This window comes from Paramormyrops kingsleyae, chromosome 6, assembly GCF_048594095.1.
Source record: "Paramormyrops kingsleyae isolate MSU_618 chromosome 6, PKINGS_0.4, whole genome shotgun sequence".
In the NCBI taxonomy this organism is placed as follows: domain Eukaryota; kingdom Metazoa; phylum Chordata; class Actinopteri; order Osteoglossiformes; family Mormyridae; genus Paramormyrops; species Paramormyrops kingsleyae.
This window is the reverse complement of record NC_132802.1, coordinates 14,652,040-14,940,397: the sequence shown is the minus strand read 5'-3', so window position 1 is coordinate 14,940,397 and position 288,358 is coordinate 14,652,040. Positions and strand designations below refer to the sequence as shown.

The 288,358-nt window shown below is 48.6% G+C and overlaps 1 protein-coding gene across 10 annotated transcripts; it reads left to right on the top strand.

The window, feature by feature from the left end:
* Nucleotides 1-45,877: 45,877 nt before the first annotated feature.
* auts2a (activator of transcription and developmental regulator AUTS2 a) lies at nt 45,878-287,741 on the top strand. Of its 10 annotated transcripts, none has more exons than XM_072713729.1 (19): nt 45,878-46,196; nt 48,660-49,348; nt 96,262-96,498; nt 149,445-149,546; nt 203,692-203,721; nt 261,768-261,816; nt 277,308-277,794; nt 278,143-278,411; nt 278,686-278,939; nt 279,873-279,917; nt 281,122-281,217; nt 281,506-281,577; nt 282,156-282,185; nt 282,584-282,655; nt 283,463-283,604; nt 283,894-283,974; nt 284,368-284,451; nt 284,571-284,814; nt 285,032-287,741. In XM_072713729.1, the coding sequence occupies exons 2-19, from the start codon at nt 49,079-49,081 to the stop codon at nt 286,263-286,265; spliced, it is 3,798 nt and encodes a 1,265-aa protein (XP_072569830.1). In that variant the 5' UTR covers nt 45,878-46,196; nt 48,660-49,078; the 3' UTR covers nt 286,266-287,741. The 10 variants fall into 10 exon arrangements, with proteins under 10 accessions (XP_072569830.1, XP_072569831.1, XP_023688778.2 ...); XM_072713730.1 differs by having other exon boundaries at nt 278,140-278,411; nt 278,686-278,918; XM_023833010.2 differs by having other exon boundaries at nt 278,140-278,411; nt 283,466-283,604.
* Nucleotides 287,742-288,358: the final 617 nt, after the last annotated feature.

Here is a 288,358-nt window from a genome sequence, read left to right as displayed (position 1 = left end):
GTGCGACATGGGGGGTGGCCCCTGGGACCCATCTCCCCAGTTCCATATCCCCCTGCTCATTGGCAGTCAGCATGGGCCATGTGCCCCCCCGGCCCCTCCCACCCTATGCAGCCAAGCATGCCTCTCTTCATTATTCAGTGGGCCTAGACAAAGATTACGTGCAGTGCATCTGCCGTCTGCTGGGGCCTGCATAACATTTACTGTTTAATAACCAGCACTCTATGGGGGCTGGGGAGGGTTTGGCTTAGTCACGCTGTTGGCTCAATGCTGATTGGACACGTCCTGGCGCGGGGGCCGGGTCTGGGGCAGTCCGCTGTGCCCGTCTGGCATGCAAGACCCTAAACAGTGACATCCGTCTCAGCCTGGGTGGGTGAGAAACTGCCAGGGGATTGCATGTGGGAAGGAGAGGTGGCAGATGTGTATTGGGGGAGGGGCAGAGCTGGTCACATGATCAGGCTGCTGGCCTGTCCCCCTTTAGAGAGTGTTGGACCCGGGCCGCGACATTCTGTGTGCCTGAGTCCCGATGGGAATCCTTTGGGATGGCCACCAGCGTGTGACTTCTGCTCCAGCTGCTGCTGTAGCTGTCTCACTGTCCTTCAGCTCCCTGCACTCTTTAGTTCATAGACTCATAGAGCCAGCTTGGGCACCATGGTGCTGTTGTGGGTGGCATGGTTGCACTTTAGGTGTGATGGTGATACTGTGGGCACCATGGTGATGCTGTGGGCAGCATGGTGGTGCTTTGGGTGGCATGGTGATGCTGTGGGCGGCACTATAGCCTTGCACCTCCAGTGCAGGGATTCGATTCCCACCAGCAGCTGTTTTCTCATTCATCTGGTGTTCACTGGCAGTTGCTCCAGTTAGAAACCATAGTGTTTGTCTGCACTGCAATGGGCTGGCAACCCATCCAGCATTTACATCCCAACCAGGATTTACCCTGCCCCGTGATTCCTTGGAAAGGCCCCTTGTGACTCTGAGCTGGGTAATCAGGTGTGGGACTTGCAGGCACGCAGGCTTTGAGAAGCTCAGAACCGAACACAGGAGAGCTCAACTCCTTAATTCTGTATTGCGAGTTGCTGTTCTCCTTCAGCTACTCCTCCCAGCTTCCCGTCTTTCTGCCTGGGGGTGTCCGTCGCTCCCCCGGAACTCCTCCTCTTGTATTTGGTACCTGGCAGAAGCTGAAGTACCAGGGTGTTCTGAACTAGCTTGTTCCCACGGTAACACGGACAGATATCGTTAATCTAGCGGCATTGGTCAAATTTGGGCTCCCTGGCTTCTACTCCTCGCTTTCTTGTTCGGTTTGTTTGTGTAACTGGGACTCACCCTGGACTGCACATTTACTCTCTTGCTTACGGCTTTGATGGGGGCTCCTTGTGTAGTGATGGGGGTTGAGGTATTAGTAACTGATCCGTGGTGGAGCAGGATAACGAGTAATGAGGCGCTCGTCAAGCCAGACAAAGTGCTGCCCCCACCTTATAAACAGCAAAACAGCAGCATCTGGCTTTGTCTTTATATCACAGGGAGAAATGACCGCTGTCAGAAGAGTAGGACAAAAACACATTATGGTGCGCGGCTACATAATGGCGCCGAAGGCCAACAAATGAGGTCGCCATCTACACACACAGCTCACTACGCTTCCTGTCAGTGCCAGCGGTTAACGGTTCCCTCTTTGACGCCGGATTGCCTCCTGGCTTATTAACAGTGGAAGCTTTCAGTGTGTCCCGCAAATAGCTAGTGGCTAACATTAGTTTTTAAACATTGATGTAATATTGGTGTGATTGTCACAACTAGGCTAGAGATGACATGTTTAGCAATATGTGTGTGCAGCTCGGTGGGTTCGGCCTCTGTGCTTGTGATTGGACGGTCGTCGATTTGAATCCCGTGCTAGGCAAAAGAGTCGTGTTGCTGTTGAGCAAGGCTCTTAACATATCTTGAATCCAGCTTTATGTGAATGAGTTGTATTGAAAAACATTGAGGTCACCATTTTTATTCCATGTGTTTCTGTACTGCCCTCGCTCGAGCTAGCCTGCTGTGACAGGAACCGGCCCATCTGGGCTGCTGCGGCTCAGGTGAGCTGCTTGTCCGGAGTGTGTTTCCGATCCGGATTCCTGACGTTCCCCTCCAACTCTCAAGGATGTCACATGCTGATCAATTCTGACCCGGCGCTCTGTCACAGTGGGTCATGGTTGACATTGTGTTGCTGTGGGGGAGACCTGCCAGGGGCCTTTGTGGAGTCTCACCGGCGAGGAGGTGATGTCAGGATACTGGGCATTACGTCAAGTCAACTGGGTTCTTCTGTCATACCATCCATATACTGGTACAGTATATGGTGGCATGAAATTATGTTCCCCTAGACCCACGGTGCAACATACAGTCAGCAAGTGACAGAGGGAGGGTTTTCACAGGACTGTGGCAAATGGGAGTTGGACACAAGGGTTTATATATACAAGGGTTTGTGTACTTGCAATATGTTTGTAAACAATACTGTGCTGCCAGATCTGGGAGGGGCAGGGACAGCCACTTAGAGACTTTTGTGTTGAAGTGTAAAGTGGCTTTTATTGTGAAGAAGGAAGGACGAGGAAGTGGATGACTGATCTTTCAGCAGGGATGCGAGGAACTTGACAAATACAAACAGCAGCATCTTGCCATTCATGGCCCTTATCTTCACGTCTGGCAAAGACATCCTCTGGCCCCAGAGTAAGGATCACCCAGGTGGGTCCAGGGGGAGCCTGTGAGGCAGAGTGAGGAGATGCTGGCCCTGGCTGGGGCCTGCCAGACTTAACCCCACAGGCTAAATATGGATATAATCACCCTGATCACAATGAACACTGCTACTACAACAACAGTTATGCTAACCACAAGGTTAGCGACAATTTGGATAGAGAAGCAGTTGTTGACAGCTAGCATGCCCATAACCTGCCCATATGTCAGTGTTTTCAAAATGGTGCCCACTGTAAAAGTATCCAAACATAAGGCAAAGTGTCTGCTGGCACCTGGCATGGGGTGGAGGGCAGGGCACCGAAATCATCCTCCTCAGAGCAGCAGGGATAAATTTGGAAGAAGCGCTGATGACTGGACTTTCAGCAGCGATGTGAGGAACTCCCATAACAGGGCAATGTAATCAATTCAGTGTTGACCTAGATAGAGGAAATTACACTTTGTGTCAGTTTCATTTACTAAAGGACATTCAACTATTGAATTATTCTGGGTTTTCCCAGTATGGATTGGGATTCCACTTTTTTTTAGTACTAGTAATGATGACAGAATTGAGTTTGGACCTTTTTCATGGCGGGTTCTCACACTGAAGGCCTCCCCTTTCTCTGTTTAAAGTGGGATTAAAGTGATAAAATAATACAGGTCCCTGTAGCCTGTGACACTTATTAATCTGTGTCTTGAATTTCCTTCTCTCTGCACAGCGGTGATCGTGTTTTTACGGTTCGCTGCCAGTTAAACAATTTCCATTTTCCGGTTTCATATCCCAGGATGCTTCAGTTCGCTTGTCACATCCTGCTGTGGTCTTAGTGGGTGATGCAGAGCCAAGGCATTCCCCACACATCTCCCTTCCCGCTATCAGCGTTCTGGTCTGTGATCAGATAGCAGACTTATCTGCCGGGCTCATTGACAAGGCCCCGTGCTGCCTTTTCGCATTAAAAGACAGCTTGTCTGTTGCTAATTAAGCTTTGAAGGATGATGGGTGGGCTCGAAAACGAAGAGTAGAGTGACGGGTGAGGTTATTGGTGTTACTTTTATTGGAATGTCTGAAATTCCAAGTTGAAGGAGATTGAAAGGTTTCTTGTAGGCTTCTAACCGTTTTTGTGACCTTGGTGAGTCGTCATTCAACTCTGGAATGCTGGTAGAAGGTTAAAAAGTACATCACCTCATTGTAAGAACCTGTTGAATGAATGTCTGAGTAAGCGTCACTTCCCTTCCCATGATGCCCTAGTGGGAAAGAGATCAAAAGTCATCAACCAATCAAGCAGTTGTTTATAACCTCTAAATAATAGTTTACGTAATGGTGATCTGAGCAACAATCCAATCAAAGCATACGAATCCTGGTTGACATCAAAGCTTTTGTTTGGTCTCTGACACTCATTGATCTGCAATTAGCTACCATTTTAATCAACAGTTTCCACAAAAGGGGAAATTATTGGAATGGTTGTGGAATAAATTTGTATTGCTGCCTACTGTTGCATTGTTTTGCCAGCCCCTTGTGTGATTACAGTCTTTAATCAGGCAGTAAACCTTATTAAACAGAGAAGATGCTGAGAATTGATTTTTTTTTATGAAAAATCATTCAAACTGTGCTACTCCACTGCAGTTTGTTATAGCAGATATTCAATCATCTAAATGTGGCAGCCCCAGGTTAGGTCAGACACAGGCACATACAAGCACATAGAGTTATTGCAGAGGGAAATCTATGGTGATTTCATTTTGGGGCGAGCTTCGGGACATTACTAGACTAGACCGAAACTTTCTCCCCTGGTTTATTAATACCGCAGCCGTCGGCAGTGAGTATGACTCAATAATTTAATTTTATTACCTAGGAAAATGATATACTATTAAGTTTTTTAATGACTTTGACATCCCTTGTGTACGTCTCACTGATGAGGATGTTTTTAATTATTGTGTGCCACGCTGCCTTGTTCAGCCTGGAATACTAATGGCGTGCAATGACATACTTAGTGCGTCACGCTGAGGTTAAGCGGTCGCCGTGTGCACAAATGGCTGGGTGGGAGGTGACAGTTCTGCCGTGATACACTTTCTCGTGTTCTGGAAGGCTACAGTTCAAGCTGTCAAGAGAACTATAACTGCAATTAATGTGCTTATCTGAGTGCAGAGGTGGATCTCATGTGAAATGTCCTGAGTGAGTAATGCAGTAGGTACAGAGATGGGCTTCTTTGTATTGGTTTCATTGTTCTGTAACCGAAAACTCATCATAGATGGAGAAAAGCAGTACAGTCCACCCTTCTGCATCGCGACTTTCCCCCTCACATTTTCTCTATATTGCAGGGTCAGTATAAGAAATTAAATGGGAATCTTTTATGAGTTTTTTTCAGTTTTGAGAAAGCTGCAGACAGCACACCAAAAGTTTAGTGACTCATAAATGCATAAAATACATGTACAGTGCTGGCTTGGAGGACACCAGATGTCTTTACCGCGGTCTCTCACGCAATATCTCACAGTGATCTCAGAGTGATCTTTGTATCTCTTCTCATATCGTTTTGTGCTGTTTTACTACCCAAAACTACTAAAATCTGAAACACTTCACTTGCCAAGGGTACCAAAAAATTTGATGTGGTTTTCCCACCTGCACCCCTAACCCCTGCAAAAGTGCAGAGTTCACTGTATGGATAAAATGAAGTTTATTTGCCATTGGTACAAGTACAGATAATTTAGATTTTTTTCTGCATATCCCATCTTGTTCTACTTTTTTCTTTAAGGCATACAAACATATAGGTGAGAGTGAAGCATGGGATCAGAGCACAGGGTCAGCCATCCAGGAGCATTTTTCAGGGGGTTAAAGGCCATGCCTAAGGGCCCAACAGACATGCAGCTACTCTACTGAGCATGGGATTGAAACTTGCAACCTTCCAATCACAGGCACAGTGTGCCATGCGTCCCTCCATCTCCAGTGTGTGCACTAAAGGCCATGCCTAAGGGCCCAACAGACATACAGCTACTTTATTGAACATGGAATTCAAACTTGCAACCTTCCAATCACAGGCACAGTAGCCTAATGTGCCGTGCCTCCTTCCATCTCCAGTATATGTGTCCATTTGCATATTGCACAAGCGCTGCTACATTTAGCCAGTTGCTTCATCTTGTTGTTAAGGTGGGGAAGTACCTGGCAAGCCCCAGTTATCCAGAAGAAGTGCACCACACTGACTGAGAGGGGACTAATCAAACATCACGTGTTTTGATGTCCCTGTGAGCTGCCAGGAGGCCATTCATGCTGTCCATGACTTTGTAGTGAGATAAGAGCTCCCCTCTCGTGCCAGATGTGCCGGCACATAATTACCTGAGCTCTCATGCAAATTGATCTCTTATCCAACGACCAAAATGGCACCTACTAATTAGGAAAGGCATTCAGAGAAGATGAAGGTGCACACGAGAAGAATGGAAGAACATTTGTGCAGGAAAGTGCCTCATAAAAGGCTTTTTGTGCCTCTGCAATGTTCTGCTTCAAGGACATTAATAATAGATATCCATTCTGTCTGCTAAGAGTTTAGGCGCATTTTTTCGCAGCAACTGCATGTTTGACTTGTGTAGTCCACCATACTCCACGATGCTCTGTAGGACATGGAGGTGTGTTTTCCTCAGAAGTACTTGCAGCCACCTCAGTGCACCGATGTCAGTAGTGAGCTTAGAGGGAGCAAGAATGTGGACTGTCTGGCAGGGTGTTTGGCAGGAACAAAAACGTGGACGGTCTGTGGGTCTCCGAGGACCAGCCTGGGAAACACTGGTTTGAGGTATTGAAATCTACATGTACGCGAATTAGATACCCCACGTCCCATGAAGCAAGGTGAGAATCACACCTGTGCCCACATCCACCACCATCTCATGCCAAGCACTTGATACAAATTTGCTGAGCTAAAGACCAAACAGTGGAGTTGATCCAGCCCCTCCTGACCCCAGGGAGTGATGCACTCGGTGAGCTTTGCTGTACATTGGAAGCTCTGTTGATTTTTCAAATCTGCCGGTTTATTTGATGAATTGCCTGCACTCATATCTCCTCCATTCCAGCCACTCGGTTTGTATTTTACTATATTTCTTTGTGCTTCATAGACTGCCATTTGTCATGAGCCCACTTCATTCATGTATCCAGCTTCATTCATGGCACTCTGGATTCATTCCAAAATGACTGCTGTCTCCTCTACCGGGGTCACTGTTACCATTAAGAAAGAGGATTAACCATATTAACTCTGACTGCATGTACCGTGATTCTGAGTCAATGACAGCTTAAGCCTATTTTTTCCTAAAAACCCGAATTTCTGCATCACCAAAGGTGTCACACTTTGTCAACAAATCACGTCTCATGTAAACAGAATCTGACAAGCTTCACCAGATATTCCTGTCACACTTCAAATGCCTCAACAATGCCACTGTGGATGGTCCAAGGACAACATCCCATAAGATGCCATAATATGTTCTGCACTCCTCATTACAGATTACTTAAATGTTGAGTACATCAAGTGAATATCAGAATTGAAGTTGGCCTGTGGCTATGTTCAATCAATAACCAGTAATAGATAATAATAATAATAATTGCTTGCAAGATGAATGGATGGGTTTCTCAGGTATTCCTAGGTTTTATGACCTCATGATGTGACCTCTGAACTAGTCATGTGCCCCTGGGGTCTCCTGTGGCTCCCAGAGGGCTGAGCATCATCATGGCTAAAGCATTTCAATGAAGCTTATGCCTAGTGAATGTTTGTCTTTGAGGTTGCATCAGAGAAAAAATTAGGCGTACCTGCTTTTTGGCTCTGCTTTTCATGGCGTGTGTGTGTGTACTGGTTTTTAGGCTTCTTAATTACATTTGACATTTTGATTAAATTATTCACTTAAATTTAAAATGTCAATTATTTTAAAACAGCTGAAGACTTACATTTTCCCTTTGCTTCAAACTGAATTGTTGTCAAATACATGAGAAAACAATGACTATTTTTTGGCCTCCTCCACACCAGGAGCTCCAGGACATTCCTGAGCTGTGTGGAAGAAGCAGGGATGCTAATGAACAGCTGGAGATCCAGGGCCTTGATGCTCCCTCAGAACCCAGTGGATTTCTCCTTTCATGTGAGGAGATTGAGTCGGCCCTTGGTGAAGGAGTTTAAGTGTCTCAGGACCTGATTGAGACATTGAGAAAGCAGGGTCAGCCAGTCCCTGGTTAGGATATCACTGCTATTCCTATCAAGAAGTGTCACCTGAGATGGTTTGGGCAACTCATCAGGACGTACCTGGTCAGATCTCCTGGGGAGCTCCATCCAGGCTCATCCTACTGGACAGTATTCAGACCCAGACCAGGGATTATATTTCCCAGCTGGCTTGGGCGTGCCTGGGGGTCTCCCAGAATGAGGCTGCCACCATGACCCGGACAAGGTATCTGACGATGATGATGATGATGATCATCTTCTAGCATAATTAAGAGCTAAGTTGGACAAAAAGCCTGGATACAAACACTAGGGCTGAAAAGGGGGACCTAAATTTAGGATAAAATAAGATTTTCTTGCCAAACCGAAGCCGATGCCATTTCCTTCTAAACTGGAACTGCTCCAGTCCTCCATAGTATGTCTTTTTCTCAGATCTGGCTGCCTGCCTTTGCTAAGAATAATTTTTCCTGGATGCTTTTCTTTGGTCAGTTCAGCTGAATAACAGCCTTATCAAATTTCAACATTTTGTAGTGGGATTTCCATGCATTCAAGTCCTTTTTGAACCAGTGTGATAAGGATATGTGATATGAAGGGTCTGGAACAGTGGATGGCAGGCATTCATCTCCATCACTGACCATTTCTATCTCAAAGGCTACATTTAACTGGTTTGCTGCTGTAGATCGGTGGCCTGCTGGTGCCCCGTAGTGCAGATCATGGTTTGAATTCATACTGTGTCATTTGGCCATGGTGACACTCTTCACAGAGGGAGGGACTAACCAGGCAGGATATCACAGCTACAAAGTGCCCTCAGCCGTCATTACAGGTCGCGAGCGTCCCTCAATTGTGCCATGTGATCCACAGCATGGAAGGAAGATGGGAGTCAGAAGACGAATCTGAACGTCATATATCTGGCTGCTGGCCGGCTCTAGATTGTTGCAGACAATCCGAGTCTGACACGGAACTGAAAATGACATATCTGGGTGAAATTGGGGGGGGTGGGGGGTTGTGGCATGGTTTACACCGTCATTCTCTCAAAAGCATTGACTTTCTTATAGGTGTGTAGGTTTGAACTCTTCCAGTTCTCCCGCCTTCAGGCTGTGCTCTGTGAGTGATGCAGGCAGTTAAAGCCCATGCCTGTCACTCTCCTTCAACATAAATCATAACAAGAGTCTGACAAAACCTTCCCTGTGTCACCGCAGCAAGCGCCTGCCTCCTCTGTATCCTGATTTGTTATATGAGAGTGACAGCCTTCTTCTCCGGGATGGAAATCACCCCCCGTCAGAGCCAGCCCTATCAGTGCAATACTTGCATCAGCGGACAAAGGATCTCTCTCCCTTTTTAATCGGGCTGCCAACGTTCATATTTTCAGCACCTAATAATGCTCTCCTGTCTGGGTTCATTAATTCAAGCCGGGTTTTTTTCACTGAACGCATTATCTCTTGGTTCCGTGTTTATTTTTGGATCCTGGTAATAGCGAAATACAGACATGCCGTAGCCTTTGGAGATGTGAAAATGCCGTTTCTAAAAAAACGTGCTAAATCATGAAAGGGAACCACGTGTGAGACACCGGCCGACCCAAAGAGAATAAATGTGGGTTATCGAGTTCTTCCAGGACAACCTTCAAATGCGGAGGGAAACTGTAATTCTTACACGGCGGCGGATTCTTAAAAGGGGGTGAAATCAATTTCAGTCGCATTGTGACCCACATTCGTATCATATCCCAGCGCTGCTTTAATCCTGTCCACCCAAAGGCTGGAATAAATCTGCATTCAATTAAAGGATTACTGGGTGTTTAAACATCAATTTTACATTTTTTTTAATCTACCAAGTGGGTGTCCATGAATAGCTGCATTTGTATTCTGAATAGTTAACAGGCCTGTGAAATTACTGAAAAATATTACCAAAAAAAAAAAAATCTGCAGCCAAAATAACATACCATGCAATTTGGAGAATGTTGAATTTTTCCTCTGACATCCTGACAGAAATATTTTGTGTATCTTAAACTACAGGTGATAAATAACTTGCCATTATTTCTCCCAGTTGGGACGGGGAATTGCAGGTACACCTGACATCAGTCAGAGGAGGGCCATTCTGCACCAGTCCACTTCAAAGTTTTTATTGTTTGGCGTGTAAGGTTTAAGGAATACACCACGCTCTAAATGCTTATCATCATCAAGCCGTGGGATTCTGCAGTTTGTCGTTACAGTTACAACTGTTTTATGGCGTTCATTTACCACAAACCATAAAAAGTCGACACGCGAACCAGTGCAAATGGAGCCTTTCTCTCAGCGTGTGGGAACTCTCTATTGCCCCCCCCCCCCCCCCCCCCCATATTCGCTACTTATCTGAGATAATCATAAAATGTATTGGTAGCTTTTTGTGGAATCAATCTGCCACCGTCGAAATGATGGCAAGTATGTGATGACGGAAAGTTCCGGACGCGAGGCGTGACTCACGCAAACACAATTAGCCGCGCATCTCTTGAGGAAGCAGAACTCATCGATATTCCATTAGTATGGCTCAGGTGTCAGATGGTGATCTATGGACACGGAATAGGTGAAGAGTGAACAATAATGAAGTGGGGTTACTTGTTTGTGCAATCGCACTAGGAAGGATTAATTGAATGTGATATACTTTATCTCAGGATGTAGACATGCTAACCAGCGGGCTATTAATTAGCCATTAATGAACTGCTCCTGTGATATTCCACACTGCAGCCAGGACTCCTGCCTGTGTTTTTCACCGTGCGGTAATTGGAAGATCCGGCCAGTATTTGTACTCTCCTCAGCTGATGGCTGCCTCTGTAATTTGCTGTGCAGTGGATTTAGGAGGTAGTTTGCTGGATGAGGGTCCTGTTCTCACGAAATGCAGGGAACCGTCATTCAGTGGAGCTTCTGTGCCCGGTGCTGCATCTTTTCTCTAGCGAGTTTCCCTTGTTTACAGTTCCGGTTCTCCCATTTAAAATGTGTTTGTTTATTTGTTTGTGTTCCGTCTTCTGCCACAGAAATGCAGAGGGATGCACGTGTCAGAACATGATTCCTTTCCATCGCAGCATTTTAGAGCTTTAACAAAAACAAGCTAAGGGTTAGTGTGCAGCGAAGCTTGTACAGTCGGTATGTCAGTAGCTGTACACCTGGGAAAGGTATAACAAACACCAAGGTCAGCTCAATGCAGCACAGCTTTAATCCTGATTAACTCTATAGTACAGGGCCTGTTAAACTTCATGGATTGCCCAGGTACTTAACGTCATGATTGAATCCACAAATCTGGACAGTGTCCCCCGCCCTGCACCCTGAGTGGGATCTCCCTCTGGCCTTGAGTGGCATCTTTATTCTCAGTTGTATAAAACCCCCACAATATTCTCGAAGCTCACTGTAATGGCCGATCAATATGACCCACAGAGGAATATGTGATTGATCAGCACCCCTAACAGGATAGGGACCACTGCTGCCTGCCAAGCCTCCATCTTTGCTGGGCCCCAGCTTTTCAAAAGGCCCCCCACCCCCTCCCATGTCACCCATGGTCCTGCTGAGTGGTAAATATATTCCTTCTTGCATTATGTGTGTATGTCCACCAGGGCTGGGTTTGTTGTTCCTGGGGCCCCACTCAAAACGACATTTCAAGGCCCCCAACCCCCTAGTGTAGTGACTGTTTCTGGCCAACAGGGGGCACCCAAGCCTCGGTGGCCCCATGCAAATATTAATAATAATGTCACCTTACTGATCCCTAAATTCTCTTTTGCCTACCCATCTTTCTCTTCATGACACAGACACATATGTAGGTGTGAGCAAGCTTGGCAGTGAAGGGCAGCTACCTGCAGCAGCATCCATGGACCTGGGGTTAAGAGCCTCGCTCAAGGGCCCACAGATGTGACTATTCTGCAAAAATCCATGCTCGAACTGACAGCCTTCCAATCACAGGTACAGAGGCACAGCCTATTGAGCCACACGCTGCCCCCTAATGTTTGGTTTGAGTGGTGTTAAACATTTGCTGCTGATCTTCACCTCTAAAGAGATGGAGAGTTGGGAAAGAGTGCCCTCTGAGTCAGTAGGTTGGGGAGGTGGTATGAGGTTCTGCTGTGTCCAGGCTCAGTAGGCCATGGTAACTGTACATCATACTTTTTAAAGCTTACGATGGACTTCTAGGTGCCAAGCAGCAATATAAACTCCACACTATCCATCCATCGCAATTAATGCATGGTACCTTTCCCCAGCCCTGCGGTGTGACACAGCTGTGTATACAGATGCACACCTGGCACATTTTTCAGGGTAATGGCATCTCCTGAAAGTGGGACCGAGTAGCGCTACGGCATTCCAGCACCAGCTTGTAAAAGCATTCCTCACTTTTATGAGTTCTGAACACCCAGTCAGCACAGTCAGTGTATACCGGCTCTCACCCCCCGCCCCCGACATGCAGTGCACTTAAGTCCTGCACCCTGTAAATCTTTCGCTCATCAGTTAATCGCTCATAACCCAACTTACTCTGTCCAACAGGCCCTGCAGGGGAAAAAAAATTAAGATAAATGCAACGAAAAGCAGAGAATGTCATTGACTTAATAGGTCTTTGTTTTGGCACAGGGCTGGGGCTTAGAGTGGAATAATTGTGTTTTCATTAATATCTAGCCAAGTGTAGTTTACTGTGATCAATGGAATCAATTGAAAGCACAAATCCACTAATGGGACAGTAATAGAATAGAACAATATAACTGGACATTTGTCTAAATGAAAAACCGGTGTCGTACAGCTTCATATTCAATGAAGCTATGAAAGACTCGCGTTTGAATTCAGATAGCCAAGCTTGATGAGGAAACTCACTCCACCCCACACTGGTCCAAAAAAGGCATTCCAATTAATCTCAGGATGTTGCGTTAAAGGGTAATTAATACACAGGAAATAGCAACTGGCACCCTGGCCTGACTTCAGAAAACTTGGCTTCTCACACAGTTGGGGGGGTGGGGAGGGATTGGATTTTGTTTTAAAACGGCAGATTAGAGAGCAGAGAAAAACAGTGTGCGCTCAAGATCGGAAAACAAGACGGGGAGAAAGAAGGGCACGTCCCAGCAGAGGCCAGATTTTATCTGGCCGTGGGAGGGAGGAGAGTCATTTACTGATCCCGGGCAGAACATACACAGCTCACAGATCCCGTAGCTGAGATGGTGGCCCTGAACCGGAGAGGCTTGTTTTAAAAACAACAATGACAGAGATGCATTATGGGAAAAGATGAAGTACGTATCATCTTTTTTTTCCCATGCTGGTTATAAAATCTGCCCCCCCCCCAGCTTTGAAAAGAATGGCACGCTCTGTCGAAGCCCATGAAACTGGAGACAACACTGGCAAGACAGATCGCGCCAAAAACTCCTTCACCTCCGAACGAAGGCGATTTCCCCTGCTGGCACCTCATATTTCACAGAATGGGATACAGCAGAACCAAAACAAATATAAGGGGCAGGGCTGTGGGCTTGAGATCGCACAGCCTGGCTGCACCGCAAATTGAAATGTTAGCTGGTTTAATCTCGCAGCTGGAGGCATCCCATTTAGGAGGGTTTACATGGCAATACATCGTGCAACAGGCCTGGAAAATGATTAGGGTCCCATAAAGTACGGAGCGGCAGATAAGAAGGGTATCGATTTTGTGCGGAACAGAAGGCCTTCACCCCTCTGCTGCTCCGAGGGCCAGAATTATCCGGCAGGGGGCGGCTGGCTGTCGACTTTGCCCCTCTTGGTCATTTGTCACAGGACTTTCCGAGCAATGGCCCCCCGGGCTCATTTGAAATTCCGTCAGCATCCCTCATGAGTCGTTTGTGCTGGGCCGAGTCATCCAAAACATGTACAGGTGCTGATTTGAAGAGCAACAGCGAGGATTGGGCCCTTGAGGACGAGTGCCAATGGTTTTGCCCCTTGTAGTGTATGAAACTGAGCATGCATATTTTAAACAAAAGGGATTATTCCACATAAGCAGGTTGGTATTGAAACCCTGGATACTATTCTTTTATGGATGCACTCAGATCATATGCGATTATACTGCCACTAGTAAGATAGCAGTAAATGTGTCACACTGTGCTGTGAATGAAATATATTCCTTACAGTCCATTCACTTGACACAACCATTATGACAGTAATTCACTACAAGTGGTGTGTAGCTGTCTTGGTTTTGGATTTGTGCCTGTGCCTAGAATGTTATTGGTTTGAATCCTGGGGCCAGCAGAGTTATAAGATCAATGTTGAGAGCAAGGCCCTGGACTACAACTGCTGTGGGGGTGCTAGATGCTGGCTGACCCTGTGCTTGGACCCCAGGTTATCACAGCTCATATGTTGTTTTGGACAAAAGCCTCTGCTAAATAAATGTACTTGCTTAACAAGGTTTTGGCAGGATGTGTCATCAGAGACATTGTTCTAGTCGTACTTATTATTCCTACTTACTGTTGAAGTCATTTTGGATGATTAACATGATACTTTATGGCACACTAAGTATGTGTTCTGCATTATGAGATATAACCTGCCATTTGCTTCATATTTGATTTTGGCAATTTGGGATTTATACAAAGGACGGCCCCTTGTGAGACATGAACAAGTTATGAGTCGCGGCCTCACTACCTGTGCTGGCAAAATTAGGGAACAGGCTGAAAACTGTCAGTAGGGTAAAATAAGTACCTTTGGTTTTCAGATAAATGTTTAGAAAGTGCAAAAATGGTGCAATAAAAACATCCCATAATAGTTGATGAATCTTTGTTAATTTCACCACATTACTTTAAAAGCGATAAGCTCCATATAAATGTATGATCAGAGCATGCTGGCTGGTACTCTGAAATCTCTGAGTATGAAGCCGATAGTTCTGATTCTGGATGCTGATTGGCCTATTCACAATCACACAATTTCTCCCTCTACGTAACACCTGTGACGGATTTACCTGTTTTTCCTTACCATGACAAATACGACAGAGCAAACTAATGCGATTTCCCCTGACCATAAAACTGGCCTCCCCTGACCATGCGAACGGTGAGTCTTGCTCGGGGAAGGATGATATCCCGATTTTCAGTGGATTTGCTATTGATAAGAGCCATTTAAACAAACAAAAAAAAAAACTGGACCCCAGTAATGTTAACCATTAATAGGTATAGTTAAATTAAACAGTAGCTAGCTAAGATGGCAATTATGTTTTTCAGCAGTTGCATTTTTCTGGCAAATGAATTCATTCCAATTATCGTATGAAATAAAATTAAGCAATAAAAACAATACGCTAACTCACGACAGCTTTATTTAAGAATCGGGACGATCCGTTTCATGTTAGCTTGACGAGCAGCTGTCAGCTGCGACTTTTTTTCAGAAATAAAGGCGCCTAATCGCCAAGCTATTTTCAGACAGCCTTTGTCACACTGTTCACACATGTGAGAGACATTTCCGCTAATATTAAGTAAAACGCCCCATTAGTCTTTTTTTTTCTTCAGAGAACCGTTTTATCGATTCTTCTCAACACAGGACATACACACCGTGGCTCGCAGATCTATAATAATTACCCAGTCTGTTAAAACTTGCACTGTCCATGACCGTCTTTATAGGCGTCCGCGGCATTTGCCTGCAGTGCTGTCACAGCGTCTGATCATAGCATGTCGCCATCGTCGGGTCGTTGACAGGGGTGTCGTCTAACGTGACAGCTAATCTCTTCGAAGACGTCCTGACGGATGACTCGCGGTGACACTGCCAGCGCTCCCCGTCATTCCCGCCAAAAGCCACCAAAGACATTTCTCACGTGCCACCAGTTGCACGTTGATCTTGTTTGTGTGACAGTCACTGGATTTACGCACTTCTGCGTTTTAGAGGTGTAGTAAAAAAATGTGGCTGAATTTCTACACTGCTCACAAATCTATATTTTCTGTTTGGTTTTGTTTTCATACATTCATACATTTTTCATAGCCACTTAATATGTGGAAGTTATCCTGACATGTCAAGAGGTGCTTTTCTGTTTAAGTGCACTTATCTGTCTGTTCTCATCATGCTATAGCCACTTGCATGTTGTATGTTTATTCTGGGTACTCTGATTTCCTCCCATGGTCAGAGAGTGGTTTGAATTAATCAGTGTTTGCAAATGTCCCATCGGGTCAGACTGTGTGTGTGAGTGTATGCATTAAGATATTGCTTGTTGTCAACAGGGGGCACCCACACGAATGCATGGTTTGACTGGTGCTCTTCCTGAGATCACAGGGACCCTCTACTGGATAATCAGTCAATTTTCAGAAACTGTGAACCCAACCTATCCATCCCAATACAAATGACACATATAATTCACTGTTTGATGTTAATCACTACTGTGGTCTATCATCATCCATCAATCCATCCATCCATCCAACTTCAGATGGTGGGTCATCATTTCAGTGTGATCCCGCTGAAAGGTTGTCTAGTGCATCTCCAGTGTGGACAGCATCCTTTATCCACCATTGATCACATATGGTGTTGGCTGCATTTCATTCATCTGGTGACAGCAAATTGACAGTCCGTCTGGGTAAATATAAGGGGCCATTAGCACTGCTATTACGGCCCTGTTGAACCACATAATACGCACAGCACCCTGGGTGACAAATGCCGGCCATTTGGCCACTAATTACGTGAGGATCTGGACTGTTTAATAACGCGCCGGATTTAGCATCCCAGACGGCTGCCCAATCGCCCAGTCAGTGTTGGGCTCTCACACCAGGATAGAGGTACATGACATCAAGGTGGTGTCCAGGAAGCCTCAACCTTAAGTGCAGCCATGACAATGACTTTTAAACTGAGGAATGACCAGGGTCAAGTTCAGGCAGAGTTTGATCTCTTTCAGCCATCCCACAGTTTAGCGAGTTTGTTTATTACAAGCACAAACCCTGTCTGGTATCTGCATGGCCCTGCCGATTAGCTTTCTCTCATAAGTACTCTTCATATTCAGCAGTGTTGTTTAGCGCCATTGAAACCATGTATTTGTGTGGGGCCCCCTGTTAGCCACAAAACAGTCATTACCCTAAATATCAAATAAACACATTCCTTTTTTAGCAGATGAGGAAGCAGCATGTTCTGCTAACCAGCCAGCTAGCCACGATCTTCTGACTCTATTCGCAAGCTGTTTATTTTATTTTTTGAGTTCTCTGAGGGGGGGCAAGGGGGGCAGGGGCTGACTGTTTAAGTGGGGCACCAGAAACAACAAATCTGCCCTTGTCCTTATTAGATATAATGTATCTGTAGACAGTGAGCTGAAGTGACCAATCACAATGAAGATCCTTGTATAAATGGCCTGTGATTTAAGTCAGGTGAGTAACATCACTCAGAATTCTGGCACTATTTTTGTACCAAGCCCACTGCATAATGGGTGTCACGGAATTGTAGAATGTGTCGAATATATTGGTATAATTGATATTGTAACCAGAACGCACATTTTCCCATTAGGCAGAATTTGGAATTTTCAGCCAATCAGTTTTCTTCAATTGATTTCTTTCACGCTGGAGATGCGATCGATGCCTCGCTGGGCTGCCGTAAGATGCCGGCCGTGTGTAACAAGCTAAATGGATATAAACCTCAAGCCAGAAAAGGGGGGGTCCTTACTTGCCCTAGTGTCATACGATTTCACCGTTGCCCTCCAGCCCCAGCCTCAGCTGCTAGTGCGGAAATAGACCCATAAAAGATTCAAATTACTCGTTCATGCGGGAAATGGAATGAGGCCCCTTTTCATTTATTCGGTTCTGTCTTTACTATGGCTTTTGTGGTTTGTTCCGCTAAAGGCAAACATACCCGTTAGCCACAACCGGAGCCAGAATGCTTTTCTGAGAGCGGCTTTCGGATTTGCGGCACCTGGTTATCCCAGGTTAACACGGCGGTCTTTGTTATAATTCATTATTTACCGGGAGGTCTACCAGCTCCAGACACCGGCAAGGGCAGCTCATGGCTTTGGAAGCTGAAGCTACGCATTAACAATGTTTGCTGGAGGTCAGGATCTTGTCAAACAAACGTGGGTGCTTTTTATATTGGTTTTTGAAGGGACCTAGACACCAGTAGAGGGCCAACAGTCACCAGAAGGTTAGAGCCTGGCTCCCCCCCTTATCGGCCTGGTACGCCGTCCGGGTCGTCGGTATCAGATAACAGCTTAATTCAGTTGTCAAACTCAATTAGGGAGCAGGACGTGATGCTCTCTGCTGGCGTGGGATGCGGGGGGGGGGGGGGGTGGGGGGTGTGGGCGCTCGAGGTCTTAGTGGAGGAAAGGGCATTAAAGACTCAGCCGGAATTTTCAAAAAAATATATATATATGTGAATTCAGTGGCATCTTCAGAGGCCTCCTATATTAAAGTCACTGTTGTTTGTACATTCAGGCATCAGAATGGGTTATCTTGTTTAACTTTACATGACCTTTGTTACCAATTAGCAGGTTTCATTTACTTTGCAATGAGTAGGCCGGGCTCTGCCGAGGACCACACTGCATTTACTAACGGAATAGGTAATGGAAAAAGCACTGACTCCTCCATTAAGGGAAATTAGTTTTCAGCTGTCCATGACTTATGTTCTATTTATGAATCCTAATTAAGTCTTGTAGATGGAATAATTTTGCGCTGTACTGTGTATATCATTCACCACTCACTGATTACATATTTATTAATGGTCTAATTAAGGCTCTCCATCATTCTAACAGCTTGTTTTCACATTTACGATCCGTATCGCACTCGATACGGCAGATAGTGGTGCAGACGCCCTCGCATTGCTGACTCTTCCCCTGAATTTGTCCCAGGTCCGTTATTAAATTGATGCCATTATTCGCTTTCTTTACGTGATTCGATGAAAGGACAGTTTTTGTTTTACTGTACAGTAAGTCCAGGCTGAGCTTTGGGCGGGAAATTCACTGGCATGAATGACTGTAAAACGAGATGCACACTAATGGACTGAAGGGGACTGACCTACGGTACACAGGGCCGGTGACACCGGTGCTGGGACGGAGGGGGGGCACAGTGTGGTGAGCGAGGACGTGTCACGGAAACATATTGGGTCCGAGTGACCTCTCATAGCTACCAATTGCCATTACATGCCCCTGCTCAAACTGTAGATCAATACGCTGGAGATTACCTGTCTGAAGGGTCCCCCACGCGCCGCGAATCTCAATCACGCTTCAGGTGCAGTGGAATCCGCGCAATTCGCTGACTTCAGAACCCAATCTTTTTTTCCTTTTTCTATTTTTCTTTTTCCTTTTTTTGCTAGAAAGCACAGTCAGGAAAGGACATTTTCAAATATCGAGCAGGACATCTCAAAACGGACGGCGACATAGTACAAATCGAATGCCACATCTGTCCACACTCTGTCCTTGCCATTACAGTGATTTCTTTTTTTTTAGATGTTAATTGAACGTTTTAGTCCTTGGTAACATATTATAAAAACTGGAAATGGTCGCATCTTTACATTTATAGGGTCTGTGTAAAGTTGGGTATTTTCAAAGTAAAGGGACCAGTACATTTCTGGAATGATCCAGAATGATGCTGGACATTACTGTATGTTATTATTACCCACATATAGTGCACATTATGTGAATTTTAAATGTTGTTGCTTTTCTCAATTGGTTTAAATAAAGCTGGTGTTAATGGTTAACATCCTGCTCATTGTGTTTGACGTTAATGCATTTAGTGTATTTTACACTGTTGGGAAACATCAACTCTTGCACTACTGACATAAGATTTATGCGTATTTATTACAACACAAATATCAATTCCTTGTTATCTGCGGAATGATTTTCAAGAAGCCCTTTGCCATTCTAGGATCAATCCATTTTCTAGGGGAAATGGAGGACAAATGATTATAGGTTTTTTTTTCTGTGTTTTGTGTATAAATAAATGATAAGCTGAGGGAAATCTCACATCAGAGCTAAATGCTGCACCGATTTGTAATTGCTTGTGATCGAAAATGCAAATTTATTTTCCTCATGTGGTTTAAGCATGAACGCTTAATTACTTAACTCCTTTTTCACCCAGAGGGCTGAAGAGTTATAATTTACCTTGCTGCAAATGTTGGTTTGAACCTTTGACTTCCTTGACTCAAAAAGTATATTAATGAAGTACTATAATGATACATGAAGTATTCATAGACACTGTTTTGAGTTGGGTTCCAGAATATCCTAATTATGTAACCATCGGTAACTGGACCCCCCCCCCCCCCCATACTGCACCATTATTTACTTGCTTGTGTATACAGTCACATATTTGTAAACAGGTTTTATCAGCACAGAGCCAAATCAACGGAAAATGATTCTGATAGAACTGCCAATTCCTAACGTAGGTAATCTGTTCCACACTCTTACCTCAGTCAAATTTACCGGAGTTGGATTTACCTTCCAATGTCACTGAAGACGCCTTGTAGCAAAAAACACATAAACCAAAAACCACATTCTACCTAAATGAAAATATAAAACATGAATTTTACAGGCGTGTCATCTTTTTGCATTAGTAAACTCTATGAATTATAGATACTTTCTCTGCAAGTCCAGATTTACGTAAGTTGGTTTATGTAAGGTTGAGAACTATGTGTTTTTCATTATGTTGCTGGTATGCTGCACAAAATCATTTTTTAAACACGTGTCATGTCTTTTTATACAAACATGCTGCTGATTTTGCAGTTGGAATGAAGTTGTGCTCCCTACGCTGAACCTGATGGCACATGCTTCATGAAAATGTGCATGTGATACCCTCACTCTTTCTGAAAATGGGAGACAGGCTTCTAAGCTGCATGTGTTCTGACAGATCTCAGTATGGATATGCTCTACCGCTCTCTCTGCATCCATCTGGGCCGCACAGTTCTACCTCGCTGCCAAGCTGATCGTTCCTTGTTGCTTCATACCTGCAATATGTTTGCCATAAATATGTTTACTGAGCTCTCTTTTGTATTTCGCCCACTAAGGGGGGATTTAATGTGGATAAATACCAGACAGCGTCATGGCCCCCGTACGCAAAATGTAGTACCGTGCTGATGTTGCTTTTGGGAAATGAGCAGCGGTATTGCTAACAGGTGCTGGAGGATGTTTTTTTTTTCCGTCTGAAGTAGCAGAGCTTGAGCCTTGAGCCCGGGATCCTTTAACATCCCAGATTCTCCTTTATCTCAGCGGATTATTCCGGAATTTCCCAGGAAAATAGAAAACGGCGGCTTTAAAGGAAAAAGTTCATTACAATACGGGAGTGCGGGTGCTACAGTGCATCACCGGGATTAACTGCCAATCCCCGTCACCGTTAATATAACATAGGAATGGCTGTCATGCCCATTGTAATTGTGGGTGAAGATTAGGGTTGACATTGGCAGCTCCCACCTTCCCCCCCCCCCGGCACTGTGTGGAGACATCAATATAAGGAAAAATGGCGGGAATTTGCTCTGGCTGTAACTTGGATTTCAAGGGCAGCTGTAGCTGATCTCTGGATTAGGTTACCGCAATTTTCCTTCTCACCAGATCACTGTTATATATTTTCTTTTATGGCCGGCTTGCTAGTCCATCGCCTCTGTGATTCTGCCCCACCAACCCCAGATAAATCATTAATGTCATTTTCCCCAAGCACTCAGTGGCTATCCATCAATGCCAATTAATAATCTGGTGCTCTGTGTTAGCCAAACAGACCTTGCTTCTGTTGGGTCCCGGTCCCAGGATGCTGGGGTCGGCCCCGATTCCCCCACAGAACTCCGCCACGGAAAACATGCAGGGATTCTCTCTTCCATCAGATCGATCTTGGCTAACGACCCAGAGTATGTTTCGGACGTTTGTTTTGGAATTTAATTTTATCTACGTATGGGTTTTGTGGAAAAAAACCCTGCAGGAGCAGCATTTCGGCGCAGTCAACGTCAAGCACTGTCATGTCCGGTTAATGTTCCGACGCGGCCCTGATGGATCCGGGGCCCTTATCCAGCTCCATCGCTGCTTTATCTCAAACCCACTCTGCGCTTGGGTTTCTGCCCCTCCCCCCAGTTCACATCGCCGGCGAGCTTCAGAGCACAGAGGGTGACATGGGCAGAGGGGAAGGGAGGGAGGGAGGGAGGGAGAGCAGGAGACCACATAAACCGGCCGCATGGAGATGCTGCATTAGCATTGATTAGATTTGACTAAGGATGCATATTACCGCAGGCATGTTTGTGGGGCCCTGGGACCGCAGCGGTGTGCACCCAGGGGAAGGCATTAATTACCAGATCGTCAAGGACACACAAAGTTATAGGTTTGGATTTACACCAAAATAAATGATGGTGTTGCTGTAGAGTTGCGGTGAATCAGTAAAATCTGTATGATTAGGGCTGCATGGCTGCTGATCCGTGTATGTGTGACCCAGCTGTGATAGGAGGACGTGCTGAACCACAGAGCGCCAATCAAATGAAGACCTTCCATTTTGATTGGTTGTTTATCTGCTTTGCCTGCCTCCGCTTTTTTCTATGAGTAAAGGATGTTTTTTTTTTGTTGTTGAAATACCCCAGATAGATTCATTCCAATAGAAATAAATAGTCACTTGGGCATTCAGTCTGTGAGATTAAGGAAATACATACAGCCAAATCTCACCCACATAATTAAATTTAATAAAGAGTCACTTTTAGCTTTTGACATGGGAGAATAATAAATTATACATGATATACACATCAGAATATGCATCATCGTGGCCTGTGCTATGAACTGTTAAACCTGTTCCACTGGAAATGACAGTCCAAGTAAATCACGATTCAGCGTTAATACAGTGTTAACTTATTGTGTAGATGCACTAAAAAACATTAAATGAATGAAGGGGCACTAGGCTAATCTCTATAGACCCATAAACGTTGAATCCATCCAGAATGCTGACAAGAAGTGGTTGTGTAGGGATGACAGAAGTCATGCAAAATTAATTTGAAACACATCTGTGCTACAAATGGTATTTAATTGGATCACACATAAAATTATGGATGTCAAGCCAACGAGGAAATATAAAATTCAGTTGTCAGTAAGTTGCTTTTGGGGAATGAGTAATGGGCCTTTCAGTTTTGCGCAATTGAAACGTCAAATAATTGATGCATGTTTTACATATTGCGTAAAGCAATAACTTGGAAATCAAGAAAGACCCCTGAATAGAAAATATACGTGTGCACACATTAATCATATTTTTTAGGCGCAACTTAAGAGAAAAGTCAAAGGACACGTTATTTAAATCGCTGACGTGCCCATTAAAGTTTACCATGGTTGTATTTCATAGGAACGACATGCTTTGGGTCCCGCGGTGTCTCCAGCAACACGGACTCACGCTACCTCTTGCCTCTTATTGGGCCCGTTAAGGTATATAAATGGACCTGCCATGCTGACCTCCACAGCTGAAGCTTATGTTCACATGGGCGTGTCACGTAAGGGCCCCCATTCACATGGGGGTGATGTGTCAGAGTCCAGTGCATAATGTGACCCGGTTGCCAGGTGGAGGTGCACGCCTTTTATGCAGAGTTGTTTCAAAGTGCCCCAAAACAAAGCTCAGATGAGAAAGACCTGAAATTATTGGACTTGCCACCATGGGGGGGGGCTAATCACCTTTCAAGGTCGATGGGGATATCGACGGCATTTGGTCAATTCCCATGCCGGACGAGTATGGGTCTGTGACCCCGCCAGGCAGGTAGGGGATTGTGGCCCTGCTGGACAGGCAGGGGGGTTTGCGGCACTGTGGGAGTGAGCAGGGTTTGTGCCCTCCGGGCAGGCAGAGGTTTGCGACCCTTTCGCCCTTCAGCGCCCTGTCAGTTTGTTCTAAAACCCGACTGTGCGCTTTGTCTGGGAAAACCCAACACTAGCAGAAAGAACCTTCCATTTCCAAAGGGAGCCTCGGGAATGAGGCCCCAGACAACGTCGGCGTGCGTATCTGACCTCCAGCCAGGTCTTTTTTGGCTGTTTGTTTCTCAGAAAACACTGATTTCCTCATGTTTTACAAAGTATAGTATCCTTTATCCTTGAATTATTTCTATTAAAATTTGGTAATGGACCCATAAACATCCTCACAACAGAGAGCTGATGGGTGGGTGACACCCTGGATGGGATACCAGTCTATCACAGGGTACAAAGCAGGGGACACCCTGGATGGGATACCAGTCTATCACAGGGTACAAAGCAGGGGACACCCTGGATGGGATACCAGTCCATTTATGCGTAATCAACCAGAATGAGCATTTAAGAGACACTGCTTATATTTGGTTATTGTAATTGGGTTTAAGGGCCTTGCCCAGGTGCCCAACAATGAAATCTCTAAGCTGGTTGTGGAACTTAAACCAGCAACCTTCTGATCACAGCTTCAGTGTCCTCACCTGCTGAGCCGCCCAATCTATCAGCCTAACCGTGTGCTTTTAGACTGCAGGAGGAGGGAATCCTGTTTCCACACAGACAGCAGGGGTGGAATTCGAAGCCCTGCCCTGGAAGTACACAGAAGCAGCATTTCCCATTGTGCCCACATGTTGCCCCAATTCCAAATGAGGCATGGATTAAAAAAGCACCCCCAGCCTGGCATATGGCCGCAGCGTCCGCCCGCCACCATGCCTACGGCTGCAGGCAAAACCACGAGGAGAAGTTTCTAGCATCTGCCGCTCTTCACGGCCCATTCATCACAAGCCCCTGTTACTTCTACTCAAGCTGTTTTCCTCGTGGTGTGTGTGTGTGTGTTTGTGGGGGGGGGGGGGGGGGGTATTTACGGATATATAAACCCATTTAAAGCCTATAGGGCTTCTGTAAAACTGCAAAGAGGAACCTTCGTAATAAACTGTTACGATCATCAATAAGGAAATAGGCTTGTCTGGGTAGGTGAATGCTGTTTATACAAGGCTAGCAATGGGGGTCGATGACAATTTGAATCCCTTTGGGCTGCCATTAACCACTCCCAATCACCCAACACCCAATCGGAGCCAAGAATGTAACCTTTGGAAGGATGGTTAACCCAGTCATTGGTGAGCCCACCATGAATTGAAGCCTTTTGTTACTATAAGGGGCATATCATGTGATGCGGGATCCCCGTGAGTGCCTGCAGCCAATCAGAAGAGTTTTCTCACATACACGTCTCGTAAATGCAGTGGCGCTGTACTCACATCCCTCCCAATCATGTCCTGCTCCGAGTTATTAAGCGGGTCATCAAATCATCTGTATGTTCTGAGAGGTTGTACATAGATGTGTGCTTCTGCCTGAAAGTGGGTGGTCTCCTCTGGGGGTGGGATTTGGGAGGGGGGGGGTGACATCTTAACGTCCCTATAATTGCATACGACAATGATTAACACAAGCGCTTGATGCAAGCAGAGTACAATAATTATTTTACTTTATCTTCACCTTGTAGTTTTTTCAAGCCGTTAAACTGACAAGTTTTAATTCCATATGAGTCACTGCCGGCAAATCAAATATGTACCGACTATGAACCGCAAATGCACATTACAGCATTTAAGTATTTGTGTTAACGTTCTGGTCATTCTTGAGCAATGAAGTTGTGGTAAGAGGAAAAAATAGGACTGGTTTCACCGTGGTTTCGGATACTGACACATCCTATATCCAGTGTCCTGTTTTGTGAGCTGACCCAGCAGAGCATGTCCAGACACATCTATGCTAATTCCCGCGACAGCAGCCGGGTTGGAGCACTAGGGGGCACCTGCTCGGTGAGGCTCCAGCTCACAAAACAGGACACTGGATATAGGATGTACATTGCACTGTAGGGCACAGACAGGGGTTTCTGGTAGCTGACTGGGGGTGGGGGTACTGATGTTTACACCACTCCCATCTGCCTCCTGGACAGGGGAGGGCAGGTGTGAAATTGTGGCCTAAAGCCAGGCCTATATCGCATCTGGTGCGGTGAACTTCAGAGAGACGTTTGACCTGGGGAGAGACATTCGATTATGCTGGATCCGTGGTGGGAACGCCACCGTGGCTGTGGGGTTCAACATAAGTACTTCCTGGACTGGGAAGACATCGCGTTCTGGGCCCTCAAGGCTTCGACTGGCTATCGGCCCACTCGCCCACGCACAGGGGGGGCAGGGCTACTCTGTGATTCAGAGCCATCTTTAATGGGGGGGAGTACTTAATGAACCTTTGGGGGGGGGGGGTTCACCACCACCTGGGCTTCCCTTGGAGTTTGGAATACAATAGCAGGATATGAATAAATTATAAGCAGGGCACAGCACTTACACTTCCAGAGCTTCTGTGCAGCCAAAAAAAAAAAACCTTTTTTTTTTTTTTGCAAACATTCCCCCAAGGTGTGAAAAATGGAGAACTATTCATCTCACCGCACTTAAACTGGTCTGGCTACAGTTGGGTCCTGGAGCTGAGCTACCATCATTTATCATACCCCCCATTTCTCTGCCCCCCCTCCCGCCTTTATTAGCCACTCTAAACACGGAGGGCCACGCGGATACCGATTACATGCTCTAACGAGATGCGAGAGCCACTCTAAGTGATATTTAACTTCCCCGTATTACGGATAATGCCAGAGCTTCTGGGAAAATTGTCCCCAGGAAAACATGAGATGGAGTAAAACTGTCAACAGGAATGAAATGGCAATCGGAAGAGAAACAAAAGGGAGTGAGCGCAAGTCAGGAGGTAGCTAACGCATGTCTTCAGAAGATGTTTTATTTGAAGGTGTGTTAAAGCTTTGCACAAATAAGAAAGATGTGGAAAGGTAAAGTGCTCGCTTCCAGTAATTCCTTCACACCAAGCAAGGCCACTGTGAATATGGCAGTATTTTAAAAGATAAATTATAGCAGATTCATTACATGCTTCCTTCCCTAGCAGGTATTTTGAATAAAATGAATATGGCCTGTATGTCTAAAAGAGCAGCTGATGACTGGCCCCTTTCAGCGGGAAGCCATCAAACCCCCTGATTTTTTCTGGCGTTAATGGAGCCATTTGCTAAACTTAACGCACACCGGAGTTTTACTGTCTGACTCACTGATGAAACGTGCCAGTGCTTACTTTGTTTGTGTGTCACTGCCCCTCCATGTGGAAATAAACATGGTGCATCAATAGGGACGACAGATAAAGGGAAGAGTGATGCACGAAAAAGCACCGACTGCAATTCTGAGGATGGCGGGAGCTGAATGATTGCATCAGCTGAGCTCACCCAGAAGACATTTCACTCGTGGACAGAGGCCAGGGCGATGTTACCTCCCCTTCTATTCCCCACTGATTTGAGCCACCCCTCCTTTCACCTTGTCCTGACTGGTAACTAGTACAGAACCTCAAAAGTGTCTACAGATGTCTTCTGTCTTTGGAATGTGAACGCCTGTCATTTTAGGGGACTACGAAAGACACAAAGCACAACCAATGGGCTCTCATACAATAATAAAATTCTAAAGTTCCCCTGGCATTTCAAAGGAGTGTGGAGTTCAATACTCCCTGATTTTCACAGTGCCCCCTAGAGGTGGAGGCACTGGAAGCATCTCGAGGGCATTGAGGACAAGTAAGTCCAACAAGAGGTTGCTGATTCAGGTCCAGGCAGTCTGCTGTCCTACCCTGGAGGAGATACATACCCAAATCTGCTGCAGTGAATGGAGGCGTGTTCCTGCTCTGTTTCTTCCCTAAGCAGGGCACTCGTGTCTCAGACGGCTGTAAAGGCTCCTTAAAGACTGGCTCCAGCATTCCCCAAGGGCTCTTTCATCCCTCAGAACATTCTAGGGGAAACTGATTGCTCAGGCCTTTAAACAGCTGGCACTGGCATGGACCCTCAGACAAGCCAGAGTGCTGTACCTTGGAGACAGTGGCGCGGGTTTCATAGCAACAATTATGGCCAATAGCTCACTATGAAGCCGAGAGGGTTTCCTTAAAATACAAGGCTGAAGTTTTAATTTTGGGTTATAAACAGTGGGGGGAAGGTGTTTGTTTTTACGGGTCATTGAAAACTGTCAACAAAATTGAATGAATTTCTGGCTTCATTAGCTCAGCTGACTTGATTATTTCACACTTGGCACCACTGTACCTGTTCAAAGGTGAAAACTTGTATAATTTATAGATACGGTGTCACCTTGAAAAACATAGGACTGCTCAATTATGAAACTCACAGTTATTTTGGTCAATACTGATATCTTGATAATTTAACATGATTACTCATTGACTTTGCAAATGTCGTGCATTTATTGAACTTTAAAAAAACTGCGTATTTTCTTGAAATCTAATATAATTCAACTGAGAAACAAATGATTGGGGCGGGATTTATAACACAAGATAAAAAGGGATCGTTGCAAAATGCGGCACAATAATTTTGCTCTGATAATCATGGGAAATTGTAATTGAAATTAAAATTTGATTAATTGTTCAGCCCTAGAACAACATATGACAGCGTAACATAACGAAGTGCTGTTAATACCTTGTAATCACTGTGACCAAGCAAACATCTCAACATGGTACATTAACAAGCATCCTTCAGAGTCTATCTTTGCCTTCATTTGCGGCTGGTAACCCTGGTCTGTTAGAATATTCCATGGACCTTCCACATAACGCAGCACCCATGGCAATACAAATGCCCTCGTGTCTGTCTGCAGCAGCTTTAAGAGCTGTCCTGTCAGCAGGTAATTTCCAAAAGGGTAGGGGGTGAAAAGCAAGTAAATAAAAGATGTCCGTGCGGCAGCATTTTGGAGGCATCCGCGACGGCCCTCAGCTAGCGTCAGCCCAAGCTGAAACGTATGCAGAGTTAGGCGTGATAAGATGGGAAGACTAGCTTGAGCATGTGAGATCAAGGCGCTTGTGCGCTTGCCGGCCAGCGCTGCTTATCATGGATGGTTCCAGGGCCCGGCACCAGCTCGTTAACGGCGGCCGACTTGACGCGAAGAAAGTCCAGACTACAGGCTCGCTCGGGGCGCTTCAAATGTCAGTCCAGGCTCTGACAGTCAGACAAGCCTTCCTTAAACACACCAGCAAGCTTCCCCGTTTGGCTGGAGACTCCAACAAAATCGTAGCCCTTGGCTCAATGCTTCTGCTTCCGCAGACTTCCATTGGCTCGCGGCCCAAGTTGATTTGAGTGACAGGCTTCAATTGGCCCTGCCCTGGTACGCTAGTCATGTCGTATTTCCCATCTTATATTAGGAGGACTTCATTTCAAGGAACCCACTTCTAGTGATGAAGGTTTTAAAGTGCTCTTACTGCCGACATTTGCCCATCCTCTAACCCGGGTGTGTGATTGAAGGTTTGCGAGTTGCAGTGGAGTAAGTCTCAGAATAAACCTGGAGGTGCTTTCCTACAGTTAGCCTGGGAACGGCTTGAAAAGTTGTTCTTTTGGGGTAAAGTGAACATTTTCTGTTTTGAGATATAATAATTTAGGGGTGCTGTGGTGCTCAGAAGGACTGGGAGCCCTACCCATGTCACCGTTGAGTCTTTGAGTAAATTCTATGACCACAACTGTTCTAGGGACAATGAACTGACCCTGTACTCTGATGCAATTTTTTCTTCATTTACATTAATTAATTTTCAGTATTTTATACTGTATTTACTTTATTTTGCAGACACTTTTGTCCAATGCTATATATAAGTGAAGCAAACAGCATATAACAAACATACAGCTGTCGAGGAGATGACCAGGCATAAGAGCAGCTATGCTGAGCTTCCAGTGAAGACAACCATCCAAATCAGCAAAGTGCAATGGCAAGAGCATTCAGTGTCGATGATGTGGTGTTGGCTGTTTGTATGTCAGATTAGACAAAATTGTCTCCTCTCCTGAATATGCCAATTAAAACCTGTGTCATAGATTGTTTCACATTGTATTGTTATATTACAATCAAAATGATTTTTTATTTTAGTCAATCATAAGTTTGAAGGGAGACTTTTATTTATATGTTAAAATATACAAGTACACACATATACAAATCTATTCATATTCATATTGCTGTGCTGTGAAGGCAGGAGGCTGCGGTTCTCAGCGTTTTCGCCTCATCAAGCAAGAGGTCGAGCCTAAATTACTGCATGAAACCCCCAGCTGTAAGTGAGTGGCTTTGGAAAAACCCATCAGCGCTGCAATGAGAGCGTGCCTATGAATGGGGTTTCTGTCGCTTCCTGCTGTGAAATTGATAGCTTGCGATCCAGTCAATTCATAAGACTTAAATGGTCTTATAACACTGCACTCATAAACAGGAGATTGCAGATTCTTAACTTCTCTGATGTGGTTTTAGAAGGAAAAAAAACCCTGAAAAAAGTTCACACAGAATTTAGTAATTAAGCTGAATTAAATCATTTCAGTAAATTTCCCATCACTGTAAAAAAGAGGCCACTGCCAGTTTTAATCAACCTTAGGGGCGTATCACCCTTAAACACTAACGTTCCTTTATGTCAGAAGAGCACAGATCTTTATCATGACTGCGAAAGACCACCGTCCTCATTCAGCCAAGACTCAGATATGAGACATGTGCATCTACCGCATGTGGATTCTGTCCTGCATGACCATCGACTGCGAATGACCCCATATGATAATAAAGACAGACACTGTCGGTGTAAGGTGACCTTCAGCAGGTTACACTGCCTCCTTTTCTGGGCTCAAACTGTGGGTCTTAGGTAAGGTCAAGCCTTATTTTCAGAATGAGCTGCTTATATTACAACAGACAAGTAAGTCTGCTCAATCCCAGAGACCTGAGGACTGAACCCCATGACTTCGTGATCTGCCTTCTTTTTTATCCTTTTAATAACCTTTAGCACTTCCCATAATGTGGTACACTACCCGGGAAAGGTTTAATGATGCATACGGCTGCATGGGTGCCATGACAATGATGATGCTGTTGATGACGAAGGTGATGATTAAGGTGAAGGTGATGATGACGACGATGATGATGATGAAAGTGATGACTATGACAGTAATGATGAAGATGATCATTAATGTGACAGTGATGATGGTGTTGACATTGGTGATGATGATGATGGAGGTGATAATTATAAGAATAATGGCGGTGATGATGTAGGCGGTAATTAAGATGACAATGATAATGACAATGAAGTTGGCGGTGATGATGGCGACGATGATGAAGGTGAGGATTATGACGATGATGATGAGGTGTGTGGCTCTGACGCGGGAGGTCTCGCTGCGCATCTGGCCTTTTCCTTCCCCGGCGCTCCTTTAGGTGCCACACAACAGTGACAGTAAGAAGCCCTTAAGCTGGTGCTTTCACAGAAAGGCAGAGAGTCTGACGGAAACTCGCTCTCTGCCCACAAAGGAGAAGGAGCCTCCTTTTCTATGGCAACGCGCCTCTGCTGAATGGCTAATTTGACAGCCACTTGGCGACGAGAGTCTGTGATGTTCAGACTCATCTCCAAAGCCGCACACGCTCAGAAAGACTCAGTCTGGGGGCTGCGTACCGCTCTGACAGCCCGACTCCCGCTTGAGGCCCAAACTCCAGTGCTTTTGTCGTCCGCATGCAAAATATCCCGCATCTGGGATGGGATTATATTCTGTATCATAACAATTTATTGCAGGGAAGACTTAAGACCTTCATCCGTAATCGTGGATATTGCCAAAAGCTCTCATTTCTGTCTGCCCTATTCATCTTAAGTGACAGGCTGATTTGTAACCGGCATATTTTTCAGGAATCGCTTTAGTGACGGTCGTTCATTTTCCAGGGATAAAGAGCTGGAAAACCGGGGATCCTGGTGTCACATTCACAGACGGCTGCTTTGCTCGGCATGTTTGTTTTTAGAGCGGCTTCGGCGTCTCGATTTTTATCCCTGTGTTTGTGCCAGAGAAATATCCCGTGGCGAGATCCAATAAAACATGTCAGACACGTCGTCTTCACAAAAGGGTGAACTAAAATTAGAAATGAAATTGAAAAGGCTGCATATGTACATGGCTGGTTTTGTGTCGCCTTGCCATGACATTTATCTGATTAATTTTACTTGTCATCGATACTCATTCTAGTGGTAATCTGATACATACTTCAGCTAACTGCTTTTTGATTTAAAAAAAATAATAATTATAATTCAGGTAGAAATTGCTGTGTAAAGTAGGAGACGGTTTAATGTTTTATTGTGTGGTGTGCTATGCTCTTCATTCTGGGAATTTTTTTTTAAGTCTAATTTCTGCCTTTGTGTGTTTTTTTTCATGGCCATTATTTGGTAATTGGCATGTAACAAGCTGATCAGCGCTCGCATATGATGAAACTGCTGATTTTTTTAGCGCAGATTTTTCTCACTATAAGTTTAGGTGCCCAAGTGGTGCCTTAGCAAACTTCACTGGCCAAATTAAGATGCAGGCCAGGGTTGAGTACCCCCCATGTTGCCTAATCGATTGTCCAGCCCCCGTTGTGCCTCGGCCTCGCAGCCACGCTGAGATGTCCCCAGTCTCACATGCTCCACGTATCACTCCTTCTGTCACCCCTCCGGGAGTGGGAGTCGCCTCCGAGCCTCATGTCGGTAGCCATCACGTGAGGAGCGAGGTGTATGTCACGTCGCACGGAATCCCTGGGAGACAAGCACCCTGGGGAAGATTCGAAAGGAAACAGAGGTCAACACAGCTCACAGTGCATCATGGGTATTAAGGGCGATGGTAGGTACACTGTGATGGGATTATGCTGTGTTCATCTCAGTGAAATCAGAAAAAAAACAAATGTCTTCTACAATAACAAAACAGAGAAGAAGGACTTGAAGACAGGAAGAGCACAGGCAGGGTATAATCACAGATGTTTACATCTGGTTATGGCAATTTTCTGTAGGGCTCTACTTTCATAATGGGATCCCGACCCTTTGCTTGGGAAAACTGCAAGCTTGCCACGTCACCGCCCATGTCACCTGCGTCGCTCATTACCGCATGGAGGTGGGGGGAGAGAGCCACAGCGGCCGAGCCGGCAGCCTGACACCAATATGGCGCGTCACCCGTTAAAATCCACGTGGCCCTGCGGTAAATCACTGGCTCATCAATCTGTGTGTCAGATTAATCTGTGCGTTCCTCCTCACATCTGTCTGCTGGTGCCGGATGACAGAGCGAGGTAATGTCACAGGCGAGGAGCGTGCGGTGGCATTCGTCACTCTACCCATGTGACACGTACCGCTCTGCATGCTCCGTTCAGGAATCTGCCTCTCTAGCTAAGCACCACAGTTCATACGGCCCAATCAAAGTACAAAGATAAATCCCATTAAAAACCTCTGAGCGGCTTGCACTGCAAAGGAGGCCCACGCTTGTGTGAGCCGTGTGATGCTGCAGCAAATTAAAACCAGCCTGATTACCATAACAATCTAAAAAGTGCAGCACGATGGATACTTGAAAACAATTAGCACAGGTGTTGACAGGCGAGCTTCCCTGTGAAAAGGCAGTTTATAAAAGCAGGAGCTGAAGTGCTCTTAAGTCTGTTTCAGCTTCTCAGAGCTCCCTTCGACGATGCTCATTCCATGAGATGCCAGCTCTTTGATTGCTCGGCAGTTGACGGATGTCTACACGCAGGGAAGTTCCACTGAAAAACAGTCCCGTCCTTTTTGTTAAAGAATTCCCCTACCTTCACAGCTGTATGGAATGCTGCTTCCGCTGGACACTTGGCTTGGAGCTGTAGAACATTCCAGATGTTCCACTATTAGGGAGCATCTTGCCTTTTGCAGGCTGATCCAGCTCACATTTCCTGGCGGTTTTGGATTGTATGCACTGCCCCCGTCCTTGCTGTCGACCCCTTAGGATGCTGCCACCCTTCATCACCATCGAGACTACAACATGTGGCAGCAAGCATTTTTTTTTTCCTGTGCTCAGTTTCCATGGCCTCTTTTTCTAACCTCCTCCAACCTCTGTGGTGCTGAAGAAAAGCCTGAAAAGTATATCCATCCAGAAACTTATTGGATAGTGCATCACCACATCTCCCAGCATGCACTGCAACTCTCAAACCTTCAGCCTTTAATGCTCATTAATTACTGCTGCCTTACTTACTACAAACCCTCTGTTCCTACACATTTATTCTTTTGAAAATACTACAAAAATGCACCTCTAAAGATGTTTTACTACACTGCAGCATGGTATTGTAAAGCTGGACAACACTGAGTTACACTCTTTTGTCCCACGAGCGTTTGAGAAATGCAGGAGTAATTCCAACATCGAGTATAATTTGGCTGGCCGCTCAGTGTAATTTCACTGTGAGTTTTATGAGGCATATGGACCTCAGTCCATTAATGTAAAAACCAAAATCAAAGGAATAATAAAACCATTACTCTTTGTTTTCTTTTTATGGACAAATCCCAAGATATAACGTCCTAGTACATGCATATTTTATGTTTTCCACAGATAATCAATTGCAGTATAAGATGAGATTGTTTTAGCAGATGCCCTCTGCCTACACTCTGCATAATTCCCATGTGGCAACTGTGAAATATTTTCAGTCTTCTTGTTGAATTCATTTGTTGGGTTTTGCTGTGACAACAGGAGTTTACAAGAGCGTGAGATGAGCGTGAATGGAAATAAACACCTCCGTCAACGGTCAAAGGCGTTGTTAATTACGCGAGTGTTAAAGGTAATTTAATTAATAGCCGAGATGAAGGCCGCTACTGAACAACTGTCGAAAACAGGGTTTGAAACCATGTTAATGTAGAACTAAAATCATGCGCTGCTAAAACAAAGAGCTTAGAAACAGTAACTCTAATCCTCTATTCATGACAAGGAAAATGAGACTGATTGACTTCTCTGAACTGCGGTGAGCCCTAACACAAGGGGAAGGATTTCCGTGAATCAGCAGGACTAAAAATGCCCTCCCTGGCACAGCAGAAATAGAGCTGGGAGGGGTTCTGCTTTCACGTCTGCTTGTCACAGTGCATTTATCCTGCCATTCTGATGGTGGAGACAATGCATGCAGGTTCAAAGGCGTCTGGATGCTCAAAGGTAACCCTGGCACTCTGTGTATTTGGGTAAAGCTGAAACCTTTCCTTCATCACCAAGCCAGTAACACCTCAAATATGAAGCAAAAAACACCTCGTAAAGGGATCAAGCTCAAATCTAAAGGATACTTCTTGGTTGGTAGTGAAGGGGAAAATGGTAAAAATATGACTTTTTCAAGTGAAGAGTTCAAATTTAAGGGTTGTAACAAGCATAGCTGAGGCACATAGGGTATGTTCTAGATGATAGACCACTCACTCACTGCTGGCACCACTCTGCCATCATGTGAACAACAGGCTCATGGGAGTTTTACTTACACAAATATGTTCTGAGGGCAGAAGGAAAAATGAGAGATTGTAGAGGAGATTTGATTGGTCCCACTTCCTCTAATTGCTTGGACCCATCTCCTCTAAAATTTGATTGGTTATCTCGCTGAACCAATCATTATGTATCATCCTGTATGTAAAACTCCCATCAATGAACAACAACACAGGTCCAAGACATACCCTGGTGACACCTCATTCACTTTCATGTGACACGTCGTGCATTAGAGAAGGAAAATATTCAGTTCTGTGCCCCTGTTTGGTTAATCACTCCTATCTGATGATTATGGGGATACAGTGGGCTGTTGGCTGAGTATGTAGGTGTGACACTCCAAGCCCCCCCCCCCCCCCCCCCATCATGTTATTTGGCAGTAGACTGGATTTCTGGACAGGACGACATAAACTAGGTCGAATTATTGACAGCTAACTGCTGGGGAAAAGTGCAAAGGGAAGCAATTTTTTTATTTCCGAAACACCTTCCTCTTTCTCAGGGCCCTTTTATAAATCATTTCTTGTGTGGTTTGTTATTTGACAAGTGGGTTTAAGAACCTTGCGCACGGCAACAAAGAAAAAAAGTGATTTCAGCACTGTGATAGCACTTAATTTTTCCAGTGCTTCAAGAGAGCCAGGCGCAAGATTTATAAATGATTCTGAAGCTCTTTTTCAATGTTTGTTTTAAGAACAAGTCATCAGCTCTCTCGAGTGGTATTATCCCTCCACCTTAAATGACCTACGAGAAGAGCATCATTCAGAAAGATTACATTTTTTTTTTTATCGACATAAAGACATATAGACATGGGTAAACTTTTGAACACCAGCGTTTCCTGTTCCCTATAGCTCCAAGGTCAAGAGAACATTGGTTTGCGATAAATTTAACAGATCGGTCGACCCGTCGAAGAACACATCCAAGAGGCAACAGAAGCCATTCCCCAGGCGGGTCCCTTCTTGATGTTCACATCTCAGCTTGTGAAGGCTCTCTCTGTCTTCTAATGAAAGTAGTGACAGCTTTGCCACTAATTAAATGCCCTTTGTTTAGACTGATGAAAGACCTGCATCGGTTTGCTTTAGTGCTTCATTAAGGTTTTTCATCATTGATTGAAATCACCTCATATTTTCTGAAGTTCAGTGAATGTGCGTTTGATACATGGGCGTCGTCACCATTAAATGTGAGTATTTGTATATAAGTACCTGTTTGTCTCATCAGCCCCAGTCCAGTAATTGACCTCTACCTTCCTGTTGCCTGTTCCCCTTCCCTGTATCGATCCTCCCATTTTTGACCCCTGGTGGTCCCATTTGTTTTCCCGCCCCCGTTTAGTTTTGTTCAGTTTTGGATAAATAAAACCCTCTTTGATCTCCAAACGCCTGCCTTTGAGTCCTTCGTCTCGCAAACCGTGACAGTTATCAAAGACAGTTATCTGGAGATGAGACCAATTCGGATCATTGAGAAGAAGCGCGCTGTCGTTACAGAGCACTCATTTATTTTGAAGAAGAAGAAAATTAGTCTCGAAAATGTTTCCACAATTGTGCTGCAATTAAGGAGTCCCATTGCATTGGTTTTGAGACAGGCACTGCCAGGCTCAGATGCAGGGCCACCGTCAGAGATAACACAGATCTCAATGTGCACTGTGCTTTAAATACGACTAAGACCACCAGACATCTGTTTTGGTCTTTACACAGTGTGCGTTTTGGTAATCATGTCCATTGGGGCATTGTCCTTAAACCATAAAATTTTAAGTTGGAGGAACTGTGAAAGTTTCTGTGTGAAAACACAGCGGAGCTCAATTTATAATGCACGTTTTGGAGATTAGAGAATGGGCACACCCTTACAAGGTCAATTTAAGTTTTATGCCTGGGCCAAAGTTATACAGAACTATAGAACAAAATGTACTACAACCAAACAGCCTAAACTGCCTGTGTGATTAAAATCCATCATCAGTGTGTATATAACTTTCATCTTCCAAGCTAAAGATGGTGATTAAATCATCTGCACTTTGGCACAATAAAAAATTAAAAGTCATCCTGAAAAAAAACCCCTCAGTCCTAAATGTCAGTAAGACAGGTGGTATGGGGACAGAGACTCCTCCCCCAGCCCCCCCGTCTTCGTCAATCAGCTTCACTCGGAGACATGCGGGTTCTATTTTGGAGACTCCATCACCCGGGTGGTGCTCTGCGGCAGTTGGACTCCCAACCCCCCCCCCCCCCCCCCAAATGCCCCCGCTTCATAGAGCTCCCTGCTACTAATGAAGCAGTGCCGCTCGCCTCTCTTCGGAGCCCCCCCGTGGGATGCGGGAGCGGCTTGAGTAATTGGAAAGTATCCCTGCCTCCCGGCCCGGACAGCCCCCCCCTACCCCCCCCCCGCGCCACCGCACAATGGGCTGCACTGTTCTCATATTGTCCTATAAAAGACGCAATTAGCCCGCGCTGGTAACTCTGAAGGAGGACAGAACAAATGTTTTTTTGTGCCACCCTGGGGTAATCCGGCGTGTGTGCGAGGGGAACGGGGTGTCGCCTCCGTGCTGGGCCCCTTTCATAAACGCCTGCGTACTGACAGGACACACTGAGCATGCAACTACCCAGAGACGTTATAAGTGGCCGTTTGAGTTGCAGAAGAAGGACAGCGATGCCGTTCCTGTTGACAGACAGGCTGGAAGCCAGTGTTACCCTGTCGGTGAGCAGCATGTCGACTCTGAAGTTTGTCATGTGGATTTGTTTGCCCGGCCCTCAGAAAAATAAAACAGCGCCTCTCTGCGATCTGGCATAACTGTCCTGCAGACGGGAGTCAATGGTGCCACCATAGCGAGCTGCGACTTTATAAACGATCAACAGGCCGCTCGGTGGATCTCATTAATCAGTGCATGTCACTCCGTCCGGAAAAAACCCTCCCAGTCTGTCTCGTCCACGATCCAAACAAACAAACAGGCAGACAGACGCTGCGAAATCAAACGTGTTAATGACAGTTACGGAGCTCTCCTGCAGCGGCGCTGATTGACAACATAATTAATTAAAGGAGAATATAGCCAGTGCTAATTAGACACTTTTTATTGTATGAATATTTTCCAATAGAAACCCCATAGAGACTATTTTACAGAAAACCAGCAATGGTGTTTACCACCTCTCAAACCACGCATTTTTTTTTGTGTGTGTGGGGCCCGTGAGGTTTTCGGGCCCTAAACAGGCATTACCTAAGGGGTGGAGGCCCCAAACTGACTTTTGGAGTGGGGCCCAAAACCAACAAACAAACCTGGTGCTATCAGACACTATGTGTACAGAACATCCATCCACCCATGCATCCATCCACCAATCCATAGGTCTTCCACTTATCCATTGGAAGGTAGTGGAGACCTGTGCCAAGAAGCAAAAAACTCATAATCAATTCAAAGGAAATTATACTGGTTAGAAATCCTGGGGAACTGCTTGAGTGTCCGCCCCTGCCTGGAAAAATGCAGCAGTGTTTGCAGCCAGTCATCATGGTGAGTCTTGGGCTCATTGTGTCATCATAAATGAGGAAATCTGCGTAGATGGGGGCGGAGCCAAGAGACTCGGCTTACAGGGGTCTGTGACGTTGCCGGGTCCTTAGATACACATTCACGAAAGCCCTTCTGTGCATCTCACTCTCTGCTGGTGACTCCTATGCCCACATCCAATGTGACCTTATCTACCCAGATTTGAGTAGATTAAATGTGAGTTTATTTAATGGAATGAGGATTTTACAGATGTATGCAGAATATACTTCATGCACTACTGGTACGAAATACACATTCAGGAATGAAGACGCTATCCACTGATAAAATAAATATTAGCTTCACCATCAATAATTAAAATGCAGTCAGAAGGGGTTTATCCTTTGAGGGTTTTATTTACATAATGTGGGGCTGTGTACTCCCATGTAGTATGTTGATCTCTTTGTTGTTATATCCTCCTCCACTATATTTGGAAACTGTCTGAGGTTATTGGGGGAAAATGACAGATTAGAAAAATGTCCCTTTGTACCGAGTGTAAGAAAGGTTTAAGGAGCAGTACAGCTCAGCCGTGTCAGTTCATCCACTGGAATTAGAGGAATTGCGTATGATCCGGGAGGTGGTACATCTGTGACTCTACACGCTGGAGGTGCCGGAGGACGTCTGTGACTCTACACGCTGGAGGTGCCGGAGGACGTCTGTGACTCTACACGCTGGAGGTGCCGGAGGACGTCTGTGACTCTACACGCTGGAGGTGCCGGAAGACGTCTGTGACTCTACACGCTGGAGGTGCCGGAGGACGTCTGTGACTCTACACGCTGGAGGTGCCGGAGGACGTCTGTGACTCTACACGCTGGAGGTGCCGGAGGACGTCTGTGACTCTACACGCTGGAGGTGCCGGAGGACGTCTGTGACTCTACACGCTGGAGGTGCCGGAGGACGTCTGTGACTCTACACGCTGGAGGTGCCGGAGGACGTCTGTGACTCTACACGCTGGAGGTGCCGGAGGACGTCTGTGACTCTACACGCTGGAGGTGCCGGAGGACGTCTGTGACTCTACACGCTGGAGGTGCCGGAGGACGTCTGTGACTCTACACGCTGGAGGTGCCGGAGGACGTCTGTGACTCTACACGCTGGAGGTGCCGGAAGACGTCTGTGACTCTACACGCTGGAGGTGCCGGAGGACGTCTGTGACTCTACACGCTGGAGGTGCCGGAGGACGTCTGTGACTCTACACGCTGGAGGTGCCGGAGGACGTCTGTGACTCTACACGCTGGAGGTGCCGGAGGACGTCTGTGACTCTACACGCTGGAGGTGCCGGAGGACGTCTGTGACTCTACACGCTGGAGGTGCCGGAGGACGTCTGTGACTCTACACGCTGGAGGTGCCGGAGGACGTCTGTGACTCTACACGCTGGAGGTGCCGGAGGACGTCTGTGACTCTACACGCTGGAGGTGCCGGAGGACGTCTGTGACTCTACACGCTGGAGGTGCCGGAGGATGTCTGTGACTCTACACGCTGGAGGTGCCGGAGGACGTCTGTGACTCTACACGCTGGAGGTGCCGGAGGACGTCTGTGACGCTGCAGAGTTCCCAGGATCTCGTTTTCTGAGTGTTGTGCCAGTGTGGCTTTCATGGCAAGCAAAGGCATCTCGGATTTCGATCTGGAAACGTTTCTCTCCGAGTTGACTGGAATTGTTGCTTTGTTCATATAAAGGATAAAATCCAATTCCCCTGAAGCAGCAGCGACAGGTCACTCTATGGGAAGTCTGGATGGGTCTGGCAGTATATATGAACAGAAGGTTGAGGAATGACAATATTGTTTTTGTTGTTGTTGCTGCTGCTGCTGTTAGTGTCCTCATTTTTATTCTTCTTCACCCCTTCACAATTTCAAAATAACTCCATCCATCCATCCATCCATCTATAACCAAATGTCCAGGACAGGGTCACAGTCTACTTGTTACCTGGCAGAAATTTTCTTACTGTTTTAGAGGACCACAGGGATAATCAGCACTCAGCAGACACATCATTCAGTAATTATACGTTGAAAGAATTTCAATCACTCAGCTCTCTTATCCTGATCTCATTCTACAGCTCAGTGGCCATAAATGTCTGTCAAATTAGGTATTCTGACATTTATTATATTTTAATCCTCATTTATTCATCATAAAATGCAAGTCCAGTTTAAAACACTGTTTGTTATCATCAGACAAATTGCTATGTTCAAATCCCCTGCCAATCAGCTTTACCGAGCGTATATTAAATATCTATCATTCATCCTGCTATTTTCAATTCAATGAAAAAGAAATGCACTCATGCGGGGACTAAATATCCATCCATCAAGCAATCAATCAATCCATCCATCCATCCATCCATCCATTTTTCCACTCCTTAACCTGGTCAGGGTCATAGGGGTTATTAAAACAACATTTTACAATGTAAATATTGTACCAATGGTAAATAAAACATAACTATTGTTTTCAAAATTTAAAAGTACTGTACTTGGATGTCACATGAAAAAGTGATTGAAGGATATTTGTCTTGTGAACCCAGTCTTAAATCCTTGAAGATGGGGTGCTCTCACTACTGTTAGCTATAGACCAGTAAACATGAGCAGATACGTTCAGTTTAAACTCTTATACTCCATAACATATAGAGAACTACACAGTAGAGTGGCCACCTTCACTGCAGACGATGACATATATCCTATACTGTTTAAATGAGACACATTCCCCATTTCCTCCATTCATGTGAAAGTCATTGCAACAAAGATGACTTGCAGAAGATTACAGGCACTGTGACTGTCGTCCCGAATCCATTAATGTTATAATGACAGTAAAATGGTCATATATACATTTTTGGTAATGCTCATAAAACGTTCAGTACACCTTCATAATGTATTCATTAAGTATTCATAAAACATTCATAAACATCATGCATGTATACCTTAACATCCTAACATCCCTTAACAGCTGTAATATGCATTAATAACAAACATTATATAATAATAACATGCATTAAATTTGTATAATCATGTAATGTTTGTTATCAATGTGTATTAAAGCTGTTAAGGAATTTTAGGATGTTACGCTATACTTGCATGCTGCTTATGAATGGTCAATGAATGTATTATGAAGGTACAGTACACTTGATGTAAAGCGTTGCCCATTTTTTAAATGATTAATATACCAAATAATATAATAATATACCAAATTAGGTTTCCAGTCATTCACAAATTGCAGGCACGCTTTGCTGTAAGGTAAGGTGTATTTAAGGTGTATTTTTATGACCCCAGGAGCTGCCTGTGGGTGCACTGATAGTTGATTGATGATTGTTTATATTCTTGTCTATGATGTCATTAACCCAGGACAAGCTCGCCCGTTAAATAACATCAGTAATAATTATGGCTTTAGAATGGTTTTTTTTTTCTTTTGTGTGCATTATATAAACAATTTGGCAAAAGGGATGACAAATGGAAGCATAACGCAGCAGGAATCACACTGGTTACTGAATGCAAGAATATCACAGTATCACAGCAAGGATATTATTTCCCAGTACAGCATGTTACATTTGCATACATTTTTCTAGTGATAATGAGCTTTAATGAGATCTTGAGATAGGATACGATCATTAACAGATCTGCTCCAACAGTAGTGTTTAAAACTTGTAATCACATGGAAGATTATGATTAGCTGTATCACACACCAGAGCAGTGGCTTCACCTTCTTTCCAGGCTCCTAAAATGTGAGCATTTCCTTTGCTCCTTAGAAGGTGTGTGCATTTTTCTAACAGCCGTCTTCTTGCTTTCGCTCTTGCATGCCTCATCTGGCTTTAATTTGGTTTCAATGGCATTGTCCTTCTCCTGCTTTTGCATTAAACACTCTGTTCTTTACTTTTTTACCCTTTAATTCCATCGTCTTGTCTAGCTGTTGCCATCAGTCAGCAGCCTCCAAAAGCTGGCAAACCTTCTACAGAGATTTTGTCTGAGTAGGTTTGTGTTTTTTTTTTTTTTTCTCCTGAAGCGTGTCTCTCAGGGCAACTCCCCCTGGCCTGGTCCTTCTAACATTATCTATCCAAGTGCTCCTGACAGAGGGTCCCAAGGTGGTCCATGAACGACTGCTCAGCTTTGAGATGTGGGTCAGGGATCAGCCTCGGAGCACGGTCAGGAGAGCGCATGCTCTGCTCATGCATGCCTGACTACCCCGGAGGGCCCTTACCTACGCTGGATCTGTGCACCTCCACCTGACAGGGCCGCTCACACACCGCTCCTAGATCAAGACATGTCGACGAGACACAATTAAAGAGAAAACTGCAGCCTGTGCAACTTACGTTGCATTGAGAGCTCGGGGACTACTGAATGAACGGGCACTTTGTCTCGCACATCCACGGTTCCCACAAAGGACAGACTCCTGGAGAACAAGCCAGGGTCAAGTGTGAGCATTGGCGGAAACGATAGGCTGGCGCGGAATAGAAGCTCTCCAGCACACGCAGTACAGAACCATGCCCTCTGAATGGCAGTGCCATACTAAAAACGCACAATATTACCATCCTATTGTCTTATTCACTGAGGACGAACTCACACTGAGAGACGCAAGCCACGATAAGATTTGTGCACACGGTTTAAGTGCTGCAAGTTAGAACTTATAACCTTTCCCTCATAATCTGATTATGATAAGCTCTTGATTGCCCCCCCCACCCCACCCCACCCCCCACATTGTAAGTAAGCTTTATCTCAAAATGCTGAAAGCACATATATTGGTTTAATGCAACATTAAGGCCTCAGCATCCTGCATGCTGCTCATTAAAAGTATAATGGTTTTTCTGCCTCTGGGTGTGTGTGTGCAAATAAATGCACTGTCTTGTATTACTGTCATATTTGCATAAAATCTATTGGAAGAAAAATAACGTGTTTTGTAATTGATATGATGTTTACATCTGTGGGTGTTAAACAAGTGTATTCTCAGTAAACATCCAGGCTTCATTAACTTATTCGATAAAAATTAAGTGAAATGTATCCAATACAACCATGTATATAGTTTAAGGCAACTTCAATGCACACTGCACTTTGCACATCACCTTATGCGTCACCACTTGCCACTTTTTGTATTTTGTATATGTTGGATATTTTGTTATTTTTTTATTCTTATTGTCTGCACTTTATATTTATATTATCTTATCTGCACTTTTTTTTTTACTCTTTCTTTCTCTTTTTGCACAGTCTTTGGATCGGTCAGGGTTCATTTCACTGCATGTTGTACTTGTTATAACTATGTATGTGACAAATAAAGAATCTTGAATCTATATAAAACCAATAAGTAGCATAAATAATAAACTAGATACTCCAAGTTTCTTCTTAGACCAGGTTTCAGGAAACATTTTTTTATTCTAATTAGACTGATAGTGAACCTTGTTCGTTTGCTGTTCACTGCACGTGGTAATGACTTAGTGATTGAGCTGGCCTGACATTAAAAACCAAAAAGGGTTAGGATGTGTGACAGCATCCCTAGGAGTTCCTTGTTTATTTTATTTACCTTAGCCTCACTTTAGGGTATGATGAAGAATTATTTCAGGGCTTTGGTGTGTTTCATGCTAAAGTTTCTTTCATTAACATTGAAGTTTCCAGGCTGTAGAGAAGAACAGGCAGTCAATGCACTCAGCTGACAGCTGATGGGGTATTTCTGTCTGGATATCAAGAACTACCATTTGGATTCTAATGACGCAGCACAATAGATGCGGGAAAAGCCCCCTCAAAATAGTAAGCAAGTAATGGGACTTTGGAAAATGTTCACAAATCGGCTTACACTTACAGATTAACCAGGAGCAAGGGTGATCTCGCTATGATTGTATTCCACCTTAAATTATTTCTGTTGCCTAAGGTTGATAATGTAAACCAGATTCTAATTTCTACAAGTGACGGTCTTTGATTTTGACATACAACTTGCAATTTGCAATACCTATATGCATAAAATTTCATTACATATTACATTTCAATGCCTGAGTAATGATGAATAATTTGGCTAAAACTGTTCTTTTCCAGGAAATTAAACATGCAAAACAATCAGAATTACTTATAGTGTTGTAGATTTAATAAACACTTGCTGTGGTTTAGATGAATGGTGAATGTTTTGAATGCAAGTGATTTTTCAGTTACAGTTTTCTTTATGAGAGTTTTCTTTATTATTAATTTCAGTATTAATACAGGTACTTTCTAAAGATTACACATTGACGTGCATTTATTGTTGAAAACTGTAGTAAGACAACAATCATGGGCATGGCAAAGGCTTATTTATCAGACACTGGGATCAGTTTAATCAGCTGTCTAAACTGGATGCATTTTTATTTTTAGGAACATTTTCCATTATCTAAGCAGGTAGTGTGGATGACATGTAATAAAACACCATATAGACCATATTGCATCTCTGTTAGTTTACATACAGTTTTCATGTACTGTTATGTTTCAATGTATTGCTATGTTTTCTGTATAATATTTATGATGTTATTGTAACATGCACAGTCATGACATAACTACATGCTTACATAACAGCTTGTTTTACACGTAAAAGAACTGAAGATCATTTAAAATAAGGGAAATGCATTGTGACACATTTCTCTCTGAAGACCTGGCTTCAATTTCAGCTTGGTTTGACAGAAGAGATGAGCTGGGTGGCCTTTGGTTAGCCTGTAATGAAAGCCTATCCACGTTACATAACCAAAGGATAATTTGACACCTCCGTCTGTGATCTGGAGAGGACAGATCTGTCAATAATACCATGTGTGAAAGCACAGACTCGACGATAAACTCCAATTTGACGAATAGTTGCACAAGGGGCCAGGAGAATGGACAAAGGCACATTTGATGGAAGTACGGATGGCGTCATGTTCCTGCATCCGTCACTATGCGCCTTTCCAGTTATCAAATGTCTGTCACAGATATTCCGGCTTTTTTGATGGGATTTATTTTGAGTGCCAGTCAGATATTTTTAAAGTAGCTCAATTTTTAGTTGGAAATTAATTAATTTGTAGAACTAAAGCTTATAGAAAACTGAATTTGGGGATAGTTTCAAAATTCAAGATTTAAAATGTATTCGTTATTGCATTCCCCCCCCGATTTTTCCAGTTGCGTATATTGTCAATGCTGCTATGTGTCAATTACCGGGCTAATTTATGAAAACACGGCCACATTTCCCTTTTACGATTATCTCCCCAATATAAATTCACATTGTGATTAAGGGTATTCCAACTCCAAATGCCATAAGTGTCTGTAAAAGTTCAGCGATACTCTTTGCACTGATCAGCACGGAATAGTTGTGTGAATTCCGCAGGAACAGCAGGAGTGTGATTGCAAAAAATACTAATGCATCTGCAAATGTCAAAATGATCGCGGGATGAAACGTTCGCATCGCGCGGTATGAACCACAAGCCTTCTTGGACTCTACAGGCAGCACTATTTCTGCCGGGGAAGCTCATACCCTGTGAAGCGGCACTGCGGCACCGCCGTATCAATGCGCCTAGTCTTCACCGTGGGATCCCGAGGCACGGACCGGGAGAGGAGAGCGCCTTATCTTTCTCATAGGATTTTTTATTTGTTTCTTGAAGCTTTTCTCCCCTTTTTGTTTCCCGTTTTTTCCACGTAAGGAGCACTCGCCCCCCCGAATGCCTGCGAACTGGCCGGACGGCGTGTCGCTCGCCGGGCTTCGCGTCTCTCGGTTTCTCGGCGGAGAAGAGCCGCGCTTTGTGTGTCTGTGGGAATAAAGCGGAGCTGGGAGTGGAGGCAGTGCCAGCCGCCGCGGTGGGCTGGACTGGCCACGGTGCGTGAGATTCACTGACAGACAGACAAAAAGGACCGAACGGGGATAGCGAGGGGAGAGTGTGAGAGCAGGGGGGTGAAATAAGGCTGGCAGGGTGGGAGGGAGGCAGCGAGGGAGGGGGGGATACAAAGATCCTAAAAGATTTCATACAGCTATTTTGTATATGTGACAATAGTGAGCGGGGCTCGTGCTGGGCTCGCGCGGGGCATTAGGTTAAAAGCGTAGGTGCTCGGCGGCGTCTTTCGGCAAGCAAATTACCAGAAAAGCGCAACATTTATCCTGCAGGCTATCAGATGCACGAGAAAGGGTTGGCTTGGATTTTTTTTTCTTGGTGTTGGGTTTCATTTCAACCACACATCGGATCGCACCGGAGAGATCCTGACGCGCCCCGCATAATGCTGATTTGCAGTATTTGCCGGCGGCTGCCCTTCCAGAGGGTTTTTCTACTTTTTTGGATTCGCATCGCGTTGTAACCATGGCTACTGGCATATTGCAAAGTTTAAGTGCACTGTTTGATAAGGCTGATGCTAATTCGGAGCGTGTCAGTAGGATGCTCGGAGATGTGAAGCTTGTCTTTGATGGAAACTCGCTGGCTAAATAGGGATGAATTAAGAGATTTTGAGTGACACATGGATGTAGAATAAAAGTGTCTTATGCTTGCAACCTGGCGGGGGATCATTGCAAAATGTCATTTTATTGCAGTCAGGTAAAGAGAAGAATTGCAGCTGAATGACTCCTATCTGATGTACTTGCTTTAAACTAAAAATTACAATCTGAAGTGTGTGCATCTGCATGCAAATGCCAAGTGAAGTATATTGAGATGCAACAGAGAAGATGGAGGTGACATCTGAAGATAAACTGGCACACAACACTTGCTGCTGAATATGCATCCTGAAGTTTATCTCAAACAAGGAAAAAAATAAGGGGTACATTAAATATTCCCTCAAGCCTTTAGGAGAACCATTTTGCCGAGGTTGATTTTGAGCTGGGGAAAAAAGAACATACCTGTTTGCTGAGAGGAATTACAATGGGAGCCAAGGCAGACAGCATCCACTCATCATGGACTGTATTTTAATATGAACATTGGCTTCCGGGAGATTAGAGCTCTGTGGCCTACCCCAAGCCTTTATCGGCACACATAAGCAGCATCTTGCTGTGCCAAAATCAATGAGAAGAACCTGGAAAAAATGGGAAAAGATGCAAAAATGAAAACCAGCAGCCAATCTGAGGAATTACCTCTGTGTTCTTCATCCTAATTTGACTTCAGGGTGGAAACATTTTAATAATATTTAACAATAAAGACTAGCATGAAGGAATCCCCGACATGGATTTGTAATGGAGGTGACTTTGTGGATTGTTCCTGAAGGATCTTTAAAGCCGCCGTGATCATGTGTTGGTTCAATAAGATGAAGACGGAACACGGAAAAGAAATAAAATTGAAAGATGAAAACCTTAATGTGGTTGGGCTTGTATAGAAGCACGGTGCACTGTGTGAAGTTAACAAACCCAGGCCTTGTCATGCAGACATGTAGACTGTGGAGCAGCTTTGGAGAAGAGCTGCTGATTGTATTGCTGCCATACCACTGAAATGACACCGCATATAAATGGCATTTCTGTCTTTATCAAACTTTGGATCTCTGTGCCATAATGCTGACAAAGATGCATTTCAGGAGTAGAAAAACCAACCCTTGGAACTTGTTTTCATGTTTTTTTTAAACTGAGATACAGGGATTTTGTGTTCTCCAGTTCCAGTAGTGAAATAATTGTTAGCTAGTTTAAAAAAAAAGGGCAGATTAGGGCTAAAAGAATTTTGACTTTTAAATGTATTGCAGTGTGAAATAGTAGTTCCTCTGCATGCATATCTCTGGGAATCAAGCTTCTAGAATTCAAGGACCTTTAAAACTTGGATGCCTTTGAGGGAGGATTTGTCTTTTTTAAGTCTTGTGGTGGGGAGTTGCCGATGTTTGTCGAGACTGGGAGGAAATGTGTAGTTGGTTTACCAACTGTAATAGGCAACAAACCGAGATCTTGAGAAGGGGTCTGTTATATCAGTTTATAACTGATGGCAGCCCAGGAAGTTCCAGTAATCTCAATAAATAATGGAAGCTCTTTGGGAAGTCTGTTTGTAAGGGATGGAATGGGGGTGTCTTCTGGGCAGAACTGCAGAAGGATTGTATATAAGCAACACTTACAGAACAGGAAAAAATGTAATTAGCTATGCTAAAGGGCAAGTAATTATACATTGTGAAAAGGGTAATAAAGTTAGCAGCTGACTTTGAGTGTTCTAATGAAACATTAATTTATCTTGCATTATTAAAAATGGTAATTACCTGTGTATGATATTTAGCAAGAAGCGAGGCAGCCATGTGTATATTGGGGGGTTGTGGTTTACAGCGCTTTTTTATAGTTAGTAATTATAAAGCATGTTGCCAATGTGTGCTTTTTTATTTCCTTGATTTCTAGGAGGGAACAGTCAGCACTTCGATGGTGTGGGGTCTGAGCAGACAGAGATGGCCTTGTGCAGTGGATTCGCCATGGAGGGAGATGCTCGCCAGTGATTGGCTTCGCATCGCCTCTGCCAGTCTGTAATGGAGTTTGCCACTTGTTTGAACGATTCGCACCTTTTTGACGTTGGAGAGTGAGACCCATTGTGGTGGATTCAGGATTTATTGTAGCGGAAAGCCCTGTCGATGGATTCCGTCATCTTGGCTTCAGATTGACTCCGGTTCTTGTGACCTTTTTTGGATGATTATTTATGCTCTTGTGGAGATCCCATAGCGGCCACAAGATAACCTGGTGAACTGTGTGAAATTTTTTGGGAGCTGTCTGTCACGACTGGGATACACGCAAAGCCCCCTGCAGGGCTAAAGCAGGCCTTGGAAATGGATGGCTCACGGTCCAATGGACTTCGGAAAAAAAGGCGGTCGAGGTCGGAGCGGGATCGGGAGAGGAGGTCCAAAGGGTTGCGGGACAACTGCATGAGGTCCGGAATGCTTCGCTTTTCCTCTGACTCTGAGAGGGAGGAGAGCAGGAATCCGTCCTCCTCCCGGCCCAGACCACCGAGAAGGAAGAGGAAGGAGTCTACTTCTGCTGAGGAAGATATCATAGATGGGTTTTCGATTTCTGGTTTCATTACGCTGGAGGCTCTGGAGGTAAGGAAAATGGGCCTTCTGTGACCAAGCCCCTGTGATGCCACACGAGTTGAGTGTGCCGCTTTTTTCCAGTGCTGCGGTTTTGTGTTTCCTTTTTACCCTTGGGTCTGGGGATGTCATTTTTAACAGGTGACCGGGCTGTGCTGTACTTTTCTAAAGATGTCTGTGCCCCAAAAGGGACCCGGTTCCCTAGAAATATTCTTTCCCGGGGTTTATATTTCTGGCCTATTTTTGTTGTTTGCCGGAGGGCAACAGATAGAGCTCTGATTGCCGAGGTTCTGCCGGAGATCCACTCGTCTGGTTCTGTGCCCCGCAAGATAACGCCGCTGTGTCATTGTCACAAACACATTGCCCTTGTGGGTGTGTTCTCTGCAGAGATCGTATCGAAGAGGGCCTCGGTGTGCTTGGAGTTTCAGCTTGGGTGGAATGCCATTAAGAGAGTGTGTTTTTTTCCATGTATCTGGCAACCCGCACACCCCGCCAAGCAAGCAAGGGTCATGTTATTGAGTTTATAAATGATCGCTGATGCAATTTCTATTGTTCATAGGCAGAGTGCATAATCCTTTGACATGGCTTAATTGATTACGGTTATAGAACTGTAAGGTTGTGTATGTATTATTTCTGTCTGAAAGATGTGTAGATTGCCTCTCTAACAGTGTAACGATATTTAGCTGTAACGGTAAAAAATGCCTTTGGTATTCTCACCACATTATTCAGTAAAATGGTTAGATTATGGTCGGCTGGTCCCACATAAGCCCAGGATTTTATGTCGGCCTTACTTGGATCATTCCATAAATGGGAATGTGGTAAATCAATACTACAGTACATGTGGAGTCACAGCGGAAAACTAAATATTCAGATCCTTTTATAAATATTGAGACTCTCTTACAATTAGCTGAGTATAAAATGTAATTAGTTGCAGGCTCTGGATCACCACGGCCCTGATTGGGTAAGCGTGTGCTGAAAATGGCATGATTGATATTTATGAAGATAAGGGTGGAGTGGGGACCTTTCTTGAACTCATGGAAAATCAGGCTTTATTCCTTGATAGCTGTATGCTGGTCTAATGCCAGTTCATTTCTGTGGCCAAGAAGTAAATCTCCAGTTTTGCAATTTGGCAGCAAATGCCAGATGTATTTCTTAAAAAAAAAATACTTTGTACCATTATTTACATATTTGAACTAATTAGTGCAGAGGGTTACTGTGGAGTAGGGGTTTCTGCTGCATGCTTTTACTGTAGTCTTCAAAGATGCGTGACTGTAGAATGCAAACATGCAGACTTCTGGAGGGGTACGGCTTAGTTTTATGAGACCAGCAGGGCCTCTAATACTCCAATAGATCTTCTGCAAACAGGTGATTCACATAGTCATCCTGTAAATAGTGATTGGGGATTAAATCCTGAACTGGAGCCAGGGATGGATATGAAGATGAACACCAGTGTCCCTAGTACAAGATCCAGCTATGTGGCTCATAAATATATATTCTCTCTGGGGTAGGGCTGTCACATATTGTGGCGTCCAAAAGTCAGTAGTTTGTATAAATTTTGAGTATTTTTATGTTTAATAACCATGTTGTAATGCAAAAATTAGAATGCAAAAATTCCCAACACACCACCAACATCTTTTTACCTTGTTTATCCACAATATGTTCTCTTTCAAAAGATGTTGTGGCTCCTGAGCTGTCCCTTTCTTCACAGCCACTTCAGTGCTTATCGCTTCCATGATTTACCAGAACAACAGCATTTGGCGTGCTCCGCTAACTTATAAGTTAATAAGCATAAGGATACGTTGAATTTATACAGACTACTGACTTTTGGGGATCACAAAACACATCTCATTAATATTTTAGGCACACTACTAATCTGCTTACCAAATTGTCAGCGTAAGTAAACGTCCGTATAGTAGCAAAAAGCCGGTGTCTGGACAAATGTTTCACCAGTCATCTAAAACCCTGGTGATTATTGCGCATGCACCATATAATCATGATTACTTTGTGACGTGATCATGACAGCCCTGCTCTGGGGAGTACTCCAGTACTCCTCCCCAGAACCAGCTAGCCAGCCAGAATCGTTTTGTTTGACTGAAGTATTTGGGCCGATACACGCTTTTGCTTCTTGTAAGGTTGATCCAACCAGCAGATTTAGTGTTGGCCGCAGGTAACTCTTTTGTCCAGCTGAAAAGAGTTCATTATTTGGCTTTTGAGACGTAGTCTTGCAGAATAGCTTTGGGCGGGGGGGAGGACATGGAGGTAGAATCGATGGGCTGGTGCTCACGCCTACTGTTCACTCTTGCTCTGTGGCAGTGGTGGCGGTTTGAGTCTCACCGAGTGATGTCTTTTGGAGTCTTGTTGAAGTTGTCGGTTTGATTTTTTTTTTTTGGAGGGGGGGGGGGGGGATTTTTCCCATCGATTAGTTGAGCCATTTCCGAATTATTCAGATGTGTTGATGCTTGCCACATAGAGTTCAGAATGTTCCGGAGCCTGCAGCTGTTGACACTCGTCACGAGTGCACTACCGGAAGAGAGGAGTTTATTAGGCTTGGGTATTGGGGAGGCCGGAGATGCGTGCAGCAATAACTGCAATATGCCGCCTTACAAAATTGCGAAATTACAGCGCTCCGGCACCACTAAGGCTTGACCTGATGTCCTGTGCTAGATGGCTGAGAGATTGAACTGCGAGGCAATATGAGTTAATGTCCTGGCTTCTGGGCTGCGTCACGTGACTACAGTGTCTGGGTTACTCTCTTGGTGCTTTAAGACTCATTCCTGTCAAAAATAACATTGTGTTTGGTTTGGCGAGAATGCTGTCACCTTGGAGCCCGTAGAATCCGAGTGGTGTCCTTTTATCCTGGAGCCTACTCGTGTTTTTAACGCCAAGGTTTGACCCAGTAGCCATGTCTGTGACTCTTCTAATGAGTCATGCCTGTTGACTTTTAAGCTTAAGCAAGTAGTTTGCTGCACAGTTTTTCTTATAAAGCCAGTGTTTTTTTGATGCATTGGAGGCTGACATGATCTTAGGGCAAAAAACTGGTCTGTGGATTATTTCCAGGTTTGTTTTCAGAAAATTGAGAAGATGAGAAGAGACTCCCTTATGTTCCCATGCACCTTAGAAAATAGCAATTGCTGACCAAATTATATGGGTGCAAAGTCATTCATAGAGTAACTTCATTTCTTTATTTTTGCCAATATAACCACATCAATAAAACTGTTCTTCACAGACAATAGGTCCTTATTCACTCCAATGAATAGGAGACTATCCCTTGCATCATTTGCGCAGGTTAGCCTTGTCTGTACTATTTGCCTTTATGACCCACCATACATTAGGCGTGCCAGTGTATCAGTACGTATTCTGCACCATATAAGTACCTAATGACATTTTTGAGTAATGGTTGGCCATGTAATGTAGTCCTAATCTGCAGTGAAATTATACGGGAGTAAGGCTCATTCAGCGTTCTGATTCAGCAGCCTTTGAGCTGTCTAAATGTTGGTGTCTGTTGAATGAATTCCTGGGGAAATAGCATTGCATGATAAATGCAAGCCTTTAATTTTTTTTTTGTTAATGGTTCAGATTTTTTTTTAATAGGAAGTACTATTTTGACACAGTGAATTCAGTCTTTGTGGACAGTAATAACAACTGTATTCTTGCTGTAGTCCTTAAATGTTGTGATCCTATAGATTTTCTCCAGAGCAGTTATTTCAGAACTGACTCTTTAAAAGATTTGAAAGACCTGGGGGGAAGAATTGATTAAACACTACACTGTCAAGAGTTGTGAAACCAAATCTATTGATGTTTGCCTTGTTTAAAACCACAGAATGATTGTCAATAAAAACAAAAGAAACCTCCACATCAAGGAAAGAAATTACCCCACTTCCCGTGTGATTGAATCCAGAGTCAGTGTTTAAAACCTCGCCTGACTTGCACACTTTCTATAGCCAACATCTTCATGAGCTTGACTGCCAGGTATGGAAATTTTCATTCCTGGCAAATATCCATTTATTGAGGCTGTGATTAATTTCTCAGCTTTGCATTTATTTCAGGTTTCTGGCAGTAACCGCAGATATTAATTTAGAGTTTTCAGCTGTCTAGGAATGATGTATTATATACATTACTTTTCTACAGTTGTGCGATGAGTGACATGTCTGGTATGTCATACTGGCATTGTGAGATTTATTAAATACTGCAGTTAGATAATCCAATATTGGGATTTAAAAACATTTCCTGTTGCCTTACAAATACCCCTGTCTGGGCCCTGCAAAATTGTTGGGTCTGCGAGTTGCTTTTGTGCCATGAGAACTGTTTAATCAAGTGCAGCGATCAGCTAGGCCATTAGGCAAGCTTATGATGGGCTTGGAAGTTGTACCTTTGAATGGGAAATTTGCAGCTGAGTAAAACATCCACTTGTATTATTGGTAAAGTTTCTATAAATAAAAGCCTTAACTGGACAACAGCTGTGTCCTATTAATTCATAAAGAATATAATACAAGCAAAAATCATAAATTAGCCAGTTATTGCACGGGTTGGTTTCAGACATGGTAAAAATAATTGGGCCCCTTAATGTGCCCCCTCCTCCGCCATTTCGTGGCTTGTAATAAATGCTGTTAGTTGCCATATTTAATGCTCTATAAAGAGTTCATTAATGGGCGCTGATGCAGTTGGGAGATTGTGTCGGCCGGTTAAAGTGCTCTCGGTGCCTGGCCTCCAACACTTTGGCATCTGCTTGTCGACACGCATTGCTACTTTTGTAGCTTCTAATTAAACTCACTGAGTGGTCGAGGTCTTGCGATATCGGCCCGCAGTAAGAGCAGCTGCTGCTGGCCGTGGCTTCTCAGAGGGGCGCTTCCAATTCGGCCTCTTGGCTGGTTCTTGACCCTTTTTTGAGGAAATATCGTTTAGAATGACCTTTCTGACCCCCCCCCCCCCCCCCCCCGTCTGATGGTAAGAGGGAGGCGAGCTGGTTCAAAAGCTGTAAGAATTTTGTGTTAAATTGAGTTGAGCACATGAACATCTGTTTGCACTCCAGTTACTGTCAATACACTGTACACCGCTATGTTAAAATGTTAGCTTAATCAGTGAACCATCGTGTTACTCCTATACAATCCAAACTAGTGTTGTTATAGTTTACATTTTTTAAATTATTTTTTTTTATCAGAAATTATAGTCATCTTTTAACATCATGTGAGCATTTGGGTTATTTTGGTGGGCAAATGGACACATAAACTAGGGTGTAGTTTAATAATTATGAGATGGGTGGGGGATAGGGGGAGCAAATAATGAATAAAAAATCAAAGGTATTAATAGTATTGGTTGAATTATTAGTTCATTGTTGTATTAGTTGAGTAGCCACAAACAGACTGCAGTTCACTTTACCATGTCTGTGCTTCATGGTTTAAGAAGTGTCATGGTTTGGTAATAATGTAAAGGAGGAGCACTGACTATGAAGATCCACTGCGTCACAATGGCCAGTACAAAAGCAGTGCATTTTTTCATAACCAACGAGAAAATTGCAGAAAACTATGTATGCTCAAACAAATAGCTATAGCGGTGATTTTTTCATTGGATGGGTAGATGATTCCTCTGGGTGGGCAAGGTGCACCCATAGACACACCCCTGGTTTTTGTTTTTAAATTATTTTCAATTTTCATTTGAAATTCAGTTTAGTTTTCACTGTGGTTTCATTCATTTGTATTCATTTTTGTCTTAAATAAATATCTTTGGTTTCTAATATACATACATGTATAAATACAGTGGCGTCGTAAGGAGGGGGAAAGTTAGGATGATTCCAAGGGCCCCTGAGTGATAAGGGGCCTAGAAAATTTGGAAAACAATTGGATTGGTCTGGACTGGGGGGCCCAGTACCTCTAGCAACACCCCAAAAGATGTGTTTGGACTCTTAGATGAACCAGCAATAATCCAGTCTGGGGCAATGCTTGTTTCTTCCCATGGAATAGACCATTAGAAGGGCTCTGTGTGTATTAGAACTGTTGTGGCTGGAAAATAATTAAACATAAGGGTGTTGTTTGTTTTTAAATGTGAAAATTCATTTGCTCAGATGGGAAGCAGCTGTTAATGCCACGGTGTAGAGCAGGAGAGATGGGATTAATGGTTTTGCGGGAGCTCGTAAAATGTATGTCTTCTGGAGGGAGAAGATATGTTGCTGTAGCTAACCACTGCCTTACCAGAAAGGCAAATTGCATTTTTATTTTAATATAATTGGCTTGCCTAAGTAGGTTTATTATAATATATTTTATAGGCCGATGCCGATACATAAAAAAATGCCAAATATTAGCCTGATATATCAGCCAGCCGATATATCGGTTGACCTCTAATACAGATGCTGTTTTTTTGGGGGCGGGAGTACTTTTTACTTGCATGTCTGCTTTGTAATTCTCCTTTACTGTTCATATTATCCTGTATTTAAGCTCCCTGTAAGAGTACAATCTGTGACATGTTGACTTTTTTTGCAGGGGAACTTAGGAGACCCATTGTCGCTTGTACGTACTGCTTAATACTGAGAAAAAATTATATTAAGCTTTCAAATGCAATTTGCCCTGGGACGTGTTAGCACTTATTCTAGAAGGTTAATTCTGGGGAAGTAATTTAGAATTGTCCGGTGTGCCCTGTGAACACATGGTTTAATTAGTTTTATGATCGCTAAGTTATTCCATCTGTGGGAAGGCTATTTGGTAATGCCAGTATTTAGCTGTGCTCAACTCATTCAGTAAAAGTGTTCTGCTAAGCAGTCACAATTAACACTCATATTTAACAAATGGGCTCCCTTGTTGAAAATGCTGCCACTCATTTATTCTTTTTGGCAAAATGTACTCATCATAACAGATGGATATGTGCAGATTTGTTCAGTGTTTCCCCTTTAGATGCCATGAGATCAAGATGTCTTATTTATTTGTTGACTTAATTTCTACTCTGTAGTCGAAATTGATATATGGGCAAATCTAATGCACGATCCTCTCTGTTTTAAACCTCTCCCACACCCACACAAAAGTAATTTTAAAACACTGTGGCTTGTAGCTAGATATATTAAAAAATTTTACACAGTTGAACGGCGTGACCCATGCACAGCTAGACAGGTTGTTGTGAGCATGGATAGCAGAACAAGTTGATAATGTTTATGGTCCCATTCTGAGGCTCTAAGGTCTGGATTTTCATGTCTTTCCTTTTTCAGAAAGCTAGTGCTATAAATTATAATTTTGTATTTCCATAACAAACAGAACTGAACTGGTGGTATATATGTGACATACAATAAACTATATGGAATATTTATATGGAATATGTATACGTATTCTCTGTTTCTCCTCAAAGTTCTGGAACAGTGAGCTTTGAACTCGGTGCCCACAAGGTCACTGCTAAGCCTGTGTCTTTAAGAAGCTGGACAAAAGCGATGGTAATGAACAGAGAGGACATTGTGCATGTATCTCTTAGCATTTTAATATTGTGCGACACTCATCTTGGTCACATGATCAGAGCTGAAAATGTATTTTATTATACCATGTGACATGACTTGTTATTGCACAATAAGACCTTTTGTTTCCCCCAACGTGGAATATAGAAATAATGTTTTTATGCATTGCTGGGGATCCGCATTGTATGCAACTCCATCCAAGTGGTTCTGGCAGAATCTGTTGAGAAATGCTTGGTGTTTTCAGATTGAATAGAAAATCTATGGTGCTACAGCCATTGTAAAAAATGATTTGTATGGCCATTGATGGGGCTTCACATGTGTAAAGCCAGGATTATGCTGCCATGCTTGGACTTGGACGGCGTTTAGGTGTCATATAGCAACTGGGTTTGAGTGTGAGGCAGGCCTGCATTGTTAAGTTTGTCTTTTTCGTATGGTCAATGCGAAAATAACTATTCAGGCAGTAAACAACAAAATGAGGATTTATAGCCGCTAAACTCTTAAATTACATAATTCACAGAAATGGAAAAGGGCACTATTTGCAAAGTTATGATGATGATTACCGTCACCACATATGAAATTACCATATGGTTTCTGAAGCCGACTACATTTTTTAGAATCTGTAATGCTACTGTGCCAATTGGGTTAAAGGACAGTTTGTTTAATCATCCTTTTTGGATGAAAAACATAACTGACATGCACCCTTTGTTACCATTCTGAGATCTTCACTGCTGACCTAAGTAGATTTTCCCATAAGAGTGGTTGTGTGTGTTGTTTTTTTTTTTGATGAACAATTTAGTTTGCAGCATCGTGACATGTGCTTCAATCTACTGCAGGTCAGCACTGAGCACAGCATGAGCTAATGTGATTATCAGGGGAACCGAATTGGGGAAGCAAGGTCAGGGTGTAACACAGTGTCGCTATAAATGAGTAAATAAACATGCAAATTAGCCAGCATTGCCCGTGTGGGCTGCAGAGAGCACCCAAGGAAGGGTAATTGGATAGAATCTGGATGAATGCATTTGGATGATGTCGCTATATTGTCCTTAAATCCACTCCTCTTGGCAGTGTATGTAGTGTCAGAAGTGGCTGGTGCAAAGGAGCAAGAAACTCTTTCAAGTTTGAGGGCTGGGTTTGCAACATAGATGAAATAAATTTGGCAAGAATGTAACATCGTTAAAAAGCAGCTGGTCGGGTTTCTGTTCCACTTAGGGAGTGCAGAGGACTCAGTCACTATGCCTTTAAAAAACACATAATGTATCCTATTATGTCACTGTCTATTTATGTTCATTATTATCTGCTTGTTATGTCATTGATTGGCCAAACTCAGATCTTTGTTCAGTGCTGGTTGTTTCCCTGGCTTGTGTGTGTGTAGAGAGGTTTTAATTGTTTGAGTATCTCTTGAACTAAACTGGGTATTTATGCTAAAATTAAACTGTTCCCTTCTTAAAAAAAATTTAATTAGACATTTTGCATCCTGGTGTGGCATCTGAGTAACTGGATATTTAGTCGTTCCCAGTAACTCAAGCACTAAGCCGCCTGAGACCTATTTATAAGGGCTGTGTTTGACGTGCTTCACCCTGCTCACTGCTTTTATTCAGCTTAATTAAAACGACATAAAATGTTGTTAACGGTGACAGTTACAGGACAGCTGATGGTGCTTTGATGAAAACACGGCCTACAGCACCCAACTTTACGATGAAAAGATGACACGTGCTTTTTGGAGGGGTGGAAGCATTCCAGTTCCTCGCTCCATGGCAATATTGCATCCACTGCGCCTGTCGCTGTCAGGTTGTGTTACTTTTCATTTACAGTGTGTGTGCGTGGTGTTTACTCTGTGGTGTTGACTGATCCTCATGAAGGTAGTGTTCATGCTGCTTAAATAATGTATCAGGTGCATTTTGGAGCGCTGCTTAGTCCCCCAGTTGATGCTTAATGAAAGTGTGTTTTTGTGTCTAATAGGATGAGATTGCTTGGCAAAGATGTACGGTAATTGAATTGATGCTTGGAAACATGTGGGCTTTGAAGGACTGTGTAGAAAATCCTCTCTGGGAGACAGAGTTATTTTCACGCTGAACCTGGGGGGGGGGGCAGTGGTGTAATTTATATATACCCGTGTACGCAGAGGTTTGTACCAACCCCTGTGCCTGTGCCGTGCATGTCGATCTCAGCGAGGGCGCGTAACGCGGCTCCCATCCCAGATGCTCCCGGGCGCTGCTTATTTTAAAAATGGCATGAATATCCACGATGAAAGTTTATCCTGCCTGGCCGCAGCGTCCCTACAGGATCAGGGATTGATTTCCATTGTGTGTGTGCGGTTACACCGGTATATTGGGGATGTGGGGCATACATATGTGTGTGAGTACAGAAATACTGGGAAAAAAACGATATTTACAGCCAGATATGCTGTGGTCTACGGTTAACAGCGGTCCAGCAAAGTCTTTCGGCAAACACGCCACTGTGGCCCCACCCAGAAGAGCAGTTAGTCTAATTGCACCATGCCGCGTCTCTAGCAGTCCTTGTTAATTTGCACTCAAGCTCGGTAACACAGGCACTGGTGGTCACACGGCTTTCCAATTGGTCCACTTTGATTCCCAACATTACCGCCATTTTCCAATTTATGCCTTCTTGGTGCCAGTTTTATGGTCTGGTGATGGTTTCGTTATGGCTAGACTTTGTGATTAATAACCCGATTCCTTTAATGATTCCTTATTTTCCTTTGATTATGTCTTCATAAAGGGATACAGTAGGTAAGACAAACTAGATAATGGCAGTAATAAATATCTGTATCTCATACATCCATCCAGCCATCTATCCATTTTCTATATCCATTTTTAATTGATAGGTGTGGGGTTCATGGTAGTTTGTTATTTGTAATGGATGTGCTGAAATGGTCAATGTAGTAAAATATAAAGACTAAAAAAAGCTTTTGTGTCTGTGCGTCGTTGTGTGTCTCTGTTGAAATGACACTCAAAGGCCTTGTGTGAAGCAGACACTTCCTGCTGAGTGCAGTTTGATGTGTGAGTCCACACACACACACACACAGGCACGCACAGAGTTGAGACGGCCTGGGGGCAATTTACCAGCATCATTGAGCAGGCTGCTTTCATGCTGGAATTGTGTGTTTTCTCACAATACCTGCCATTTACTTGGCGTTTTAGAGGGCGTTTGTTTAATTTCTAGTGTGTGTGTGTGAGCATGTGGTCATGCTGGGGGCAGCCCCCACTTAATTTGATGTTTTGGAGGCCCGTGGCCTAAGGGCAGCTTGCTCCTTAAGACTCCAAAATGCCTGTAGGTGTGCTGTGCAAACTGCAGCTTGTGGGTCAGCTCGACCCCGAGTTGCCAGTGTTGTCTAATGGTCAGCTGTTTGCCCGCGGTTCCCCCGGTGTCGGGTTACAGTGCGGGGCAGCGGGAAGTCCAGTGTCGGCTCCAGTTAAGCTCTCTCTGCATCATGCGGGGCCGTGATAAAAGGAGTATTTGCGTGTTTTGTGTTGGCCGCTGGTTATTGTTTTTAAGTGATTGGTGCAAATTCCACTAAACATGAGGAGCACTTTCAATGATAAAATTTTAAAGGCATTTTAGCAAGATTTCCCCTTTAGCTAGGGGGAGTCAGCAGCCACATTGTAGATAAACATCTGTTCAAGGGTGTCCACGGGTGGCGTGGTTTTGACATTTCGTGCGGCTTGGTAGCTGACTCTGGGGTTGCGCTTTTTGGCTCACATCCAACGTGCCAAGCGTGTTGTTAACAATGGGGGAGAACGCCAAGGGCTCAGCACGTGTAATTTTCCTGGGTCGTCCTAGCATAAATCGCTCGGCGGCTTGACAGTCTGCATCTGACCCTTCGAAGTTTCTGCAGAGCATCTTAATTACAAAAGTGCTTCCCTGAACAGCTCTTCTGTGTTCCTCACCTAATGGTATTTTCACAATGACAGCCCTATCCAAAAAACTGCATGCTATGATTTTGGCTTTTGTTGTGGCAATTTTTTATTGTAGGAATCATTTTTCTCTGTACTATTTATGTTGAAATTGTTGCCCTGGGTGTCTTAATATTTGCTGTAATATTTCAGGGTTGTTCATTGATCTTTTGATGTGAATTCCCACCCCCACTGCTGTGACACTGCGTCCGTCTTGATGCTGGCTGATGGAGCAGTATCACGTTTGTCTTAATGCCTTTTATATAACACCCTCTATAAGCTGCAAACTGTTCTTTCTTTGCATGCCTCATTGATTGTTGCTGTGTTTACCAATTTGCAATGTGTTAGATGCTCGTAATCGCATTCTCATTTTTAATCGATTTCATTTTCAATAGAGAACATATTTAAGCATTTAGCAGCAGGACTGTCTTTTTGTTAGCAGATAAGTGTCTGTGATGTGGTTCGTTTCCTGGTCATTTCAGAGAAGAAAATGGCTTTTGTATTGGGTTACAAACAAGTCATTTCAGTGTTCAGTAGGTGTGAAATTTTACATTTACATTTATTTACTTAGCAGATGTTTTTATCCAGAATTACATTTAATTGAGAAGGCAGAGTCAGACAGTCCCTGGAGCAACTGGGGCCTAAGGGCTTTGCTCAAGGGCCCAGCGGTCACATCATTCTGGGTTTTGAAACGGCAGTCTTCCAGTCACAGGCTCAGTCCTGACCTGCTGAGCCACACACACCCCAGTTTGGTATATGTGTGTGTGTGAGGGCGTGGTCCCAGTATACATAATATTGTGGGTACCAAATGTCCCCACAATGTGAGTAAAAACCTGGTAACTCCTACCCAGCCCTGTCAAGATAAGGTTGTTATTGTTGGGATTAGAGTTTTGCCCATAGAAATGAATGGATGGTCCCCACAAAGCTATGAGTACCGGTCTTTGTGTGCGTGCGTGCGTGTGCACGCTCCCCCCCACATGAGCAGTGTGTTCCTGTGGGGAGGTTTTAATAGGCCTCAATGTTAATGGCTACATTACACATTCAGCAGTCGCGTTTGTCGGAAGTGACTTACAAGTGAGGGAAATAGCACATTACAAACATAATGCTGTTGAGGACTCAACTAGGCATAACCGTGGCTATGCTGAGCTTCCAGTGAATACCCAGGCACAGGTGCATGCAGTATTAGAACAGAAGCTACACAACAACTTCTAACAAAGCAAGAACTTAATAAGACTATTCTAAACTAGAAGTGCAACATAACATTTTTAGATACATTTCTAGAGGAATTTGTGGAACAGATGGATCTTGAGGTGTTTCTTGAAGGTGGAGGGGGAGTCTAGTGACACTTTTATCTCTGTTTGGAAGACCTTGGCTTTGCAGGGGCAGACGGTCGCCACAGAGGAGCGCAACCCACCCTCCCCAAAGAATGATGTGAAATAGAGCATTGATTGTATCAGTGCAGATGGGGCATAATGCGTAATGTTATTGCCTCATGTAAAAAAAAACCCCACCAACTGTAAGAGCCCAGGCCCAGCCGCAGACACTCAGGGCCTGTCACGACTGTCCGTGCCGCTTGGTGGAGTTATGATTGGAAAATGGCTCCGTTGCATATGAATAATTTACCGTCTCAATTTCCATGTGTAATTTTTTAGCTGTTAGGAAGCAGGTACTTCTGAAGAACCACCACACATATTTGTTCTCTTAATGATGCTAAGTTTCATTGCTGAGCTGATTTAAAAGGCTCTCTGTAGTGTCTGGCATCATTCCTCTTGTTTTCTGGCATTTTAGTTTGCTGGCTTTAGTTTGCTGGCTTTTCCACGTCGACGTTCCAGAATTTAATCACCCCCCCTTAGTGTCAGGGCGTCTGCTAGTCAAGCGTGTTTAGCCACGTTTCCTGTATTTGTTTAAAAAAAAATGTTAAGAAGGTAGCTTTGGTTGTGTGACAGGTCTTTTTAATGGTTTTATTTTGCTTTTCTTGCTGTTTTAATTTAGTTAATCCTCTTTTTTAACATGAAAGAATGTGAATTCAGATCATGGCAATAAATCTTAATCTGATGACTTCTATAATTAATAAAGCTTCTGTGTGCATATTTTATATAGTACAGTGTGTGTGTTATGTATGTGTGTATGTGTGTGTGTGTGTTATGTATGTATGTATGTATGTGTGTGTGTGTGTTATGTATGTACTGTATGTATGTGTGTGTGTGTGTGTGTGTGTATGTATACTGTATGTATACATATACAGACACATACACAGGGAAACACGCATACATATACTGTACACACATACAGTTGTTCCTGCTGCAACATGACTAATGTTCCTGAAAAACCTCACGCTCACTAAAATTATGTACTAAAATACACATATCCAATGGGAAAAACAGGGTTAGGGAAATGCGACTCCAAAACTTAGTAACTCACATCAAACAAAAATAAAAGCAGTGATACCAGTGGCCAGTACTGTAATTAGTTACATTTTAAATAAGAAATAATAATAATAATAATAATAATAATACATTGATTAATTATATCATAAACATCTCCTGTGGGTCTTATGAGTATCACGAGAATTGCCTAGTGTAGTAATTGCTTGAGCTGAACGTGCCAAACTGGCTAGGTGTAGATTGTTCAAAGTGAGTAGTAGTGAAACATGAGGCTGAGCACACATACAGCACAAATATAATAGATTAGGGTACTCAGAGGGGCACTGAAGGCAACATGGCTACAGACAGTCTCCGAAAAGCAAATTTAAAGTGAATTAGAAAAGGCTGCTGTGTGTTTCCTGTGATAATTTGTACTTGAATGTACAAAAAGTTTGGTTCTTTTAGATTTGAAAACTGGTTAGACCGACTCGCTGAAAAGAACTGGCTCAAGAGCATGATTCATTCAGAAATCGGACATCACTATGATTAAATTGGATGGATGTTTTTCTGTGCAAGTAGTGTTTCTCGCTAAAACCAAATTGCGTTGTAGTTCGCATAGTGTTTTCCCTCCGACTGAAAATTGGGCGAATACAAATGCCATCCCATATGAGTTGCGTTAGAACAAATTTGCAGTGTGATGTCACGTATTATATGTATTCACATACACACACATGCACACACATACAGTATTGTGGTAAAGTCTAAGGCATTCAAAGAAAATGTGTAAATGATCTTCATGTCTGCTATTAAGTGTTTTCCTAGCCATTTCAAAACCTCTCCTTAAATTACCCAAATATTTGCAGTAACCATCTAACATACCCATGTATGTAACTCAATTACTAGCACACCTCGTTTAGCTAATCAGTATCTCATTGAGTTATTTACCTAATTAAATTCATTATTTAACTGAGCGGGTGGTAAAATTTAATGCATTCATGTAATAGCTGGGCCTGATGAGAGGTTTTACAGTGGTTTTGTTCTAGTCATCCAACAAGGCATTAATGTTTTTTGGAAAACATTAAATTTTGGTTTATTTCTTATTCTTTTGCTGTTTATTTTCATATGTTCTAATGTTAAATTGTGTTTTTTGAGCAGATATACACTGCACCCAAAAAAATAAACATTTTCTTTGACTAAGATTTTTGCACAGTACTGCAAAACGAGCTTGTTGGGCCGAATGGCCTCCTCTTGTTTGTAAATTTCTTATATATATATATATACCGTGTATATATAACGATCATTTTTTGTATGTTGTATGTGTATTATCAGCTTATTCATCATGTAGAGTGCTTACCCCTTGCAGCAGTGGTAGAACCACTCAAACCATGTGTTTATATGGGACCCTCGAGGTTGGGGGGCCCTGTGTTAGCAGCAAACAGTCACTGCACTTGGAGGGGTGGTCGGGGGGGCACACAGTGACTTTCTGAGGGACTAAGCGACACTCTTGACCCCTTGATATTGATAGTTCTGTTTTACAATCTTTACTTTCTTCCTGACGTTCCCCCAGCGTTAACTGAGCCCAAATTCTGCACCAGTTCTGTGTGCTGCACAACAGCTGCTTGGTTCTGATCCAGAGCACAGCCCTCACTCAGTAGGTTCCAGGAGTACGTTCTGCGGCTTTCCACCATGGCCACGCCGAATTTCTCAGGAAATTTGTTGGGGTGCAGCTGGGGGGAGGGTGTTTGCGGATGAGATACCAGATAAAAGCCGAATACTGCACTACCTTCTGGATTTCGGCTGCTCTCCCTTCTCTCCCAGGATGTAGATGGACCCTATTACCACATGTGTGTTCCTCTGTGTGCCATGTGTCTGTGTTTGGAGTAGCGAAACAGAACCGAAGGGGAAGCGATCGCGCTCGCCCCCCGTGTTTTTACTTGCCCTGTACATTCCTGCACTGGATTAGATGCCAGAGCATGCAGGCTGTGTTGTTAGAATGGCGCCAGGTCTCAGCCACTAGAGCTCTTTGTGTTAGGGGAGTCCAGGACCCCGGTTTGAGAGGAAACCGGCCTGCTGAGCCGCTCTATTCATTAGGGGGACTCCAAATCGATACCTGCTGTGTGGAAAATACAAAAAAAATCACGCCAGGCCACCAGCTTTCAATAATTTCTGACGCATAATCCCGGTGCCCCCCGGGTCCCGGTTTAATTAGCACAGTTTTCCGAAACACTTGACTGATGCGGAACTGGATTCGGATCAGTTCCGGCTTGTTTTGCTTGGGGGTATTGCGGGTACACAAACAAGGTCGTGCCCTTAACCTTCCGTTGACCTGGAAGTGGTGCTGTTGCGCAAAGCCTGCAGACAGACAGCATCCAGAATCGTGGGTACTTTGCATGTACCTTCCCTGAGCGTGGAGGTGAGTCTGAAGGCAGATCGGCATTTTCTCACCGCTTGCCTGTTTCGGCCATGCGATAGCACTGACAGAATGAGTGCAGGCAGCCCTTCTCTTTGGAGGATCAGGGGACTGAGGATCAGCTCAATGAGAATTTACTGGATCACACAGATTTTTTTTGTTGTTGTCTAATCCTCCACTTGCGGCATTGTGGGAACGTATGTGTGAACATCCCCCCCCCCCCCCCCCGCTTGGCTGAGACTCATCCCCATAATCAGATTAAAATCTGCCACCTCTCCTTCTGCTAATCACTGCACAATTAAATGAAAACCTACTTTCTTGTAGGTGATGCGGTGCAGGCTATAATGAGACACTCGAAAGGCCATCAGCGCAGTTTGTTTTTAATTAGCGCTTCTTTATTACTGGCTGAACCCAATTTCATTAAGTAATTCAGCAGAGGACGTGAGAGGAGTGCTTCCCTTAATTTGCTTGGAGAAGTGGACAAAACGGATTCCTCTGCTGGCAAAGGGTGTCAGGTCTGGTGTTTTTTTTTTGTAATTTTATTTAAACGAGCTTCCCGAAGAATGCTCTTTGATTCTTATTGAACGTGGGGGTTGCTCAAGAGCTTGGTCTCACTTTAGAAGGGGCCCTGGTCTTTGCTATGTTTTCCCCCAATGTTTTGTATGTGTTTTGTTGGTATACGGGGGAAAAGACCCACTTGATGTAAGCCTACAATGGAGGCACAGGGTGATTGTGCGATGACTTAAGGAAGAACGACTGTGGGATTAATGATGTTCTGGGGAAGAATCCTCCTTTTGGCGTGCCTCGTGTTTTTGAGGTTGACATTGTGGATGTCGACCGTACCAAAGCTCGCGCTGAAAGTGAGAAGTGTTGAATCTGTTTCTTGTCATATGCGGCCTTTCATCTCTGGTGCTGAGCCCTGCTTTGCAAGGGAAATGCGCCGGGGCTTGGCAGCTAGATCTGTAAAATGTAATCAGAGGAGCCCGTGTTGGATCCAGTCAGTTCGCTCGCAGTCTGGCAGCCGCGACGCGGCGTTCTGTCAGTGCTCGAAATGTTTCGCGCCCGACGCACCGCATTTAAGGATAAGTGGAAGCGTTTTGTTTTCGAGAGTCTCTTTAAAAGCTGTCCAGCTTCCTCCATAAAGCTCATTCCGTCTTTGCGTTATCAGTATTTCTGTAGGATGAGATGATGCAGACAAGAGAAAATAATCCTGTTTGCACAGGTGAATTTCAGGTGTCCCCGTGAGAGAAACCAAGTGATTAAATATATTATGGAATAAGAAAAAGGTGAACTTTAAATGAACCTGTAATTCCATAACACCAATGGGCAACTAACACTTGGTTAGTGAAACTAGTTTGTTGTCCCTGCCTGAGCTTTCTCTCATACTCAACATAATCATAGGTAGTATTATATTAGAGGCAGCTTTATGCTGTTGTGTGATTATGATATTAACTTCAGTGGTTTGAAATTTTGTGGAGTGTGCAAAAAAAATAAAAAACCTCAGGCTCGAAGCGTGAAACATATTGTATTTCCTGCCTTCATTAGATCTCAGTCATTAGGCGTAATAGTAGCTGACTTTGAGGAATTTAAATTGTATCCCGGTTATGCTTTCAGAAACTAATCCGTGCGTGAGCCCCACACCATTAGATACGTAAATGTGTTCTATGAATTGAGAATAATAAAAAAACTCTTTGACTTTCAAGAGCTCCGATATGCCAGTGTCAGGTGATTAAACCGGGAGCCTTCTCGTGGGGATGCTGGTCTTTTGATGTTATTCCGGGTGAATAACTTGACGTGCCGAGGCCACCCTTGTGGAATTCTGGGAAAGTCTGCACCTGCGATCTTGATGGCTTTGGCTGCCCTTGCCTGCCGGTGTGCTGTCAAGTCCCATAAGGCTGTGTTCTCAAAGGGACCCCTGAGCACTGCGTGTGGGTGTGTAGCAGGCCTTGAAATCTCTTTCGGGACACCTTGCTGGGGGACACCTCTCATTAAAACGGAAACGTCGCTGTTCATTGTTGTCGAGCGTGGAGTTCATTCTGGGCTTCAGTTTGTAAGGAGTGATGGGGAGTTGGTGGGAAGCGGCACTGAGGCAGCGAACAGCTGTTTGTTATGAGGCAGAGGTGTGATATGTAGGTGAACGCAGATCCAGGGCAGCCTTGTGAGCTGCGAGCGGGTGAGTTAACATGTCGTCGACCTTGAAGAGCATGACAGGTGAACGGAAGCGTAATCCCCTTGCTGTCTTGCTCACTAACCTATGGGGGGGGGTGGTGGCTTTTGCTGTTGATGCAAAACATGCCCAGTAGCTGCTTGTGACTTAGAACCGTGGTACTTCATCCCTGGGTGGAATTTGTGCCGTTTGTACACATGCACCATCTTGCTGTCCGTGACTGACACAGACACAAGTGTCTATTCAGGTGAGAGTAAGTTCTGGGGTCGGAATGCAGGGTATGTCAGCACCCCTTGCTTAGGGGGCTGGGGGGTTAGGATGCTGTGCCTGTGAACACAAGGTTGCTGGTTCGAATCCCAGTATCCGCAGAGTGATTTCAATGATAGGCCCTAGAGCCAGACTCTTAAGCACCTATTGCTACAGGGATCGGCTTTCTCAAAAAATTATGTCACTTTGGATAAAAGTGTCTGCAAAATATAAATGGTAAAAAAACATCTGGAGCAGTTGGGGTAACTCAGGGACCCCCAGATGGGGGACATGCTTGCTCCCGCCCACCTTCCAGCTCACCTTTACCAGGTACTTGGTGTTCCAGATTGCTTGATTGTTTTGGTTAGTTTTTGATTGGTTGGTTCCGGTGAGCTGGGAGGGAACAAAAATGTGAATTGTTATGGCATCTCCAAGGACTGGGCTGAGAAACGCTGCTGTCGGGCCCTAAGGTGATACAATGACTCTGCAGGCCACAGGAACCCTGGACTTTCCAGATACGGGCACAGATCTGTGACCCACTGAGCTACCCTGGGCCCCTTGCAGTGGGATTGTGTGACACTTACGTATTGATGATGTTGCCTGTTACCCGGTCAGTGCCTCTGTGTCCTACAAACACTAAGCCATTCTGTCATCCCATTTAGCGGCCAGGTGTGTGCTGACGAATCCCAGTTTAAATTCATTAGGCCCAGTCTCTGAACTCACCCCGTCTCTGTGCCATTTCAGATTAATTTCTCCTTCCCCAGACAAAGGCAGTGGATTAAACAACCTTTTAATAATTTCAAACACTGTCCTAATGTAATATTTGAATGAGTAGTATCCCGTAAACCGCCGGCCAGTGCGGGCACACATTGGCAGTACACGAGCTCCCAGGCCCTCCTGCAAAGGCGCTTCTTGCTGATGCAGACATTTGCTTGTCCCTGTAGACATTTACCCTTCCTTTCCACCTGCGGTTTTTCTTCCCCAAGAGCACCTGCTATACTGGGAATAATCAGTAACCACAGGCCCTCGTGATGGCAGCCTCGGTCTGTTGCCGTGAGACAGACGGAGGGGCGAATTAATCCACAGGGCCTGCGGCCTCGTATCGACATGCTTCTGCTGTGCCCGTCATTAGGGGAAGATGATTCGAGTGCGGGCGGCGTGTGGAGCCTCACGCGGCGAGCATCGACAAACACATTTCATTTGTTTTCTGATTAACTGTAGGATCAGCGTAATTGTTTAGCCCGTGCAGTCAGGGGGAACCATCAGGAATGCCTGCCTTTATTGATGTTGTACGCTCGCCAAGAGGATGGGGGGGCGGGGTGTAGGTGGCGGTTAGGCCACTCAAAGGCGTCCAGGAGACAAGGCCTACTGTTCAGCCACCAAGCTGCGCTCTTGAAATACAGGTGGTGTCATTGGCATTATTGTTATTGATAATAGTAATGGCTGCATAACCTGTGGTTTAATTAAAAATGACTTCTGTTGCTTGAAATTCATATTTTGCACACTGGCAATGTTTTACTCTTAAAAATCCAGCTTCCCCTGGATACCAGAACCACCGAGGTTATGGTGACACACTATAAATATATTTGCTGCCAATATTAAATGCATTCTGAATGACAGGAAGGAAACATGCTTTGCTTGTCTCCTTTTCTAGAAGTTCATATGAAACTCAAACATTAAGGCAGGTCTTGGGTTTGCTGTTGTGGGCATTTTCATCTGGACTCGGACTTTAAAGAAGTACGTGTATCAACTGGAGGTACGGTTGCTTGTTTGTGAGGTTTCGTCTTTGCTGTACCATTCTGGGAGAGCAGTCGTTCTGTCAAGGAACAGCAGAGTCACTTTATCTATGTGTGGCCCTCTGGCACATTGCCAGCGGAGTCTGACAATGGACTGTGGTTTCGGGCACATACAGGGCGCTCAGGGTCACAACGGGAAGAACGAGCCTTTGAAAGTGTTTCCCTCTCCTGAAAACAAGCACAGGGGGTCACAGGTTGCTAGACTGGAAGCCAGAAGACTTCTTGTTGCCTTCTTAATGTCCAAGATCCTTTACAGATGGCCAGTAATACCGTTGATGTATGACTTGAGTGTATGTTGTGTGCTGTTTAACAGTACGTGGTAAGACCTTGCAGGTAGATGTTTCCATCTTCTCTGTGAATGCCTCTGGGAACTCTCACCTCCAGGCTTCATCTCCTGCTAATTGAAAAGTTGCTGCAAAAGGCCCCCCCTCCAGGGGGGTGGGAATTACTCAGCCCTGTTTCACAGTTGTCATTCTGATTGCGTTTGGGAAATTAATTGAACTACGGATTGCCTGTGGTGGTGGCAGGTAAAAAACAGTCTGTCTTTCAACTGGATTTGTCCAGTTCGTGAGGCTGGTCGTCAGTCTTGTGCTATGGGTGAAATTTATTTCTGATTAAATATACATTTTATTTCAGTACCCAAGAAGGGAAAATCCATTTGCCAAATTTCGGAATAAAATCCCTGTTGCTTAGGAGGAATATTTTTTTAATGAAAACTCAGTAAAGGAATGCAGATGTCCATTTTATACACAGTATACTCTCACACCTGTCCTACTGAAACGATAATCGCATGTTGTATGACGCTTGGCTGTCCTGGCATACTGGAAGAGACGTTTTCATCACTTTATAGGGTTGCGGCGGGTTAAGTACAATCAAATGAAATGGTGGCGAAAAGCCAGCACGCTCTGTCAGCTTGCCTGAGTGTGGGAGATACCTGGAAGCAGGATCACGAGTTCTCCCAGAGTCCGAGGAGAGTAAATACAGGCAAATTGTTCTGAGATTGTTGTTGTCTGTGCTCTCAGTGGAATGCTAATTCGGGGACCTGGGGAGAGTTCTTCATAGTACATATGCATGGGAATCGCTCGCTTTGTTTACTATTTTGTCTGATACCTACCTGCTGACTGCCAAGCGACTTTCAGTCCTAGCGACAGATGCTCGGTGCTGGGATCGAGCAGCGACTTCGGGCCTTTCCGCAGCTTAATGCCAAGCTTTAGCATGACTCATCGCGGAGGCCTGCATCTCCTCACTCATCATGGCCCCGCAGAAAGTGTCGCTTTGCTTACAAAGGGCCTGTCTTCTACATTCACATAGGGGAAGGGAACGCTTCGTGCATTTCCCGCATCCGCTGCGGTTGTTCTCTTCGCGACGGACTGAGAATCGGCCTTACTCTGGTGAATAGTTTCCCAAAGAGGTGAAGGTGGATCTTCATCCTCAGGGATGCCATGGAAATGCAGCGAACCTGAAAGGGGCCGGCGGTGAGCCTGGGAAACACTGGATCTCGGTGGTCCTACCGTACCAGTCTGCACGGCATTAGCCATTCGCTGGTCTTTTCATCTATAAATCATTTGTTTTATAAAATTCCTTTGTGCACACGGCTTCTCGTGTCAGGGGTTTATAAAATTTTCATTACCCTAGGGATGCCTGCTACATCCTTTGAGCACGTTGAGAGCTCGAAAAAAATAAAAATGTTAATAAATTAAACAATGAAGCAATTAAACAATGAATATAAATTTATGAATCAATCACAGCTGGCGACGTTTATGTCTCTCACTTTGCTTTTATGGGACATTTAGCTTAATATGCCTGCATTGGCCTGTAAAAAAGACCACATCTCATAAGCATAACGTGCTTGTCTGTAGTGTTCTGGGCTGTTCCAGGCTGTTCCGTACCTTGTTGAGTACCATGTCATGAGCGCATGCGCACAGACATTGGCGACTGGCTTCTTGCCCGTTTCCATCAGTGCTGTCTGGTGCTTGAGGACACCGAGCGTTAGCCGGCTGCCTGGGAACAGATTTTTAAATCTGAAGCGGGCTTTTCCACTTTTAAGCTACCGTCGCCGGGAGCGGCTTCGAAGAACGGCGTGACTTTGCATGTGATTGGGAATGAATGAGGTGACGCTTGAATCGAATTGAATTTGGCTCCCGCTCTGGCGGGGCCCAACTTGCCACCGATTGCCTGCTGCGCTTTGCACGATAGCTTGTCGCCAGAGTGATGCCATCTGAAGACGGACCGCCGTTTTATCCTGGGTAAATGAATCGCGCCGAGGTACTGGTACAGAGGGGCCCTGCAGTGCCAGCCCCATTCTCCCTGGATAATTACGGTGTCGCTCTTGGCTGGGCAATGGTTTCAGGCAGAGCTGCAGCCTGCCCTGACTGTTATTCCGCTTAGTGGGGTGTGCTGGCCATGTTCTCAGCGTGGGCCACTTCAAGGATCTCCCACATTCACAGGCTTCCCGTGTCCATTTCCTGGGGAAAAGGCTGCCTGATTGGGCCTCAGCCGGCTGGATCCGGTTGGCCGGTCATGGGAGGAGGAGGTTGACATTCATTCCTTGCAAGTGCCTCCACCATGGACCTTTAAACGAAACTGGCCAAGGCCATTAGACGAGCCGGTTGTGTACCTAGGGTTAGGAGTTGTTTTCAGTAATAAGGCCAGTCTTGCAGTTTTATTTTCTCTTGCATTTCTGGGGAACTGTCTAGTTTGTGGTGCCGGGTCATTGCTAAAAGAAATTCTTAAAGAACAGGTCAGGTTCAGATTAAGCAGCTCTTTTCTACTTCTGTAATCATCAGCACTTGCTGGTATCCAGGATAGCCGGAGAGGTGGGGATGGTGAGGGAGCCCATTAACACCTTCACTCTGAGTTTGCTGGGATCACCATCCCAAGGTTTGCTTGGGATCCCCTGGCCTCTATGATGGAGCCCATCTGTCAGTGTGTTTGTCATCCACAGTGTTTTTGTCTTTTGTGAATGGAAGCCTTTTTTTCACACATAAATAGGGTGTCTCCCATGGCAGTTTATCAAAAGATAAATGGAACGCCAGCAGAAATGAGGAAACCCTCTTATTTTTCTGGCCCCCGAGACAGCAGTGAGGGGGCCCTGTTTGCATGCTGTTGTTATTTGTCTGGGGAACGCAGGAATAAACCTGTGTTTAGCCTGTGAAAATGCTGCAGTGTTTGTGATTGATGAATGGCTGCGGGTAGAGTGACTTAGCCGCTTTGGGTACCTTGACACTATGAGCTTTATGATACAGGGAGGAGGAGATGTACGACCCAAGCGGGCTCTTCGGGTCAGGTGAAAAGTTCTTGTTGTTCTAGTGCAGGGGCTGTCAACGTTGGGTCCATGGCCCCCTAAGGGTCCATAAAGCAGTTACAGGGGGTCTGCAGACACCCTGGGTGGGAGTGAAAAAAATATTCAACCCCCCCCACCCCCCCTCGAAAGAACTATTAAACCCCATTCCCTGTCCTTATGTGATCAGGTATTATTGGTAGGGGGTCCCTGGATTAAGAAAGTTTGAAAAGCCCTCTTGTAGGAGGTTTTATTTTTGAGAACAATGATGGAGAGTCAAGGGCGCCCTGATCAGAGTCCGACTGGAGAGCAAAGCGCAGGAAAACAAACTCTCTGTTTATCACGGGAGTTCAGGCAGGAGGTCAAATCCGGATTGCCTTTTCAAGCTGCCCGAGGTTTGGCTGGAAATGAGAGCTGTCCGTCATTGTGCCCTTTCAGGCGACACTGTGTGCTGTGGAAGCTCTAGGCACACGGACCGCACCGCCTCTGCTCAGCAGCTTAATTACAACACGGCTCTGCCGAACGGCATAAACAAACGCGTAAACAGACACCGCGCAGCGAAATGAGCGCGCTCCTCTTACCCTTCACTGAATCATTTAAAGGTGTGCCTTTCAGTGGGAGGGCATGGCAGCCACCTCACGGTGCGGTGACACGCAGGTGACACCTCTGCCGAGCGTTTCCAGTCCCCCTCCCTGAGGTAACATACTTGGCAGCTCCAGAGTTAATTTCCTCCAGGCAGGCTATGTAATCCCCCATACGGCATGGAAAATATCAAGATTTACAAGGATTTAAATCCCTTGTTGCTCTGGTCTTTTTTTGTGGCAACTGGTGTCAATCTTTTATCTGAATTTACTTGACTGGAGCATTAGCAGGATGTCATCATTTGGTGAGCAGCTGTCAGCCACCAGCCATCCGGTCTCTCTTCTCCGCTGTCCCCTCCTGTCAGACTCTCTCTCTCTCTTCTCCCCTGTCCCCTCCTGTCAGACTCTCTCTCTCTCTTCTCCCCAGTCCCCTCCTGTCAGACTCTCTCTCTCTCTTCTTCCCAGTCCCCTCCTGTCAGACTCTCTCTCTCTTCTCCCCTGTCCCCTCCTGTCAGACTCTCTCTCTCTCTTCTCCCCTGTCCCCTCCTGTCAGACTCTCTCTCTCTCTTCTCCCCAGTCCCCTCCTGTCAGACTCTCTCTCTCTCTTCTTCCCAGTCCCCTCCTGTCAGACTCTCTCTCTCTTCTCCCCTGTCCCCTCCTGTCAGACTCTCTCTCTCTCTTCTCCGCTGTCCCCTCCTGTCAGACTCTCTCTCTCTTCTTCCCAGTCCCCTCCTGTCAGACTCTTTCTCTCTTCTCCCCTGTCCCCTCCTGTCAGACTCTCTCTCTCTTCTCCCCAGTCCCCTCCTGTCAGACTCTCTCTCTCTTCTCCCCTGTCCCCTCCTGTCAGACTCTCTCTCTCTTCTCCCCAGTCCCCTCCTGTCAGACTCTCTCTCTCTTCTCCCCTGTCCCCTCCTGTCAGACTCTCTCTCTCTCTTCTCCCCTGTCCCCTCCTGTCAGACTCTCTCTCTCTCTTCTTCCCAGTCCCCTCCTGTCAGACTCTCTCTCTCTTCTCCCCTGTCCCCTCCTGTCAGACTCTCTCTCTCTCTTCTCCGCTGTCCCCTCCTGTCAGACTCTCTCTCTCTTCTTCCCAGTCCCCTCCTGTCAGACTCTTTCTCTCTTCTCCCCTGTCCCCTCCTGTCAGACTCTCTCTCTCTTCTCCCCAGTCCCCTCCTGTCAGACTCTCTCTCTCTTCTCCCCTGTCCCCTCCTGTCAGACTCTCTCTCTCTTCTCCCCAGTCCCCTCCTGTCAGACTCTCTCTCTCTTCTCCCCAGTCCCCTCCTGTCAGACTCTCTCTCTCTCTTCTTCCCAGTCCCCTCCTGTCAGACTCTCTCTCTCTTCTCCCCTGTCCCCTCCTGTCAGACTCTCTCTCTCTCTTCTCCGCTGTCCCCTCCTGTCAGACTCTCTCTCTCTTCTTCCCAGTCCCCTCCTGTCAGACTCTTTCTCTCTTCTCCCCTGTCCCCTCCTGTCAGACTCTCTCTCTCTTCTCCCCAGTCCCCTCCTGTCAGACTCTCTCTCTCTTCTCCCCTGTCCCCTCCTGTCAGACTCTCTCTCTCTTCTCCCCAGTCCCCTCCTGTCAGACTCTCTCTCTCTTCTCCGCTGTCCCCTCCTGTCAGACTCTCTCTCTCTTCTCCCCTGTCCCCTCCTGTCAGACTCTCTCTCTCTTCTCCCCTGTCCCCTCCTGTCAGACTCTCTCTCTCTTCTCCCCAGTCCCCTCCTGTCAGACTCTCTCTCTCTTCTCCCCAGTCCCCTCCTCTCAGACTCTCTCTCTCTTCTCCCCAGTCCCCTCCTGTCAGACTCTCTCTCTCTTCTCCCCTGTCCCCTCCTGTCAGACTCTCTCTCTCTTCTCCCCAGTCCCCTCCTGTCAGACTCTCTCTCTCTTCTCCCGCTGTCCCCTCCTGTCAGACTCTCTCTCTCTTCTCCGCTGTCCCCTCCTGTCAGTCTCTCTCTCTCTTCTCCCCTGTCCCCTCCTGTCAGACTCTCTCTCTCTTCTCCCCTGTCCCCTCCTCTCAGACTCTCTCTCTCTTCTCCCCAGTCCCCTCCTGTCAGACTCTCTCTCTCTTCTCCCCAGTCCCCTCCTGTCAGACTCTCTCTCTCTTCTCCCGCTGTCCCCTCCTGTCAGACTCTCTCTCTCTTCTCCGCTGTCCCCTCCTGTCAGTCTCTCTCTCTCTTCTCCCCTGTCCCCTCCTGTCAGACTCTCTCTCTTTTCTCCCCAGTCCCCTCCTGTCAGACTCTCTCTCTCTTCTCCCCTGTCCCCTCCTGTCAGTCTCTCTCTCTTTTCTCCCCAGTCCTCTCCCGTCAGACTCACTCTTCTTCCCTATCCCTTTCTGTGATCCCATCTGGATGTCAGAAGTTAGACTTACTGTAGACCTCAGCAAACCTGAGCCTGTGGATCAGAACCCTAAATTTAGTCTTGGTGAACATTCAAGTTTTCAGCTATCTAAAGTAGAAGAATATAATTACACAACATTTGCCTCTTTGGGTGCTTGTGTATGTTTGTGAAGTGATTTGTTTGTGCAGCTTCTATAGAAAAAGTTGACATTGCAGCTGATCCAGGCTCCACTGTGTTGGAGCGGTAGTCTGGGGTTGTCATTGCTGCGTTTTTGTGATTTGCTCCCACCCACATGCTCGTCCTCTCTGGAAGGTTACCTGTGACCCCACATAGCCCCATGCCATGGGCTGGGGGGGGACAGGACATGGGGGTGTGCCTACCACACTTACTGCCACATATTTAGGCCCCTCTCAAGCTTGGATCAGTTTTGATTGTGAAGGTGGTTTGTCATCATGCTGGGACAAGGAACCCTTTGCCTGGCCGATTTGTCAGGGAAATCCCTCCCAAGTTCAGTTATTCTTGGTTATTCATACTAAAAAACCATCTTGATGATAGATTTGATTGTGATGCAGATTTTTGGAATAAAAACATTTATCTTTGGGAATAAAAAGGGGAGATAAATGAAGTTGATCCCCGCTGGTGCTCAGCCATCTGAAAATATATAAATATCTTTGTTGTGTTTATTTCATCCAAACAACCCTATCCTGGGGTAAGTTTCCAAAAGTCTCCTTAATGCTACGTTGTTTGTAAGTTCATGTTAAAAGATAGAACTTACGAATGACATAGTGTTAAGAAGGCTTTGAGAAATTCACCCCTGGTTGGTTGGATGGATGAAAGGGCTATTTACCATGCAAAACTGGTTCCCCCTGCTCTGTCTGTTTGGCTGTTTGTCGTCACCAAGCAGGGGGTCTGTGGAGAAGAACTGTAAGAGCGATTTGCCATCCCCATCACTTTTGACTGCCATCCCTGATATGTTTATTTTTTTGGGTGGGGGGGGGGGGAACAGGGGGAAAGAGTGAGAGAGAGACCAGACTGTCCTCTTTCAGCATTCACTTCACATGCCATCAAGGACAGGGTTGTCTAGTCACCAGACTCATTTTTTTCCAAGCCCCCGCCCCCCCAGGTACATGACCAGCAGACGGGTCTGCATGATAATGCGTGCTGCAGAGAACCCACTGTAATTGGTGCTGCAATCATTAGCGCCAGTCATGATCGACGGTAGCTTGACATAAGTGGCCACGCTATACCTGCGTGCGCATGCCCACCAACGCAGTGGTTGGCACGGTAACCGGCCATGCATTTACGGAGATTATGTTTTTACACTAAATCTGAAGAATAATGAAATGCATTTGAAATTTACAGTGATGCTTAATGTGTTATGCGCTTAATTGTCACAGATCGACGTGTGACTCCCAGTCTGTTTTGGCTGCGTTGGATTCACACACTGCTTGCTGAGTGGTGAAACACGTTCCAGGTTAATGCTTTTGCAGGCTCTGGGTGTCTGGCTCCTCCTTTAAAATGCTGCTGCTTCAGCAGGTCGTTATTGAAAAGCAGTAAGATGGAATCATCTGGCACTGTAACCCAGATGGATCAGCGGCTTTAGCTGCTCTGCACTCTCCAAATGTACCTGTTTCTGATTTTAAAAAGAAGAAAAAAATCATTCATGCATTCTTTAATTCGGCAGCACCCAGTTACTTTATCCGAGTGAAGAGCGCCTAGACATGGCTGTATGTGCTCAGGGTGCTGTTAAAATCTGACAACTCCCTGCAGCGTGTTACAAACCTTTAAGGTGGGTTTTTTTTGTGTGTCTCCGTCTCAGATGTGTGACGATGATGAGTTGAAATTTCTAAGTGTGCCTGAAGTAATGCTGCTTTGCTGGACTGTGAAGTCCCGATGCCACAGGTTAGAGCAGCAGAGGGTCCAGTTGTTGTACTGCGGGATGCAGGTCAGTAAACTGCATCATGTTGAGCTGGATGTATTGTGTAGCTGTAGAGTGGGGTCTTCCAGATTGAGAGGCCTTTCTCTGTCTCCCAGACAATAAGTCAAAGGGGGATTCTGCATCCAGAGAAACTGGCAGATTATAAAACCAGTAAATTTTCTCCAAGACAAAACACGCTCTTTATTCGGCTGAGCCTGAACATGGCTCTCAGTGTGCTGGTGTGTTTTCCCTCTGCCATGCGCCCGTTTCCCGGCCCTGGCCCAGGCTCCTCTCAGCCTGACCGTGGTGGCAGCCCCTCTGCCGTAGGTTTTAATCTTTACTCTCACCGCAGGGATTTATGGAGCCTGTTAAAGACATCGGTCTGCCTAAAAAGCCCTGCCACATGTGGACATCTTAATGGCTTAGCACTGCTCATCAATCTCCACCCACGCATCACCTCCAGGAATCAGAAATCCATGAGTCTTTCTGCCCCCCCCCCCCACTGGTATTTGCCTGCCTCTGACCAGCCGGGTGTTTTATCTCCTCCGTAATTCATCTCTGGTATGGAGGGGCCCCTGGGGGCCCGCAGGACTTAAGGCTTGTCCGCCTATGGCGGCCTGATGTCTCAGAGATTTAACAGTTTATGCTTGTATGTAGCCCTTTGATTTATTCACCCTGTTTTTCCATTTGAGTCTCCCGGCCGCATTACGGATGTTTTTGAAACTTCCAAGGTGACGGATACCGCAGGGCACAGTGTGCGTCGCGGTGAATGGGAGGAGGCCGGCCCTGTGGCTGTGACCACAATGGCGAGCACACCGCATAATGGAATGGAATCATGGTAGTTGCAGGGTGGGGGGGGGGGGGGTCCTCTCCTGTCAGCTGGATAGGTAGCTGATGTAAGACTGTGTTCCTGTGGAGAGTGACTGCACCTCAAAGGCGTGTCGAGTATGTTCTCGTTTAAAGAGGCCTCCTGCCCGTGTAAGCCTCACCCCCCCCGATCCTGATGTATTATCCCATGCGGTTTATCTGTTTGTCCGCAGCGACAGTAGCCTGTTTCTGACAGAGTTGAAGCGGAATGAGATTAAAGTTCATCTCTGATCCATATAGAGCAAGCAGGAATTGAACCTTAAGAGCATCACCAGGGCCGACATTAATCAGTGCCAGTGCCCAATGTCACAGGTTTATAAGTCCCAAATGAGCTTGGGTCACTAGATCCGAGCGCTGGACCGGTACATGTATGGAAACTCACATGTTTGTGTAATGTTAATGTCATGTGATATGTTGTGTGATGTTTAAGTCAGGTGCGTGTCATATATGTGAGGTCACATGCTGCTCACATCATGTGCAATTCTGTCTAATATCCAGACACCTGCTTCATTCCAATACAGTGCACTAAGATACTACGTTTGCAGGTAGGTAGGTAGATATACTTTATTGATCCCAGGCGGGAAATTCTGGTACCTAATGTTTTATACAGAATAATAAGCTGTGTCATTTCCGTGATTTAACCTCATTTTCCCGTCACCTCTTATAGTCGGGACAGTGGAACGTTAACAAGAGCCAATACCTGGTGTGCCTCAAATGTCTTAGTAATGAGAGGCTTTATTCTGCGGGACATAGGGCCTGTCTCATCATAAACATTAAAGGGCCCCGGAGGCAGAGTGCAGGATACATCACTCTCTCTGTCCTAGTTGCTGGGTCCCTTGCCTGCTATTAACAGCCATGAGTACCTAACTGCACCGTACCTCGGGCCGAAACCTGAATTCTGACATCGGCATTCTCCGTGAATGCCCGACCACGCCACACCTTGGAGCTCAAATCTGAATTCTTAAATCAAGATTCCTCATGAGAGCTTGATGGCGCTGTGCCTTGGGGCTGAAACCTGAATTCTCACAACGGGAACCCACTTGAGTACCCGACTACGATGGCCATTGTGCCACTGTCTTCTGTGCATTGTCGTTAGGTGACCTGGCTCTGTGATGGGCTTTCCCTCCATAAAGACGCAAACATGACCATGTTGTTCTTGGCTTGACCCTACGTTCCTTTTCTGGTCTGGAGTGTGAAACGTCTACCGGACCCTCCCACCTTTCTGTCTTTGAAGGATGGGTATTTGTGTTTACTCCGCCGAATTACTACATTCCATACATGCTGCCCCCCCATCACCATGGTGACACCAACTGGCCCTCCCCACTTGCCCATAGATTCAGAGGCCAGGCTGTCTGAAGAAGGCCCCATCTGCAGCGCCTGTCGATCTTGCGCCGTGCGGTGAAGTGGGCTACAAGTGATTTGTTTAATGAAGTGGAAAGCAGAGCACGCCATCCTGTCCGGGGGGGGGGGGGGGGCTGCGGCCCGCTCTGATGCTGTGGTTACTGTGGCGATGGCCTGGGCCCACATGTGGTATGCCTCCCCCGATGGTGGGGGCTATCGCCACGGCATGTGAGCTTTCACATCGTCCGGGGTGGGGGTTGCCAGATTAGGCAGGGTTGAGGGGCCAGTGGGTGGGGCCATTTTGCTGGGCCTCCATTGTGAGCCAGTGGGCCGCTAGATTAATCTGACCTCATTATGAAAATCCTCTCCTCATCCGTTTCTAATAACTGCAGTTTGGGTAATGTTCATTTTCAGGCGCCTGCATCGGGATTTTATGCATTTTGAGCTCTTGGGAAAGAGGACCAGAAACACTGAGGTAATTTACAAGAGGGGCACCTCTTAGGGCCTGGCTGGCTTTCCAGCCCCGAGTAGCGGCGTTGAGAGCATTAGGATCACTGCCCGTCCCACAGTCGTGCATTTTCTGCGGTGTAAGTGCAGTTTGGAGTTTAACGAGCGTCCGTGGGAGGTTGCCGCCGCCATTTAATCAAATCGCTAACAGACCGGCGCTCGAACTTTGATTCCCAGGCTTTGATCAGCATGGCCCTGATTTTCTGCCATGATGCACAGCTGTGGATCTCTCCTGTCACCCCCCTTCATCATGTTTGACTATGGTCCAGTGGAGCATAAACCCCCGCCCCCCGTCTGTAAACAAATAGCCCAGGATGAAGGAAATAGCTGCTCTGAAGGGACAGTGTCTGATGACTCGGTTACACTCGTCCGTCCGTCTGTCTCTCCGTCCTCTCTAAGTGTTTTTCCAGCATGGGCTCGCAGGGATCCCGGAGCCTGTCCCAGGAAGTGCAGGGTGGGAGATGCATACAGTGTTACGTTTCTTTATTGGATTTGGCGGCTCCCCAGCTACGCGTAATTAAAGTGCTTGAGACTCCATCTAAATGTGGACGCGGTCAGACGGGGCGTTCCCATTTCAGGCGCGCTGACACAGCGGGCCCCAGGCCCCCCATCAAGGGCTGCCCAGGGGTTACGAGTGGCCATGGTTACGACTGTTCTACTTCAACACTTGCTGGCCTTGAGCTCGCCTTCTTAGGTTTGAAAAGCAGGAACCCTTCTTTGTTTGTCACCCAGCCTGGTGTCAGATGGTTCATCCGGGAAAAGAAAGATTCATTTTTTTGTTTTTGTTAGTTCTGAATGAAATCAGAGATGTATTGCTTTGCACAAGTTATTTTTGCATGGAGAAAATAATTCAGTGTTTTTTTGTCTGTCTGGCAAGCAAGCTTTCTGTGTGTGTGTGTGTGTGTGTATGCATGTGTGTCTCTTCAGTGGAGTGATTTATTAGTTATTGCGTTACGGAAGCATGTTTGTAATCTGTGTAATCTCTATAAGGGCAAATAAAATGTGGCCTAGTTTACAGATCCCTTTTCATGGTAGATTTTGTAGGTTTTTTTTGCCTTCAGTATCTTCTGTAGGACATGGTGCATTTTGGTGAAATACCACTTCCTCATGATGAGTCTCAGATGTCCGTGTGTTGTTAGAAAAGGGGCTGGTCGTACCTCGCTTTGTTTTTAACGTTTCTTCTTTTTGCATTTATATCAATATCATCTGTTATATTTTGTGGAATAAGAATAGCAGTGGTGGAAAATATCAACCAAATGCCTTCAATAATTGTGTGTCTAAAAGCTTACTTGAATCAATCCCAGTTAACTCTTAAAGTTACCTACTGCACTATGCAGTCCGCTGTGTCATGCTGGACAGAATCGAAGGGCGACTTTCCGGCTTGAAGATCGGATGAAGCTGAGTGACAGTATGTTTGTGAAGCTGCAGGTCATTATAATTGGGGCTAAGTGGTCACTCTGTAATACTCTGTGGTCTCTGTAAGAATGATGTATTGGCCTTGTGAAGTGCGGTGACTTGCAAGAGTAATGGTGCTGAATGGGCGGCTTTTCTGGGTATAAATGATTTTATTCAAGTCATACTAAGTATGTCAGTTGACTGAAATATTTTTAGTTTATGTGAGCATTGGATCTGGTTTCCCTTCACGGCCGTTGTCCCCGTGGGTCCTGGTCGGATTTTGCCAGCAGTTCTATGTCTGCTCGCCCACGCTCCTGCAGTGGTAATAAAACGAACATGGGAGAAGGGGAGTGAGGTAATCCAAGCATCGGGGACGAAGGGTAAGGAGGAGAGTCCTTGCCTCTTAGTGAGAGGGAGGTGTGTGTGTGTGTGCGTGTGCGGCCCCCACCCCTGTCGATGTCACGGAGGCAGCCCCCAACCCCCCACACTGTCCCCGGTATATGGCCGCCCCATGCCTGTCTCTCGTCAAGACAAGTAACCATACAGGAATGCGCGCAGCTTCCAGTGGCTGAACAGCTCGTAAACAGCCTGGAGTGGCCTGTGGGGGCAGAATAGGGGCTGGCCTGACAGCTACCGAAAGCCTCCGGCCGCTGCCATAGGGGGTGTGGACCTGCCCGGCTTGTCAGATTGCTGTTTACGCCAGTAAACATTTGTCTGGGCCTTGTCCAAAGCTGCAGGATTTCTGTACCATTTCAGAGCGATATCACTGGATCACAGCGAAGGGGATCCGCAGGGGGCTTCTTGCTGTATACAGGACACTGCGTGTTTACTGCACGGCTGCAGGCCGAGCGTGCTCTTTTTACAGCTGCTTGTTTTCGCCCCCCTCTCTCTCGCGGGCCTCACACACCAACCCCCCCTGACTTTGGCCTGCAGGGAATCTCGCACTCGCATTGCAGGCATCCTTACAATGTGGGGTCCAGCGTCTTGCTGCCGGTAACCGTGGACTTTCGCTTTACTGATAAACGTGGATGAAATCAAGCGAGTGATTTCTGTAACCCTGGCCGCCGCCATTTGAGGCCCCTTTGTTTACTGGTACCACCCGGCGCCGCATTTCCCAGTGTCTCTCTAGTGTGGCGTGATTTAGCGAGAACTGCTGCTGTATCAGGCCTGCACAGCTGGGAGTCGCTGCAAATGATGGATGTGGGGATGCAGGGGGGGAGGGGGGTTCAGTGCTGGTCTTCTCCCATGCTAAGGGAGTGAAGCGGTTTCCATCTGAAGCTGTCATCTCATCATCAGGACATACGTGTACCTCCCCCCCAGGACCTATTTACATAGGTGCAGGATTTGTTTGGGGGGGTTGGGCACAGAGTTGTGCTGTATTTGCTGATTGGAGCTGGGCTCAGCGTCTGCCTAAGGAGGGGATTTCCTTCACGTACTTCACCGTGCATCAGCCTTCACAGCCACCAGATTACCCTGCTATGTGCTAGTTTACTGTGTAACATGTATAATATGTGGGGAAAAAAATCACTCACCCTGGAGAGTCACCTGCATTCTTTGAGCTGTTTGTGTATTAAGACATGCCGCTTCCACTTGATAGGCTGTTCAAAAGGCGACTGTCAGTAGGACCTGGAGACATTGGTAGGAGGCTATCAGGGAGTCGCATGGCTTGGCTTAGCACCAGCCAGAAGGACAGCCCCCCCCCTCCCAGCACATGATGATAGTACCTGGAGGATGTGTGTCTCCTCCCCCGGGTCGCCACATGTGACTGGTGTAAGGCGATGCCACCGTGTGTGATGGTGCTCCTCTGTACGCTCGGGCATGTGATACTTGCAGGAATGTTATTGATCTGCCACGTCAGACGTCACCGCATTGTCAACTTTCATCCTGTCCAGCTGCGGTATCTTTTATGTTAAGTCCACTTGATGATTTCCTGTGCTGTGGTGGGACTCCCTTTCTTTTTACCCTGTTGTTACAGCCACCCCCACATACACTCCCTATCAGCGCACATTCTGATTGGCTCGTGTCATTTTCTCACCTGGAACTTGCAGGAGTAATTCGGGCACTGGCATGTAAAAAGGGTTTGGTCGCAGGCAGCATGTTCCGCCGTAGGTTACCATAATGATTATTTATGAAAGTTCATCTCACCCAGCAGGTCAGAGCTCGCTCTCGCGGTATGGCAGGTTTTTTATGTGACAGCGGTGGAGAATTACTTTTAATAGGTTACGCAATAAACAGCAATATAAACAGCAATTAGCCAGCACTAGCTGGCTAATGGGCTCCTGTGACGGTGTTTAACTCGTCAAGTGCCTGGAAGTCGAAGCCAAGCGTGACGTTTCGATGGAGCTTGTAGTGAGAAGGCTTCGACCTACTGTATGACACGGGTCCGTCGATTAATAAATACAATGGCCATGGATTAATTTGCGGCATTTGTTTTGAGAAGAGCTTGCCAGCGGTGTGTGCCTCTGTGGCAATCGTGGCGACCTTCTGGCAGGGAAGGATAGCAGGGGCCTCAGCAGGGTCAGTGCCCCCCCCCCACCTGACTCCCAGCAACCTGCCGACTCTCTGAAATGTTCTCCAGCCGGTTTGACGTGGCACTCTGAAATGATGCCTTTGCATGAAATGACTCTCTGAAATGCTCAGGTGATCAGCGGGGCTCCTGAGGATCCATGTGTAGGTCACAGGATAGTTTTTTTTTGGCCGTTCAGGGACACGGGGGGGTTGGGGGGTGCTGCACCATGCGATTAAAGTTGGGGGGTGAGGCTTCATAGTATTCCCCTCTTCTGTAATATTTCATTACAAGCACTAATTGAAACAGAACTTGTCTCAGGGATTCAGAAGACTAAGATGGTTAATTTGCTGCTTACACAGATGGTTCATTGTCAAGATCTATCATTGCCAATTCTCAGAGAGATTTAAGAGACTTCGATTGGCCAGCAAGTGGAGCCCTTTCCAAATTGTGGTTGACACTTGTTTGAAATGGCGGTCTAATATTTGTTTTCCAGATTTCCGGAGCCAGTCCCTTATCGTTTTTCTTCCAAACTGTCATTAGCATTATTCTTTGTGTGGGTGGGGCGCCAATTAGCGGCCATCCTCTGCGCACCGTGTCTCAGAAGCGGTGCTGTCCTGCCTTGAACAAAGACTCGCCTGCTCTCATTCTTCCGCTTCGACAACGCATGGAGTGTCCTGAAATTATGTAATCAAATCTGCCATTGTTCCCAGCATGCGTCCGCACACATTTCCTTAAAGCTGTGATGGCTCCTGGGATGCGGTTCCGGTTCTAAGCCAGGGGAGCGCGTCGGCGTGGTTATTAACGATGGCATGAAGTGAATGCGAAAAGTGTTTGTTCTTTTCTTTATGCATTGCTTTCTGATGAATCGGTCACCTTTCTGTGTTCTCTTGGAAGGGTCTCACCCAAAAAAGGGGTTTTGACAAAACACACTGCCTTTCTGATTATCATGCTTGGGGGGGATTTAGCCAAGAATCTGCAAGGAGGTAGGAGGAGTCCAAGCAAAAAAAAGAAATCTAATCTAAACAAGCGAAGAGCAGCTGGATAACATAATAGAGCGGCTTGTTAATTAAAGTTCAGACCGTTTGACCTTCGCCGAGCTCATTGTATTCACTGAAGGCACGCCGCATGGGTTTGTAATTGAAAATACATCAAGAGAAAGGGCAGCGCTCGACGCGTCCTCCCAGCCTAACCTTTAAAGGACGCTGGCGCGGCTGTGATGAATGGGGGCCCGCCGGGGCCTCACCGGGGCCCGCCGCTCTGCCACCCTGCACTGAGGAGGTCCAGCCCCTTCCCGGGGAGCTGTCGGCTGGACCTCCCAACGGCGGGTCATTGCCGGCTTATCAGCTGGCCTCCTCGGGTGCCTCGGAACCCCCCGTGTTTGTGGAGGGGGGCAGCGGGAGAGTGGGTACCTCGTAATTACTCCCTGAGCTTTTCTAATGGCACGTCTTGCCATCTCTGGAAATAATGTTAATTATAGTCAATTTCACTTAATAGCATCAGGAATAAAAAGAGCTGGGGTGCTGGGGGGGAGGGCGTTGGGGTATCATGGCGGAGTAATTTCCTGGCGTAGCATGAAAAGCTCTTAAACTCATTTAAAATCTCCTAATTAATATATATATATATATATATACATCAGTCGTGGAGCTTGGTGGACAGCTGCTGTTTAGACACATTCTGAAAGTATGTTTGAGTTAATGGATTAAATCAATTAACTTTCAATTGCTGAATGTGGGTAATTGTGACATGAGCTCCTTTGCTGGGCTAGTCTCTGGCTTTAAGTACTAATTAAAGGATGTCGTCTCTGTGCTCCTTCATTGTGCTGTTTTCACAGTATTAAATCTCTGTCCTTATAGCTATTTCTCTTATTTCCATCTTAAGCTTAATTTATTCATTATTGTTTCTCTTTTTTCCACATTCATATATTAATGCATTAATTTATTTAGCAGGCACCTTTGTCAGAGATCAGGGTTAGCCAGGGTCCCTGGGGCAGTTGGGATTAAGGGCCTAACGGTGGCATCACGCTGCGTGCTACTGGATTGAGTCACACTGTAGACCAGTGTTTCCCAACCCAGTCCTTGGGGTCCTGCAGACAGTCCGTGTTTTTGCTCAGGAGATGGATGAGAACAAATGTATGGACTGTCTGGAAGAGAGCTGGGAGGAAGCAGAAAGGAGGAAGCAGTTGGGAAGCTGTACTGTTGACTATTTAAGGTTGTTATTATTATTATTATTATTATTATTATTGATGAGCATTGGCACTCATGTGAGTGCCACACTATCATCCACATTAGCAAGGGTTTGATGTGTCCAGCCCTGGTCCGATTAGGCCCATATCCCATTCTCAGAGGCATTGGTCGACAAAAAAATAAGACATCTTCAGTGGTGCGTACATCACAGAGCGATACACTGGCTCTCGGCGAGAGCCGTGATACTCTGTGCCTGGGAAATTAGCATTTAAAGTAGGATTTTGATTAAATGCTAAATGGTGACTTAATTTTGATCTTTCTCCATCTGCCCCCGTCGAGGCTCCTGGCCATACGGGGTGAGCTTGCCTCTCCTAGCGCCGTTCAGCTCCCCGTAGCTGTGGGGGCAGAGCTTTGAGTGCGTGCTGTCACTTGCGATTAGAAAACGCTCCGCTATGCTCTAACTACACTACGCCCTGCTTGTCTGTCAGCGTGACTGGCAGCCGACCTGCGCCAGGCTGTTATTTTATTACCATGAGCCTCCTCACGGTAGCTGGCCGCCACCCCCCCCCTTCACCGCCCCTAGGTCTAGTGCTGGCATTTACTGTGTCACCGACCTCCCCAGCCCGCTCATTACTCATGCCAACCCCCCCCCCCACCACACTGCCTACCACCTGCCATTTGTCTCGTGTCCGCGCGTTATTTTCCTCTCATTGTCTACTTGTGTGGGGCACTACTTTCAATCAGCACCGTGAAGGTTCGAGATCAAACTTGCCCTTTTTGGCCATTTCCCCGAAGTGTCTGTCCTCGCCCGGAGGGTCTCCGGATCTGGCACACTTCTGTGGACTGAGAGAGAGACGGGAAGAGAGAGAGAAGCTGCCATGAAAAGGTTCCTAAAAGGAGTCTTTCATACATGCAGAAGCCCAGGCGGACGGTGCCAGGTGATGGAGAGTGGCTTGTGAGTGATGGGGAGTGGCTTGTGAGTGATGGGGAGTGGCTTGTGAGGCTCTGTTCTCGCCACAAGTTTGATGGGTGTGATACAGCGCATGCCAGAAGGGGGCAGTGTGGTAGCACTGTAGAGTAGATGATGCATCCTTTATGAGCTCTCCTGAGAAAGGTTGGCGTGGGGGGGGGGGGGTGTCTTTTGGGAGCTCTCCCTACCCGCAGAAAAAGGGAAAGATGACGCATTGAAGACACTCAAACCGTAGGCCTGTAGCTGTAGCTGGGTGCATGAAATATACCTGACCAGAAGTGGCTAGACCTGAGCACTTTGCAGAGCCACCATAGGAGGGTGGGGGTTTTCTGGCAGGGAGGGGCTCAAGGTCTGGCGTGGGGTCACAGCCTGCGGAGCGATGAGGGAAAACGTTACCTTTTACTGCACTGCGCACAACCTTTTCGCTGTGATGTTAACAAAGCAGTTTTAACCTGGGGGCGGGGCATGGACCGTGAACCATTCTGCCTAAGTGTCTTGCTGCTGGAACATGTTCCTTAGTGGGAAGGTTCAGTTCAGTTGGCGATGACGGGGGGGGCGACGTTGTCAGTCAGGCGTAACAGTTGCTCCTGATTCACCGCTGTGACACTGTACACCTGTCCCTCGCAATGCGGCCCCCCAGGGGAAATGGCGACTTCTTTGTTCAGGCCCCCTTTGCATAATTCATTGTGAATTGTTTGACTGATCCTTAGAGGTTTCAAACAAGACCTTTCTGGGTTTTGTTAATAATTTAATTCCCGTGGGGCCTGCAGACATCCTGCCTGAGCTCAGGGTTGTGTCGGGACGCGTTTGTGTTGATGAAAGGCAGTCGCTGAAACGGGCGTGATGCGGCAAGGTGCTTCGTAATTTATGTAAATACTTCTCGCCACATAGGATGGCATCCTGCGTTTTAGTTCTGCTTACTCTTTTCTTCCTGCAAAATCCCGCGTGCCGTTTCATCCAAACGAAAGCTGGGTTCCGCATTTGTGATGATGGTTACTCAGGCAGGAGTGAATCACTCTGGTTTCGTTGAGCAGCTGTGTAAATGCAGGTCATCGTTGCCTGACGTATGGAAGGACTTCTGAAATGCTTATGGGCCGCAGTCTTGGCCACACTCTGCATTCTCGAGTGCCGAGCCCTGCGGAACACGCCTGCCGCTGGCCGCCCCAACCAGTGCCCGAGTCCGTCTCCCCGCCGTGAGTCGGTGCAGTGAGATTTAAAGTCGGGAATGACGCCGAGTTAATGGGTGTGAAGCCGCCCTATCGGCATGTTTGCTTTGCCTCCAGGAGGTGCACTGTGCCGCTTTCTGTGGCAAATGTTAGATGGGACCAAAATTGCATCAGATGCTGGCTGGGGAGTATCGGGTCGCCTTGCAGGTTTGCGGCTGACACTCAGCTTGTGGGTCACCAGGGAGTGTTTTCCTCACTCCAGCCAGCCTGGCCCCAGTCTCCACCCATGCTCAGCAAACCTCCTGGGCTAAATCCCTACTGACAGCAGGTGGTTCCATCATGCAGAGTGAACGCTTTGTCCCTGAGTGCCAGCCAGGTGACACGGTTTGGTGGGCTCTGTGCTGATTTTTATTACGGCGAGCCTGCAGATGAGACCGCTGTCACACAAACAAACGGGGGCCGCACCACCCTCCCTCTTCCCTAAATCACTGCCACCATTGATGAAGGGATAACAACTGATGGTTCAGCCTTCTCATCCGAATAATTTCACTTTTCAAGCTGGCTTGACTTTCAAGGCCGAATACAAAAGCAAGTGTAAGAACAGTATCGGAAACCACAAACTGCACAGTGTCCCCTGCACCGACAGACAGTGCGTCTGTGCTGACAATATTTCAGCCATCATGGCCGGCAGCATGGAAATTAAGTGTTGAAATGTCCCTTGCGTTCGCTGGCACACACCGGCTGGGTGGGACCTGCAAATCGAGGATTTCTTTACCCAGGCAATGTTCCGGATATTCAGGTGCAAATCACCCACGTACAGAGATGGCAGAGACCTCATCTGCCGGGCTGGGAAGGAATATACTCTCAGCAGTTGGAAGTTAATTTAATTAGAAGCTTGATTAAAAGCAGGAATTGTGTGTGTTGCTCCGGCCAAGATGAAGCTACTGTTATTCGTTTGCGAATGATTAGTGCGGAAAAGAGTGTATAATGTTCCTCGTCATGATGGACGTGATTGTTTACTTGGCAGAAAGAGGAGTGTTGTGGAGTGCGAGTGGTGCTCAGGGCAATTAACAGCATGCTCCGACAGAAGGGATATGTACTTTGGCTGCCTTTGTTTACAGTGGTGTTTTTTGTTTAAAAAAAAAAAAAAAGTACTAAGTTCTCAGCTACAGTGCAGAGAATTTAGGGTCTGTATTTCCAGGTCCAGGCCAAAACTGCACGCTCGGGGTATCCGGAGGCGCTCTGGGTTTAATGTCCTGGTCTCAGTGGCAGCTGGCCATCTCTGGCTGCTGTGAGGGGGGGGGGGGGGTGTGAACTGGGTGAGGCACTTTTCAGTTAGTGACAAGCGGACCCAAGGTTCACCCCCTGCCCCCCCCCTCGAGAAACAAGGACTTTACCTTCACACCTACCCCCTCCCCCCGCCCCCTGTGTGATGAGCATGTAGGCCGATATGATGTTCGCTATCTTGCTGAGATGCCGTCCTCCACTCCAGATGTTCGTCACGCAGAGAGAGAGTGTTTCCCTCAGTCTGTAACGAGGTGCATGTCACTGCATTGCTGGGCTTTTAATCACCGCTTATTCAATGTGGTTCCCTTTGTGTGGATAGCAGAGCGTGTTTCCCGCCGGTGCTGCGGGAATGAACAATCCGGACAACATGGAGGGGAAGAGCCTCTGCCTTCCATGTGCCAACGAGCTGCAATTCGAAAGGCCCGGGAACAGCGGGATCCCATGAATCAATTTCTGCATGAAACATGCCATTTACAGATTGATATTTTCTTAACATGGGTGACCCCCCCCACCACCTCACCCCTCATTCCTGCCTCTCATGAAGACCAACATCTGGCCTCACCGGTGTGGTTTGATGGTCTGGTTTCCATACCTCGTTGCTTAGCAACCACAGCTGTTCCCATAATAAAAAAAAATGGCCCGTGCCAGTTTAGCGCTGTGACCGTGTCCTGCTTAGCATGCCGGTCGCTGACGCACCTCTCGGGGGGGAGGGGACAGTGTGCTGGCATCTGCCGGCCTCCTCCTGTTGTTTCTTCCTGGGCGGCAGTGTGCTCTGGACATGACGATGACACGGTCCGAAAGGTTTTCCAGCAGGTCCCAGTGTCCTCCCGCCTGTGGTGGCCCTGCTAGACGTCCCATATGCTGGGGAATAATTGGGAGACCGGCCTGCGTACCAGGTCATGTCCACGCTAGTTTGGCCACACACGGTGACCCGACAAAACATTTCACAGGTACGTCCACCAACCCCCCCCCCCCCCCACCAAACTGGACCCTTAAATGGAGGAAGTCACTTTTTACGTGCTGGAAGGACGGCGAGAATCAAAACCAGAGCTGCTGACGTACTGAAAAACACATTAGTGGCTTTTCCACCAGACGGCGTCCACCCAAGGCTTTTAGGGGAGGAGAACGGCTGGCAAGTGGAATTGGGGCCCATCTGCGTTGAAGGCTGGGGTCTGGTGTGTACACACTGCCCACCCCTTCGTCGTCATGGGGCTGGTGTGCTGGGCTCATTTTTATGGCCTTTCCTGGGGATGTTGGAGGATAGCAGACCCAGTCGCGTTTCTTATTTATTTTGCCCTCGTCATTTGCAGTGAGCCGCAGGTAGCACCAGGGGGCGCTGCGGTTTATGGAGCACTTCCCCAAATGAGATGTATCCCGGTAAGGGTGACGTGAAGCCGGATTAGCGGGGAGGCTGCTCGCTTGATTGGAACGCCGCGGGAATCATCTGGAAGATCCGCTCTTTCCGTTTTTACCAGGACGGACTCTGCGGTGTGTAATCTGCATTCCTGGGAGAAGCCTGGCTGCAGTGGCCGGAATGCGCTGTCGAATGCGTGTGATGGTCATCCGGTCATCGTCCAAATGGGATCTTCCCAGCTGTTTTTTCTTTAATATCCAGGGCACGGATCATGTCCTGAAAACGGTTTCCTTTTCGCGGCTACATTTGATCACTGTAGATCCTGAGAGCTTTGAAGGCCCAGTAAAAACTTTAAACAGCTCTCACGGCACAAATGGATGTCCACTACTTTGATTTTATAGAGCAGCTGTTAAACAACTCGACCCGTTAAATGTGGCAAGCGTAGGGCAGCCCCTGTGTAATGCTGGTGTTTTTATATCCCCACTATGAAAATTATACATTTTTCAGAGCGTGAATTTTTAATTAAGTGATTTTGGCTTCCATTTTCATACTCACGTCTCGCAAGCACCTTCGACCAGAAGACTGAGCTTAAGATCCAGATTAATGCCAATTATTTGAAGCACAAGTCTGATTAAAGGGAGATGTTAAATTACTGGAATCGCGCTCCTATGGCGATGAATGCACTGAACCTTGTTGTCCTTCAGACCAGTTCATATTTGAATCCCTGCTGTTTAACTGCTTATCATGGCCAGAGTAATGAGCGAGTCTGGAGCCTGTCGCAGGCTGCATAGAATGGGGGTGGTATTTGAACCCTCAACCCTAGAGCGGGGCTGGGTTTGTTGTTTCTGGGGCCCCCAGTCACCTTCTCCCCATCCCTCCAGTGTAGTAACTGTTTGTGGCCAACAGGGGGCCCCATGCAAATGCATTATTTCAGTGGTTATATACAAGTGCTCTGAATGTGTAAGGCTACAGTGCAGGTTCTTAAAATTGTATTATTAAAAAAGTCAGCCATTCTTTGTGACACGCCTCCTCGTTTTCCCGACACCCTTTGCTTTTTGCCTCTATGTGATGGTGTCTGTACCCCCCTCCCACCGAGCCTTGTCGTTGCTGTCAGAGCGGAAGGTCATCAGTTATGTCTCTCAGTCCTCCAGAGCTGGGTCACGAATAATTAATAGCAGAAAATGCAAGGCTGTATCTCTGCAGATTGATGCAGAACGGCCCTCATGTTTATTTAATGAGCGTAAATGTGCCGTTACCATGAGCCCTGCGTGTGATCACTCTCGCTTAGCTCTGTGAGGTCTGCTCTTGCCTGTTTAATCTGTCAGTGGGTACGCTTCCGCTAGATGACATTTGATGTCTTTCGTTTCCATGTCTTTATTTAAATACAGCAGAAATCGTTCGTTTTTCTAATTAATACAGGGTGAGAGATGTGGGGGACTGTTTCGCTTTGTCCCGAAGGTTTATGGGAAGACGAGTGCTGTCAGCAGATATAAATGGGAGTGCACACTGTGCTAGTGGAAGCACATAACCTGGAGGCCAGGCGTGACGGCGGGAAAGTGGGAGTCCAGGGGAGCGTGACATTTCTCTGCCCCAGTGAAGCGCTGATTTAACCTCTGGAGTCTATAGCGCCCTCTTGCTGTGGTTCTTATTGGGAGTTGGATGCTCCTTTTCTGGGTGAGGGTGGCGTGGGGATCATTGTCATGTGACTCTGGGCAGAGCCATTATTATTGAGGCACCCCCGCCCTGGAAGATGGACGCGGATTCTCTAGGGATCGGAGTAGCATCCCTGTCTTATTTTACTGGGACATCTTAGGTGTTCCTCCTTTTCTCCCTGCAGACGGGCCGGGTTGATGGTACGGAACGAACAGCCCTTCGCCTTTATTCAACGCTGAAACACTCAGCCGCCTCTCTCTGCCTTGGCTGCCCGCTGACAGACAGATATGGGGGGGGGGTCAGATAAAATAAAATAAATGCCTGTCAGTGGGGCCACGCGAGACCAGGCCGCTCGCTTCGCTGGGATGGCCGTTAATCTGTGATGCTCCAGCGCTGATGGCTCCATAAATAAATTTTTAACCCTGTCTGGTTTTAGCCACAACTCCAGTGTCCTCTGTGATATGGGAGATTCCAAAACCTCCTGTCTGGTGGGGGTGAACCTGTCCTGTGGGGTCCTCAGTACGGGTCTCACTTATTCACACGCTCTGTTAGACTGCCGGTTCGGCCAAGTGCGTCTCCGACCGCAAAGGCCAGGATGGTCAATCAGAAGCCAGTGTTCTGCCGCAAAGCAGGAATTTCTTAGGCCAGGGTGGTCTGAAGGAAATACAGTAAACTGCGGTTGAAACCTTGCCGAAATTTATTGTGGGACCTGCCCACACACGTGCGCTCTGCAAATTTTAGCACCACGATTTTAAAATACCAGAATTGCACTGCTTTTGAAAACACTATCAAAAACAGCAAGCTTTAATGTCTGGAAGGTGTGGTAGGAAGGTGTGGTAGGAAGGTGTGGCCTGCATGGAAGCGGACCCCCACCGAGGCCCACAGAGACCAGTCGGGCCAACCAGCCTCATATCCCCATGGCAACTGTACCTACGAGCAGCTTAACAAGGTGCCCCTCCCCCCACCGCGCCGAATCCACTCTGTCATCCTAACGCCAGATAGGTCCCGTGTTCGCCTTTGGACACTTTCGGAGTGGGGCTGATGTTCTAGTGACGGCCATAAGGCACTGCATTCGGGGGAACCGGTTAGCGTATTACCATAATGGAAGGCTCCAGAAGCTCCTTTCGGCGCCAAATGTGCAGAGGCCCACTGACGGTGTATCCTGGCCCCCCCAGCATCTCACGAGCTTCCACACGCGCCGGGGAGCCCCACAGACCGCCTGCTGTGAAAGGCAGACCAATTAATTGTCAAACACGGCTCTGACTTATTATTCCTGTTATTTAATTTATTTGAACAAATCGCCTATAAATTCAAGCCATCCAGCTGTAACCTATTACTCAGGCTTTTTGTTTTGTTTTTACCTTGCGAAGCATCTGAGTGTCATTTTACCACCTTCATTATCTCACTGCATGTAATTGCTAAAGACTGAGTGTTTGTGTTTGGTTTCAGGGAAACAGAGGCAGGTTCTGGGGACTTGTTTGTGGGAAAGGTTGGTGTTCCCCATGTTCCCCGCAGCTGAGATGGACCGATATTGGAACACTCGAGTTGTCCCTCTCCGTTTGTGCAGATTTAATCTGTCGGAAGCCTCTCAGCTGCTGGGTGATGCCGCAGACACGGTGCCCTTGGGTGCAAGCGAGAGCTTCACCACCTCAGCGAGAGTCCAGCAGTGGGAATGGATCTGCGGCTCGTCGTGTAGCTGAAGGGCGTCCTTGGCGCCTCCTATGCATATTTAAGCTCTGATTGGGAACGTGATGCCACTTTGTTATTGGACCCTGCCAGTACATTCCTTTCCTGCCCTATTAGTGCTTAGAACATCCTGTCTTCCTGTCCTGCCTGTGCCGTCCCCCGGCGTCAGGACGAATCCACCGCCCGCTGAGCTGAGCCAAGCTGAGCCAGGACCGGCACAGAGATGCCGTCGCCACGGATCCACTTGGGGGGTGGCAGGCTCACAGATGGCCTGGCTCTCCAGCAGACCCATCAGCAGTTTCAGTTTTACGGTGCAGAACCGTACTAAAGATCGCTGAGGGCACCACAACTGGATCGGGGCACCAACACACTACATTGGCCTCTTGTGATGTAAACAGGAACTGAGACCCAGCTACCCTAAAACTACATGAAGTGTGTAATTAAAAAGCATTTAAAAGCAGACTTCGGTCAGTGCTGTGATGGGATGGTGACAGCGCTGGTTGGTCCCTAATGTATTGGTTGGCTTGACACTTGTAAAATTCCAGCTGTTATTTTCCCAGCGTAAATTTCCCCGCTTTGTTTAGCTTGCACTTGTCCATAGGGTGGGGGTGGGGGGCATTAAAACGAAGTGGGGCCACATGTAAAGGCTGAACGCTGCAGCCACACCCAGATCCTCATTGGCTCGTAATAAATCCCCGGTTTGTCGTCAGGTTAACGAAGTCATCTCAGTTTCGCACATGACCACAGTGTTTCCATGCTGACCTGTGACCTGATAACATGGAGTGGACAGCAGAATGACCCACCCCTGGTGAGCAAATCGATCTATCACGTGCGGTACCCCGTCTGTGGACATGTTGCGATCTGTGTTCCAGTGCATCCAACCTCCTGTCTCTCAGGTCATTTCAGGGTGGATATCCACGCCCTGACACTCTAAAGCCCTTCCCTCTTCTCTGTGCCATTCTCAGTATGACAGGGCATCTCAGCTTTGTAGGTCCTTGACCTGCAAAGCCTCACACGTTCACCAGCTTTTCTTTTCTCCATCTCTCAGTCTCCTCTGTGCTGAGCTGTAGAAGGCCATGTAAGTATGCGATGTGCTCGGTTGAAACACTCCACTCTGTGCCAAATGACCCATGATCATGGCTCATTCGACCACTTGAGTCGGGACCCACTCTGGGCGTGTTTGGATCTTTAGAGAATTTTGGAGTGGGGGGCTCCCATTTCTCCCCGTGTTAGCCCCTCCCTGGTCCGCTGCATGACTGTGAGTGACGGTAGCAGCTTGTGGGACTAGCGGTCGGCAGGCAGCTTCTCAGCCCTGGTGTCGGGGCTGATTTGTCGGGGCACTGTTCTCCCTGGTTTTTCCTGGCCAGGCCGCTTTTCTCGATTTCAGTTTCCGTAACTTCGCCCTTTTGCCATTACGATCCGTCTCCTTCCACCTTTGTAAGCAGCCTTTTCACTGCCTGTTTAAAGCTCCTGTGATTTTTCTGTGTCCCCGAATCAGTCGGCCGTACAGTTACAGGACAGCGCCCCTGGTTCCCACTGACGGATGCTGAATTGCTGTCTGTGTGCTCTGCTCTCCACAGAAGGACATGACCATCAAGCCCCAGGATCGCGTCGAGAGCCGGCCTGGACCGCTGCACAAGAAGAGGCTGGGCCGGGTGCGGAATGGGCTGAGCTTGGGCCCACGCAAGGCCCGCCTGGCCGGCCACAACCACCGGCACCAGCGGCAGAACCACCAGCGCCGCTCGGACCAGGAGAACAACCCCCAGCTGGCGCGCCTGCTGAGTCAGAAGAAGAGGATGTTGAAGAAACAGAGGGCGGTAAGTGTGTGTGTAACTGCACTGTGCATGTGTGCGTGTCAACATGCACAGTGTGCTGCATGAGTGAGGTGGGTGGTGTTCGGGGGGGGGGGGCGGTGATGTACAGCCCCCACTGGATCAAGACACAGAGCGTTTGCTGTCATTCTGCTGTATCCATCCTGTGGTTTCGTGTGAGATGCTGCGTTAGTCTTACAGGGTGAAATCGTTTCTATTTTTTTACTGACAGAATTTTCTAGTACAGCCTACATACCGGAACCTCATTAGGGATACAGTCTTTATCCCTCTTAAACTTATTTGTTTTCAAAGTCATTTAGGATGCTTGTAATGACATGAATTTTTCTCTGGAGTCGCGCTTAAGTGTTGTATACTAGGTATTCTAGTTCTTAGCATAAGAGCATTGTTAATAAATCAAGAAAATATGGTGACCTTTTACTGTTGGTTGGCAGCTTAATTTTTAGGGGACCTTTTATTTTCCAAAGATGCCTTGGGAAACATAATATGTTCACAGCACTGCACAGTGCCGCTGTATGACAGGACTGGGTATTCACTGCCTGTTCTGCTTTTTAAAATCCCAAATTTATTTAAATTAGGGCCTGTCCTTCACTGATGGACTGCCTGCAATCTGTTACATGTTGTTGATTTTTATTAAGTGGGACGGGAAATTGTCCATGCGACAGTTAAACTTTAACCGAGAGAGTGACTGTGTCCGTTACTACGGTGAGTGTTTCCGTGGAAGGGAAGACCATGGGATTGTTTAAGGTGGTGATGTGTGCCAGTCTGCTTCCTTCTCTGCCAGCCCCAAGTCCCAAACAGACGTTGGGCCACGTTCTACAACTTCCATATGCTTTCCACGAACTCCCATAAAAACATCCAAATAACAAACAAGTAAACACAACTGATTTTGGAGAATGCAGGGCGGCGCCCCCTACCTGTTGGCATCAGGATGTTGGTCCAGGGGGGCTGTCAGGGCAGGTAAAGATCAGAGAGGAGAGAGGACACCCATTATGTAATGAGATGCCATCGATAGCCAGATGCATCGGCCGGCCATCTGCCCCCCTCAAAGCAGACACCCTGGGCCCTTTGATTAATTGTGTCATTACGTATGATGAATGCGGTGACACATCTCCTCTGCTAATAAGATTAGCTGCCTGGGCATCCACTTTAGCTGCGGCTGCGGGTCCGGTGAGGTGTGCGCAGGGACGGTCTGCGTTACCGCCCCTAATGAGTATTAATGGCACATTGACACGCCAACAACACCCTCCACCGGCAAGTCCCTCACCCCCACGGGCTCCGCATGGAGAGCAAAGGTCATCATTTGTCCCTGTTGCCGTGGGCGCGGCCCGGTAATGGCGCACCCTGCTCTCCCTGCAGCTTATCTGTCGTAGGGGTTAGGGTTAGGTTTAGGGTTAGGTTTAGGTTTAGGGTTAGGGTTAGGGTTTCTCCACACGGATGATGGGCTGCCTTTCCCGGGGAGCTGCTGTCCGGCAGCCTTGCCCGCGTGTCCTTCACAGGGTCAGAGGGGATATATCTGCAGGGCATTAAAAAGTCTTAAAATGTCTTAACTTCGAGTTGATCCAATTAATCCTTGAAAAGCCGTATTAAGTTGTAAATTTAAGTTAACTAGATATTATTTTTTTTGAGGTCATACATTCATAGTGGGTCCCCCCTTATCCGCAATATCAGAAATAATTAATAAACTTTAAATTGCACACAATTCTGAGTATCGTGAGGAAATCTCACACCATCCCGCCCGGGACGTGAATCATCCAACCGATTAGTCACTTAGTAGCCGTCCCAGTTATCACTTTGGCTGTAGCGGTGTGGCAATGCGAGTGATCATTTGCTTGTTTTTAAATAACTATATTTTAAAAAACAGCATTTATGAAGAAGGTAAGTGCAGTTCAAAAATATTTTTGGAGCAAGACTACATTCACATAATTTTATTATTATTTATTAGTGTATTGTTAGGAATGTTTCATTGTTGTTAATCTCTTATTGTCTCATTGTCCATAATTTATATTGGAATATATATATATATATATATATAGAAAGAGAGAGAGATGCTTCGGTACTAAATAGGGTTTGTGGCATCCTGGACTATTGTATTTTAGTCATGTTGAAAAATAAAATTCATTTAAGTCTTAAATGAGATGGGCTTTTAAGGAGGGTCAGTTGTTAATCACTGACTTTTGATATACAAAGGCAGAGATGCACACCAATCATTTCTGTGTTTCGAGCCCTTTCACTGTGTGTGCAGAATCTTGTTCATATTTACAAAAAGAGACAATCTTTGTAATGAGATAATGGTTCAGCATTTTGAGTTCATAGCACCTCTTGCACACCCCTTGGTTTTCCAGATTATTTTATAGGCAAATATTTAATTTAATATTTGAATGTTCACATGTGTGCTTCTCATTCAAGCTGTTGCTGGCTTACAGGCACTTGTCAGTGAATGGACACAGTGCAGTTATTAATATAGATGTATGGAAATATCAGAAAATCAAGTGCCATGCATTATCCCCCTTCACACATTGCCTAAACCACACTTTGCTGGACATGTGTATTAAGAACATAAGAAATTTACAAACGAGAGGAGGCCATTCGGCCCATAGAGCTCGTTTGGGGGGAACTTAACTAATAGCTCAGAGTTGTTAAAATCTTATCTAGCTCTGATTTAAAAGAACCCAGGGTTTTAGCTTCCGCTACACTAGCAGGAAGACTATTCCATACTCTAACTACACGCTGTGTAAAGAAGTGCTTCCTCAAATTTGTTTTAAAATGTTCTCCCGCTAATTTCCACTTATGGCCACGAGTTCTAGTATTTAAACTAATATTGAAATAGCCATTTGGCTGAACAGCATCCAGACCCGTTAGAATCTTATAGACCTGGATCATGTCACCCCTTAGTCTCTTTTGCTTGAGGCTGAACAGATTCAGCTCAGCTAACCTCTCCTCATAAGACATTCCTCTAAGACCAGGAATCATTCTTGTAGCCCTCCGTTGCACCTTTTCTAAGGCAGCAATGTCCTCCTTAAGGTATGGTGACCAAACCTGCACACAAAATTCTAGGTGGGGTCTTACCAAGGAATTATATAAATGTAACATCACCTCTATTGACTTAAACACCACACATCTAGAGATATAACCCAACATTCTATTGGCCTTTTTTTTTATTGCTTCCCCACACTGGCGAGAGTGGGACATGGAAGCATCAACACACACACGGAGATCTTTCTCGTAATCAGCTACCTTTATTTCAGTGGAACCCATAAAATATCTGTACTTTATATTTCTGCTCCCTGCATGGAGTACCTTACATTTATCTACGTTAAATTTCATCTGCCAAGTATCAGCCCAGTCGCTAATTAAATCCAGATCCTGTTGTAGCCTTTCTGCTGCTAGATCAGTATCTGCTACACCACCCACCTTGGTGTCGTCTGCAAATTTAACCAGTTTACTGTATGTATTGGTGTCAATATAATTAATGTAAATTAGGAACAATAGTGGTTCTAAAATTGAACCCTGCTTTACCCCACTATGAACGCAGGCCCACTGTGACATTGTGCCTCTAATAACTACTCGCTGCTTCCTGTCAGTTAACCAGTTTTCGATCCACGCTGCCACAGTTCCTAAAATCCCTGCAGCTTTGAGCTTTAGCAAGAACCGTTTACTTTTATAATTATTAATCCATTTATTCTACCCTTTGCACATTGAATAGTTAAATTCTATCTGAGCATGGATAGCGTTCTAAAATATGTCAACATCTTTGTTATCTTCTTGCCACATACCCTGTGTCTGTGTGTGCATGCATGTGGATTATGTTTATATTTCATTGTGGGGACCAAAGGTTTCCCACAATGTAATAAAAACCTGTTGTTTTGTTATTTTGTCCCCACAAAGCTCTGTGAATGCAATAAAAAATCTAAAAATGCCATAAGTCTTATATTTTGTTTGGTTACTTGTGGTTAAGGTTAGGGCTGGGTAGTGGTTAGGGTCGTCATGTTGAGATTAGGATTTTCCCCATAGAAATGAATGTAGAGTCCCTACAAAGACATAATTACAACCCTGTGTGTGTGTCTGTGTGTGTGTGTGTGTGTGTATGAGATGGATAGAAGAGTATTGAATGGGTTTTGAAGGGTGCACGTTAATCTCACTTCATAACATACCTTTACTTTCCATAACATTTGATACAGTTCAATAAGTGGTGCTCAAAATAGCACGGGCTGTAGCACCTATCAGAACACATGGTAGCTAGGCATCTCGTCTAAGGCATTGTCTTTGAAACAGCCATCCATGGGAAAGTACAATTTCAAATACTCAAGAATCTATCAAATCTGCTACTTCATATGCACGTCATGTTGGATAATGGGGCATTGAACGTCTTAATCTAAGTCCGTTGTTCCTCTATTTTGAGTGAAGTCTCTTGGTAGGAGGATTTCTCATAACTGAGGCACCCATGCCTTGATTGTTGCATGTAAAGTTTGATTTATTATTCACACATGAATTGTTAGATTATTTTTAATACAAACTTCAATGAACAGTGGATATAGTCACTGTAGTGTAAATGTATGGATATTGATTCTGGTAAATCACAATTCTGCTTACAATTTGGTCTTAAATTTGGCTTGAAGTGACATGAAAATGGTCTTTAAAACTCACATCAGGACTGACCACCCCCCCAAAATCACACCCAGCCACTCTTTTCCATGACACTCTACCTTTATTTCTTTCTCACCTTTCCTGTATCAAGCTGTCTTTCCACACTCCTCACCTCCTCCGGTCACATATATGCCGACGTAGGGCCTCCCGCCGGGACACGTCAGACAGCAGCGTGGGGAGCTGCCGGCTCATGACAGGACGTGAGCTGGGCTTTCCCCGCTGCCCCCCCTCCCCCACCCAGAGCGTGAGCGTGAAGACGCCAGATGGCGACAACCGCCAGTCTCAAGGTAGCCTGGCACGTGTGTGTATGTGTGTAGAGGGTGGGGGGTGTGGGCACACGGCAGATGGGTCTCGTCGTCTCTCGCCACGCGTGCCCGGCAAGCTGCGGCAGCCACTGGTGACAAGTGACACCCAAAGTGATATTTACAGTTTTGCTTGGTGGGTTCTGTGGCACCTTCGTGCCACCCTCAGAGGGCGCTATACGGTGATGGCGGTGGCAAGAGCAACAAAACAACTAAAAGTTACAGGTGGCGGGGAGACAAGATGATGTGAACATTGCTGCTCTCAAGGAGCAAGCTTGCAGTTATGTGTTTGGTCAGCGTCGGCCATCATGCCTACTATGTCTGTGGGGGTTGAAGGAGGTTCGCAGGGAAATGAAAGCGGCTTTTACTCCATGGATATCAACTGTTTGCAGTGCGTTGTGGGGAAAGCAGTGGAGGGAGCACTGGTTCCACCCCATCACACCGTGAACAGCGTTGTCTCTCTTTCCCGGCCACATTGATTTAATGCAGAATGTGAAATGACATTTTTGGGAGGGGTGTGGTGGGGGGGGGGGGGGTGTGACGTCGATGGAAACCAAGAGCAGAGTGACGGCCGCTAAACAGCGGCACATCTCACTGCGGTCATAATTCAGCGGGCGCTCTCCTTCCGTGTCTTTTATCCACATGCCACGGGACATTTTACGCTTGCTGGCATTCGATCCTGCAGAAGGAATGTAACATTTTATGCTCAAAAAATAGTGAGGGCTTCTGAGAGAAATCACCGATCCCTTTAATGTTTTAACCACATGGTGTGACCTCAAGCTTTGGGTTCCTCCTCTCCTTTCCCAGAAGCTCGCCCCAGTTTAGATGGTTCACACTGAAACATGCCCAACAGATGTGTTAACTGGCATGTATGAATTTTACCCATTCTGTTTAGCAGCAGCTTTTATCCAAAGTCACGTACATCTTTTGAGAAAGCAGGGTCAGACAGTCCCTGGAGCAACTGGAGGTTAAAAGTCTTGGTCAGGGGCACAATTGTGACATCACTCTGCTGACTATGGGATTTGAACCAACGACCTTCCGATCACAGGCACAGCGTTCTAACCTGCTGAGCCACACACTGCTATTTCAGTGACGCACGTTTGGTGTCCCAGTACGTCTTACCGCAGGGCTTTTTTACTGATCGGTCACTGCCCTGCTCACTGTTACTCTTAATTGGCCCCGCAAAGGACGCCGGGTGCGGTGACTTTGTGGCCCCTCAGAGCGCAGAGCCAGACAGCATGGCGGCCAGCAGGCCCTTAATCCCCACACGCCTGCCTGTGACTCACTTCTCTGGGACTCTGCTGGAGATGCGCCTCCCCTTCGGGTTTCAGGTGACCTCCAGAAATGGTAGGTAGGGGGTGTTTACCGCTAGAGCCTCACTGAAAGAGTTGCCGGGAGCCTCCCAGGTGCGATTAGACCCCCTCTATCCCTTACAGAGAGCCAGGGTCTGTGGTGATTTATCGGGTAGGAAGTGCACTGAGGTAATGAGTTTGCACAGTGGGTAGAGTGTTGATTTAGGAACGGACCGGAAAGTCACAGGTTTTATTTCTGAAATAACTCCACTGTTAGTCCTTCGAGCAGGACGGAGGTACTAACTGTCCCTAAGAGAACATCTGCCTGGATAAATCTGTGCAGCACTTCGCTGGTATTTAAAATAATATTTGGTGAAAAAATAAGCTGGACTTGCATCATTATGCTTCTGTGTCCCTGTCTGCGTATCACCGGGTGGGTTTCTGGGCATTAGGTGGCCCGGGCTCTCGGCGGCTGGCTTGACGCCATCGTGGGCCCTCAGTATCAGGCCTGAATCGCCATCGCCAGGTGGGTTTCTCGGCATTAGGTGGCCCGGGTTCTCGCCAGCTGGCTTGATGCCATCAAGGCTCTTGGTAGCAGCCCCATATTTGCATGAAATTGAGGCTGTTGAGCGAACGCTGATGTCTGTTTGCCTACAGCGTTTATCATTTTTATTGCCGCCGTTGTTGTTGCTGTCGAGTGTGTCTCTCTGGCGCTTAATGGCGATTCTCTGAAAGTGCTGCAGCTCCAACTTGTTGTGTAGACCCTCGGGTTCATGGAGGTGTTTAATCTGGGTGCAAGAAAGAACGTTATGTGGCGTGCCCAAAGAGCCCCCTGGCAGGGGAATGACAGTGGGCCCGTCTCTCCCCGTGACGCCCCCCTCCCCCCCGCACTCGCGCAGCACCGTTCCCTGCATGTGGGCGTGAGCAGCATCAGTCTGCCATTTGCGCTGATTGATGCCTCCTTTTACGATTGCAGGAGTTAAGACTGACATGTTAGTGTTTTGACAGGCCGCGATTCGTGGGTCTGCTCTCCGACTCTTTAAGCTGACAGCTGACGTTCGCTCTAATGCCCCTCAGCCGGCGTATGGCTATTTCCATTTGTAAGCCGCTTGTTTTCTGGTGAAGTTTGAGTGCTGTCTGCGTGACGCAGGCATGTCCCGTGCTGGTCTCCCGCTCGGGGGGGCCTGCCGCTTACCAAACACTGGGGGGGGGGGGGGTGTTGCCTGCTCAGGCAATGTTTACGAGTCAACTTCAGTTGGCTGATTCTGCACTTGAGGTTATAAAGGGTTACGAAGGGTGGGGCTGCTTCAGAGGGTCACATGATAATGGTTTATATCAGATGGTTTCAGAGGAGTAAACATGATCTCAGTGGCTTATATCAAGGACAAATATTTTCAGAGTCATTTGTTTGACAGTAATAATCCTGCCGAATGACCCATTTTCCATTTATGGCCAGCAAGCGCTAACATCTCGGAGCGTGTGGAATTCTCCTCGGCTCTGTTCCTCCGCAGCCCCGGGACCCCTTGGGGCCCCTTGGGGCCCCTCGCGACGGGCCCCGTCTTCCGTCTCTTCGCCAGCGGCCCTTTTAATTCTTCCCTGTTTTCTGTGAGAAATGTTTCCTTTTCAAGTGTCAAAGTGCGATAAAACAAGACACAAAATGTTACTGTGAGTCATTTTCGGCTTTTTCACAATAAAAGGGTCTTTTCCTGTCATGAGCTGGTTTAGCCATGAGGAGCGGCTCCTAAGCCAGGTGGCTGGGTGCTGCGGTAGCGCCAGTGGTGGGGGGAGCCGTCAGGTAGCTTATGCACGGCTTCCCTCGGTGGGTCATCCCATCCGGTAAATTAGCAAACATCAAACTCTAACTGTGTTAACCCACTGCTGCATCCCCATCCCCCCCCCCATCTCTGTCTCACTCACCTGGTGAAGCTGCCCCCCCGCTTGGTTCTCGTGGCACCTGACTGGAAGCGATCATATCTTCTGGCTCTCTCCCCCCATCAGCCCTCTCTGTCGTCGAAAGGAGGAAAAAAGTGAAGAGGAAAAAGTTGAACCCCTTCACCACCACCCCCTCCCCACACCCCACGGCCCTGCCTGAGCAATAATGGTGATTAAAGTGCTGAGAAGCTGCTGGTTGGCATTGTGACGCTGCAGGAGCCCTGGCACCAGCTGTCAGGTGACCTATCATTAACGTGGTGGGAGCACAAGGGCAGAGTGGATGGCCAGGATCGATTTATTTCCACCACACACAGATTTTTGGGGGGGTCCGGCTCTGTTCCCTAGAACGAAAGGTGAACAAACAAACACACAGTGGTTGAAATGAAAAGAAAGTATGTCCCCTTCATTTGGGATCTAAATACGTCCTGCGTCAGTGCGTGCATTCAGTGTGTGTCTGTGTCTATGTCTGTGTGTGGATTAGGTTTATATTACATTATCCCCCACAGTGTAATAAAAACCTGTTATTTTTCAGGTCCCCACAATGATCTGTGAATGCAGTCAAAAATCTAAAAATGCCAAAAGTCTCATATTTTGTTTGGATACTTATGGTTAAGGTTAGGGCTGGGTAGGGGTTATGGTTGTCATGTTTGGATTAGAGTTTCCCCCATAGAAATTAATGGAGAGTCCTCCCAAAGATATAATTACAAACCTGTGTGTGTGTGTGTGTGTGTGTGTGTGTGTGTGTGTGTGTGTGTGTGGGGTCTTCCTGTCTGCCTGCCCTCCTCCACGTTAAACGTATCTTTACAGCCTCACCTTCCCGATAACGGGCTGAACTTCACCGTTTCTGGCCTAATGGATGGTTCTGTTCATTTGACCCTGCTGGTCTTGTGTGGAGCTGCCTGCTGCAGAAGGGATGTTTCTGCCGAGATGTAGTGAAATCAGCACGTCTGGCTGCAGCCCGAAGCCATAATCTGTGTGGATGCCGCGATTTACAGAAGCTTGCTCTCTGAAAGCTCCCCTCCCTATAGGAAAGCATGTAACGACGCTCTGTGCATTCCTCCTGATGCAGGCCAGCTGTGTGGTGATCCCCTCCCCACCCCCGTCTTGACCCCTGCTGATTAGCTGAGGTCTGGGTGCAGTCTCTCTGAGGCTCAAGTTCCAAAAATAAAAGCCGTCTGCCAATCATCTTGCCGTGAGGGACGTGTGCTGACAGCGTCGTCCTCCGTGAAGGAGTGTCAGCATTGTGCGGGTGTATGGCAGTAGGGGCCCCTGTGGGAGGCACCCAAGGGCCAAGCAAAGGCGTTAAATATTCATATTTATTCAGGGCTACTTTCCAAGGTCAGTTCAAGTTTGATCAGTTAAGACGTACCTGTTAAACACACTGGCACTAAGGAGAGTAGCTTTGTCCGCAAGGAGACAGGATCCTGGACAGACTGACAGGGTGATGCACCTGCTGGTGGTTTGGTGATGCTTCTTACTATAAACGTCCTGTTCAGAAGTGGAGGTTCAGAGTTACAGATACTGTGTCACTCTAGTTCATAAGCTGCCTTTGCGGTGCATGTGTTTTGCAGCTACGATATTGTGCCGGCTTTGTTCCCTAATAGAGGGCTTGTTAAGAACCTGTCCAGCAAATTTCTGGTGCCAAGAACACAGGACAGAAGTGAGGGGGCTGGGATCTACAGCTAAAGACCCGCCCACTAGGGGGTGCTGGTGTACCTCATGGCTATTCCCCTAAAAAACCTCCAGCGTGGTATTATTTCCACTTTCCTCATTGCCTCCATTTTTGCCGAAACCCAGCCGACGCATCAGCGTCCCACTTCACCCTGGCGTCTCCATCGCTGTACGTGTCAGAAAAGGGCCTCATTGTTGCCACCACCTCGAGGCAGCTGGCTCGCCTTTCTGATGATCTCACAGTGGTGTGAAGGGGCTCCCGTGGCACCATGCTGACGTCAGACTGGGGCAGCATCGCCGGGGCGACTAACACAACCACTGATAAGGATTCCCTCCCTCTGCCCGGCAAACGCGCCGCTTCCCCGCTAATTGCTTGTAATTGAATCCTTTGTTGCCCTATCAGTCAGCAGCATATTGTCTCACTACAAACTATTATTAAATTTCCGAATCCTCCTAGAGCTCGGCTCAAGGGGAGTATATTACTTGTTGTTATTGTTGGGGGAGTTACGCCTGATTGCTGTTTATTTACGCGTGCATTTCTGTCACCGACAGGGTTTATCGACTTCTAAAGGAGGAGAAGTAATTTGATTTGTGGGTGTATGAGCTCGCCGTCGGCCCCTTGTTGGCAGATTGTGTCTGATCTTTTTAGGCGCTGTCAGGTAGGGCATGCCCCAAATCCCGCCGCCACATGGAGTGATGTGGCGCAAGCGCGGAAATCGCACAGTGATTCAGGCGACGGAACCCAGCCCACGTCTCGGCAAACAAACAAACTGCCCCCTTAGTGTCCAGAGGTCTCCCCGAGGAGCTTCATCAAAGTGATGAAGCTGTGACCACCAGCAAATTTCCTGTCCTCGAACGGATCGCTCTGTAGCCAGGATTGCATTCTCCGCCGTCTGGCTCTGCCGACTGGATGCCACTTGGTAAATCGGAACGTCATGTGAGCTCCGCTGTCAGGCATTATCCAAAACCACTTCTCTGAAGATGAAGCTGCTAAATACAGTGAATCCATTGTTTGTTTTTTTGCCAGGGAATTTACATAAACTTATAACAATGGCCTTTTAAAATCCAGATGTCTGTCTGAATGTTGTAAACATTAGCTTTTTTTGAGATGGTTCTGGTTTTCCAGATGCAGTCTGTGAGTGTACACCAGAGTAAGGGGCCGCTTTTAAAAAGGTCAGTGTGTGCAGCTCGCTTGCTGTGAAGAGCCGTTTTCGCTTCTTTTTGTTGACCTTTCCTCAAGCTCAGTTTCACTTTGTGCTTATTTTTGCATTTGGCATTTGGACAATCTGCCTTTTCGTATTTTAAGGCCAAATGACAGGTTAGAAATGGGTTAGAAATAATGGAACATTTATCCCGCTTTGAGTGCGCTCCTCGGAGCTTGGATTTTCTTCGTTTGTTATATCTCATGCCGTGCGGGCTGTCTGCCTCACGCTGAAAGCGGTTTTACCTGTGCTCTGTTGTGCTGATGCTTTGTGCTTTTATCCGCATACGCTCAGCTGCTTACCTGCCTCAGACTTTGGCCCACGTGACAGCTGAGCTGTCGAATGCAACCACCATTTTCCTCTGCTTCCCTGTCCTGCTCACCACTGTCTTCCCAAAAAGCACTGGTATTCCCAAAAGGCCCCTTCATTGATTATGAGCATACAGCACTTATGTAAATATTATTTTGCATGTCATTTTTCTTTATACATATATATAACAGCACTTTACTTCCTTTCATCCATAATTACTTATCCCTCGTGAGCTTGTCTCTCAGGATAAGGATGTCAGTCCATAATGGGGCCTGCACTCACACAGTTCTGTGCACTCTCGCGCGCAATCCCGTGCACTCTCGCGCGCAATCCCGTGCGCACTCGCGCGCAATCCCGTGCAATCCCGTGCAATCCCGTGCAATCCCGTGCAATCCCGTGCACTCTCGCGCGCAATCCCGTGCACTCTCGCGCACTCTCGCGCGCAATCCCGTGCACTCTCGCGCGCAATCCCGTGCACTCTCGCGCGCAATCCCGTGCACTCTCGCGCGCAATCCCGTGCACTCTCGCGCGCTATCCCATGCACTATGAGCAATTCAGAGTTGCATACAGGGCCTTAAAGGGAATTGAGCACTATCCACTGAGCCACTGTACCACCCTAAACTACTTAGCGCTGCTGAAAAACCTGTTAGAGTCTGTTGTGATGCCAGGTCTGCTTTCCTCTGTACAGGTCATGCAACTAATCATGTGACACTCTTGCATGCTCTTTAAGTCTGTGGCCGAATACCGAATCAGGAGGAACCCAAAATATGGAAATGGGAGGAACTGTAAATACAGGAACAGGAGGAACCAAAAATATGGTAATGGGAAGAACCCTCAAGGAACCATAAAAAATGGAAGTGGAAGGAACTCTGAATATGAAAGCGGGAGGAACCTTGAATATGGAAACAGGCGGAACTGCAAATGTGGCAACAATATTAACTGTAAATGCAGAAACAGGAGGAGCCATAAATACAAGAAGGGAAGGAACCATAAATACAGAAATGGGAGGAAGTGTAAATGCATATATCGGAGGAACCGTAAATACTGGAACAGGAGGAAATCAAAATAAGGAATGTGTGTAACCTTAAATACAGAAGCAGGACTATGCAAGGGTCTGTAAGGTGTTGTTTGGGGGTGAATCCATCATGTTGACATATTCAGGGGTGCCGCCTACCTGCTTTTTGTGTAATCTGCTTAGCCAACTATTGTCCTCTTACCATGGCCTCAGATGTCGAGCAGACGAGGACGTTCTTTTCAACCACGCGCACCACCGCGGCAGTCCAATGCAGCCTCTGAGACGTATGAAGGTGCAGCATCGATCGGCATGACCTTGCATTTGGGCCAGGATGGTCGGACGACTGAAGCTTTACTCCACTGTGTTGTTCTGTGCCTTGCTCAAAGTAAACACAGGCTTCGGCACGTTGGCTGCCATTGCGTTTTCTGACCTCCCTCTTCTTTCAGGAAGAAGCTGTACAGATGCAGTAATACAAAAATGTGTCGACCTCTCTGGGGTCCGTGAGCTTAAGGATATTACCCAGCATGCTGATCTCTGACTGTGGCTGACACCCATCTAGAAATTCCCAGGATACCCTTGGATAGAAGATGAGTTCTGGACCTCCTGTTGTGTGGAAGCGAGGACCGTGGACTTTGTTGGTGCCACTGTGTCCCAACATGTTTGGGTCTGCTGGTAGAGGTTGACCATTTAGGCCTGTCCTATTGCCCTCTTCTTTAACAGCGTTCCATACAGACCCCACGGGGCTTGCAACCGGGGTTTGCAGCGATGAGGTTCCTGTGAAGTTTGAGGCAGCAGTCGCGGTTTGCTCAATTGCTGTGGTGATCGCCTTCCCACTAACTGGTTATTGATCTGTCCGTATCTGAGTGTGCAGCAGTGTGACGGACTCTCATGCTGAAGCTGCCTGTGATGCAGCCCGTCATCACCCGGGGTTCATAATGGCGTCTCCCACAAATCAGGCATGCCCCCTTACAACCAGAAATGGTGGCTTCCATTAGCAAAAGAACAGGCTGCTGGAAAAAAACGATTAAGTAGCATTCTTGGGGAATAAAGTAGCATATTTCGTTTTGCTGAATGAACGTCAGTCCTTACTTTAGTAATGAATTCTTTGTTCATTTTTTTATTATTATTTAGTGGTGTTTTGGCTCCCTCTGCTGGCCAGCCTGGAGATTACATGAACAGAGATTACTTTCTGGGATTTGCTGCAGAGTCCTTTCTTGCAAATGTTGCCTAGGTATCAGAAACCTTTTTAGCATGGGCTGCATGTCATGGAAGGTGCTAGAAGACAGCCGGGTTCAGGATGACTTTGGCCTTGTCCAGCTTAGTGTAGGTGCTGAAAGGGTGTGAGAACAGTAACGTGATGTAGCATTTATTTTTATTTTTTTTTGGCCATAGAAAATTAATGGGAAGGAATGAGCAGGTCTACCTTAAGGACCAGGAGTTTGCTGGCATGGCTCTGTGATTTTGTGGCCATGTGATGGACCCCATGGAAAAGTGAGCAGGTGTGTGGCCGCGGGGTGTATTGGGTGATGCATACTTGAGTGCGAGTCTCTTTAATCACGCAGCTGTGCGGGTCACCACAGGCGGTGTGTCACACATTAGTGTGCCTGTGCCGTACCGCTACCCGGCTACTTTTTAATTTTTTATATTTTTATATTTATATAATTTATATATATACTTTCCGCAAGGAAATGACTTTGACATTGAAACAATTGTACACACATGACTCAATGGTCCTCGGTATGCAGTGCAAAGGCAGGCAGTAAAGCCCCAGGTAGGTATGAGATCTACACCCTTACATACACCGTTTCCCTACCTGCTGCAATGCAGCATACAGCTTATCCACAGACCACATGTACCTCAAAAAGCAGATGAGTGTCATGGAGGTTCCTGTATGTCCAAGTAACAGGCCCTGTGCAGGTAGAAACCAGGAACTCCTGTGTTTCTCTTCTGGGTCATGGTTCACAAGTCGTGGGTGGTTTCTGCTTTCTGCCCGCACCCCCCCTCGCCAAGGAGCACCCCCTCCACCCACATCGTCTAGTTGTTCGGGGGTGAAGAGATGTTCTGGACCGGGCAGATATGAAGCAGCAGTGTGCAAAACACAGCGCCCCCCGTTGGGGACCTCAGGCACAGGCTGTTCCATGTTACGCGTGTAAGTTCATGGCTCCCAATCAATATCACTGGGCGCTCCTAAAGAAGCGGGAGTCTAACGTCAGCAAATCCATTGCAGCGGCAGTTGCTAGGGAACCGTGCAATGGCGTGTCGGCCTCACACTTCCACTCTGCTATCGGACCTCTAACTAGGAACCCTGTGCTTGGAACAATGGGGATGCAATGGCATTTGAGCTCTCTGTGAGCTTAAGATGGCATGCAGCCATAAGGCCACATTTCAGTAAGCGTCGCGCAGGCCGGCTGGCCGGGCTCTCCGGTGATGTCAGCACACCGACCCTCGGATTTTGTTTTTGTTGGGTAGGACCTCTGACATCTTAGATGAAAGAAAATACGACCGGCGTGCTGTTTATGTAGCTGGAATTAGCCTGCCGAGATGACAGGCCTGCTTCTGCATTTAATCATAGCGTTCAAGTTTGTCTTTCAGATGTAAGCAATACGCTGAGCCCGCTCCCTGTACCCTGTGCCAGCGCTGCTTGCTTATGGTCACCGGTAAGATGGGCCTGGTCGTTTGGGGCCCGCTTTCCTTCGCAGTCCTTCAATCGTGGAGTGAAAACTCGCCATAAATAACATCATCTCGGGACGGAAAATAATTGCTTTCATTGCTGACCCCCCGCCTTTTCCGCTTGTCTTGGAGGCTCGCAGCTGGGCCCGGCAATCGGATACCTCGGTACCGTGCCCAAGCTCGGTCGGGAATCTGCTCGGGGCGTTCTTGGCGTCTGTTTTTCGCATCCGCGCTCATTTGGGCCATGCTGTTCCCCGGGCAGCCATTAGAACTTTCTTACAGTCCAGAAAAGCGGCTCTTGGCTCCGGCACATGGTTTTCCCAGCAGGCCGCTTACCCCCCCCCTTCTTTTCTGCCTGTCTGTCATCAGGCTCTCTCCGGTGGGGTGACGGAAGGCACGCTTTATGATAGGCGCATGAGTTATTGACACATCATTCTCCGCCTGGCCTCTGCTCACCTCTCCTCTGTTTTTCCTGGTCGTCAGTGTGATGGCGCGAGATCTGCCATTGTGCGCGTCTGAACGCAGACGCTGTTTGAACATATGAACCTTTGCCGTGTCCCCGTCAGTATTGAGTCTGCAGCCTGGACTCTGTACTGACCACCCAGCGTTTGCTGATTTGTGGCCCCTTGGGGATTACGACAAGTCCACTCCTGTTCCTAGCAGCGGTGTTGAGTACCTGCATTTAAATGGGGCCCCTAAGGTTATGGGGCCCTCTAGTGGCCACAAACAGTCACTACACCTGGAGGGCGTGAAGTGACTTTTTGAATGGGGCCCCAAAGACAACAAACCCACCCCTGTTTGTTCCTTGATATTCTGCTGTGGCCACCCACCAGCCTATACCCCCATCCCTAACCCAGACCAAAAGTTGGGGTCATTTTTGACTCATTTCACTTGACTTCCCAGTGCCAGGCCTGTGTATCGCCCATCTCGGTTTAGCCAAAGGGCCCTTCTGGGTGGCTATGGGCTGCCACCGGCCTCTACAAAGGTCTCTTGGCATCTACTAGGGCCCCTTGGCCTCTCCTTCTCCACGTCCCCCTTAATACAAGCCAGTAGCTGTATCCCGAATTGAGTAATCTGACCCATTTTCTTCCCAGTGGCAGGTCCATGTTGGAAACTCATTTTCTCAGCAGAAACGCTCTTGGAGGCTGCGATTGCGATGCCATTAGAGGAAACGCATGAGTGCGGCTCACAGTGCTGCTCTCCCGTGACGCTTAATATGGGCACCCTTCACATTCGCTTTCACCATCGGCTCTATGTGATTTACCAGGAGCCCCCCATCCATTTTTAGATTGTTTTAAGACTCAGGAAGAGCAGTTCCTTTGTGTGATCGAGGACCTTTCCGAAGTCACTTTCTGGATCCTTCCACCGTGGCTGTGCCGCACAGTACCTCTCCCTCTGTCCCACACTCCCTCGCTTCCCTCTTTCTTTAGCTTCATCTGTTCCTGCGGCATAATTTTTTATTCTCCGCCCCCCCCCCGCAAAGCAGGCGGTGGACACGCGAGGTCCCAGATCATGGTGTGCCGGGGGGGAGTACATCTCCGGTTCCACTCCGCTTCCTGCTCCCCCCCCATCTGTCAGCAATTACGGCCTCGTTTATCTGTCTTCCTGTCCACGTTTCATCCCAGTCCCACTAGAGACGCAGCAGCTGTGCCGTCGCGGGCCCCAGGGCCTATGGATGGGCCCCCGTGCGTGCGAGCGAGCGAAGGCACGAAAGCTCAACTCAGGGAATCAGAGCTGGAGGGTGGGGCTTGGCATCCGACCCCCTGTCTCCCGCTGCCAGTGCCTGAAAGTTATTGTAAAGTGGAATCCCCCCCACCGGTCTGCCTCCAGAGTCACTGGCTTGTTTTGCAAAATCAGCTCCAAATTGGGCCTGTTTGTGGTTTGGGGGGGTGGTTAGCTTCATGTTTGTTGTGGCTGAAAGAAATCTGTCTCCCCCCTCCACTCACCAAACCTGTTGTTGATCCCCATGACGCTTAACTGCCTGCCCCCCCCCCCCCCCCGCCCCGGCGTGTTTTCCAGTTTTACAGGAGGAAGGTTGACTTTGTCTGTTGACTCAAACGGCAGCCCTGGCCGGTGAACGCAGCCCCCACTTCTCTGTCCCCGACCATCTGACTTTCATTTGTTCTTGTTCCACCGAAGCAAATCGAATGCTGTTGTGATTGAATGATGGTTAAAATAGGCTACAGGATAAACAACTATAAATAAACATTTTATAGATAAATTACTGATGATTTTTTTTTACGTTTTTGAATGTAACATTACATCACTGTATAAGGCATGTTGATTCTGACAGTGTGTAAACAATGGTTACTGCCGATGTGTTTATTCATTTGCTGTGATTATTGTTTTGTTGTTTGACTGATGTTTTTTTCCAAAACGGCTTTACGTTTTTGCTTATTTTTGTGGTGCCTACATCAGTAAGTATTCATCCCAAGGTAAACTGCCAGACTTTCAGGGACTTAAAACAGCAACCCTCCAGTTCTGGGTCTGCGCCCTTACTAGCCGAATGGGCTCGCGGCCCGCCACGGCAGCCACGCGGAGTCAGCCCGCTGTCACCCCTGATGCTGTGCTGCCCTGCGTGCTGTCCGCTTAGCGTGCTGGAAGCTTGCGCATGGAAGCAGCACTGGGTGAGTTCGGCACGCAGCCTGTTTATATAACACTGTGGGCGGTACCGTGGCTGCCGAGGTTGGGGGTTCGATTCCCGCCCCCAGTTCTCTGCGTGTGGAGCTTGCATACTCTCCTGTGTAAGTCCCTTTTTTTGTGTATTCCAAAGACCTGCAGTGAGGTGATTTAGGGTTCTGATTTGGCTTAATGTTATGGCCATAGAAATATCCCCACAAATATATAGATACCTAATCTGCATGTGTGTGTGTATGTATAAGTGTGTGTGTGTGTGTGTGTGTGTGTGTGTGGGTGGGCGCACATGTCCAGAGATGGACTGGCATCTCATCCAGGGTGTCCCCAGACTTGTGCTTGCTGGAATAGACTCAAGGCTCTTGACCTCCCAGTACTGGATGTACTGGAAGTTGTTATGGAAGATTGATGAGCCATTGTGATAACTTGCGTAGTGTTAGCCAGGCCAGCCTCCCAACTATGAGTACATGTATAATATTATTTATGTATGAGTACATAAATAATATGTATTTCCTACTTTAAAGACATTCACTGCACAGTAAAATTGCTAAAAATGTCATCTAAGACTTAAAACATGAAGTACTGTTTTGGCTGAAAGATGACTGCAAAAATAACACAGTTGGTCCCAACGTGATTTTTTTTCCAGTAATAAAGTTACATGCTTGGTGGTTTTATATATGAGAGTACCCAGGTTTATGACATAAATAAGTACTGCCAGTCACGCCGGGGGTTAGGTGAGGGGGGTCACACAGGGAGGGTCCCAGGATTTACCCGGGTTCCTGGCCAAACCCAGGCATCGGGCTGGGATGCCCGTGAGCATGTGTAAGCCTCTCCTGTGTAGGGGCATCAAATTGCCTGTTGTGTGTTTCGGGGAGCATAAGCGAACTCATCCTCACTCCCCCCGTCACTGGGGTACTGCCGGTACCTGCATGTGTCGTGCCTTACGCCTGTTCAGATCTCACCACAGTGTCTAAGGAGGTCGGTGCTGGTACCCCTGAGGCTCCCCGAGTCACTTGTAGGTCCAAGGGTCGCTGCAAAATGGCTCATCCCGTCCTCATGTTTCAGGGAAGGTCAGCTAAAACCTGAGTTTTGCAATTGTGCTGGGGGCCTGCATCCAGCATGTAACAGGAAGTGCATTTCTGTGCTGTGGCTGGAATGGTCTCTGCAGGGTGAGAAAGCAGGCCCTTCCTCTGTGCACGCGGGCAGGCATATTAAACAGATCGGATACTGGGGCCAGCTGGAAGAAACAGATCGGATACAGGGGCCAGCTGGAAGAAACAGATCGGATACAGGGGCCAGCTGGAAGAAACAGATCGGATACAGGGGCCAACCGGGAGAAACGGATCTATTACAGGGGCCAACCGGGAGAAACGGATCGGTTCCAGGGGCCAACCGGGAGAAACGGATCGGTTACAGGAGCCAGCCCGGAGAAACGGATCGTTTACAGGGGCCAACCGGGAGAAACGGATCGGTTACAGGGGCCAGCTGGGAGAAACGGATCGGTTACAGGAGCCAGTCCGGAGAAACGGATCGGTTACAGGGGCCAACCGGGAGAAACGGATCGGTTACAGGGGCCAGCCCGGAGAAACGGATCTGTGACAGGGGCCAACCGGGAGAAACGGATCGGTTACAGGAGCCAGTCCGGAGAAACGGATCGGTTACAGGGGCCAACCGGGAGAAACGGATCGGTTACAGGGGCCAGCCGGGAGAAACGGATCGGTTACAGGAGCCAGTCCGGAGAAACGGATCGGTTACAGGGACCAACCGGGAGAAACGGATCTGTTACATGGGCCAACCGGGAGAAACGGATCGGTTACAGGGGCCAACCGGGAGAAACGGATCGGTTACAGGAGCCAGTCCGGAGAAACGGATCTGTTACAGGAGCCAGTCCGGAGAAACGGATCGGTTACAGGGGCCAACCGGGAGAAACGGATCTGTAACATGGGCCAACCGGGAGAAACGAATTGGTTACAGGGGCCAACCGGATCGGTTACAGGGGCCAGCCGGGAGAAACGGATCGGTTACAGGAGCCAGTCCGGAGAAACGGATCGGCTACAGGGGCCAACCGGGAGAAACGGATCGGTTACAGGGGCCAACCGGATCGGTTACAGGGGCCAACCGGGAGAAACGGATCTGTTACAGGGGTCAGCCGGGAGAAACGGATCGGGTACAGGGGCCAATCGGGAGTCTCTCTGAGCCCTGCCTAAGTTCACCACAGTTCCCTGAACTTTACCACTGATATCCAGCAGTTCATCCTATGTGTTGTCTGACAAGAAAAGCCTTGGAGTTAACAAGGCGTCACTGATGTGTTGAGTGCCACTAAAGCTTTTTGAAAGTGTATATTTTCTTCGTATTTCTCTGCGAGTTGCGTCAGACCCAAAAGCTTAAAAGATTTAGGGCTGAAAGTGGGTAGGAAGCAGAGGGCAGGTCTGCACTGAGAAGAGCCACTGGTGGGACTGACTCCACGGCGGAGGCCCCAAGGAGCCCCAGGGGTGCAGCTCCAGGTGCAGAGCTGGGTTGTGGAAATCACTTGGCTCACGGAGGTGAGGAGCAGCTAAGGAGGAGGGATACAGTATGAGGAGCTGAGGAGGAGCTGAGGGACAGGAGTACAGTATGAGGAGCTGTAGCCTCCGCTTGTCTGCAGTGCTATAGGGGATCGCCGGACAGAAACGGGAATACCAGATAAACATCATCTTTAAAGGCGTTTCAGAGACTGAGTTGTCGGCTGTTTTTGTCTTAGGAGTTTTTGTTGGGGCTTGATAACTTTTTTGGAAATTTTTTTTTTCCAGAAGAGGGAGGGCGAGCTTTTAATTTTGAAATCTGTTCTGTATTAATTGGGGGGAGACTTTCTCTTCCTCCAGGCACCAGTTCGAAAGCCTGTGTCTCTGCACTGTTCTAATTGCTGTGAGCTCAATGAATGTGCCAAATATACACCCCCGCCACATTGCAAATGATTATCTTCCTCGAATTACATTTCAGTGGAATCGTTATACTGAGCTCTGTTTGTCTCTGACTGGCGTGTGCACGTTTTGGGGCAGATGATGGTGGCGTGAGCTGTATCCACAGAGTGAACACTGTGTCGGTATGGCTGAGGTGGGCTCCAGGGGGCTCATAGATAAAAGGGCTGAGTCCGCCTGTTCACTCTACACGGTGGTGGGTGATGACTGACGCCACACTGCGTGTCACACTCTGTCACTCCAGGGCGTGGGCCATGCTGGGTGGTGGCACCCCTGTGTTGATTTCCATGTAAAAGCTCTTTTTAATAGCTGACCATTGACACCCCTGCCAGTCACGCTTCCTGTACCCGTTTCTTGAGGGAGTAGAGTTAGAGTCCTCTGCTTCTTCTGGGTCATTCCTCTCGAGCCTGGCTTTGCTGTCCTCCATCTCCCCGTGGACTGTTTGGCATACCCAGCGCACCCTCCGCAGGTGATGTTTGCCAGCGCCACCGTATGTCGGCTCGCCAAATGTGGGCATGGGCACAGCAGAGGTGGTGGTGATGGTGGGGAGCTGTGGGGTGGTGTGTTTTCTCTCTCCTCGCCACGAGATCACAGATGACATGATTATATACACACGCCAGATGTGTATGTGATCTGGCGGAGTGAGTGTGTCTGTTTGAGTGGCAGAGCATAAGCACTTCGTAGGGGTGGCCTCCCGCTAGTGCTGTGTGAGGGCTGCTGGGCTGCTGGGCAGCTGGGCAGCTGGGCTGGGAGGCCTTCAGGGATCACCGCCATAAAGCTACAGCACGGCGAAGCAGATGTCTGGTACATCTCAGCACTGAAGCCCGGAATAAGTGCTGCCTCATCACTCAGCTACTGGAGGTTCACCCTGCGACTCGGGGCTCCGAGGCACTCAGCCCTACTCTAGAGTGTGGACCATGCCATTCCTCAGGATGGGGGGGGTGGAGTGGGGACTGTGCCATTCCGCTGGATGGGGGAGGTGGAGTGGGGACCTTGCCATTCCTCAGGATAGGAGAGGTGGGGTGGCATTTAGGATGTTCGAAGTACCCAATGATCATGCCGTGAAGTTTGGAGGCTGGTTAGCATGGCGCTTGTCTCCTGGCAGGGATAGTTTTCTTAATATATCTTGCCCAGTCTGCAGGTTTTTCCTGCTGGCCCCAGTAATCTAGCTTTGAAATCACATCAGCACCGATTATCAACTGGATACAAGCACTGTAGGATGTCTGCGAGTGATTATCAGAGCTGATATGTTGAGCCGTCTGAAGTTTTTTGTGATCCTGGGAGAGAAGGGAATGTTAAAATATCCGCTAAAATGCTGCTAAAATATCCTGCGCAGACAGTCTGTTTGCTCCCTCAAGTGAAGATCTCACAGGATTCTGAGTTTGGTACAAGCATATAATGTATTAAAAGAATAAACATCTGTGCCATGTTTGAGTTTTGTTTGATTGACATGCAGGTTTTTTGGAAAGCATACTATACTTGAATAAATGTAAATAAAAGTATTTTAAAATACTTTTTGTTACAATGGCCCTTTAATTGCTCATGAGAGCTTCGGGGGGACAGAGTGTAAGAGAGGGAGAGAGAGAGAGAGAGAGAGAGAGACTGAGAGAGCGACGAGGGAGACAGACAGAGGGGAGGGTGGGAGCAGTGTGAGGTCGGCCGTCTGCGTGAGCCAGTGCTGAAGCCGCCTGTCTCGAGCCGATCGCGGAACAGAACCTGCAAGCTGCCGAAAGCAGGATCCCACACCGTGTCCCGGGAAAGAGCAAGCGGAGCAGGAACACTCTGGGGGGAAGGCGCGTCTTCCCCACGCCGGTCCGATCGCCCCCCTCCCCTCGCTTCTACAGTCCTTGGCTGCTCACAGGGCAAGCGGTGCCAGGATGATCAAGTCAAGCTGGTTCTATGTCAAGTTCAAGTATAATGAGAAGGTAAGGAAATACTCTGCTTGCCCCCCCCCCTTCTTCAGCATCATCGCTGCCCTATACCCCAAAGGCGGGAGTGTGTTGGGGTGTTTCCAATGGCAACCCGGCAGTCCCCGTGTCCCTGTTAATGCTTCATTGGAACGTGCAGGAGCCGCTTTCCCATAAACACTGTGAGGTCACGCCCTTAAATTTGTGTGCGTCTGTCGCATCTTTTATCCCGTGTGCGGAGTCTGTGTTCGATCGTAGCGGTACATCAGGACTGCGATTTGACCCCCCGGTCGCGTTCAGAGGGGTCATCTGTGCGGAGCCTGTGTCTACCCACGTGGTGCCGGCTGTGGAAATCGGCGCCGTCTTGCCGTATGTCTAAGTCGCCCCATTGACAAGTTACACAGAGTATGGATTCGGCTGTCTGACCAGTATCACAGCCCCAGATGCTTTGCTCTCCAAGCCAGTGGGGGGGGCACCGGCGTGGGCGTCTTCTGTTTCCCTTCACGCTTGTCATCGTCTCCAGTGGCCCCCTCATCCGTTTTCTTTACCCAAGCTCACGCCCTCACCCCAATTACTATTTTTAAATCCTGGATGTATGGAAGACACTCCTAGTAGCAGACGTAATATGTCTGGTGTGATTTTAATGTGTCTGATTCTGATATAAGGCTCAGCGGACAGCCTTGTGGCCCTGGTTTGAGTTGGCTTTCGTTTAGTCTGCCTGCCGCTCTCTGTCACTTGGGGACAGACAGGCCAGTGGCACGGAAACAGTAAGCGTGGCTTTGTCTCTGCGTGAGATGATACAGTATTGCCATTACAGGTGATATTGTATGGAAGTATTATTATTATGATAATGTAGCATGGGAGTACGGCCACCATCTGTAAAGCACAGAGTCAGAGCTCCAGTCCTGTAATTTTGTACAACGCTGTGGCTGCTATCAGAGCCTGAGCTGCACGGACAGACAGTGAAGCTCCTTCCCACACAACGTCAGCATCGCGCTCCCTGCATCCCGCAAGGGTCCAGACATCAGCAGCACATCTCTGTCATTCGCTCAGAACAGACCCCAGATGATCGTGGCTTAAGTCAGAAAAGCCATTAATAAAGGTCAAGCGGAGGCCTCTGTTGTGCGACCGTCGGAGTTTGACTAATGAATGGGAAGCCGTGCTGGTAATGCCGTCTCCCCCGAGGTTGGGAGGGAATGGGGAGCCTGCCTGGTTACCTGGGCAAATTCCATCTCCTCTGCTGTGATAATGGGTCTGTGTGTTTAATCGTTTTTAACTAAGAGGCCAAATTCAGCCTACAGGTCGACATTCAGAGCCGACGCTGCTACTTTTTTCATCCCCGTGAAGACATTGGGGAGTTTTCACAGACCACATAGACACGAGTGTAGTTACATGTGTAGTGTGGTCTGCAGGCACCTCTAGAGCACTTGGGGTTAAGGACCTTGCTCTAGGGGCCAGTGGTGATTGGATTCAAGGTCATGACCTTCTGGAACATATATCCCCGAGCTGCTGATGTACACACCGAGTCCTGAATGCACCTTTTCAGCTTAATTGCATCATCCAGCACTTAGCGGCACAGTTTCTGTTTCTCCTAACAACCATGGAACCACTGATGGGAAAGGTGTGGCTGGGGTGTGGAGGTTGGGGTCGGGGTACAGTGCCATGGCCAAGGGTGATGGCCAGCTTGCCGCATCACTGCTGTCTCTGTGTAACAGCTGGGGCCGTGACCCCATGTCAGCACGTATCCCGTTGTCGATCTCGGCTCCTCATTTAGGGGAGGACCCTCCTGCCTCCCAGGGCTCCCCGAAAAGCACGACGTGTTGAAAGGATAGAAATCGATTTCCGAATGTTGCAGGCTGTAATCCGATCTGTCTGCCGCCGGGTGACTGGGGCTCGCTGTCATGGGGAGGAGGACTGCATTCACATATCAGGGTACGGCAGCATTACTCTCGGAGTGCTGTAATCTGCATTCACATATCAGGGTACGGCAGCATTACTCTCGGAGTGCTGCAATCTGCATTCACATATCAGGGTACGGCAGCATTACTCTCGGAGTGCTGTAATCTGCATTCACATATCAGGGTACGGCAGCATTACTCTCGGAGTGCTGTAATCTGCATTCACATACTGTATCAGGGTACGGCAGCATTACTCTCGGAGTGCTGTAATCTGCATTCACATATCAGGGTACGGCAGCATTACTCTCGGAGTGCTGTAATCTGCACTCACATATCAGGGTACGGCAGCATTACTCTCGGAGTGCTGTAATCTGCACTCACATATCAGGGTACGGCAGCATTACTCTCGGAGTGCTGTAATCTGCATTCACATATCAGGGTACGGCAGCATTACTCTCGGAGTGCTGTAATCTGCATTCACATATCAGGGTACGGCAGCATTACTCTCGGAGTGCTGCAATCTGCATTCACATATCAGGGTACGGCAGCATTACTCTCGGAGTGCTGTAATCTGCACTCACATATCAGGGTACGGCAGCATTACTCTCGGAGTGCTGTAATCTAGCCTTGTGCTTCGTTTGAACGAGAGGCCCCGTCTAGGGCCCAGCGCTCCCTGGCAGCGCCATGACAACCAAAGGGCAACTCGCCACGAGACTCATTTTCCTCCTTGCCGTCCTCCGCTGATGTGGAGGGGAATTAGTGAAAAACAATTTAATGCATGGGTAATTGAGGTGCCGGGGAGGGATGAATGGGGGGGGGGCGATAGTAGGCCCGTGGTGCCAGGCTTGTTTTGGTTGGGGTCAGGAGGCACTGTCTCGACTCCTTAGATGTCTATTGCCACCCCAGCTCTGTATATAGTGTGTTGGTGAGCTCGCACTTTCTGGGCACGGTTGGGGAAGCTGTGCCTTTATGACGAGGGCCACAGCTGGTGGTGGATACGCCTCTGAAGAGAGCCGATAATAGACTTGTGTAAGAGTCCATCGCACCCGGTACTGTTCTTCTGGTACTTCAAGAAAGTACCAAAAGAAAGGTACTTGAAGGTGTAGGTTTTTCACTGGTGTGAAATCTGGTACCGGTGCTTAATGAGATCACAGTGTGAGGCAGGGTATTCTTAAATTGATAGTCAGCTAGATTAAGATCAGGCTTTTTCATACCTTCATACTATACAGACATTATAGAGCAAGGGGTAGAAGACATTTTCATTTTCAGTAATAATCATTTTCAACCTTGCTATTTAAATCACTCCTAGACAGATTTGTGAGAAGTTTGTTGATCTCCTTTGGACCAATACTGTGCTGTCCTAAATGCTTTCTCTATTTCTTGTCATGCCATCCTGATTTTGTTGTATCTGTTCTGACCACATCGCAATCAAAGGTTGGATCTCTTCATTTGTCTGTGCACCCCTTGTCATTGTTTTATTTTTAACTTTTATGTTGTTTTCTAATGCTTTTTCAAGACAGTGATTGTGTTGTGTTTAGAGGCAGGTTATTTGCATAACCAGTCAACAAAGAAAGCTTTTGGAAGTCCTACCTGAAAGTACCATAAAAGTACTCCAGCTGCTTTGGTACTTTGGGTACTGGAACTTTTGATACCGGTATTTGACCAGTCAATGGAAGTCAATGGAAAAGGGTACCAAAAGGCCTCCTCCTTATAAGGGTTATAGTGCTGTTCAGGCCTCCATTCACTTGGAATGCTTTGGGTCCCGTGAGCTTGAGGACTGCAGCAAGTCTGTCCAGGGCCCATCGCTGTGGATGCCTGTTGCCATGGAGGCCCGTTGCCAGGACCAAATAACTGGCCAATTCAGAAGGAGCAGGAGGAAAACACACACTCAGTATATGACTATTAAGATCTGCTGGACTGTGCCACTCTCCACTCCCACAAAAAATGAGGGAGGAAGCCAACCGCGTGACAGATGTCTGGCTCGGGTCAGATTTTCGGTATTCCGAAGACACAGAGAATTGGGAGTTTGATTTCACTGAGGGTTCCTGCAAGCTGAGCCATGACTGAGACAGCTTTTTGTATAACAGAAGCTCATTGTGTCCATTGTGCCCCCCCCAATGTGCCTTTGATGCTATTTTGGTACAGTCCTGCAAAAAAAAAAAAAATGCAATAAATTAACTTGATGGAAAGTGTTAATTCTTTTTACAGACATTGTTCTTTCTGAAGGAAGGAGTCTGTAAATCGTTATTGTAATCATCACATTTTGGATATTGTGTAGATCTAATGCTGTCTATATGTCCGCTGATCAGCAATCTGAATTTCTGTCGTTGCCACCTGCGTCCTGGACCCAGATGAGCGCGCACCCCAAACGTCCTTGTGTGATGATATTAGCTTCAGCTCACCCTGGGAGTGAGGTTGCCCTCTCCTGTGTTTCCCTGGATACAGGTGTCCACTGAGGAATTTTGTAATTATTTTATGAAGTATTATTTATGCTGTTTGCAGGTGCTGCTGCTCAAAGGGATGTGTTAAAAACAGGGCTGGCAGTTTTCCACGCTAGAGAGAGTTTTATGAATTTAAGAATTAATATTTCAGTAATATGAGGGACTGGGGGAAAAAATTATTTGGCTGAAGAAGAACGATAGGCCTGTTAAAACAGCACAATTTCCCAAGGATTAAATTTTTTGTTCAATATTTAAGGGGCATCGTTTCTCAGAATGCCGAATGGGGCAGTATTGCCGGCTTTCATCCTGCTAAATTTCCAGGTGCGTTTTCTGTTATCAGCTTTTGGGAAGCATTGTAAGCAGGAAGTAAAGTCCCTTTTAAAGATGGATTACTCATTTCCTTCTCTTAAATACAAACTGCACTCGACACGAGTGAACAGTAAAACATGAATTGACCTTATGAAATTAATGTTTTTAATGGTGAGTTAATGTAAGTGTTTTGGTTTTAAAAAAAATGCTATATTCAAAGTTGTGCTGCAAAATGAGTTTTTGGGTCTTCTCTTAATCCTGTCTGTCACTTTAACTTAGTAAATTTGTAAATTAAACCAACACTTTCACCTGCGGTCTTATCGCTGCTGTAATCTGTGACCGGCTGAACACTGGCATTCTGGAGGAGACGTCTTGTTTGTCCTGAACACTTGGCTCCCCATCTGCATTGCCTTGTTTGGGATTTACTGTCGAGGGCAAAAGCCCTGGTTCCAAAATAGCTTTCTAAATGGAGGTGCCGTGAGAGCTCCCTGGTGGAGTGCTGTGTGGCTACTGTTAATCCGCTGTCCTGTAAACACAGGCACAGGCTGCAGGGAGCGGGGGTCTTGCAGGCCTGGGTCGTATGGCCCCCCTGGCTCCGATACCAGCTGTGTGTGGGCAGAGTGTGACTCAGTTCCTGCCCCCCCCTGCATTTCATCGCCGCTGAAGGGCCATAGAGGACATGAGCGATCTGGACCACGCTTCACATGAGCATGAGGATTACCCCTGGGGTTCTGTTCACACTCCTGGGCCCACTAAGGACATTCTGCGTTAGTCCTTCCAAGAATATTGCCATTTTGTGACTGTCAGCAATCAGCCCCCCCCCCCCCCCCCGGAAAACCCCTCTGCCTGCTGTGGATGCAGTTGGCGTGAGAGCCCGGCTCCCTTGAAGGGGAAGTTTGTGTCCATCATGCCACAGTTCCAGCTGTCTGTCTGTCTGTGCAGGGCTCCGGTTCCCCCTGCGCTCACCCTCTGGGGTGTCTCCTCTGGCTTGGGTGCCGTTCGGAACCATGGTGTGCAGATCCCGTACCTCGTCTCTCAATGAGCCCTCTGTTACACTTGCTGCAGACTGGCATGGGATTTAAGCCGTGGGAATGCATGAGTTCTGGGCTCGGTCTGTCACACGCTTGGGGCTGCTGTGGTGGGGGCAATGTGAACTTGTAATAGCCTGTCAAAGCAAAGCTTTTGTCGATTTGTCTCAAGAACAATCCCTTTCTATCCCCCCTCTATCATGAATAAGCCTCATGGGAGCTGGGAGAGGCGGGGCATCCTGGCATCTTGACGAGGCAGGCTGTTGGCTGATTCCCTCCGCACGCGTTTGTGCTGATTGCTCAGAGCCGAGTTCCTGTGGAAGGTTCTAAAGGCATGCTGGGCCGTGTGAGGAATGATCTGGAAGTTGACCACTTCGCTTGGGCCTTGGGTTCGTGGCACAGATTATGGTGGCGAGTGTACTGGGGGTACTTCACTCAGAACTTTTCCCAAACTACCAGAGGGAGTGGGGGTGGTGTGGTGGTGGGGGGGTGGACCTATATCAAAGAGGGAACCATCTGTCGCAGCAGAGAGGAAACAGCTGGTGGGGGCCAATGCAAGATGCCTGAACAGAGACTGACAAGATGGGGAATGACAGGAAACAGCTTTCGCCTTTCTGGGAGCGGCAGGAACGGACCATCCGTGTTGTGATGTCTCCCAGTATCCAGATGCTGCCCTCGGCTCACATTTGCATGTTTTTGTTGATGCTACTGTACGTTTGGAATGGTCCCTCTGGCATGCAGACGGAAAGCAGCCTGTGACAGTGTTTGTTTACCTTCCTCTCACTGCCTTGCCTCTGCAGATGTTCACATGTTTTTACCTCTTACACTGGCAGTCTTTGTTTGCTTTGTTTTTTTGTTTTTTTTTTGCTGAAGTTTTTCTTTGGCGCTTAAGGGTGAAAGGGCACGTCCTTCAGACGGCTTTCCCCGGAAAAGGGGAAGTTTAAATTCGACTGCTTAATTTCAGCCAATTCCCCCTGTCTTACTTGTGTTTGACTGTGTCCTTCAAATAACTAACCAAGTACTCCAGAATAAGGGTGGGAGAAGGATGAGAATATTAGTGGAGCTATATTACCCAGAGGGAGGCTGGGCTTTGTTTATGGTGAGCTTTCATTTGCTCTGTATCCTATGGTCTTCTGTCCATGTGTCCTTTGCCTTTAGCATGTCACCCTACGGTCCTCTGTCCGTGTGTCGTACATCTTTCCTCCTATAACTCTGTTATAGCCAGTCTTGGTTCCAGAACAGATGTTGGTGTCAGACTATCATTAAGCCCATATTTTGGTTCTTACTCTCATATTTGGTTCTTTGCCTGTGTGGGTTGGCAGGGTCATTCTAGATTAGATTAGATTCCTTTTTTGTCATTGTACAATGAATTTTTTAGCAGTAGTCCAAGTGGTGCATTCACACATAACATGTAATTAAGAATATAACCTGATGTATAGCTAGAGTGCAGTGTAGAAGAAGAATTGAGATATAAACAATTTTGGACATCACAGCAGACATCACATCACATCACATCACAGCAGACATCACGTTGGACATCACACAAGACACAACATAATAACACAATAAACCATGTAGGTACAGTACATGAAGTACTCTGGCCTGGTCACCCCAAACCACAAATTTTATCTCTTTAATAAGTCTCTTGAGCCTTCAGATGTCATAGCTGGGCATCGCAGCAGAAAGGTTGCGTTGTCACAGCGGTGGTGGATGAATGAAGGGGGGTGGCTGCGATTTCGGCAGCCTCTCCGTGAGTGGATTGGCAGGCGGCCTCCGCCCGCTCCTACACAGCAGAGTCTTGAGGGACAGCTGTCATCTTCTGGGCCCCCATTGGGGCTGGGTGTGGGGGGTGGATCGTGTATAGCGTTATGTGTGTCTGTGGCGGGGGTACCAGTGCTGTTAATGCTGGTAGCTGGCATAAAGGCCATTGAGGGTGAATTCGTCATCCTCAGCTGTAATGGTACCATGCTAAGGCTTATAAAAGGCCCCAGGGCTTTCCATGCATCCATGTCATGTGATCACGGCCCTCTGCTGTGCCACCGTTGTTCGTTTATATCTAGTTTTGTGGGGACAGGAAAGGGAAAAGCCCGGTTTATGGCCTTGATGTGTCCATATACAGACACACCTCATTCCTGGGGTAGAACCCCAATGTATACACGGCACACCCTGCACCCTGACATCCCATCCGGTGTCCAGCATGAGGCCGTGGAACCTCCACGTACAGCTTTATTAATGCATGTGCAGGTAATGTATTTACTTGTAGTGCCGCATGTTGCATAGCAGTATTCCTCGTACTTAGTGGCCGGCCGATGGAGGAGCCCCCCAGCGTGATGCAGGCGAGCCTGGCTGCAAGGCCTTGGACAGGGCAGCGTGTCGTTTATTCAGCCCCCTGGTTTTAAACGTGACAGTGTTCTGAGGCTTGCAGAATGCTAACTGTTTGTAAATCCATGCAGATTTGAATGAGGCGGGTTGCCCATAATTCCTAGGGTGCCCCTCTCTCCACCATTTGTGTTACAGAGTATAAAATATGCCAGCTCAAATATCAGATTTATTCCAGGCTTTTAATAGTGTGCTAATTGAAACCAGAAGGAATCCCTTTCACCCCTGTTTCTGCTTGATCACTCATGTTTGATCCCTGACTGCGGTTTCTCTTTGACTGAGCGTCTGTGTGGGCGGGACCCTCCCCCGATATTGATCCGGGCGCCTCTATAGCATGTCAATGCCAGTATCCAGTGTTAACAAACTAATGAATGTGTGTTTGGAATTAGTGCGCCGTGTTGCGGGTGACTTTGCATGAGGCGGGTCAAGCCGGCCGGTCGCTCACCGCATAGCAATGAGTCTCGCTGGTAATTGGAATTGATTCATTTACAACTAAATTAATCACAAGACTTAATCACCGTTACCTCGTGCCGCAGACGGGCCGGATGCTTCCGGCTCTGTTCTCCAGCTCGTTACGCACGTGTTACGGCTTGTATTACAATTCTCTTAAGAGGTGCTCGCTCGCAGGCAGCTTTGCGGGAGTATGGCTAATTGATCACAGGACAACAGCGAGGGAATTTAATGAGGGCCGGTGCAGAGAAGCGGAAGCTTCGTAGGCGGTTAAAATATGGGCGACGACACAGTCTCCATTGTGCAGTTTGTAAAAATCCGTTCTTTTGTTCCCGTGGGAAATTGTCATCAATAGCTTCTCAGTGATACTTGAATCACGGTTTCTTATTGGCTCAGACATTCTGATGGTGTGGATACTACAGTGTCTCTCCATCCTGGAATCCTGTTAGACGGTTCATTGATGGTGTTAGTGGTGGATTGACTGGGAGAAACACCAGAAATGATGGAAAAAGAGAAACATCGGTTGGATTTTTTTTTTGCATTAGTGAAATAATGCAATGAATTAACTGAAATAATCAAATCTACAAAAATGATCAAACTAACCATAAAATTTGAAGTAGGCCTGCTCAGCTTAGGCAGTGTCAGTACAATAAATGCAATCAACCCATAAGTGGTCTCGGTCTTGGTTCTGCATGTGAACACACGCTGATTAGTGCGGAACTCTCCCCCATTGCAGTAGGTGAATACCAATACACTGGAGCCGCCGTCACACATGAACAAAGCCCTTTTGTAATGCAAAGCACCTCTTCTCTGCAAAAGCGACTGACCAGGCTTAAGAATAATCAGTATGTACCCATGGTTTGTTAGCTTACTAGCCTTGGCTGTTTAGCATACATTAGCCTACAGCTGATGGTGAACAAGCATGCTCACGGCCAGGCTAAACACTTTAGTGCATACATGGTACAATTGGCCCAGAGTAGATAATACAAACGCATGAAAAGAAAGCAAGGCCGTTTGACTTCACTCTGCACCGCTACAGCAGTGTGGTTTACTCCATTTTGCACGTTTGAACAATGTAGCATTAGCTAGGAACAAAGGGATCCGATGCAGGGAGCTTGATTGGAATTGCCATGTCACCCTGGTCCTCCCGACACAATAGAGCTTTCCTCCGGGATTCATTCACACCATCGGGGCTGTTCTGTTTTTAATAACAATTATCTGAAATTGGTGCAATTAGCCTACAGCTACGAGTGGATTGAGGCAGCGAGAGAGAGAGGGCTTGGATCCAGTGAACCCTGGGATGTTAGAATTGGCGTCGCATAGAATATTCAAGAGGCCCTTCATGTCCTTTAATGATTAGAGATGTGAGTTGAATGGGTCCTTTTTGTGTCTAGAATTTGTTATAGCTGGTCGACACTCAACCCCAGACATCTGTGAGTTCTCTGAACGAGGCTCTGGGTCTCGGCGGGCAGTCTTGAATCTTCTGGCACACCATCACTGTCACAGAGGGCGCGTATCAACCAAAGGTGGCCTGGTGTACTCCATGACTCACGAGAGTGCCCTCTAGATCCCGGGACTTTGTGAACGTGGACGCTGACGCCAGGGACTTTTGGATCTTCCTCCTAAATGTGATAGAGATTCGCGCAAGTGTTGATGGATCGGTACTGAAAGTTGTGCTACTGGACACGCAATTAACCATGCGCACCACAAGCCCGGCCTGACCTGCCCCAAGCACAGGAAGTGTGATATGGAGTGAGAGATCAGACAGTGAGCGTCTGCACTACTTCTTGAATCACTACCTAGTAGATCTGCTCCCTCCCTCCCTCCCTCTCTCCCCCTCTCCCCTGATATACTACCGCTTTTGTTGATGGCACCTTTAGGTTTCCACTGAGTTGATATATTCTTATTGGTCCTGGGTTGCAGTGTAACAGAGGACCCATTTATCTGAACCAAAGGGAGGAAGGAAACAGAAGCCGTCATTCAGTACCTGAGAAAAGTTGCTGGGTATTATGAGGATGGTCTTGGTGGAGGTCTGCATGATTTGAGGGTGGTCTTGGTGGGGGTCGGCGTGATTTGAGGGTGGTCTTGGTGGGAGTCTGTCTGGATTGAGGGTGGGTTTGATGGGGTTTGGCTGTTTGGAAGGTGGTCTTGGTGGGGGTCAGTCTGGATTGAGGGTGGGTTTGATGGGGTTTGGCTGTTTGGAAGGTGGTCTTGGTGGGGGTCAGTCTGGTTTCAGGGTGGTGGTGGGGTTTGGTAGGTCCTTGTATTGCAGAGGAACAGCTAGATTCTCATTTTTATCTCACTGCTGCCTTCATTAAACAGCCTATAGCTGTATAATTTTTTTATAATAAAATTATAATATTATAATATTATAATAATCAAGGTCGTCCCAGTGTGTTGTCTTAGATAAATTCCACATTGAAATGCGTGCTCATGAAGCGTTCTGCTTCAGTTAGATCATCTTGCCAGTTGTCGTGCGAGCACAGGGTGGGGGCAGCCTAGCTATCATGATAGATGGCTATCCATAGGTGTCGGTGTTTCCCTGGGGCTGTTTCTGGGTTTACGCAGGGAGACCCCTCATCGTTAAGGGATTCCGGTCCTCCTCCTGGCTTGTTTTTGTTCCCTTTATGCGCAAACGATTATTTGTTTTTAAAGCGCTGTTGGGTTCCTACCGCGAGGGCTTGGGTCAGAGTGATCCACCGGGCCGGCCGAACGTCCTTGGGAATGACGGACTACATCCGAGCCCCAGGCCAGGACACATCGACGCAGGCCATCTGTATGCTTCTTTTTCCTGCCCCTGCAGGAAGGTATTTATGCCAAAAAGGACTGCCTGCTCCACTTAGGTGGTACCCCGGCCAGCCCCGCCGCCAGTGCAGAGGGGTCCACTCGTTCCTCCCCCCCACCCCGGTTGCCCCAGAGCATCGGTCACGGGGCGCTCTGTTACCAGGGCACGGTCGCTGCAGAAGCGATGAATAATTCAGAGCCCTTTGGGCCTGTGGTTAAAAATAGAATCCTCAGTTAACCGCAGTCCTAAGTGGCCGGAGAGCCCAATCACAGCACTCAAATGTATGCGGGGATGGTTGAAGAGTCCAGGACGGTCTCCGGGCCGGCTGGTCTGGCGTTGCCTCTCGACCTTTTCATTAGTAATCTGGCCAACCGGAAGGCTGAAGCTCTGGCGGAGGTGGGGGTACGCGCCGCTGCACCGCTGATTTGTTTAACCCCACAGCTGGAGTTCGCGCCTTTTGTTTGCCTTGCCAAAAGCGCCGGGTTTTTACGTCCACCTGCTTTTGTCTTCCTGGGGCCGGCTTGCCCGCTGAGCCCGGGGGGTTCAGAGTAGTGGAGTGCAGGCTCTGAACCGGACCCTTTCCTCCTGCTACCCTCTCGACCCCAAAGCCGCTCCGTCTCGCACGTCTTCCCGCTGGCATCATCCGTGTGATCAGCGGCGCTCTGCTGCCCGTCTTGGGGAGGCTGTTTTCGCTTGGGGCCAGAGCCAACCTCGCAGAGGGGGTGATGTGGGGGGGGGGGGGGGTTCGATGGCCTCAGGTGCTGAACAGCGGCCCCCGCTCACATTAGCATTCGAGTGCGCCGCCAGCTAAGTCAGTAGTGTGGGCAGCAATGTTCCTGCGTAACTGCAAGGTCGCATGGAATGGCCTGGACGATGAGGAAGAGCAATGCGCTTTTTGTTATTTTTAGGTGTGGGGGTGGGGTGGGGTGGGGGGACAGTGCAGCGTTCTAGGAGTTGCTTTGAAGAAGCTGTACTTATGCGTCTGAGTAAGATATTTAACCTAAATCGCTCCACCAGTGTCAGAAGATTTAACTGTCAAGATGGTGAGTGAGTGTGGATGGAGGCCTTCGCTGAGTGTGCGGGATTATGCTAGACTTGGAGGGGCAAAATGTTGATTGGAGGAGGCCTTCATCTACCCAGCATGCTCGGCGCTGACTCTGAGAGGTCGGGACGCCGTTTTACCTATCGACCGGCCTCCCCTTCTACCGCTCCTCGCTCATACGCTGTCATGTAGCACCATCTGCAGGTCAACAGCAAGGTAACAGCCTTGGCTGGCAGAGAGCCCATGGGGGGGGGGGAGTTGTCAGGAGCTCTGGGTTGGATTTAACCGTACGATCTGGTGCGAAGGGTGTTAAGTCTTGTTAGGACACTTACCCCATGTGTGTGTGTGTCTATGAATATATGGGGGGGGGGGGGGGGTCGTCGGTCGTCATGTATATATTACATTGAGGAGACCAAGTAGCCCCACAATGTGAAAAAACCTGTCATTTTGACCTTAAGGGCATTTTTCTAGTTCCCAAAAGGGAAAACACAATTTTATAAAAAATCTGGTACTACAATAAAAAAAAAAAACGATAATAGCCAAAAGTCTTGTATTATGATTGGTAGGTTAAATGCTGAGTAGGGGTTAAGGTCGTCATTGCTGGGATTAGGGTTTTGCCAATAAAAATGAATGGATGGTCCTAGTACTGTATAAACAGTATACGATATAAATTTGGCCAACGGGAGAGATTTTGATTATACCGCCCTACCGCAGAAATTTCCGCTCTTCACCTGCAAAAATGACCCAATCACGTCGCGTCAAATAAATAATTTATTATTAATATGATTTATATGAAAATTATTTATATGATTATTGCTGCACCTGGCAGCAGAGTCCTGCACGGGTCTGATTTTGACACTCGCCCGTACCCGTCATACTTAAACCCGTATCCTAACAGTTATCCGACAGCAATAATTATAAAATAAAATTCCGCACCCGATCTGACCGGCTCTAAGTAAATACCGACACCCGACCCGCACCCGAATGAAAATCAGTCAGATAGCCAAAATTAAAGGTTTAAAGTTTATTGCCACAACAAACTACCAGTAACATGTGCAACATCAGTTGAAAAGGCATAGCCAAATGAAAACGTTGCTTAATAACAGCCTAAGAAGCAAAACAATCGGTAGTAGCCTACCTCCAAACTCAAATAATGTTTGATATTGCCAAGCCCACACATACAGTAGCCTTACCAGCTTACAATCAAATTTGTTAATAAAACTAATATTATATAAAATGTACATTAGGCTACCCTGCACATTATTAGGTTTTATAGGCTACCTACGTGCACTGTTCATTTTCCTTTGATTAACCGATTGGAATTCCAACTTGAAATTTACACAACTTTAAACTCTACACTTGCTAGTTTTCTTTTCAACTCCTCATCATCCATTTCGAACAACTGCAGGAGATCGCATGCGTTTTTTGAAAATGAACGTGGGAGAGATTTCCGGGAATGCGCGTGCAGGCATAAACTGATATGGATTTTACGTTTTATCACCTTGAATGCAGGGATTTTTTATGTGTCACTAAAATATAGCCCTAGGGTTTTTTTTTTTTGGCACATGATGTTTTGAAAACCGCAATTTAGACCCGCGCTCTCCTGCGTCCGATCCGACCCGAACCGGTATCCGACACAGTAGCCTAGAATATTTTTCACCCGTTTCATCAAAATTTGCGAGTCACCCGTCGGGTACCCGAACCCGTGCAGGACTCTGCCTGGCAGGACCTTTATGGGAGAGATGGTCATACTAATATAGATGGAGTTATGACACTAGTCTAATTGTATTAGCTTCGTAGCTTTTGGTTCTGTGTCTTGTTTTCTGCTTACTTGCAATTTACAAAACCAAACTGTGTTTTTAATATAAAATAAATCCAGGGAAGTTACTTGAAATGTTTTCATATTTTTTCTATAATTTGCAGATTTGCACAATAAATATTCTACATTCACGACTACTTTGAAATGTGTTAACAGTTTATTGTACAACTTCCTGCTGCAATGCCTTTGCTATGGACATATGTTACCCTTTCAAAAACAGTTATATTGAAATTTACAGATCAAATTATATACCGCAATATATACCGTATACCGTCTATGGTTCAAATTATACTGCAATATGAATTTTATGCCATATCGCACAGCCCTAGATTGTCCCCACAAAGATATGAATAAAAACAAGTGTTTTGTGTGTATGTGTGTAAGAATAACCATATCTATGTGTACTAGATTAATACCTATTGTTCAATCTCTGTGTGTGTATATATATATATATATATATATATATATATATATATATATTCTAACCTATGTGCAATCTGTGTGTAACTAAAACTCTGTTTTATGTATATGTTTATAAATTTCTGTAGTTAAAAGAATGTCAATAGCTAAAACTATATTTATATGTGTAGCTATAGCTGCACACATGCCTGCATATGCATGGGACTGTGTTAAGCATGTTTTCAAGTGAGAATATGGATAAGTGCATGGGACATATGTTCTTAGGGTGTGTAACTGGTCCCTTATAGGAGGCATGTGCAGCCCTGTCAGTCTGTAGTCCTGAGCTCGACCCACACACTCTCTCTGGGGTTACGGGTGAAGAGCAGCTACCTCGGCACCCCTGTCTGTCATCTAGCCGCCTTTTACCTTTTTCTTCCTCTTTTTTTCCTTTTTGAATTTGTCAGAAGAGACACTTTGCCGCTTGTCTGCATTCTGTAGCCTCTTCATAATTCATGAAACAATCGTTCTTGTCCTGCTCCAGAGCGTGGAGCTCAGCGGCTGCGGCTGTCCGCTCCCACCGCCGTCAGCCCCGCACATGGGGGGGGGGGGGTTTCAATAATTGATGAATCTATTAAATAGAATGGCTGCTGCTCCAATGTGTCGTCCCCTCTAAGCTGAGCAAAGTGGAACGTGCCGGGAGGAGCGTGTCACGCCTGGCTATGCTGACAGAAAGCGCGTGCAGGACCCCCCATCACCTCTGTCATTGGTTGACTTATTTCGCTGGTATTGTTCTTCCCTGCTTCCTACAGTGTTATTCAGTTATGTTTGTCCATCTGCTTTGTCAGCAGTAATCATTCACTTGGGAGGAATATGAACAATGTGGTACTTTACTGTCCTTTACTGCTGAATTGACCCTCATAGCATCAAGACACATCCTTATTTGAGGTGCTCTGCTCCTGTTTATGTAAAGCCTCCAGTGAATTGTGTTGTAATACAGCAAATTTGTTTGCCGGCATAAAGCCATCGCGGGGACCTATTAACCAGCGTGAGATACTGCGCTAAATAGCATGGGAATTAGGTGTGATAAGATAAGCGGGAGTGTTATGCCACGCAGGTGACCGCGCGAATCATACGGCTTCCTGAACGACTGGCCAGGTCCCTGCTGATAATGGTGGGGGGTTGCTTTGGAGACCCGAGTTATCTTATCGGCCTAGCAGACGAGGTCTGCAGAAACGCGGCCTATCTTTGTTTTTAGTGTTCATTAGACGCGGGGGTGGCATAATTGTACAACTGTTGCCCCTGCCGTGGTTTGTTCATGGCTTTTGTATCGATTTGCGCTCAGAGATGCCAGTGGTTTTCCCGACAATAGCAAATTTGCCCTGATAAGGTGCCTGGATCAGCCGGCCGCGGAGTGTTTATCCGAGACTCATTGCCGAGGCTCCAGAACACAGCCGAGCAAACAGTAATTGTTTTAGATAAATACGAGGTGCCCGATAAGTAGCTTATTGAGTGTTTCATAATGGGACGCTCCTTTAAGGAATCCTCTGTGCCGGCGGCTTCCTGATCTGGATTACCGTGAATTTTTGTTCACTAAAATGGTGCTTTTTTCCCTGCTTCAATTGTGTGAATTATGCTGTTTTTGCCTCCCCCGGTTTGTCCCCATGCAGAATCACGTGAATCGTGGCATCGTGAGTGACGAATCTGCAGCCCCCGTGTTTATTATTTTTATCGTTTCTTGCTTTTCTTGCCCAGGGAGCCCAGTGTGATCCCTCTGTTCCTCTCCATCTGTATTGCAGTCATTTGTTCCTTTTGGGCAGATCGCCTCGCCGGAGGCTACGGAAGAATAATCTGCGCGATCCATCCCGTTCCCTTCGGCGCGAGGGAGACGGATGACTCACCATCGGCGGCGATTTCCTCAATAGCCCAGCGGGGCGGCAGGAAGGGGGCCGGTAGCGGCGGGGCCAGCACGGCCCGCACGCTGGGCAGGAGATGGCTTTCTCCATAACAGTCCGCCAGGAAACTGCCCATCAGACACAGAGAAACACCGCCATTGTTCACCCCCCACTTGCCATTGTGTGTGCTGCCCACCCCCACCTCCACCCCCTACCCCCCTCCAAAGGACACAATGGGTTGACAAATAAGTGCTCCTCAGTTCAATGGGGGTTTAAAGAAAAAAATAAAAGAAATGTACTCATAACGTGTCACTCGGGCAAATTAATTTATCAAGCAGTGGGGAGAGCGATGTCAGTTTGAAGGGGCTGGAGTGGCGCGGCAGATCAGCCTGCCGGATTCGCTTAACGGAGAGGAGCGGCGTCGGGCCAGGAAATGAAAAAACGAAGGTGTGCGTGTGTGTGCCTGGGCGCATGCATGCGTGTGCGTGCTCCCCAACCTTTGGCGTTATTTTCGAAATGAATTTCTCTTCGCCCCCCCCCACCCGCTAAGCGGGAGCTGATTCTCGGCTCTGGTATCGGAAGTCCTTTCTGGCACCCTGAACACGTGTTGATTTTCCGGACCAAAATGGCTGTTCGCCGGAGAGGAAAACTGAGGAATGATAACGTTTTAATTTCACGTTGGAGGCCTTCACCCCCAAGTCTTGCAGCTCCGTGATCATGTTCCCAAAGCAGTGGCGGGGGAAAAGCCGGATCACTCTGCGGAACCACGTGCTGGGTCGGTCCCGCGCCCCTTCGCTTATTGTCCCTAGATATAACGGTGGGTTCCTGGGCGAGTCCGGCCCCTGTGCTCAGCGTGGTTTTATGCCTGTAGGGGGGTGGGGGACTGTATCTGGCGGCAGTGTTCAGTAGGATATCTCCATGTCCGGGAGGGGATTGGGATGTTTATGCCGTGTGCTCAGCCCTGTTGTGACTCCCCGCTGCATCTAAACAAAAGACATGGGGTGTGAGTGGAGTTTTCAGTAGGTGGAGCTCTTGCGTCAGCCTTTGATGCAATGCGGTTCACCTGCTGGGCCGGGCGGGGCAGGGCAGGGCAGGGCGGGAGCATGTTGTCACTGTTGACTCGGAAGCGGTGTGCTCCCTGCATGCTTGTGCATATTAATATCACATCAGATGTGTAATTGGCGGTGCCAGGAATGTAATAAACCACAGCCAAATGCTACTTTTCATGCCATAGCACATTAAAAATAGTAATGGCGACTTGTTGTGGGGGCGTTCGGCATGCAGTATGTGCTGTGTGCCTCCCTCAACACACACACGCACACGCACAGTCACTCACTCCACCTTCTTGCGTGAGAACAAACCAACCTACACCCCCCTCCCCCCCGCAATCTTCCGCGGGGGCCCTCCATCTTCCCCAGCTCGTCAGGCTGCTTTTTCATTCGGCTTGTTGCTACAGGGGGCCCCGGCGCTGGCAGATTACAAGTCGGCAGCCAGTCATTTTCGATTTATCTGAGCCGCCGTTTCCCCCGGTGCGCCGGGCTCCTGGCGGCTGGCATCAATCCGCCGCCCGTCGCCATCCCTCAGACCGCGGCAGCCTTCGATCGCCGTGAAATTTAGCTCGCAGCCCTGAGACAAAAAAAAGAAATATTGTGGCAGGGAAGCATTTAAGTTGGAAAAGGCGCCCAGTGCCGTATTATTACTTAGGCCTCTGTCACCGGTGATGACCCGGGAGAGGGGAGAATATCGATCGCTTGTCACTCAAGGCATTCAGCAGATTGCATTGACAAAGCTTGTCGGGCCTTTAATAGCGAGGTTAGTGGCCTTGGCCGCGACCCAGGAGAAAACTCTTAACTGTGCCCATTACACGGTGGCTTTTAACCATCCCCCGGCTCCCGCGGCTGAACGATAACACTAAGGAAGTAATTTTACTCTCATAATTGCCTTTCTGCGGTTGACATTTGTGGCTTCTAGAGGCTCAGGAAAGAGCCTCGCGGGCCGGGGGAAGGGGCGGGCTGGCATGGGCCGGCCGTGGTTTGGGCGGACGCAGCGCAGCGCTAAGACGCAATACAGCCGGCAGGACGGAGATGAAAGGCAGCACCGGGGCTGATATATCGTTGCAGGGAAGTCTGCCGCGAGCCACAGGAAGTCTGGAGGAAAGCAGCGATGCAGCGCTTGTGTCGCTCAGTGAGGGGTCAGAGCGCGGGGCCCTCACATGTCGTGCCAGAAAAGCTAATAGCCGTGCATGTGGGTTCGGAAAGGCAGATTTGATCTCCTGTAATTCCCCACATAAAACAGGCTTTTAAGGGCTTAAATAGTTCCTCTCATGCCTGCCCATGCGCAGCTCCTCTCGCCAGGGAAATGTAAGTCTCCCGTCGTGCCGTGATTCGCCTGGCCGCTGATGGGGCTGTGGTGGAATGGGGCCGCGGCTGGACTGTGGTACACGGGAGCAAACAGCGAGCCCTCGCCCCACGGGTGTAAACAGCGAGCCCTCGCCCCACGGGTGTAAACAGCGAGCCCTCGCCCCACGGGTGTAAACAGCGAGCCCTCGCCCCACGGGTGTAAACAGCGAGCCCTCGCCCCACGGGTGTAAACAGCGAGCCCTCGCCCCACGGGTGTAAACAGCGAGCCCTCGCCCCACGGGAGCAAACAGCGAGCCCTCGCCCCACGGGTGTAAACAGCGAGCCCTCGCCCCACGGGTGTAAACAGCGAGCCCTCGCCCCACGGGTGTAAACAGCGAGCCCTCGCCCCACGGGTGTAAACAGCGAGCCCTCGCCCCACGGGAGCAAACAGCGAGCCCTCGCCCCACGGGTGTAAACAGCGAGCCCTCGCCCCACGGGTGTAAACAGCGAGCCCTCGCCCCACGGGAGCAAACAGCGAGCCCTCGCCCCACGGGAGCAAACAGCGAGCCCTCGCCCCACGGGTGTAAACAGCGAGCCCTCGCCCCACGGGTGTAAACAGAGAGGTTAATTTGGGCTCTTTGTGCTTTTGTTTATTTTTTTTACGGATGTCCTGAGAGGCAGCTGTGGTCACAAAGAGGCCCCCCCATGTCCACAAAGCACTCAGCTATCCAGTGGCAGCCCCCCCCCCACTCCCTCTGGCGAAATACAAGCCCCCAGTTCAGATTTTTAACACATTTTCTAGTCAGGTGTGAGATTTATTACTGCCTCGCTTCGTCTGCTATGGCTGCCGCTTTTCTCTTAGGGTTCAGGAGAGCCAGTCTTCAAATTCCATAATGTGCTGGCACCTGCTCTGCATTGGCTCCACAGATGCTGTAGTTGCGCCGGTTTGGACTCTAGGAGGTGCTCTTCCTCAGGGTTTGCGTGTGCTCTCCAGAATGGCCATTTGGTCTGGCTAACTCCACACTAGGCAGCTCAGTATCCTTTCACACGGAAACGACGGTCAGTCGGTAAGAAAAAAAACAGCCTGTTAGCATTTGTAACATTTTCCCTCTCGGTTGCAATTCGCTGCATCCCATAATTTACCATTCGCCTCTGAATTATGCATTAGAACCGAACCAGATGGGAGACAATTATAGGCCCTTTCCTCACCACGCTGTTATTTGCGTGCTTATTAAAGTGCAATTTCATGTAGCCAAGGTGAGTCTCCTCTTAACTTGTTTCCCTGTCACGTTTGACCTTGGACAAGCTAACTGAACCGGATGCTATTTCCCAAAAAGAAAACTCTATATGATAGTGAGCAGCCGTGTGTGTGAGGTGTGCGAGTGGCTCAGAGCCGTGTGTGTGAGGTGTGTGTGTGTGGCTCAGAGCCAGGTGTGTGAGTGGCTCAGAGCCGTGTGTGTGAGGTGTGTGTGTGTGGCTCAGAGCCGTGTGTGTGAGGTGTGTGAGTGGCTCAGAGCCGTGTGTGTGTGTGGCTCAGAGTCATGCCATTCGGCTGTGCGTTAAGGTGTGAGTGCCTCGTTATACCGTGCTCCCCTGGAACTGAAGGGGAACTTTCAAACTTCCTCATCAGCAGCCAGGTCCCTCCCCACCAGTCTGCGAAGCTTGACCTGCCCCCAGCAGTCTGTAATGCCACCCACCCTTACCAGCTTTTGCTCTTGCTCGGCGTACTTCAGTATGCCGAACCGTGTCCGGTCAGCTTTCCTCTCCACCTTCAATAAAACCCTCAAGACCCATCTGTTCCAGGAATACCTCCACTATCCTACAGCACTCCATGCTCTCTGAATGCTCCTAATGCTGCACTTTCTGCTGATTTGAATAATTGTCTTAATAGGTTCTTGCATTGTTTGGAAGATGAAGTCCAGCTCTTGCTGTAGTACTGTGTACATCTGTACCTTGGCATTCATTGGAACCTCAGCCTAGATGAGCTATTTGTCTCACTTTTTTTAATCAATAATCAATCCTTTATTGTCCCTCATGGGGAAATTCTTTTTACGCCTCCCTCAACTTGCTCTTTGTGGAGCACGCTGTTCGTGAAGGGCAGCCACCTGTAGCGGTGCCCAGGGAGCTGGGAGTTAAGGGCCTCGCTCAAGGACCCGCAGACGTGCTGAGGCTGGGTTTGAACCAGCGACCTTCTGATTACAGGGACACAGGCTTAGCCCACTGAGCCACACGCTGCCCCATTTTGCACTAACCCGTCTGCTAAATAAATGTAAATACTTCATAACCATTTAATCATCCAACAATTGCTCTGATAACAGCCATTCCATCCTGGATAACTCTTTTGCCATTACTTATTAACTTGATGGCCATTTGATGAAACTTTTCATTTTTTTGTGCTGAGGTGGTAATATAACACAGATGGTAGTATATTTCTCTTTGCTTGTACTGACAATGTTATAATGCAGGGACAGAGTGTGGCTCAGTGGGTTGGGGCGCTGTACCTGTGATCAGAAGGTCACTGGTTTGAGTCCTGTGGTTGTCTAGTGGAATTGACCATTAGGCCCTAGAGTAAAGCCCTTACTCCCAGTTGTTCCAGAGACTTCTCTTTCAAAATATGCATCGCTTTTTAAAAATAATAGCATATGCAAAATAAATAAAAATGTGAAATGTAATTTTATGGTCCTTCTATTTGAATTGGACAGAGGGCACTTGTAAGGCTGATTTCAATTCCCCATGAGCCTTTCATGTACCCTGGATTTTAATTCTCAGTGTGAGCTTGTAGGGGCTCAGATGTCAGGCTGTCTGTTCTGTAAGGAGAGCTGAACACTAGGAATGAAGCCCTTTCACCCCCGATTCTACCTGAGCGAGTTTACAGGGCTCCTCACTGTTTATTGAATAATGGCCTCTTTCAGGCTGGCTCTGTGTCGGGCACAATGGGGACAGTCAGGCGTGCAGGAGCAATGCGGCAGCTAATGCGCCGGTGAAAGACGCGGGGTCGCCACGCGAGCACACACCCGCATCTCCGTTTCCACTCGTTTGACGGCATGCTAATTGTAGGAAATGCTTTTGTGCTTGCCCGGTGTTATGCCGAAAAACGCATCCCTGCCGAAAAAGGCATCCCTGCCTTAGAATGCATGCCGGTGTTCCGACGAGTTGAGCTTTTAAGGGTTTTTTGGGGGTCAGGGGTTTTTTAGGGGTTAGGGTTAGGGTTTTAGGGGTGTTTTGGGAGTTAGGGTTTGGGGGTTAGGGTTTTAGAGGTTTTTTGGGTTTTTTGGGGGTTAGGGTTAGAGTTTTACGGGTTTTTTGGGGCTATTGATTAGCACTACGCTAGCCTTACTCGACAAAGTAGCTCAACTCGTTTCAGATCAGCGACCAATCGGTCATTTAGAGACAGGCATGCATTCTACGGCAGGGATGCCTTTTTCGGCATAACACCGGTTTCAATTATGAACGTCACATGTGGGATTAGCCTGGGTGAGACGTTAGCCGGGCAAACCGGCAGCCAAGAGGGGAAGAGTATATCCTGTACCTGGCCCCGTTAACCCTCGCGGCCCAGCAGCCGGCCGCTAGCTGGGTGAAAGATATGCTTATTAGCTTACAGCGGGTCAGCCAAAACACTGCATTAGAGCACGGAGGGTGTCACTTGGCAGGGTCAGCTCCACCTGCAGGGGAAGGCAGCGTATTACCCCAAGGGATATTGCTGAGAGGACTTCTGGCATCTGAACCAAGGGTTGCGGCTCTGAAAAGAGAGAGAACCACTAACTGATAGCTAGTACCTGTACTACGGTGTGGGTTAGGGTTAGCGGGATATAGCTGGTAACCGGGGCTGCATGATATCACATTGCGATATAATCATGATTATGTGGCGCACGCGTAGTAATCACCATGGCTTTAGGTGATGGGCGTAAACATTTGTCTGGACATTGGCTTTTCGGTACTATACAGACGTTTACTTGTGCCCACAATTTGGTAAGCAGATTAGTAGTACTAATTTTAACAAAGGAGTATTGTGATGCCCAAAAGTTAGTAATCTGTATAAATCTGAGATATCCTTATGTTTATTAAATTCAGTTAGCAGAGCACACCACATAATACCTGGCTTTGGTATGTCATGGAAGCAATAAGCACTGAAGTGGCTTCAGCAGCCATAACATCATTTGAAAGAGGAGACATTGTGGATAACCAGGGTAAGAAGACGTTGGTGGTGTGCCAGTACTTTTATTAAACATAAGGATACTTTGCATTTATACAAATGACTAACTCTTTGGTGTCATAATATGCCTCTCATTAATATTTTAGCGCACTACTAATCTGCTTACCAAATTGTGGGCGTAAATAAATGTCCGTATAGTATTGATAAGTTGGCGTCTAGAAAAATGTTTACAGCCATCTTCTAAAGCCCTGGTGAGTATTGCACATGCGCCATAGTGCAGTTAATTTCCCATCAGAGGTTATTTTGGGGCTGAGAGCTACTGCAAATCATGTGTACTGCCCATTCTGTCCTCTGAGAGGCGCTCACTCCACCGTCTGCCTCCCCGGGCTCTGTCTGTGGCAGTACGCTGGCGGCGTGATGATCCGTGCTCCGGGGACAGGATGGCCAAGCGCTGACCTGTTTAGATGCCCCCCCCCCCTCCTTGACAAGATGCGGGTCCCTGTCACATCCCTGTATTCACCAGGCTCAAGCATTGGAGTGAAAAATAAAACACAACCCTCTGAGAGCCGCACAGCCGCCCCCAGGTCCCACAGCATTAAAAAATCCCTCCAAGTGGAAGCATTTGTTTATCATATTACAGCTCCTCACATGAGCCATGCACGAGGCTTGACCCGGTGTTAAGTGTCTGCGCTAAATTTCATTGCCTCCATATACTGGAAGTCCTGCCAGCATCCTGGCAGTGTATTCCTGGAGGAAAATGAATGGCAATAAAGCAGAGAAATGATAGCCTCAGCAAGCAGAGAGGAGCGGAGGGCTTTATTGAGGCTGGCCCGGCCCTCACCGCCCTACTCCGCCCGCTCCCAACATGTGACTTGGCTCGCAGACTCCGGCTCAGGGGCGAGCGGGAGCACGCTGGTATTGGAATATCACTTCTGCGGTGGGAACATGGGAATCATGTAATTAATTGCTCACAAATTTCTTTGATGGATAGTCGTGCGGTGATTAGTCGGGCCTGGGCTGGTTTTGGGTTTTTAATGCCTCTTCCCCACCTGGGTTCAGCAGAGCGCCGTGAAGGTGGGGGGTGCTATTATGCTTCTATAAACATGCATAAATTAAATTGCAGTAGCATGCAGCAGTGGGCCTGCAGTCATATCCTACTGCATGGCGGGATTGTTCCTGCGATGGGCTAAAAAAATGTGCCCAGGACAAGTCTGCAGAGGTTTGACATAGTGCCGTAGGGCTATAGGTCTGGACTAGTGGCAACTCAGTGGATGACGCTCCAGGACTGCTGCCGACAGCGAGCGTGTGTCAGTATGCGCCTGTACTCTTCCTGCTTGATATGCCTGTCCGCAGCCCCCGGCACTCCTCTGCCGACTCCCCCAGCCCTGATCCGCAGTGACAGCCTTCTACTTTGCATCTGGGATGTGGAACCCGTGTCTCTGGTGCTCAGTCAGCTCCAGCCTCGGGGCTAGAAGAAGGTCATCGACAGGCCGGGCAGTCAGGGTGGCCCGGCACTGTCCAAAAGATGACAGAAAGCCCTGGCGACCTAAGTACGGTTATGACCACTCTTGGTCTGCCCTTACCCTTTGCCTCCGAGACTATTTCTGAATCTTGCTGTCTGAGCACAGAGGCCTTTTGGTGCGTTCCATTATCTCTCCGAAGTCGTAAACTCTGAGGTGAGTGACGTCACGTCCAACCAATCTCCCGTTCGAGCTACACATCTCGGAACAAACATGGTTGCCTCCACGAACACGCTGCTGTGTGTTATTGCTTTATATTTTAGCAGATTTGGAGCAAGAGTTTCTTTTTTACGAGAGACAATCAAACAAGAAACATGAACTAGTCAAACCACATTAAAACCTTTGTAATGTTTTAGTAGATCCATATCGATATTCTTTTTTCGAGAGGCAAACAAACTACAAACAAAAGACACTAGGATGCTAGGATATTGTTTACGGTCATAATATGGTATTCTTTAAATCGACCATGTGCAATTACATTTAAAACTATTAATTCATTTAACAAAATAAACATTCTAAAATATTTATGAAATAGAATACTGTTGACAATGTAAGCTGCCATGTTGAAATGACATCACAGAGGAATCTCGGACAACAAAATTCTGTCCAACATCAACATTGGAAAGGAGGCGTGTTTCTGACAGGACATGACATTTTTATCTGATTTCCAACTCGGAGAAAAAGAATCAAACGCAGGATATGTGCTGACCTGGCTTTGGGGTGGGGCTGAAGGGACATGCAGTCTTCAGCTGCTGTATCACTCCAAGGGCTGATGGGAGATGGAGTCATGGGCATCAAACCCCTGGACAACCTAGTTTGTGATGCTTGTGCTCACGGTTTTTATGTCCTGTATAATTATTTGTTATAGTTATTAGTACATTTAGTCTTGTTAGTGCCAGTCATCACATGGATTCTATGTGGAGATTCTTCTCTGTGAAGCATCAAGATCTGATACCCTTGCGGACGCGAACACCATGAGGTCTTTCTGAATTTATTGGTTAGCGATGCCAGGGGAACCGGCCCAGACGTTTAACACGCTTTATATATAGAGCTCTGAAAGTGGTGTGAGGAAGCTATTCAGAGCGCCGCCGCTGGGAACCCAGGGATCGCACTGCGAGGCAGGAAACAGACAATTTATTATAAGCAGCCGTGCTAGGAGTGGATTATCTATAAAACTTTCATGGTCCTCCCACAGTGGCAAGCCGCCATAAAACTTCCCTGAATGAGGGACTTGTTAATTTACTTGTTAAAGCAAATTAAAAATTTATAAGAGCTTTTAGGTAAATGAGATCTGCTTTCATTGCTGGCCTTGTGGGATTCCTGTTATCCTGAGAGGGCAGGTTAGCTCGTCGGAAACATCACAGCAGAACGATAAAAGCTGTTAAATTGCGTAAAGTTTATTACCGCTGAGTCGCACAGCTGCTCTCGTGTGTAACTGCGGGGAGCCGGGGGCCAATCGGCGCAAATCCCCGAGGCTAGCGCCAAATTGTCTGTGCCCCCCTTCCAACTCCCCTTTCAGGAGATGGTCCAATATAAAGCTCTTGGAAAATGCTGCAGCTCTACATTAAAGGCACTGCTCTAATTGTTGTTTGTGGTCAGTTGCCTGGGTCCCCTAAGGGCCAGGCTTGTAAAAGCGGGCCCCCTTTCTTGAGGCTGAGCTCCTTGGGACGTGGGTTGGGAGAATAATCACCTGCATATGTTAACTGTGATTCCGCGAAGTCTCCGGCATGTTTTTAACATCATGATCGGGGCTGTTGGGAATCCCAATCGCCCCCTGCGTGAGCAAAACCATGCTGCTTTTTCACGGGTGACACGTCACCATCACTTTCTTGACGTGATTTCCTACATCGCACTGCTCTCCAATGCCCAGTTAGCAGTGTGAGGTGGTCCAGTCCGTGCTAGGAGTCCTCTAGCAACAGATCCTTCCAGAACGTGCAAAGGCCAGGCCACAATAAACCTTCAGAGAAACACTGTGTTTTACTGGTACTGAGGCTGTAAAGCATATTCTCTTCGTATAGGGTTTCGTCTGACGAGTTTGGCTGTAGGATCCTGATGTAAATAAATCCAAATACGGAAGACGTGTAGAGATGCAGTTCAGCACTTTTTCAGGCCTGCTATGAATTAAGGAGCTACTCCGGGGTTTTGCTAACCGGTTGAAACTGGGTTTGTACTTCGCATGGAAAACATTGCAGTCGTGTTTAATATGCACTGGAAGGCAGTCAGTGTTGCGTTTGGCTCCCCGCCACACCATCAGAAACCAATTCACTTTCTCAATTGGTCCCTTTCAGATAACTGATAAGTAGCAGTTTGACTGTGGCACACTCGAACAAGCCATCGGGTTAAAAAAACACAGGTTTCATTGGCTGTTTAGATAGGGGGGTGTTTTTTCTCCATTGTAGGAGTTTTTTTCTCTCTTACTTCAAAGAAGTGCCAGCATAAATTAATCTTTAATAGTGTGAAGGTTTTAGGGTGTTTGGTGCCAAGGAATCATGCTGACTGCTGATTGAAAACAGTTGTTAATTCTGTTCTTCAATAAATGCCGAAATGGGAGGGGGGGGGGGGGGTTCGCCTAACACAGAACAGATTGAGGGAAAACAAGACCTTACTATGTGGAAATGAATGGCAGATGCACTGACTAGCCATTAAAATGTTTCATTAGATGTTAAAGTCCTGCTGTGTTTTTAATTGTCGAGAAATCAGCCTGTGGAATATTAAGACCATCTGTTTATTGTCTTCCACCCAGGATAACCTTATCAGGAAAATGGATATTAAGCAGTCCATCCTTACCCAGGAACCTGGGATTTAATTATGACATATATCGGATTTGCTGTTTTGTGTGTTTGCTTGTAGGGTCTCTGCACACACAGTATGATTTGTTCTGTGGTCATTGATAGTTCTTTGTCTGTGGTCTTGTATAATTCAAAAGAGCTGAGGACCTTTAAAACTCAACCATATGCAAGGTTTTAGGTTTTAATACCACTATAAAACAGTGTGCCACTGCAGCACATGTATCATAAGAGTATTAAATGATTTAGATTGCACATCAGATGACAGGAGTAATGGATTATTGCAGAAAACATGGGAAATGTCTGATAAGACAAGCGTGTGTAAGTCTCTTAATTAGAAAAGTGTGCAAAGGCAAATTCAGCATGTTAGTCAAATAAACTTAATTTATGCAAGCAACTGATTACCCTTAAGAGACAATGAGACTTTGCTCAAGCCTATCAGTTTATGTTAGTACTTGCTGGTCAGAAATAAAACATAATGTCATCGTCGCCATGGTCACTGATCCATCATTATTCATCATCTGTTGACCCTCCCGGTAACTGGACTTTCCATAAATTCCATAAATATTAATTAATAACTAATTTGCCTGCAGCCATGTTTTTTTTTTAACATTGTGTGTGGAAGGCACACTTAAGGAAGTTCAAAATAGTGTGACATCTTGTCCCCTCGAACACATCGCCCGGGTGTGACGGGACCCCCCCCCTCATCCTGACAATAAGTGCTTTCCAGTTAAAATGATGAGTGGCTTTGTTAATATAACACCCCCCCCCCCGAATTTATGATCAGAATGTGACCTGAGTAGATTATTTTATTAATGCTGATTTTTTGATGGTGGTAATTGATTGTGACCACTGGCAGTTCGCCTCTTTGCCTTTGCCTCATTCATTAGTTAATTACAATTAAGAAATGTTACACGCCACAGAGCTTAAAAAAAAATGAGATTCCTCACATCATAGTTGTGGTGCATGATCAGAATCTTTTTAGTCGCAAAGTACAAAAAGTCAAAGGAATTTATTTTGGTGCAGCACAGTTAAGTGTTATATATTTAAATGTATAATTAAATGTACAAACAAGACAAAGGTATAAATAATCAAGAAACAGAATAAAAGTAAAATAGAGGAGGTTAATGTATTTTTGCCTCCTGTTATGGTATTTTGGGTTTTTCTGATGGACATGATGTACCTCGACAGTCGCCTTGTCTCTTCATGGGTGGAGTCATTGTCCTCATGTCTCGAGTCTAGGGACCTCCTGAGAGTCAGTGCCGTCTGCCCCTTCGGCTTCACCGGAACTCTTATTCCCACTGGGCCGGGTTTATTATCCGGCCAGAGCGTTGCTATGAGCCGGTCGTGTGTATTCACACTGACGGGTGATTTTCAGCTCGGGAGGGTATGGGGGTGCAGGAGCAGGAGGAGACGACAGCCACGCAGATGGGCTTCATTACTCCCTGCTTGTGTGGGATAGGCTTTGCGCAAAAATCTGCCGAAGACACCTTGATTGGGTCGATGCGGATTCATAGGAACGGCCGGGACCACTTCGAGTCGTAGAGTGCAGGGCGGGGCTTCAGCTGGCCACGCGGGAGTGGCAGCACGCCTCGGTGCCCCCAGGTACTCGCCGTGCCAGAATCACATCGGGTCCCTTGGTCAGTATCATAGGTGCAGATCCTGTAAGCACCTTCTAGAAGTAACACAGTGTATCTCTGCTTAGTTTATGTGTAGTTCTGCCTGCTTAAATGATTGGTTGTATGGGTAAATCTAATAATAAGTTATTGCTGTTGTGTTTTTTTTTCTCCAGGCTGTTTTCTGTACAGCTTCCTTAGAATATTTTTTAAAAACAACTCAAAGAAGCAGGCATTTACTAAAGGCAAAAAAAACTCTTCTTTTTTTGTTGAAAGGGAGCATCTTTGGGGTGTTGGGGTGTTTAGCTATTTAGGCTCCTCTTCTGGGGCTGTGTTTGTAGTGGCTTTTCTACTGTCCTAGCCCCCCCCCCCCTCCGCCTGTGGCTCCAAGTGGGCCACCCGCCTTGTCACACTTGGCACTTGGGCAACTGTGAGAGAGGGAGTGAGCAAACGGCAGCCTCTCACCCACGTGGAGCTCTCCCAGGAAAGGCATCCCTTCACACCGCTAATGGCTGCGGAAAAGGGCTGCTTTCATTTTAATTATGTGTTTTACTCAAGGGTCCTTCATGTTCCCCCCGCCCTGCCGTAACTGACAGCCGGTGCCAGTAAATGGGTGTATTTCCGCGCCCTCAATTCCGCCGCGACCTACAAAGCGGGAAACCTTAGCGGGTGCCACGCTGGGGGGCTGCGTGCCGTGTCATGGCGCGCTGCTGCGGGTGGCACCCTGGTCGGCCAGCCGCCCGCGCCATCTTCCCTCTGAAAAGCGTGTTTATCTGCCGGGAGGTGGGGGCCCCAGATGGCGCAGGGGCCCGCTGTGGGCTCCCAGGAGCCAGTTGTTGTGCTGCGGACTTCAGGGGCCTCACTCACCTCGAAAATGGCACCTGCTGGGTGACTTTGGTGTATCTGAGCTTTTTATTTTTTTGTTAATTAATGTCAGGGGGTCCATCGGCCTGGGGAGGCCATCTTAAATACTCCTGCTCATTTCTGCTAAGCTTTGTGATGAATGGACATGCTCATTCTGTCTCCCTCCGCTTACACCATCATCTGGCTTTCTCCCGGTGGTCGTTTTGCGGCTGGTCCACGTAATCTCCACCACTGGGGGGTGCTCCCCACGTCTCTCTGCGATTCCTTAATCATTAAATACAATTACACACACAGAAGTAAAGTAAAAAAGAATCATAGTGATAACTATTTGTTTTGCTGTCATCTTGGAGAGAGAGCCATTTCAGACTGTGTGTGCCACATTTACAGTGATGTGATGTCACAGGAGAGGGAGTCTAACTGGCTGAAGCCACTGGGGTGAGGGGGGGGGGCAGATGTGGAGAGGAAGGTGCCCCTCCTGTCTTGTGTTTTCTGGAGTAAAACTCCAGGCTTACTGTGACCCTGCACTGGAAGATGGATGGATTATCAGAGTACACAATACCAGGCGTTTCATTGGTGTACTTTAGCATCATGTTTCTTGCATGGTCACATGATGCGGTAACGGTGTTGACACCCCCTGTCCCATGCAGTAACCCTCCATCACCTTTCCACTTTGCAGCTGAAGTCGGGGCAGAACAACCTCAGGGACAGCGAGAGCGAGAGCGCCAGCGGCGAGTCCAAGCCTTCCGTCCGGAGCAGTTCCCGGGATAGGCTTAGCGATGTAAGTGACCCCCCCCCCCCCCTCCGTGTCTCTGTCATGCTTGCGGTGGCTTCCCGTTTAACGCTGTCCACTGATTTCTTAAGGTAGTCATGAGAGATTAGCCCCCTTAACTATATGGTCTTGTGCTTTCCTGCATTAACATTTACAGAAATGCTTGAACACTTCAGAAGGGCGGCATCTTGGATTCCATTAGCAGTTATGCAATAAGTAAAGCTCTTATTTGGAGATCACGAGCTCCTGAGAAGATCTCTCATAAACGACGTTGTGGTTTGAGCCGAACCTGGCAGACCTGATTCCCGTCTCCTCATATACATGCTTACCGATCATTTACTTTCTGTGTTTTCTTCATATTGAAAGGGAATCGCCGATAATTTCAGTGAAATACCGGCATTGATTTATGTAAAAAGCATCTACATGCATCTCTAATGAAGGCTGATCCTAATTGGATTGTATTCTGTTGTGGTTTATAATCACGTTCCTTATAATGTCATATGCAACTTGGTATGGCCTCACCATGTCCTCATGGCGCAGAGCTGCCCGAGGACCACATGTACAGCATGCAAGCTCTCCCATGTCAGAGTGAGGTGGGGTGCAGCTGCAGGAGGCTGACTGTTATCAACCGGACAGTGTGAGTGCCCCTAGTGGCGGCTGCTGACCCGCACGCATGCAGAGCTCGCCATGTAGAGCAGCTAGCAGATATCTGCCTTAATTAATGGTGTCAGCTGGGAGGTGAGCCAGCTCCCGGGGATCACGGCAGAGCGGGCAGAGCAGAGCGCCTCCGCATACGGCTACGGGACAGAATAAGCCGTTTGATGGTGACGGCGGGAATCAGAGTGATGGCCGCCTATGGCAGCCTCTCCCTCTCCCATGGCACCCCCCACAGCACCAGCAGAGGGCACGCGGGGGTGGGGGCGGGGGCAGGGGCGGGGGCGGGGACGGGGGCGCGAACGGCTTCGTTAGGCCACTCGGGTTTTGGCCGACACTGATCCAGACCCACAGACTGGCCTTGTTATGGGATCGGCTGTAATAATGAGCATTTCAGTGTTTCAGTTACAACCAGCATGTGCTGGCTCTGCTCAAAATGACCACACAGCGACCGCACATCTAGTGACCACACATCGCTACTTATTTCCCTGTACACATAATTACAGAGCTTGGGAGCTGGTGCCTCTACAGTGTAAGTATTTTTCAAAGCAACATACAGACACATAAAGTCACTGCTTACCCGAATCCTCTTTGTAAGACTAAGTCACCTGCGGAGGTGAAACATCATCAGTTAGATGATTGTCGTGGTCAGAGTGTTAAAGCACGTGTAGCTTTTTTTCAAACAGTTCTCCCCTCTCACTCATTTTACACGTCTCTTCTCCCCCCTGCCATGGGGGGGCCGTTAGGATCCACTTTGCACATTGGGGTTGACTCGATACCTTTAACAGATTCTTGGCTGTTTAATCTGTGAGTGAAATCCCAGGCAGCAAAAAGGTGGCTGCTGTCTCTGCCGCTTAGAAAGACGGCGGCCATGTTCCGGGTGACGGTGGCCATCAGTCGGACTGGCGTAATGGCTTCCACCTGCCTTCCAGTCGTCCGCCTCTCTCACAAACACTCTCCTGTTCTCCCGGCTTTACATTTCTTTTTTTAATTTTTCTTCACCTCCTATAGATGTGTTTGTGTTTGTGGACGTAACAAAACACGGGTGTCATTGCTCCAGACTGGCTGAGCAAAGCAGGGCGTCTAAATCGCCCCGCAGCTAAATTCCAAGAATCTGAGGGGCTGTGTACCCTGGGTTGGGTCGTTTCACAAAGGATGGCCTTGTGCTGATGTAAAGCCCCCCCCCCACCCCCCCACCGTACTAGAGGAATGAGCCAGTTGGTTTATAGGACACCAGCGGGTTGCTAATGGTGTTTGCTGAGGGCTGCCCTCCCCTCCCTCTGACACTCCAGGGATGAAGCGGACCACCCATTCCCATCATGAGCTGTGGGAGATCACCGGGCGAGGGGGGGGGGTTACGGTGGCCCACACCCTCTCACCGCCCGGCAGCTCGTTAGGCCGGCATAGCGTCCGGCGTGTTTGTTTATTGCCGCCTGCCGCAGTCCCGCTCGCCTTCCGACGGCCCGAATTAAATTGGCAGGCGGGCTGTTTGCTCGAAAAGCACGGTTCCTCGTTCCGGGGAGCGTTTGAAGATGGCACAGCATGGCTCATCTCCCCACCATCACTGGGTACTGTGTGCCTGGGGGGGGGGGAGGGCTGACCAGCGCGGGCTGTCGAATTCCAAAAACGGCGATGAATCACTCACATTTAGTCTCTGCAGCAGGGTGAGATGCCATCATTACCCAGCTGCCTGTCAAATAAATTGCCAATTAGGGGCCTGAAATCCAGTAAATAGCACGTTACTCTCCCGGCCCGACGAGGGCCCGCCGGCGCTGCCGCGGCATTTGGTATCAGCGTCGGCCCCGCCGACGAGAGACTGTAATGAATTTGCCTGCATGGGATAATAAAATAAATGGAAAAGTAAATAAAAAATAGCGTGCCTTATTTGGCATCATCTCCCCGGTGTCGTCCCCCCAAGACCTGTCCCCCCCCCTCCCCCCCCCACGGGTATGGGTGCGGGTCACCCTGAGTATGCTGAAAACACGCTGTTGCGACCAGCCTCATTGATTTGCAAGGAAACTAAGGCTGCATTTTCCCTTCTGATTTAGCAGGGGGGGGGGGGGAGGCAGCAACGGGTGACACCCGCGATCTCCCAGCGCCCCCTCCTCCCTGAGTCATGCTAGTTAGCAGCACAACGCCACGAGCCGATGTGAGAGCGATGTGTGAACTGTATTTGACAGTGAACCCCCCCCCACCCCCCCCCAGTATCAGGAGCAAAAATGGAGGGGGCTACCCATGCTCTTCAGAGTTCAAAGCTAGGGAAAGGGAGGCTGTGCAGTGAATCATCCCGAACGTCCCTGTTAAAATTAAAAGGGCGGGGTTGGACTTGTGGTGGGTGGGGCCATGTCCACAGTGGGTGTGGTTAGGGTTAGAGTGGGGAGGGACAAGTTTATGGTGCCACGGAAAATAAATCATGCGGAAGCGAAAGGTGGAGGCCTGCAGGACATGCCCCACCCCTTCAGCCGCCATGCTGGACCCAGTGATTTGTGGGTTTGGGTTATTGCATGGCCCTGTACTTCAGGATCTCTTTAGATGTGGAAATGCATTTTTTATTTTTTATTTTTTTAATTTTAAGACTTTTCAGCGTGTTTTTGCAAACCATATTTTTGTGGGAATTAATTGTTTTTTAATTTGATTTTCAAAATACATTTCGATACTATTTTACTTTTTGGAATAATTCCTAATGACCTAACCGTCTCGTTATTTTTAAGAATTTCAGGTTTTTTATTCTTACGTCTTGCATGCAGTTAATGAAGAGAGAAGCCGGCTGTGGTCAGCACCCGCCCCACGTCGCCCGGATGAACCCATGCCGGTATTAATGAGGCCTGGGTCCCCTACAGTTTCAGATGTGCATTAGCTCATAACACATTAGCCCTGCCGTGCAAAATATAATTGCTAATATCAGTTATCTGAGATGCTTGTAGTATAATTTGAAAATATTCTTTTCTCATTAGAATTCTCAGTTTGTGCAAAAAAAACAGGGTGTCAGTGTCACAGAGGTCTGTAATTATTTTCAGTCTAAAAAGTGCTCTGTCCTTTGACTAGCTTCGTGGACCCGATGCCTTTAAAAGCTGTTCTTAACAGCCTTCCAGCACCTCATCGCTTTCAGGTGACCTGTGGCATTTATACAGTGATTAGTCTCAGCTTGGTTGTACCTAATTTGGCACCGAGAATCTGGCAAAAATGTGGTTGCCTGGGGAATTGCGTTCTGTAGCTGCTGTGATTGATGCATCTCAAGCGACTGAGCTCTCATGAGGCGTGCTCACAGGGACTGCAGTGTTTTTTTTTATTGTATCCTGCTGATTTACACTCAGGGGTCACTTTATTGGGTGCACAAGCAGCCTGGATACTCCAAACAGCCAGTCATGTGGCTGCAGCTGAATACATACATGCAGCACAGATATGGGATCAGTAAGGTGCACTGACTGCTTGGCAAAGCATTACAATGGCTAAGATACTTGATGAAAGCCTTCTGAAAATGGTGTGACTGACAATGCCAGGCGTGATGGCTCCGGCATCTCAGAAGCAGCCACCTCTCCTGAGATTTTCACACATCAGAGTTTACAGAGAATGGTGCGATGAACAAAAAAACACATCCACCACTTCTGCGGTGTGAAAACACCTTGTTAATGAGAGCGGTCGGGGGAGAGGGCCGGCCTCGTTAGGGCTAACAGAAAAGTGTCATGGGCCGAACTCTGTAAGGAAAGTTTCTTGTGGCATGAACAGTATCGAAGAATTCTGGCGGTTATATAGGAGAAGGGGCTCCTTTCCTGTGTCGGGCCAGCGTCGCTGTGTATAGGGTAGTAGGTAGGCCCTCGGCGTTCTGGCCAGAGGACGGCCTTCTCATGAAGGGGAGTAGCGGCCGTCTTCTGCCCTCTCTGTTTTAATCAGGGCCACCGATCCCCGGTACTGACTAAGCAGCGTCTGGGCAATGCCTCCTCTGACCCTGTCACTCCTGTCCTGTTTTTGGCACACGCACGCCTCCGCCGTCCCCCTAAAGAGGACACGCGGGCATCTCTGCCAGCGGGGCGGCGCCGCCAAGGATAGATCATGACGACCCATGACGGGCCGGTCCGGCTAAATTACCGTGTGGCTCTGTCATCTTGTCATTGGCAGACAGGCCATCGTCCTTCGGAGGGGAACACTGCATAGCTGCAGGACATTGTTAATGTGCGTCTGGACAAGGCTGATGGTGACAAATGGAATATGGCAGACGGGGGCGGGACGTGGCCTCCAAATCATCCTGACCGATTGGCTCACCTCCCTCCTGCCTCACCCATACGTACCGAAGGATCGTCTTCACATTAGGCCTATAATTATGGGTGATGCTACTTCCGTAAATTTGGTCAAGGTCGAAAATATTGATATGGATGTTTCCTGTTAGCTCTCGGTTTGCTGCTAGTAGCTGACCTGATTACAAGCGTGTTAATATATACAAAATGCTTGTTGCGCATTCAAATAAGAAAGTAGCCATGTAAAGGCAAGGGTGACCGTCCCGCCTTGTTGTTTGTGTCACGGTTCCCGGTGACACGCCGCTTGTGAAGTGAGCCCCGTCCCCTTTTCCTAAACCGTGGGTGTCGCGGTAAGATTTCACGGCAAATTCTCCTTTGTTCCGTCGCTCTCGGGCTCCTATGTCGTTCCGGTGGGTAAGTTGAATTAGCAGAACCCAAAGGAATCTTGACAAAGGTCTCGCTCTGATTGGATGCCGGAGTGAAGGAGAGCTGTGGTTGCCATAGTGATTAGACAGCAAGTGAGAAGTAGCTGGGAGCGGGGGGTTGGGGGGGGGCTCGTTGTGTTGGCAGTCTGCATTGCCCGGTAGGAGGTGTCAAGCCGTATTTCCCAACGCATGCGTTTTGGCGCTGGCGAATGGTCACACACACACGCCAGCTCCTTCAGAGCGGTGGGCTTGCACATCATCACAGGGAAACCATGGCCCAGCTCACACAATCACTGGCAAGGTGCGGTATGCTCCTCCTCCCGGAACCCTATTCCCCCTTCATTTCTCTTGAAGCAGTACGGTCTCCCTTATGCGCCTCCTTGGATTATTTTGGAACTCTCACAAGCAATTATGGTGTAGCCATGGGGTTTGAGAGCCACCCCCACACTGATCCCTTGTGGTTTAAACCCCCCTTCCCTAGCCACATCATCGTCAGGGTGCTGGGAGCCACGTGGTCAGCACTAAGCCGTCTGATGATGTAATGTGCCTCTGTGGACCATCCCCCTACAGGCAGCAGCTCCTGGATAGGCCAGGCTGTCATCTGGAGTTACTGGGTCCTTGACTTTTTTGCTATAACTCACTGCGGAGCTCAGGCACACGCTCGCGTGTTTGCTCCTTGCGATGGAGGTCCTTGGTCTCTAAGTAGAGGTTAAATATTTTTCTTAGACATGAGGAGCCTTCAGAATATTGTGTTCTCACTCATCTGAAATCGATGAAGCGCAGGAGGGCTTGACATTGAACACAGAAATCAAAAACAAATTACCTCCAAACAGTTAAATCAGTCACCTGACACAAAAGCCATTGGAAAGTCACCAATGGCAGTGACAGGACAGTACTTCATATGAATGCCTGGCGTGTGCTAGTTTTTTTGTTTGGATTTGAAGATCCTTCCCCTGATACACTCTATGGACAAAAGTATTGGGATACACCTCTCAATCACTGATTTCAGGTATTTCATTCAGACCCATTGCCACAGGTGTATAAAATCAAGCACCTCGCCATGCAGTCAGGTCTACAAACATTTGGGAAAGAACGGGTCATTCTGAAGAACAGTGAATTCAAGCATGTTACTGTCATAGGATGCCACCTTTGTGAGTCAGTTTGAGAAATTTCTTCCTTGCTAGATATTCCACAAGCAATTTTAAGTGGTATTATTGCAAAGTGAAAGTTTAGGAACAACAGAATCTCAGTCAGAAAGTGGCACACCATCACATAAAGTAAGAGCCGGGTCGCCAAGTGCTGAGGTGCATAGTGTGTAAAAGTCGCCAACACTCTGTTGACTGAATAAATGCAGTGTTTCAGACTTCCTCTGGCATTAACTCCAGCTTCATGCAATGGGCTTCCATGGCCGAGTAGCTGCATGCAAACCTCACATCACAGTGCCAACTGTAAAGTTTGGTGGAAGAGGGATAATGGTATTTGGTTGTTTTTCAGGGGTTGGGTTGGGCCCCTTAGTTCCATTGAAAAGAACTCTTAATGCCTCAACGTGCTAAGACATTTTGGACAATTCTATGCTTCCAGTATTGTGGGAATAGTTTGTGGAAGGCCCTTTTCTTTTCCAGCATGACTGTGCCTCAGTGCACAGAGCAATGTCCATAAAGATATTGGTTGGATGAGTATGTTGTAGAAAAACTTGACTGACCCACACAGAGCCCTGACCTCAACCCCAACGAACCCCTCTGAGATGAACTATAGAGCAGAGATTGTGAGCCAGGCCTTCACATCCAGATCTGAATGAATGGCCCAATATTCCCAAAGACACATTCCATAAACTAGTGGAAAACCATCCCAGAAGAGAGGTAGCTGTTATACCTGCAAAGGGGGGACCAACTCCATATTGATCCTAATGGATTTAGAATGAGGTGTCATAAAAGGTCCTGTAGGTGTAATGGCCAGGTATCCCAATACTTTTGTCCATAATGGTGTATAAGCAGGGTCTTCTGCCATTTCCTTCACTGCCATCATGTGACAGAGTCACCTCAGTGTAGCTATGTAATACCCTGATGCCGTGAAATATTCATTGCTCTGTGTTTAGTAATTCTGCAGTTCTGTTGCCATCAAGTAACAAATGCTGTTCCTCTTACCAGCCTTCTCTCTGATAAAAATAGGCAAACCTTATTATTTTTGAAAGGTCATGAAATATAATGTCCTTTTACAGTACATTTAATATGAGCCTTTCAACAAGGCAGTCTGTTTATATCTAGGTTCCAATGTATAAAGGTTAGATATTAGATCATACTCGTTTCAAGACATCTTAATTCTCCAGAATAATCATAGATAAATCTAACCCTTTCTGTTTGTTTATTGTCAGGGTAAAATAAGAAATATATTGACCGTATATCATCGCACTGGGGTCGGGGACTGCAGCGTCCCAAGCTGTGCTGAACACACGTTTAATAAACTCTGAGTGTCTGTGTGAGTGTGTAGGCCACAGCCTGCCGGCGATTCCTCCCTGAGTGCCCCGGAGATTTATAGACAAGAGCGGCTGCCAAATGTGCACAGTCTCTGCATAATCAGTGCGTTTATAAAGTCAAATGGAGCTTTGCCCAAATTCTGCCTGGCCTGTTGAGGGATGAGACTTTGCAAGACGTCTGAGTGTGTGTCCTGTTTGATTATCCTGTACTTGGTTTTTATTGGCACTGTTACCTTTCATGGCCTCAGTTTGTGTGTGTGTGTGTGTGTGTGTGTGTGTGTGTGTGCGTGTGATATATACAAGCTTTGGTTGCACATAGAAAATGAATTAACGTTTGATTACATCGACCAAGGATGTCAGCATATTTTGAGTCTCGTCATTCAGCTGAATTACTGAGCACTGCTCACTGAGCACATTCCTGTGGGTGCAAGCCTATGGACACATCCCAGTACAGGGCCTTGTTCTTCGTTTTTTTATGGTTTGCAAAAGTGATGTGCACTTTATACTTAAAGCAAGCGCCTCTGACAGGATTATTTTATTAGGCTTAGATGTCACACTGTTTACATTTCAGAAAGCGTTATGATTTGCCTAAACCGCAGCACAGCAGTCGAAAAAACAAGGTTCAGAATTAGAGCGTTGCAAGATTATTCTGGTGACATTATTTCCCCCAAGTCACTGGCTTAAGTCAAATTTGGACGTGCGGTGAAATTGCTGGCAAAGAAGCTGGAGAAGGTATGAGTTCATGAGTAGTGAAATAACATTTTCATTCACTCTTCCCCCACGGGATACATTCCGCATACCGGTAAACAGAGGCAGTTATGAGAAATGATTTTTTTTGTCAGTAGGGATGTGATTTTAAGGCTGCCTTATCCGTTGGCAATCTATATGTGAAGCCGCAGGAATCCATGTGACGGCTGCAAACTACGGCCTTAACAGCACTCAGCCCTTTCTGTGTCGTTGCAGTACCAGCCCAAATTAAATCCGGTGCCAACATGGTTCATTTTTGAGATTGCAGTTTTAGATATTATTATGTATTGTGTATGTTTCTTTCTGAAAAAATTTACCTTAAGGTGGCAGAAAGTTGACGGAGGTTCTTCCCAGGCGTTTGCTGCTTGTTCGATGACCCGCAGTTCTATGCCTGCTCACAGGTGGTGCTTTGCTCAGAGTGCCTCATCCAAGATGGAACACGAGGATGTAGTGCTTAGACCAGGAGTGCGGAACCTGATCCATGGAGGGCCGGTGTGGGTGCAGGTTTTTGGGATGGCCTCTCAATCAGCCAATAACAGTGGGTCCCCAGTACAGGAGTTGAGAACCACTGCTTTATTACTGGCTGATTGAGAGGTCATCTCAAAAACCTGCACCCACACCGGGCCCTCCATGGAGCAGGTTCCCCACCCCTGGCTTAGACCCTCAAGTTTTTACGGTTTGTCTTCCTCGGATTGCTCTCTTATTTCAGGGTAGAATTAGGGACTTCCACACCCCATGCCTGGGAGCCTACCGCTTCCACTATAGACCAGATCGCTACACTGACTGCATTCTCACTATGCTAACTGTGCACTTGCTGCCGTGAGTCCCTACTATGCCAACTGTGCTCTTGCTACGCTAATGGCATTTCCGCTACACTAATTGGTCTCTTGCTATGCTAACGGCGTTCTTGCTACGCTAACTTTGTTCTCACTACCTTAACAACATTCTCACTATGCTAACTGCACTCTTGCTATGCTTTCACTGCTGACTTAATATGGCACGATGCTCAGCCCAGGCAGCCTCTCCTAGAAGGCTGTTTTTGCTTTGTTGTGCTCCATTCAGCAAGTATGTCTTGTCCAGATCAAAAGAGTGAATAAAAACATTGAAGTCTCTTATAAATAATCAAGTATTGGTCATTTTGTAATATTTTTCCCCCAACAAACTTCCTCCTGTCTTGATAATACACTGTTTTTTTTCATAAGCTTACGAACAACAAATCAACTGAATACTCTCAGCTGAGGGATTTGCCTGATTGTCTGAAAGCTGTGTTATTGCTGTGTTATCTGCTTGCACGTCCTCGTCTTATCACTCGCTTTATCCTGCATTTGATTATCACTGATATCCACCCAGATATTGAGTCGGTGTGTTCTGTAAGAGGATTAACACATCTTCAGAAGACTCAGCCCCATTCATTTGGTCTCGATGAAATGTGCGTCCCCTGATTCACGGAGTCAAATCCCATCTCGCTCCGTATGACTCATGAATAAGAGGAACAGAGATGAATCTAATGGAGCGATGGTGGTCGCTCGTCAGCCGGGTGAAATTGGGCCATACCTTTGCCGGGAATCACTTTGCATTAATCAGTCAAGTCGCTCTACATTCATCATGTCTACTTAACTCGGGCGCATATTTGAAATCACAATGATTTTGGTTCCCAGTCACCTTCTAAACATTATTAGACCCTCCCCAGACCCCCCAGAAAAGCTTGCTCCCGTAATTACTTGAGGTTCTCCCAAGGTACCTGATCATGGGGAAAGATTTACGAGATAATCTTTGAAAGGATGGATTACTGTGTTATGTAGGAATGAAGAGTACTCCATGCCCTCCTTCTTCTGTCATCGTTCTATGTCAAAACACCCCACATAGTGAAACTAAAACTGGGGATGCTTACCATTGGAGAGAAACGTCAATGGTTCCCGAACGACAGGCTAGGAATTTGATTATGTTTGTCGGGGCCTCTTTAGACCAATTAGGTTACTGGTGTTAACAGGCCTCTGAGGTATGGTGTGACCCATTCGCTCACTGACAGGTGTCCTCTGAAGAGGTTCGCTGGACAGATTAATTCGTTCTTGCCCTATTCTTGTGGCCGGGGTGGGAAAGCATGCCAGGAGTAGTGCGGTTAGCCAAGACTAGGAGGACATGTAACTCTGAGCCGCATCCAGTCGTCATCTCATCTCCAGGCCAGGGATATATCACAGACAGCCGGCCAGCAAAGGTGCGATAACAGTTTTTGGGTCTGGCTCCTGAGGTACTAGAAGTGGTGTTTCACTAGTACCAGAACCCTGCATGAGCTGCTTTCAGCATCAGGGTGCATGGCACTTTTCATTGTTCGGCCCAGGTGGAGCACGTTCGGCTCTGTGGGCCATCTCTAGAATTGCAGAAAGGTTGTGGGTACTCGGGGTAATTGTAGTTTTGCCTTTTATGTGCGATAAATTTATACCACCACTTTAAAAGGCTTAAACAGCACTAAAGTAACAACAGACTGTAATTGCTATAATATCCACCACCCCAGCCACTCTTAAGCATTGTAAAATGGGTTTGAAAACAACCCTGGGTGCTTAATTTAGTTTAATGTTAATGTTCTTGTCGATTTAGGGAAATTCAAATGTTTGACGTTCCTAGGTGTAATTAAGGAAATAATTAACCTGTAAATGTGGCCCTCAAACAGGAGGAAATTAGCTTTTTATGCATGAAAATGTCTGATTTGTAGTGCTGGTTGTTTTTTCCCTGATAAGTAGCACCCTGATTAAATTGAGGTCCTTTTCATATATAACTACACTTCCGTGACATCCTTCCATTTTATTTCCTTTCCCGTTGCTTAATTAAATTCCTGTAGCGGGGGCTTTGCATGCCGTTTGATCGCTTTTCAGTTTATCTTCAAGTTCATTTTTTTTCCCTCCATTTTATGTGAACACTGAGCCGGTGCTGGCAGATCCCTGAATCCCTGCTGCATCCCAGCCCAATCCCACTCCGGGAGCCGCTGCTTCCTTCCCTTCCCGTTCGCCGCCGCCGACTAGACAATACCACCGGCCGCTCGCCATCTGTCTGTTGCCAGGACACCCGATTCCCCCACAGGGGGCGCCGTACAGCTGGATCTGTCGTTCTGGCTCAGTCTTTGGCAGCTCACTGTTTCGGATGAAGGCTGGCACTGGGAGCATGCGGGCAGTGGCGGGGGGATGTGTCCTTCAGCACAGTGCCCCTCCCTGTGTCCCCCCCACCCCCCCAAAGCAGGGCGGTCCCCCTTTCCCACCGAGAGGGATCTGGGAAGGGGTCTGGCTCCGGGCTGGCATTGCGCGGCACGGCGATCATCATCCGTCCAGAAAGAGCTAATGAGGATGGGGACAGCAAGGGGGGGCGTGGAGCAAGCCTGACAGTTCCCAGTGTGTGGAGTGGGGGGGGGGGCTCTTCCTAGTTGCTGACAAGATTAGGTTTTAGGGGGCAGAGCTGCAGTCTGTTTGGAAAAATATCACAGCCCATTAGTTAGGAGCAATGAAATGGAGACAGCTACAGGGACTCCATTAAGCACGGCGCGCTTAGGCGGCCGGAGTCCCTCGGCGGCGCTCTCTTCTGGAAGGATTGTGCACCGACACATAATTGGACTGGGGAAATCAGGCGGGCTCCAGCAGCCCTGATGCGGCTTTTTCACACAGAAAATGGGAACGTGGGTTTTTTTTTTCTCCTGACCCCCTCCTGTCAGCATAACGGGCTGTTAGAAACACAGGCCCCAAACAAGCCTTATCTGCACCCCACCCTCCACCCAACCCCCAGTCACCCTCGGATACCAGGGTCACAGCTCTGGGGAGGAGCGCCATGTAACCGGAAGCCTTGAAACGTAGCCGTGCCGTCTGTTTGATTGGCGCCGGTGAGCCGCGTGTTGCGCATGTGGGCCGTGTGATAAACGTTGTTATGAGAGTCCATTTGAAGAGGCCTATTGGGTCTTACCATACCAATTACTCACTCCAACACCGCCTTTAACATTCATCATCAGGAATCTGTCTGCCTCCTTTATTAGCATGCAACGCTCTGTGGGACCCCCCCCCACCCCACCCCACTGTGAAAGGGATGGGTGGTGTATTTTTAGTGCTTTCAAAGTGCGAAATTAGAGCCCTCAGTATGTAAAGTAATTGATGCATGATTCGAGTGCTGTCAGAATCCTGTCATTCTTCTCCCAAGCGGTCACTGTTATTCAGCACCCCGTTCTGCTGTTTTCACAGTGGTTGTTCAGCTTCCGGTTGCATCCGTGTGGTACATAGTTTGCTAGTGCTGTCCTCCCCTCTGCCAAGCCGCTTTGTGAAGCAGGGGCACCTGCAAGGCTTTATCTCAGGGTATGCATCCACGCACCACAACCCACATCCGGTTCGTTTGGCTGACCGGAGGTGTGTACTATGAAGCCGGTTTAGTGCCTTAGTAAGGTTTCTTGAGGCTTATTTACAGGTTTTGGGTCCCCTTGACAAAATTCGACCAGTCAGTAATCAAAAAAGACCTCAGAAGGGAGGTGAGGTTGGCAGAGACACTGTCAGCAGACGGTGGGGGGACCTCCAAGCCAACAGCTGCAGGTCACAAGGGTCGGAGTGCTGTTCACACCGCTGTCCGGAAGCTTTTGAAACTCTCTCTGTGAAAATGGATGAGCCCTGTAACACTCTCACTAACCCTGACTCCAAGAAGACAGCCGACTGCTAGCTTGATATCTGGAGGGAGGTCTCTTTGTCCTCTACCGGCGGCCAGCGAGCATGGCCCCTCTGCTTTGCTGTGAGCCATTGTTCGGTCCGCTGCCCTTCCTTGTCCGCCGGGCATGAGGAGATGAAGGCTGTGGCCGAGCCTGGCCTGCGTGCCCTGCCATGGATGCCGTATGGAGAGCTCAGCGCCTCGCGTGTCGCCAGGTTGACTTCATAAAGACTGCTGGCCGGAGGGAGCTGATAACCTTGCCATTGCCGGCCCTTTCAAAACTGGGTATTGTTGTCAAAACCTTGGAAGTCAGCGTGAAAGGAGCGTATACATGGACTCAAATAAAAGGAGTGAAGTCTGGGCTTCCACAAAAGCCTCCGTGAGTTCAATCTTGAATTATGAGAGGGTGGGCATATAATGTCCACTGGCAGACGTGGTTGACATTTCCGGACTCCCCGGGAAACTGGACCATGAATGCTATCTAAACTGAGAGGGACCCAGGGCGCACATGCCGACCCGTCGGACTTCCCTCCCACTCGACCCGGCAGGATCGCTGAAACAGCCTTTGTCTGGTCTATTGGACGGGGGCTGAATGAAAAGAGGCAGTCACTTGAAACACCTGCGATAGGATCTAATCAGCCATCACCCGCGTCCGTTTAGCGTGCGCGGTAACATTTCAGCCGTCTGGCGGCCGGGGTCTTGGGGGCGCAGGGGGGCTCATGTCGTCTCGCGCATCTTCCCTTTGAACACATCATTTCCCAGACAGCGCCGGATTTATTCCCCAGCTAAAGCCATCTTGACAGGTTTGTTATCTGTCCGCCCCGCTCGAAAAGCCCCAGAGACTCAGAGCGTAGCTGTTCGGAAAGACAGAATGGGAAGTGGGGCAAGGAAATGTCAAGCGAGCCACCACGGATGGATATTATAGCTGCCGGGTGCCTGGGAGAGGATCGTCTATCTCCTCCTTCTGTTTCACAGTCGCTTCCCCACCAAAGATGGCCGTCTCCTCCGGACTATTTAGTATTGATTTCTGGCAGAGTTATGTGCAGCTTAGATTGAGATGGTTTCCCACAGCGCCATGCTGTTTACTGTCCGGCAGAGTATTGAATGAAGTAGGGAGCAATCACTGCTCGCTTATTTCCACCAGTTTGGTGTAACTCAGCACTATCTGCTGGGCCAGTGGACCTTTTTTTTTTTGTACCTTTTTCCGTTATGTAGGACATGGCGGGACTTTCCACTATAGAAAGTCTCCTCTGAAGTTTAAAAATGATGGTGATGTCTGGGGATGAGTCAATTGGTGATCTTGTAGTCAATACGGCAGGGAGCTCACCTGCTTAATATCATTAAATCTTAGGCTAAATACAGAACATGTAACCTCTGCTTAGCTCAAGAAAGAATATTTATGGTAGTGGTCTATGCACGGTTGTAGGGCTAGCTGTCAAGTGAGCATCTTAGACTCCCATCTATAGTGGCACGCATTGTTCAAGTGAAATCCGATTCAGACTGTCTGTCTGAAATGGGGGCACCACCGTGGATCCTCCCTATCTCGTATGCTGTGGGTGTTTTTTGAGAATCGCTTGGGTTTCCCAGCAAACTTGATGGTGCCCTATGCTCCCACAATGCATTTTACTGGGATGACGTTGCAGATGTGAGCCACATGTGGATGAGGTTTGTTGTTTTGCCAGTCAGGCCTGATCTTACCAGGAGTCCAGAACAGAAAAGGTTGAGGGTGACTCAGATTTCCAAGATTTATGCTGCTATTTAGGGAAGGTTAGCTGACCAGACCTGCACGCCATGCTGTTTTAGACGACCAGAAAATGTGTGTCAGTTGCTTCATCTTTATTCTCATCGTGTTTTTCTCTTCCATCCTTGTTCCTGGCTCATCGGTCCTGTTTTTCAAATCAATCCGGAGTCAATCTGTAATAAAACGTCATGTTGGCGTCCCTGCTCCCCGCCACCCACACAATCTGGAACGCGTTTCGCCCCCAGATGCTAAGGCCATCATGCCTGGCCGTCGAATCCCAAAGCCAGGCGCGGCGCTCGGGGCCCGTTTACTGCGCCGCATTTCCAAAAAGGCTCTGGTTTCAGGTTTAACCTCGCAAGCAAAACCACTTCATGTATCTTGAACATAACCAGCATGGCGTGATTAAAGAGGGGCCGACCATTGGGAAGAAGATACGTCTGCCTGCAATTTTATACCCCCTTTTCAGCTACGGACTCCAGCTTCAGAAAGGGATTTTAGAAAGCTGGGGGGGTGGCAGGGTGGGCCGGTTTATGCCTGGCTGCTTGATTAAGTCATTGCCATTTAGAAGATGTCAGCACAGTTCTGTCCCAGGTTGCACGTATCCGGCCTGAGATGGCATGGTTGGATCTGTACCTGTCGGCGCCATGGGAGAGTGCCAGTTGGAACGCATAACAATTCCACTCACCAGCAGGGTGCCATAACATGTGGACATATCACTGTCCCCCCTCCCCATCCGCCCCCCTCCCCGGGCAACATGCTGGGGATTTTGATGGAATCCAAATTGTGAGATAATTTGTTCTCCGTAATTGCGGGACTGCTGAGTCCGGCCCGGTCCTATCAGAAAGGCTTTGGCGTCCTGCTTGGCTGGGGATTAGTAGGTAATAGGCGCTGTGGGGTGCTAGGTAGGCCCTTGAAGTATTTTGTTGGCTGCCCCTACCCCCTGTGCACGTGGCACTCCAGCTGAGTGGATTAAAACAGTTTGAGGGCTAGATTGGATTGTGTGGTGTCCAATTATCCATGCCTTGGGCCTACTGTCCCTGCGCACGACCTGCGGGAATCAGGCTGCCTGTTGCGGGTGCGTCGTTGGGTCAAATGAAAGCAGAACGAGGGGGTGAAGCCCAACCATCTCCTCCTTGTCTTCGTTTGGTGCCGCCGTGAGCATCGTGACCCGCTTCGGTTCTGGTGCCGACCACAAGACTCTCTAATTAATTTTGCGCATCGCACAATGTCAGAGGGTCATTCCGTCCAAAGAGTTAATGCTGTCAGCCATTTACGCCGTTATTTATGATGCCAATTACGGTCCGCACTGAATGATTCAGTGCGCGCACTGATAGTATTACAGGCCGTTTGTGAGTCACTCGCTTTAATTAAACTTCCACGGAAAGGTCACTTATCACTGTTGTTGCCATGCACGCCTGCCTTTCACACTCCTGTGGGCTTAAAGGGCCACACTCCACACAAGGCCGAAAGTAGCGTAACTCTCACTAAATGTCCATGTCAGATTTCCATTCCTAGCCTTTAATTTATTACTGATGATAGAAAGGATGTAGCAGTTTCCCCTTTTGTTAGTTTTTTTAGCATAAAAATAACCATAAAGATCTGTGTATATAAATGTGTGCAAAACAATTGAAATGAGCTCCATTCATAAATCTGCCCTTTTCCCATTACATGGTAAATGGTTTCTCTCCTACACACTGCTTGGCTGAATGATCACTTCAGATGGTCAAATTTAATCTCAATGACTTGAAAGCTTCGCCTAATAACTGAAAAGCGCTTCAGTGCACTGTTATAGTGGGATTATATTTTACAAAAGTCCCATCAAATATGCTCAGAAAATATGCTCTGCGGTCAACGGAATCATTTTTAAATGGAGTACATCAAACTATATATAATTCGTAATGTGTTACAGTGAACCCATAAGATTGTATGAAAGCATTAAAGAATATATGGCATCCATTAAATTTATGGGATGGAAAATCCAGGCTTTTTCCGGCGTCAGCTCCGCGGGGAATCTGGTTTTGGTGGCCTTCTCTCCCAGGATCCGACCTGTAATCCGTGAAATAGCAGCCCTGCTTGGCTGCAGGGGCAGGAACTCGCCGCTGATCGCATCTGCCCCTCCCCCCCATGTCAGCGAGCTTCCCTCCATAGGTGTTTTGGAAATACCCCTCTGATCTCTCGACTGTCTGATTCCCATGTCTGTTCAGTGCTTTGAGATGGACCTGTGAACCCTGGATGTGGAGCCTGATGCTCGTTGCGAGAAAAATTCTGCATTGGAGAGTTTTTCGCCACGTGCAGTGCAAGCAGTCAGTCACACTTTGCAGTTCCAGTCCCCGAATTAAACAAAAATTACACAAAAAACACAAGTACAAATCAAGGTGCTTACAGTAACACCATAAGTACTGGCGCAATTATGAATAAATATATAGTCACAGTATGTACGTATACACATAATGCAAATATTGTGATTGTTTTAAAGAAGTAGATGGGGGGCAAAAAAGAGTGGGAGGTGAGACGTAAAAACACAGATTGGTGGATAATATCCAGCAGTTTTTCATACAGTGAAAAAACCCATTTAATACCCCACTGCAGCACTGTGTCCGCCTTCCAGTGCCTTCTGAAGGCTCTGTAGTCATGAGGAAACGAGACTGATAATGTAAACAGCAGAGCAGTCGCCGTTTCCTTCCAGAGATGCTGTAAGGAGCAGCGGCCTGGAAGGCCAGGCTGGGTTTGGACCAGTCGCGAGCGGATTTATGGAGACTCCCTTGTCTCCCATCTGTAGCCATCAAGAATAAAAAAATAAAAAATCAGATGGAGTGCCAGTCTCCGGGGAAACGCCACGCCTGCAAACAGGAAATTGCCAGCTTGACGAACTCCTCAGAGGAGAAGCGAGTATAAAGAATAGACAGATTACTATGGAGTTTATTTATTAAATGTGATAACTGCTATGACTCCCCAGGGGGGGCGTTCAGCTGCCACTTCTTCGGGGAGAAAATACGGAGTCGTCTGAAGGAGTTTAGAGATAAGTTGGCATTTGGACGGAGAAGCATTAATCCACCTGTTAACCTTCCTATTAACTTTCATTCACTACGGAAATATGGACCGCAGGGAGACAGTGGGGCTGTTGCCATGACGGCCATCACCGCAGCAATAGAATTTGATAAATGCGATCCGGTGAAAGATGGAAATGGGATAGGCTCGGAAAGCAGGAGGGACAGGGGGAGGCGAGTTGGGAATCTGCGGGGCCGCTGGGGACGTGGACATTAGAGGCGTCTAAAACGGGGTAGCTGAGACCCCACCCCACCACCAAACAACTCATTTATCTGCTACACCTCTCACCCCTGTGCACTGTTGTCATGTGATTCGTGTCATGTGACCTGTAGAGCAGAAATGTCGAAGTTCCCATGCTGTGAAAGTCACGTCAGGGCAGCTTAGCGGAGTGACGGCAAGGTCGCCGGTGGACATAAGATGCCGGATTGAGCCGTGATCCTAGCCGGTGGGCGGGGGCTGCCCCCTCAATTAGGTTGCTGAGGTCGGCCGACACCTTATACCGAGCAGCCTACCCCGATTTCCCGGTTTGTCCCGATTTCCCGGTCCCCCCCCCCCCCCCCCACAGGTCATCTTGGTGGGGACAGTAGTTGGCTACACATCACGGAGGCTTTGTAAACAGACGTGTAGAAAGAATGGGCGTCACGTGTGGCATGGTGGTGTAAAGTCACTTTTCGGCCTCCTAGTGTAGTGACTCTTTCTGCCCAGCAGGGGGCCTCAGAGGGACCCAACCCTCGGGGGCCCCACATAGATGCGTGGTTTGAGTGCTGGTAAACAGCACCGCTGCTTGGAAACATTGAGCTCTAGTCAGTTCATTGCTGGCTTGTGGTTGTTTTGCACAATTCCTGATGCTGCTTCTTGGAGTTGCCTAATATCTATAAATACAGAATGTCTTCTGTTAAACACACAGACACACACACACGCACACACTCACATCCATGCTGAATGACAATTCAATTTGTTGATTGCTTCTTTCCTCCACTTCTCTATTTGTGTAAAAAAAAATTATATATCTTGTTGAATGTATTAATTCAACATGATGAGTCCTGTATTCAACCCAGTGGAGTGAATAATTAAAATTAGCTGATAAAACTTTCAGCAGAATTACTTTGCGAAATTGCTGAACAGATGTGTCATTTTAATGAAAATCCACAGCCAAGCTCCTCTACCCCCCATCCTCGCCCCCCCTCCAGCCGGATGAAAATATTATCCCCACGGCACATACTTAATTTGGTGGTAAATACACTCTGAGCCTTCTCTGGAAGGGGTGGGGATAGGAGGGGGCGTGGGGGGGGACGGGGGAGATGCAACTTGTCACACTCAGTAACTTGATGTTTCCCCTGCATGCAGTAACAGCTATCTACAGTAATTCATAGCACTCCATTGTTACAGCAGGTCCCAGAGAGAACTTATTAAAATGCAATAATCTCCTATTTAAACAGAAACAATAACCATTAAAATTCCCGTGGATCCAAAACGGAGCGTAAGCCCCATCTGGTATGAATGATTAGAGCCTTGACGAGGGAATTTAATTTGCAGCATTCAAAGGCTAAATCTGAGCAGATCTTCCCACTGTGGCTCTCACCACCTCTTTCATTTCGGAGACGGTTTGTTTATTTATTTCTAATGGCGTTTCGTTCCGCCGGAAACCTTGACGTGAACCGTGAAAGTTATACATGTGCTTAAACGTGTGGGCTTTTTTCAAGCCGGGCAGCTTTTCATTTTTCGAATTGATCAACGGATTCATTTTTTTACTCCCACGGAAGCGATTTGTAATTATTTCTGGCTCATTTCCGCTTTTGGCTTTCTGTGGGCGGGGGGATTGGTGGGACATTAAAACTGGAATCAGTGTGATTTGATTTGGTCTGGGACCTGAATCGCATGTAGATGCGCTTTGATGGTTCTGGGGGAATCCAGTGCGTGGCCGGGTGCAGACAGGCCTCGGCCACCAGACCACTCAGAGCTAGAACCTCAGCCAGACCCGATAGTTTATTGCACGCGATTAAAATATTACCATATTTCAGTGACGAATTGCAGCGAGTCCACAGGACCCACTAACCCATAACTAACGTGCAGAAATCAAGCCTCAGCTGGTCAATTATAACCTGTCAGGGCAAATGGAAAATCTCATAATTACATAATTGCGATTCTCGAAGATCTGTTTCCAATAAAGATGATAGCAGCAGGTGCTGCGATACGCCGTTCTGGGCTGAGATCGGCATACGGACGCCATGTCAGCTCACATTAAGCGGAAATGAGAGTCCCTGTAGAGCAGAGGGAAGAGGAGGGCCTGGTGAAATATGGCCTCCAGGTTGTGCTGTCGTTAAGGGGCTGAATCGAATGTCAGTTGGGACCCCGCAGTTTCCCGGAGATGAAGACACCAGCTAACTGAATTTACGAAAGCCACCGTTATTGCTGTTGAGGGAGGAGGCTGGAATGGATGTTGCTTCCGGTAGTGGAAACTTCAGAAAATGACTTCGACGGAGGTTGTTATTGCTGCTTCCCGCGGCTGGGATGCTGCAGCTGTGTAGAGCTGCCTGTTTTTTTTTGCTTTGTTTTTCAGCCTCTGCATTCTGTAGGTGAACCTTGTTTATCTCTCATCCTGGAAGTAATAAAAGCTCTTAGCGAATCGGCGCCATCTTAATCAGGCTCGGTGGTCAGCACGAGGTGAACAGCTAAACGAAACTGCTGGCTTTCAAATGATCCCCGGCCTCTTTGGGGAATTCTTAATGCATGGGGGGTCAGGCCTTTATAATGTTAATTTAAGAGCCCGGGCTCAAGCTGTAGGAAACAATCCATCATTTAAAGCACAACACCGCTGTCCCTGACAGAAAAAGTTTATGTCAGGGAAGTAACTTCGGCCTTTGGCACCTGGTCGGAGGAGAAAGCAGGAGTAAATGAAATCTGCGGTTTGAGGAGCAGCGGCGAGCTCTCTGCCTATTTATTTATTTTCCCCGTGAGCGGGAGTGCGCTTCCTCTTCCTGCCAGCCGCGCTAATGAGACCCGCAGCCGATCGGTATCGGCATTCCAGCTTATCGACAGCAACGTGCCGGTGGAAACGCCAGGAGACTTTCCCCAGCAGATGCTGCGGCCTGCTTGGTTTGCATTCATCGCGGGGGGGGGGGGCTTTTTAGCGAGGCTTGTTACAGTGTGTGAGGCCTTCAGCTGTTGTGAATCGCATATCATGTTTTTTTGAGCTGATTCTTTACTTTCCCGTGACAGTCGTTTTGCCTGTATCGAATGTTCCATGCCCTGAAATTGGAGCCCCGTTTGGGTTGGGTCATTCCTGCATCAGCGGAATATGAAGGCCTTAAGTATACATGCTTTTTGGTGTCTGAATAATACTTTAGTGTCCTACTGGGGTGCTTTGCATGCTGTGCCTGTGATTATATGGTCGCCAGTTCGAGTCCCAGGGTCAGCAGAATGACGTTGTTGTTGGGCCCCTGAGCGACGCCCTTAACTCCTAGTTGCTTCAGGGACCGGCTGACCCTGCTTTCTCAAAAAAAGTCACTTTGGATAAAAACAAAAATGTAAATGTACTTTTATTTATTATTATTACAGAAGAAAGAAGCCTCATTGAAAGCATTGCTGCTTGAATTAAGAACCAGATTCATGAATGCGATTGTATTTTTTTGTTCAACAATTTAAAAAATAAATCAGTGTTTACACAAGGCATTTTAACATGTCAGCACTGGGTGCCCCCCCGGGCATGGCTGATCTCGCGCCCCACGCAGGTGCGCCCCCTGGTGGAGGACCAGGGTCCTTTCTGCTCCGCTTAACATGATGGCGTCAAGCGCAGTGGTGCGCCGGTGCTCCATCACTTCAAGCGGGCGCATTTGGGGAATTGTGCAATTACTGCGATGCGCATGCTAAAGCGTAGCAGGTGCGCGGCTAAATATACCGCGGCAAAGGGCCTTACGCTGCAGCCGCGCTATTCCCCGGGCTCCCTGTTACCGGCCCGGCTGAGGCGGCACATCATCCATTTGTAGCTCCCCCGTGGGGTGGGTGCCTCCTAATTCCAGGGCCCCTAGTTCACAGCCTGCCGCCGGGACTTCCGATAATGAGCTCTGAGTCTGGGAGAGGAGAGGACCGCTCCCAGGAGCCATTGCCAGAGTTACATACGGGGCAGAAGAGCAGCGTTCCTCCTGGGAGAGAGAGGCCAGGACTGGACCCGATGGCGAGGGGACGCCCTGCGATTACTGTCATCATTATGCGGGTTGGCGCTGTCTTCTGGGATGCTGCGAGCTTCGGGTGGGGATGTCGGATCATATTGGGAATCCAGCACGTCCGGCTGTATGAGGCCAGTGGGGTGCCAAGGTCCAGTACTGCGAGTTCGGAGGTGGGGGTCTGCGCTCCGAAGATGCCGACTGCAACTGGCAGCCCCATGTTGCGGTTATGCTGAGGGTAGTTCCCTGCATGTTAATTATAGTCTTTAAGGTCCTTCAAGATCGTTTCCAAGGTTTTTATCTCAAACATTTTCTCTTAGCTACTCGCTGTTAATCACTAGTTTGTCAGTCTGGGAATGAGGCCTGATGTTGGTGAAGACTAATGTCTCGCATTATATTTGTCCCTGTGGACAGTGCAGTATTTATGTTATGTATTTACATTATGTATTAATATTATTACATATTTACGTTATGTTACATGTTTACATGATATGTTGTGTTCACATTTCGTTTATACTTTACGTTTAATTGTTACGTTGTATTTCATATATTTACCTTGTTGTTTTACATTATGTCGCTATATCATACGTAATTACATTGCACGTTTGTATTTATATTATGTTGCATGTTTACATTACGTGTGTGCGTCATGTGTCACTTATTCACATTGTCACTTGTAATTCATTATGTGGTTTATTTAGTGTTGTGTAATGCTTTATGTGTTTGCATTATATGTTAGGTATTTGCCTTATATGCCTTTTCTGTATCTAGAATGAGGTGCAGTGCGTCTTGTTCCTGTGGTAATTTAAATTTATGGTCACGTCACCGTTAGCCTTTTCGATGATGGGGAAGCAGTAAAAGTAATGGCTTAATTTCTGCTGGAGCGGGGAGGCACTAAAGGGCACGGCAAGGCGGGGTTGGGGGGGGGGCACTCAGGACGCCTAGCTCAGCATGGAGGACGTGTCATTTCATGGCCACGGATCCCACATGGCCATGTGGTCCTCCCCCGCTGTGACGCATTGCCTGGGGCCATGTGGTGTGCTGCCTATGGTGTCCCATAATAGTGTCCTGTGCTATTTACACTTTTTATTGTAGTAATAATAGTAATAATAATAATATATAATAACAATACTGATAGGAAATGGGGTCTGTATTGATCTGATTGTTTCTAGGAGGAGATTGCAGACTTGTGGCTTGTCTTAGCTTACAATCTTTCTGTAAATGCTTCTGCCTTCTGTGACATTTTCAACAGCATGCTGTTTACATACTAGGAATGGTACAGTCTCTAATCAGGTAATGCATTTTAAGGACCATTACAAGATGTGCTAATCTTGTAGCTGGCAGAATTTTTCGGGAACATTCAGTACTGTGGAATGTATGTTCGTGGTGACCTTTAAAAATGGACGGCCATTGTTTTCTTGTCTTCTTTCTTTCCTTGGGCTATGATTTTTTTTCTTTGAGCGAGTATACGCTGCGCCCAATTAGCGAGCAACACCAACGGTGACAGGACTTTATTCATCTGTGCATTAATGCGCAAAACAATAAACACGGATGAAAGGTATGGGTGGTTTCGTTTACTGCAGCCATGTTGTTTTGATATTTTCACTGTTCAGGAAAAACATTTTTATTGGCACCCCTGCAGAGGTCAGGCTTATTGCATTAGGGGGACATTGTCACTTCGGTCTATGAAAAGCAGCTGAAGGTTTCAAAATGGCCCACAATCTAATTTGGGGACATTATTCGTCCATGTGACAGCACTGTCCTGTTTTTGTCCCATGCCGCCGCATATATTGGAGGTTAAAACATCCCTGTGTGAGTTTTCCTGCGGCCGGCATCGCAGTCCTGTACAGACATCGTGTTTGTATTCATAGAATCACTTTGCGCTGAGAAGTTTAAAAGGGGAAAAAGCAGAACTACAAGGCCGTCTGCTGGCAATGACTTCCCGCTCCTACCCAGAGGGGGAAAAAGGTGCATTTGGAAAGGCGGTGCTGGTAATCTGTGTACCCCAGTGTAGCCCGGCATGACGCCCTGGAGCCATGGATAAGAGGAGGCATCGGCAAGGGTGGGCTTCGGTTTGTGCCGCACCATCGGGGAAGATAAGTGCTACTGGCAGTTGTGAGTTAGGCCTGGCGTGCTCGTAGGGGCCGTGTCACCGCGCACACCGAAGGCCCGCCGCGCTCTGACCTCCAGTGAACCTGCTAATGTACCAAATGGGGGCCTTAATTTTTCATTAACTCAGAAAGGGAGATTCGCTCCTGTAATTTCCTACATGCCGCCTGCTTTAAAGGTTCCAATAACCCGGCGTTTACAGTTGGCTAAACAGGAATTGCCTGCACCCCCCCCCCCCCCAGCCCCCCTTAACAGCCCCAGCATAGCAGCTATGAAAGCCAGTGACGCTTAAACGCAGACTTATTGCGTTGGTTATCTTTAATGACTTTGAGATGTATTGGCCTTATTATTACCCACTGCAGTTATCAATTCCTCTAATTAGGCAGCGCGGTCCCTAAAGAAATTCCACATTAAAGGGCAAAAAAAATGATGAGCAGGAGAGGCAGGGATGCTGGGGAACTCGAGGGAATCCGATGGCACATTTCGCCCCCACTGGGGGCATCTCGGGTTTGGGTGTGGGGCATTGGTGGTAGGTGGGCTCACTTGGCATGTGGATGCAGTGCGGCTCCAGTGGGGTTTATGTGCTGCTGTCTCGTGGCTCTTTCAGGCAGCATCTAGCTTTGAACACCCATCTGCATGGACGACGACTCAGATGTGGTCTGTTTCCGTGACATTCGTCACCACGCCAAAGCAACAGCTACGTGTTCGGGTCTCATCCGCTGAGCACAAATCAGGTGTCCCCTCCTCCAGCTGGATATGCTGAGCCGACCCGCCCGGCTGACATTTTTCTCCTCTGGACCAGGTGCACGGTTCACCCCCCCCCCCCCCCCCCAGGCCCTGATCCGTCTATAAATAAGTAAACCGGTAGGAGCAAACAGAAGAAATGCCTGGCTTAGCAGCGAGCTTGAAGGCAGCCATGGATCTGATAGTGCCGATGACTCCCTGCACAACCGGAATTACCTGGCCAGCATTCCCAGAGATCGCCCTGGATACAGCCTGGAGAAGGTAGCCCTCATAAACTGGGGCAGCTGACTCTAATGGAAAATCCCGTTCCCTGGGAATTGAGTTGCCTGATCTTTCATCAACGGAGAGTCCATCTCCCTGCCTGTGTCCGTCCTTAAAAAACAGCGATTAGCTGTAAATGCCCACTGATTTACTGTCGCCACGGCGACCAGCCCGCGCCGAGCCGCCTGCAATTTATCGCCCAACGTCACTTTTACATGACGGGTTTGTAACAAATATCCGCCGCATATTGTTAAATTAATCTTCCATTTAAAATTAATGGAGTTAGACTCCCCAGGTTCAGTGTAATTTGGTGTTGGCGGGCGGAGAGCAGCGTGCTGTGAATACGGAATGAGGCGGGGCCAAGCGGCCTAATCTCCCATCACCTTGAACCTGCGCCGAGGACGTCTCTCTCAGCGCCGACTAATGAGATTGTGCTCGCCTCCCCCGGGAGGGCCGCTGCTCCGCCTGTACCGTCCCCGCCGCCGCCAAGCGCCTTATTTTAATAATTCCTCAGATATGACAAGGCTGACGCGTGTATGAAAGAGCCGGCTGTGGAGGAAAAAAAGGGGGGGGGGAGATGAAACGAATTTTATATCATTATTTCAAAACCAAAGGCTTCTGAGGAGATATTTCATGGTGTAAAGATGCAACATTCAGCTGCCGTCTTTCCTTTTTTTTTTTTCTTCCATAATTCATGATGATCCAGGGATCACTTTGTTAAAACAGTAAAGGGTTCTTTAAAGGCTCGGGAAGCCGCGGAAAATCTCGCCAAGCCCTCTATTGTCTGCATGCTGGCTAAACGCGTGCCGCGGCCAGCGTGTTTTACCCATGATCCCCTTATTAATTTATGGTCCCGCTGCAGCAAAACATGCTGCCCCCCCAGGGGATTAGCTACACCTACGAGGGTGTGAGTTGTCTTTAAAACCCCTCCCCCCCCCCCCCCCCCAAGTGCACACACGTGCCTTCGCCTTCAGTTTTGCATTTCCTGTACGCCGCTGTTTGTGTGGATCGGATGTTATAAACAAGAACTTCAGTCACATGCATAATGGCATCAACACTGGAAACATTAGCGAGCGCAAGGGCGTTAAATATTCATCCGCGGCACGCTTGTGTTCCAGTGAATGTGTTTGTATGTATGATGAGTGAGTAGCGTGAGCGCTCACATATCTCCACGTCTCATCTGTGAAGCCTACACCTGCGTTTCCATTTCACAGGAGTAGCAGCCTAATCCCTACAGATGGTATATCGTACAAACCGTTAGCGACTTGCTAAGGCTATTTCTAGCTTTCATCTGGCCTCATTTGATTTTTTTTATTTTATTCTATTTTTTTTTGCTGCTTGCAGACATGCCAGCTGTTGTCTTCATTTTCTCTTGGCTAGCTGTGATGCTACTTTCCGTTGGCTAGCTACCTGTGAGGGATACGTGGCTAATGTATTGTGGATGTCATGGGCGGATGCGTGTACCGTCGTCAAGCAGAACAAACGTCCCGCCTTTTCCATCATCCCTGCTCGGCGCATTGTGCTAAAATAAGCTATGATATGTTTTTTTTTTTGGGGGGAGGGGGGCTGTTCCTTGTTATGGGAAACTTCTGGTTGGGAATTAATGAGTAGCCTGATCGCAGTCGGGTTCATTTTGCGACAGAGGGGCTCCAAATCTCTTCAAGGAAAGCTTGTGACTTCTTGTTCATGTTGATGCACTATAATTGTTCCCTGTACTCGTTTGAAGTCTGACGTCTCGTGTGACAAATTGTAGGACAGTGGAAGCACATGTACATGTTTTCTTTTAAACTGACGTGCAGACAGAGGTAATCGATCGCCGGTTAATTCATCCTTCTCCTCCCTGGTTCACAGCCTCTCTTGATGTTCATGGGCACTGAACTGGTTCAGCCGGGTCTCCGAAAGCCTGTTGACGCGCAGTCTGCTCTGTCTTTGGAATGCCACTTAATTGGCAGGCAGTAATAGTAGATGTCAGCTGTAATGCCATCCCAAGTCTGAACGAAGTCTCCCCTCTTAATAACTTAGGCCTGATGAAACCCAAGATGGCTTCTGTGGCCTGACTTCTTCATGGAAGGATCTCGCGATCAACTATTTCATCCTCAGAGCCATGTGTCTGTGAATGTGCCCCCCGCCCCCGACACTTCCGCCCAGGTGTCGATTTCTCCTTGTCAAATATGAATGGCTGTTGAGCTCCTAACGTTTTTCTGCATAACATCGATGAGGCTAAAGTTCACCAGCTAATAAGGTTTCATTAACAGGTTTAAATAGGGGTGAAAGGTCACTGCTGATGCCACTGTCATTACATGCTGCTTTAGTGATGGATCTAAAATGCGCAAGTTGTAAAATTCGGCTTTTTGGTCACTATGAAACGAATGTGACCTCGGGCATCAGGTAATTTATGTTTGAGTCCATAATGTTCCACCGGGCCTGAATGGATTATAATTTCAAATGTCCCCCCCCACTCCCCCAGTATGTGCCTCTGGTGGCAATGGACACAGTGAATGCAGTGACTGGCACTGGCTGAATGGATTTGTGTCTAGAGAAGCTTCCTGGCACGTGAAGGGTGGCTCGGCTGACGGGGCTGGTGTCCCCGCTCAGGGTGACATTTCAGGTCTGTTGGGCTTGGAAAAGGCAGAGATGGGAGCAAAAGGCTCCGCAGGAGGGGGTACCGACACCAGGCACGTAGGACGCTCCATCCCCACGGGGGCCGGCCGAATTGGCCCGACCCGCCTGTCACTCCGGTGCAGGATGCCATTGGGCCTGTTCACACTGTCAGATGAAGAGGTGTTCCTGGGGGGAGGCTAAGCAAGTGGGAGAAGCTTCTTACAATGCGAAAAATGGGGGGCTGAAAAGCTTCTGTCCGACGTTAAGACAGCATGGCGTTAAGTCGTTTTGGTGCCCGTTTTGGTGCCCCAGCACAGCTGACCGGGGTGAGCTTCACAAAGCTGTTGGTGGTGCCAGTCCTGACTTCCTGCCGGTGACGTTAAGTCAGCCAGAGATGCTGAATGCGAGCACCTGCCACCGGGGGCGCTGCTTCAGGGAGCGCGAGTGTCTGGGCGAGTGTGCATGGGCCGCAACCTCGAGATCCTGCTGGAGAGCTGTAGGAGGCCCAGGGGCGTCAGGCACTTTGAAGATCCTCAAAGACCCCACCCCCCACAAAAGAAAGAGTCTTCATCAGGTAACATCTTACAAGATGCTTGCGCCTGTTTGGCTTGTGAGGGAAACCTGAAGTGTATCCTGATGGCAAGACTTCTCCAGTAATAAGATTATCTTCTCCATATCTGCAGTAGTGTAGGAAAACAGCAGATTTAACAAAATAATAAGGATTGATTTGTACTCTGCTATTAAGTCACCGAGCCGCTTACGTGACACTTTCGGCCGGAGCTGGTTACACTTTTACCTAATTATATAGCTGGAAGTGTTTTCGCACCGGGACGGGTCCAGGTTAGGTACCTCGCCTTGGGGTCCTATAGCAGGCTTCTCCTGGGACTCAATCTAGCAACCTGTAGGGTACAAGTCCACTTCCTTACCTGCCACCCTTCACGCCAGCCCCCCTGACCCCGCTCCCACCCCAACCTGCCCTCAATGGAAACGGAAATCCCACCCAGCTTGGAGGGATTTAAAAAATATTCTCTCATAGTTTCATATTTACTTGTATGATCATGCATTTGTGATGAGGGCCCCTGGATCCAGAATCGCTTAATGGATAAAGACAGACCATTGTCAATGCGGCTGCCCTAATCGGCGAGGCTAACTGTAGCCCTTTATCCCCAGCACAGGTCATCCGTGAGTCTTAGCCGCTCGGTTTGCTCCCGGTTCACACCTGCGAGTGGAGTAGAGGCCCCTGGCACGGCATGTGGTGAGACGGAGGGGGCCGGGCCGGGCCCTGAGGGCTCCCCCATGTGTTGATACTATTTGCAGGGGACGCAGGGGTCACGTCGATAGTCCCCACGAGTGCTTGCATGGCATGAGAGGGGAATCGGCGGTGTTAGAAATAAATTAGCTCCCTGACGCCTCAGCGTGAGCCATCAGAGTGCAGAGTGATCTCGCTGTATTAATGCTGTGATTTTAATTTCAATGACGTTACCCTTTTTTCCAGGGGAGGGGAGTAGCGTGTGGCTCAGTGGGTTAGCAGTTGTGCCCATGATCCTAGGGCCAATTTCCCCATGGGGATGAGCAAAGTATCACTATTCTATTCTTAGCTTTGTCAGCCCTCGTAAATATCACCTTAGCCTTGACAGGCAGTAATAATCCGTCTGTGAAACGTTTTTATATCCTGTGTAATGGTACTTAGAATTAGAGTTTGTAGGTATGTTAACCACATCAGTTTTAATTTTAACTTGCTTACTGCAGATATTACAATGGTACCATTTCCCTCCCATTGCCCTCGTCCAGTATTAAGCTGTTTGTCACGTAATGACCGGCAGATCCGCATGTCCACCTACTCCGGCTTTCTGAAACCTGAGTCCTGTAGATGCCGTTGCCAATTTTAGGCTCCCGCGATGACTGTAAGGATTTCTCTGAGATGCCAATCTGCCAGCCTCCCCGCCACCCCCTGCCCCTGCACCACTGGCTCCACTGTTATCAGCTTGCAAGCTGTAAAAGAAACTCCAGAACATGTAACAGATCAATAAAAGGCGGGAGCCAGAAGTCCTCGACCGTGCTCTAAGCTGTAAGTGACGGGGGAGTAAATCCGAACTGCGCCCAAAACTGGATCTGCAGAGCTGCGAGGGCGTATCACCCTCAGACTAGGCTTAGCTGTTAGCCATTAGCTACGGCGGGAATCCCGCACGCACTCTTTGTGGGGTTAGCTTTTAGCTGCTACCTACAGCCAGAGACCACTAGCCATCAGTTACCAATGTAGAATAAACAAAGTGATTGCCTTTTCTGAATAAATGTTTTTTGCTGACTTCTATCTAGTAGTACTGTAGTTTTCATTTTCCTCAAAAGATAGCTCAATTTCAGATGGGTGTTTAAAAAAATCGCAAAGATTTTATTGTTCTGCAACAAAGCAACACTATTTTTGTGCTCTAAGCCATTTTTCAGTGATATTTTTTCCTGGGATTTTGATGCGGTTCCTCACACAAAGCCATATCAGCCCTGGACTTGACGTTTGTACCCTGCTCTAAGTGCTCTTGTATTCTTGAGTCGTCGGGCCAGATTCGTCATGACGGCATGATGCTGACTGACAGGTCGGGAGCCTGCATCCTTCAGCTTGAGGAGAGTTCCTCAGCACTTTGTGCGTCTGCAGCTCCTCCATGCCACCGGGTGGCAGTGTCCGCTCTCTCCGTAGTCTTTGACGCCAGCCGGCCTTGGCTGAATCTCCTTCTCTTAGGTGGGCCCCGGCGGGTCACAAACACTTACACTTACAAACACAAATACTTGATGTGCGTGCCCTTGGCCTCAGGCCGGAACATCCCTGGCAGGAAGTGGACACCTCCGATGACAGGCTTTAGAAGCCGTGCCAGGCTTGTGTGGCACAGATCCCAGCATCTATGGGTGGTTTGGCTCGTCTCCGTCCAGGACTTTTTAAAGGACAGATTGGCAGCCCTCTGCCCCTTTCAGAGGACGTCTTTCAGAGCGTTTCCAAGCCTTGCCCTGACGCTTGAAGACTAATAAAAAGATTTCTGAAATTTATGTGGGAGCCGGTGGAAATGTCACCACATGGTGCCTTGCGTTTCTCAGCCTTGACGCCGTGAAACGCAGCCGGGAGCGGGTGGCTTGCCGTTCCAGGGACTGCCTCAGTTCACGCTTGTGGGCCCGAGCTGCTCAGTGTGGCTGTGTGTGTCCCGCCAAACAGAAACCCATTGCAGAGATTCGCAAATCTTGTGGGCTGGACGAAAAGGACCCGCAAATAGTGTACGAAGGATTTGTGTCCCAGTCCAAAGCAGGAGAAGAACAATTTGAGGAATGCTGTTTGCAGGGGGCAGGATGCCACCATCCTTTGTCCCCCACCTGTGTGTGCTGCACTTAAATGTGGGGTCTGCTCATATTCTGCTGTACCCGACATACAGTCTAAAGCCCTGTCCATCCAGGTTGCCGTGGGTCTTCACGTCCACGGCTGCCACTTCAGCGTTTTCCATGGAGGGCATGGGGATAGACTCATTTGGAAAGCTCTCCGCTCTCCACAAGCAAGCGGAGGGCCGATCCATTGGCCACAAGCACGGCATACAGGGGACAAACGATTTCACACTCGGTTTTGGTGAACTCATATAACTCATTCACATAAAAATGATTAATACAAAATATAAAGTAAAAATACATAAAGCAAATTAACCTGCACTTTACCTTTGAAAAGAATCGCGGATGGTGTGAGGGAGATGAGAGAGAGGAGAGGAGGAGGGTTATTTTGTAGGACGACTTTCACTATAACTAATGGAATTACTATCTGTTGGCTCACTGGAATCTTTTTCTTTTTGTGTGACTTTAACAAGGGATCTATCCATTGACAGCTGCTTTTGCCTCCTTTTCAATTTCACGGAAATGTGGACATTGCATTGTCGCTAAACAGATTCATCGCTTATTCGGGTGGTGCTTTTCTACTAAATTTGAACTATACGAGTGAGGCACGCTAACTGAGACCGAGCATGGGAGACGATTACCCACAATCCCGCAGCGAGAAAGAGAGAAGAACCATCAGCTCAATTGTGATTATGTGAAGCTAGGCAGACAAAGCATATACGTAATACTCGTATTGCAAGACCTCGCTCGTTTATCAAGTTAAAATTTCTTTAAAAATCTTTGCTCGTCTTGCAAAACACTCGCAGACCAAGTTACTTGCAATCCAAGGTTTTACTGTGTATATCTTTCTATCTGTCTGCATCTATTTCTATGTCAATCTCTCTGTCTGTCTTTTTCTAAGTGCATCTGTTTTTCTATTGAATCTCTACAAATTTTCCTCCAAGAAGCAAGGGAACATGTTGGTGTCCGCTGCTTGAATTCCAGAAAAAAGAGCCAGAATGTGTCAGTCCACAAAAAAGGACCACAGCAGGAACTCTGAAATCGACACAGGAGGCCTGAATGTGTCTCTGCGGGGGGGTGGGGGGGGGGGGGTGTCAGCTTGGTCCAGAAGGAAGCTCGGACAGGAGAGGTGTGTGGACTTCTGTGGATACCATATGCATACTGAGAATAGTGGCATGTTCTCTGTCCCGCTGATGCACCCTACGACCGCCTCAGTGATTCCTGCAACAGCCTTTGTCAATTGACAAGTGTCTCCATTCTCCTCTGTGAGCGACTGACAGGTGACAGACAGCGCCCCCTCTGGCGGACGGCAGACCCTGATGGCCCCACCTGACCGTTGAGCCTGATGCCTCCCAAACCCTAGGCCGGAATACTCCCTGCTTCCTACAGAAACTCCTTTTTGGATTGTTGTGTCTTGTACCGTTGAGCAGTTTTACAGTTCCTGTGTTTCAGTCAATGGCTGATATCCCCAGCAACTTGCGTTTAAAATGATTAAAAACCACCTCCTGCTCGTAAACCTATATTTAACGAATGTTGACTGTGGTAGAAAAACAGACAAAGCAGCTGAAACATCTGGCCTCCATGGTAAGATTTCCCGCGTGCTGAGAGCCGTTGGCCCGGCCCCGGGGTGCCTCATGGGCCTCTTCTGCGGACGCGGGTTCCGGCGAACGGGGAGAATCGCATCGAGTTGGCAGGCAGCCCTGCATGTACCTGAACGGCAGAACGCCATGTCTCGCCGCTGGCAAGGCCTTGATCTCCTCAGTTTGATGTTGAAAGCACAGCAGATTGCTCAGAAGGAGCAAAAAAAAAGGGTAGCTACGTTCATACAGGCCTTTCATCCTTGTTTACTCAACCCAGCGGCGTCGTCACTCTAAATTCGAGTCAAACAGGCATCACCCCGCCGATCACATGGCATCACGCACCACTTCGCTTTGATTAGATTTTAAATACGGTTTCAATATGTTTCGTTTTGTTGTTAACTCATCCTGGCGGGACCCTCAGGGTGCCAGCCGTGGAGTTTTAATAGGCCTGCAGCTTACCTTTAAAGTGCAGCACTCAGAACGAAACATCTCCCTGCTTAACGCGAACCAGCTTGAGGGCTAGGCCCTGTTTTTAAATGATCCGTAAAGTACGTCTGCATGTTTCATATTTATAGTTTACTTAATGTGATTTTTCTCTGAACAGCAGCGGCCGTGAACAAAGCGGAGTTGTTTCTCTGCGCTGTGGAATTTTAATGCTTTGCGTAGCTTCCCATGCTAACCACACGGCTGGTGCCATAGCTCGGGCTTCAGACTGCGGTCATCCCATTTGGGTTTACCAACGCCCCATTCTTGATTTGATTTCTAAAGCGGCAGACGGAATTCCTTATGTCAACTTGCTTTTTTTTTTTTTTTTTTAAATTATCATGGGTTCTGGGATGCGGCAGAGTGGGCAGTGGCCCTTAGCGTAGCCCATCGACCAAACTCGCCGCCGACGGGCAGTTGGGTGGACTCCCGTCTCCGAGAGGTGAGATGTACCCATGAGCCTGCTTTTAGGCCCATCGATTTCCCTTCCTGCAAAGACAGCCCATTCCTGTCAGAGCTTTAAAGGTCAGTCGTATTTTGGGGGCCGTAATGCAAGAAAGTCTGTCTGCTTGTGATCAGTGGCTGCAGCTAAAAGCTCAGAAATTACTGTACATCACGATCCTTCATATTCCATCGATATATTTATAATCCACCCCCCCCACCCCCATCCGGCTCATCTGTGGCGTATTAGAGGCTGGTTTGATGAATCAGCTCCCCGCCAATGTGCTGCAGATGCTTGCCTCTCTCTGTGGCCTTTGAAGGCATTCTCTCCGTGTTCCCGTGCCCGAACAATCCCGGCTGTCAATTTAGGGCGAACGCCATTCTTCTGTAGCTCAAGGGAATCACAGCAGATGGGCAAGAAGCAGATCTAATCGGTGTCTGATTGAGTGCATCCCTCAGACCTGTGATTTTGTTTGTGTTTGTCCTCCCGCGACTGATCGAGGCAGAGGGAGAGAGAGATCAGTCTTTGTGTCGCATCGCCATGCTTGTTGGGGCCCTTAAACCATCATGGGCATCAAAGCATCATATAACAACTGTAAACAAGCTAATCACAGGTAGCTGCGTGCGTCACCAATTGTGCCCCTCTGCTCCAGATTGAGGGCCGCGGTCACATGATTCCCCAAAATGAAAGGGCCATCTCACTCAATTGGTCTAAAAGCCGCTGGCTCATGTGACAGCTTAAGGACCTCGTCTGTTCAGTCGCTTTGATGCGGGCCGGGTTCTGAATGGCATCCTTGGGACCCATGATCTGTCCAACATTCCGCAGAGCGGGGCAAGGGGAAAAAAGGGGGTGTTCTTCAGAAAGGACCGCTCCACGCAAATTACGTGTGTTCCGTTAAAGGCGAGAGAACCGGAGTGGGGGGGGGGCATTGTGAGTCAGCCGCCACTTTAGTGTGTGGGACAGATTATTCACCCCACCTCAATTAACTCCACAGCTTAACTCAGTGAGCAGTTGACTTGTTGGATGGAGACTATTTTCAGGTGGCTTCTAATTTATGGCCACCAAGAAACCCCTCAGTCTCCCTCAGACCCAGGAAACTTTGTTTCGTTGACTAGAAACCACAGGTGATTAATGGCTGAAAAAGGTACAGCTCTAGGTGCATCTGTAATTCAAACCTATGAGTGTTTGGAGAAAATAAGCCGATTTGGTGTAAAGATGGCACTATGGTTCCAAACGAAAGCAACAGCACCACCTCTGTTTGCCGCTGGTAATGCCACTTGTTTTGTCCTGAACCTGAAACACATTTTTTGTTTTCTCTGGGTTCATATGTATTGCTGTGCTATCCACAGTTCTGGTTACTACTTTTGTTAATTGGGTTTAGAAGTCATTAAAACAGCAAATTTACTCATATGTGACTAGGTGAATATTATTTGTAGTATTTTGTCCTTTTTTTTGTAGTATGTGTTTCAGACTCTAAACTTGAATGTGCGCCCCCCCACCCCCCGACAGTTACCATGGAAACGCCAAAGAGAGTCTCCAGTGGGCTGTAGTTTTACCTTCCTACCTTAACGTGTCGCAGTTATAGTGGCAATGAGCGAATTGATCGCAGTCCCTCATTGGCTGGCGTCATGGATATATAGTTTGGCAGCGCTTGAGCAGAGTTCAGGATACGGGCCTTCTGGGGCCCTCCGCCTCTTTCATTGCTGGGGTGGCCGTGCCTCGGACACCTCGCACCCACCGTGTTTACCCCGCATCAAGCACAACCCCCTGGCCAGCAGATCCAGGACCTCACACTGCCAACCTACCGGAGCAGGTTGCTGCCTCTCCCTATTCATCTCAGCGGCTGGATTTTTCATGTGGTAATTAAAATTTGTAGGTCAAGTCTCCCATGATACCTATTGCTGCTAATGCGGCGAATCAGTGCCGGGATTCGTTAAAGCCGCTCGCCGCCGAGCTCAGATTTAAAGGATGAAGGGTGACATTTTCGCCCATTTTGTAAATTAATGCGATTGATCTGCCTAACAAGAACAAAGTTAGGCCTCCAAATACCACATGATAAAGAGATTAAGCTTTTAAATGGCTTTCCGAAGGCGATCTTTACTGCGCGGCCCTGAGCGAGGGCATTGAACTTTCAATTAGAATTTCTAATAGGCTATTGACTGGAATGTTTAAAATGTTGCCGTATGGATCTTCAGAGTGCCGTTTGCCTGTACGGATACACAAACAGGAGCAGGGAATCTCCCTGCTGTCCCACCTCTCCAACCTGTGTCCGAAATGCGTGCCGGGATGCTTCATATTAATCCCATCGACATTTTAGTTTTGTACGCGGTGATGCTCTTTCTGATGTATTACACCGTGTGCACCTTTAGCGTATAGCGTAATCTAATTACGTGCCTTTGATCTAGATGCTCTTTTTGTGGTCACGATTTTATTCTGTCAGTTCCTCTCATCCTTTTTTCCCTCCTTTTTTCTTTTGTGGCTTTGATGTCCCGCCAAGTCATCCTTTTTTCCTCTCTTCTTTTTCGTCTGTCCTCACCCTCGTGGTCCTCCGTCTCACCGGCGAAAGAGCTGCTTCTAATTTTGTTCGAGTGATGTCAGTGGCTTAATGTGATTTAATTGCACCTAATGCCATGTTAGCTGTTGTCAAAATATTTTTAATGATGTCATGGTGGATTGGGCCTGCTGTCGCTGGAGTGATATGGTGCGGCGCACGTGAGGCCGCCGTCTGATTTATGTGTAAGTCGTCTAAGGGAGGCAACAGGATATAATTTGTCAAAGTCTAACTACCCATTTCATTCAAAAAGGGTTAAACGTTCTGCTTATTTTACAGTGCATTCAAGCTCTAATTAAAACAGCATTACATCCCCATCTGCCAATCTCCAGTAATTTTCTTTAATTGCTGTAATTAAACTATATTTACATGTTCAGAATACTTGTAATTTAGCAAATTGCACTCGCCGCTCTACATTTAATCAAACAAGCCGCTGCAGCGCGTTTAGCGAGGAATGGAGTGATTTCAGTGTTTTGATTTCTGACGGGTTTTTTTGATGCAGTAAGTGGACCTCTGCTTGGGGCCCTAGAAGGTTAGGCAAACAAGCCAGCGGAGGGATATTGTCACGGGGCCTGATTGCTGTCCGTGTGCTTAATTATAGGTTGGCGTTCCCGTGGAGACCGAACATCCACACGCACGTGTCCGTACATATGTGCGCGAGCGAGTGAGAGGGAGCGAAAGTTACTCCTGGTGAACTTTTGTTTAAATAGTTACCAGGCACTGCGTTTCCTGAGCTCATTTAGAACAAAGCGTTGGATCCCTCAGACTCGGCCAAGACAGATGGCCTTCCCGGGCCCCGGAACGCTAAGATCCAGGCGCCCGTGTATTCTGCTCCGCGTGGATAACGATCAGCCGAGGCCCAGCGTCCTGCCTAATGCGCTGCAGCTGCCGTGCTCTCATTGTCTCCGCACGGCTGATTGAGGCAGCGGACTCGGGGAGTAAGGACCCCCCGGCATGCCGACGTGCTCTGCTGCACGGTATCTCCATCCGTGGCTGCGTCGGGAATGCGGTCAAGTAGCCGACCCACACGGGCCGGTCGGTGACTGGCACCGCCTGTGTCAAAGGGAAGGTTGAGCGTTTCACTCTGAAGACGTCCTGAGGGTGATGCGATATGTCGTCCATCCCTGCTGTGTTTCACGTGTTGTGTCCACGTTTGTGGGCAGGCTGCAGGTGTTTCTTAGTAAATTCTTAAGGCTCATTATAATTATAAAGGTTCATTATGATTGTTTGTCCCACCCCCCACTGGTTGCGATCCATCCCCCCAGCCCCGTGGCCCTTCTCTCTCACTCAGAACCTTCTAGAATGCCAGCTCCCTCCGGTCCTCACAAAAATGGCAGCCTCTTCCTAACCCTTTGCTCTTTCTTTGCCCTTCAACACGCTAAGTCCATCCCCAGAGGGCCTTCAGTACTGACCCTTGGAGATTTTCTTGCAGACCCCCCCTGTCCCCTTAACCGTGGATGTCAGGTGGTCGGGCTCATGTTAATGTTTTTGTCTGCGGATTCGTCATAAAGAAGGTGATTTAAAAAAAAAAAACCCACACATTGGCTGCATCTGTTGTGAATTTAAAAGGAGCCGGCCTTTAGTGTAACGTTGCTGGCACTGTGAAAAATGTGGCACAGATGATGTCCTTAGACGGACGTCGCGCCGATCCTCATTATCCCAATAGTAGTTCCTCCTAATTAGTTCTGTTCGATGTAATTAGCATGGATGAGTCTAATCATCTCATGTGAAACCAATCTTAACGCCTGGGACAGAACGTCCTTGGCCTCTCTTTCAGGGAGGATTTTTCAGGTGCAATTTCTCCATCTTTTCAAGCATTTCTTTTTAAAGGGCCTGCATCAATTTTCATTTTTAGAAAATATATTATTCTCATTTGCTTTTTTTGATGACGTGAGACAACATAAGGGGGGACTGGGGGGAATCGCGGGCCTGTCTGGTGTCAGCCTGCACTGTTCTGCTGTTCTGTGTTCTGCGTTCTGCGTTCTGCTTCTGTTCTAGCCCTATTTTCCCCCGCAGCTTCGTTTCTGAAGCATTGCCGATTCTGAGGCAGGGAACGTTGGGATTTGAAGGAAGTTTCTTTTATTGGGGGGGGGGGGTCATTTTTGGCAGCATTTCCCCTGAGCTTTCAGAACAAGAGATAGATAGTAGAGCAAAGCCAGAAATGTCTTATCTGCCAGTTGCCTGATGCTTTTTTTTCTCCAAAAGGAGCCAGTTTTCTCAGCTGATTAAAACGAGTGTCAGTGCTTATACCAGCGTAAGACACAATCAGCCATTTCTGCCTTGGTGCCGCATGACATGACTGGCCCGTATTTTGGTTTGGGGGTATTTGCATGTCTACCGAGTGGTGCCCGTCCTGATGCACGTGAGGGGCTGCTCACCCCTGAAGGTGCCCCCTAGTTTTCATTTCTTGCCAGGATTATCTTTTTTGCTGGGATTTTAGAGCATTAATCACTACCATGTCAAAGGATCCATACTCGCTGAAGAAGTGATATCCCGCGCACAGAACGCCAGACCTCGTTCAACAGAAAAAGCCCGTTGGTGCGTTCCGGATATTGAATTTTCCATTTGCCTTATTCCCCTTTGTTTTTGTCCTTGCTGTTTGTATTTCACAACAAATCTGTTAGATGATCCCTAAATCCTAAATGTGTATAAATTCTCCACTCATGTCTTGAGGTATAATCTTTTGGACGGAGAAGAAGCAGAGAGATTTTCTTTTTAATGCCGTCGTCCTGACTTTCTGATTAGTTTCAGGAGTTGCTGAGGGACAGCGTCGCTTTGGCATCGCTCCGTGGCTAGCCCATAAAGACCGCTCTTAACCAGAACCACGTTTGTGCTCACGGTCTCCTACTGTGGCAGCGATTATCGGGGAGCGTGGGGGTTCTGGTGAGCTCGCAATCCCTGTGCACAGACCGAAAGCAGATAGCGGCGTGTTTGTGGCTCACTGAAACGTCTCTGTAGATCATTTTTCGCCACGACTGTTTTCCCCTCTGAAATGGAGCGTTTGACGTGAGCTGCAACCGCTGCCAGCTGATCTGCCTGAAATATTAAGCGCAGCTCTTTTCTGAAGCCAAGCATCCAGCCATCTGTTTCAGGCTGTTTTTTAAAGCGGTGCTGCGATGGGAGACGACCGTACGCAGTCTGATGTTCGTTTTCTCGTGGGCCCCGCAGCAGACGCCACAAAATCAGGGCGTCTCGCACGCACGACATCTCGTCGTGTGAATATGACTTCCATCTGTTTGTATTTTTGGGGCCTGCATTGTAATACCAGCCAAGTATATTCTAGGAAACTGCTTTACTCGCCAATCATAGCAGGTCACGTTCGACAGAAGGTCGCCTTGTGTAAGAGTCGCCAAAACGCCGGCTGCCTTGTGTCTGCCTCCGGTAATAAAAACCTGCCACGCAAATGAAAGGCTCCCAGTGAGCCAGGGGTGGCATTGCCGGGCTGCGATGCTCGCTGCTATTCAGGTCCTTGTCACCGTCTGGTGAAGCTGGCTGTTGTTTCACCAGGAATTAAAGAGGTCGGGCATCCCGTGGGTGGCACGTCGCTGGATGGGTGTGTCCAAAATCTCGCTGAAGGGTGGAGAATTGTGGCAGTGCTTTGCTCACATGGGCCATATTAAGAGCCTTCTTTGGTGAGCTGTATTGTCATACCATCTATAAAGACATCCAGGTCTTTTTACTGTCTAAATGTGTGTCATGCTAATATAAGCCCATAGTTTGCTTCAGGATTCAAGTCTGTTTGTCTATTTACGTGTATGTATGCCTGCCTATCAATGTACTGTGGCACGAAATACCATTCCCCCCAGGATCACAGTGCAGCTTCCAGACAGTGAGTGACAGGGGACAGTTTTCACTGGATTTGCTGTGCAAAAAGCAGGACAGTGTCAAATGGGGGGGGGGGGGGGGGGCTGGACACAGGGGATTATATACATACTGCATTAAGCTTTAAGCATGTTTTATTTAATCTCGCTGTCAAGATGGGACTCCTGTCCCGGAGAAAGCAAATGGCTTTTAAATAGGCGGCAGCATTAGCATGCGGAGTCTAGGCCGTGATTATTAGCTCCATTACGCTCGCTGACAGCGGCACATTCATCCTGCCCTACCTGATTCTTAAAAGCGTGATCAATAATGAAGATTCTGCAAGCGAGAGAGGGCATTACGGCCTGGACACCATTCGTCAAAATTACCCCGCAATCGCGGTCGCAAGGAGGATTTTCACCCGTTTATTGTGAAACGGGCCGACCAGACATAAATTTCAATTAGAAACCAATTTGTTATACTCTACTAATTGTTGACGGTCCTTTGGTTAATATGGCACTGGTTGGTACTCTATGTATGATTATCAGCCTTTGCAGTGAAGTCCCTACTTGGGTATCATGCCCTTGACTTGTGGGTACCCATCCCTGGTCTTTTGTCATCATAACAGTTTTCCTGCATTGCAGCAATGCCCTTAATCAGAAAATCCCTTTTCTGGTTTCAGAGGTATCGTTCTTAGCAATCATTTAAACAGGGCAAGCCTATATATTTTTAAAAACAGCTACTGATAGGAAGTGATCTGCAGGGGGCGGGGCTATTCTTGTGATGTTTAAACACTGTTTAAATGGGCTGTTAATGCTTTCGGCATTACTGGGGGTCAGGAGGTCGCCCCCTGCAGGCATTGTTTGGCGTGAGGCGATACGGGGAAGCTCACCTGGAATGTGGTAAGGTGGGTGGGGGGGTTCCAGGCTGGGGGTCAGAGGCACTCTGTTGTGCCTGGCTCTCGCCTATAATAGCACAAAGCCACTGCCACTGCTACCGCCACAGCCGGGGAAACCGATACGCAGCTGTCAGGATACCTGACACTCAGCCCCCGCCTGACTGAGTAGCAGCAGAAACAGAGAGGGATTGTTGTGGGTTCAGATGGGGGGCCGGTTCTCCGGTGTGGAGGGCGTGGCCTCCTGAGAGAGCCCTGATTGCTTTACATCTGTACAAAGGTTCCCTGTAATCTGCCTTCCTGCCTCCATTCGTCTTCTTTTCTGTCCCGTAGTGAACGCCTTAATTGGTCTTTGTGGGGCTTTTTTCTGTTAGCTCAACAACACCTCCAGGGCTGAGCGAGCCGAGCACGGCACCATGGGGGAGGGGGGGGGACGTCAATACTTCTTTACCTTTGACACCTTAATTAACAAGCTCCCCTGCCATTGGTGGATGGCAGACGGCTCGTCCCTGGGGATTCTTGTGCGTCAAGGATCCGCCACAATGTGGAATCACTCTTGATTATCTCCTGTAGCTAGCGATACCTAACACCCCCCCCCCTCCCCGCCGCCCATTTGGATGGCTTTCCATTCTGCAGCAATCTGCTAGCTCTGCGTAGCTCTCCATCAAGGCGTCCTAAAAGGCGGCATTTACACCGGCAATGAGCAGCATCTCCCAGCCTCCGCATCTCCTAATCGCTTCATGCACTTAATTGCTGGTTTAATGTGGAATAACTGGCTTGTCAGCAGAAAGTAGGGAGCGGGACAAGCCTAATTGCGCTCCATGCATCTGCCGCTCGCTGCCGTTTGCGGGGCTCGGTTACGCAACACCTCCGCTCTGCCAAGCATCCTAAAAAATGTACCACGATTAGCTTCCGTTGTTCGTGCTGTCATGTTGGCTAATTAGCATAATTGACGTTTAATCACGTTTAGGTGTCATGCACCCGCCGCGGCCACGCGCAGCGCTTGTAGCAGTGGTTCTAAGTGGGATTGCGGGCAGTCCTGACAGGCAGCCCTCACAGATTGTGACGTGCCAATCTGCGCCTTCCCAAGTCCTTTCATCAGTTCTCATTGCCGCAATAAGAACTTAAACATGCTTCTCAATTAGCCCTCCCATTTTGACACTGTAGCCCCTCCCGACCCAACAGCACAAATGTGACCTGGGGTGGGGGCAGTGTCCTGGCTGGTGGCATAGCTGCTGCAGTCAGGGGCCCTTAGTCAGATCTAGTTTGTGTACATGGCTCTGAATTCTGGTGTTGGGTTACAGTTTTGGAGGCTGTTTATGTGGAGTTTGGCATGGGGACCCCCTGCTTGATGTGAGCTCATTAATCCGTCCCCATGGCCCCCACAGTGTCAGGAGCAGAGGTGTGCTAACTGGCCATGTGCTGTGTCGGGGGGGGCGGGGGGCAAGGGGAGCGGTTGCCAGAGCTTAAATAGCAGCCCTCAGCGGCCAGCTGCTCCCGGCCACGCGCCGCTTCCCCCCAGATGGCTCCGGAAGGTTCCAGCAGCCTCACGCCGGCCAGCATGGCGAGGCAGCGTGGAGTGGCCCTCAAGGCACGAGGGAGCCCCGACCCCCCGCCCCCCGACACCATTCTGGAACAGCGGCCCGCCTGTGCGCCATCTCTGCCCGGCGGCCAATGAGAGGCAGCAGATGGCCGTCACCGGGGCTGGGTCGGCGCACGGCCAAGCGCCTGCCCCCCCACTGCGTGCCGGGGCCCTGTCCATCGCAGGGTGGGCACTGGCTCAGTGCTCGCGGTCCAGAGGACATCTGGCTAGCCGGCTCCTGCAGGCCCAGTTTCAGGGGCCGTGTTCAGCAGATTGTCCCTACATGGGATCGCAGAACAGTTTCCATTTTTTAATTTCATGTTGGGCATCAGGCATGTTTTTTAAATTATGCATAAATATGTGATTATCGCTTTTATAAAATGCCTGTTTGCTTTTTAGCATAGGAATATAAAGATTATTTGCACAAGGTAAAAAAAAATAAAAATCAGGAACAGTGTGTGATACAGGTCCAAACGCCGTCGTGTCGGGTGAGTCATGCTCAGCTGAAAGCCAATTAGCAGCGTGCGTGTCGGTTAGAAAGCATCCTGGCGCTTGGCATTTTGATGTGGGACTTTTTTCGAAGTGCCGCGAGGCAGCCGAATCGGCAGAGGCTGTAAAAAGCGCCAGGGCTCTCTGAGGAAACGCTCTGAAGCCGCATGGCGCTGAGTGCTAGACACGGACCGGCGGTGGCCAGTTGGTGCTCGCCAACCAGGAGACACGGGCAATTAACACAGTCGTTGGTAAACGCCATAAAAGCATAGAACTTGATTAGCATCCCTGTGACCCAGTAACTTCAAAATAAAGGGTTCCAATCGGGTCCTGCACTCGTTTTTAGTCAATTCCCTTGTACTTGTTGTATGAATTCATGCATTACATCACTCTGCCGACCCTGGGATTTGAACCAGTAAGTTTCTGATCACAGACACAGTATCCTAACCCACCGAACCACACACCACCCTGAATTGGTGGGGGTTCAGTTAACTACTGTACAGTGTGTGATATAACCCTGTGGGGCTTGATGACGTAATACTGCTCCATCCATTTTTGGCGCTCTTGAAAATTCTCCTCGCGACCGCGATTGCGGAGTAATTTTGACAAATGCTGCATGTTAATGAAACACCCCACCCTTTACTGGGCAGATGGCCCCTCCCTGCTGAGCATGAGTGGCTGTCGGAGAGCCCCGCTGCTCCTTCCTGGAGTTCTACATCCAGTACGTCTCGCTGTGTATGTCCTTGATGGTTCGGGGTCACCAGGGTCGCTGTTGCCATGAGGATGCGGCCGCTGTTTTGATCTCGTCCAGAGTCCCGGAATCCAGACCTGAGAATTAAACAGCTGAATGTAGAAATCCCCCGTTTATTCTGAGTCCAGTGCATGTAGCAAACTGGCGTGACCCCGAGTCTCGCACATCTGACCCAGCCCAGAGAGGTCAAATAGATGCAAGAAAACAAACCAATGGATTCACACTGCTGTACAGCTGCACCCCCGGCCAAAACCTGTTCATTAAACCTTCATAAAAATCATCCAAACACAAGTAAGTGATGGAGAGCTGCATAAACATTTCCTTTAATGGTAAGCTGTTGCAGGCTCTCACAGGTACAGGCCTGGAATGGCTTTCTTTTGGACCTGGTCTCCAGATGCCAGAGCTGCTGCTCAATACTGTACTGTGATTGGAAGTGTTGCATCACGGCGTGATGAATTTGCTGAACAGCAAATTACCCATAATGCAACACTTTGACCATATAATTGGGAGAGACTACAGTGGTTTTTTTGCACCCCAACCCCCGTGGGCAGGTCGACACGCTGACACCATAGCGACTCACATGGAACCCGGGCGGCACCCTCTTTGGGCTGAAAATAACCATCTGAACCACATGATAGCCGTGTGGCCCGGATAGCACCCCCACATTCATATCATACTCCGCTATCCCAAAAAAATACAGCCTCGTCCCAAAAACCCGCGTTTGCTCGCTGAGTCTAGCGCACTCTTAGGCTTGAAGTAATAAACTCTTCAAACTGAGATAAGATGAGCGATCCTCAAACGACCTCGGTTTGCCCATTTACGACTTGTGACTGGTTTATCATCCGCGCGGTAAATTAATACCGGTGGGGCCACACTGTTGAGAATGATTTAGGTTTCTGAGTGTAGACCTTTTTTTTTTTTTTTGTACACAAAGACCATGTTTTATTTGTTACCTTTGGCAGAGCGTGGGGGAATTCTGCCTCATGGCGCGAGACACGGGGACACGTAGGGGTGGGGTTACAGCCGGATGCTCACCCTGCCATTTGTTCTGATCTGCTGGGAGGCCCGTGTCTAAATCCCCTACATTAGCACCCCCCTCACCCCCCCCCCCCAAACTTGGTGTGGGAGCTGAGGCTCACAAACTCACTGTGAGAGTCAATGTTAAAACAAGGAACTCAATACCGGATGCAGCTGGGTCCACTAGCGGTTCTGTTTCGAGATCACAGCCACCCCTAATCGGGTCGAAGCTCAGACTGCAATTTGGCCAGCATGCGGTCTCTGCCCAGTTGAGGTCCCGCCATGAGACCTGGATCCCGGCACGTTAATCGGATATCTGAAGCCAAACGGGATCGTTTGGAGGTTTCTGATGTTTTTGGCTCTGGGAGCTTCACAGATAGATGATGGAGCATGGATGTTAGAGCGTGGATGTTAGAGCGTGGATGTTAGAGCGTTGATGTTAGAGCGTGAATGTTAGAGCGTGGATGTTAGAGCGTGGATGTTAGAGCGTGGATGTTAGAGCGTGGATGTTAGAGCGTGGATGTTAGTGCGTGGATGTTAGAGCGTGGATGTTAGAGCGTGGATGTTAGTGCGTAGATGTTAGAGCGTGGATGTTAGTGCGTAGGCACTGTGTCAGACGTCTGCCGCGTTCCCCCAGCGTGGGAGTCGTCAAAGGTCACCCTGACGGTTGGATGCCGAAACGGTGCCCATGATATCCTCCCGTAACCGCTGTCGTCACTGCCCCCCCCCCCCCCACCTGTGATCACATCCCCTTCCATACGGCTGGATGTGTGTCCCAGTGGGGGATCTGCCCTGAGTAGCCGTTTAGAAGGCTTCTCCTGGAGTTGGAGGTGGTGTCGATTTCCAGTGGAACCGCCTTTTATTTGGCGGGATCATTGTCACGAGGAGTTGGGCCACTTGTCGAAACGTTAACATGGGATGTGCTTTGCTCAATCAGAACGGGTGCTTCCGGGCTCGTTCATCGCTCTGTTGGACGCACCAGGAAATAAATTCCCGTTGGACCCTCCTGCCTCCATTTCACTGGTTTGACTCTGTGTGCCATTTGAGTCTCAGATTGTCCAAAGTTGTTGCTCATGGTATCTGGGTCCACTTGTGTGTTTTTGTCACACACACACACAGTCCATGAAAGATTTTTTCCACTAGCCGTGGTGTTGGCGGTCCATCTCGGGTATTATTGGGACCCGGTTCTGGCACCTGGCACCCTCCCCTCCTTCCACGTAGCTCGATAATTAATCGGGAATGGCAAACCGTGCCCCTCCCCCCTCTGCAAGAGCCCCTCCCAGAGGGCTGATCCCTTTTTAATTGAGTGCGTATGGAATCAGCATCTCCAGGATTAAATTAGATTGCGCTAATTCTCCACCACCGATTTGGGAGGGGGGTGGGGGCAAAAGGATAGGGTTCAGCAGTTCTCAGGGGGGCAGCGTAGCGGCGAACACAGTAAATAATTAGTGGGGGGGCGCCCGTTTGATCCTCTGACACAGCTGCGAGTGTAATTCAGTACAGTGAGTGATTCACAGCAGCACCGCGCACCACTTTCCTTTAATGCTGTCTGACGTGTCGGCCTTTGTGCGGAGCGTCTTTCCAAGCCCTGCCATGCGAAGCCCCGCCCGGCTTTGTTCCCACGTCTGCCATAGCGTCTTTACATCTCCGCCTGTCTACGCGCTCGACCGCGACCGATGGAAGCTGCTGAAGAGTCTGTACCACCCCCCATCACCGCTGCCATCACCCCCCCCCCCCACCCCCACCTGCCCGCTTTTATCGCCTCCCCCATCAGGCCCTCAGGAAACGTGTCACATCAGAGGGACTGCTCTGATACGGAAAAGGAAAACAGGTTTTCCCGTCAACCTGTCAGCAGCGGCAGGGGCCTGCAGTGAGCTGGGGAACGGGCATTTTTAAAGGGCTTCCTGCGCGGAGAGTGCCTATCAACACGCAGCCTGGATCCGGATTTATACACACGGCCTGCACGCGCGTGTGTGTGCAAGTCGAAAAACTAAAATAGCCAAGAGTCTTGTTTTTTGTTTGGTTACTTATAGTTAAGGTTAGGGCTGGGCAAGGGTTAAGGTTATCATAGTTTGGAATAGGGTTATGCCCATAGAAATTAATCTCCCCTTAATTATAGGAGTATAGGAACTGTGTATATGTGTGTGTGTGTGCAGGTCAGTGTTTTCTTTCCTAAAGCCCTACAGTTCAGCATTATTCAGTAAATAAACCAAACCATAACACGCAAATATCTTTGTAGAATGTGCCGGGTGGAAGGTCGAAAGCCCTCTGTGTCTTTAATGGCAGAAGAATAAGCTCAGTGCAGTCAGGCTGTTTGCTGTTTTTCTCCCATTTTATTACGTGTTCACTTTACAGGATGAGGGGTCTGAATCTGAATAATCCCCCCCCCGGACATGGGTAAAAGGCGTCACTCCCCCGCGATCCGCACCAAGTTTATCTCACCTCGTCAGGGAGCCACTGGCTAATTGCTCCCGCTGCCCGCGGCGAGAGAGGGTGGCCTGTGAGGAGATACCGCGGCTGGGGTGGGGGGGATCCAGCCTTATCAGAGCATGGCCAACCGCCGGCGTCATGCTGCTGTGTCAGCTGGGGGGCGCCACTTTGAGCTCCAGGAGAGACCAACATGGCCGTTCACCTGGCGGCCATTTTAAATACGCTTTTTTTTCCGCCTTTAAAACTCAAACAGGTGATGTGTTTTGTGACACCTGTACCTGTGTGAGTAACCCTTAGAATAAAGCTCTTTCTAGCGCTCTTATGTTTGCAAAATACAGCAGTGAATACAGCCAGAGCTCTTGTGTAAAGAGCTCATGAAGGAAGATGGCTGGTTTGGCTGTGATTTGCTTTTTAAAATTCAGTTTCTTGTAGTGTTTTGTTTTGTGTTTTGTTTTTACTCCGTGTCATGTATTGCGCGCGTTCCTGTTATTCTGGGCCGACACTGTCGCACTGGGCCGTGATGTGCATGGCTGGCGCGTGCCGTATCTCGTGTTGATGACGAGCCCCACAGTCCTCGCTGCACCAAGCCAATCTGAATATTAACGAGTCCTTTCCGGCCCGGAGGTAATGACGAAGAAAATTCCCTGATAAAAACTTGATGTGGCCGCCAATGACCCGGCAAGTCACCTGAGAGCACCAGAGCTAATCACGCTGCGTCATGTGTGGGGTCTGAGTGGAAAGAGGATCCCCTGGGGCAGGATGTAATGCATGGACGCTCGAGGTCACAGGCACGTATGCAGCAGCAGGCGCTGGACCCTTATGCTGAGTTCCAGGTTGTACAATGGTTGTCTGTACAGCAGGAGACTGGCGTCATGCTCACAGAGGTTGAGCCGCAGTACCGCTGCATACTGCTGCTTGCTGCGTACGCGCCGTCTCTAACGCATTAATGGCGGAAACCCAGACCCCGGAGGTCACCTCATCCATCTCCCGCCAGAGTGCAGGTCTTGGTGACATATTTGATGCAAACTAAATGCTTTTTGTTTATCTTTAGGAGGTTCATATCTTTAAGGCCAATATTACTATATTATATTCTGAGCCTCTGATGTAAAGATATGATTGTCTGAACTCCTCACAGAACCACCTTTAAGGTTTTTTTGTTTTTTTATTTCTCTTTCATTTGTTTTTCACCCCGGTAGGAATCCCCCCCTCCCCCCCAAGCCGTGGCCGGCACTCACCTGTGCGGCACTGTAAAGATGGCAGCTGACACTGGCACTAATGCGGACCGCTCGCGGTAATTAAAATGCACACCGGAATGACGTGTCCCGCGGGACGCCCCCTAATGGTATAAACAATGGAATCTGATGTATTTAATTGTCCAGGATCCTTCCATTAATCTTTAATTAAGCCAGCATCTGCTTCTCGCCCACAGTGTTGTGGCCTAAAAGAGGCGCAGATGGGGGATCCTGGGCTCCGAATTAATCAATGAGGGAGACAAAGGAGAAATATGAAATGATCCACCACCCCCCCCCCCCCCCTCCGGCTCCTGCTCACCCCCAGGCTCCCATCCTGCCCCCCCGCACTAAGATGTGTCGAGATGCCTCATTGGCTTCAGATATTAACTTTGGTGCTTAATGCCCAGTATGAGCTTGTGTAGCAAATGGATTTTACCTGCTGCTAAAAAGCAGTGAGCTGGACACTCCCCCTTCGCCACAGCCCTCCCCCCCCCTTCACCCAGCTGAGCAGAGCTCCCTCCAGCACCATCTGTCTGCTCCAAGCCTCACTCCAGGGGGGGGGGGGGGTGCAGCTTAACTGACAAGTTATTTTAAAGCGGCTTCCTGAGCCTCTGTGACCCTCCCCCCCCACCCCCCACCCATGGCACATGATGTTTCACCGCCACAGTTTTCCACCTGGCGTGTCGTTTTGGGGGGGGGGAGACATCAAGGCTGCAGTGTTTACGCCGCATCAGGCGCCCTTTCCATGGGGTGGGGGGGGGGGGGTGTTCGATACATAAAATAGTGTGCATAATGTCACACTCATGTGTATTTAAAGCAGAGGTCAGAGACTATAAAAGCCTTATTATTTAGTGGGCTACATTCTTACCCCACCAGCTTCTAAAGGCTGAAATGTTGCATTAACAGTCAGAGTTAATGTCGTCTGGATGAAGTTTAACATCTGAAAGGAAAGGGCTCTCAGATGCTGGACCCCAAAGCTCGAGGCAGCTGGCTCTGCAGACGTCTGTCCCTGGCGATGGCCCCAGCAACGGCCCCAGGCTGCCCATGCAGATGACCCCCCGGCCCCCCCAGAAAGACGCATCCGTTGATAGCCGGAAGTCAGGCAGATGCTACGCACATGCCATGTCAGCTCCAGCCAGCGTGGATCAAGGGCAGGCAAATGGTTTGGGCACCTGTCAAGTCCTTAGCGGCCCCTTCGTTGTCAGGTTTGCCATGTGGATGTCCGATAACCGGCTTCCGCCCCAGAAAATGGCCGTCTGGATCCCAGCAACCCGTCCACATTGTTGGCACCACTAAAAGTCCGGGGTGTGCTATCTCATCTGATCTGGAGGAGGAATGACTTGGTCTTTGATTACAGGCAATGGGGGGGGGGGGGGGTGGGGTCAGTGTTTCTTTTAAATAAGCCGTAACATTCTTGGATTTATTAAGATTCTAAAGTTAACCCCCTTTCTGAAAGTTGTTTGCAAATTGAAAAATAAACATCCCCCAGCATCAGGTAAGCATGTCATTCCTGCCCCTCCCTCTCAGTGAAGCCCCACTGCCACTTATCAGTAAGGCCCGCCCCTGTTCATCAGTGAGGCCCGCCCCTGTTCATCAGTGAGGCCCGCCCCTTTTCATCAGTAAGGCCCGCCCCTATTCATCAGTGAGGCCCGCCCCTTTTCATCATTAAGGCCCGCCCCTATTCATCAGTGAGGCCCGCCCCTTTTCATCAGTGAGGCCCGCCCCTATTCATCAGTGAGGCCTGCCCCTTCCCTTCAGCAAAGGCCCGCTCATTCTCATTTTCCAAGGCCTTTGTGTCATTTCTGGCAAAGGCTCATCCCTCTGTCACTTAAGCCCCTCCCCTTCCTATCAATGAGACCCGCCCCCTTTTATCAGTGAGGGCCTGCCCCTCCCCTACACTCTGGCCTGCAGTGAGAGTGAGCAGCTTTCCCAGCTATTTAATAAACGTGCCAGTGCAGGCTCGCCGGTGGGCCGACCGCCATCATCTTGCACTCTGTGTGAGGCGGGAGCCCAGCGGGCCCAAGCGCAGCATGCGGGGCCCTCTGCTCAGCTAGAGGACCCAGGCTCCAAGATGGCAATCAAGCCTTGATTTGCCAACACATTTCCAATGATTAAAATGTAATTAGCACAAGCGAGCGCCTCCCCCTGGCTAATTTGAATGCCCGCTGTGCAGGGCGGCCGGCCGGCTGCGCCGGGCCCAGCGGCAGATGGAGGAGCCGGCAGCCGGCGGCGGCAGGAGCAGGGGAACCATTTTGCGATGTGACTGTTTGCATCAGAAAACCATCAGGACGCGGCAGCTTTCAGGAATCCTTCGTAGGCGACGGCGCTGCGGATTGGTACCGCCGGCACTGACCCTGCCACCCGGCGCCATCCTTCACGCTGTGTGCACTGCCCCCCCCCCACTTTCCAGAATATTCATATCTTCAGCGTGATTACTACAGTGCCGTCCTCTCCGCCGTCAGCTGAACAACGAGCCATTTTGTGGCATCTGCATCCCCCCCCCCTTCTTACAGACCCGCTGATCCTCATACTCCTGATATCTTTTATATTGGGTCAGGCGGCGTGTTCTGATTTGCAGATGTTCTTGATTTAAATTTTTGGGTTTTTTTTTTTGCATTTTTTAGAGTCAGCACTGCTTTTCGCTTTGGACGCTCAGCCTGCGTTTTGTTTTGATATGCAAGCCCTGACGACACTTTTGTGGGAGGGGGGGGCAGGCTGAATTATCCAAACCCTCCCAAGCGTTTTCCACCAACGGACAGATATTCTTCTCGGCTGGACGGGCTTCCAAACGAGAGCAATTTCCTGCAGCTCAAAGGAGAGTAAACAAAAACCCTCCACATTTAGGGACCTTTGTAAGGGAATTTGTTGCCGTGTCGGGCCCGGGGGGGGCAGTGGGGCAGATGGGCAATTAGAATAGTTGAGAATTCATTCCATCAACAACAGCCCCGAGCAGCAAATGCGGTGTTTGACATTCTGGTCTTACGTTACCCTAAACACCGACCCCCGCTAAAGGCTCTGTCAGGCTGCTGTGGGCCCCCCAGGCACCCTCATACTCCCCGACCCCCCACCAGCTTAACGATTTCCGTCTTCGTAACATCCCGGGGTCGCCCTCACCCCCCCAGCCTATTCTGCTGGCATTCGTTAACCATGATCGTGTCGGACATGTTTTCCGGTTTTCCATGCCCTCCCCACTGCACATACTCGGCCGAATCAGGTTCCCTGTCCCCCGAGATGGAAACCGACACGTTGCAGAGAGCCGGCTGGCCCCCCGATTAACTCACACAAATACCCGTAGCCGGCCCAGTGTTTCTGTGAGCTGTTCCTTTGAGCCGGGCATCTGTTCCACGCCGTGAATGATGCCGGGGGTGAGTTACAGTAAGTACCTACAGTAACCGGTCTGCCGCGTGTGTTGTCTTCTCCTTGGAGACATGGAAAAGCTTTGATGGACTCCGGCGCCGAGTTTACCTGGGTCATACTCCGTCCCTGGAGATCCATTTTTCAGGCACGGTGATGTGGCCTGGCCTGGTGAGTGCAGGGCCGGAAGGAACCTATTAGGGCATTAATCTCTAACCGCACACGGGCCCTGATATCTTAGCTGAACCCTTGGCGCTCGTCTCCGCTTAGGGGCCCACTTGAGCCCTTTGCCAACGGCCTTGGCTCTTTCTGGCCTTGAAAATGTATGGCGTTCTTTCCCGGGAGGCAATACTTTGGGGCTGCTTGCGGCAGGGGGAGAGGTAGCAGACCACCATCGATAAGGCACCCCTGGCTAACTGTGCTCCATCAGGCCGCCGTCTTTCCTGCTTATTTATCTGCCCCCACGAGGTTCCTGTTCGCAGAACGCCATACTCAGACGTGCTCAAGCCCCCCCCCCCCCCGCCCCAGCCATGCCGCCCCCCCTTGTCGGCCTCAATCTTTCGATATTACGTCTCTTATTACAAAGCCCCCCCCCCTCCCTTTTTTGTTTCTGTCGAGGATTTGAATGCCTCTTTCCCTGAAAAGTGATGACAGCAATCTCGCCCCCCCCCACCCACCGCCCGCCCCGCGAGTCTCTCGTTTAGTGGCACCTGCCGGAGCGACGAGCCCAGCGATGGGAAGTGAAGGGCAGCACTTGATTAAATCATCACCGCGTCGTGCTGCCGAAAGTCAATTCTGCTCCCTGTCTGCGCCGATATCCTTTTATCTTAAAGTAATGAGCTATGGCATTTCTTGCGCCCGGTAATGCGATAAGTTCTATTAGCGCGTTCCATTTGCCGCGCGGGTGGGGGTGACTTGTCTCGGCGTACCTCTGGAGTTGAAGCGATCACATGCAGAACCCCCCCCCAATTTAACCACTCGTACATGTGACAAACTGTCCTGGATTTTGTCCCTGGGTGATAAAAGTGCACGTCCACCACATTAACAGACACCATGATACCATGATCTCCCACCATTTTACACTCATGTATAATAAACATGCATATACACATGCCTACACGCATGTATAACAGGTGTAATTCGTGTTCACGCTTGCCTGCTGCTCGTCTTAATTTCTTAATTCTGAAGCTGGGAGATTGTTTTCGCCTGGCCCCCGGCTTTTTGCAAAGAGTATTAAAAGAGCGGTGAGAGAGAGAGAGTGAGGGAGGGAAGGGGAGATAGACGAGAGCACTGGAACGGGGAGAGAGGGAGAGAGAGTAAGGGCTGTTTGCTCAGTGCGTTTATTGCCTTTGCATAATTTATGAGCTTCTGGAGCTGCTCGCCATCCGTCTCTGCCAGGGGTGGCTCCGGGGCCGAGTGGGACAGAGCTGTAAATTGGATGCCGTGCTCCCGCTGAGCCCGCAGCCCGCGCCGCGCCTCAGCCAGGGAATTCGGTGCCAGAAATTGAGCCTCTACCTTTGAGCTCTGCGGGGCCCCAGCTCAGCAAAGGCTTAGACTGCGGTGCTGATGGCCCAACTCCCGGCGCTGTCAATCACGCCGCGCCGGCGGATACCGGCACCCCCCCGCTTTAATCGGCCGGCCCTCGTGCCACCTTCATTACCGACTCTGGTGCCTCCCGGCCCTCGGCCATATGCGCGGCTTGGGGGGCCCCGCCGGTCAGCGTGCACGGCAGTAATTAGTTGATAAAGAATTAAGCGGACCTTGAAATTGAAATTGGGAAGAATAACTGAAACCCAGCCTCTTGTAATATTTTTTTTTTTTTTCCACCGAACACCCTGGATTTTAACCCTTCCGTCCCCTCCAGAACCTTCCAGCAGCTTCTGAAAGCCAGTTGCATCTGAAATTCGGGTCTGGAGTCAGCATTTCTCTGAACGTGGCACTCGATTTGGTTCAGTTTGCATCTCTCCCTAATGAAACCATTGTGCATTTCATTATTGATATTCTACCGCTGTTTTCTCCTGCAAACGGAGCCTCTCCGGACAGCAAATTACCGGGGAAAACGGTTCATTTTTCCATTAAAGACCGAGCTTGCGGCCCACACCATGTCCCTCGGTGATCTGGGCCTTCTGTATCAGTGTGCCGTTCCTTTTTTAAATTAAAAAGGTCATTTTTCAGAAGAGAAGGGAAAGGCCTGTGCCATCTTTCAGTGGAATTTGTGCCACGTTGTGGTGTGGCTGCCGAGATCCAGTCACACAGACCATGCTGATGTCATCACATGGGTGCGATGTCACATGACTTTGCTCCTAAACAATCCTCCGTTTTTCTTGCAGTGCGACAGCGAGAGCGACCAAGAAGACAAGGTAAGCTTTGACACATGCCGACATGCAATAATCGCCGCATTCGAGCGCCGCATGTAACCCCGCCTGCTTTTTATCAATATGGTTTTAATTAGAATCCAATATTAGACTTACGTTAAGTGTGAATTTTTATTTAATTAGAATTAAACATCTAGTTAATAACTGTGAGGAAGCCATAATTAACTGCACATTAATTATGAATGACTAAATGGCATGCAGAATTTAAATGGAATAGTTCTGGGTTAGGAAACATTTACTGTGTGTTCATGTATGTGTGTGGGTTTCTAATTACCACATTATGGGGACCAATATTGTGGTAAAATCTGTTACTTTTTAGCTTGTGGGGATACTTTTCTAGTGTCTACAATATAAACCTCAATTTTCAAAAATATGTGAATGCAATCAAGTCACTGAAAATGCGTTAAGTATTATATTTTGTTGTACTTATGGTTAAGGTTAGGGCTGGGTAGGGATTATGGTTGTCATCGTTGGGATTAGGGTTTTTCGTATAGAAATGATGTAGAGTCCCCATCAAAGATAATAATACATGTGTGTGTGTGTGTGTGTTTGCATAGATCACATTTGAGGACCAAATTGTCCCGAAAGTGTAGTAAAACCTGAAATTTCCCTACTTTTTGGGGACATCTTTTGAGGTCCCTATTCAGATAAACCTCAGTTTTATAAAAATCTGTGAATGCAATCAAAAAAGTAAAAATGCCAAAAGTCTTGTATTTCGGTTGGTTACTTATGGTTAAGGTTAGGGATGGGTAGAGGTTAAGGGTGTCGTGATTGGGATTAGGGTTTTTCCCATAGAAATGAATGGATGGTCCCTATTTAGCTAGGTACACCAACATGTGTATCTGTGTGTGTGTATGTGTGTGTGTCTTTGTGTCTGTCTGTTTGCGCACATCTTGATTTGTTGCAAGAGTCCATTATTCAACACTTGCTGGTCTTAAAAAAAACGGCAGTGCTTACGAGGCATGAAATCCATTTAGTGAAAACATTATGAAAAAGCGAGCTGTGCTTCCACTTTAATCTTTATGGATGTTACTACGGATCAATACAGCTGAAGGGTTTAACGCCGAGGCCGTCCAGAGCGGCTCCTCCCGCGGGCCGCGTTCCATACACGCCCCGTTTGTGTCCAAGCGCCCATGTAGCAGATTAGTAATGTTTACCAGCCTCGTTCTTCCAAAGCCGTTGCATGGTGCGCTTCCATTTCCTCATTTACAGACTGTAATGCAAGTCAGTCGCCTCCTTCTTGTGCAGGAATACATTTCAGGGTCTCTGAGCCCAATCATATTCTCAAAGTCCAGGTGCTGCCCACACGATGTCGTCGTCATGAACCTCTGAGTTTTTTCCATTTTCTTTTGTTCTAACCTTCCAGGATCCCTATTAGCATTTTACAGTCTGTGTGGGCCGACACTCTCGCAATATCAGATCGCGATTCACCCCTGCTGGCTGTCCGGCGGCTCTCACCTATTTAGCTGTGGTTAGAAGCTGACGCTGCCCCCCCCATCATGCCCTCCACACGGCTTCCTTTGCTTTGCAGGCCTTAGAATCCCATCCCTATCTTTTTGTGCTCTCTCTGTTCCTCTTGTTAGCTCTACCTGACGACATTCCAGATGTCTGGAAATCCCAGGATTACCTGCAGGTTTTATCGGATTTGCAGACGCAGACCTAGTGGTGCTAGTTTGGAGGTACCTGCCCCCCCCCCCCCCCCATGTTATGACTGGTGTCGTCGGTCCTTAAAAGTCATTGGAATCTCATCAAAGAGACCTTGGATTTAATTGCTTTAAAGCTTCTCTATTTTTGAAGTTGTTCTACCATTATAGTGGGGCAGTGTGTGGCTCAGCGGGGTAGGACTCTGTACCTGTGATCAGAAGGTCTTCGGTTCAAGTTCCAGAGTTGGCAGAGTGATGTCACAGTTGGGCCCCTGAGCAAGGCCCTTAATGTCCAATTGCTGCAGGGACTGGCTGACCCTCAAAAATGTACATTGCTTTGAAGAACTGGGGCAGCTAAATACATAAAATGTGAATTAAATTATTGTTTTTTTTTTACTTACAACTTACAACATATTTTCTAGTCTACGCTGTAAGACAGGGGCTGCAGTCTCTGTGAGCGTGGTGATGATGGGCCCTGGTTTGGCATCTCTGCTCAGGATTTCGATTCACCCCTCGTCCGTTACACATGGTTACTGTCAAGAAGGTTTCATTCAAAGAAGCAGCTTTTCAGCAGTTCATAAAATTGTTTATTCCTTGTTTTTCCCATTTATTTTTCTGTGAGTGATTCCGCCAAGCTTCCTGCCTGCAGAACATATAAACCCAGGAACTGTAAATACCACACGAATAAAATCAGGTTCGATAGGTTAATTAAAGGGACGTGGCCTTCGTTAAAAAGCCGTTTGTTAGCGAGCGTGCTGTCGTTTCTCGTTACTCCCATCAGGACCAGTTTCTTTGTTCCGGCTGTGCTCCCTAGTGTGTTGTTTGTTGACTGCGTTGTATTAATGATTTACACACTCGGCGTATCGATGTGAGAGCTTAACACTACGGGGGCTGGGGGGATATTAGATAGGCGTTACCAGAGGAGTGCAATCACTGACCACCCATAAACCACCCCCCCTCCCCTCCCCCTTGGTGGGCCTGGGGGAGTGTGCTCATTTGAATTCCTGATGTAGAACATGAGGACGGCACCGCTTTCACGGGTCAAGTGCATTCAGACGAGAACAAATATCGCTTATTTGATTTCCTTAAAATCAGGAAATTACAAAAGTGCTCTCCAGAGAAATCACGCTCTGCCTCGTGGGGGGATCGGGCAGGAGCGTGTGCCGGAGATAATAGCCAGATCCCCCCTCCCAGTGTCTGAAGGACGGTTGACCCTGTCGGCATGATGACATGAATATTGTGCCTGTCATCTTAGAGGAAGTGACCTGTAAGGTGGGTGGCCCAGTTGCGACGTGTTAACAGGCTGCCAGGTGACCTGTGCGATGCTTGAAAAATCACCTGCTTCCTGTTACTACATTCTCTCAGCATCAGCATCATCGCCATTTTTTTGACGCTTATCACAGGTGCTGGTGTTTTATTTTTTTGCCTATTTTTTTTATGCCCTGACATCCTAGACAGCAAGACCCGTATCAGATTCATATCAGCCGGACCACACAGACGACCCGAAAATGCTTTCATATGGCCTGTCGCTCCGGTCGCCGATGTGGATTCTGGGTCTGGGGTCTTCGTGACTGGCGAAGTCAGGTCAGCCGCAGATGTCGTGATACAAACTGCCTTTGACGCTGATGTTACAGCATCTTCCGGTTTGGCAACAGGAAATGAGTAACCCCCCCAATAATTTGATTATCGCCCCTATGTGCTAGTGTTTGCCAACCCCCCACAGAATGTTGGGAAGCATGTGCTCTTTTTGCAGCTGCAAAAGCACGGGACCCCCAGCCTTTGTCATTATGGCTAACAGGTAGCATTCGGTATTTGTTTCCACCACCATTAATCTGATTAGCATGGCAGATCTGCTTTCTGAAACGTTTTACCGCGGTTTTACCACATTCAGAACTGACTTTGATGCTGACACCCAGTAACATTCCCTCCAAAGCTGCCATTCACACCAGCATCTGAGACCATTTATGGAAAATGGGGAGGAATGTTTGTGTGGACAGCTTTAGCCTGACGTCATATTCCTCTGCATTCCTGGTTACCCCCCGTCAGTGGTTTAAGCGAGTATTCTGCCCAGTGAGGGATCAGACATTTTGAAATGGTCGCCATCGACTCACATGAATTGATATCGAATCTACAGCTTTCGTCTGGTTCCACTGTGTGGCGATGCTGGGTTTTTTGGAACTGGGAGGAGATCAAAGCTGGAATGTGTCTCTTAGCTCTCAAGTACAACTCTCATTGAAACAACCCTGGGCTCAGGTTGGAAAGAAAGGCCAGTCCTGCTGGAGAGGCTCCCTGCGGACTGAGGCCATTTCTTCATACACACTCTAACCTGCACTTGAAGTCAAGTCAACTCAAGTGGGCTTTATTGTCCTACCATCCATATACAGGTACACGGTGGCACAAAAAAAGGTTCCCCAAGGACCACGGTGCAGCATACAGATGCCAGCGGTGGGGAGGCACAGGACAGTGAGAACCAGGGGGGCTGGACACAAGGGTTTATATACATTAATACTAAGACACTTAGCTGGACTCTCATCCAGATGTCCCTGTTCTGAAAGCTTATTTTTTAACCCCGAGAAATGTGAGCAAATTAAGAAAGACTCTCCCTGGCCTTGTGGAGCATCAATACCACCACTTAGCTGTTTTATGGGAAAAAGAGTAAAATGTTTAAGACCTTTCTACCGAGATCCATTTATATGCACTTTATGCCCATGCATTTAGGCCGTGTGCATGTTAGAAGGATACACGTGTCTGAGTTTTGACACAAATAAATGGAGTTTTGTTGGGATTTAATAAGCTGTCGGAAAAGCGGCTTTCGCCCTTAATGTCGCCGCTGAGGAGCAGAGGCGCTGTCTGCAGAGTGTATCTCTCCTTTTATTACCGACGAGTTCTAAGACGACACTCTGGCAGAGTCGGGCCAACTCATTTGTCCTTGACGCGGAATAATAATCAGGGCAGTTAATACATCGGCAGGATGTTGCCGGCGTTTACCCCCAGGCAATTATGAGCAGGGAGCCGCGTTGCGGAGACGTTGCCGGGACTGCGCTGAGCCCGGCGGCATCTCTCAGCAGACCGGGGTGGGTAATAAAATGCCGCGCTGGCTTGTCAGCGCTAAAAGATGGGGGTGCGCACTCACGAAGGTGGGATGTAGTGTTTACAGGCTTGAGCGCGTGTGCACCAGGCCGCCCGTCAGCCTGTGATTTGTCACTCACTTCATCATCCCTGTCACCCCGTGCAGCGTTGTCATAGGTAACGTATGGCCCACCCTTCCCCCCCTCCGCTTTGCACCCATTCCATGTAGAAAATTTGTATTTACTTTGGGAGTGTAATTTGTTCCTCATGGATAATATGACCCTTAGCAGAGCCGGATCATGGGTTAGTTGAAGTGATATTTTCTGGTAATGGTACTCGTACATCATCTCTGTCAGCTCGGGTTAAGAGGCAAGCACATTACAGCTCCATTTCTGCACTGCAGGCATCTGGGATTATTTGCCATAACCAAGTATGACATGACCGCTCTGCAGAGTGCATTAAAATTTTACTAGCTTCTTCGGCAACTTCTGTGGCTGCGGACTGAGCTTTGGGCTGCCGCCGTGATGGATGTGCCCGATCCCCCACATCCCTCACCAAGGTTATGCCGTCGGGGACCTGCGCCGGCTTTTTATTTTTTATTTTTTATTTTTTAATCTCAGTGGGGCCGAGGCCCCGGAGGTAGCTGACCGCTACGAGCACGTGGGTCAACATCTCCCTAATTCAAAGGAAAATACTTCATCCGCCTCATCAAACGGCATGTTGCTATGGCTACTGGCCGTGTGGCCGTCAGATGTCCTCAGATGTGCGGGACGCTCGCGGTGGGATTCTCACTTGCACCCGCCTGTCAGTGGCGGGATTAATTTGGGCCACGTTGCCGAGGGGGCTTGCTGTTCACTGGTCTGTCCCGAGCGGATCCTACATGACTCCTTGGTTCCTTGTTGTTTTTCCCTCTTTTTGCTGACAAATCGTTGGCTCTCGCTCCATAATCAGTGGGGTCCTGACGGCAGGCCAGCAGGCAGCGCTCATTATTGGCCCTAAAACGGGAAATGGATTCGGCAACCCCAGGCCTGGCAGATTGCAGCGGTGGGCCGTGCGGGGCAGGCCTGCACACACACACACCCACACACACACACACACACACAGACACACACACCTGCGTCCCTTCCTCTGCTGTCCTGGCTACTGTTTGCACGGCTGCGGAGGCGAGCACAGACAGGGAAGGTCATCTCGCTCTGGGGACGGCTCTACTTCCGATTGACACCAAACTAATTAATTCTAACTGCTGTAATTGACAGACATATTCTGTGTGGGGGTGGGTTTTTCCCCCTCCCAGGGCGATGGGCCAAAGCCCATTAATGGAATTTTGGCTGTGGAATGAAAAGGTCTCAAACAGTCGCCACTAACACCCCCCCCCCCCCTCATTGTGCGTGTTTACATGCGACAACGTGCCGGGGAGGGCCGCTGATTACTACGCCTATTACACCTTAATCCACCTTGACCCAGATTAGTAGACTTAAGGTTGGATTTCGCATACTTAGCTGGATAAGCACATGATGATTTACCGGACAATAAGGACAAGTTTGGGAAATCATGAGCGATGTTGCTAGAAATGATGCCCCAGCCCCTGTCAGTCTGCTTGGAAGCTCAGAGCTGTGGTAAGCCCCCCCACCCCGCCTCAATGCCTGTTTCACCTCTAAGCACCGTCAGCCGTGATTTGAGCTGTGGTTTCCTGCCTCCCTGTTGCCGAGATCTGCCCCCCCCCCCCCCATAACTGCATCCCCATTCTGTCAGCATGCATTTTCAGGCACTGCGTTGCTGTGGCCAGAAAAACAGCATCCCACCCTGGGGCGGGGTGACCCCCTATTTCAGGGTTCCTGAGCGGGATGGGTAGCATGTCCCATGTACGCCCCCTAAGTTCTAAGTTGCAGTGATATTTCCCGCCTGGCATGGTTGCACCCGCCAGCGATGTTGTGACGATAAGGCTCACAGAAAGGGGCCCGGTGCTTATTACTGCACTGCAAGTCTGATGATCCACTTCCCTGTTTCCCCCTTAGTGTCACTGCCAAGGCACGTGCCCCTCCCTCCCCCCAATGGCGCCTGTCATCTCTAGTGAGACAATTGTCATCTGTTCTAATGCGCCGGAAACTGTAACAGTATCTTTTGCATTTTTTCTTCTTCTTTGTACTTTCTGATATGGTTTGATGTACATAAAAACGTCAGTATGTCTAGCACAAAGTCATCTGCTCAATTTCCAGATCATTCCCTGTGAGGCTGAACACAGAAATAGACAGAGTGAGCTTAGTGTGGTCCGCCTTGCCAGTAGTCGGCATCGTTTAGCTGAATCACTTCCATATCCCCTGCTCCTGGAATGGATTCGCTTCGAGGAAAACCTCGAAATGAAATCCTATATCTGAGTACGAGTAATGATGATGGAACAGCTACACTTGAGAAACAATTTGTGCAGTTGTGTCCGCATGGGGGAATCGGGGAAAAGGTTAACTTTCCGATTTACGGTGACACGAGCGCGAGAACGAGAGCACTCTATTGTGTTTGACCCTAGATTGTGTATCGGTAATTTGCGTCTTACGGAAATGTAATAGTGATATTCCTGCGGGCCACAGCGTACTCAGGATTGAATCAAGGAATAGGATAACTTAGTGGACAATACTCCCAAACAACTGTACCGATTCTCTTCTAAGAAGTTAGTATGTACGATGTGGTATCGCGTCAGAACACGATGTTTTCCTTTCGACTGCAGTTACTGTGATTATCTGCTGGAGTGTTTCCACTAACAAAAGGGCTTTATGCCTAAAACCTCATTACACCAAACAAGGAGCCAGTGACCTTGGCCGTCTGTAGCTAACTTTAGTGTGGGAGCATGGCTATGCAAAGTGTCTGGCTCCTAAGGACTGCTAATTACTGCGAGCTTGGCAGTCAATGACTCTCATCGTCATGGTTAATTGGTGCGGGCAGAGTCTGCCAAATAATATATAATAATAAATAAGTGAGAACTTCTGGTTCATTATGCATCTGGTGTAGAACCTGATATAGGGTTGAGTCCCCCTCGTGTTTCGGGCTCGTGTTTATTTATAAACGAACGTCGTCAGTTACTAGGTTTTAATTATGCATGCACTCAAGGCCTCTGGTTCATTCCGACGTCTCCGGGAAACACTATCTTCTCAATTCTGCCGTTACCGTAGAAGTCTTTTGGTACCCACTTCACTTTGTGGTTGCCGTGCGTCTGCCCCCCGCCTCCACCTGAATTCTCACGTTTCCAGGACGCCCTACAGCGATTGGCCGTTTCCCTGCTCCCTCCTTGCCCTTTCTTGCAGGCCGGTGACTTGTGTTCATGCATTCTTCAGGTGAGCGGGACCTTGGCCTCGTCCTTTAGTTAACTCAGCGGCGATGACGACTCTGCTGGCCGCTCGCTTGCTGGGTCACGCCCTCCCGCTCGCCGCTAAGTAGGGCGCAGGTCTTCGTCTTCTCCCTGCAGCCATGCACCGGGCTTTTGTTGTTGCGAAAGCCGATACCGCATTTGCATTTTACTGACCTAACTTAGTCTAATTTAAGACCTAACTGCGTATTAGCGATAAGACCTTGAAAAATGGAAATGAATAGTGTGTGTGGTGCTTACGGGCCACACCCGTGGGATTGGTTGCTGCCAAAATGTGGCTGGTTTCTGATGCGGATAATTAAAACGAGGACAACTGAGGAAACTGCTTCAAGCGTTCTTTGCTGACGCTGATGCCGTTATCACTGGTATCGATAGGCTGCTTGCTGTCGCATCCTGAAAATGCTTTGTTGACTTGTTTATTAAAACCCCATTGTAAACATCGTGTGTATTTTTTTTGGTCTGGTCAAATTCGATTTAACAGCATTCCAGTCGGTTCTTTTGTCTCCGGCAGTCGCTTGTAGCATAAGACGTGTGCGAGATTAGCTGTCCCTGCGGGGATTAGTGTGCCGAGGCCTCTGAGGTGAGCGGCTAGTGACGAGACGTCTGTCAGATGGCGGGAGCCATGGTAACTGGGCACGCTTGCAGCAGCATCAAAAAGATGTACGCCAAGGCCCGACCTGGCCGGGGCTCTCGTTAGGCGAGCGTAACTCAAGCGCTTCCACCGTCGCTAACTGCTACAGCTAATGCTGGACCATTCCCATGTGATTTATCGACAAAAATACCAAGGGGGAAAGAAACCGTGTATGGCTGCCTCTAATTATGTGTGCGTAGATGGCCCAGGGGAGATGTCACACTGTTCTGGGGGGTTTTGTAATAAAAAGAAACCCTTGGGATCAATAATGTAAGATCACTCATTGTTCAAAGCATGTTAGCTGTTCATACCAGACTGGCCTGTTAGACAGGGTCCTGTCTGCTGTATATACACTCGTGTATTTGTGTGTGTGTGTGTGTGTGTGTGTGTGGATTATGTTTATATTACATTGCTAATCTAAAATCTTAACAAACATTGGCATATAACAATCAACAAAAACAAATACTTCAAGTTGCATTCTTACACGAAAGAGTAACCTAAATATGTTTATGTGTAACGTTGGTATGCGAGTGACAGTTTGCATGTGACTTTGTATGTTTATATATGAATATGTATGTCTATGTGTTTTTATGGCTATGTGTATGTGTGTGTATCAGAGTGTGTGGGTGTGTGTGCCGATTAATTTTATATTACATTGTGGGGACCATTTTACAGGTTCGCACAAAGATCTGCGACTGCAGTCAGAAAACAAAAAATATTTAGTTCGGTTACTTATGGTTAAGGTTAGGGCTGGGTAGGGTTAGTCTTGGTAGTTGGGATTCGAGTTTTCCCCATAGAAATGAATGCTGTGTATGTAACGTGTTTGATGTCTGTGAAGAGTACAGCCATTGAGGGTCACGTTCTGGTTTCTGGAAGAGCAGCTCATGTGAAGTGACCGTAGTCGTGGCCTCCTCCTCTCCTCCTCCTCCATCCCCCCCTCTCTGGCATCCTGCATCCCTCCTGGTCCATGCAGCTGCTGGGTTGCCAGGCCAGTCGATCCTGCAGACGTGAATGGAGATTAATGAATATCAGGTATAATAAGGTGCCTGGGAAAAGAAAGCCTGCATTAATGAAATGAGCTATTTTTATTTCTCTGGAGCCGGCATCAGGGTACGCTCCGGGCCCTGGGCCACCAGAAGGTCCGAGTGGAAGCGAGACCTGTGCTTAAACGGAACCACAAATGTGCCCGGAAATAACAGGGCCCGTGTAAAATTCTTGTGTCTCTGCGTTTGCTTCTAATTTAATCGACACCAACTTAATAGCTCTGAGGGCGAGGATGAGGACTTTTTTTTCTCTTTAAATCAACGTTTATACAAAATATTTTTCTTGTAACTTAATTCTAATAATTTATCAGCCTGTGATGAGTCAGGCAGGAGCTATTGAAGCAGACTTCATTCCAGAAATGTGCACATTGATCAGGCGGTCTTTAATAATTCAGCGGCTGTAGTAATGTAATGACTTTTCATGGAGCGTACAGTATGACTCATTGCTACAGAAGAGCTTCTCCTTTCTGTAACAACAACAAAAAAATAGGGGGTTGTGATGCTCTGGGTGTCATTTTTCAGCTCATTAAGATCGATTTTTATTTGCAATGGCTGGCTGATTTGTTGGTCTTTATTCTTAGTAGATATTCCATCTTTGCGTGTGATAGATAATCACACTCTTTTACCCATCAGTAGATCTTTCACTGCTGATCCCTCCCCCCCCCCAAAAAAAACCTCCTTATTGTAGGTATTATTTCAGATCTTCATGTAGATGTGTGAATTTGTAAATCTGTATTTTAAAATAGCTTGGAACTGAACTCCTTAAATCTCAGTAAAGTTGCATATTATGATTATGTTGATTATATCTTATGGTCATGAAGCATGCCGGACAGGCCACGATGGGTTAGGGTGGTGCTGAATGTTAGCTTAACCGTGTCATGTGCGTCAGGCTTTAGTGTAGCCTCAGCATGCTAGCCATGAAATGGCCGCTGGTGGATGCAGACGCGCTTGGAATAAGAACCCGGGCGTTGGTGACCTGGCTGAAATGTCATGCTAACTTCAGCTACCATGCCTGGGATTTGGCATTTGGCCATTTCTATCCACAAAAGCCATCTCATGCCTGGACTGATTTCTGCTCTTCCTAATTCCCCCCCCCCCCCATTGATTATCAGCGTGCTGCACTGACCCCCCCCGTCCCTTTAAGACACACACACACACACACGCGTACACACATACGCACACACACCACCCCCCACCAGTCTAAATAACCATGCCAAAGATGTGCCCTTTGGTGGTGGGATAGCTCATTACCTAAGAGCGACCTCCATCTGCACTCATGGCTGCTGAGGGAGCCATTACGATTATGATGGAAATCTCACAAGCCATTACGGCGAGGCGGCAGAGGGCTTACTGCAGACAGCCTAATGGACTAATTTGTAATTGGTGGAGGAAAATGAGTTAGCTAGCTGTGGCTTTGTTTGATGGTGGATGAAAGTGCGCGTGCCAGCTCTGGGGGCGGGGGGGGGGCGCAGTGCCGTGATGCCTGCCCTCCCCCCCTCCCGGGGATCTCTGGCTCTCACTCGACAGGAGTGCCCGGGCATCCGTGTATGTGCGTGTGGTGGGGGAGATGGCGTAGAGGAAGGTGCAGAGAGGGTTGTTAAGAGACAGATGGGGGAGGACAGGTAATGGCGCCGAGCTGGGCCCGGCAGAGGGGCCCATAGATCAGGGGACGTCCTTCCTGTGCCTCACTGCGGCCGTCTCACGGGGGGAGCCTCACTGCGGCAGCGATCATCAGGTCTAATCACGGCTAAATGTGCAGCTCCAGGACGCCTCCACTACCACCGTTAAAGGGTGGCGTTGCGGGGGGTATGGGGCGGCGGCGGGGGGGGGGGGGGGGCAGCATGCCAATGGTACCAGTCATGCATTTTTAATTCATTCAGCTTGACTGGATTTCATTTCATACTGGGGGGGGGGGGTGCTCCTTGACCCACGATGCACAGACGATTTACAGACGCCTCCTGGCTTGTTTTTTATTTATCCCTTTACCCCCCCACTCGCCCAGTCTGGGAAGCTTCGGGGGTGAACAGCGATGTTTTTTTTCCCCCTCCTCTCCCAAGGCTTAGATTACCTCCACCGCACTGAGGCATCGTTCGCGTTTATCTCCCCGTTTAAGATGCTGGATTAGAGGCGCTCGCCATGCGGTTAATCAGATTATAGATGCCAGTTTGAGAATTTTTTTTTTATATATTGGGGTGCTTTTTTTGCATGGAATGTGGTTTTTCAGGTGTTTTGGTTTGTTGAAAAGGGAAGATGAAGAAGGCTCGGTCATGCTGCCGGTGCCTCCCTGGGGGGCGCACGGGCAATGGTAGGATGAAAGGGAGGGGGGCGCTTGTACTCCGATGTATATGTATGAGACGAGCCGCTTCAGAATGGTGCGGCGAGCTTGGCCACGATGGTGCTAATCAGGCAACTCACACCAGTGATTCATCGATTCATTTGTCTCGTTATTTAGGGACATTCATCGCACGGCAGCGACTGTGCTGGGGACATTAGTTGGTTAACCCCAACAGAGGTCGGGGCACATTATTTTAATGGCAGATCGGGATGGGGGAAGAGGATTGGGGGGGGGGGGGGGGTTTGTAATTTATCGACAGCTCGCCGCAATGCGTAGGGAACAGGTGCGACGCTGACGTTGTTATTCAATTAGCGCATTAATGGCAAAAGTGTCCCAGCTGCGGTACTGCTCAGAAGGCCGGTGTGATTGGGCACCGGGTCCGAGGGGGGTGTACTGGTCCTGCTGCTCATTTGTTTGTTTTGCTGCCGCTCAAAGGTGAAGCCCCAGCAGCATATCGGGATTATATTCATCTCACCCGGTGACATTTTAGCACCATGCAGTGGGGGGGCAAACGTGGGCCGCTGAGGAGGCCCTGGCACAGTCTGGGGGGGGTGAGAGGCCGAGACTGACATCGTCCTGACAGTGTTTGTGATCATTCACGGCAAGCAGGCCCCGTTGTTAGACGTATCGGGTTGCCACTTTTTATGAATGTTTTATAGATAGTTATTCTTGGGTATAATTCGTAGACCCTCTTAATGCTCTACTGTAATATTAATAAGATGAGATCATATATCCAAAAATACAGCCTGCATCCATTGATGTAATGTGTAATAGGAGTCTTGCAGTAGTTTAACACGTGTATTGACTGTTGTTTGATAAATATTTTAAAAAGTGTGATTAATGAATAAGAATATCCTTTGCCCTTTACTGGAACAAAAAACACAAAGGGATATTATTTTTGATTGCGAGATCAAGCGCTATAGTATATGTGGCCTGAGTACATTGTAATAGCATTATCTCTTTGTCTGACAATATCTCTTTAGCTAGAACTAAAAATAATTAGGTGTGCTTTGATCTTTATGCTTGAACTTTGACCTCCAGTGTTTTGTGAGAGCAGGTGGTTTCAGTTCAGATGGGCACTATTGACGGTCTCTGCTGTCGGCTGGCAGGCATGCCACTGTGACAGACAGAGGGAGAACGGAATTCCCCGGGATCAGTCTGCTCCCTTGTCATCCCCTCGAGGGCGAGTCTCTCTCGCAGCGAGATCTCCCGGGAAGGCGGCATCCGTCAACGGTGGCAGCGGCGCTCGCGTGCGGCTCAGTTTCCACGCTCGACAGGCCGGCCTTATCGTCTCTGCAGCTACTCGCCGAGATGCGATTACCGGTGACACGTCAAATCACTGATAAAAGCGAGCAGTGCTGAAGAAAACTCCGCAGCTCCGTCGCATTCTTCTCCGCCTTTGTTTTTTTTTTTTTGGTGTCATGCCGGTGTAACGTCACGAGGGTCTGCTGGCCGTGTGCGGTTTTCACATTCAGGGGCACAAGGATGAAATCACTCGGCCTCCCCAGGGACTCAAAACATACTACCTTGTTGAGCCACATGGCAACCCCATAAAAATGGTTATAAGTATAACCATTATATTATAAGTTTATTAACAGAAGCACACGTCACAGGTGATGAAAAGAATGCTGATCAGCAACCCAAACAAAGTGAAGGTGATTAAACATGTTTACTGTCTCTGCTTTAGGAGGCAACAAAATAGTTACCAAAAAAAAAAGTGATGCTTAGTAGATATACATTGTAATGTTTTAATTTTCTCATGTCCCACCTGTCCTCTGAGACACTTATATGTAGTTGTATACACAGATGCAAGCAAAGCTTGGGGTCGGAGCCCAGGCTGTGCTATCTGCTGCCCTGGGAGAATTTTGGGGAGGGTTAGGGACCTTGCTGAAGGGCCCAACAGGCATGGGGCTGTTTTGCTGTGGCCTGATATTCGAACTGACAACCTTCCACTCAAAGGCACAGAGACCTAAGCAGCTTTTTAATAAAGCACATTTAACGATGCAGGTCTGAGCCGTGCAGCCAATTTTTCAAGTAGACAAGTAATTTTGAAAGCACCTTGGTTCGAGTTGGTCTTCTGGGAGAGGAAGGTACTGCTTTGGTCTTCCTCCCCCTGACGCAGAGCCTCCCCCCCCCCCGCCCGCCCCCTCAGCTGCACTTCGTTTGATCTGCGAGCGATTGCCGATTGGAACGCGAATCCCTTTCCCTCTCCAAGCACGCTGAACTTCTCAGACAGATCGCCATTAGGGCCGCTGGCGGCTGTTCAGCTCGTTTGGATGGCGGGCAGGAGGGGGGGTGTGGTGGGGGGTGGAATTCAAGCGCGTTTTGATTTCCCCTTTCATTTATTTGAGCTGATCTGCTGTGATTAAGAGCTCGGAGGAGATCACTTCCAATCCTGCCAAAACGTGTGAATCATTAGAGCGGCCGCGCCGGCTGCCAAGGCGAGCGGGAAGCGTTTGTGCTCCTTATTAGACGGCCTTAAACGCCGTTGTAAATCACAACTGCCAGCGACGGCTGCCAGGCTGGGCCCGCTCCGACGGCAGGCCTGCCAAGCGAGTCGGGAAGCCGCGCCGGAAGGTGCTGAGAACGAGTCCCGGTGGATGGGCCGTTTATTTAGTGACGCTGTTCAACTTCACAAGCGATTACTTGAAACACGAGCGTTAAAATGGGTCCTTTCTAGGGCTTTCTTCCTCAAAGTGGAGATTTAGTTTGGCATGTTTTTAATTCACTATGTTATCGAATGATGGCAGATGGGGAGGGATGTTATTCTAAGGCAGTGTGTTATAAAGTAAACTTCAGCAGATATTGACACTGATGGTGTCTTACAAGCCGCTGCTGTCGAGAGGTACGTTACTCTCACATCTATAGATTTAACTCTGTCTGCCTCTCAGCAAACCAGCATCATTTTGATTCATAAAAAACAGCTCAGCAGTACAACCAAAAAGGCTGCAATAGCCATGGGCGGGACTATGGGGAGGACGATCTAAAGCAGCCCGCTCTGCCTGTGACATTGGCATTTGGGGGGACGCGGAAAATCAGAGGTTTCCCTGCAGGGAGAGGATGGTGGCAGCTTTTAAAGATGGCGTCAGCTGGTCCAATCAGCTTAGCCATTCTATTATTCATTGACCAGGAAGGGACATGAATCAGGATGTATTGTTTTGTGCTGCAGTAATGGGCGGACTGGTGCCTCGCCTCAGCCCCCCCACCCCCACCTAGCAGGCAAAAACTGGGCAAATCACCACCCTGCACTACCCCCAAATCAATGGGGGCGATTGGCCATTCAGTGTTCCCATCCGAGCATGCCTAACGCGGCCTGGAAAAGGTCCCCCCCAGCTCCTATAACCGCGCCGACCTGGATCATGCCGACGTTCGCCCTTAAATAAATGTACCACAGGAGCCATCTGAAGATGGATGGTCGTAAGCGGGGGGCGAAAGAGGAGGGAGAGGAGGTTTAGCACTGTGCTCTTGGAAGATGTATGGCAGCCGGCTGGGAGAGCCTCAGAGAGGCGGTGGTCTGGACTAATGATCCGGAGCGTGATCGTTATGGGCCCTGCGGAGGAATCGGTGCAAGGTGCTGTCCTGGAGAAATCAATTCCAAAGAGCTTGTGAGTCCTAGTTGTAAATCATCTGGGTTGGTCGGCCGGGGATGTGAAAGGAATTGGGGGAGTGGGCTGGGGGATGTGGGCGGGGCGTAGCAAGGGGGGGGTACACTTCTGTTCATAAACTGGTAAAGGAGGAATGAATCTTAGGTGCCAGTGGCCAGCAACACGTCCGTTCCGGCTGTCTGCACCCCAGCGCGTTTTTGCCGGCTCCCTTACGGAATCTGCGGACTTGATAAATATCGTCCAGTCGGGTGCCATCAATCCCAATCCCACCGTAATGGAATCACAATTTTTTTTTAATATATGATTTCACGAAGGACTTTGGGGTTTCATCATCATAAAGGGAACGACAGGTGAACAGGGACGGGACACAGTGGTGGGGGTCGACAGACCCTTCCGGGGAGGCCGCATAGAGGAGGACTAGGCCCCTGTTCATAAAACGCCTGCAATAGCCAAGGTGCTGGAGGACACCAGCATCAGTGCTGGGGGCAAAATGGTACCCAGAATCAAAAGGGGGGGGGGGGTCGAGAGAAAATTATAAAGTAGCTCATTAACCGGGCGTAGCCCCGGAAACGGGCAGGGGGTATGTGGGGGTTGGGTTCTGGCTCAGCAGCATCTCAGAAGTGTATCGTCCTTCCCTGGGGGAGATGACCATTAGTCAGGCCACTGCTAAATGATGCGTCTCCCCCCATCTTTAAGTCACGCTGCTGATAACAAATGAAAGCAGACCTTTTACTCCCTCCCTCGCCCCCGCGAATCCCTCCCCCCCCCCCCCCCCCAAGACTCCTTCTCACTTCATTATGCAGGCGGCCCCCTGACAGCATCTGACAGAATGTGTTATCTGCAGCCCCCAGCTGCAGAAGCTGCCTATCCTGGTGCCATCATTGCAGCTTTAACTCTTCTTGTGCCTGGAGAGGAAGTGGCACCACTCTGGGAAATATTCAGATAGGCATGTGTGCTCGTTTGCCAGGCGGACATTTTGTTTTTGTTTGTTTAAATATGTTTTACTGAAGGCATCATTTTTTTATTTAATACAAACTGTTAGCTTCTCCACCAACAGGTTGCTTGTAAAAATAAAAAAGTGTTAAGTACAGTAGTGTGCTATAAATCCTGGGGAACAAGGAGAGGACATGCTTATGAGATGGAATGCATTTCTATAATTAACCCACAATAGGAACGCCACAGCGATGAGTTACGCTGCCAGAAAGCCCTCAGCTAAGGTGACGATGTTTCTGTTCTTTTTCTGCAAGTCGCTGCTGTTGTGCTGTTAATAAACGCCGCAGCTGTGAGACGTCCTCCCCCCAGGGACCGCAAGCGAACCTTAAATTACCTTAAACACGCACAAACAAAAGCAGATCTGAGGCTGCGCTTCAAATGGCCGCCCGTCTGGAGGATGTTATGCATAAATAATTTGTGGGTTGGCTTAATAGGCTGAGATTTATCTGGGTTAATGGGGGGAGGGGGGTTTGTCCGGCGGATCAGCAGACGTAAATGTACACGGAGGAGGGGCTCTCCCGTAAGCGTCCGGTCTGTCCTGCTTGCCCTTGTGGGGAAACGCCAGGATGATGATGAACTTCAGGACGGCTTTCTCTGAAGTGCCGTACCATATTGCCACGGACAGCCGGCAGACCGAGAAGCGGTCACCGTGACAACGGGTGTGCCTCGGCTTCCCGCAAACACACTGTGTCACTCTAGTGGTTCACGCTCTCCGTGTCCCATGTGGGGTCCAGTGCATGTGTCCGTTTCAGCGGCTGGCCCTTCCCCATCCCCCCACCCAGCCGACGCAGTTTGATTTGTGAGAGTTAATCCCCCTGCCTCCCCCCCACTCTCTGTGTTGGCTCCATTTTGATTCGTACCGCAGAGGTGTTAAAAAGCAGTATATTGTTAGTGACAATCAGGCACTTGGGCGCTTTGAGCGAGAGGTTTGATTTAATCGGGCTGCTATCATTTATTATTCAGGGGGGGGACTCCAGAGAGGCCCGGCCTGATCACGCGCCGCCCCCAAGGGCCACACCACCCCCATCCCCCGCTCTTTTTTTTATTTTTTTTTGTTATGTCTAAATCCTCAATACAAATTGCAGTATTTCTGGTCTCCCAGTGGGACCCATTACTGCCTGTGGGGCATTAAAGATCATTAATAGTGCTGTCAGAGACAGGAGGGGGTTGGGGGTGGGGGGGGGGCGAGGCACGGAGAGGGAGCTTGAGTTGCTTAGCTGCTCATAAATGGGAAATTAATACATCTGCTTCATTAATACTGGCTTGTGTTTGATGTTTGTTAGCTGGCAACTTTAATGATGTAGGTTTGAGCCGATGGGGCGCTTGACTAAATTTGATTCCTCCAATTAAGTAGTCAGGGTTCTTTTCTTTCGGGAAAAGGAGGAAAGTTAAAAAAAAAAAGGAAAAAGTTGCCTAATTATCAGTTCCAAATCTTCAGTTTGCATCTTCCCCCCCCACCCCCCCTTGGCGTGCTGGAGCCTGATTGCAGGAGCGCCTTCATCAGACCGGGCCTTCACAAGCTTGTTTACCGTACACTAATCAGGGGGAAATGTTTTAATCAGCACTTCCAAGTATCTTAATCATTAACATTAATGAAGCATGTATGTTAAGAGCCTTGCGGCGAGGTGATCAGAGGCGATCCCGGGGGTGGCTTAACGTGGCGGCGGCCGTGTGGGCCTCGCACTGATCGCTATCTGCCCCGGACATGAACATGAAGCGCATTGCACAATCACCTGTCTGTCTGCCTGCCTGTCTGTCTCTGTCTGTCTGTCTGTCAACCTCTATTTGAAGATATCACTCACCGGTTACATATTCAGTAATCACAGAGCAATAGAAACACATCAACAATTACTGGGGCAGGGGAGTACGTCGCTGACCGGCTTGATACCTGGCCTTACGTTATAGATGTGACGGCTAACGATCTTCATGTCACTGTTTGTATTCACTGCGGTTACAGGGTTGGATTTCCCGTTCGTTTCTATAGCGACACATGTTTCACTTCAACAGGCCAAGAACGCAAAAGAAAAACAATCGAAATGAATGAATATTCTGAACTTGGGCACTGGAAATGTGCTGCGGGACATTAAATATTTCGCGGGGTGTTCTGAGAGAGCAGTTGGTCGGTATGCTGGTGCCTGACGCAGGGCACATATGAAAGTGCCGACATTATCGAAGGACCAGAAACGGAATGATGCATTAGCTCAGCCGGGCCCAAAAAGAATTATTCATCTTCAGAAGGTTTCTCATGCCTGCTAGGCCTAAACAGTCTTTCACCTCCGTCCGCACTGCGCTCCAAGCAAGGGCTTGCTGACTCATTAGGCTGTTACTTTATTAATATTTTATCGGCTTTTTAATAGCTCTTTGAGATGGTTGAGGGCGATCAGGGGCCATAGGAGGGCGCCCTTTCTTCCCTGGGGGGCTTATGTGCCAGGCTGTGCCAGTGTGGACTTGCACAGGGGGTTTGTTTGGTTCTTTTGTGGATGGATGAGGATAATTGAGACCCCGCATTATGTCAAGTATGGCAAACTGAACTGATGGCGGTGGGACGACACGACAAGTAATATTACAAAACCACTTAACATCGACCATCCTGTGTACTGGCATGTGAAGCCGTAGCATGTCAACATTTATAATTCCAATGGGTGTGAGTCGGCACCCCCGTATAGCCCACATTCAGATCGTGCACCACCGTCACATGACTAGCTGGTAGCCTGCCTCGTGCTAATCGATTAAACAGCCCAACCATTACTCTCGCTGTCTAATAGAAATGTTTCGTCTAAATCAAATATCTCAGCCAGTGTAAGAATAATGGGGAGATTAAGTGCAAGAACTGAGAGTGTGAGGCGCGTGCGCTGATTGGTCAGACGCCAGCCCTCTTCCTATTGCCGTATGCTCTCGGTGGTGAGCGGACTCGGTGTGAAGTGTGCTGAAGAGGAATCAAGTATTAATATTTTAGTTGTTTTCACCCTGGTAATTAAAACAAAAAGAAAAACCGACAAAAAACCAAGAACCGTTGTGTTCATGTAGCAAATTGTTGACCATAGAAGGTTTGAGTGTTGGCTGCTCTGCTGTCTGGATTTGGCAGCCATTTTCAGTGCCATAAATGCTGCAGTTTTTGATGGTGTTCATGGTGATCATTAATATTGCTCTCCTGTTTATTATTATTATCATTATTATTATTGCCATGGTTACATGGGAGTGGAATTTTTATTGCCAAATTTAGAAAATTTTTTAGACTGATCGGTTGAGGCATTGTGGATCTATCCATCCTAAGGGGAAACAAAGTAAAAATTTGAACAAAGAGGATGATGGTGCAGAAGGAGGAGCAGGTGACCTGAGCAGATCCTTAACAACAGGGTCTCCCATGTTTCTTTGGGGTTGGACACCTTCAGTCGCGTTATGCCGATGGAAGTCAGTTTGGCACCTTGAAATGTTGGGTTGGCGCATTGTGGATAAAAGCAGCAGAAAGATGCTATATTCGTTTCCCGGTTACAGTCCTAGGGCAATACTCGGCTGGTCCCCTCCCCCGCACCTCGGAGGTGGTACGTCCCGCCAGCACGCTCCACCATCTGCGAGGACCTGTTTGCTTGTTTGTTTTCTTGAGTAAATTGCAAAACACTTCTTTCCTGATGCCGCGTTGCGCCATATGTCAGATCCCCGCGTGTCAAAGTGAGACATGTATATTAATGAAGTTAATCAAAGCCGCGCGCAGAGCTGCATCCCCGCGACACCTACCAGTACTGCCTCTCGCGGCACTCGCCCCTTCCTCTCCTTCCCTGCCTCTTTTTTTGCTCGGTGCGCCTCTTTCGTCCGTGGCACACTGCCATGCCGAGGTCCGCCTGACCTTTCGGGGGCGGCATGGTCTATTTTTGGGGGAGCTATCATCTTACCGCAGGCTATCGCCGAAGTTTTCTGTTCTGCGGGCTTGACTTTTCACCGGAGTGCCGTCAGCGCGATATTCTGTAAACAAATGAGTGATGGACAATTTTTTTTAGAAACTGGTTACCGGGAAATGGGCGTAACCGGAGAGTGGTCAGGCCAGAGCAGGATGCTGTGCAATCTACATGCAGTTTATGTAAAGATCAATTTATGTACAGATGTGTGCAATTTATGTACAGATCTGCTCTGCCAGGCTGCAGCAGCAGGATCCATGCTTTAAGGGTGTTGTATTTAACTACTCAGCTATGTCCACAGCTTCTATTCTCCTGCAATCCTTTGCAAGCGATTTCTGTCACTCGCTCCCACTCTTGGAGCTCCATTGAAGGCTCTGGATGTGCCTGCCCACCGCGGATGAATCTGTCCGTGGAATCCATAATAGCCTGTGTCGCTCGGTAATTTTAAGCGCTTTTTGAGAGAATCGGGAAAAGTCGCTCAGCTTCGCGTGTGATTTATGTCCAGCTGGCACTTTTACTGCGCACACCCCCCCAAACTCATGCATGGGGGACGGGAAGGGAAAAAAAGAACCTGCCACTTCCAGCGACAGCATTCTGTATTCTCGCAGCGTCGCTGGCTGCGTTGCCGAGCACATGCTTTGCAGATTAGCGTGTTTGTATAGTCAATCGAACATGTGCTGCATTAAAAATGAAAGCGGCTTGTTTCAGCTGGAACGGGAGACACCGACCTGCGGGGCCCCTGCGCCCATTACCATAGGTTACAGCAAATGTTAATCAGCACCAGTGCAGCTAAATAATGCATACCATGCAGATGGTGGCCCGCAGCACCGGAGCGTTGGCGAGGTATTCGTAGTGCGGTGGGTATGTCTGGTAACACGAAGGGGGGGGGGGGGGCTGGTGATCTCTCACTTAAAATATACCCTGTCTGTTGGGGGGGGGGGGGGGTGGGTTGCAGGGTGTGAGGTGAATAGGAATCGTCGCATTTAACCTGACGTATCTGCGCCATTTTAATGATGCTCAATGATGCCTTTTGGGAAGGAAGAAGCCAATTATTATGGAAATCTCTCGTTATTGGCCATGTATGACATAGCTAAATCCAGAGCTGAATGCTTATTCATTCATTCATCTATCAATTTATCATGTGTATTACATAGAAAGATGGATGAGCGAGTGAAAGTCGTCATATATACAAACAAAAGGCAACGACATCCTTATTGTACCCCAGTATTTAGGACTGCAAATCAGCAGTTTTGCCCAATGTGTTATCTGGTCCTTGGACCTTGTTTCCTAATCCTGATCAGGAGGATTAATATCGTCTGCAGGGCCCTGCATGTTAATGCTGAATCCAGTAGCATCACGTGTATATAAGTCAGAAGGCAGGGAAGTTTTGCACCTTGAGAAGTGTGGTCTTCTCATTACTCTCCATTACATCTGACCTTTCCATCTGCAGCAATATGAACACACAGCATTGGTGTCGTTTTGTACAGACGCATGTCATGGGTAGTGTCATCATAAGCATGTAACCACAGGAATGTGGGCGGTGGTGTCTTAATGGACACCACTGGCCATTAATGGCTTTAGGGAAGCACACTTGTAATTGAAAGATTGCTGGTTTGAATCCCCGACCAGCAAGGCACCATTGAAGTACCCTGAGCAAGGTATTGACCCCAAGCACTGCTCCCCGGGCGCTGAATTAGCTGCCCCCTGCTATGTCACGTCACATATGGGTTAAATACAGAGGACACATTTCGTTGTTGTGCGCTGTGTTGTGTCAACAGTGACCACTGATCACCAAATTCTAATTCTAAATAGAGGTGGCTTCAGCCATTCTTATTCAGTTTATTTTCAGCTAATCCATGTGCGCCTTGCGATAGTGATCATGGCTCTTTTAGTCTGACAGACAAACATCGCCTTCATATGCTAATAGCGTGCTAGGTTGCTATTAGATTAGTAAACATGATAATAAACATCTAAATGGCCAAATGAGTTGGGTTGTGCGTATCATTTGTTTAATAACATAATACATCTCTGTCTCGATAAGGTTCAGGTAACATCGAAAATGCTATTGGACAATTACATGCTCAGATGGCAAGTTGCTGTTTTGATGCTAATGGGGGGTTCCCTTTCATGTCTGCATGGCTGTTCATTTGGATCGAATATTACCAGATGTTTTCCGACATGTTTGCTAATTCCTTGGCTTTAAAGTTTATCCCACACTCATTTGATAGTTTTGTGACCAAGACCTGGTTGTATATTAATATTTATCATATCTTATATATGTACTTACAGCTATTCATGGTTATATAAACACATATGTTTGCAGAAATATTCTGAAAAGCATGTGTACGTCATTGTTGTTCAATGAAATGCAGCTATTAAATGGCAAGGATTATGGAGTACAAATGCTTTTTTTCTGCTCCAGTTTCACTGCTGGTAATATTTTGAATGATTAGCATTTCAAATAAGCCTCTCACATGTGTGGAGTTTGACATTCTGCTCGTAGTTGATATCTGAGAAAACAAAAGACCAGGTATTTGGATTATGCTGCTGATTAAGCCAGGAAAGACGCCACCGGGACAGATGGGCCGGCTGCGGCCTGGCTTTGTCGGAGCGTGTCGGAGATTTCCCTCTGTTGTGGTGGAGCAGCACGAGATGCTGCTGTCACCAGCTCTCTCTCATGCACGGTTGCGGCGTTCACCGGCGCCGAATGAAAACGCGGCACCTCCAATTGGCCAAAACGAGGGGAACGGTGAGGCGCGATTGGGCGACGTGCAAAGGCGGCGTAGGCGACGACTTGAGCGCTTTCAGAGAAACCTTTACCGCATCATTCCTTGTCCCGTGTCATCCATGAGGAAGCTCTTGTTTTTAATGTCCCCAAGTGCTCTCTTTGCCAAGTCGGTGTTGAATGTAATAAAAACATCTCCATGCTTGCATGCTCGCCGGGTGGAGCGGTCCGTTGGAATCGCTTAAACAACCTGTTGCTGTTCATTCAGGTGCCTGTCGCATGGATTTTTCCTCCCTCTATGTGGCCATTCATTTTTCTCAAACGATCCAGAACTGCTGTCTGTTTCTATAAAGTGAGCCAGCCGACGTTGGTGTTCCTTCTTGCTTGTCCCCCCCCAGGCACCCCCCATGTGGTTTAGCCTGCTCTGTACAACTTCTGTGGGTGGGAGAGCCTCAGGATCCATGCAGGCTCTAACACAATCCCCAGAGGGCGGGTGTGCGGGCGATGCGCGGCTCTTCGGGTTCCAGGTCGCTCCGGGGATTCTGGGGATGACTCACGTGCGAGTTCTCGGGTGTAGCCGGGAGAGAAATGTTTCAGCAGGAGCCTGATGGGATTCGGCAGTCGGTTTGAGGATCGGCTAAGCGGCTCTTGCTGGAGGTGACTCTCTGATAGGCTGTAACAAAGCGCCGCGTTAACGTCATTCCCACGAAAAGAGGGAAAAGCAACTTTCCCCAGAGATGTGGCTGTTAATAGCTGGATGTGGCCACAATCGTCACCCTCATTATGCCTCACAGATGGGGAATTTTTAAGATATTCACTTCAAAGAGATACTGGAATATTTTTTTATTAAATATGAGATTAGGATGAAACTAGAATCCTAGCACAGAGGACCGAAGTAGCCTGGTGAATAATTCACCGCTTTTGTAATATTCATCGAACAGCTTTAGCTTCTAGCAACATTTCCGTGGCGACAGCCGTATATCAAACCGGCGACGACGGAGCGACCCGGCGAGGTGCTAATTAACAGCGTTTTCCGGAGGTCGCGCACCATGTGGGGCCCAGCAAGGAGGCGGCGCAGCCCTGACGCGCTCGGCCAGTAACCTGATGTCAGCCATCTCTGGAGGGGCGGTCCTGGCCCCCACCTGCCCTGCCCCCACCCTGACAGCTGTCAGATTGAAACCCTTTGCCCAAACTTCCCTCTTTCCCGTTACATGCCGTTTACCTCGGCCTGACACATGTCGTTTGCACATCCGCGTCCTGCGCCCGTCCCGTCACATTAGCTAGTGCTGGGATGCGGGGGTATCAGAGTGGCGGTGCCAAGCTTCTCTGTGTCGTCTCCACTTTCTATCGACCGTCTCAGGGAGGGGCCTCGCTGGCCAGTAGGGTCTCGCATATGGCACACGTGAGCTTCATCACGGCTACTGTAAAATGACGAGCCGGACGCCCCAAGCACAGCGGCACACGTCCGCAAAAAGTGGTGAAAATGCTGAGAGAATGCCGCAAGCCGATGAAATGGCAGAGGATGCCGAGGAAGGTTCCGGATGTCCAAGCCGACAGGCCGGATAAATTGGCGCTACCTCGGAAACCGGCGCATCCAGCCCCTCAACCAAGCGTGGATGTTTTGTTATTTAGCACGTGTTAGCGGCCGGCTAGCTAGTTAGTGGGGGTCTGCCTGTGGCCTCAGAGACCTTATTAGAGCCCCTTACAGAGGATGGGGAATGGACACCTGAGAATGCGAGCGTGCACCGTTATCAGATGGAGAAAGGCAGGCAGGATCTTTCAACAAGCTTTTAAAAATGTATATGATGTCTGCAATGTCTGGGTGCTGAGCTGCTGTGACTGGCAGCTCGGTCTAGGTCAGGGCTGTGTATTTTTCATGGGATGTGATGTGTTCTCGCATAGCACCGGAGACTGTCAAATGTAATGCTGCTGTTTCCCGTCACTTTGCTTAATTGTCAACAAACGGCATGCTGTTCATTTTTATCCATCATCAGTCCGCTCATTTCTCTGCTTTCGGCTTCCACTTTTTCCCCTGCTGAGGGTTGTGTGTGTACAGTATGTAAAAATCTAATGAAAATGTAATTGTTTCGATGTTTGGTTTGACAGATTCATCAAATTGTCATGTATATCCAGCAAATGAATCACTCTTGAAGTTCCCTGTGGATTTGTCCTTAAAGTGCTGATGTGACCAGAGGGGGATACCAGGGTGGGCGTAGCTCTTTGACCATAGTGCCGCCCAGAGTTGAGCCTCCGGCTTGTCTGGTAACCTAAAGAAAACTTTCGTACATTTTTTTTCACGCTGCATCATAAATTGTGAGAAGTCGCTTTTCACTGTTTTTTCTAGACATTATGTAAAATGAAGGCATTGCTGCTCTCCCATTTATACCCTGGCTATTACATGTAAAAATCTGGGCGATTGCTAAATATTTTATCTGGAAGGCAGCAATAACGTTAGGTCAGATACGAGAAGTTAATGTCTAGCGTTGCACACTTTAATTGCTTGTGATGGGTTTTTTTTTAAGCACATTGACTTAGCTGTTAAATCCTTTATGAGGCTACATTAAGCGACACAGATGGTCCTCTCCCATGGCAGGCCGATAATAATAGCTGTTCTGTTTGCTTATTGGTCAGCTTAAAAGGTTTTTGCTGGCTCCTGTCCTCTTTTCGATGCAGAGAACAAAAAACCTCCGACGGCTGAGGCTGATGCCAGATCTACGATTTTGACCTTTCACCTCGGACACATCATTATCGCCTGTTTACGTTGTACGAATTGCCGGCCTCCAATACCGCCTGCCCCCCACCATAAACTCTTTACGCCTCTCCCCCCGCTTCATTAACCGCCCCCCCTAGGCTGGGGACTGGGAGGAGTAGCTGGTTCACTGACACGGTGAGATGTATTGCCGACGTGGACGCAATCGTGTGATATTACGTGGCTTTAAAGTGTAAATACAGCCCGGACGGCTCCCATAATGAAAAAGTCAAGCTGCGTTATAAAATAACTGCATGCCACTAGCTAAGAGAAACACGACAATATCTACTTTGAATTGCTATTATCCCCGGCAACACTTTTATGGAGCTGGATGTGGTGGCTGGTTTTCAATAAAGGTCAGAATTGTAGAGGCCGGGCTTCAGCACATGTTCCCATCCTTTTGTAGTCCACTGACACTTCGGCGGAATTGATCTGGAGCCGCACGCCATGGCAACCCCTAACTCCCGAGGGAGATTAATATTTTAGCTATTACTTTTTGTTCTGGGACTCTAAATGTATTTGGGATGAAAGGAAAGGTTAAAGAGAGGCTTGGGGATGGCCAGCACTGGAGAGTAGATCATTTTGTGAAGGGAAATCAATTAAAAAAGGTTGACTGTGAACATTTATCCATTTAGCTCGACCGCTATTGAATTTTCATGATGGGCTTTGACTCTGCCGAGAGACTGGAGCTAATGGCGATTGTTCCCTTCTCTTCAGAATGTATTATCTGCTTTATTCAATGGAAAACACTTCATCAAACCAGATAGAAGCCCGAGGCCTATTGATAGGTCTGCTTTGTGTGGGGTTGGTAAGGGGGGGGCGGTTGTCACAGATGTCCAGTTTTTGAAAGAAAATTAAACAAGTACCTCATTACGGAATGCTCCAGCGCTCCCCGGAGGTGGTCACAGAGGAGGGCCTTTAATGAGCTGGGAACTTAAATGGTGCCAAAGTTTACCCTGACCCTGCCTTTCTCAGTTAGGCCGCTCAGAAAAGCAGACCCTTTGAGAGGCACTCATGCGGAGGGAGGGGGCACCACGCTGCTTGCCCCCCCCCTCCCCTTTCAGCTCCGAAGAAGGGGGATAATGCAGTTTTTGTGCCACGCATCCAGAGGAATTATGTGCGCTAATTTGATTAGGGCAGATTTGATTAACTGGAAAATGAGGGCTTTGCTCAGACTTTCACACGCTTAATTTATCCCTTGCAAAGCAGTCGCAACATTGTGTCATGAAACTCGGAAGGCATATGGGAGACCCATTCAGCTGCTAGCTGGCCTTTCAGACCCAACAATATCAAGGATTGCCACGGTTCATATTGGGATAATCAGTTTAGAGCTTTTTGCCTGGCTGCAGAATGCAAATTGCATTTGGCATCACCAGTGAAAAGGTTCAAAGGATAATGAGATTAATGTAGTAGGGATTTGAGCTAAGGGGCAAAAAACCGAAAGAACCTAAAGAATTTCACATTGTTACGTGAAGGAGTTTTCAAGAAACTGGCCCAGAGTGCATTTCTTCAATTAAAATGAAAAATGTTGAGTTTTAATTTTTTTTTTCTAGGTCTCCTTGCTATACTGCTGTGGAAAGCCATTTGTTTGCATGTGTGTTTGTTTTTATTTGGGAGGGTTATTTTAGGGTTTTACCACCATAACATCCTTCTGATCTGGAATGAATCTGGGTGCATGTTGCTTGTTTGTAGCTGTTTTTTATTTTGTCTTTCTCCATTTTTGCAATGTCATTGTACTGGGTCAATTTTCCAAATGAAACATTTTAAAAATCCAGAAACATTATGGGTCCAAACCATAAATAAGTCAGGGTTGGGAAATAGAAATGAGACACTTTATCTGCTGAGTACAATTGTGTGACAGTGGCAATAAAGACCTTCTCCTTTCCCGTGCTTCCGTGAAGGTCACACGGCGAGTTACTGCCGATTGGATCGGAATGAGAGCGCTGCCGCCGGCCGCCGAAGGGCCCAGTGCCTCTGATGTGAAACCTGTCTTTGCTCGTGGTGACCTCCCCCTGGTCCGATGGCGTGGCGAAGCGCCATTTTGAACAAATCGGCCGGCCTTTATTTGGGCCCGGGATTACCTTTTAATAAGGGATCAGCGGCTCTCCAGTGCAACATCGGTGCCAAAGCTGGTTTAGCAGAGGTAGTAATTATCCAGCGCAAACTGGAGCTCTCCTCCTCCAGGAGACAACGCGAGCCGCTGACTGATCTGCTGCCGTCGTCTGTCACGCCGCCAAAGTGGAAGCTTCAAATTGGGACGTTCGAGAAGCCAAGAATTCATTAAAAACAGGGAGAAGACGGGTGGGTAGGGGGGGGGGGGGGAAGTGTAGAGACCCAGACAGATGAGCTATCTCCAGTTGGACTTCATTCCATCTTCCCCATCTGTTCACCACAGTTTTAATTAAATCTACTGAGATCTTTTTTTTTTATTATTATTATTTTTTTTTTCGCCTCCCTCCCTCTCCTCCCAAAGTGAAGCGCCGGCCGGTGCCAATGTCCACTCATCTCCGCTGCTGCCTGCCAGCCGCTAATGAGGACAGCCAGAACGGCACTGCACGCCTGCCAGCCATCATGAGTTGTTAATGAGGAGGATTCTGTTAAGGCCCCGGCCTCACCTCCCCGCGCGCTGCCTCCCTCCATGTCCCGCCCCCCCCACACACACACACACAAGCGCGGCGCTACTTTACTTAGCAAGACAAGCTAACAGAGAAGTGCTCTTGTGGTAAGCTTTGCAAATTTGCACAACGCGTCTCAGGTAACCGGCTCAGATGTGTCCGGACACCCGCCGACCGGATCGGCGCTGCGGTTCTGCCACCCGACACCCCCCGATACCGTGACTGCTTTCATGGGCACTCTTCTGGACCGCCGTCATCCAGAAATATTACGCCGCTCCCCTTCATTTGGGCCGGGCGGGTAAAACTATTAAGTGTTGTGGTGACGGATGACAGGTAACCACAGAGCTGTCAGTTTCGCCGCCTGTGTCACCGCATACTCTCCCAGCAAGTCATCGACGTAGCCTCACAAATAACTGCCTGAGATGCAGCCGACACACCTGGAAGAAGGAGCTACTGGGGGCGGTGATTATCGCTGGCTTCCAGAGCACATCCCCGACAAGGACCGTGCAAATTACGGTTGCATGTGCGTCAGGGCCACACCTCTCCGAAAGTTAGCATTTATATTTACATTTACATTTACAGCATTTAGCAGACGCTCGCTCTTTTCCAGAGCAACTTACAACCAGTGTCGCGTCGCATTTACATGCCGTGTACATGCTAGTTGCCCTTTGATAGCCCATAACCGCCATCTAAATAAAATGGGACCAGCTCAGTTACCTCTGACCTAAAACCTCAGAGTTTCACACCTTGCCTGTGAGGGCAGCGGTCCGTCCCATCTCTCCCACCATGTGCACGGTTGCAGCCTCCGTCGGTAGCGCGTGACTCATCGCCACCATCCTGCTTTTGTGGCGAAGCACGGCTGCTTTTCCAGCGTCTTGGCAGATAGACTCGCCACAGGAGTGATGGGCGCTCAGACTGTCAGGGAGCGAAGATCACAGCCCAACGAACAACGACGAAAATAACAGTTAGCTGCTTTCCTCATCGCCAGGACTGGGGCCTCAGGGCCGAGGTTCAGCATCAGATTTTACACACATTGTTTAGGAATGTGTTGTTTGGGGAGTCACTAATTTGAGTAGCTTTCCTGTGCAGAACCGAGTTCCCTTTAGGTCACGATGGTGGGTTTTTCACAGTGGACCTCTTTACAAATTCCCCGCAATATTTGCAATTGTAAACGTTAGATACAGGAAACTGCCAAACCCATTCCCGGTGTGGGAACCCCTGGGTTTTCACTCAACTGGACTGCAAAAAAATACAAAGTTCAAGACCAAGTATTTGAGAAGCCCCGTTATTGACTCGATGTTGCGGCCTTGAGCTTGTTAATTCCTTGCAACCTTAGCGGTATTTGAACAAGGGTTGCAGTGTGATATATTATTTTGCCCAAGGACTACCCCTTCAGTCGGTTTCTTTGCGGAATTGCAGTCGAATAGACAGTCTTGATGTTTTTGCAGGGGAAAGCTTTCCACGGAAACCGCGGCGGTGCTGCCGAGCTGGAAAAAAGCAGATACTGCAAACTGCAGGAAGAGCGTTCTCTGGGAAAAGAGAAAACACACCAAATCAAGGCGACCCACCGCAAAAATGTTCTTTACTTTCATTACTGATCTGCGTTTATCAGGATAATTTCACAGCGCTTCGCTGAGGAGTCGGGATGGAATAAAGTGCCATCGTAAATGCCAGGTAGGTCTGCAAGCCTACCAGTGGCACCGGCCAGTCATTAATTCCAGTCCCAGAGCCATTGTCCTGTTTGGATTGCCTCCTCAGGTTGGTCATCTAGGCTAATAGGCACTCCCACCAGTCCCAAAGCAGGCCCATCACCGAGGAGGTCTGTGTGTAGCTTGTGATGCCCTGGTACACCAGGACATAGATGACCCTCATGTCACGTTAGGTAAAAGCCAACAGGCTGGTCAGGCCGGGACACCATATTAATCACACATCCCCATCAGAGCGAACCCTCCTCATAATGGTAATATGAATCATTCTCGCGGTGCTGCCAACATCACGGGGGAGCACGGCCATCCCTCGGTGTAGTGATTCTGGGAGGAGGCCATCGCCCTGGGCTTTGTTAGGGGGGCTGCCTCCCATCTGTCCGGTTTAATCGCGCTCCCTCGCAGAGAGACCCGGCCAGTACCCGTGCGTGGAAATGGATCGCTGGGCTCAGGCCGCCGGGCCGAAACATCAATTTGCTCCCTCCCACTTGCCGACAGAAAATCGTTGGAAACAATCAAGGCGTACAGCATAAATCAGCATGCCGTGGCACCGAGTCACCCAAAACACTCTCATCTGAGCAAAAAAGCCTCCATTTATATTGGCAACAAATTTATATATATACTGTACATCACTTTTGCAGGTTGCGATTCACCCATAACAGATGTCTTGAATGATCTTAAAAGAGAAGAATTACAACACTTGTTAAAATTCTCTAATTCGGTCATGCTGGAGAATTTACCAAAAAATTAGTTCAGTAAAAAATAAAAAATCAGTGGAGACGGGGGTTCAAATACCAGCGGGAGGGTTTGTCTGGAAACCCCTGTGTTGTTTTTATTCTGGGCTCTGTTCATGTTTAAGCTGCTTCTTTAGAACAGCCGTGGGCGAGGGGATTGCCTTATGAACTCCGAGTCATTACCATGACACAGCGCCAAAGCTCCCAGACATCTAAAGGAGATCAATTCTGAACCTCTTGTCTAGCGGCTGGCCCTGTTCAGACCCCCTTTTACGCCCATTGAAATCATTGATTCTTTGGTAGATTGTTCTGGCCTAGTCATTGGAAAAGCCTGCCCGGGAGTGTGAGCGTGTCTGCTTTGTGGCTGTGCAAATTAGTTCCTGCCAGATTGAGGGGCTTTAGCACCAAGCAGAGCTGAGCCCATGGCAAACGCGGCGGGCAGGTCGCGTTTCACAGCGGCTTACCGTGGGAATTAGGTGACGTGGTGCCGCCGGAGCTGCCCCTAATGCCCGCTGACCTTTCCCTGGCTCCGCTTTGACTTTTTTGGCGATCAGCAAGTGCAATAACAAGCTTTGCCGTCTGTGCAGCGGGGGATTACTTGGGGAGAAGCAGCCTCTGCTCCTTGCTTACACTTGCACTGAGCCATCTGTGGAGGAGAGAGGAGTGAGGGAGAGAGGGAGGGAGGGAGCGAGCGAGCGATGGAGAGAGGGAGGGCGGGTGCAAGAGACAGAGGGAGAAAGGGAAGAGGGGCGGGACCCCGGAGGGGCATTGTGACGCCCGTCTGTCCGTCGGTGAGGAGTCTCTGCCTGTCAGGGCCGCTCTTGTCCGGACTGGGATGCTTTGTGTGTCGGGCTTTAACTCAGGGCTTTTAAGATGCTTCTGGACCGTCCTGCTTCTGATCACTGAAGGTCACTGAAACTTATGGCAGCGTCCTGCTTTTGGGAAATTCTTGGATTTCTCTTTTTGTGTGATTATTTGCCTGACTCACATGTGAATGGGCTAGGATTACTTTAGAAGCAGAAGAAGATTATTAAGGGTGAGTACATTTTTTTTACCATTTTTTGCTGGAGTTGAATAATTGTATTTTTGGGTGGTAAAATATTGCTTGTAGCAAGTTGCGTGTAGAAAGTCCACGTACAGTACTGTAAGTCGTGCTGCTTCCGGTTAAATGTCTGCCTGTTTTAATTGTGGAAATAATGCAGAGCTAACATTTTTCCAAATTAAATATTAAAAAAAAAAAATCATTAAAAAATTTTTTATTTAATTAATGTGAGGATCAACCATCATATGATGTTTTGGAAATACTGAAAAATTATATTTTTGTATGCGCGGAATCCATGGCTACTGAGAAGTTTTCGCAAAAAAATAAGATTTTAAAAATAGATTGATAAATGCTAACATTGATTACTCTTTTCTGATGTGCAGTAAATTAAGTACAACTTATTTAGGTTTTTGGTTTATGGTGATCTTCAGTTTAATGCAAAAGTAAAGTTTAGCAGAATTAATATAAAATGTATTTTAGGTTATTTTATGTATTTGAATTTTTTTTACTGGTAGTTTTATTGGCACCTTTACTGGTTGTTGAGATTTTAAAGCGTTATTCATATTATGGTTTCCCTTGTTAACATATGTAATTTAACTGTAAATGTAACTTTTAAAGAATTGAATTCAAGTCTCCCCCGAAAAATAAAGCTGTAATTCAGTGCTGTTCACGTGATTGTATTAGCATGGTGTCATCATATGGCTGGCATATATCAATCCTGGCATCGTTAATCTGTATCTTAACTTCCAGAAGATTCCATTTGCAGACTTTCTGTGTGCACATTAAAGGGGCCTGGCGGAACTGAACTTGATTCCATTGCTGATACTTTTTATCCGGGCATTTGCAGTGTGGTATGCTTCTCATTCCCTGGCTGCACTGCATATCTCTGCGTAGGTCTTGATTTGCATTAAATCACATGTGCTGTTACATAAAGGTTCCTCTTCTGCTGCTGGTCTGGTCATGCACATTGTTTATGTTTTTCATTTTTTACGGAACATTTTACATTTTTTTTTTTTAGAAGGGCATGGCTTAGAAGTAAATGACACACATGTGCAAACATAAAATGCGGCGGCCTGTCATTAATTTACGACACGGCACTGCCAATTTTATCAGGCTCGGCAGAAACCGCAAATTTCTGTGGTGACTGACAAGAAGTCAGTGTTGCGATGGAATGGCAGCGATGCATTGCATTATCTTTCATTTCTAATGCCATTACTCTTACAGTGTTGGCCAGATTCCTGATTTCTTTTAATATTGTAATGCGAATGTTGTTTTTTCTTTATTTATGCACACTGATTGGTTTCGCATGGCCGCTGGGTTGTGCCGCAGTCTGCTTGCGCCACGCCTGTGAGCCGCAGCGCCATTGCCGTGGTGACGCTGCACACCATCTCGGTGAGGCCCCAGCGACTCGGTGTGGTGGGGACATGGCCACGTGTGGGGGTGGGTCCGCTCTTCCCGGCCCCCCCCCCCCTCATCTCCGCATAGGCCCAGCACGCTGGCGAGTGGGCGGGTGGACAGGCCGGAGGGCTCGTGTGGCTTTAAGAGATTTACACGACGGCCTGAGTGGAGGAGACAGCAGCGCAGTGCATCATCATGCAGGCAGCATCGCAGGCCTTTCCTCGCTTCAGCGCATTATCATAAAAAGTGATTTAGAGCTGATTGATGCAAATGGTCCTCTGTTCTTTTCTGTCATTAACGGCCTCTTTCAGTGGCCACAGGCAGTGATTAAAGCTGTCATTTCGAGCTACTCATTAAAGACGGGAGGAGAGTGCAGAGACGGCCGGGGGTGGGGACACGCCGCTCCTTCTGAGAGCCCCCGCCTCATGACAAACGGCTGCCTGGAAGCCAAGCTTGCGTGACAGAAGCCCAGACCCGCCCCACCCACCCACCACAGCCCCCCCACCCCCCCCGGCTTTCTCTGGCCACAGCCAGAAGGGGACGTTCGGGTCTGACGCTGACGTGGGAGAGGCGCAGACAAGACGTGGTGGACGTCGTTTCCACCTGCCGTGTCCCTGGCTGTTTCTAGAGGCCTAATTGCTGAAGAATCGGCCCCGTGACGCTATTCTGCGTCAGCCGCATCCAGCCCGGAGAGGCCTCGGAGGCAGGATGACAGAAGCAAGCAGAGCTCGCAGAGTTCAGCGACAGGCGTGCTGAGGATTGCTCCTCCCTCCATGGCGCCACCTTGGAAGCGCATTAGGGAAACATTATCATTTCGATATCACATATCCATCCGGGGATAGCGTGTGCTGCCAGTATCTCCACGTAATGCAAACCTACCCCCCACCCCCAGCCTCCATTGCATCCCAACGTGCTCGTGATCGAATGCCGTGACGAAGAGACTGTCCACTGTCGCTGTCCACTTCCACCGCGACTTTGCCAAGGTTCTCACTTCCCGTAAAGCATTTTGTGAGCTGTTGCCTAGCGCCCATGTCATAGTTTCAGGTTTCCAAACAGGGTCTTGCTCAGAGGCCTCTGTATGTGCTTCACATGGTCCTGTAGAGCTGTGCTGTTTATTCGCTACATGCTTTGTAACGGAGTACAGCCCAGACTAAGATACTTGGAATCCAGAGCTGATCTTGGCTGGTGTGACACAATCCCGCTGGAGACGTACAGAACCAATGATCTCTTTTAGATTGATTTCTTATTTAATGCATTATAAGTAATTAGTCACCAGATGAAAGAACATTAATTTCTACCCGGAGGCGAGCAAGAACAAATACTTGTAATTTAAAGCGTTATTTAGTGGTGAAATCCTTTAGCTATAATTATTCACACAATAATAGAAAATTTTGAGGGCATTTATAAACAATTTCTATGGCCATTAAAATTTGTCATCACATGCATAATGTTAGGGCTGTCAAAGTGTTGCTATGGCACCCCACGATTTCAAAGGGGGTCGTGTGTTGTTAGCGTGTCTTAGCATTCGGTAGTGCTTGATAGCTTTCTAGCATTTTAAGGCGTTGTAAGGGTTTGATGGAATTTGATAGTATTTGCTACGGTTTTCTGCCGCACTTTTAGTGTTTTAGTGTATTAGCATATGTTAGGGATCAAGAGCATTTCAGAACAACAGGTTTATTGGCACCTGTTAGCATTTTCTGGGGTTTTGTTAGGATTAGTTACATTTGATAGACAGTTATAGCATAGGAAAGGGTTTGATATGGCTTTATGTTCTGTTAGGTTTGATAATTTGTTGGGATTTGTTAGGATTTGATTTCATTTTGGGTTTGAGGATATTTGTTGAGGCATGATTGGGTTAGCTAGTTTAAGGTTTGATATTCTTTTCAAGTTTGAAATTTGTTTGGGCACAATTGGGTTAGCTAGTTTAAGGTTTGATATTCTTTTCAAATTTGATATTTGTTGGGGCACAATTGGGTTAGCTAGTTGAAGGTTTGATATTCTTTTTGATGCTCTTTTAAGGTTTGATAACATTTTTGTTTGTTAGCATTCAACAGACGTTGCCTTTACATAAAGCCTGGTATTTAGCTGCTTGTACAAGAGGGAGCATGACGATTCCAGTATAAATGTGCTTGTTTTTGCTCTTTAGGCTCATAATGTCTAGGGGGAATGTCGATTTCTGTGTGACTAGCAGAAGAAATGCATTGTGGATATTAATAATAGCTCTAAATGCTGAGTGCTTTTAGCATCATTATGAGCTTGATGTATTGCCTACCTTAAAGTCAAACCTTCAACTTTATCTGCTGTAATTCTTTTGCTTTGTTTACTGCACAGTTTGTAAGAGGATATTGTTTACCTGGCTGCTAATAAGGCAGCATGTCAATGAGTGTTTATATGTTCTGCTTATTTTTCTCTGTGCAGTTCTTTTGATTTGCCAGTGCCAATAATTTCTGGAGATTCCTTTCTTTTAAATTGCGAAGCTGAAGACTCTCAGTGGATCTGAAGAAAATGCACTCCTGGTGTTATGGTGATAATCCCCAAGGCCCTTCCTGAACTCTCACCCGAGCCTTTTTATTCCAAGCCCACTCTGATTGCAGCAGACCCCACTATGCTTTTGAACTGCAAATAGCAGAGCTCCTTTGGAGAACCATTTTGTTACAAATTTGCGGCCTGTGTTTATTGCCCATTAAAGCAACCTTTATTTTATTGCAAATGTTGCAGTAATTGCCTTTTACGGAGAGCACTTTGTAACACACATGCACCGTTAAAAGAAAACCACTCCGGTATTGTCTATCAGGACCTAATGGCGCAATTAATTTTATTCCATCTGTTCTGGGGACTTTTAAAGAAAATGGATTTTTTTTCCCCCCTAAAATGGCTTTAATGAAGAAGGTGAAGCAGCCTCCTGCTTCCCCCAGGTGCAGCCCAGTCAGTTGGCATCATCGTCTGTCTTATGGGTCTCCTCCCGCAGCCTGCCTGGCGGGGGCGCTCTGGGCACCGCAGGTACTGCGGGCTCCAGCCCATCCTATAATGACCCTGCATTGCCACTTGGAGATGCACAGCCCATGCAAAGCAGTGGACCAACCATCAGGGGGCACGGAGGCGGTGGGTCGGTCGCCGTTCCACGGGGTGTGTGCCCCCCTGTGCTCATTAGGGAGATGGAGGGAGCGGCTGTGAGGCCAAGTGGGGGGAGGGAGGGGCTGAACATCAAAGGTGCATGCTGATTGGGCTGTTACTCTTTGATCCTCTCCACTGGCTGGGGGAAAAAAAATTCCAAGCTCCCCGGCAATGTTGATGATGATGTTGTGCCGGATGCTGATGCGTGGAGACGGCGGCGGCACACTCCACAGGCTCCGGTCGGGGCTCCGGTCGGGGGAGCGCGGCTCTCTGCGGCCCGCCCATCTGCTATCATCACTCGAGCCTCGCCGAGCATTTCCAACATCAGTTGCCATGGCACCCCACGGCGAGAGCCGCGCTGTGCCGCACAGACCATAATATCCACTTCTCAGTTATTCCGAGCGAACTTTTATGGGTTTATAAGTATTGGAGCCGCTGGCTGCGCTGAGCATCTGGGTCCTGTCGGAGGTTAGCATATGCCATTCTTACGGTGCTCTTTATTCGGCAGCGTCTGGTGCTGGGTCCATCAGTTTCGTTTAGCCGGGGTCAGCCTTTAGGTGTTTCTACACATTTCCGCGATCTCTGCTGCTGCTCAGAGCTTGTAAAAACCGGCATCTGCCCGGTGAAGCAGCCAGCCACACTGGGACATTTTTTGGGGCATCATCTGGTGAGGAGTGTACCCTAAGATGTGTACCCTAAGATGTGTACCCTAAGATGTCCCGACACTCCCTAAACCACACGGATCCTTTCCACGTAATCAGCATGCAGCTGGAGATGATTGAGCCAGGAATCATGCAATGGGCCCAGCTGACGTTTTGGGTTTGATTACCAATTACTGCCAAAAGCCAGCAAGGACATGTTCCCATGCTGTGTTCCCGTTGCACTGGGCTCTGCCGGGGAACGCCGGGGTTCACCGCCACCAAGGTATGTGTGGTTTCCAATGTTCCCGCTTTGCTTCAGAGGACAATGAATGTTTTGTTTTCCTTCTCATTACATACATATAAAAACAGTCTTTGAAGATGGTGGGGGGGCGGGGGGGGTGTGCTTGGTGAGCTGAAGTATGGCGTTTTTGAGATTTTTGAACCGATTTTGAGGCGTTGGCCCTTAACCTAATCAGCCCTCCTGGTTTAGGGCACCAACATGGGTAGGGGTTGCTTTTTGCGGGGGCTCTCATTATTTACGTGGCTGCACCTGAAAGGTCGGGCATGGAAGTCAGCAAAATGTGCCAAATAGCAGTTCGCTCTATTCGCACTATTCCGTCAGAGCATGGGTATACTACGTATGGTTAGCCACCCAGAAATTCAGTGTGATGTTGTAAAACACAAATAAATGTCATGAATATCTAAATATGACAGCCTAAACTCTAGGACTGTGGCTCTTCAGCCTCCACCATGGTCTCCATCTAAATCTCCTTCGGTGCGTCGGTAAAATCGTGGCCCGGCGCGCGCCGGCTAAAGACGTGGCCCAGCTGTTTGCAGCGGCTGACCCACGCGGTGCAGTAAATAGATCCTGAGCAGGGGGTGCGAGGCTGTTGTTTGAAATACTGCCCGTTAACTTTTCAGATTGTTACCCCCCCCCCCCCCCCCCCCCCCCGCCGTATCATTTTGGGCCTCCCTGCTGGCCGGCAGGTGTCACCAGCCTCTCCTCACACCACCCCCCGCCTGGTTAGCATCCGCAGTGGCAGAGCGGCGGGGCTTGGGTCAGCCGCCATGCTGAGAGGTCAAAGGGCATGCACCCGCCTGGAGGCAAGGGAGGGGAAAACAGGACAAAAGCAGCAGACGGATGCTGAAGGATCGACTGGCAGGGAGAGAGGGGAGGTCCCACCTTGGAAGGAGTTTGCGTAATTGATCCAGACTAAATAATGGTTCTACAGTAGGTGAAGATGACAGCTCCACGTTTGTCCAAGTGCCTGTCGGCCTTTTTGCTGCTGGGAAAATGAAAACGTGGCAGACGCAGTAGTGTTATCGGTCCTTTATGAAACATAAGTACACAGTTTTTTAAAAGTGTCTCTGTGGCTATTTATCAGCGTGAATGGGAGCCACCAGAAGGGAAAGTTCTGTTTGTAATCCTCTTGATAAGGAGCGAGCTGGCAGGGTCAGCGCTTTTTGGCATTTTGAGTTATAATCTATACTCATCGATTAGCTGGAGCAGTGCGGAGGGTAAGATGACCAGCGCTGCTGCATGTCCGGTCAGCAGAGAGTAGGGACAGGCTCTCAGTTTGTCATTTCTGTTACTCAGATTCAGATTCAGAAAACTTTATTGATCCCTGAGGAAATTATGTGGGTACAGTTGCTCCTGGACAGTAAGAAAATAATTAACAAGTTAAATACCAGTAACAAATATACAAATATAACACTACCAAACAATATATATTATATATTATGTATTATATATATAATAATATATCATATAAACAATATTCTAATATATTACAGAAATTAACTATACATAGGGTTGAATTGAGGTGTATAGTGTGATACTTGTGCTTATGTGGAGACATTGTACAGGAATGATTTCCTGTGTTGTTCAGTGGAGCATCTGGGTAATCTTAGCCTCTCACTGAATGTGCTCCTATGACTGGCCAGCACATACTCCGTTATGTGACGCTCAGACTTACAGAGGAGGTGTGCGTAACAGGCTCTTTTTCACCCTCAGATCGGCCAGCTTGGCCCCAGCTTTAGCATCTGACGGTCGTCATATTGCAGGAGTCTGTCTCTCTCTCTCACCTCAGTCTCTTCGCAAGCAGAACACCTCGCCACCCGTTCTTCTGCACGTGTGACTGATGGGTGACGTGTTCTTCACCAAAGGGACCTGTGTGTGTGTGTGTGAGTTGCTAGATGTGTGCAAAACAAAATGTTGCAAAGCAGCAGTGTCCAGCTTGTTTTGTTGACAGAAGCAAATCTGTTTTGCCCCAAAGCAACCCCCGGCTTTGAGAGCAAATGCTGTTTAATTAAGATGGATAATTGCAAACCGTATTAATTAGTTTGAGAAACCTGATATCTTTGTGGCTGTAGCAGAAGTTCTCGTGAATGTGGTCGGTCCAGCTGCACATTATAAGCAGGGTGGTGTTGGATCGGTGTGCCTGGCTGGTGTGAGGGGTTCCGGTCTGAGAGGCTTTCCTCCGTTGGGTACGACGTGTGGCGAGCTGGGCAACAGGCAGCACTTTGTTGGAGGTTACATAAGGTACCATGTTGTGGAGCTCGAGGCTCTGTGACTAATGGATGTAAGAAAGCGGCCCAAAAAGCCTGCATTCAGGCCTCCTCCTCCATGCCCTGAAAGAACCCCCTTCATTTCACAGCTCTGCATGTCCGCTGCTTCTGAGGACGGCTCATTCGGCCCCCGTGTGTCGCAGCCTTTCACCATCACTCCGTTTTCCTGTCATGGTTGCCCGGGGACTGTGAGCGATCTTCAGGGGTGGGGGGACAGTTGAGGACTGGCCCCTGGCATACAGGGGGTCTCAGAGCTTTGCAACGCGCTTCGAAGCTTGTGTGCACTGCGGCCGTATTACGTGATCGCTGGTCGTACCGGTTCCTTGATCGTCATCCGTTTGAACCGTGTTTTTAAAGCTGAGTTTTACGGTCGGCCGCTTTTTGGGGAATTATTTTCAAAATCTCTCTTTGACTGGTTTAGCTTTCAGTCACCATGTCAGGCCCAAAGGTAAAAGTAGGCTAAATCCGAGATATGTTTTGTCTCTCACGGGAAAGAGTTGAATTCAAGGTCAAAACAGCCTCTTACTGTACCTTCCATATCGCTCACTAAGCTTGTGAACGGTCAGCTGTTGGAGGTCTGGCGGAAAGCTTTCTGCTTGTCTTCCCCTTGTCTTCAAGCTCGATTGGGTCGAATTTATTTTCCAACAAAATTAGTTGTTAGAAATTCAGATGTGCATGTCAAAATGCGTAACCCAGCAGAGCCCCGGGTGTTTAATGTGACAGGGTAATGAAGTTGACATCGGGGCACGTCAGCTGTGAACCGTGGCCTATTACGCAAGACGTGTTCAGGCCGCCAGGCCTCCGCTTCCCCTGGCTGTATCTCACTCTCTGCCGCTGATGTATAATGAGGAGTGGCATCGCACAGCTTTTATTCCATATTCAGACCGTGCTCATGTGTTTTTGCTGAATCTCTGAAGCCATAACCCTTGAAGTGAATAAGCCGGGCAGCATAACATTAACTACGAGCTAATCGACCGGCTTGAAAAAGCACTTTTCCGTCAGAGCATGGGTATACTACGTATGGTTAGCCACCCAGAAATTCAGTGTGATGTTGTAAAACACAAATAAATGTCATGAATATCTAAATATGACAGCCTAAACTCTAGGACTGTGGTATAGTGTGAGATTACCTGCACAGTGCGATAAAACTCATGGAACAAGACACTCAAGCATTAGCTCAGTTTCCAGATGAAAGCTAGTCTGAAGAAGATCTGAACATTATTCTCTTAATGGCACTTAATGTGTTGTCTGGTTATTGTGAGGTAGGACACAGGTACGTTCATTTATGAAACAGTACTGTCAGGCGAGTGCTGAAACAGGCTAAAGTGTTAGCTTCGCTTCTATCTACTTTGCTTTGCTTATTTCTGTTTAGCTTAGCTCATTTAGAATTAGCATACCCTAGCCTATTTCTGTTTAATTTATTTTTGGTTAGCCTTCGTCATTTCTGCATAGGTTATCTTCTCTTATTTCCACTTGCTTAAGCTGGCTTATTTCCACTTAGCTTTTCCTATTTCTGCTTGCCTTAGCTTCACTTATTTCCTCTTAGCATAGCCTAGCTTATTTATGCTTAGCTTCTCTTATCTTGGCTTACCCTAGCTTCAATTATTTCCACTTAGCTTAGCCTGGCTTATTTCCACTTAGCCTCGCTTATTTCTATTTAATATCTCTTATTTCTGCTTACCTAGCTTCACTTATTTCTATCTAGCTTAGCCAAGTTTATTTCTGCTTAGCTTATCCTATGCCTGCTTATGTTAATTTTGCTTATTTCTGCTTTGCATAGCCTGGCATATTTCCACGTAGTTTAGCCTAGCTTATTTCTGCTTAGCTTATCCTATATCTGCGTATCTAGGCTTTGCTTATTTCCAGTTAGCTTAGCTTTGCTCATTTCCATTCCTTTTAGCCTTGGAGCAGTGTTGAGATTGAGGCTGGTACAGCCACATAAACAGCCAAACAGCACCCATTGTTTCTGTGCCTTCTTGGGTAGGTAATGAATGAGTCAATGCAGAATGTGCCCCCATTACAGGTCTTGATGTATGCCACCAATCAAGGATGTCGGAGAGCCCCATGAATATGTAATGCAAAAATCCAGCCGCTCTGCTCCCGTGCGAAACGCAAACAGTAAACACAGATTAAAAGCTTCTGACTGCGCTGTTCCTTCTACCTCAAATCGCTGGGTGAACAGTAATGCATCTATGACAGCTGCAGCCTTCATTTGCACAACATGCGGCTCTGTGTCCCGCTAAGCCGCCGTTTTAGTACAGCTAGGGCCGGTTATTAAATGGAGCCTCATTGTGTGTCTTCATCAGTATGTGGAAGCTGTCCTGCTCTGTAGATATTCATTGGATTTGCTTGGTCACTGGCAACCTTTCAGTTTAATGGTCACTAGTCAACGATCTGCTGCAGCACCAGTGTGGTGGAGAAATCGAGTCTCAGCTTAACAGTAAACAAGCATCAACCAATAGTATCTTTCGGTGATCGGTTAGTTTATTCACTTGGCATGTAAAGGGAGTCAAACCTAAGATTACTCTGAGTCTTGCAAGTTGATTGCAAGTTATATACTTTTTAGTGACACGTGACACATCCATACGATTTCACCTACATGGCAGGGATTTGTTCCCCTTGCCGACTAAATTGCTTACCTCATATTAGCTCCCCAACTATTTTGGTACTTCCCAAAGTCAACATGCACTTCAGTTCACCTCTTGACCTTTTAACTTATCTAAACATGCTTTGTAATGCTTCCCAATTTCTCCAATTAACTGGATCTTTTGCTCAACTTATGTCTCTGGACCCAGGAGTCTCTAAAGATTGATCTTGTCCTTCTGTTGACCTTACTTTCTTCTCATTTCCGCACTCTGTTTAGCAGACTTGGGCAGGCTATCTAGCAGTCTCAGCGGTTTTTATCATTCCAGCATTATCATCTTTTCAATTCAGTTTATTTTTCTATAGCTCCTGTCACAACAGTGTCTCCCAAAGGCACTTTACATCAATGTGCTGTAATACATTTCTACATCATTGTTGCATGAGCACCTTTTTATGTTTTTTTTCTCAGCTAAATCTCTTAATATTTGGGGTAAATCAATCAGCTTTACAACATATGTCAAATCAGTCATTTATATATAGGTTTTATCACTTTTTTGCCTTTGAATCAAACTAATCTCTATGGCATGACCCTTGAGTACGACGTCCCTGAGCACCCTCCCACCGCTTCACCCTCCATGTGGTGGAGATCTGGCTCCTACTGGGAACTGTGTCCTTACATCGGCATGGTGGGTGTTGGTATGCGGCTCAGCGTACCAACTGGTTTGAAACCCGTGCTCAATAAAGTAGCTGACCCTGCGCTCAGACCCCAAGCTGACCTATATGTGAGTGCATGTCACAAAGAATCAGAGAGCATGATGAGATATGTGAAGACTGTCACATTACAATGTGCCTGTTTCCATACCTGTACATATGGCAAGTAATAACAAATGACCAGAGGTGGAAAGTTCAGGTCCAGAAAGTACAAATCCAGGCCAACGTTTTGTTTCAACCAACCAGCAAAGTACTCTGTGACTGTGACTCTTTATACTCAACTGGTTGGTTGAAACAAAACCTTGCTCTGGATTTGTACTTTCTGGACCTGAACTTTCCACCTCTGCAAATGACAGAGGAACATTTAATTTCTCTTAATTTGTCCTTCTTTCAGTTCAGATGCATTTTCCAGGTGCCGTTTAATCAGTTTTGTAAGTCAGAGTGTTTCACAAATTACGATCCCTGAGTCAGATGGCCGTGGAGTGGGACAGTGAAAGGCGGTAACACTGCTTTGCCCTCTAGGACGGGGATAATGGCAGCGTGTGAGGCTGATCGCCCAGCTTATGGCAGCACCTGGCACATGCAGGCTTCATCGCTGAGGGGACGACGCGTTTCAGACAGATACCGGGTTTGAGAGAAAGGCTAGCGAACCATGTATTTACCATCTACCCACCGGTGAGATCCACTGACGCCCCAGTAATCCATCAAATATGCTGGGTTTCTACAGAAGGATGAAAATGTCGCTTTATGTTTATCTGAAACAGATGGGTTGCCAGGGTATGCTTTGAAATAGGGGCTCGAGGGACTGTGTAGGAAATGTATAGTAATGTGAGACTGTATGGCCGTGTGTGTATGTATATTCTACAGTTGGACTGATCATCTGCTTTTATCAGTAGCTTGTGCTTTTATTAATTTCCTTATTGTCTTATCAGTGGAGGGTTGACTTTGTTTTGTCTTCCTGGGCCAATTACACCCACAGTTTTGCATAAGCTAATAAACACAAAAACAATAACACCACAACCATTCTAGCAACATCCGTGCGGAGCTGCGCTACGCCCAGAACTGTTAAGTCTAGCGTTCTGTCTCCCCGTTCTCCCCCGCCTTTGATGTGCTGCGCAGTTCCCCCGAGATTCGCGCCTTTAATCTTGAAGATACGCTAGACGGCGTGCATTTTTAGAATATCCCTGCTACAGTTAATTAACAGTTATTAGTGTTAGTGCGCAGTGCCATGCGAGATGTCACAAATCATCCCGTCTCTAGGTGCAGTTATAGCAATTAAGACGCTCTATCACGCTGCCGCCGCCGTACTGCTCTTCCAGGTTCCTCTAGAGCTGAAAGCACTAATCAAATCATTCCTGCTCTGCGATTCACTATCGCTTATTCAATCCTTAATGGCTTTTAGTTCCTCAGTTCGCCCCCCCCCCCCCCCATTTCTTTTCCGTTACCACAGGAACCTCTTCAGCGAGTCCATTTCACTGGGGCTCCCAGTCGGCATTCGGCGGTAATGAATTTATGGGATGGCAGCTCCTTCTGGGGACTTGGTCTTGTTCGGCATGCCTGCCTGTCCCGTCCCCTCCCACGGATCGGAGCTCGCCGCATGCCGTGCCCCAGCTTCCCAGGAGATGATCCTCATTGGCCACAGATAAGCGGGCCTCGACTTTGATTCTGGCGTCAGGTGTGACTCGGCGCCTGATCAATTTGTCACCCCACTAAATGGAAACTAATTGCTTCCAGGGAAGGAGGTGGGCCGGCATGCTCCCAAACACCCCTCGCCCCCCGCTGCCGCCACCCCCCGATCCAGCAGCTCCCGTCTAATCATGAGGGATTTGTTAGATTTGTGGTTGATTCTCCGGCCCACTTGAATGATGGGGCCCTTGATGCTCTTTATCCTGTGGTGTATCTGTCTGGTCGTGTTGGCCTGGCTGTGCCTGCTCATTCCCATGGATCCGCCATGGGGCCCCGGCGAACAGGCAGTGGCTCAGATGCCTCTCTTTGTGGAAGGACCCACCTGCCGGCCATGGAGCGCCTGCTCGTAGTTCTCCGGCCTCATCCAGGGCCTTTTCTATTCCCGCTCACGGGAATGCCCTTCCCTCCCCTCCCGCTCAGAGGACGCTCTTTGAGCAGCTTACGTGGCTCCTGTGCCCACCTGGCATCCCTCGTGTCTGACATGGGGGGGGTGACCTTTACGCGGCGGAGGTTGCCTCTCATCTCCCCATTCAGATGGTCTTACCGCGTGGCGTCCATCCTATGCCGCCCGAGGGAACTGCAGCTAGGAGCAAGGGAATGGGTGTGCTACTGGGGATGACACGAGGTGAGGCATCGATCAGGGGGGTGCAGGGTTTCTAAGGACGACGCCCTGGCGTGTTGTCCTGGCTCCCCTGCCCTGTTACCATGCGCTCTGTCCGCTCCTCGTGCGTCACACGCTTTGCCATAGGGCCTTGCATGACCTCAGCGGCCTCCTTCTTTCTCATTAGTGAGAATTTTTTATATAAATAACCAAAAAAAAGAATTAACTGCGAAAAAAGGGAAATTTATGCCCTTCAGCGCCTGCCACCATTTTAATGCGAGCGCAGTGCATGTTAAAATCGTACACGCTGGGGTCACTAATGCGTGCCTGGGCTCTTCCTGGGGGGGACGCCAGCCTACTTTTTCTTCAGATGGGAAGACTTACTTGAACATGAAGAGCCCGGAGGGGGCTTATCTGTCATTCTGAAGTCCTGATAGATTGGGTGGGGTGTCGGGCCGGTGATAGGGATCAGTCCTGAGAGCCAGTGATAACTGCCTGGTGGGGGGGGCACATAATCACTTCAGGTGACGGGGGATTCCATCCTGAATCTGTACGGGGGGCAGGCTGTACCTGGTGGGCCGACAGCGTCCAAGCAGGGGCACGAACCAGTCACTCGGATGGACCGTGTGCGTAAGGGGAGGGGTGCATTCCGTGTGTGGCTGCTTTGGTTGGGAGGGGGGTGTTAGGTCTTAGTAGATGGAGTAACATACCCATTACAATGATGGTAAACCTGTCTATTTAGGTTTGTGTTTTTCATTTAAGTGTATTTTTTATTACTCAACTCTTCTATATAAAGAGTATTTTTATAGTCCTGTCTTCACTGAGTGCAGGCGTGAACGTGTGACTTCGCGATGATTTAATCCACACTTCAGGGAGGTGAGCGCTGCTCTTATTTTTATAAACCGGAGGGCCGCTTCTGCCAAAACATCGTCCGGCGTGTTACCGACACCCCCAGGATGCACTGCGTGCCGCCCACCGGCTCGGCACTGGCGGGGAGTGCCGCGGGGTTCGCGTGATTCTGGCCAGCACCGCCTCGCTGGTTTGAGCCGGCTTCACGCCATCGCCGTAACCTTTCCCCTGCGGCCGTCCCAACGTGACCCAGCTGATGCGTGTTCTGCTCTCTATGGCTTCCCATATCGTCCCTGAGGTCTTGCGGCGTGCGATTGGGCCGGGTGATTGGCTTCTGATGGGGCGGGCCTCAGTCAGGGTGGCCTTCATCATTCCTGTGGGGCTAATAACCCCCAAGAGAGACGACACATTTAGTTTTGGTGTTTAGAGGATGACGGATAAAAATATGAGCCTTTCAGGAGCACATAATCGCGTCGTCAGTCTTTTTGGGGGCAGATAAGCTACCGTCCGGTGCATAAAGACAAGTACCGTTTGATAAATACCGCCAGTCGGCTTGAAACACTCATTCATGAAGTCGCTTTATGCCTCTCAATGATGAATTAATGGATCCTAATCTCATGAAATTATGGGGTTTTTTTGCCCGTCGTGTAACTTCACTGAACGCACGTAATATCGGGAACAGCATCGTCTCGGTAACGATTTCTTACCCACCTCCCTGAGGTCCGCGGTAATGGAATTTATTAAAGGGCTGCCCCCCTCTCCCGGCCTCTGCTGTGACGACAGATCTCACCTGAGGTGGTGTCCTCCCGCAGAGTGCGTGAGTGCCTTGGATCCCGGCCGGGGGTGGGGGGGTGGGGGCGGTTAACATTCTGGTATCACAGCCAACCCAAACAGGTTTTACAGTCTGCCACTTTAGGGCCGCTGTGGGAAGCAACACCTTTATACATATTTAACAAGGCTCTCACGGCTGACTTCACTGCGGAATGAATTCACGTTTCACCGGGAGCAACCGCGTCCCCGTCACCGCACCCTGTCGGAGCTCTGACAGCACTGGGGGGGGGGGGGGGGGTAGGTTACAGCTGTTTCCAATCCTCAGTTGCGGATGCACATAAATCGCAGCTCTGTAATCAGAGGGTGGTTCAGGGGGCCCTCACTGAAGGGCCGACTTGCCACTGAAGACGTGTAACTGCTGGGTCCGTAATTGCAGGCTGAGGACATCCTTGTCCTGTAAAGGACGCTCCTCTCTTTCTGTGTGTTTGATATGTCCTGGAGCACTGGCTCCTGTTATGTCATGCAGATTGACAAATGCACCTTCAGGGTCATGTCAGCAGGTGTGGACGTGCGCTTATAACACACTGCCATTGCAGGCCTTATTTATTTCTTATTTCTCAGTTAATTTCGGGTTAGGAGTGCACAGGAATTTGTTTCCAGGCTTTTAAAAACATTCCTCTCATGTTCTGTGTGTATCCCCTTCCTGGGTGAATTAGGAAAGCAGAGGCAGTCATTGTCTGTTAAATTCTGCACACAGCGTTGGGCATGCAGATACTATCTCTCCATATTTAATGTATCTGCCAAATGGAGCCTTCACTGACACATGAGCTTTTAAATATGCGTGGACCTCATTGCGGTTTTCTTGGTGCCGTGTTTTCCGAGCGACTCCTGAAAGATGCATCAGATGTATGGAGGATGTGTGACGAGCCGACGCTAAGCAGTGCAGCAGGATGTGGCCCTCAGCTCTCTGACGCCATGGGAACCTTGGAGCATTCCCATTCTGCAGCAGAAAAAGTCCCAGAATCCCCCTGTGTGTGGCTCCTTGTGCTGCTCTGTCAAGGCCAGCCTACTGCTTTGAGTGCGAGTTCCTTTCCCGTGGGGGTGGATTGGGGTCTTTGCCCCCCCCCCCCCCCCATTCACACAGCTTCTCCTTCTCGGTCTGTCCCTCCCCACATCCGTGTTTGTGGAGATTCCGGGAGCCAGAGAAGAAATGCAAACATTTCATATGGATAAAATTGCACCTCAGTGGCTGGGTCTGTGCCCCTCAAGGCAGTGGCTTGTTTTTTCTGGCATGGATACGCCCCCTCTCCCCCACCCCGCCCCCTCTCCCCCACCCCGCTCCTGCCACACACGTGCATGCCGTAATCAGGCCGAGCCAGTTAATCGGTTGGGTTAATCAGGATCTAGACGGTTTCTATCCACGTCAGGAACTACCCGCATATCTGCTTCTGTCATTTTCGTTTTTGTTTCCTTTGCTTTGCGTTGTTGGCCCAAATTGACAGCGAATGGTATTGTCAGTATTGGTTTGCCGGGTCTGTGGCTCAGTGATGGGAATAAGATGTGAAAGAGCGAGCAGGTTCTGCAGGCCTGACGGCCTCAGCACTCAGGTGCCCGTGAGGCCAAATAACTGGCCAGTGTTTGTTTTCCACCTCCCTGGCGCTTGTGCTGCTCCTGTATACTTACGGTCATATTCTTCCCCTGCAGGTATGTGTGGGGTAAACAGGTATGTGAGGTTATCCGTGACCTTGCTGCCGTCAAAATGCCTCTGTGGCATCGTGGATCACACCTGCCCGGTACCTTCAGGGCCTCCGGTGGCTGGATGGATTACCACCATTCTTTTGTAGTCTCTCTGGTATCAGGCGTCTTCCCAAACATCATGCTGCCTGGCCTCTGTTTCTCAGCTCTAAATCCTCTTACTGCCATGACTGATCAGCAAGAGGCTGCCCAGATGCTTGGTACGAGCCCTGCCAGTGGAGGCGGAGGGTAACCTGGGTCTTCTTGTGGGACGCAGCCCCGGTGCACCCGGCTGCATGGAGATGGGCGGGCAGACGGAAGGAGAATGGGCTTCTGTCCTCATCAGCGGGGCTACTGAGACCCCCCCCCCATACAATAAAACCTGATATTTCCAAGCTGTGATGGTGCGAATTTGTGGAGGAAACACGGAATGCAGCCTTCTCAACAGCGTCCTTTCTATGCCGGGACAACCACGTCCTGTCCTATGATGCACGTGTGGGCTCAGGGAATCCCGGGGGCCAGGCCGCTCCGCATCTTTGCGATGTAGCGAGGAGGAGCACATGCAGACGTCAGTGGTTCCATCGGCCTTAAAATGCCACGGATCAGGGTGCCCTCAGAGACCACGCTACACAGTGAATCTTACTTGCGTTATCGTCACTTAAAGTGGATAACGAAGCGTGGGGTGGCATTTCTGTTAGTAAACATGGACGGACGGATGGACTGGTACGATTCGGACATGGCCGAGTCCCCATCAGTCGACAGTGGCCTGTCAAAGTCGACGCGGCATATCAGGGCATTACTGCCAGCTGAGTTTAATCACGGCTGATCAGCACCGCTTCTTTGTGGCTGCCCTTTGAAGGCCCCCTGGCCTTGCGTCAGCGCCCCGCTACGTAATTAATAACAATGGCACAGTGGGGTATGTGGGGGTCCGTGGATGCTTGTTAAATATTTAAATGTGGCGTCTTCAAAGAGCCCCCAGTGCAGATCGGTGCCCCCCCCCCCCCCCCCCCCCCGGTAGGGGAAAACGAGCAGGGCAACTGGGGGGGGCACTGCGCTCTCTTTCCATGGTCACCCTCCTGTGCTCTCGCCCACTGACACATTAAAGCTTCCCATCACACGGAGTAAGCTCGGATCATGGCCACTCTGTGGGGGGGGGGGGGTTGGGAGGGGGGAGAACAAGGCCTTATTTTGTTCAATCCCTGTGAAATGCAATTAGAAACCCCTCCAGAAGCAGAGGGAGTTGGGCCTATGGGGGGGTGGGGGACGTCCCAACTGTCTGTCAGCCCGCCGGCTTTTGAAGTCTCAGGCCATCTCTTGTCCCCCCAGAGAGCCTATCATCATGCCACTTTGGGGTGCTTCAAAAAAGAGGGCGGTGGGGGAGGGGGGCCCAGCAGGGGAAGGGCGACCCTCAGCATACTTGACAGAATTGTCCTGACTGCACGTTGCGGGGGCCTGATGCGTGCGCCATATTTCCCCAGCCGGGCCGATCGCTCGGGGCTACAGAGGCGACCAGGGGTCACGCACATTCTAATATCACGCTTCCTGACGATTTCCTCTGCACTCTCCACGGCGATTTGTCTTAGAGGCGCAGTCCGCTGTCACTAACCCCCCCCCCCCCCCCCCGCAGGACAGAACAAAGTGACAAAGGGAAAATATAATCCCACGCAGTGGTACGCTTGGCAGGAATTAAGTGGGGCCTCAGGAGGGTGAGCGGGGTGGCTGAGCAGGACTGTTTCTCTCTCTCTGACCACCATGTTCTGTGTGTGTGTGTGTGTGCGTGTGTGTGTGTGTGTGTGTGTGTGTGCGTGCGTGCGTGTGTGTGTGCGTGTGTGCGTGTGTGTGTGTGTGTGTGCGCGTGCGCGTGCGCGTGTGCGTGCGTATGTGTGTGTGTGTGCGCGTGCGTGTGCGCGTGTTTCTGTTTTAGCCGAAGCCCATGCAGTGTTTTGCATTAATGCGCATTTACTGGTCAGGGAGGGTTTTTCCTTTGTCTGTCGTCTCTGGCTCTGTCATGAATCCCCTAGATGAAAACAAGCCGAGCTATAATATGTTATGAATTTAACAACGTTCCATTGATAAAAAAAAAAAAAAGACATGGAATGTGGCTTGTTTTTATTTAAAATAACCTCTCAGGGGCTGCTTGTGTTTTGTACGGATTTCTGATATTTTTTTTATCCTCCTTCTTTGATGCACGAATCTGTTTCCTATAGCAGCGACCAGGCAGACTTTCCTGTTCTCTGACATCGTCTGGACCCTATGTGGGCACTTGCACGTCGTACAAACCTGACTTCTCGTGCTCGCTTACACCAGCAAGCTGGTGACACTGTGTATTGCTTTTTTTCTTTGGATTTTTTAAAATTTATTTATTTTGTTTGAAGTGGATTTTAATTATCAGCCAGACATAAGAGCAGTGCCTCAACATCACCATGTCCCAGAGGGCATTTGCATCCTCCATGAATGACACTTTAAAATGTTTTGACACTGCTGCCCTGTCTTTTTTCTCCTCTCCTCCCCATCCCACTGAATTCACGATGATTGACTGCCCTGAAATTACGCACGTTGAGGCAGTCTCCGCACCCCGGGACACCTATAATTTGGTTCGGAGGGGCCCCTGTGTTTTTAAAACCAAAAAATGCATTAAGCATTGCAAGGGGCTGTCTGATGAAGAAGGTTAAAACAATTTTGTCGTCCGGTTTGTTTTCGGAGCGAGGCTCTAAAAGGGGCCGGCAGAATGCCACAATGCGGAGTAGACGCAGGAGCAAGCCCTGGCCTTTCCCTGCCGCCGCTCCCCGCCCGCACCCCTCCACCGCAGGATACAATTGCAGTAGCATCTCTTTGCTTTTTTGAATTTTTTTTTTTTTAAATCCCCCCTTTAAGGCGTTTCCGTAGCCGTGTCACATGTCAGATGTTCCCAGATTTTGCCGCATAGTTACGAGACTGCATATCTTTATTCTTTTATGTATTACTCTTCTATTTTTTTAAATACCCCCCTTATACAGTTCCTCGCAGAGGCTGTGTTTTCTCCTCGCCCCCCCAGCATCCGTCAAATGTTTCTCCGCTAGATCTCACGCTCTTTTTCCCTTCTTCTTGTGATAAATGTTGCTTTAAACGACTGTGAAAGATGCCACAGCAATGACCCCTGTGTGTGACGAGTGTGAAAGATGCCACAGCAATGACCCCTGCGTGTGACGAGTGTGAAAGATGCCACAGCGATGGCCCCTTTGAGTGACGAGTGTGAAAGACGCTACAGCGATGGCCCCTGTGAGTGACGAGTGTGAAAGATGCCACAGCGATGGCCCCTTTGAGTGACGAGTGTGAAAGACGCTACAGTGATGGCCCCTGTGAGTGACGAGTGTGAAAGATGCCACAGCGATGCCCCCTATGTGTCATTTATATTTACTGGTTTTAAATTCAAAGGCCTGTTTTTCCTTCTCGTTCCATCTCTCGGCTGCGGCTGCAGAGGCGGTGGTGAGGTGGGAGCCGTCTCCTCCCGACGTGTCCCGCCCTTCAGCGGTATGATTTATACAAGGCGCTGGGAGACGTACACGCGCCGTTTGCTGCTACCGTCTCTCCGTCTCTCTCTCGTCTTGTCACTTCTCCTTCACGTTCACAGACTGGGACCCAACCCCCCCCCCCCCTCCCGTTCCCTCTCATTCTTCTGCCGCAGATAGCCAGCGATGACTGACACATTAATATACGTCTGGCTACGCGACTCGTGGATTCAAACGGAAAGGTGCTGTCAGACGAGCTTGTCAGGAAGCAGAGATTAGAGGCGTCCGTCGCTGCCGGCGTGTTTCGGTCTTGGTGAGATAAGCTTGGATTTAATGAGCGTAAAGAGCGGCGGCGTCCTGAAGGGGGCGGTCCCGCACATGCGTGTTTCTGGATTTCTCGCGAGGGCCGATCTCCACTCGCCCAGCATCCTGTCAGCTGACCCCAGTGAGCAGGTGCTCCTCTTTCTCTCTGCCGCTTATTGTGAGTGTAGCCAGCATAGGATTTTTTAAAATTTATATGAAATGTTTGATTAACCCCAACCCTGGCTCTAAGCCCGCTGTGATAATCTCTTTTCTTCATCACTGTTTTTGTTTTATAGTCCCCGTGCGCTGCAGTCATGATATCCAAGCCATTGTTCCTTTGTTTGTGCGGCGGGAGATGACAGAGAACAGCCAATGCTGATTTTTCGTTGATGACGGCAGAACCTCAAACCTTAATATGTTTATTTTTATGGCCCGTGGCAAAGAGTTTGGCCCGCTATCCTAATGGAGCCCCCATTGGCCGCTGAGATGCCACGCCCCCTTTAGAGCATCTAATGACAGTGATGACTGACATGACTGACATGTTGGCCCTTCCCTCTCTGGTCGCCTGAGCCACATGGGTTTGAGTAGCCCAAGGTGTGAGGGAAGGATTAGGGGCTGGGGGAAGTCAAACCGATGGCCGACCCTGACCGTTTCAGAATTGCTTTTGTGAATCAAATGATGGCAAAGCTAGCTGTTCAGTAACAGCCTTTGTTTCTGGCACTTTCTCCCGCATTACAGGCCAGGTCCCAGGTCACTGTAATTTAAACTGCCGGGTGGATTAACGTGCCATCGGGGGGCGCTGCAACTGTCCACTCGCCTCCAACCTCCAGATCCACGCCAGATAAAACCAGGCTGCAGGAACGTAATCGGGGACAAGATACAGGGAGGGAATCAGATTGGCTGTGAGCCTTTAACGCATCACATCCACTGCGCTCCCACCACAAACTCGTTTCCTTTTATCAGTAATATTTTAAACGAGAGAAATTTTCCTGATGGAGGGTGAAGTCCAGAAACGACAGCTGGTCTCATGTGATCATCATCGAGGGAAAACTTCCTGTCAAATTAAACCACAGGGGGTCGAAATCCGTCTGGGTGCTTTGAAGCTGGGGATCAAGGCTTGGAGAGCGTGTCCGGGATGACAGTGTCGGCGCCGGGCCCTATGGTCCACAGGCAGGCCCAACAGGCACACGTCGCACAGCCCAAGATACTGTTTGATCTTTCCTGCCCATTCCCCGGCGATGAAATCAGCTGTTTCTTCACACGCCATGTTGCTCAGGGCATCTCGGTCAGGCGGCAGGCGAGCTCCCCCGAAAGGTCAGAAGTGCGGCACCCGTAACGTCTTCGGACCTGATAACGAGCGAGATTTGCGAGCGTGATATTTCTTTTAGATGTGCATGTGCAGCCCCGCCCCCTTCACCATGCTACAAGGCCCATCGCCATTGTTCAGTGGATACTTCCTTGTGTAAGCATGAACGCCCCTGCGCTCCGTTACAGCTTTGTGGTTTGCAGTGGCCCCCACATGGTTTGTGGCGCCAAAACCCGGGCATTCTACTTGCAGCCCGTGCATCTTGTGAGATAGCCGTCCCCACATTGCCACGGTAACCTCGGCGTACACCGGTAATCTCGCCTGCCAGAAATGCATTATGAAATGGGAGGGAAGGGGATATGCTCACTCTCGATAGATTATGATGGACACCTGTGTTTTGAACAGCGACCCATAGACGATGGCATCTATGATAAAGACCAAGTCATTTCAAGATAAGGCAAACATCTATTCCACTCTGATAGATATCAATGACCTTGATTCTTTATGAGGAAAGTGGATGCAATGGCACCTACATGTGTGATTCTTGTCGTTGCTGCCGTATATACAGGTGTGCAGACAACGGGGGGCGGGGGGGTGATCTGTATCAGAAAGGCCTAGCACGTGCTGTGGATTTTCATCGCCAACCGAATGCCCAACAATAAGGAATTCCATCCTGTTGACGTGGTTTTTTATCTGCATGCTTTTGCTTGTGATGGTACCCTGATCAAAATGCTGAATTAGGGTGTTTTTTTTTGGAACCTTTGGTTAGACAATGTTAGCTGTGAACCGATTCCCCTTAGAGCCAGGACCTAAGGGTCATTGTGCGATCAGGCTTTATTCACACGGTGCTGTACTGGGCGTGGGCAATGGCAGCTGGTGCTGTACTGGGCGTGGGCAATGGCAGCTGGTGCTGTACTGTGCTGGTTGAGCCAGGTGGGTAAGGGCCCACACCTGGACTCATGACATTCACATGGCGCTCAGAGTAGCTACTAGGACAGGGTGTCTCCATGTCACACCTCTGACCTCTACGGGCACAAACTGATGCTGATCAACAGGCCGGAGGACAGCTGTGGTCAGGGCTGAAGATCACGAGGACGTGCTGAGGTCCATGGGACATAGGGGCCCTCTCAGATTTTCTGAGACCTCCTGTTTTACTTGAACTGGGTCAGAACAAACCATTGCGTTTCCTCCACTGGAGCCACATGTCAGACCATTACTGTCTCTGCTTTACAGCTCGTAGACTTTTCATGCTTTAATGCATCTGCTGCATTACGTATAACAGATTGCAGGCTCGGTGTGATGTAATGACTGGCAGGGACGTGCAGAGGCTCTGTGCAGCATCGCTGGGAGAGGTGCCTATGTTCAGGAGTGAAGGTCCCGCAGAGATCACGCGTGACTAATCACTTTGTGGGCTTCAAGGAACGTTGGCGACCCTGTCCCGCTCCAGCGGGGGAAAGAGTAACATTGTGCTAAGTGGAGTAAACAGGAAGTCCTTGACTTAAATTTATGTGGAGGTGCAGGGCTGCTTGTGAAGGAGGGTTTTGTGTGGCTCTCCTCACGGTAGCTGCACCCTACTGGGAAATTCATTAGCGGCTGACATCATCCCACTCGGCACTGACTGAAAGAATATCATTCTAGTCTGTGACCCTCCCCCTCTCCCTGCCTCTCTCTCTCTCCCCCTCCCTCCCTCGCTCACTCGCTCGCTCTCAATGTCTGGTCCTCCCACCAGCAGCTCGGAGCCCCATTCACGTACGCCTGCCTGTCCGCTCAGACACAAACACGGCGCATGCACGCACACACGTCTCGCGACGGCCCCTTGCGTGAGACTGCTCCTTGCTCTTTCCTGACGGTTGACTCTCTGCATTTTTGCAACTGTGTGTGCGTGCGTGCGTGTGCCCGTGCGTGTGGATTTACTGGGGGCAACTGTGTAAGCAGGTAGAATCAGGAAGTGGGAGGATCCGACGGCGGTGGCTGTCAGGGGGAGGGGGAGCCACCTCTGTGGTGAATGGCTCAGTGAATGGGGGCTTCTGTTAAGCACTGATCAGAGGGAGAAACTCGAGTGTGTCTGGTGAGGGATCAGCCAGCAACCACGGGACACAGACACTCTTGGGGAGAGAGAGAGCGAGAGAGAGAGAGAGAGAGAGAGCGAGAGAGCACGGACTCAGAGAGGGAGCACAGTCCTGCCGTTTCTCCTCCTCCATTGTGGTTCGATTTGGCTTCTTCTTCTCACACGCTGTCGGATTCTGGTCTCACGGAGGCACGCAGAACCCAGGAGGTATCTGATCTTGGATGGTTTTGCACTGAGTGCGTTGTCGCCACTCGCACTGGTGGGAAGGGGAGCCGGCTAAGGCTCTCTGAGCAGACGGGAGCTCCTCGGAGCTCTTCCCCAACCACCAGTCCACGAGGATCTGTTTCCAGGAGCGTTGCTTTTGGGAGATGAAGCTGTCTCTCTCTGCAGGAGGCGGGGGATAGTTGTGAAACACAGAGAGTGCCACGCTCCTGCCGTGTGCCACACCGTGCTGGGGAGTGTGCTCCGAGGGATCGCTGGCTTATCCGCGCCTGGCCCCGCCATCGCTAAGCCGACACACATGGCTTCCTTTGTCCGCTAGCTCCGTCGCCCTCTCTTGCTCCCGGAATCCTCCTTGGAAAAGGGAGGATTGCATGGCTGTCACCGGCGCGAGTAGAGTGGAATTTGCCGTCCTTTGTGGATTACGCCGCTCGGCGAGCAGAATGTGAAGGGGGGGTGCGCTCGCTGAATCCGCGGGTCGCTGACGAAGGTCCCCCGCCTCAGAGCCGCCACATCAAAGGTATGCAGGCTGTGTCCATTCTGCACGGGCGCTCCGCCGACACGGCCCCGTAATGGGCTCTCTGAGCACCGGGGGGGTGCTGGGGGCTGCCTCCCGTTTATCACATGTCTGTGTAAGCTTGTGCGCTGGTGTACTTGTGCCTCTCCATCACGGCTTATTCCTCCTGGGTGAGATGGTTCCGTTTGAAATGAACTTCTGCGTGTCGGCTGTTCAGCGTAAGTGCTTCCAGATGTCTGCTTGTTTTTTTCTTTGGATTTTTTTCTCATGATTTAGTGCGTTTAAGTCTGACCTTCTGTTTTCCCATTTTCACTAGCAGAGCTCCGATTAATTGCTTTTCACACCTACTTTCTGGTGATCTCTAATACTGAATAGTGCCTGTGCTTTTATACATTTTCAGGTCAGTCTATTGACGTTCGCATGCTGTGGGTTTCCCCACGTTATGACTGTGGGTATCCCCGCGTTATAACTGTACATACCCGTGCACCATTGCTTTTATGGCACCTCACTCTCGCCTCCTTGGTTTTTCCAAATTTCTGTCTGGTGCCCTCTCTGAGAATGCCAAGAGTGGTTGCATGCCGCATGCTACTGGAAGGCGAAGGTGTCCCTCTCTCCACTGCTGGCTATTTCTCATGGGCAGAGACTGGGCTAAACGGTGGCACCGTTAAAGGGCATTGTGTGGAAGTTCAGTGCGGCTCGCGCTCTCCCTCGCCATGCTGGCATTTTGGCGCTAACCTGAGATTATGGCTACGCTCCCTGCAATAAGTTTTAGCAACACAGAACATCAGCGTCTGATCATTATTGTGAGAATTGGGGAGAGAGACACAGTGATAATAAATGATCAACGTGGAGTTATTTACTCCCCTGAACGAGGGTGCAAGCGGCTGAGGGAATCTGTACCCTGTGCTGAAATACGCTGTTTAGCGGTGCAGAAATAATGGGCCTTTCACCAGAGATGAATAAGCACAGAGTTTAAAAGCTGCACTAGGTTCTGCTGCTCGCTCAGCCCGTCCGGCTCTCGTCGCCACTAATGCAGCATATTAAAACACTTCTTCCAAATTAGCCACCGCATTGTCGTTACGGGGGGAAAAAAAAAAGCTTTAATTATCTGAAATAATGTGTAAATGCTCAGGCTAAATGTTAGTGCTGCAGAAGAGCGCAGCGAAAGCCTTCTGCGGGCTTTAGCGCGCGACCCTCACCTGCCTCAGTGTGGTGTAACATTGCCATCAAGTGGCTGCTTTGGGAACTGCGACGCCAGGCAGCAAGGTTGGGGCGCCTTTGGAGGTGAAACCTCCCTGGTCAGGGACTGGGAAGGCTGATGTTTGTTTTTGTGTTTCAGGGATCCGATGCCAGCTCGGAGACGTTCTTCAGCACTGTCGCAAATAAAGGTACGTCAAGAAGCTTCGCTTAATAAGTCGTGCCTTGCTGTCTCACATGGTGGTACAAACAGTGTTATTCTGGGATTCTTCCTTCGTTTGCCATTTTCAGGGTACGGAGACCTAGCCCTGACCGCAGTGCTCTGCGTGTTTTTGCGGTGAGAGATGCCTCATTCGAAATTGTACTATTAGCGGCCAAAGTCATGGGGAATGTCATGTGACGATACACCACACGACGCTCTATGTGTCAGCAGGCCGCCATTCTGTAATTATTCACCGGCTTACCGTTGAGGATTAATTTTTCCTGCTCTCTTAGGCGAAAATGCTTTGGCTCGATGGCTGATGGATCCACACACGGTTTAGCGTGTTTTGTTGTCCTGCTGCCCCCAAAATCACGCTCCCAGAATGACACTTCCTTAGGCCTGGGAAGGACTGAATCCAAGGTGTAAAGTTTCTGAGTATCTTGAGGGGTCCATCCTGGCCTTCCAGTCCCTTCCGCAGCAGGGAGAGCGACGGACGCCCCTCACGGCTGCCGCTACGTTTCACCTGAAAAACCTCGTGGTCCGCGCTCTCTTATTTTATGCATCGAAGGCGCAATAATGGAAGCCTTCTCGGCAAATTGGAATTCCCGGGTAGCAGCCCGTTGCTAAGGCGAGGGGGGCCCACCACGGGGGGGAGAATGACCGCTGATTGATGCGGACAAGGATCCCCCAACACCTCTGCCGCATTCTCACGTGTTTACTTACAGAGTTTGATTTGTGGCATCCATGGGGTACTGAATGGCCCCGCTTGACAGAAACCCTTTCTGGGGAGACACTTGTCTGTGGTGATTTAGTTCCCTTGAAAGGATTAAGCCCCCTTTGAGCCGACTAAATCAACACAGGCCCCTTTTTAGACCTGAAAGGCTTTGCTTGGGAAACAGTACACAAATGCGCTTTCCTTTCGCTGGCGGCGGCTTGTCCCCCTGCCCTCTATTTCCATTTAAATGACTGCCTTTCTTTCAGCTGAGATCCCTCCTTCCTACCATATGCTAATTCTTATTTGTGGTGCGAATTAGCCCGAATCCAGGTGCAGAGGACCTTGGGCTGCCTGGTATTTTTATTGAGGGTGGGTAAGAGCTGCTGTCAAAGGAGAGTGTACTGGGGTTGTTTTGTTAAAAGGGATTACCATCATGGCTCTTCCAGCAGGACCAGCGAGGGGATGGGACTGTGGAGATAATGTCAATATTTGAGGGGGGGGGTTGGCCGCCCTGCCTGTTGGTACACAGGAGGTGTTCTTTAAGGCCATCACTGGGCTGCTAGGTGGGTCCAGAGGTGGCACGGGGGGCGGAAATTATTTTGCTGTCACCAATCAACAACTGAAATGTTATCAGCCATGTCTGGGGAGTGGGGGGGGGGGGCGAAGAAGATAAAAGGCTGAACGTAAATAAATATTAAACAAGGTCATTTTTTAAATTCCGTGTTTTAATATATTTCAAAGGTAACAAGACATGATTTTATATCATGGTCTCCTGTAAGAAGAGTTTCCCAGAATATCTGGAACTGGTGTGATTTATTATTTATTCTTTATAAGTGATTTGTACATGTAGTGCATCCCAATAGTTTTGCACTGTATGGCTGTGCAAAAAATAAATAAATAAATAAATACTCATAATTCCTGATCTTGCTGCTGCAGTGTTGGTGTGTCTGTGCTGCGATCCCAACGCGTGGCGGTCTGTCCCCGACACCTCGGCTTGATGCCGTGAAATGGCGGCAGGCTCCCGCAGCGCTGGCAGTGGCTTTGATGCACGACTTGCGTGTTCCTGCGCGGGGCGAGTGTTCAGCACGGGGCGAGTGTTCAGCGCCGTTCAGCGTCTTTGCGGCACTGCCGTCACCTGGCACAGCCGGGGGCAGCGGTGATTACCGGTATAACACTGTGCTGATTGTCATCCGCCTCCGGTAACCCCCCCCACCACCACCACCACCATCGCCATCGATTCCCATGCCCCCCTTCACATGGCCATTGTGTTCACGTCGCTCGGCCCCCACGTCCCGGTCGCCGCATTACCGCACCAATTAAGGAAGTGCTGTTAAACATTGACAGAAATCACTGATTCTCGCCTGCTGTTGTCAGACAGACGGGGCCTTTCGTTATCTCATTTCCTCCTTTCTTTTGTTCTTTTCTTGTTTATGTATCTAATCACCCGGCCAATCAGAGAAGGTTCAGTGAGCGCCCAATTAAGAACCGCATTCAGCGGAGAGCTCGTTAACGTTTGCGGGCGAATTAAATTAATGCCACCTGACTCGGGAGGCTAAATGTGGCTGGACAGAAACACCGGGGGGGGGGCCACGCTTTTGGCATGCTGAAGGCTGCCATGTCTGCACCTCTCCGGCAGAGGGAGGGGCTGATTCTGCCACACTGATGTGCTGTTGTAGGTGTAATTCTTCATGGCTAGGGGACGGGGTAAGGAGATAACGAGTCTTCAGTTGTCATCAAGGACTCTTTCCAAAGCGGAGTCCTGTATGAGAGCGTTGCCGCAGTGAAGGGGTGTGGGGGGCATTTTCAGCCATACCTCAGCTCCAGCACAGGCTGGTGAAGGTGAAGCCAACTTATGCCCCGTGGGTGGTATATAGAGATGCAAGCCCAGAGGGGACAGATGACAGATAGATCCGGGGCTCCCAATGACCACTGCGGGGTGTCAAGGGGGTACAGCCACGCTCAAGGTGATTTTCTGAGACGTTGGCCCAACACATTTTTATTTGTGCCCCGCCCCCACCATACTGGACTCCATCCTTGGTGTGTGAAAGGCCCTACCTGCTGCTTACCTGCAGCGGGGGAATTGTAACCAAAGCCCGTAGTGAAAGAAACGGGTTCGGGTTAGCAGAATAACGATGGGGAAAATCCATCCTCCTTAAATCAGGTGTTTGAGCACTGGGGGCGGGGCCACACAAAGCAGAATGCCTGGAACCCGAATTGTCAAACACATCAAACATACATCTCAATGTGCTCTTGACTTGGGGGGGAGGCAATCGTTACTGCACACATACAACCACCTGTGCCCCCTGGTAACTGAACATCAGAAATATGTTGTGTTCAGACAAGCGCCACGATCACCAGGCTGCAGTCGTTCCAGCAAATGGGACGAGACCTGATATTGCCAACAAGGTCGCATATTAATGGGGGGGGTGTGATACCACCTTGCAAATTGCCCTGCCTCCCGCTGTGGTAACTCATGACGGAACCCGGTAGGAGGCTCCCCCCGAAGAGCCGGACAGGCCTGGTAAGGCGATCGCGGAGGCTGGTTACAGAATCGAGGTCAGGCGGGCATAAACACGCCCCCGTCAGCACCTTTCTCGTCGCTTGTTTATTTATTTTTGCTTCTCGCCGCCTGTTTACCGGGGGCTCTGTGCGCCGCACAGCCGCCTGCCACTCAGCCTCACGCGTGATTGACAGCCTCCTGCCATGGCGCGGCCCAGAGCCTGTCACTCGGTGGGATAACGAAAGCTCCGCTCCCCGGCACATCAATTAGCCCCCCCCGCTGGGAGACGCGGCAGCAGCAGCGTGACATCAGCCAGTCAGCGCGGCCGGGCCTCCGGTTTGACGGATTTCGGGGGGCCCCCCCAGCCCCCACTGCCGGCAACGCCTTTTTTATTTTTTTGTCTTGGCAGCCGTGCTGTGGCTGGCAAGTTTGTTTCGTCCAATTACTCACCTGTCAGTCAGAGAGGCAGCCAGCGAAGGGCACGGCTGCGGTGCCCAGCCGCCCCTAATGAGCCCCTCCGGTGGCGGCCGGCCTGTCAGTGAGGGGCCCGGCGCCGGCCGCAATCCTGCCTCTCAGCAGACCGGTCCGCGGCTGTCCGTGTTCCCTTACGACACGGCTGTTTGTTTACCGGGACCGGACAGACACAATTAGCTTACCCCCACCCCCTCTGTCACTATCTTGCTAAATTATCACTGGAAACACACCTGCTCTGCCAGGGAGTGAGACGTTACACCTCCCCCTGGCCCCCGTCTCTGCTGTGAAAGTGTCCATTTTTGCAGGAGTGTGTAATGCCTCACTCTCTCCCCTTGGGCTGAATTGGTGAGCCGAGGAGTGTTTAATATCACATTGGGTCACGTTTGCTGCCGTCGGGGTCGTGGCTGCTGGAGTTACCGACAATGATGGTCTGAGAGGCACGCATCCGATTCTGACCACAGCATCCTTGCCGGTGGTCAGAGTTGATGGTGGCCCTTTCCCAGACAGCCCATCGTTATGGCATCACAGCGCGCCAGGCTCCACCTCAGTCTCTGGATATAAATTCTCATTTCAAAACTAACTGCATACAAGCTGATATTTTCCTGTTACGTGTCCCAGAGGAAAGCCCGAGATGTTCGATGCTTTCAGTTGCCTTACTGGAATTCACAATATTACACTGCCCCCTGTTGGAGGTGTTGGTCACAGAAGGACATTTGCAGGTAGTATCTAGCGGGGAAGCTAAATTTGGTCAGAGGTGTAAAAAGCTTGTCCATGTGTTTGTACGAATGAGGTCTAATCAGCTGTGAAACCGTCAAAAATTTTACCATCAGCAAATTGGTTCAAGACTTGTGTCCTACGTGGCAGGCATGTGGAGTCCTCCCGGCCAGGCCTATGATCAGGGACCATCTGCTAGAGATTAGCCCCCCCGCACACTGCTATTCGGTTTCAGTTTAGGCTCTGCTTTATTCCATGTCATGAATAAGATTCTGTACAAACAGCGACATATAAAACCAGACATTTTAGAAGGTCCCTCTCAGGCCGGCTGGCAGGCAGATTGAGGCTTTGGGGGTGTTTTTATGGGGGGGGGGGGCGATGGGTGGACGTGTGTTTTAGCTGTTTCAGGCTCTCCGGGCCACGGAGGTAAAGAGCAGGGAAGTGAGGCCCATTCCAAACTGCCGTGTGATATATTAATCCCCCCACCCCCACCCCTGCCCAAGACTGACACAACTGTGCGTGTTTGTACAGACTCCTCCTCGGAGGGGAGGGCAAGCACAGTGCGCCCTTTGTTCCCGCAGTAACTGGACCCCCACCCGCGGCCGCCTGGGGGTATTGGGTTGCCTGAACCGGGCCCGCTGAGAGAACGCCGAGGCAGCTGACTGTTTGGAGTTCTCTGCGTGGTTCAAATAAACAGTGGTCTGAGCCTGCCCCCCCCCAGCCCCCCAGCCACCGCCCTCGCCGAAACCGCTCAAGGCAAGCTATTGCCTAGGCGGACTTCAGCTCTGCCTCCCTCGTCAAGGAGTTTGGCGGCGACCAGGTGGAGGGGGCCTCTAATTTGCCGTGTTGAGAAGGGTGCCTGGCCCACAAATATCTCCCGACCTACAATCACGTCCCATGGATTATTTTACTGTCCTATCTGGGGGGGGCAGTTTCTAGGAACCGGGAGCTGTAGAGCAACCTACTGATGCCTCCCCCTTGCCTTGATGCCCAGGTCTGCTAATCCCTACGGCACGTAACCCGAGCCTAGAGTAATGAAAGTGCACCCCCCCACCGAACACAGCGGCTCATCTAGCCTGGGAGGTAATCTAACTGAAATCCAGTAGGCCCCCCCCCCACCTCCGAAAGGCGAGTGGTGCAGTATTCAGTCCCCTTCTAATTACTCATTGTCCCCTGGCCTTAGGGAGGTGCATTTCAGTCCCATTCGCAAGTGCTGTCTAGGAATCGTGTCAGGTGCACAGTATCAGGACAGCCCTGTAGGAGGCACTAGAGAGCTAGGGCCCATGACAGTCACAGATGGGGGCGCGAGGTCTGGGCCTGTGTTTGTCACGGGGAACAGAGAGTAGCACGGCTGGCTTGATTTATAGATGTGGCCACTTTGCAAAGGGTCCACTGATGCATTCTGGAAAGACCCCCCACCCCAGGAGACAAGGCCCTCCCGAGGCAGGGTGCCCCTCATGGAAAATCCCTAGGAGCTAACATCACATGGTGTCAATGTGTCGACTCGGGCTGCCATTCCGCCACTGGAAGCCATACGATTAGACACACATTGTAGCTAGAGAGCTTAAACTGGGAGGGAGGGGGAGAGAGGGAGGGAGAGAGAGAGAGAGAGAGAGAGAGAGAGAGAGAGCTCCCAGCGTAAGGGAAGCTTCTGTTCGGGGAGCGTTACCTGACACCGCAGGTCGTGTAGGCTGACTGACTCGCAGGGACTTAGGCTCACTGGAGAAGCTGACAGCAGCTGGCCGGGCCCACAAAGCACCCCCTGCATTTAGAGCACCCGGCCGCCCCCCAGGAGCGCGGGAAACAGCGGGAGATAAGCAGAGCGACCGGCAGGGCCCCATGGAGGAAGGGCAGCACCACGGGCCAGACACAGAGCGGCCGAAAGCTGCTGATTCCTGCGGCAGGTGGATGAGCAGCCGTGCTGGGGTATGTGCGTGTTCTACTGGGGGGGGAGGAGTACAAGGCTTTCCATGAAATTATACGTAGCTTTTTCCGCAGAGAGCAAATTCACATTTGCCGAGATATTAGTGCCGTTTGTCCTTGGATGTGGGGGATTTTGCTAAATTAAATTTGAGATTAAATTTGTCACAGTTCAGTTGTATTGTATTAATCTTGTGTAGTGGCTTGGTTTACCCCCAAATTGTGTGTGGCTCTGACTCATTCTGCTGTTAGTGACGGTTTCCAGCTCGTGTGGATGTGGTGTTTCCGGAGAGTTTTGGTTTTAGCCGGTTCTGTTGTTGCCAGCGGCAGCGTTGAGGGCGCGGGCCATGAGGAGCACCCGCCTGACAGGGATACATGAGAACGGCATGAGCTGATGGGCCGCGCCGTTGAACGCCAGCCAGCTACCGCGCCGGAGAGTGATTCATGGAGTCCCACTGCCTGCCCATGTCATCTAGAAGGAGGACGGATTACCACCGCAGCGATATTTCTGATCCCGAGATTACAGAAGTCAGCAGGGCATGTTTGTAACGCCCCCCCCGCCACCCCCAGCTTTTCCTTTTGTGTCCTGGCGACGTCATGGGCTGGCCCCCTTGCCTGCCCCCTCTCCCCGAATACACCCCCAACAGCTCTTTCCTGAGATTAAGAGCTTCCCATGGCTTGCTGACAAGGACGAAATTTAAGCAACAAGAGTATTTAACCTCCAGTTAATCTTGTTTTTGTCAGAGCGGGGGGGATTAGGCCATTAGATTCGGCATGCCTCGGGGGGGGTCACAGCATTAGCAGGCCGATGAATGACAGGCCGGGGCCCAGGGCCTGAAAAGGTGAGGTGACGAGTGACACCAGCGCACTCATCCCCCCCCCGGAATGACGGCCCCTAAGATTAGTCCTGCTCTCTATTCTCTGCCGGGCCACCTGATAGCGGGTAGGGGATTTAGGCTTTTAGGCGACCCCTAAATGTGCCTGCGAGGAATGTGCCCCACCTGAAGCCGACTGCTTAATCGGCAGCATTCCCGAATGCACTGTCTGAAGGCAGTTTTTGCCACGCTGCTCTTTCCTGTCCCGGAAGGACAGCTCGTGAGGTAGTGATGTCACCGCGACGTCTGTAGTGTGCTGGCGAAGGCCAAAGGCCTGCCCCCTCCCTCGTCATCCAGTGCCACCTGCCGGAGTTCAGCAGACTAGGGACAGCTGTCCCAACACACACACATCATTCGCCTGTCGCTGCCTTCTCCTGTTTCAGCCCCGGACCTGACCCCGTGCCCCCCTGGGATATATAAAGATTGGTTCTCCAAAGGGTGAATGCTGTCTTCATCAACAGGGAAATGAATACCGCCCCTCCTCCAGCCCCTAGGAGGGCCCCCCCTCAACGCCAAGGCAAGGTGGCATTCCCTGACAGCAGCTTAGCATGGCGAGACCCTCACGTGAGCTCTCGCCACGCCACACAGGGGCATCAGGCTCGACCTGGAGCCTGCGGCCAATCTGGAGGTCATGGAAGGGGGTGGCGGTGCCTGGCTGACAAGGCTGTGGACGGTGATGAAGGAAATAAAGGGCAAGATGCTGGAGGGAGGGTGAGAGAGAGAGAGAGCGTCTTGCAGATGTTTATGAGTCTGCTACAGAGGTGAAGCTCTTTGTGTATGTCAGGCAAACCCAGAGGAAGGACACAAACAGGCACCGCGTTTTAGTGTGATTAGAGGGGGCCGATAGCGTTTGGCGTGTCATGATAGTGGCCTCTGTCCTCCATCCTCTATCCTCTGCTGGCTGCCTATCCGCTGACTCTTGTTTTTTCTTTACCACTTAGATACTTTAGCAGACGCTCTCGTTCCGAGGACTGTCGCCAGTTCCCCCAGCTGGGCGGCCCCAGGGAGGCGTTTCGGAGCAGGTGTTCATGGGTAAAATGGCAGGCACTTCCTGGAAGCTCACATTCCCGGTCGTTATTCGCACCGCTCCCGGGGCTGAGGTGCGAATGTTCCCTTGCTAGTTGGCCGGACGCTTGGCAACAGGGGAAATAGTTTGGCCCTTTTTTCCATTATTGATTTTGCTGTTGCTGTCGTTGTGGTGCGGACAGCGCGTTCAGGAACATCACACATGCTTTTCCGGATTGGGGAGAGATCTGCTGGGCCTTGTGTTCCTTTTGGCTTCAGAGTTTCTCTCCAGGGCCAATGAAAACAAACGCCTCTGCCAGATTGGGGGACAGGGGGTAAGAGACGCCCGACGTTCCTGCTTTTAGAGCCCCGCTGACAAGATGGACCACAGGGGTGCCGCCACCCCTGGCAAAATTACACTCATGCTGAGGGGGTCGGGGCGGCTTCTGGTTCAGCTCGAGTTCTGCTGTCCTGTTATTCCAGTGCCTCTGGAATTATGGACCAGAGCAGAGAAGCAGCCAAGTTTCCACAGAGGAAAACTGCCTCCTAGGGGGCAGGAAGTCAGAGGCTCATAGCGCTCCGGGATGTTACTTCGCAGGCCGGATACCGGAGGCCCGACTCGCCACGGGTGGCTCTGGCAGCACCATAATGACTGTGGGGATGCTGTTAATCTCAGGCAGGGAGGGAGTGGGGGGCGCAGGAGAACAGAGGGCCGCGTTAATGCTAACGGGACTCCATGCATCTCCACAGAGAGCCCCGGAACACTGGGAATATGGCGCCCCTTAGGGCGGGAATTCAGGAGCCAGACTTTGGGGACTCATGTTCTCCTGGGCTTCTCCTCCCAATCAGGCAGTCAGGCTCTGCGACACATGGGCTTTTTCTTCCGTAGCTGAGAAGAAGGGCTCCTCCTTGGAATGCCAAATAGAAAGGCCCCGTCTGCATGCAGAATAAAGTGCCGGCTTCACTCAGTCTGCCGCCCCCCCCCCCCCCCAGGCGTGATCAAGCAGGATTAGGGGGGATCTGTAGGGTTTAATATTCACACACGGATGTCTAAGGTCAGCTTGCAGGAAAGCGTAAATGTCAGACGCGGATGAGGGATCTCGGTTCTGTGGAAAGCCGCCGTATTCCCAACCGAAGGCGGTGTTCTGTGCTGTTATAATTGGATCCAGCACTTGACCTTCTCTTACACACCGTTACAGCTTCTCAACGTTTCCATTCATTGCTATGAATGGAGTAATTTCGGGAATCCCCTCCCCCCCCCCCTCCCCCATGCAGGTCCTCTCACAGCCCGGCAGAGGTGGATTTGTATTATAATTAATGTTTACACAGACGGGAGGATGTGGAATGACATTTTCCTCGAGGAGGGGACATTGTGCATCCAGTCCCATGTATGTTTTAATTGATTAGACTTGAACAAACACTCTGCTCTGAATTTATTTCTCCACTTGTGGGTTTGAGGGTGACGCTCGGGATGGCGGCCAATGGGGTCGTGCCAGTGCACTTTGCGAAACAACGCGGCCGTTGTCGGGACCCTTATAATTGGTAGGTGAGCCAGTTGAGAGAACCCCCCTCTACACCCTCCGCGTTTGTCTAGACAAAATTAATCCCCCTCTGATGATTTCAGGCTTCGAATCCAAACAAGCGTTAGCGTTAGCGTGGGTGGGGCGGGGCGGGTGGTTAGCGTAGTGAGGCAGGGGAAGGTGGCGGGGGCGTGATCAGTCAGTCGGGGTCACGAAATTCACAGTCATGTTGTGTGTGTGTGTGTGTGTGTCCCCACCAAACACATGCCAGCTGTAATATTTCCTAGAGTGGTTGTAGCACAGTGGCAAACGGGGGGGAGGGGGACAGTGTTACTGCAAAGAGCGTGCAATAGGCATAATCTCAGTTTTGCTTTTTGCTTGGAGCCAGTACAATAAGGAAAAAACTGCAGAAAAAAAGGAAATAGTTTGAAAACAGCTTTCTTAAAAATGTAGTTGCCAAAAAATGAATAAGTAAGAACTGTGAGATCTTAGTTTCTCAGTCTTATTTTGTTGAATATATACTGTGTGTATTGAGCCGTGAGGCCTGTCTATCAAATCGAATCATGAGAAGACTGCATCGTTACACCCCTACCCTGGGCATCTGTCCATGACAGGCTCAGAACTGCTGGTGGGGTGGGGGGTCTGCTGATGCAAGCATCTCCGGAGAAGCTGCTCGGGGGCCCCCCAGAGCACACTTGACACGCTTAGCGCTTAAAATTGGCGGGCGGGCCCGTGTACGGGTGCTCTGGGGAGATCAGGGGCCGACGCAGTACCTCTCGACCAGGACAACTCAGTGGTCCTGGGGTCACGGAGCCACAGCTAATGCGACCTGTCAGGGCAGACTAGGCTGGCCAATCCGGGTATGGCATGTGAGGGCTGGGTCTTCAGGTCCTGTCACATCAGCTCAGGTTTGTTTTTGGCTTTGAGTCTTGTGGCGCCGTCTGTATCCATGGTCTGATCGACAGGACGGCTTTCTGTCCCCCCCACTTGATGGTTCATGAATGGGGGTTTGTCGCTCCAGGTAATGTAATATGCGTACTGGTCTGCCACCGGGTTTTCTGCTGCTATTCTGGGGCAGATGGGAGCCCCATGGGCAAGACGGGAATGGGGGGTTGAGATTTCCCAGAGACCTCTCGTCCATAAATCCGTCAGCGTGTCTCCAGCCTGACAGAGATGCCTCCTGCCCTCCGGAGGGTGGTGTGGCCCGACGTGGGGGTCAGACGCCACTCAGGCTACAGCGATGGGGCCGGCTCTTCCCCAAGCCTCAGGATCTGCAACCAGGAATATCCGGAAGCTTCTTGTGTGGCCAAGATGTGCCTTGTCGGAAGGGCTCAGCGAGGGGGGGTGAAAACATGTGCCAGTATGTGAGTGCAGAAGATGTGTTGTGTGCTGGATTTGGCATAGGGGGAGGACAGTGGCCCCAACAGTATCAGGCCCTGGGTCCCATGCCTCATTTCCACCAATGCAGTGCTGGAGCCAGTGCTGATTTTTTTCCCGATCTAGAACTAGTTCCGTGTCTTTCCACCACAGAAAACTGGCCCTGGGCTGGAAAAAATCAGCTCCAGCATGGCACCACAGAAAACTTGGTCTTAGAATTCAGTACCCTAACATCAGCCAGTGGGGGTGGGCTGCCGTGTCCAAATCTTGCACATACCCAGAAAATTCAGCCCATAAGTGATATAGTTTTGTCTAATATTGCCGGTGCCAGCAGTGGAAGAACTGGGCAGATTATTAGCAGGATAATGTTGCATATTTTTTTTTATTCTGCGGAAAATGAAAGATTGATCTGCTGGCCAGATTTAATAATAAATTATAAAAATGTTTCAGGTCGAATAAATAAAATACTGTGGCGCTCAAGTGATCATGAGGCACACAGCAAAGTTTAATTTTAGCAGACACACTTATTGCGCAAACCTTAAAAGGACAGCGGTAAAACAGCAAGCAAGAATAAAGTCACTCACTCACGCAGACTGGGGAGCATTTAAGGAGACAAAAGTGGATACAGGCAGTAGAGACAAAGCACAATGAGTCATACTCTGAAAACTATTTTTTTTGGTTCAGCAGCTTATTAAATTTTTAAATCCAAAACAGATACAAATAATTCCAAAAAACAGAATACATATGAAGCTTTACTTTATTCTTACTTTCACCTAGAAAATATTATCTTTTCCGTTCTTTTTTTTTGAACCGGTGGAAACACAGGTAGGTTCTCAAGGCACCAAGCAAGAACTAGCCCAGCACCAGCACTGGCTCTGTATTGGTGGAAATGAGGCACTAGAGACACTTTGCACATTTGCCCTTTTCAGTTACACAGTCCCTCACACGCTGATGCAGGATAGTCCTGCCACCTTCCAGATAGTGCAAGGTATCCGCACATTACTTCACCGTCACCTGTCACCAAATTACACTGCGCTGATTACCGTTCAGCTCGCTTCCGGTACTTGTTTCTGATTGAGCGAAAGGCCGCCTCCCGCCCGGGGCCCCCCTCGCCAACGCCTGCCCCCCGCCCGGGGCCCCCCTCGCCGTATCCCCGACGCCTGCCCCCCGCCCAGGGCCCCCCTCGCCGTATCCCCGACGCCTGCCCCCCGCCCGGGGCCCCCCTCGCCGTATCCCCGACGCCTGCCTCCCGCCCGGGGCCCCCCTCGCCAACGCCTGCCTCCCGCCCGGGGCCCCCCTCGCCGTATCCCCGACGCCTGCCTCCCGCCCGGGGCCCCCCTCGCCGTATCCCCGACGCCTGCCTCCCGCCCGGGGCCCCCCTCGCCGTATCCCCGACGCCTGCCTCCCGCCCGGGGCCCCCCTCGCCATATCCCCGACGCCTGCCTCCCGCCCGGGGCCCCCCTCGCCATATCCCCGACGCCTGCCTCCCGCCCGGGGCCCCCCTCGCCGTATCCCCAACGCCTGCGTCCCGCCCGGGGCCCCCCTCGCCGTATCCCCGACGCCTGCCTCCCGCCCGGGGCCCCCCTCGCCGTATCCCCAACGCCTGCCTCCCGCCCGGGACCCCCCTCGCCGTATCCCCAACGCCTGCCTCCCGCCCAGGGCCCCCCTTGTCAGGCTCTGTGATGGTGCTTTTCGCATCCGGAGGTTAGCTCGTTAGCTTTAGCGGCCAGTGACCCCCCCCGGATAATGAGCCCCCTCCTGCCCTGGGGTTCTCCCCAGACAGAAGCTCCATAATTGGGTTTCTTTAGCTGTGTTGCTCACTGGAACACACCAAGCAGCTGATCCCAGGAATCCCCCTTCCCCAGACCAGAGCAGCCATCCCGCTGACTTAAACTCCTCCAGGTCCTCCATTTACGGAAAGGCTCCTGATGTCATTTTAATGGAGCTGCTGTCCCAGGCTTTTTTCCGTCCCCCACCCCAGGCACGAAGCTGGCCACTTCCCTCAAATACAAGAGGGAACGCTGCATATATTTGTTTCCTTGGATCAAAGATGGCTGACAAATTAACTCCCGGGGGAAGTGAATTTCAGATTCCTCACTTTCCAACGACCCCAGAGTCTTCATTATGGCAAGAATGGCCTTAATATTGGAGCCGTGTTAGCACATGGGGGAGCTTGCGCTGGGGGTGCGAGGATGCACAACAGCACCTCTCCTCTCCAATAAGCCTTGGGGTTTCTTCATAATAAAAACCCTCTTAAAGAAAATAGTCTCTTCTTTTGGGGGGGTGGGGAGGGTGGTATGCTTCTGTTCTGTCAGTGAGATGGTTCTGTATCCGACTCGGGAATCCAAATGCATGGATTTTGCAGTAAAATCGACAGCTGGGGAGAGCAAGGGAACAGATTTATGCAGCTTAATGAAATGACTGCTCTGGGCGAAATATTCAATCTTCCCAAACGGAAGCAAACTCACGTCTAATTTTCATTTGGCGATACCAGCCCAGAATTAAACGCTTGGCTTGTTTTCTCATCTGCGCAGAGCGAGTTCTGTCAAGCCCGCTGCTTCCCCGACCGGCGGCGTGCTACATTGTTCTGTGCACTCGGGGTGGGGTGGGGGGGGGGGGGATGACTCACAAAGGCGTCTTTATTCTGCAGTACATCCTGTGATTGGACTCCATCTGAATTAATGTGCTGTTTGACAACTGTGTTTGCATTACGGGTTCAAACACACTTCACCCCGGCAGCATGCCTAACAGACGGCAGGCGTGGGGGGATGGGGGGGGGGGGGTGCGGGGTCCACATGACTCCCCCCATACCCCCAGCCTATTGCACCACATGCCCTCCCTTAGCACTGCAGGATTTAAGCCCCTGAAAAGAGGGATCCATTATTGCCTGCATTCCCTCCCAGGCTGGGAGATGTTACCCCCGGGAGGCAGGAGGGGAAGGGCCCTGGTCCAGGGGGAGAGCTTAGCCAGCCATAATGGAGCCCCCGACTGGCCGGTCACTATAGCGCCAGTACACTCTGGGGAATCGGTCTAATCCACAGCTTGGCACAGGGGATTGAGCTGCTCAGCGCTGTATGTGCATGTTTGTATGTTCGTGTGTGTGTGTGTGTGTTTGTGTGTGTGTGCACATGTTTATGTATGCACGCCTGTGTGTGTGTGCATGTGCTCAGGAAGAATTAGGGAGGCAGGTAATTGCAGGTTACACACACCATCTTTTCTCCGGAGCCTCTTGTTTACTCCAAGCTTCGGGATCGGGCCCCCGGGTCTGTCTGTTCGCCAGCGGGGATGCGCGGAAATACCTGGCGGGGTCCTCAGAATGTCCGTCTTTCCCGGGGCAGTGGTATACCATTACAGCCACGTTCACGGGCAGATCCCACGGACAGATGGCCGTGTCCGTGGTAAAGGGCATGGAATTTTGGGTTTCAGGACAGTACAAAGGGGTGGACGGCAGCTTTGGGGTGTCACATGACGGGAAACGCGATGAGCTTCACGCCGCGGGGTTCCCGGCCTGAAGCTGGCATGTTTCTGCTGAAACACGCATGTTGTTTATTCTCCACTCTATCCATCGCCAGTATGTCATTGTGTTGGGAGGTGTGGTCACGGCCCTTGGCTCACAGGGTGGCTTGTTTATTCAAGGCAGGGTTGTGTCTAAATTAGCTGCTAAACTTGGTGCTGTCTCAGAGTAACCAGGCCGGTGCCGGCAGTGCTCTCGCGGTTGGCTGCCAGGGTGGTGATGTCGCGGCAAAATGCAACCACCGCCCTCTGAAGGAGCAGGGCGGCACGAGAGCGCGTGACGCCGCCCAGCCTCCCTGTCATGGGTGCAGGGTGTCCATGCCTTGCGCTTTCCTGGGGAGGGACAGAAATAAGCCCTGCTGGCCCCCACCACCTAACTAATGCGAGGTTAAAGGTCAAGCATAAGTAAAAGCCCGTCCGTTAATCGCCATTACTCCCATATTCCTCCAGTAGAGCGCCAGCAAAGGCCTCCTGCCTTCCGATTTCCACCGTTGTTTTTACCCAGTCATAGGGCAAAAGCATCATAGGAAAGCAGCACAATGTGTCATCTTAGGCGTAACGACGGGGAAAATTATATATTTTATTTCCCAATGTTTTGATGTGGTTATTATGCCTGTTTAACCCGTCACTCAAAAAGCCACTTGTTTGCTTGGCTTGTTTAACCTTCTTTATTTCTCGCACGCAGTCCACAGAATTAAGATTGATTACAGGGTGGATTGATTGCCTTTTGATTCATCCTCAGCCGGTCATTAATTGAGCTTGACACAGCTGGATAGTAGGACATTCTTTTGCTAATGAAGTGGTGCGTGAGCAATCTGTCACCTGACCGTGGCACTGACGCCTCCCCCCCACACCTGTTTCTTCCAGTTCCCGATTTCAGTGTCGACGCACTCACCACCAATGACAGCCAAGACTCAAGAGGCCTGGGAATCCCCAAGGTCTCGGGCCTAGAGAGGAGCCAGGAGAAGAGTCAAGAGAGCTGCAAGGACAGTGCCCCCCTGCTGGGCTTTGCCGCACCCAAGCAGCCACCCCCAGAGGCCCAGCTGCCGGCCGCCCCTCCTCCCCCCAGCCCCGCCCCGGCCCCCCGCCCAGAGCCCGTCTTCCGACCCCGGTCCCCAGCCACCACACCCCAAGCACGGCAGGACCCGGAGCCCCGTCCGGCGGCCCCCCCTCGGGCCCAGATCCAGCCTGAGCCCCCGACTCAGCTGCGACCCCCCCCTACCCCCAACCCACACCCTCACCCACTTTCTCCCAGCCACTCGGTCCCCCAGAGCCAGCCGGGGCAGCACCGCCCCCCCTCGCGCTGCGTGCCACGCCCCCTGTCCACCTACGGCCTCAGCCTGAACGGTATAAGGTAAGACCAGAGTCGCAGGGCACAGCTGCAGTCACCCTTCTGCAGGCAGGGGGCACTCTCCACCGCACGGCTGTTCATGCTCTTTTGGTGGCCATAACATGATCGTTATGCTTGTAAATGATGTATTTAGGTGCTGAAGTGAAACTGTATTACTGTTTATTAACCTTAAGGGGTGGCAGAGTGACCAAACAGAATGGGCTGATGCATGTGTGGCCTGTCGCCCTCCTGCCCTGCGCTTCAGCTCGGATGGTGCTCTGTCTGCTTCTGCCTTACAGCAGCTTCACCCGGAGGTGTGTCCTTGTTTGGCCCCACCCCCAATCCCGTGTCTCTCTGTCTCCTTGGCAGCAGTCGAAGCAGCACACCAGGCAAGCCCCACGGGCCCCACGGACCCCACGGGCCCCACGCACCGGCGCATCCGCACCACCCCCCGGCTGCGGCCTTCCCCCTGGCCCTGTCCAGTCAGGCCGCGCCCCACAGCTTTCCCCCCACCCTGCAGTCCTCGCCACACCCCCACCAGCCCAATATGTTTGCGCCGCCCACGGCTTTACCTCCACCTCCACCGCTGACGTCAAGCACCCTGCCAGTCCCTGGACACCCAGCTGGGAGTGCCTACTCAGGTATGCCCCCTTGTGGTTAGGATGGGATGTGCACTAAAACCTGACAGGTGGAGGGCTATATGACAATAGTGGGGGTTTGTGGAAATGGTTAACCTAGTGATGTCCTGGATGGGTCCCCTGAATTCGGAGGGCCCCAGGGCCCCGCATAGTGTGAGCAGTGGTGATAATCTGAGTGCTTTTATCTGCAAATGTCAGCTTCCGCTCAGCCTATTTTAGGACCATGGAGACCCGGTGTGTACTGACTGGCCATTTGCTCTCCTGCCATCCACTACAGAACAAGACCTCCTCCGCCAGGAGCTGAACACACGCTTCCTGGCCTCGCAGAGTGCCGACCGTGGCGCCTCGCTGGGGCCACCGCCGTACCTGCGCACCGAGTTCCATCAGCATCAGCATCAGCATCAGCACCAGCACCAGCACACGCACCAGCACACACACCAGCACACCTTCACGCCGTTCCCCCACGCCATCCCGCCCAGCGCCATCATGCCCACCCCTGCTCCGCCCATGGTTCGTACCCCAGCCAGAAATGTGAGGATAAGTAGAACACAACTCTAAAGCCGCCTGGGGTGTGGGGGCTGGGGGGCTAGAGGGCTCGTTCGGGGCTGGGGGGGGGACCATGTATTTTATATTCACTATGATGATGCTTTTCTAAAAAGCCACATGTATAAGCAGTGTTCTGCCTGGCCAGATGCCTCTGATCCTGGTGTTGATTGTTTGAAGCTCGTAATTAAAGCCGGTTGGGCTGGAACCTGATCGCTGGCTTATGCGCTCTGGACTGACATTGGCGCTGTGTGCTCCCCGCTCTGCGATCGCAAAGCCACCTCATCACAGACTCCTCTGAGCCTGAGCGTCCCACTCGGGGTGCAAAGCCATCCTTTTGTGGTGACTTGTGCCGTCACACTGCAGACATGTTTACAGTAATAGGGAAATAAAGTGACTTTACTCAGAGTTATTTTGAAAGATTCCTGCAGGGCAAAACACGTCAGGAAGTTAGATTCCTTCGCCACTTCAAACACGAGCGGCTTTGGGATCCGCGTGTTTATTTAGACGACAGGGATGTCGCTGCCGTGTCTGAGATATGCTGCCGTCTGGAGGTGAGTGTCAGCATCAGAGCCCAGGTGACGGACTCTTTGAGCTGTCCCGCAAATAGCAGGGCGGCAAAGGTACGCTCGATGAATATTACAGCGTGTCAAACCGGCTCATGGCGTCACAACTAACTTAAAACGCCAGTTGCTGAAATCACTCCCGCCGTGACTTATTTTAGTGAAAGCTCTGTTTTTTTATGGAAAAACCTTTCAATTTGGGCCCAGAAGATAGCCCGGTGTGTTGTTCTGGGAGGAAAAATCAAACGCATGTGGACCCAGGCTGGCCAAGATGGCCGCTGCGGGTGCGCGGTGAGGAATTTCACCGCCCTCCTGGTCTCTTGTGTACTCAGCCCTGCCCTGTCTCGTTCCTTTGCAGTTTGACAAATATCCGACAAAAGTCGACCCCTTCTACAGACACAGTGTGAGTGCACCACTCGTGTTCCCGCTGTGTGCCACCGGGTGGCGCTCCTCATTAAAACTCATGCCATGCTGCTTCCATCTTGCACAGCATCCTGTCCACAAAGCCAGCGAACGCAGCACTGGGCACATCTTCCCGAATTCCAGCATGTTCAAATATACATTTAATTCTGTATTTATTGACCTGAAAAATTAGTATTCAATTCAGTTCTGGTTTTGAAGGCCCTTGATCACTACAATCTGGAATGAGGCAACTTCCCTGGGTAATTTCTGAGAGCCCCAGGCAGGAGGTGTGATTGGGGTGTTCTGGATGGATGCTGTGTCCGTTTTGACCCTGGTGTCTGCTAACATCTATCGCTTGCCCAGCTGCTTCCATCAAAACCCAACCGTTCGTTATTTTTGCTGATTTTTTTTTTTTTTGAGGGTGTATTTTTTTTTTTAGACCTCTGTGATCAGCGTATTTACTCAGCTCGCAAAAAAAAAAACAAAATCGGCACTGCCCTGCCCGCAGCCGCCGCGGTCCGTGTGAAACGCCCGCCGCGTGCCTGAGGCAAGATCATCTGTTTTCATGTCGGCCTGTTAAGAAGCGGTCCACCTCTCAGTTATTTATTTATTTGTTCTGTCTGATTCCTGCTTGGGGGGAGGGCAGCTGCTCTCCGTAGCTTGGCTGATAACCAGACCACTTTGTTATTACCTCCGCTTGCTGATTGTTCTGTTGTTCTCGAGTGTTGATAGTTAAGAAACAGAACGCAGAGGATTCTCAAATTGCTTACTTTGAAAAGCAACATTGGCTCCCTGTTTGCTGTTGCTGTAGTGATCTGCAGTATCCAGCCAGCAGGATGATCATATCACTGCTGGGCCCGTAACCCCCAAACACTGCTCCAGGGCTGCTGGGTAAACGGCTGACCCTGCGCTCGGGCCTCACACTCAGACCGCGGGCTTCACCCTCACAAGTGAGCTGGGTGGGATTCACTGAAACCAAAGGAGCATTTATTTGATTCCCTTTTTGAACCATCTTGTGCAGCCGTGCTGTGGTGGCCATGTGTTTGTGAGTGTGATATGGGCATTCTGTGTGAGCGCCCCCCTGTGGCCGTGCACATTTACACAAGGCGTCTGGCCAGCCCATCACCCCCGCAAGGGCCGTTCCCCCTCCCTTATGGAGGCCCTGCTAACATCTCTCTCTCCTTCTCGCTCCCTCTCTCTCACAGCTGTTTCACTCCTACCCCCCAGCTGTGTCTGGCATCCCTCCCATGATCCCTCCGACCGGTCCCTTCGGCTCCCTGCAGGGGGCGTTCCAGCCCAAGGTATGGTGTGACCCAGCCGCCATCGCCACCCTCCCATCACTCTAGATGAGCGTCTCCATGCTGGTCAACCGCTATGCCTTGTCTCTGCCATAAAGGAATCGCATTCCCCCGTTTAATGATCATATTTTATGCATTAGAATAATGGCACATAGAGACCAAGAGAATTGGTTGCTGTGATTGGATGTGGAGTTTCCATGACGACGGGGGTGGCAGCTTGTGAGCACTGAGGCCCTATGTGTGACTGTGTATATCTGACCCGGCCTGACTTACTGTTTGTTCCTCCCTTAGACTTCTAACCCCCTGGATGTGGCTTCTAGGCCCGGCACTGTCCCACACACGCTCCTGCAGAAGGACCCACGGGTAAGCCTCCTGCCCTCTGTAAATCGCTCCTACTGTATGTGGAAAATGGACCCCACAGCTGTCTAACAATGTGTCTGTCAGTTACAGCCACAATTCAGCCCGTAAAAAATTCAGAAGCCACCAGCTAACATAAATACAGCAGCAACATTTCTCTCAGCCTTTGTTTGATGCCTTTGTTTTGTTTTTTGTTTTTTGTTTATGCATGCTTGATGCCCTCTGTCATATTTGTGGCTTCAGAGCCTTTGTTTAGGTCAACAGTTAGCTGTAAGTAATTTCATGTGTAATTTGCCACAGCAGATTTACGCAGAACCACCTGTTTACCAGCAGTGTGATGGAGCTCAGGATTTTCCTAACGCGTTTTGTCAGCCATATTTAACGACTTGTCATCGCTGATGCATGGGAGGCCCGGAGAGGGCAGGCGAATTCATAAATATCACCTAATTATTCCCAGGAATGCTTCATTTGAAAGGGAAATTTTAACATTTTAATTGAGTCAATAATGAAGTGATGTGCTGCTGTTAATTGGAAACATAGTGTGAGTGACAGACATGTAACCAGGCTGTCATTCTCCTTTCCAGCTGACGGACCCCTTCCGGCCCCTGCTGCGGGTAAGAGTGCTTTATTAAAACACGGAGGGGGCCCCTGCCTCTGGCCCCCGGGACTTGCCGGCAGAAACTCATTATGGCAGCTTTCTGCCTCGCAGGCGTCAATTTGCCAGCTCCGTGCCACAGTTTTGAGAAATAATAATGATTTAAAAAAAACTAATAATAATAGTAATAATACTAATAAAGACAGATTGCCAACAGTCCTTAGTATCAGTGAGAATGTGCTTATCAGTATCTTAATCAAAGAGATTGATTGATCCCAGCATCTTTGTGATGAAATGGGGGCAGAAACGGGAAGAAGCCCCACCCATAGATGGCGCTGTAGATCAGTGCCTCTTTATGAGTTAAAAAGTGAATAGGGCTGGCAGCTGCTTCGGTGTGACTGTTCTGCCCCTTTGCAGAAGCCCGGGAAGTGGTGCGCCATGCACGTTCACATCGCCTGGCAGATCTACCACCATCAGCAGAAGGTGAAGGTCAGTCCCCTGGCCGCCACGGGGGTGGGGGGGGAGGGAGGCCGGGACATTAGAGGAGGGCTGATTCAGTCTGCATGCTGCTGCCCTGTATATCGTACACATGTTTCCATGTCACCATAGAGTCTCATCTACTCTATATTCTATTGTCTTGCTAACCCCTGTGTTTACCTCGGCTGAAAGGAATCCACATCGTCTCATTTGAATAAGATTCTATTTTGTCTCTAATCTGAAGTTATTTAATTTGCGGTGCTTAATTGGTGACAAAGAGATTAATTGGCTGCCATGATTGACTGGAAGAACGCATGTGGGTTTGAAATGGGAACAGTGCCATCTAGTGTTCTGAATGAGATGGCGCTCAGCTGAAAAGCAGAGCTAATGACATTTTAGCTGACTATTATATAAATTCCTGTGCTGTATTGGCTCAATGTACCGTGTGAATTATGCAACAGTAGGCTTAGTAATATTCTTGGAAATGTGACATTAAGCTATTGAACTGTAAGATTTAAGTGTTTTATCATCATCAGTCATAATGTAATAATCATGTCACACGTTCTTTATGTGCGTTTTATTTTGGAAACCACTCACAGATGGTGGTTGCAGCATTAATTACAAAAAGTGCCCCATGTCCACGTGTATCGATCCCAGTTTGGGCTAGAGTTCTCCGGGGGGAAGATTGGACTTTATTGCACTCAGGTTTAAAGCTGCAGTGTTTGCCCTTTGGAGGTCTCTTGTACCTGCCAGTTCTAGAAGGTATCATGAGGAAGAGGTTTTTTAAAGTGAACCCCCCCCCCATTTGGCCTTCTCCAGCAGCAGATGCAGGTGGACCCACACAAGCTGGACTTCGGACTCAAGCCTGACTTCCTTAGTCGACCCCCGGGGCCGAGCCTGTTTGGCGCGATCCACCACCCACACGACCTGGCCCGGCCTGCCACACTTTTCACTGCTGCAGGTAGGCGCCCGTCCAGGGGGGAGCAGGCCTCTTTGTCTGTGTGTTCACCCCCCTGACTGATGAGTTAACCCTCGAGCCTCCGGACCGCCTGGAGCCCTATCAGCATGGGTATTCACACGCAGACACCTGTTGTGATGGATGGGGTTTGGCTCGCGCCCCCCCCCCCCCGTCCCAAGACCGCCACCAAGCTGCAGCATCATTAAGCACAGTGATTCAGGCTGTACCCCATTAGCTGGGGAGACAGAATCCATGTGAGCAGGACATAACCACACACTATCTCCCCCCACAGGTTCTACGCACCCATCGACCGCCCCCTTCGGACACCCCCCCCACCACCCCAGCAATTTCCTCACCCCTGCCCCCCACCTAGGTAAGATGCAACCACCATTCATTTGGTCACATCGGCAGCTGGATAACAGCAAATGACAAATTAGTTAGTGGCAAAAAAAATTATTATAATAAAATCTCAGATTGCTCCCTAACAAGATGTATAAATTATACTTCAGTCACATGAAAGAGCAGGTTGGCTGCATGCTGTGGGTGGATATTCCATAGTTGTGGAGGTTGTGTAATGACTGTATAATGTGTGAGCATGTGTTTGCATATCTTAATAAAGATCTTCATCTTTAGAGGGCTTAATTTCTCTTGCTTTATCTGTCTGGGCGAGTTTTAAAGTTCAGCAGCTGCGCCAGGACACGGTGGCTTCCTCTAAGTAACACTGATGGTCACTCATGCTCACCCTCTGTCGTTATCTTTTCTCCAGAGCCCTTCAGCAGGCCCACGTCATTCGGAGGACTGGCCACCCTGAGCACAGCGGCTTTCGGCGGTCTGGGAAATCCAGCGCTGAGTGAGTGTCCCGCCCCCTGTTGGAGGGCATTTCCTGGCCCCCTCACAGTGTGATGTCATTCTCCCCCTCGTCTCCTCTGCCTCCTGAGTGGATGTTGACCCCATGTCTGCATCTTCCAGCCTCCAACTCTGTGTTCGGCCACAAAGACGCCCCCAACTCCCAGCAGCACTTCGGCGGTACCCACGAGCCCTGGAACCGGCTCCACCGGACACCCCCCTCGTTTCCCACACCCCCACCCTGGCTGAAGCCTGTGGACTCAGAGAGGGGTACCTCAGTGACCTCACATGACCGGGACCGAGACCGGGACCGGGACCGTGACACGGACAAGCGGGACTCTTCGGTCAATAAGGACGATAAGGACAGGTACGTAACGCTGGAGAGCGGGGGCCAGTTTATACGGTCTGGGGAGAGATTCTGGACTAAAGCAGCACTTTATATCCCAGTCTGACAAATCGAACCCATTGAGGAAGCAGTGACGTCCTAACCTGCATCTCAGGCTTTTAGCTCTAAGTTGCTTTAGGACGGCTGTTACTGGCCGGAGTCTCTGGCTTATCACTCAAACGCTCGCTTACCTCCGCAGGGAAGCTACCGAGAAGCGACACCAGAGCCACACGTCGCCAGCCCCTGGCAACGCCATCACCCTGCTAGGCCATGGCCGGCCCACGGATCCCCCGCGGGGCCACCTGCCTGGGGAGACGCGCGACAAAGACAAGCCGAAGGAGCGCGAGCGGGAGCACAGCGACGCCTGGAAGGAGCCTGGCGCCGAGGAGCAGAAGCAGAGGGACAGTCACCACGGAGACAAGGAGACGCCCGTCATCCACGATGGCCGTGCCGTCGACGACAAGCCCGCGGGCCGGGTGACGTCGCCGTATGTGCGGCCTGCCGGCCCCGACCGCACCAGCGGGACCTTGGGTCGCGAGCCCACCGAGAAGAAGGGCGACTCGCAGTACGAGCACCAGAAGAAGGGCTCCGAGGTCAAGGTGAAGGAAGAGCGCAAGGAGGAGCAGGAGGGTCCCGGCGAAGGCCCCCCGCCCCACCGCTCCTCAGAGCACCCCCCGACTGTCCCCCCGGCCCCCAGCATCCACCCGCCGTCCTCCATGTCCTCAATGGCCATGTCCATGGGCATGGCGGGTCTTCACCCCATGAACAGCATCAGCAACCTGGACAGGACTCGTGTGGTGGCTCCCTTCATGGGCATCAGCCCCATCCCAAGTGCCGAGAGGTTCCCCTACCCAGCCTTCCACTGGGACCCCATGCGAGACCCCCTGCGGGACCCCTACCGCGGCCTGGACATTCACCGGAGGGACCCCCTGGCCCGGGACTTGCTGCTGAGGAATGACCCTCTACACCGGCTGGCAGGGCCCAGGCTGTACGAGGCGGAGCGCTCGTATCGGGACCGCGAGCCCCATGACTACGGCCGCGAGCACCCCCACCCACTGGCGCTGGAGCAGCGGCGCGAGCATGAGCGGGCCCACCTGGAGGAGCGCGAGCGGCTGCACCTGCTGCGCGAGGACTACGAGCACGGGCGCCTGCACCCCATGCATCACGCCGCGCTGGATGCCCACCTACCGCACCCCGGCCTCATGGCCCCCAGCCTTCCCAGCATGCACTACCCCAGGGTCAGCCCCTCAGCCGCGCATCAGAACGGCATGCTTAACAAGACTCCGCCCACCGCTTCCCTCAGCGCGCCACCCCCCTTGATACCCACGCTGGGGGCTCGGCCCAACTCGCCCCGAAGGACTACGCCCCTGACAGCGGCGGACATGAGGGACAGACCTCCATCCCACACGCACAAAGACATTGAGGCTCGGTGAGCGGACTGCAGACAGGCAGACAGACAGACAGACAGACTCCGGACTCAACCGAGCACTTAGCGTGAGGCTAGCAGGAGTGTACCATAGCTGGGTATAAATATATATATATGTGTGTGTGTGTGTGTGTGTGTGTGTGTGAGGGGGGGGGCTTACTGGTGTTTTTTTGTACAAAAAACAGCAAAAATCAAGATCATTGAACAAAAAAACAAACTGAATCAAAAATTTTACAAACACTTTGTCAAATGCACTCCAGCGTTCCTGTGCATCTTGTTTGTGCAGAGAGCAGTTCCTGCAACTGGAAGATCCATTGATCAGAAGAGTCGCCCCCGTGAGGACGATTTTGGAAGTACAGGTGCTGTAAAGGGCAGGCTGAAATAGACGGCCAACTTTGTAGATATGTATACAGTGAATATGCTTGTCCCTTGAGGTTAAAATCTTGGTACAAATATGCAAAAGGGAGTAAGGAAAGCTTTACTTTGAACACGTGTACATAGGAGAGCGGAACTGGATTTACAGAACCTCACCACAAGCTTTTGGCCAGCGCGCCGGCCCCATGACGGAGTTAATGTCATCTCACAGGTCACCCCCTACAACTATGCAATGAATGTTTTGGCTCTGGGCAAAGATCAACTTTTTTCAAAGGAGCCTTTATACAATCTGACCACACGCTCCCCCCAGGAAAAAAAAAAGCTGTATTCTCTCCACAACCAGAAGGACACTTCTTCAAATAAATACAAATTAAAATGTAAATTTTCCCCACCCTTTAACATAAATGACCTTGGTCTGCCAAAAAAAAATCAAACATCTAAACCACCCTGAATATGCCATTTGTTTGCTAGTGACAATCCTTAAAGCCTTTTTTTTTTTTTTTTAAAGAAATATATATTTTTTAAGGAATACAACCCAAAATCTACCAATCCCGCATCAGTGGTAAGGCTTTTAAGGAGCCTTCAGTGTGATAGAGCCTTTCTCGTTTGGAGAGAATATAACTTTGACCACAAGGCAGAACCCCGTTCTTCTGAAGGATAGTACAGTATGTGTAAGGAGTATAAAACTAGTTCCGTTGGTTTAACCGTGTATTAAAGTGCTATCCTAAGTTGATGTATCTTCAGAAAAAGAAATGACGAACAAAAAAAGTCTATGGACAGTTTGTTTCTAATAAGCAGAGTTCTATTTTAGTAGTCCAACGAAGGTTTAGTCGTACGCTTCAGACTATGTGAAAGCCAGATGTTGTGCAGTGTTTTTTTTATCAGACAAAAATGTACACTGGAACAGTAGTGTTAGTTGAGTATTGCAAAGAGATTGTTAACAGAAACCTTTTTTGCTGTTTATCATGTACGTAAAAATGAAGTCATTTCTAGGTCATGTAAAAAAGACAAAAAAAAGTGAAGCGACTGAATCTTCAGCATGTTCCTCATTTAAACCTGTGTTATGTAAATTGTGCCATGTTATTAAAAAATGTGAACTAAAGCGTCACGCTGCCTCACTCGTGTCCCAGGTGATGTTTCACTAACAGGTATGGAGTTCAGGCCCTTTGTTAGTCTCTGTCCAGCAGATTGTCAAGGTGACAAGGAAGTAGCTTCTGTGTTTTCTTGTGCTTCCTGTTTAGTCTTTTGATAATGATTAATCCAGGCGATAAAAACTGCCTTGTACACTAATCTGAAGTAATTTATACACTGAGATAAGATAATGGCCCCTATTGTATAATTTTATAAAACGGATACAGGTCTCATAAAACTGGACTCGGTCTCAAGAACATTATTTGTCAGCCTGTATGGTGTTTCCAGTATGACTCATTTTTCTTAACCAGTTACCCAGTTAGTTATAGTGATCCTACGTATCGCCCAGGATATGCTCACACACTCTCACACTATACGCAGGTTACCTGCACGGCCTCTCTCTGGTTTGAATGAGTGCCCAGATAACTAATGAAACCCTCACAGACGCCAATATCACAGCCCTGGAGGGAGTGTGTGGTAACAAAGCCTCATGCTTCAGTGATAATTTACTGCCATCTTTTTGTTATTGTTTTTCAATACTGACTTTTTGTGAAATACTTACGAAATATAACAAACGCACCGTAATCAGGCCTC

What these genes read in the sequence shown, in the direction of transcription:
- auts2a (XM_023833009.2), top strand. Translation starts at nt 49,079, where the DNA reads ATGGATGGCTCACGGTCCAATGGACTTCGGAAAAAAAGGCGGTCGAGG. An exon ending in TTCGTACCCCAGCCAGAAAT is followed by an intron (nt 278,940 to 279,872) that starts GTGAGGATAAGT and finishes GTTCCTTTGCAG; the next exon opens with TTTGACAAATATCCGACAAA. An exon ending in ACCATCAGCAGAAGGTGAAG is followed by an intron (nt 282,656 to 283,462) that starts GTCAGTCCCCTG and finishes GGCCTTCTCCAG; the next exon opens with CAGCAGATGCAGGTGGACCC.